At 41.6% G+C, this 281,374-nt stretch overlaps 21 protein-coding genes, 1 long non-coding RNA gene and 1 other non-coding gene across 51 annotated transcripts; 11 read left to right on the top strand and 12 right to left on the bottom strand.

Moving 5' to 3' along the window:
• Positions 1-1,365: 1,365 nt before the first annotated feature.
• Positions 1,366-7,072, top strand: LOC116319621 (Hermansky-Pudlak syndrome 6 protein). Its single transcript, XM_031739004.2, has one exon. The coding sequence runs from the start codon at positions 1,686-1,688 to the stop codon at positions 4,479-4,481; it is 2,796 nt and encodes a 931-aa protein (XP_031594864.2). The 5' UTR covers positions 1,366-1,685; the 3' UTR covers positions 4,482-7,072.
• A 3,911-nt stretch (positions 7,073-10,983) lies between these two features.
• prom2 (prominin 2) lies at positions 10,984-23,071 on the bottom strand. Its single transcript, XM_031738995.2, has 24 exons — positions 22,926-23,071; positions 21,801-22,112; positions 20,718-20,773; positions 20,183-20,388; positions 19,891-20,011; positions 19,391-19,454; positions 19,171-19,260; positions 17,182-17,378; positions 16,661-16,735; positions 16,074-16,137; positions 15,808-15,964; positions 15,569-15,721; positions 15,366-15,489; positions 15,174-15,259; positions 14,432-14,516; positions 14,152-14,295; positions 13,989-14,057; positions 13,810-13,902; positions 13,651-13,704; positions 13,441-13,521; positions 12,393-12,461; positions 12,189-12,278; positions 11,934-12,046; positions 10,984-11,826 (listed from the first exon to the last, which is right to left on the bottom strand). The coding sequence occupies exons 2-24, from the start codon at positions 22,033-22,035 to the stop codon at positions 11,778-11,780; spliced, it is 2,475 nt and encodes an 824-aa protein (XP_031594855.1). The 5' UTR covers positions 22,036-22,112; positions 22,926-23,071; the 3' UTR covers positions 10,984-11,777.
• Positions 23,072-26,208: 3,137 nt separating this feature from the next.
• On the bottom strand, positions 26,209-42,495 carry ldb1a (LIM domain binding 1a). 4 transcript variants are annotated; one of them, XM_031738987.2, is made up of 11 exons: positions 42,468-42,495; positions 33,694-33,796; positions 33,359-33,403; positions 33,077-33,152; positions 32,184-32,286; positions 31,385-31,557; positions 31,176-31,298; positions 30,988-31,065; positions 30,732-30,855; positions 30,409-30,557; positions 26,209-28,462 (listed from the first exon to the last, which is right to left on the bottom strand). In XM_031738987.2, exons 1-11 carry the CDS (start codon positions 42,493-42,495, stop codon positions 28,409-28,411), a joined length of 1,056 nt encoding a protein of 351 aa, XP_031594847.1. In that variant the 3' UTR covers positions 26,209-28,408. The 4 variants fall into 4 exon arrangements, with proteins under 4 accessions (XP_031594847.1, XP_031594848.1, XP_031594850.1 ...); XM_031738988.2 differs by having other exon boundaries at positions 30,415-30,557; XM_031738990.2 differs by lacking the exon at positions 26,209-28,462 and adding an exon at positions 28,472-29,367.
• Positions 42,496-50,248: 7,753 nt separating this feature from the next.
• pprc1 (PPARG related coactivator 1) lies at positions 50,249-59,866 on the top strand. Its single transcript, XM_031739008.2, has 14 exons — positions 50,249-50,395; positions 52,258-52,344; positions 52,477-52,626; positions 52,805-52,879; positions 52,964-55,037; positions 55,970-56,023; positions 56,845-56,905; positions 57,162-57,229; positions 57,420-58,137; positions 58,231-58,419; positions 58,523-58,601; positions 58,680-58,801; positions 59,119-59,270; positions 59,375-59,866. The coding sequence occupies exons 1-14, from the start codon at positions 50,315-50,317 to the stop codon at positions 59,473-59,475; spliced, it is 4,011 nt and encodes a 1,336-aa protein (XP_031594868.1). The 5' UTR covers positions 50,249-50,314; the 3' UTR covers positions 59,476-59,866.
• LOC116319668 lies at positions 58,895-59,034 on the top strand. The gene has a single exon (XR_004199395.1). It is a non-coding gene; the product is annotated as a small nucleolar RNA SNORA50 (small nucleolar RNA).
• Positions 59,867-62,113: 2,247 nt separating the features above from the next.
• Positions 62,114-75,550, top strand: oga (O-GlcNAcase). 5 transcript variants are annotated; one of them, XM_031739020.2, is made up of 19 exons: positions 62,115-62,629; positions 63,068-63,119; positions 63,211-63,308; positions 63,434-63,564; positions 63,662-63,833; positions 63,938-64,036; positions 64,138-64,422; positions 65,222-65,380; positions 65,489-65,679; positions 65,912-66,172; positions 66,279-66,482; positions 66,945-67,119; positions 68,585-68,638; positions 70,018-70,103; positions 71,205-71,309; positions 72,157-72,248; positions 72,332-72,524; positions 72,621-72,780; positions 73,064-75,550. In XM_031739020.2, the coding sequence occupies exons 1-19, from the start codon at positions 62,464-62,466 to the stop codon at positions 73,198-73,200; spliced, it is 2,820 nt and encodes a 939-aa protein (XP_031594880.1). In that variant the 5' UTR covers positions 62,115-62,463; the 3' UTR covers positions 73,201-75,550. The 5 variants fall into 5 exon arrangements, 4 of the variants coding, with proteins under 4 accessions (XP_031594880.1, XP_031594879.1, XP_031594882.1 ...); XM_031739019.2 differs by having other exon boundaries at positions 65,912-66,187; XM_031739022.2 differs by lacking the exon at positions 68,585-68,638.
• Positions 75,551-76,999: 1,449 nt separating this feature from the next.
• On the top strand, positions 77,000-80,456 carry npm3 (nucleophosmin/nucleoplasmin, 3). The gene is made up of 5 exons (XM_031739014.2): positions 77,000-77,177; positions 77,371-77,462; positions 77,545-77,664; positions 77,739-77,832; positions 79,697-80,456. The coding sequence occupies exons 1-5, from the start codon at positions 77,105-77,107 to the stop codon at positions 79,801-79,803; spliced, it is 486 nt and encodes a 161-aa protein (XP_031594874.1). The 5' UTR covers positions 77,000-77,104; the 3' UTR covers positions 79,804-80,456.
• A 7,827-nt stretch (positions 80,457-88,283) lies between these two features.
• Positions 88,284-103,326, bottom strand: trim8a (tripartite motif containing 8a). Its single transcript, XM_031739026.2, has 9 exons — positions 103,021-103,326; positions 101,894-102,482; positions 96,828-96,923; positions 96,256-96,489; positions 95,984-96,015; positions 92,705-92,820; positions 89,683-92,598; positions 89,083-89,160; positions 88,284-88,937 (listed from the first exon to the last, which is right to left on the bottom strand). The coding sequence occupies exons 2-7, from the start codon at positions 102,461-102,463 to the stop codon at positions 91,946-91,948; spliced, it is 1,701 nt and encodes a 566-aa protein (XP_031594886.1). The 5' UTR covers positions 102,464-102,482; positions 103,021-103,326; the 3' UTR covers positions 88,284-88,937; positions 89,083-89,160; positions 89,683-91,945.
• Positions 103,327-104,274: 948 nt separating this feature from the next.
• Positions 104,275-119,538, bottom strand: sufu (suppressor of fused homolog (Drosophila)). 6 transcript variants are annotated; one of them, XM_039621791.1, is made up of 13 exons: positions 119,516-119,538; positions 114,865-115,041; positions 114,383-114,517; positions 113,974-114,110; positions 111,642-111,784; positions 110,646-110,731; positions 110,063-110,135; positions 108,738-108,894; positions 108,529-108,631; positions 107,891-108,025; positions 105,960-106,098; positions 105,808-105,876; positions 104,275-105,710 (listed from the first exon to the last, which is right to left on the bottom strand). In XM_039621791.1, exons 1-13 carry the CDS (start codon positions 119,521-119,523, stop codon positions 105,621-105,623), a joined length of 1,452 nt encoding a protein of 483 aa, XP_039477725.1. In that variant the 5' UTR covers positions 119,524-119,538; the 3' UTR covers positions 104,275-105,620. The 6 variants fall into 6 exon arrangements, 5 of the variants coding, with proteins under 5 accessions (XP_039477725.1, XP_039477726.1, XP_031594823.1 ...); XM_039621792.1 differs by having other exon boundaries at positions 108,738-108,891; XM_031738963.2 differs by lacking the exon at positions 119,516-119,538 and adding an exon at positions 119,333-119,494.
• Positions 119,539-121,174: 1,636 nt separating this feature from the next.
• On the bottom strand, positions 121,175-125,004 carry mettl18 (methyltransferase like 18). Its single transcript, XM_031739025.2, has 2 exons — positions 124,773-125,004; positions 121,175-122,220 (listed from the first exon to the last, which is right to left on the bottom strand). Exons 1-2 carry the CDS (start codon positions 124,875-124,877, stop codon positions 121,252-121,254), a joined length of 1,074 nt encoding a protein of 357 aa, XP_031594885.1. The 5' UTR covers positions 124,878-125,004; the 3' UTR covers positions 121,175-121,251.
• Positions 125,005-125,219: 215 nt separating this feature from the next.
• On the top strand, positions 125,220-130,861 carry zdhhc16a (zinc finger DHHC-type palmitoyltransferase 16a). 4 transcript variants are annotated; one of them, XM_031739073.2, is made up of 11 exons: positions 125,220-125,298; positions 126,331-126,588; positions 127,138-127,332; positions 127,431-127,519; positions 127,872-127,900; positions 128,012-128,145; positions 128,307-128,390; positions 128,490-128,575; positions 129,681-129,804; positions 129,960-130,030; positions 130,163-130,861. In XM_031739073.2, the coding sequence occupies exons 2-11, from the start codon at positions 126,355-126,357 to the stop codon at positions 130,263-130,265; spliced, it is 1,149 nt and encodes a 382-aa protein (XP_031594933.1). In that variant the 5' UTR covers positions 125,220-125,298; positions 126,331-126,354; the 3' UTR covers positions 130,266-130,861. The 4 variants fall into 4 exon arrangements, with proteins under 4 accessions (XP_031594933.1, XP_031594932.1, XP_039477340.1 ...); XM_031739072.2 differs by having other exon boundaries at positions 125,260-125,410; XM_039621405.1 differs by lacking the exon at positions 125,220-125,298 and adding an exon at positions 125,827-125,972.
• Positions 130,862-133,134: 2,273 nt separating this feature from the next.
• Positions 133,135-140,243, top strand: ubtd1a (ubiquitin domain containing 1a). Of its 2 annotated transcripts, XM_031739047.2 has the most exons (5): positions 133,135-133,438; positions 133,786-133,872; positions 138,333-138,560; positions 139,022-139,207; positions 139,344-140,243. In XM_031739047.2, exons 1-5 carry the CDS (start codon positions 133,387-133,389, stop codon positions 139,556-139,558), a joined length of 768 nt encoding a protein of 255 aa, XP_031594907.1. In that variant the 5' UTR covers positions 133,135-133,386; the 3' UTR covers positions 139,559-140,243. The 2 variants fall into 2 exon arrangements, with proteins under 2 accessions (XP_031594907.1, XP_031594908.1); XM_031739048.2 differs by lacking the exon at positions 133,786-133,872 and having other exon boundaries at positions 133,136-133,438.
• Positions 140,244-141,018: 775 nt separating this feature from the next.
• Positions 141,019-151,022, top strand: rrp12 (ribosomal RNA processing 12 homolog). Its single transcript, XM_031738996.2, has 34 exons — positions 141,019-141,276; positions 142,364-142,587; positions 142,706-142,789; positions 142,912-142,988; positions 143,314-143,419; positions 143,505-143,621; positions 143,772-143,910; positions 144,022-144,149; positions 144,243-144,341; positions 144,425-144,516; positions 144,602-144,713; positions 144,808-144,908; positions 145,019-145,133; positions 145,216-145,358; positions 145,441-145,562; positions 145,662-145,726; positions 145,827-145,989; positions 146,570-146,724; positions 147,322-147,389; positions 147,734-147,827; positions 147,932-148,090; positions 148,206-148,286; positions 148,371-148,476; positions 148,585-148,692; positions 148,782-148,939; positions 149,013-149,104; positions 149,209-149,364; positions 149,465-149,637; positions 149,732-149,842; positions 149,921-149,967; positions 150,059-150,137; positions 150,242-150,309; positions 150,400-150,482; positions 150,585-151,022. Exons 1-34 carry the CDS (start codon positions 141,138-141,140, stop codon positions 150,685-150,687), a joined length of 3,867 nt encoding a protein of 1,288 aa, XP_031594856.1. The 5' UTR covers positions 141,019-141,137; the 3' UTR covers positions 150,688-151,022.
• A 1,755-nt stretch (positions 151,023-152,777) lies between these two features.
• antxr1d (ANTXR cell adhesion molecule 1d) lies at positions 152,778-178,404 on the bottom strand. 4 transcript variants are annotated; one of them, XM_039622054.1, is made up of 18 exons: positions 178,280-178,404; positions 169,940-170,011; positions 169,778-169,849; positions 169,356-169,437; positions 168,858-168,888; positions 168,710-168,783; positions 168,150-168,218; positions 167,981-168,061; positions 167,778-167,838; positions 164,211-164,309; positions 163,076-163,145; positions 159,969-160,047; positions 159,594-159,689; positions 159,455-159,493; positions 159,172-159,270; positions 158,928-159,092; positions 158,140-158,220; positions 152,778-153,979 (listed from the first exon to the last, which is right to left on the bottom strand). In XM_039622054.1, the coding sequence occupies exons 3-18, from the start codon at positions 169,843-169,845 to the stop codon at positions 153,668-153,670; spliced, it is 1,506 nt and encodes a 501-aa protein (XP_039477988.1). In that variant the 5' UTR covers positions 169,846-169,849; positions 169,940-170,011; positions 178,280-178,404; the 3' UTR covers positions 152,778-153,667. The 4 variants fall into 4 exon arrangements, with proteins under 4 accessions (XP_039477988.1, XP_039477990.1, XP_039477989.1 ...); XM_039622056.1 differs by having other exon boundaries at positions 169,940-170,069; positions 178,280-178,392; XM_039622055.1 differs by having other exon boundaries at positions 178,271-178,382.
• prdm8 (PR domain containing 8) lies at positions 175,728-179,192 on the top strand. Its single transcript, XM_039622057.1, has 4 exons — positions 175,728-175,840; positions 176,591-176,810; positions 177,184-177,412; positions 177,518-179,192. Exons 1-4 carry the CDS (start codon positions 175,830-175,832, stop codon positions 178,612-178,614), a joined length of 1,557 nt encoding a protein of 518 aa, XP_039477991.1. The 5' UTR covers positions 175,728-175,829; the 3' UTR covers positions 178,615-179,192.
• A 2,643-nt stretch (positions 179,193-181,835) lies between these two features.
• On the bottom strand, positions 181,836-186,249 carry gdf10a (growth differentiation factor 10a). Its single transcript, XM_031739070.2, has 3 exons — positions 185,739-186,249; positions 183,057-184,210; positions 181,836-182,917 (listed from the first exon to the last, which is right to left on the bottom strand). Exons 1-3 carry the CDS (start codon positions 185,980-185,982, stop codon positions 182,726-182,728), a joined length of 1,590 nt encoding a protein of 529 aa, XP_031594930.1. The 5' UTR covers positions 185,983-186,249; the 3' UTR covers positions 181,836-182,725.
• A 34,977-nt stretch (positions 186,250-221,226) lies between these two features.
• LOC116319589 (tyrosine-protein phosphatase non-receptor type 20-like) lies at positions 221,227-240,041 on the bottom strand. Of its 3 annotated transcripts, XM_039621435.1 has the most exons (35): positions 239,936-240,041; positions 239,687-239,839; positions 239,240-239,425; positions 238,970-239,132; positions 238,344-238,611; positions 238,174-238,253; positions 237,660-237,737; positions 237,325-237,432; positions 237,069-237,185; positions 236,729-236,937; positions 236,070-236,171; positions 235,720-235,813; positions 235,062-235,147; positions 234,406-234,577; positions 233,784-233,995; positions 233,172-233,270; positions 232,602-233,083; positions 231,855-232,431; positions 230,689-230,859; positions 230,420-230,594; positions 230,121-230,331; positions 230,004-230,041; positions 229,663-229,749; positions 228,903-228,964; positions 228,446-228,607; positions 228,108-228,357; positions 227,176-227,282; positions 226,076-226,158; positions 225,557-225,666; positions 225,268-225,416; positions 224,969-225,059; positions 223,988-224,322; positions 223,683-223,898; positions 223,306-223,368; positions 221,227-223,219 (listed from the first exon to the last, which is right to left on the bottom strand). In XM_039621435.1, exons 1-35 carry the CDS (start codon positions 239,942-239,944, stop codon positions 223,109-223,111), a joined length of 5,616 nt encoding a protein of 1,871 aa, XP_039477369.1. In that variant the 5' UTR covers positions 239,945-240,041; the 3' UTR covers positions 221,227-223,108. The 3 variants fall into 3 exon arrangements, with proteins under 3 accessions (XP_039477369.1, XP_039477370.1, XP_039477371.1); XM_039621436.1 differs by lacking the exons at positions 229,663-229,749; positions 230,004-230,041; positions 230,121-230,331; ... (18 more) ...; positions 239,687-239,839; positions 239,936-240,041 and adding an exon at positions 229,183-229,280 and having other exon boundaries at positions 225,530-225,666; XM_039621437.1 differs by lacking the exons at positions 226,076-226,158; positions 228,446-228,607; positions 228,903-228,964; ... (21 more) ...; positions 239,687-239,839; positions 239,936-240,041 and having other exon boundaries at positions 225,530-225,666; positions 228,108-228,245.
• Positions 240,042-240,568: 527 nt separating this feature from the next.
• Positions 240,569-241,343, bottom strand: LOC120443233. Its single transcript, XR_005615258.1, has 3 exons — positions 241,230-241,343; positions 240,898-240,969; positions 240,569-240,710 (listed from the first exon to the last, which is right to left on the bottom strand). It is a non-coding gene; the product is annotated as an uncharacterized LOC120443233 (long non-coding RNA).
• Positions 241,344-241,564: 221 nt separating this feature from the next.
• Positions 241,565-246,930, bottom strand: LOC120443426 (FERM and PDZ domain-containing protein 2-like). Its single transcript, XM_039622102.1, has 8 exons — positions 246,781-246,930; positions 244,082-244,229; positions 243,706-243,869; positions 242,901-242,966; positions 242,630-242,809; positions 242,396-242,471; positions 241,919-241,999; positions 241,565-241,695 (listed from the first exon to the last, which is right to left on the bottom strand). The coding sequence occupies exons 1-8, from the start codon at positions 246,928-246,930 to the stop codon at positions 241,565-241,567; spliced, it is 996 nt and encodes a 331-aa protein (XP_039478036.1).
• Positions 246,931-248,284: 1,354 nt separating this feature from the next.
• mapk8a (mitogen-activated protein kinase 8a) lies at positions 248,285-255,889 on the top strand. Of its 5 annotated transcripts, none has more exons than XM_031739029.2 (12): positions 248,285-248,471; positions 250,510-250,676; positions 250,929-251,058; positions 251,210-251,268; positions 251,380-251,518; positions 252,182-252,347; positions 252,980-253,051; positions 253,445-253,627; positions 253,742-253,866; positions 253,998-254,061; positions 254,715-254,792; positions 255,368-255,889. In XM_031739029.2, exons 1-12 carry the CDS (start codon positions 248,463-248,465, stop codon positions 255,544-255,546), a joined length of 1,371 nt encoding a protein of 456 aa, XP_031594889.1. In that variant the 5' UTR covers positions 248,285-248,462; the 3' UTR covers positions 255,547-255,889. The 5 variants fall into 5 exon arrangements, with proteins under 5 accessions (XP_031594889.1, XP_031594890.1, XP_031594891.1 ...); XM_031739030.2 differs by lacking the exon at positions 252,980-253,051 and adding an exon at positions 252,581-252,652; XM_031739031.2 differs by having other exon boundaries at positions 255,363-255,504.
• Positions 255,890-255,923: 34 nt separating this feature from the next.
• Positions 255,924-269,945, bottom strand: arhgap22 (Rho GTPase activating protein 22). 4 transcript variants are annotated; one of them, XM_039622149.1, is made up of 11 exons: positions 269,869-269,945; positions 269,524-269,625; positions 264,196-264,392; positions 263,434-263,521; positions 260,292-260,420; positions 259,942-260,152; positions 259,711-259,843; positions 259,558-259,631; positions 259,097-259,218; positions 257,978-258,965; positions 255,924-257,854 (listed from the first exon to the last, which is right to left on the bottom strand). In XM_039622149.1, the coding sequence occupies exons 2-11, from the start codon at positions 269,621-269,623 to the stop codon at positions 257,635-257,637; spliced, it is 2,262 nt and encodes a 753-aa protein (XP_039478083.1). In that variant the 5' UTR covers positions 269,624-269,625; positions 269,869-269,945; the 3' UTR covers positions 255,924-257,634. The 4 variants fall into 4 exon arrangements, with proteins under 4 accessions (XP_039478083.1, XP_039478081.1, XP_039478082.1 ...); XM_039622147.1 differs by lacking the exon at positions 269,869-269,945 and having other exon boundaries at positions 269,524-269,710; XM_039622148.1 differs by lacking the exon at positions 269,869-269,945 and having other exon boundaries at positions 260,292-260,417; positions 269,524-269,710.
• Positions 269,946-270,369: 424 nt separating this feature from the next.
• si:ch211-223a10.1 (putative ZDHHC-type palmitoyltransferase 6) lies at positions 270,370-278,867 on the bottom strand. Its single transcript, XM_031738960.2, has 11 exons — positions 278,767-278,867; positions 277,955-278,123; positions 277,268-277,403; positions 277,071-277,181; positions 275,912-276,044; positions 275,146-275,324; positions 274,890-274,963; positions 274,551-274,713; positions 274,390-274,472; positions 272,898-273,088; positions 270,370-271,734 (listed from the first exon to the last, which is right to left on the bottom strand). The coding sequence occupies exons 2-11, from the start codon at positions 278,073-278,075 to the stop codon at positions 271,246-271,248; spliced, it is 1,680 nt and encodes a 559-aa protein (XP_031594820.1). The 5' UTR covers positions 278,076-278,123; positions 278,767-278,867; the 3' UTR covers positions 270,370-271,245.
• A 703-nt stretch (positions 278,868-279,570) lies between these two features.
• Positions 279,571-280,802, top strand: LOC120443425. The gene is made up of 2 exons (XM_039622101.1): positions 279,571-279,707; positions 280,062-280,802. The coding sequence occupies exons 1-2, from the start codon at positions 279,669-279,671 to the stop codon at positions 280,800-280,802; spliced, it is 780 nt and encodes a 259-aa protein (XP_039478035.1). The 5' UTR covers positions 279,571-279,668.
• Positions 280,803-281,374: the final 572 nt, after the last annotated feature.

The following is a 281,374-nucleotide window of genomic DNA, read 5'->3' as shown; positions in this document are numbered from 1 at the left end:
CCACTTGACGGCCATCTTGAAATGCCCCCAGGCACATATGTGGATAGTGATTTTGATGCATTGTTTAAATAAACTTCAGCATAAACTGGGGCATAATAATTGCATGTAAACAAGCACCAGTCAAATCTGCAAGAAAAAAAAATGCTTAAAAGGTCTGCACCTTAATTCAAAAATTAAAGTTTTTAAAAACATCAACCACCAAGTTTCTATTTGTGTGTCTCTCATAATGTTTCTTGTGGAAGTACTGATTTCCAAAGGGCCATGTACTTTTGATTTGCTTGACCTTTCAAAGGTAGAGGTTAAAGTCTGCTACCAAGCTGGAACAGAAAGCAATTCAATCTCTTGCTCAAGGTGACACTTCAGGCCAAACTGAACATTGTCTGAATGTTATTCAGACAATATCGAACTGTTATTGAAGCTCCAAAGTTACTCCATTGTTTCTCTGTTGGGGGAAAATGGATGTAGCTGCAAATCATGTATACAAACAACAAAGTAAGCAAATGATTCACTAAGACTAAGACTACAGAATGAACTGAGTGAGTGCAGGGTTTGTACTAGTGCACAAACCCTGCTCAATTTAGTTGCCAGCTATGTTTCCAGTGCTGTAGTTAGTGAGAAAAACGTACTGTCCAATCACTACGACAGACAGACAGACAGACAGACAGATAGATAGATAGATAGATAGATAGATAGATAGATAGATAGATAGATAGATAGATAGATAGATAGATAGATAGATAGATAGATAGATAGATAGATAGATAGATAGATAGATATGGTCCCTTGGGGAAATTAATTGCCCACCCCTGTGTTATAAAAATATTGAAGTAATTAACAATACAATAAATTCAGAGTAAAGTCATATTATAACACTGCACAGCCTACTAGGTGATATCAATATGTATAACATAACGTAACAAAATAAGACGAAACAAGTGCAATAACTAAAGTTACAGTTCTTACAAGTGTTTAAAACTATATGCAGAGCATATTATTATGGAAGCTTCACAGTCCTGGGTAATTGTTTCCATATTTCAACTTAATAACTCGAAATTCGAAGTTACTTTCTCAGAAGTTTGAGTTAGTAACCCGAAATTGTACTTTCCTTTACCATAGACATAAGCAGTACGTATCACAGTTTTTGTGTTTGTGTGTTCCAGCTTTCACATTCAACACATTCTAATAAGTTAAATTAAGTGCTGTCAGTAATATTAAAGAAGAGTTTACAAACGTATGTACCGGATCTCCTCACCATTTCCTGTACTATATGTATCGCTTTTGCTCTGGTGTCGCTCTTCTCCCTGCTCGCTCACGATCTTTGCAGCCGTGGCTCCTCCTCTTATGCAAAACAGCCCGAGTATCCGGAAATTAACAATCCCGTGATGTCAGGGGGAGCGCTAGCATAGCAGTGGAATGAGTAGAGCGCCTTTCTCGATTAAAACTTACTCAGAGGTCAGTTTTAGCGAACTGTTTGCTGTCATTGTCGTCGACAGACATGGTGTTACCGGGGGCGACGGCTGTCGAAGGACGTCTGCTCACGCACGGACCTTGAGGGTGAAGATTAACGGGATGCCATTCAGTTAGCTACTCTGGACCCCGATTATGTGCCACAGAAGCTAGCAGGCTAGTTAATACGCTGTGGCAAAGTATTTACGGGCAGCTGCTCGGTGTGGAAACGGAGGAATATGGCGGGGTTGGTGTTGAAGCAGCTGTCAGATTTCGGGGACTTTTCTCACGGTAAAGAGCTGACAGAGATACTCAGTCTGAATAACAACGAGCAGATAAACAGTGTTCGCATGAGCCCAGATGGACGTCACATCCATGTCGTCCTCCGCAAGCCTAAGGTCAGTCTTGTGACTTTTGACAAGTATGAAAGACCCCAGCTGGCTCCCAACCAGAAGAAACTGGATTTGTGCGTAAACGTGCCCATCGTGGATATTTTCTATCTGGAGCATCACGGCGGCAGCAGCAGCGGTGCAGCAGTTGTGGCAGTGGTTTATGAAAGTGGGAAAGTTGAGTTTTGGAAATTCCAGGAGTGCAAGTCTGGCTGGCATCTCCTGCAGACATCACAGCTGTGCAACAGTCCCCGGGCTAGAGTGGTATCTGTCTGTGCTTGCTCTAATCTTATCATCTGGTGCGAGGAGCGGCCGCCGTCAGAAAGCTCCCCTGTCCCCAGCGCCACAAGGAATAAGTTAAGATACTGTGTTTGCAGACGTGACTTTGAGGTGAAAGAGACGGCTGTCAACTTGGGAGGGGTGAAAATCGCCCTCCACAATAATCCTGACTTTACTGTGGTCAGCTCAGGGGAATATGTGCACCTTCTTCCTGACTTGAAGTCGAAGCCGCTGTTGAACATCTCCAAATTCTTCCTCTCCTGGTCCCCTCGCTATGACTCCTTTACAGTCAGCACCACATGTAAAAACATCCCCCTTAAAAAGCTTTCAGCTAAAGAGTCTGACTTTATGAAGCTGGTAATCGATTGCTTAGGATATTTGTCTCCTCTTGAACCACCTGAGATCTGTAGCTTCTCACCCACAGCCTGTGGAGGCCTCCTGCTGCTGCTCAGCACAGGCTGGCTCTGTCTCCTGCAGAAAGACGGGGTCCTGCGGCAAGTATACAAACTAGAAGACAACTGTTTGGTAAATTACAGCACTCACACTAGCCTTGGTATGTATGAGGACACCCTGGCACTACTTATGGGGCAAAACCTGCATCTGATAGACTTGAACTGTGGCAGAGAGCTGGAAAAGATTGTGCTGATGAGTGAAGCATTATTATATACAGACAGGGCAGATATGTGTACACCTCACCTGCTCTCAGAAACTGGACTTTTTGTAGTGGTGAGCAGGGGGACGGACTCCAGAGACTGCAGCTTCAGAATAAAGTCTCCTGGTTTCAGTACAGTGGAGAGTATTCATCCTGGAGCCCTCCTGGTCGAAGCTGTCTTTGAAGAGGCCTGTAAATACTACCAGCAGAGGAGCCTGAGCAGCACCCCGCTCACAGTGGACTCGCTGAAAAAAGGGGGGAGATTCCAGGCTCCCATCTCTTTAGCCTCCATCCTCTTCAGCTACCTCTGCACAGGCTTCAAGCAAAAGGGAGCACAGCTGTCCCAGAATGGAGGAGGTGGATGTATCGCAGGGCAAGACAAGCTAATGGGTTCTCTTGAGGCCGAGCTCAAGGCTCTGGTTTCGCTGGAGGAAGTGAAGGGGACTTTAGTGAGGGGTAGTGTTAAAGAGGTGGAGGCAGTGTGTGAGAGTCTAGTTGAGAAAGAAGTATTGAGGCTTCTGTCATCTCCTGAGCTGGATAAAGAGGCTCTGTTGTACCTCAACTCCATCTTCAGCATCTTTCCCTCCGAGGGTTGGAAGGCGGCGCACTCTGCTCTGCAGCTACACTACAACGGTGAGGGATTTCTGTCCAGCAGAGCTCCCCCCGATGTGTGGAAAACTGTTCTCAGTGCTGGTCTGTCATCCAGCCCTGTAGCCTCCCTGTCATTAACCAACGGGGGACCAAAACACAATTACAGCCTTAAGGTCGATTACTTTACAAACTGTAAAGCAAAATCTACAAGCTCCACTTCCTCAGCTGCCTTGCCTGTGTTTGAGCTCCTCTGCAGGTCAGTTTTTCATTTCCAGCCCAGCTGGCTGCCCAGATTCCTCGAGCTCGCCCAGAAGGAGCAGGGCTCGACAGGGTTGGGTCTGGGCCTGGCGGCTTCCTCTTGGAGTTTTTCCGGTGGGAGAGGAGGGGACTGCAATGAAAGCAACGTGCCACTATATAAACGAGCACTGTGCCTTCTGTCCAGCTTAAACCCAGACAGAGACCAGCAGCAGGACTTAGAGGTGGAGCTGCTGCTGGTGAGTGGGCGACCCAACGCAATCCTACAGGCTCTGCGGATCCTCATGAGCAAGAAGCAGTGGTATCGGGTCACCCAGGTGGCCCAGAAGTGCTGTAAACAGAGTCCGCTGCTCAACAAGGAGATTTTCACTATTTTGCTGTGTGAGGTGGCCCATCACAGAGACCTGGATCCCTACCTGGACTTGCTGTGGACACTTTGCCCCGAGGATTTCACCGTCACCACCATCCTGAACTTGGTCCTGAAAAACCTCCCCTCTCTCAACACTCCCTCCCACTCCTCTTCTTTCCTGGCGTCCAGTTCAACCTCTTCTACTCCTGCTCCTTTCACAGACCCCCACAGCACTCAGTTGACCATTGGACTATTGAAACCACTGCTGAGAAAAGTGTTACAGAGGGAGACCAAGCCTAGCCAGCGCTACGTGGACATCCTCCAGTCACCGTCATTCCCCCCTCCGGCACTGCCTCGCCAGCCCACTGAGCGGGGCGGCAGTGTCACAGACCCCCGTGCAGACTCTGATCTGTGCAACAACATCACCCCAGCTCTTCTTGCAGAAACCCCTGAACAGCAGACCTGCACACAAACAGCTATTCAAAGGCAGAGGGTGGCTCTACCTGCTAACACAGTTTGAAGAAGAATGAATGAAGAACAAAAACTGTCTTTATACTCCCTTCAACACATAATCTGACCAAAGCGTAAATCAGAGTGTGATGACAATCATATTATAAAACAGAATAATATCAGTATGTTACAGGTACTATCACTGTAATGCAGATAGTATCGTATTTGATTGTATGTTTTGTTTTGTTTTGTTTTTAAACAGTTGAAATGTGACTACTAGAAAATATTAAATGACTACTGAAGATCCTACCAGTGTAATAACTGCAGGTAATTTTAAATGTTTAAATAGGGATGCACAGATCCGATACATCGGACCATTAACTGACACAAAAGGCAGGATCGGGCATCTGCGGCAAAGATTTCAGATCAGTGTATATCTCAGCTTATTTCTGTGTGCATGAACATTTTGCTCTAAGGAACTTATTGCGGTCAATACGGTTAACGTCATCTTCACTTGGCCTGTCTGTTTCCTTCGCCACACAAGAGCAGAGGAGAGAAAATCCAGTGGAGACTTTGATGTGAAGCTGAAATGAAACAGCTGCACATAAATCAGTCATATACAATATTAAAATACTTCTTTTTTTAAGATATTTAAGTTTATTCAGCTTAGTTTCCTAGAAAGAAGGAGTCCCTGTTTTTATGTTTCATTTCAATAACTGAGGTGTGCATTTCCTTCATGTTGCTTTACATATAAGTTAATGAATCCTCTGCGTGACAAGTGCAGCTTAATAATTTATCGTCGATACTCTGTATCTGCAGATATCGCAAAGAAAGAAAAGTCGGATCGGTGCATCCCTACTCTTTCTGTGTATAAACTGTATCTACAGTGTTTTTTATCTTTTCAGCCTTAACTGCACGTCGATGAGAATGTTCTTGCGTTGCGTAACTTTAACCTGTATAAGAATGCTATCAAAAAGTAGCAGTGTTACCACAATATAGTATGTAAGTGCTCAGTGAAACACAGAGCTGGTTATTCCTGAGCCAAAATGGCATCTGCCTCCACTTTATGCTCCACCCCGCTCTCAGATTGGCACTGATTAAGTCCTGAATGCGGATGTTCTTGTATTATATCAGAACAGCAAAAACAAAGCCACTAACTCCTGTTGCTGGGTTTTATACAAAGGTGTGTTCCCTTTTTTAAAAATAGATCTTGGCTAATTATAGCCGAGTATAGCTTCCTTTTACTTGCTCAAGTGCGTTTATGCAGTGAGTAATCTAATAGTCTGAATTCAGACAAGCTGACCTTTGTGGGTTGTTTTAAGCTAGGTATGGTTTGGCAGAGGAGGGAAGAAGGACGGAGATCAGGGCTTCTTTTCTTTGCTTTTGGTTTCACATTTATGCTGATGGCTTCTGTTTGGTTTTAAGTTTCTCAAATAGTGTAATATCTGTAAACCAAAACAATCTACGTGACTTTCCTTTGCTTCCATTTTCCATTCCTGTCATCTTTTTTTGGGTCACTCTAGGCTCCATCTTGTCTCCTCTGCTCCCTCTCAGCCGACTCCTTGGACATACCAAACAGAGTAACCAGTAAAAGCAACTCACAGTTCAACTTTAAATTCAATTTCAGCAGTAATTCTGTTAAAATTCAAGTGCTTGTGGGACAGATTGTGACTCACACAAGCACCCTGCTGCTTGCATAAGGTCATGCATGTCCTCCTTTATGAACCCGGTGAGGGTAATGGTATTAGAGATGATAGCCCCTCGGTCTTATTGCCACTGCTGGTTATGCTCTGTCACCAGCTGCACTTTTATATCACAACAGTCAGTATTGGTTGTGCCTCTGCTTTGGGGGGTTTTCTGATTAAGTGCCATAAACAAGGGTGTATTTGTGTTCCCATTGTGCTTAATGCCTTCTGTTGGAGCAGCCTATTAAGCTTGTTATAGTCAAAGTTAAGTCTCTGTCCATAATATTTCACTCTTCTGCTTATTTATTGTGTACCAATCTTTGGAAGACTACTAAAATGATAAACCAAGGTCCTGTTTGGGTGAGGTTTTGAGAAAGTCAGACATCTCTTAGGTATTCAGTGACAATCAGACTCTAAAATGCTGCAGAAAACCTGCGTGCCTTTTACGGTGCTGCTTCTAATTTACAGGGTAGTGTCATAGCTCAGCTGTCTTTTCAGTCTTAGTCATGTTTTGAAGACATACGCATTTTTAAACTTTGATCAGCTCTTGGTGTGAAAGGGCGACTGCCCCTAACCCCTAACAGCTTCCTGATTTCTTTCTCAAGTCCATTTAATCAAGCGACAGTCATTCCAGGCTCTGCACAGCCAACAGACGTGTTAAAGCGTGCACAGCTCATCTAACAGATATGTTTCGACTCGTCTCAGATTCACTGGGAACTCCCTGACTTCCCCACAGAGGCCACTGAGCCTAATGTCACAACTGTTTCTGATGTTAATATTCACTCGCCTTAACCTTTGCTTCAGGCTGCTGTTGGCAAAGAGAAGCTCCTCCTGCACTTGCCCAACAAAATTTCACATCCACATGACAACTTTGCGTACTTTCGGTGATGCTAATTCTTAGGCAGTATTTGTTGAAGAATGTGTAAGTATTTATGAAAAGATGCTGTATGCTATTAAACTGAAGATGAAACATGAATTTGCCGTCTTGAGTTTTATGTGTAATTTCCTGCTCATTTGCATTTTAATAATACGGTTTCTTTTAACGGCCTCGGGAGACGTGCCGCTTGTAACGTGCAGTGTTGTTGACGTTGGAGTTTTGATTGCACTTTGGTATCTTGTAAAAGTTTTGATTTGTTGTTTTGTTTTAGATTAAGCCATGCTGCTACAGAGCTCCGTGATGAATAGGGAAGTGATAGACAGCAGGCAGTTAACAATTTGTGTATCTGTCAGGTCATTTTAATGCACTTTTCAAAACATGTCATTGGTATCTGCCTGCCAAATCCTCCTTCCCACAGATTAAAGTAGTTCTGGTTTGTCTAGATCTGTCTAGTGCAGAGTTAACTCAACATGCCAGATGGTCTTGTGATCTTGTGAGATGCTGCTTTGCAAGTTAGCTACACAACAGACAATTGAAATGTCAAGACCAGTATGTCCTTACTTGTTTTTGGTTGGGTTTTTTTGTTTTTTTTTTACCTGTATTTACAGTTTAACCCAGCCTGAAAAACAAACGCTGTACACGCAGTTATTTGATCATTCATTTGATCCACTGCCCCATTCCCAAGTTTCACCATATCCCTTTTCTTCCATGGCAAATCCACTTACAGCTGCACTTGTGTGTGTGTGTGTGTGTGTGTGTGACACAGAGGAAGTATTTAGGTGTGTAAATATGCTGAAATATTTCCACATTCAAGGCCTGCATGAGGAATGTTTGTTCCGTTTAAGCATTCTGAATAGAGACAAACCATTTACAGTGCTTGCAAAAAGCAAAGGGAGGACAGGGTGCATGTGTGTCCCTCACAGCAAATAGGTGGTTTCCTCATGAGGATGTGAAGGTTTAAAAAAAAGTGCTAAAGACGCAGAGGGTAATAGGAGTCAAAACAGTGGAGAGGGAGGTGCAGAAGCCTGCATAACATGATACCTACCATCCCTCGGCCACTTATTTCCCTCCTCCTGTCTTTCTCCTTCACTTTATCTCACTTTTTTTCATCTAATTGATTTTTGCTGACTCCACCGTCTCTTATTACAAGGTGCCAGTGCTGTAATGCCATCGATTCACTTGTTCTAATTATAGATGGCATCCTGTAAACTATAATTCATCTAAACAGATGCTGGCAGGCTCTCCCTGCTGTTCTGTCCTTTGCTCGCCTTTGAGCAGCTGACCGCATCCTGCAGAGCAACTAAAGTGAATGCATCAGTAGAGGGATGGCCACATTAGAGCACTTTTTAATCAGAAGTATGCAGGGAGTAAAATGTTTTTGATCATTTTCAAACCTTTTAGCAGGTGATAAAGGTAGCTATCCACTTTGACATGACGCAGAGACCTAGAAACTGGAGTGAGTGTAAATGCTGACCTCTTAGTTTTTAATTATAAGCTGTACACTGACCTCATTATTTGAAACTTTGAGCAGTGAAAAAATGTTTATAATCCTTGTCTCTGAAACACAGTGAGCAAGTCGGGAACCTTAGCATCCATCATTCTGGACAGTGATGCCATAAACCACTTTAGGTCCATTTGTTCAGTTCATTTTTATTTCAAACATATACATTCACCATCATTTCATAAAATCTTTCCATGCAGTTGTTTGAAAAGGAGTAGGCAGAAGTATATACTTATTTAGCCCTACCCCCTCAGGTTTACATCATCATCTAAATTTGAACAACAAAAATGTATACAATGCCTTCAACTTAGAACATAACATCACAAAAAATATTTTCTCCATTCATGTCAAGAAGGTGAAATTATAGCAATGCTCTATTTGCAGGACTCAAATCATCAGTAGGACATCTTCAGCTTATTCAAAATGCAGCAGCCAGAATCCTTACAGGTACATGGAAACCTGACCACATTACCTCAGTACTGAAGGCATTTCATTGGTTCTCAGTGCAATATAGAATCACCTTTAAGACCTCTCGGGTCATCAGGTTCAGATCTTGTAACTGTTCTCACCTCGCATCTCAGTCTGCTGAGCGTGCTTTCAGTTACTGTGGAGCTGTCTGCCTGCTGATCTGAGATCAGTTACATCTGTGCATACGTTCAAAACCAGACTCAAAATCTTTTTGTTCCCACAGGCCTACAGTTAATGGGTGTTGTTTTGTTTTCACTGCCTTTAGGTATTGTAAAACTACAGTTTTTATGTCCTAAGTTTTCATGTAATGAAATGTCTGTGTTAGCCCTTTCAGAGACTGGTCACCTGTTCAGGGCGTGGTAGCTGTAATAGGCTACCAGATCAACTGTGACCATGAATTTGATAAGCAGAAGAGGAAGGATGGTTTTGAGTATAAGGCTTGCAAATTCAAAACCCATCCCTTTACCATTTCAAATTTGGCTTCCGTGTAAGGCCTCAACAGCACCTGCAAGCTAACAAGTTTGCGGATGACACACTGAGTAGAAGGAGACAAAGGTCTGTGTATCTGCCATTAACCAATTCCTGGTTCTCAGAGAACATGATTTGCATCATCATTTTCATATTTGAATTCATGTATACCAGACATAAGGTGCTAAAGACGGGAATGCATCAGAAAATATCTATACTAAAAGAGGTATGCAGCTGCACAAGCATTTGTTTCTTTTAATTCAAGCTTAAAGTTAACAGTGCTGTGAAAAAAGTACTTTCCCTCTTTCTGTTTTTTTTTTTGTTGTTGTTGGGGGGGGGGTGCATAATCGTCAATTTTTAACATTAAACATTTTACATAATTAAGGGAAAAGGTTATCCAAACCTACCTGGCCCTGTGTGAAAAAATTATTGCCCCCTAAACTTGACATCTTGGCACGAATAACTACAATCAAGCATTTGCAGTATCTGCACATGAGTCCTTACTTCTCATGGAACAGAACTGAAGCCGTCCAAAATTCACCTTTTCTCATCAGTCCATGGGATATTTTTTTTACAAAAATCTTGAGGATAATCAGGATGTTCTTCAGCAAATGTGAGATTTACCTTTATGTTGAACTGAGGCCTGCAGTTGTTAAGATGCTGCTCTGAGTTCTTTCTGACTTTCTGGATGAGTTGCTGATAAGCTTTTGAAGTAATTTTGGTAGGCTGGACACTCCTGGCAAGGTTCACCACTATTCCAAGTTTTCTCCATTTGGGGACACACTGTGACTTCCTGGATTCCCAAAGTCTTGGAAACAGGTTTGCAATTCTTTCAAGACCGATACATGTCAATGACTTTGTTTCTCAGCTGTTTTTTTATATCTCAGCATTATGTGTTACATTTTTGTAGATCGTTTAGCCTTTTTACTGTGTGATTATAGCTAGTGACATTGCACTTAGCTTCCAAAAAATGTGGTTAATCACAGTTAATCTGTGATTTCACATGAGAGGCATTTAATTTTTTACATAAGGCCAGGTAGGTTTGAATAGCTTCTTTCCCCTAATGAATGAAATCCTCGTTTAAAACTGCATTTTCTATTTACTCCAGTTATTTTTGGTTAATATTAGATTTTGTTTGATCTGAAACATATAAGTGTGGCAAATATGCAAAAAAAAAGAAAGAAAACAGGAAGGGGCAAATATTCTCATTTTCCACACGGCCTTTAGATGAACTAAGTTTGACACCCATACAGCGTGTGACTGCTTCATTGCAGTCACACTGTTTCACTCCCCTAAACCTCAGTCCAGGTGCCAAAAAAGCTTCCTGTGCTTAAAAAAAGCCTCAATCGAGCCGTTTCTAACATCTTCAAATGAAAGTTAAACCATAGCATTTTAGTTTTCAGCCAATATAAACCAGTTTCACTAATGGTAATCCATCCTGTGTCACACGAGTGAGTAGATGTCTGCTTGAATGGTCACAAGACACACCAACTGTTTGTGAAGAGAGTTAAGAGAGTCAAATAAGTCAGCATAAACATAAAAACCACAAAAAAAAAGAAGAAAAGAAAAGAAAACTTGTTAAACTAGCAGTTTATAGAAATATTACCTATGGTTGCAGCAGAACAGATGATATAAAGTGCTGTGTAGCAAAAGTATTGATTACAAATCCATAAATCTACATCTATCTATAAATCAGCATCAATTCAAAACATCTCTCAAAAATCAGTTTACAGCAACATAATGTTAAAAAAAATGAAGTGGTTCTGTGTAGTTAGCAAAAAAAAAAAAGTGTCGTGGTGACAAAAGTTACTTTTCTTGAGATGCACTTATTTAGTGATTCATGAGAGGGAAATGTGCTTTTAATTTTCAGCATTAGTTCAGTTACACTTAATAACTGAGTTAGAAATGATTAGGCACACCTTAGAGTCACATTCATTGAGCAAACTGCACACCGGCATTCATGCAAATGTATAAAGCAGCTCTGTTCACATATGAAATGCATATGAAACCTGTATAAAAACTTGAAAAACCATAAAAACTCTAATTGTAATACAGGACTTTAAATTTGCTATGGTAAAAACAATCCCTGCAGTTTCCCTTTTGCCCTGTGTACCCCTGAGTTATTTTAAAGATGCCATGTGAAACATTATTGTATATGCAGTGCAGGGCATTTCATAAGTTGCTTTTGAGTTTCCACCTTGTGGTGAAAACTGGATTTTTTTAAAGTATGTAACCTTTTTCAGACTTTTCATCAGAGTGACAATATGCCACATCTGTGCCGGAGTGCACCATGTTTTTAGTTTGTTAAGCAAAGCAACATTTGCGTCTTCAGTCTTTTAAAGCAGCGCTGCGCGAATGCCGTCTTTCTCATTGTTTCATCTGCGCCCGCGGGATGTGGTTCACGGTAACGTGGTTTCTGAAAAGACACATGAAGAGTCAAAGTCAAACGCATACAACCGCCATTAAATTAATCTGTCACGTCATTTTGACCGGTGCATTTTCGTAGCCTTTTTTTTTTCTTACTCAAAGAAATCAGATTCCTTCATTCTCCTGTAGTACTTGGCCAGCTTGATAGAAAAGATGATGCCGGGGATGAAGAACATTATGCACCATCCCAAACTGAACCAGAAGGCATTCTGAAGAGAGAGCAGACAGCTTAAGACCATGCAGGCTTCATACAAATATAAACAAAAACAGAAATTGAAAGTTTAGTCATTTATGTTAAATGTATATTCCTCTCCAGGGTGTATTTTGCTAGGTGGAAGATGTGATCCTCACCAGAGATTCCACCATGTATGTGCAGACGATGACGTCAACAGAGTCTAAAGCTCCTGCCACCGGCCCACAGCGGCCCACCTGCTGCATGATCTGAGAGAAGATTGCATCCAGATTACTAACACTAGAAAAGGTACACTCAGGCACCTGCACAAGCACAGGGCGTTTATTTCAACAAGTACAGGCAAAGATTGAGTTAGACTTTACCATGAGTTTGGCCCAGTCAGTGTAAGCAGTGAAGTAATGCAGCTGACAGTCCAGAAACGTTTTGCTTTCCTAGGTGGGAACAAAAAAATGGGGTAAATTCCTCGTGTTTTCTCCCTTCTTTCCACTGACAGGTCATGAGGAATCAGTGAAATGCCAAAATGCCAAATCATCTTAGCAAATGAACTCCTTTTAAAAGCCTCTGAAGATGACCATATATTACTGAATTAGGATTATGATGACGTATGATGCGTGTAAAGGTGTAAACAGTGCATTTTATTCAATTTAGTCAATTTAATGTGCTTAACATATTACATTAAATAATTAGAGGTTAAGTTTGATGAACGTCCGCTATTTCCTGATACTGTTTTGAAAATAACATGGTATAACACTGATTTACAGTCAGTCCTGCTCCCGTAAATACTTATGAGATCATCAAATATGTATCATACTGTGATGGGAAAATCCCTGAACAGGTTTTTTTTCTTCTGTTTTTGTCCTCAGTGGAGAAGAGCAGACTTTAAACTGACTGCAACAGCCAGTTTAGGAAAGTCAGCTGATATTTACAGATAATAGATGATAATTATAACAGTGTCAGCTCTTATCTCTTACACTGAAGAACACTGTCGATGATTAACGACAAAGAGATATAAGTGGAGGATGATTAAAGTTGATGGATTTAATGCAGAGTGGGTCTGTTTGTTCCACTTTCTTGTGACACTGAGTTAGGAAGCAAATGTGTTTTCTGCAGGTTTAGTTTGGGCTATTTTTTTAAACCTTCTTCTATGAGACAGTGAAAGCAAACGTTTTTGTTTTTAAGGCTCCTAAGACAACTTTCACATGACAAAAGACGGCGCTTAGAAATAATAAGGCAACGAGGTGCTATGTCCACCCTAACCCCTGTGGTTGTGGAACTAGTAAGCACACTGCTTCCACTACAAGCAGCACATCAATACTCACTGCACCTCCCCCCTGTTCCCAGTGGCTAAATAACTGACCGACCACATGGAGCACTTTTCTTCCAGCTCATGTGACTCGTGCCTGTACTCACATTCTTTACAATCTGAGTTGCATTTGTGTTGAGAAAGTCTTGTGCTGCTTGCACATTGCTCAGCACCTCCCCCACCGTTACCTGAAAGAGCCAGAAAGGCAAGCATGAGAAAAAATAAAAACATGAAAGATCAATTTAAAAAAATAAGAAGATGAGAATGAAAAAATAGAGAGAATGAGCTCTGCTTTTGACAGCTCCAGGCATACTCACATTGACTGTGACTGTAGTGTTTTCAAGGCCCTTGAGGCTTGAATTCACATTTGTCTATGGGCAAAAGCAGTCGATTTCTCTTTTTAAATTCCGATAACCAACAAAAGAATAAAACAACTCCCAGAATAAGGAGAGAAAGAAAGGAAGGACAGAACTTACCAGCAGTGGCTTGATGTTTGTGTCTATGTCAGCCTGGATCCTCCTGACAATATTAGCCTCATTTTTGAGTTGTTGTTTAATATCAGAATTAAGCTACAAACAGGCCAGAGGTTGGTTTGGTTAGCACATAAATTAAAGTCACATTAGTTTGTAGTAAAAGTGTAAAAGATTCCACTCACTTGACGATCAGCTAAAGTATCAAGGTCATTTGCTGTTGTATTCAGATTGATGCTGGAAATGGTGTTCATCTGAGGCAGATAAGTAATAAGTGCCGGATTACAATAAATTGTACACATGCAATCATATAATGACAGTTAATGATCCACACATCAAAAGGCCTACCTGCTGCATGATAGCAGTGAAATTAAAATTTTTAGCTTTGGTGGAGATATCTTGCAATTGGTTTTTAATGTCATCGCTCAGAAAAGTGACCGAGGGCAGAGTGATATCTGTGTTCTCAAAGTCCTGTTGGACACTTCCCGTGTACTGCGGGTGACCAGGGAGAGGGAAGACAAAAATGTATTTCATCATTTTGATCCAGTCAGCGTAAGAAAACAATCTGGTATGCTTAAGTCACATAGGGTTGTCTTCATTTGTTTGAAAGGGTGGCAAGGAAGCTCACCTTTGACACATTTAGCAGGTCGCCAAGGTTTATGATTTGGGACAAATTGAGTGCTGTCCACAGAGCCTGGTTTTCCTCACAGTTTCTGGAAAAAAAACCAAATGCAGTAAGTGCAACTTTTTCATACAGTTGCTAATCAGAATGAAAGTTTTAAAGAAGCACATTTGAATTTATTTTCCTAAACAGATTGACATGTTTGGGGGACCAGGCTAAATGTGTAGGACTGCCAAAGACACACTATTTTGACTCTGTACACAACTGCTGTGGATTTTAAATAAAACGGTCAATATGTGATTGAAGCGTCAAAGGGTTTTCAAAACGATTACGCGTTAAGTTTTCATGAATTACGCCCATTTTAACACACAGTCTCACATTTTGAGTCATAGTGCTATTACGACTGAAACAGATTCCTTTCTGATACCTCAGATTTTCTGGAGTAGGAACTGAGTATTTTTAGAACAGCTTCAATAACATTAGTCACTGACTCACTGTCATAAGGCTCTTATGTAGGCTGTGACTTTAAGTGCACAGACTCTCACTCTGGTGTTATGACATTAAAAGGAAATTTACTGTATTTCAAAATTTTGCTTATTGTGCTTTATTCATACATCCCGAAGTTTTTCTCAATACCCACAGTTTGCAGTTTTTACCGACTCCAATCATTTCGTAATTTCTTTTTTTAATTTATTGCTTAAGCATTTTTTAAAAACTACACGGAACATGTATATCTGGCATTACATACCTATAGATATCAGAGATACTGATGTTGATTTTCATTCCTGAAGACGTTATTTGCGGCACTGGAATCAAGCCAGAACTATCTACTAACTGTAAACAGAAGAGGATATATATATTTATATATACATATGTATATATATAGGACCATGTCAGTGTAGATGTATGTGCAGGTACATGTGTGAGTGTATATCACTACCTTTAGGAGCTGTCCATTGGTCCAGGATCGGCAGACCACTATGTAAACATTTCCACCCACCAAGAAAAGTATGAGCACTGCAATCATGAACAGCCAGGAGAAGAGGAAGCTGAAACCTGCACTCCTGCAATTACATCCAGGTCAGAGGTCAAAAAAGAACCAGGCCTCTGAGCATGAAACCAACATTCAAAGCCAGTACTCACATCATGAGGAAGATGCCTCCACAGTCCGCTGTGCAGGAGCGCTTCATAGGGTCTTCTTTTGGTTTCAGACCCAGAGGGCCTAGGACCAAACCCAGGACGTTGCACACCACCACCAGGAGGACCACACAGCATAGGGTCACACACACGCTCCATCTGAAGAAGTATGCACACGTGATGACTGAGTTGTGGGTATTTCTGCCACTGATCACGCGGCAAGTTTGCACTTCAGGGGTTCTTACCTGATAAACTCGATGTTGTTGATTTGTGGCAAGATCTTCTGGATTTCAGTTTGTGTCGTGTTCAGTGTCCCAGACACCTCCGTCAGCGCATTTAAAGGGAAGTCATTTTTAAACTGACTGATTTGTGTTTTTATGCTGTCCAACTGTTTGGTGCTGCCTAATAAAACACACAAGCTCAGTAATGCACACACACACATGCAGTACGCATATTTAAAAAATGGAGTTAGTTCAGAAAGTTTGTTACAAAGGCTGCAGCATTTACTCACTTTGAACTATACTGTTGGTTTCATTGGTCACCGTCTGGGGGATGTTATTGAAATACTCCTCCACCTGAGTTATCATGTAAATAGTTTAAATATATTGTTAATATGCCTCCATTAAAAATAATATGACTATTGAATTTGCCTTTCTTTCAGTGAAAAAGTCTATCCTCAATGCTATATCAGAACAAAATCCTCATACAGTCTTTACATGTGCTTGCATGTGAAGATCTAGTGTCTGTATCACGGCACCCTCTGACTTCTTTTCCTTTTGTGCACAATATATGAAACACTCAGCTGAGCAAATGCCCCAAAATTTGTTTCTATTGGTCACGTAAATGTACATCACAGCACCCCAGCACTGCCCTTTGCTCAATGCAGCAGCAAGCCTTTCATTGCATGGCGCAAACCATAGGAAATAATAGGCATACCAATGTATCTGAAGGTCCCTTTATCCTATTTCACTGTTTCAAGACTCCCTTGTGAGAGCCAGAGCCAGTGTGCTGGGAACACTGACATTTCTCATGAGAAAAAACAGACACCAACAAACAGATGTGTTCTCTGAGGCTGTTCTGTCTGCAGATGTCACTCACCTTGTTGATTTGGGATGTGAGATTAGCTTGGTTGGCTTTATCCACTGCGGACTGAAACTCGCTCAAGCCGCGAGTCTAGAGAGAACAATGAGACACAAACAACAAACCTTTTTTATCAGCAACAACATGTCGGACCTCAAACTAACACAAGGTGGCAGCAAACTGCTGCAAAACCAACATTTGTGTCATGGAGCAGATGGACGGAGGACAGATCAGCTGTTCAGACAAAGTCATAAATGATTATGTGCCACATTGTCTCGGCCGGCATCAAACAGTGTTTGATTGCATAAAATGATTCTTCCTGGTTCTTCATGATAATATATTATAAAACCCACAGACATGCTGATTCTTTGTCTGTAAATCGGTCGAACCTGACTCATGTTTTCCTTGAATGACATTCAGAAGCTGTTTCTTTTTTCTTTTTCTTTTTTTGCCTTTGTCATTCAGAACCAATTCATCCATTCAGAAAGAAACAACAAAACAGGAATGAGTCATCTTGTTAACACAAACTCTGTACTTACATCAATGGTGGTATCCACTGTTAGTGACTTTAGCACCTCGCTTGGTCCGGTACAGTCCTGGCATCTTGAATCGGATAAAGTCTGATTGATGCTGTTTTTCACAGCAGTGATATTGGCCTGGACGCGGTCTGCGCTGGACTGCAGCTGGACCAAAGACGAGTTCAGCGTCTTCAGTTGACGGCTGGTGTTTTGAATCTCTGCTCGTATGAATCAAATACACAAATATTAGTCTCTGTGTCTATTTATAAACTACATAAATATTCATCTAAAGCTGTTTTTATATGGGGGGGGGGGTCCCTGCTACCTTCCTTTGAATTTAAAAGCTATATAAGAAGCTAAAATTAATGGGAAATACTCACAAAAGCCAAGACAATGAACAACAGGAACATTTGTTTAGGGAGCTTTTACCCACCCTCTTTTTACAATCCTGTACTAAGCCTACTCTCTGTTACTTTAAGAGTGGATGTGCTCTGTAAAGAAGTGTGTCAACAAATGATTCAGCTACTTTGCTAAAAAGAAATGCTGGAAATCCCCATAGTGCAAAGGTCAGAGTCAGAGACACTTTATTTATGCCCAAGGGGCAATTAAGATAGATGATAGGATCCTTAAAAGAGATGTGTCTAGACTAATATACTAAAATTAAATAATTATAAATTAATAAACAAACATATCTAGGTTCCTTTTATCCTATTCAGAGCCTCCGTGTCTCTGAGCTGACATCCTGGAAATGTTTTTAATACAAAGAGTCTGATAAAATAAGCCGCTGAGAACCGGAATGTCCACATCTTAGGTTTCAGCTTTATAGGATAAACCTTTACCACTGCTGCTTGTTGAAAGCCACAAGAGATTTTAATGTAGAAATGTAATGTAGTAATGTAGATGCTTTAGATAAACTATAAAGGTTTCTAACAAAGAATAAGCTGACTGAGGAACACTCCAGACACCATTATATACTGTACTGTGTGTACTGTGTACTGTGTATTTACTAGTTTTGATGCTTTTTTAACCCAAACTGTCAGCAGACGCACATCATTAGAGTTCATATGAGGGTTAGAAGGCAGTGTGATTGGGAAATCACAGCTTTTAACCTATAATCTCTAAAAGTCTAAAAAGTGAAGTTAATAAGGAAGTGCCTTGAGCCAGAATTCTAATGGCCAGCGATGTTTCTCGTTTCAAAAACAAGTGAGATTGTGTGAAATCCTATGAGAAAACTTTCCAGTTTTCTGATTCCTAGTAAAAATGTGAGAAGTCTCACACAATATTTGATATTTTTGTGTTCAACCAATTTAGAGTTAATAGGACAGATTTTTTTTTTTAATTGTATGTAGGGTATGCTTTTGGGTGTGGCTCCCTTGTGACTGTCCAAGTTTCAAAATGTCAGCCTGTAAATTAGTACGTGACCAGAATTATTATACTTTTGTGTTTTCTAATTAGTTTTCATTTTGATTTCCTTTTGAATTTTTGTTTTTCACTTTCTTTAGTGTCAGTTAGTTTCATTTTTCTAATTTTTTATTAGTTCCAGTGTTAGCTTTAATCTTTTGAATTATTACTCTATGAGGGGCATGTGTCAGGGATAAGATTCAAGAAAATCAGTACAAGTATTACAATGAAAACCTTTTAAAAGCTAATTTCACTGCTAGTTTTGGTTTTAAGTTTGGTTTTAGTTCACTATAACAACCTTATATGTAACGTAAATCTTTTAGGTAGTCAAAGCATTGCATTTGCACTGTTTTTCGTTACTTCTGTGTTTGTTTTTTCTTAACTTATAAAAAGAAACAAAAAAACACTAAATAAGTAAATAAAACAAATGTAAAGGTTTAGGGGAAAGCTGGATACTACGGATGTCAAGGTGAAAAGTATTTACAGTAAACTGTACACTGTTTTTTTGGGGGGGGGGGCTTTGTTATCGCAAATCTCATGACAGGTATGTACATAAGAACTTTCATTATCACGCTGATGCAGGACTGAGCATGCAGATATGGCTCATACCTTGATCCAGAAGTGTAACGGAGCGCAACGCTCTGTGCAGGGTACCATTGAATTTACTCTGGATCGCTGATCCCAACTGGATTCCGATGTCTGAGACATAGAAAAAAAGTGTTTTGAAATGGTTAAACATGTGACCAGGGTGGGAAATGTATTGCAGCAGTTTGGTTGTACAATCTGCTGCTCTTTCTCTGCTCTTTCATTGTTAGTTCCTTTTTCTTACCTTGCAGGTTTTTTTTAACCTCATCCACAGTTTTGTAGCTCTCTTCCACAACATCGTTAATTTGCTGGAAATGGAGTAAAAAACGAACTATTTCAAACTGTGTACTTAAGATATGGTTCACAACACAACAAACAGAGATGACTGATTACATTGGCTGATCATACATAGCAGCTTTTGCAAGTGACGAACAACAAACAGCCCCATTTTCCATCCAACCTTTTCCCAGTCTCTTGTAACTTCAGATAAGTATATTGACAATGTGGAAAACAGCCGGTATTTAATCAGTGGACTGACTTCAAAATTGAGGTCTGTTTGCATCTCACACAAAAGCTGCAGACTGATTGCAGGAGAGCAGCACTTACTGTGAATAATCCGTAACAGGAACTAACAAAACAGTTTACGGTTAAGAATAAAGTTCAAGAGCAGTTAGTCAGCCGGTACCAATAAATGCTGTCACAGTGCTGTCAGTGTATTTCCACATTTCCGAAATGTTCTCTTGCCTGAGGCACGTTGGTGAGGAAGATGTTGATATTTTCAATAGTGTTTATCAGCTCCACTGGCCCCTTGTCCACGCTCACTTTGAAGGCTTCGTTACTTCTGAACATGCAGACATTCCCAGCTCTGCAAAACACATACAGACACAAACACAATTAAATTCATGTCACCAACGTATTGTTGATCTGAGCGATGCAGTGAGCCGTGTGCATTCAAGCTGTCTTCACTGCTAATTTCAGATAACACATCATCATTACGCTGGTCAAAAACTCCCAAGAGCAGCCTACACACACTCACAAGATAATGATGGTGGTGGCGAATGCACACCAGTAGAGCGTTCTCCTGCGGCAGTGAGTGGAGGATGACTGCTTCTGGTACATCTTCCCACCGCAGTTGCCACAGCAGCGGCAGCAGGCCAGGAAGAATCCAACTATGGGCATGAGGACGATGTACAGGATCCCGATGGCTATACACACCAAGAAACCCACTTCATGCACCAGGATCTGAACACGTAACATGCCCACACACATACAAATGATATGTATTAGCGTTAAGGCATCACAAATATCAGTTTCAAAGCCAAGACGGCAGAACTGCAGCAGTTCTTTGTGACAAGCTGTGACGTCATAACCTGGTGGTGACAGTTCACAATCAAGTGGATCAAAGTGCTTTACTACATTTAATGGCCTTGAACAAAACACAAAGGGATGCTTTGAAACAGTCTCATATTACAGCCGTCAGAGCTCTAATGAGGGTGTGGCCTTTTCTATTATTATTAGCACAAAGTTCCCGTTTACAGTAAAATATGTGGAAATCATGTACAGTGACTTACATCTTTGATGGCTGCTTGATCTGGCAGCCCACCTTTGACTAGCGTGACCACCAAATCTGGAAAGAAATTAAAGAGAAACAATTTTTTTTTAAGTACAGGAGTGGCCGATACAAATCTGCGCTGCTGGTTTCTGTCCTAGTCATCCACATAATTTGTACAAAGGCTAGAAGGACAATATGTCTTTCGCTCTGCACAAGTGTTTATTCTTTCTCATTGTAAAGGTGGAAACCTGACACCTTGCATCTTGCGGTGACCAGGAAACCTGGTCATTTAATATCTGTCAGCAACAACAACAGGCACAGGTGACTGAGAGGACTTGTCGATCAGGTGACCAGATAAATGTAAAATGTCCTTTAGTGTGTTGAAATGAATTTGCATTTTTTTATAAAACATTTGCCCATTGATAACCACTGGCTTAATCATTTTTTCCTAAGTAAGAACCCTGTTGAGCATTTTATCCTTATCATAACATTTTTATTTTTTTTTAAATGAAACGCTGTTTGTTTAAGCCCTGGTGACCTCATGAAGATGGAAAAATCAGAGGACTCTTTATAAATGATTAAAGTGGTCATTGTGCGAAATCTACTCAATAAACCATATCTAATACTAATACTGACGATCGTCGCTTTTAAATTGAGTCTGAACTGGTCAAAGGCAGGCTTTTGTGTAAACGTGCCTTCTTTTTATAAATCAATACTACATAGAACCTATTACACAGGTTTATGGAGCAATTGGAACAGACAACAGATTTGACACACCCCTGAGCCAGGATACGGGACCCTACAAACAACAGAGCGCATAAAGGTTAAATATTCACTCTGCAAAATGCAAGAATGCCCATTAACTTCTTACTGATTAACCAATTCCGTCATGTTTCTGTCTAGTTTCTTCGTAGCACAGAGCAGGAGTGCAGGGTAATAGTGTCTCACCTTTAACCAAACAGGGAAATTTTGCCACATGCAGAACATGAAAGCCAAAAGATTTTATTGTGATTTGAATAGTTTCTGTCTGCTCTGTGCACCTGTAGTTCAGCGTGCTGCTATACATTAGAAGAAGGCCGTAAGGCTCGGTGATGATACTGACCTGTAGGAAAGGCGTTTGGCTGAACTGTGTGGAGAAAGGATTGGACTATGGCTGACATAAAGCCTGTTTTTGAATTATTTTTGGCTGTGTCGTGGTAGTGAGGCTGGGTAAGATTCTGTGAGGCCACATCTGCATTACAGCTAGTCTGAGAAAGGACAGGCTGGGTCAGGCTGACCCCGAGCAGCACCACTCCTACTACTCCGCACAAGTTCCTCATGTTCCCGTATAACCCCATGTTTGCAGGTGAAATCAGTCGGAGAAGGCAGGTCCACAGAGAGCTCAACTCATGGCGCAAGCTCTTCCTTGAAGCATCTGAAAACAGCACAATGAAACTGATAAATCCATGGTACATCCACACAAGGCAGGAAAATTAGAGACTGAAGAAGAGACGCATAAAGCCACAGACTGAGTCACACAGACAAAAAGACAACAGAACAGTTTGTTACAGCCAGGAAACGGGAAAACAAAAAAACACTGCTGGCATTTTGTAAAATGGGAAATTTGAATGCAGCGCATGTAGGTCTCTGATAAGAACAGTGCCCTTTAGGCTTCTGTGTTATACTATACTTATTGAGAGACCCTCAATTGTGACCCAAAGGAGTGACCGTCATAATCACAGGAAGAGTTGGTAAAAATTAGATGAAGCCTGAATACTTTCATGGAATCGGTAACAGCTATGTTTATAGTGTAAACACACAAATAGGTATGTGACTCACATACCTGTATCCTCGCTGTTTATCCCGAAACCATGTTCGTCACTCATAGCACGAGACAGTAAATGCATAGGACTCAGATCCAACGTTTGAATATGACTGTAATGTTTGTGGAGGTGGAGCTCTTTTAAGCAAATTATATTATCATGATAATGCAAAGTTCTATTTTCTCGTTTTGAAATGTGTCACTTTTATCAGTCTGCTGATATTTGCCTTACATACTGACACTTAACTGGGAAGAGTTTGAGCATGTCCTCCACGTCTAAACAGCAGCTGAGGTAAGAATGTGAACAAAGTGCAGTCAGAGTGAAGAGAGTAAAAATCATGAAGTAACAGAAGCGTAAAGAGGAGCAGAATGTGGAAGCAGAAGACAAAGAGAGATCATTTCGATCTTGTCATTTGGAAAACATACCTTTCTTGGCTTGAGCGTTGAAGGACTGTGGAGCTGCTCTAATCTCTGGTGAATCAGGAGGAGACTCTCCAGTCCCGCAAAAGAAATGTGATATGCTCCAGTCTTGTTATCAAGTGGACTGTGTGCTGACTTGCAGAGAACTGGCACTGAGAAGAGAGGGAGGAAAAAAATAGATTGAAGGAGGGATAAAGGGAGGGTCGACGCGTGTTGTGTCAGGGGGAAGGAGGAGTTATAAAAAGGGTAAACAAAAGAGATTTAATGTGTTTCCCGTTTAATTTAGTTTCCTGTATTCTCAAATGCATTTAAGGGTACAAAGCAGGGATGTCAAACTTGTTTGTTTCTGAAATGTTTTCTTACATGTATAGTCGTAGTTAAATTTGTGGCGTGGTTTTATGTCCGAGAGAGGCGAAAAACTAAACAAACCAACAAAACAAAATCATTTTCAAGAAAATGTGTTGAAATTAGGAAATTATTTATCACAGAAAGTCATCTTTGGCCACGCAGTTCCCTCCCAAGTGAATCAGTTCACATCTGCAACATGAACCGCAAGGTGTGGCTTCAACAGAGGCAAGGACACAGCACAAACATGTAGGAGAAGATGGAAAGGACACGCTTGGGAAGAGAAAGAAAAATGACTAAAGCCTGCCAAGAAATTCTCCAAAATATTTCAACATCGAGCATATTATTGGCAGCAGCTGAAAAATTACTTTCACTTTGGTCAAAAGATATACTGTGTCTTCAGTTGGTAACAAGTCAAGACAGGACAATTTTTACACATACAGAACAACAATTGACAACAAACTACTTATAGTTGCACAAGAAGGAAGTCCCACTACGCACCTGCATGGGTAGAATTCCCCGCTGTGATCTTACTGTTAATGTTTTTGCATGGAAAGAATCAACAGTGTTTTCTCAAACTTGTCCACATTTTGCAGGAAAAACATTTCCCTCTCTGTGTAACAAGCATTCACGGAAAGAGGAAAGGATTGTAAAATAGGAATGCATTTAATTTCCCTAATGGAAATGGAATTCAAAGAGTTTCTGTCATTTTGATTTCCTTTTTAGGTAAACCTTAACAATCATTTGCTGATTGTTTATAGGTGTTTTATCACCTATAACCTCAAGTTTTAGGTTTTCTGGTTTATAAGCCTGTCAGGTGGCTTCTATACAAGAAGGCCATCAAGACCTTGCAGTGCTTTGACTTGCTGATTATCCTTAATGATTGTGCGCTCTTGAAATAACATCACAGGTCATGTAATTCTCGGTTAAACAAGAACTGAGGGGGCAGATTAACAATACTTTTCCCATTTTCATCAATAAGGGCAGCATATCGGGGAATTCATTTCCAAGTTCCATTTGCCAGCAAGAAGTCAGTGAATGATAAAATCCTTAAGGCAACACTAGTGACTCATCCTCTTTATTATGTCAATGCTCATGATCCTTCTCCTTTCAGCTTGTGAACATAGGGATGATTCTGTGACTAAAGAAGTTTTTGTTCGTTCAGGATAAATTGCGACAAAACTGAATGTACTTTAAAAAATTAAATATGTAATCAACACTCTCCGTTTTGCCTGTTTTACAGTATCTTAAGTTTATTTTCTGCCAGTTACCAATAAAGACATGCGCCGATCTTTGCTTAATTGGTAACCTATGGGTAACTATGGCTACATATACGTAATAGCCACACAGACTTTCTGCATTCAGACAGCATTCATCGTTTTTGTCTCTTTTTTTTTGCCAAGAAATACTGAAAAAGTTCTTTTAAAATGGAAAAAAAAGAGATGACTCACCTCAGGAAATGCAGCTTGGATAATCTGGCATTTATAAACTCAAAACAAGGGCTGCTGTGTCTTGTTCATATTAGTCTTCACACTGTCTCAGCAAGAAAATTCACAGTTTGTGCACCCATTCTGCTTGCCTGTATGTTGATTTTCTTTCCAGAGGCTAGTGATTTTAAAGAGTATCTATTACCACAGAGAGATTTTACATATCTATAACCTGTGAATAAACAATAGTCGGCCGCACCCACCTGCTTTTCAAATCTTCTGTTTACCAAGGGAGAACAGTCAGGAGAAAGTAGGCGAGACGGTATGTTTGAAGGAAACAAACACATTTTGATTCTTAATTTTTTTTTTTAATTTCAGACAGTGGATTAACTAAAGGGCAGCTGTGTAAGATGAATAAGGTTTATATTGAACTGTACATCATGCAAAGGGACTCTTTCAAAGCACAACAACAAACTGTAAATGAGCAAAATAAATCTGATAAAAAACAAAACAGGAAGCTATGGGAAAAAGTTGCTGAAGGTAAGTTATGAAGACAGGTGATGATCGGTGAGCAGCAATATGGCTTTATGCTGAGAAACAGCACTACAGACGTGATGTTTGCTTAGAAAATTTTTAATGGGGAAGTATAAAGAAATGTCAGAGGGAGTATTAGTGCATTACTGGATGTAGAGAAAACATTTGAAAAGGGTGCCAAGCGAGGAACTGTGGTACTGCATGAGGAAGACAGGAGTGGCAGAGAAGTATGTGGTGCACGACATGAATGAGGGCAGGGAGATAGTGGTGAGGTGTGCGGTAGGAGTGACAGACGGGTTCGACGTAGGGCAAGGATTACATCTGGAACCATCTCTGAGCCCCTTCTTGTTTGTGATGGACAGGCTGACAGATTAGGTCAGGCAGGAGTCTCCAGAGGGTATGTAGTTAGAGTAGGGAGCAGGTGGAAGAGGGGGAGGTATGTTCCTGAGAGAAGAGGAATGACTAAGAAGAAGCAAGATAGAACACATGGGTGTGAATTAGAGGGAGAAAGGTGTAACAATGAAGAAACAAGGAGCACAGGTAGTGAAAGCAGATGAGTCTAAATACCTGGGGTCACCCATCCGTAGCCATGGAAGGTTTGTGTTGATTTGTGAAACGAGGATAGCAACAAAAGTGACACTAACAAGACGGGAGGAGGAGCTGGAGATGGCAAAGTTGAAGAAAGTAAGATCAGGTCAAGTGGTTTGGAGACAAACAGAGAGGCAAGGCTGAGACAGAGGGATGGTGGATACTGGAAAAAAGTATGTTGACACTGGAGTTGCAACTCAGTGGGGGAAAAAAAAAAAAGGGGAAGACCACAGAGAACATTTATGGCGGATATGCAGAGCTAGTGTGACAGAGGGGAGGATGTAAGGGACACGGTGAGATGAGATGGCTGCAGATGATTTGCTGTGGGTGCGGTCACCTATGTGTGACAAAACGCCAAAGAGCTTCCTCTATCGCCAGCAATAAAGACAACCACATTTTTCCGTGAAAATTCATCTTTATTGATACCATACATGAATTATCAATGACAGAAACCTGGCAAAAAAATATAGATATAAAACCACCCCCATGATGAGGTGCTACAGGAGCCAGCTATGGGTGCATTGCCATTTCATCTCTGTCTCATACGCCCTTATATTTCCCAAACAGAAAACACAGGGTGTTAATAAGTTGCTCCTAGATTCAATTCTGTGTCTGCCTGCTGAACTGAAACACCACAAAAGTAGACTAGGGGTGCTGGAGACGATGAATAAGGATTTCAACACAATAGCCTGCAGCCTAGTGTAGATTTACAGATGGCTTTTCAGCCAAAAAAGATGGAGGAATTTCTGACAGGCTGCGCACTCGTGTGCTCTGTGAGACCCCTGCTGGACAGTCTACAAATTACCATACAACAGCTGTTAGCTGGCATCTGGGTGATGTTGTTAGGCAACTTTTTCCCCATTTCTTTGCAAACCCTGACAACACAGCTTTAAGACCGACTTCCCCAAGGGTAAGATCTGATGTCAGTGGTCAACCCTCCTTTTTTGTTAAACTCATCTCTCAGATATTAACATTTATCTGAAAAACAGACATCAAATAGCCTAAAAACAAGACCATAAGTATTATAATTAAAAGGTTTTGGTCAATCCTATTAAATTTCAATAAAGGTCGCACCATTGTGGCACATTTCCAGCATCTAAGGAACTTGAGGCATACAACTGGATGACTTGGAGGTCAACACTTTCTGTCACCGTTGCCATTTACTGGTTTTCAAATACATCTGACGCTTCCACACCCTCGATGGCATTTAAATTCCTCCTCGATAATACTGAGCCAACAGAACGATGTGCAAACTGCATCTCCGTAAGAAACGCAACAGAATGACCTCCGTTGGCATTAACTGACTCAGCAGCCCCACAAATTCCTCCATATATCATCATGAATATTGTACAGGTGGGTTCAACCTAAACAGAACATCAGTACATAGAAAAATAAATACAGTTTCCTAAAATGCGGGCAAAATTCGTTTTTTAAGTCAGTGATTGTACCATTAAAAATCACGTTTTAAAAAAAAAAAAAAAACTTTTAAGAGGCTTTTCATCTCTTTACATTAGATTGAGTATCTCATAGTTCTAGGGAGGAATACATAGAATAACTTTTACAGAAATTACTACCTAAAAATATACAAGCACAGACACAAACATGAGGAGTAAAGCCAACAAATGATTCATTATATAACATAAAACAGCGCCGTTTAAACAGTATAAGAATCTTTACATGTAGCTCCTTGGTCTGCAGCTTTCTTAATTGTACTTAAAAACATTTCTGGGAAGCTTAAGTTAATACAAAAGTCTTATTTCTTATTTTACAACCCCATCAAAACTTGTTTTTAAAATATTTGAGTAGCAAATTTGATTTCTATCATTATATTCTTTGAATAGAGGACCCCCACCCCAATATAGAGATCTGAAGACAAAGCAAACAGTTCTGCGATGATAAGACAACAGATGTGAACCAGGTGCTCGATGGAAATTTACCTGGGGAAACTGGTTTCCAGTGTGCTACTCTGAACTCGCATCAGATAGTTAAGCACTGGCCCTGTTGTCCCCAGCCTGTTTTAGCACTGAAGCCAATGGGCCAGATGACAGCTGGATGTCTGAGACACATGGATGACATATCAAGGATAGACTTACATGAAAGTTATTTACCATCACAATAAGAATGATCTAACAGCAATATTTCTACATTAATATACTGCAGGTTTCAGATGTTTACAGTTCTTACATTAGCAATAATAGAAAAGGAAAAAAAATACACCGTCAATTCATAAGAAAAATAGATTGCCGTTAATAGTGGAAAACAGTGCAAAGAATATTCTGGGGTGTTTTTTGTTGGCTTGCTTGTCTGTTTATTTTTAGAAATTGTTTACAAAAAAAATTGAAAAACAAAACAAAATCAAAACAAGTCTAAAACATAGAAAATAAAAACACACTTCTGTTAGCGCCTGGTGCTCTGGTCCAGACACGCTGCATACCACCTTTCTCCAGTACCTCAATGTTTTATGCTGAAGGTGTAAGGTGACTGTGTTAGTGTGTGCACACTGGTGTGAGTGTGTGCGTGTTTGCATGTTTGTGTGTGTGTATGGGTGTGTGTCTGTCAGTGTTTGTGTGTGTTTAAGATTTAGCGTAGTGGTTCTCAACTCCGGTCCTCAAGCTCCGGCACTGTACAGGTTTTTGTTCCAACCAGGTCCTACAAAAACAAATAATTGAGTTTTTAAAAACCGAACGTTGAATTTTGATACTAAGAGTGCACACAGTTTTCTGCAGCCTGCAAAAACATATGTCAAATAAAAGCTAAGCATTCCTTCCCTGTGACATGAGCACAACAGAAACAGCGAGGTGCGAGGCTGACGGGAACGCACGCCTGAGAGACCCGAGGTTGGAACAAGAACCCGCTGACATGGGCGCCGCTGCGAGCACTCGGACAACCGGACACGCCAACTCTGGCTCAAACATTGTGGTGAGCGATGATTGCGGGACGAGGGAGGTGGGGGGGTAAACACACATGCACGCACACTGCCAGCCCGCCAGACTCACCACACCACTAAGAGGACTGGTTGTAGCCGGGCAGACTACAGCCAAGGCTGAGCACCAATGATCATGTGAGGGAGCTAGAGTGGCTGAACTGGCCTTTGTGTGACGGCAATAAGCTCGATTGGTCCATCTATTTCACCACCCACTCTTCTTTTATCATGAAAGAACACAACAAATAAAAATTAACTCAACATAAGTGCTCGAAGCCGCCCTCCCTGACCCCTCTTGCTAGCATGTTGGCTCAGGTGGATCCCAGTAGGTTTTTTTGGGGGGTGGGGGGAGGAAAAAGAAAAAAAAACAAAAAAAACAAAAAGAGTTAGCTGAGACCCCCTTCGTCTACTGGGACGACTGGGAGTTGTCATTCTTGCTCTCCTGACTGGAGGGTGCCTTGTTGTTCCAGGGCGAGTGTGCCCCCAGTGCAGGTGAGCTGTTGAAACTGTCCTCATCCTCCAGGCCATTCGCCCCATCGTACTGCGTGTTCTCCAGCCGCGTGATCAGACGCTCGTCCTCGTCACCAAACTCCCCTCCCATCAGAGTGGGCTCGCCCACCATCATCACATCCTAAAGGGGACAGCAAGGGCCGGTACAAATTATCCCCATAATACAGGGGGGTGCGCGGAATGACTGCACGCATGGGTCACTAACCCTGAACTCAACTCTGTAGTTGTTCATTTCTTTTTGGTTTTTGCTTTGGGTGCAATCTGACTGGGCTCAATTCCAGCATTACATTTATTTGTTTTATGAAAGTCATTATACTGGAAATCATCTAAACTTTGGGGACCAAGGGAACCCAAGTATTAAAAGCTTTCCATTTTAGTGTCCACTTATTCTGAACCAAATCACAACAGGACAATGTGTGTTCAGGTCATCTACTCAGACATTTAAGTAGTCCATGTGGCCCTGACTCCCTGTTCCGAGAACCAGGGTCGAGAAGCCTTTCCTACTGGCCAGAAGTGGGCATCCCTGATCCTTGAGTGCTGCATCACGGGGGTTTTCATTCCACCTCGGGTCTCGTTCGCTCAGTCAAACAAGCAGTGCTGTGTGAAATCACGTGCTCTGATAGACTCAGTGGTAACTCTAAGACCGGGATAACACAGCAGATTTAGAGTGAAAGCCTAACTATCCCACTGGAAATCAGAGCAAGGTTAACCCTACCCCACAGACCCATAATATATTACGCAGAGACGGAGGTCAGTTGTACCTCCTCTATATGATAAACCGTTTAACCTGTGGCCCTAGAGGACCAGGGACTGCCCATCACTGGATCACATGAGGGGGTCTAAAACCTAAATCTATTCATCCTCTGTAGAATTACAAAAAAACAAAACAAAAAACACACACACAAAAAAAAAAAAACCCAAAAAAACAAACCACCCTAATCCCACCAAACTCCGAGTCCAAATGCCTCCCTGACCTACCTCCACCCAAACCTGGTACTACAACTAAACACGCTAGCAACCCCAGCTCCCACCCAATATACGCATACAAAGAATTTTCTGACCCCTCTGCCCTTCTTTCCAACCCTTCCACCCTTATTTTCCCATGCCTTGCTCAGCTGAAGTTTGGAGGTGCAGACAGAAGTCAAGTAGATGTAATGCTTACAGGTACCTGGCTGGAGAGTGAAAAGCTGTTGGCTGGACTCTTCTTTTTACTGTTGCTGTTGTTATTGCTGCCTCCGCCAGAGCTCACGGTGCTCCCGCCGGACACCTTCCTTTTCCGCCGCTTGTTTGGAGCTTGTCTGGCAGGCTCAGCTACAAGCACAGAAAGACATGTTTCACATAAATCTCTATAAATCGCTAGTTTCTAGGTCATTTACAGATAAGAAACTATCACGCAGCAGCTGCTGGATTTTAGTATGGGTGCTTCAAAGCTTAAATTTAAAAGGCAACTATCATAAATGCCACTGGCTATTTCAAAGGCATTACCTGGAGGCGCTACCATTCTTTGCCACTTTTGGAAGAGGCAGGTCTTCAGGCAGTCTCTGGGGCTCAAACTATAGGTTTTATGCCTAGACATCAATTCTTGCATGGGTTCCAATATCACACATAGCTTAAGGGAAGATGAGAGAGGCCAAAGTTGAATGATGGATGTTAGATTGTTCCAAACACAGATAATTCACCAATATGTTACCAAAAAAAAGAAAAAAACAAAAGAACACGATCAAGAAGGAAATTTGCTTACACGGAGGTAGTTGAGCGTGGAGTTGGACAGCCCACATCTGGTGATATTTTTAGCCAGCTGATCAAGCATCTGGGGATCCTGGAGGATTGGAAAAAAACAAAAAACAAAAAAACACAAGTAATGACTAATTGCACACACTGTATGTGAATTTGAGTATTAAAGAGGGGCTTGTTTACACGGCAACTCACATGCATAGCCAAAATGCTCCTTGGTAGGACCTCTCTGTGTTGTCTGATGCTGAAGTGCCACGTCTTGATCCTCATCATGTCGTCAAACATAAACTCTAGGTACAGGCGGCCCTCAACACAAATCTAAATCAAACAGCAGGGATCATGGGTTACCATCTCAACAAAAGGTTCAGGGACAATTGTGCGTCTATTATCCACACTGGCATTACCTGTGTAAACATAGGTTTGCCGTTCTGGGTCACCATGGTGCACTGGTCACAATCGAGAGACACAAAGTTACTATGGAACGACTCCTTTGGATGCTTCAAAACATAGAAGAGCTCGGTGGCACCCCCCTCAAAGATACTTCTGAAGTACCGAGGAATCAACGTTCTGCCGATGGCTGCAGACAAAATGTGCCAAAGTTAAAAAATTAAAGCACGCAGACAGGACATTAAAAAAAAAAAAAACAAAGCCGTCATCTGATTAAAAAAACCTTATAATACCGTACAACCCCAATAGACCACTCTTCTCTTAGACAGCAGGACATTTAAAAGTACCATGGGAGGCATAGCCTTCAGCTTTCAGGCCCCTCTCCTGTGGAACCAGCTCCCAGTTTGGATTCAGGAGACAGACACCCTCTACTTTTAAGATTAGGCTTAAAACCTTACTTTTTGATAAAGCTTATATTTGGGGCTAGATCAGGTGATCCTCAATCCTATTTAGTTATGCTGCAATAGCTCTAGGCTGCTGGGGCCTTGCCATAATGCAGCAAGTGTTTCTTCTTCACTTACTTCTTTTCACTCTGTGTTTATAAACCACTCTCCATTTAATCATTAGTTATTATTAATCTCTGGTTCTTTTCCACAGTGTGTCTTTTGTCCTGTCTCTCATTCCCACTGTTGCCAAGTGCCTGCTCATAAGCAGGTCATCTGATTGTTGGGGTTTTCTCTTTATTATTGTAGGGTGTTAAAATAAAACATATTCAATCACAAGCAGCTATCATTTCTTTGAAAACATATTTCTTACTGTATCGTTTTGGACCATCTTCCAGACAGAAAGTGATCGTGAGCATAGCATCATCTTCAAAAAACTCTGTGGTAAAGGCATCCCACCAGAGATTATCACAGTCCTAAGAGGAGAAGAAGAAACATTTTTCAGTTTTTGATTCCTCAAAACGTGCAGTGAGTTATGTTAAAATAGGTCATGTTCAAAAGGAAGAACAGATGCCATTTGCAAAAAACAAGAACTGGAAATTCATGTACCCGCACCTCTTCTATGACCTTTCTACTCCTCAGGACAACAGAATGAAATGCACACAACAAGCCCTGTGATTGGTGACCTGTCCATGGTGTACCTGAATCTCACCCTGTGACACCTCAGATGATAGTCATTCAGCAGCTCTAAGCATTTTCTTAGAGATAAATGTTAAAGCGTGTTTTTCTGGATAAGCAACCAAACCCAACAATTCACTTTCCTGAAAGTAAAACTCAATTCCAGTAGTTCTTCCAGCTGTAGATTAGCATGCAAGCATTTCCTGTAGTGTGCAAACAGCCTCACAACGTAATAACACATAATGGCTACTCTCTTGCCCGTTTAGGCATAGAAACAGTTGGCACTCCAATTATGTTTTAGCCAGGTTTATCAGATAATCCTATTAGAGTCTGGATGTAATTCAAGTCTGAGTTCTGACTTCATTTTCTCGCATAATCCCCAACATGGTTACCTACACATAAACAGCTGTTGGGAGGGAAATCTAAAAATAGGGCAACAGTAAGTAGTTTACAGGATCTACAAAATGTAGTTCTACGAGGACTTTATTACATTTCCTGCTTGGAAATAAAAGACAGGCTCTGTGTTTTTGTGAAACAGTTTGGTGTTGGGTTGCTACTCCACTGTGTGAAATACAAAACGATTCTCACCTCTGTCCAGTTCTGTAATCTTTTGTTCAGCTCATATATCCGGTAGTCTGTCTGGTTCCCATACGGTGTGGGTCTCCTGAAACAGAAAATGGGGATATTCAACACCCTGCAGTCGGAGCTGCTTCAGTACACTTACACCTGTAGTGCAAACAAAAGCAATAATCCAAGAGCAGCTTCAAACTAAATGCAGCATAAATGTTTGAACAGTATATGCTATATAAAGGACTTCTGACCTAAAACAGAATTAAATGACGTTAATTATTTAAGCATCAATGTGCTCACCCCATTCCAGGCTCCATGTATGAGGGGGGGTACATGGGTGTAGGCCTAGGACAAAAAAAAAAGATATTGATAATCTCAACCAAGCATGTATGCCTTTAATAACATTCTGCAAACAGATTGCATTTCATAACCTTTCCATATTATTAAAATTAAATAAATAAATCTAAAAACAGACATCTTATATTCTTAAGTAAACATCAAGAAAACTGATTTAATAATAAAAACAAGAAGCCTGCAAGAAGTCAAAAGATAAGACATCAAGAGGGTAACAAATGGCATAATTTACTGGCTGAATGAATTCACAAATTTCCCTTGAGAGCTCAGCTCAGACCTACCCCACATCTCTGTCCAGCATAGCGCCTGGGTGGAAGGGGGGGAAGCTGCCGCCGTTGGGGGGCTCCTTAGGAGAGTACAGCTTGAATGACTTTGACGAACAGCCTGCACACAACCCCGGAGCAGAGTAGGAGAAGAAGGAAGAGGAGGGGGGGGGGGAAGAGCAGAGAATTAAAGGAGATTTAGATTACTTTGGATTTAGCTCATTCAAATCGCAGCACCATCTAAGTAATCTAATGTTGGATGATTTTGCTGAGATTCGTTCAAATAAAAGCCCACTGCCAAAACAATTTCCTGCTGCTCTCATCATCTAATGCACCTTCAATCTGCTAAATGGACAAGAAAACAAATGATTGTTTTGGGGAGGGGGGTATATTTATTAGCCTGTAGACATCTGAAAACACAATCTGCAAAATGAGTGGAGACCAGATCCACTGGCATATTTTTTGTGGCACCTGTACCATTACTGGCGACCCTCCTCTCAACATACGGTCCCATGTGAACCTAAACCATGCCTCTCTACACTGTGTGCTCGTCTCCCCCTCTTGCTGCCTCTTCTATACCCATCCCCCCCATCCCTACACTGGCTGTTGTTAACCCCTGTTTGCCCCGATAACGCAGTCATGCTCAAACAATCTGGCAGTGCTGAGAAAACATCTACTCAAGAAGGTTCCACACAAACAGCTGCTTCAAGTTTTAGGGTCTCAAAAGATATTTTATACCCAGGTTGGAGGAAAACAACCCCTAGAAATCTGAGTCAGACTAGCCAGTCACAACAACCCTCCAGTTCCCCTACCCTTTGAAGCAGACACAGAAGTGGGGCGCCAACGTGAGGAATTTAAAGTATGTTTTGATAGGCAGGTATTAGCAACATTTAAATAACAGCAAAACCCATTTGTATCCAGTTGTTTAACAATGCCTGCACTGCCTGTAAATGTGGTATTCCCAACAGGCACCTGCATAATGTTAATTTGACCTACAATTTATGCACAACGGTTGGTCACTGTCTGCTTGGCATAGGGAAGAGGGGGCTGTACTTAATTAAAACCAGCAGGGGGAGAAACGTCGAGTCCCAGCGCCATGCATGCTAATGCAAACCAAAACCATAGAGAGGTGTAAATGTAAGATTTTTGCCACTTTTTGTGAACTGATCGAGTTATCTACATGTGCACCAATTCTCAAATGGTGATTGTTAGGTTCAAATAGAGAGAGAAAAGCATTGATTGTCCTCCTTCACCACACACTACTACAACTCCTCCTCCATTTACTTTCACCCTTTTCTTCCTTCTTTCTGTATACCCTCAAGAGTCATGGTAGGTCATCTTCTCCTCCCTATTAGTATGAGGCTGATCTTGCTCAAGGCCACCCAACAATGGTTCCCTACACATTACCTCTGACCTATACACCCACCCCCAGCAAGTCTAGCCATTAGTCCCAGACTGCATTCAGGCCCATATGATAAGCCTTTGTTCATTTTGATGCTGATCCCACAGCTTTGCGCAAAACATAATGTCCAGTGTAACAAATCACATCTCTATTGTGAAAAAAATAACCTTTCTCAAACACAACCCTTAATGTGAAAACAGAAGCAGCTACAACAATGGTTTTATCAAATTATGCAAAGATATTTTAAAACAAAGGCCCTGAAAAAAAATGTTGACACATGGAGGATCCTCACCTCTAATATAAATACACACACAAATATGAGGTTCAGTCAGCAGCACTAAACCTATCCTATCTACAAAACCCTACAGATCATTAGATCCTTATGCATGTAAACAACTACTAACACGAAAAGACAGGCTCCGAGGCACCTGAGGTTAAAGGATGTCACATACTGACAAATGACTACAGTCCTTAAGCATCCTTGAACAGAGTAACTTTAACAATGTGAGAGATCACGATGCATATTTAACTTCTAACAAAAGGTTAACTTAACTGGACTTTGATGCAGTTCAGTCCGCCCAAACTGCTTAATGCAAACAATAGAGCTGCATCCAGAGGATGGCCATCAGCCAATAAAACATCCAAAGCTATGTGCAAGACTCCTAACGTATTAGCACAGCTCTCTGGTGTCACCTCTTTGCCCCGTGTATTCACGTGCATGTGCAGTATACCTGTAAAAATGCGCGAGCATCCACTTTAACAGCACGGGCCAGGCGTAAACTGAACCACAGGGCCGCGTTCATTAACATTAACCGTTTGCAGAAAACGGATGCCATTGCTAAGCTATTAACCCACTTGCTAAATATCACCGCCATCCGCTCCCTATCCCCCCGTGTCTGTTTACGATCAATTTCAGCGGATATTGTGAACCTGTGATGCTGCTAACCTGGTATAGCAGTTTGACTGAGTTACCTGCAGAGAAACGTCCACCTAAACGCGGTGCTGCTCAACACCTCGGGTCGGTGTTTCTAGCCAGCTAGCCTTGCTGCTAGCCGGAGCGGCTGGATGGTGAATTCTCCGCCGCTGATAATGTACTCCTGTGGTCCTAAACCAAACAGCAGACGACGGGAACTGAAACACTGCCGCTACTTCCCCGCTTCTGGTGAATTTGCAATTCCTGCTTATATGTTTTAAATGTCATTTGTCTGGAGGACTGTGTTCTACTACTACCGGACCCTTTGTTCCTGCCAGCCGAGACACGAACAAACAAAGGCCCCGCCTTCCTCCAGGCTCCTCCGCCCATCCCTACACACAGACCGGGACAAAAATCTCAGGCCTCCCTCCCTAATAGGGGCCCCCAATTTGTCCTGACTGGGACCCATCAGTAGACCAGTGGCCCCCAGTGTAGTACAAGGTGGGTCCCCATTGCGAGGAACAACCGTCTCACTTAATCTTATTCCACAGTCTGACAGCATTGTGGGCCATGCCGTTTCTGTGCCAGCCCTGCGCTGAAGTATAGTGGGTATGAATAATATTTGGGTCAGCAAAGTTTAGGAGAGTAAGGTAGCTCTTTTTTCTTCTTTCACTGATACAATCAAATATCCATCTGCACTTTGCCTACTGTATTTATTACAAGTCATAAAGTGTCATAGTCTATAATAGCATTGTAATAAGATGCCACACAAGTGAAATACACTGAAACATGTAGCTCACTTGCAAGTCTATCTTTTTGTCCAAGTATTGCATCTCACATATTTAACTATCTTGCACTTCACTTTGTTAAAATTGTGTGTGGACGGGCTAGATAAAGATAATTAAATATCTTAATACTTGACCAAGTAACCACGTGTTATAAAAAGAAAAAAAATGCATCATTATGTCTGCACTTTTTTTTTTACCTCATTCAAGCATTTTTAATCTAAAAAGTTACATAGACTTCATTACTGCTCAGTAAAAGCTGAATCTCAGATTTCATGATTAGATATGGCTGCAATAAAATATGTCTTTTTTCTACTTTAACTGTGGATCAAAGTGACAGGATTATGTCCCGTGAAACTGCAGTGTCTGAGATGATTTCTTCTCAACCACCCACGCAGAGTGTCCGACCATTTATGAAAGCTTTGTGCGAGGGCACTGAAACAGTCAATCAGTCATAATGGTCACTCATGAAGAATGAGTAGTCCTTTTAGAGCATGCTGTAAAAGTAATACTGTGTTAGCAGTGCTGGACACATTTAAACTAGTGGTCATCCAAGTCCTGTACAATCTTAAAATCCCTTAACCTTTTTTCTTTTCATGGAGTGTGATTCAAACATCCTATTTATACCATTAAATCAGTTATGACTAGCTACCGACATAGCACTTTTAATTGTAGCTTTGTAAAGGCCTATTAAAAGTGATTGACTCGGCTGATGACTCAAATCTTTTCGACCACAGCTCTGTGCCCATCATAGCCTCAGTTCGCGTAGGCTAATCTGCAGCCTCACTTTTAATCAATAACCACTCTAATGTTTACAAGCAATATATTTGAGGCCTAGAGAACCATTTGTGGTCTCAAAGTGCATTTTAAGCTCATTTGTTGAGGCTTTCACTTGAGCTGCCAGTCAGTTAGAATTCTACAAGCCGGGAGTGCAGCCTAGGGAAGTGAAGCTATGCTTTTTGAGATGTACAGTAACCACATCTGACCCACACCAGCGTCTCTCAGCGCACAAACCCTATGTTAGATATAGAGCAGAGATATGTAAAACTGTATGCAAAAAAAAAAAAAAAAAAAAAAAAAAAAAAAAAAGCAGGCACTGCTGTACACGGGTTTCAGAGAAGGATGCACCACCTGTGGTCTGATCTGTTAATAATAATACAAGCCCAACTTTAAGATCGCTTGTTGAACAAAACCATAGCTGGCTGGCGTATCAACACCTTGTGCAAGTCAGTTTTGATGGACTTGCACAGAGGTGTGAAGGACAGCATCTCCCTCTGCTGGCAAATGCTGATAAAAGAAAAAAAAATGTATCTCATGCTTCAAAGTAGAATGAATTTACTGTCCTGGAGTTTATAGTAATATTTGATTTTGGCCATAACAACAAATTTGTACATGCTCAGCTGTAGTTGTATATTAAATTCTATTATCAGCAATATACATATGCACAAAATCCATTAGTGTGGATTCCATGGCAATATGCATTACTGCATGCATTACTCTGAACTGAATCCTCTTTAATCTGTATTCGGTAAGAGTCGCATTTAGCACATATAGTCACCTGGCAGGCAGTGATAACATTAAAGGCAACATAGCACAGGAACTAAGTCCTATTTTGGTCTCAGAAAAAGAGGTTTTGAACTGCACAGGTATTCGTGTACAAACACTGATATATCATCTTTTATTTATATATATCCTCTCAAAAACCACAATAAACCACCTAATCTAAGCAAAGTTGGGCCGACTTGCATTCAGACTGCTTTGTCTTGCTCGACTTCTGTGCTTTGTTTCATTGTTGTAAAAAAAAAAAAAAAAAAAAGGTTTTTCCATTTTTATTTATTCATTGGTTATTTAACCTCTGGCTTGCTTAGGCAAATAATATACTAGGAAAAACTGATATTGATAAACAAAGTAGGTCATCACACACTAGCCACATGTAATTATGCCTCGAAAACATTTTCCAGGCTCTTCAAATGCATTAGGACTTTGACCAAGCGTGTGACAAAAGAGCTTTTAGCAGCACTGAGGAAATCTGAAGAAAGCTGGTGAAGAAGAGGATGTTCCAATTCCTGTTGCTGCTTTTTTAGACACCACAGTGGAAGTATAAGCCTGTCAGGGAAACTGTTGTGACACCTGACTGGTAGTGATAGCTACAAGGCAGGAGACTGTCCTAACACAGGCGTCACCCAGAGGATGCTGCTGTGGTTTACCAAGAGGAAGTTAACAGTGTGTGTTCAAGATATGGCAAAGGATAACAGAGCGAAAACCTCATGTGAATGTCTGTGTGAAGGTCGGTGTCGTGAACACTTGCAACAACACAGATCTCGGACCTGCAGCCAGTCTGAATTAACAAATTCCTTGGAAAGAGTTAAAATTTTAGGTTTTAAAATGAATTTTACAGTCTCCCTGAGAATAAAATTCATGGAGGTAGTAAGTTCTCTAGATAAAATTTTAGCTGTTTAAACTTAAGAACTAAGACTGACTGCGATCTTATTTAGAGACTAAGCATGGAAATCCCCAAAAGGGTATAAAGACACAGCATTTAATTGTAATGAAATATGTAAACTTAAAGCAATCCACAACATCACTTACTTTCTTACCCAAAATTAGAAGCAGAAGAAACAAATTACAGCAAAAATCCATTCAATAATGTCAGTGTTTCAATATTAGTCTTGATTTGCATAAAACTGATCAAATATAAGGCTTGCCATTCAGCACTCTAACCCATCTTGACACCAACAGTACTTTGCACAGGTTGAATAATTCATGATACATTTAATAAAAAGGGGGAGAAAAAACAAATCTGGTTGGATTAATAAACCATTACTGGTGTTGAGTCCACATAGGTGGCACAAAGATACAGTTTTCAGCTCTCCTTATACTTTGTTTTTACAGCAGTCTGCTGTCATCTTCACTAGCTTGTACATGTTTTACAATTACAGGTGTGCTTCAATAGAAAAATAATTTCCTCCTCATTTCGATGTCTCCCTATCCTCCCCCTGTTTTCAGCTGGGTGGCACATGCCAGCTTTCTCTTGCCATCCTGTCAGCCTGCAGCAGATGTGACATCACTACTGCTCATCTCCACTCTGCTGCCCCCCCCCCCAAAAAAAAAAAAAACATTTCTCCGACTCCCCCAGCATCTCTGTCTCCCACGCATTCCTTCTTTCTCTCTGCCTCTGCACACACAGCCATTTTGATCTAGCAAACAAGATCTGAGAGCCTCAGTAGAATAGAGAGAGGCGGGGAAAGGAAGAAGCAAAAGAATTGAGGAGAAAAAGAAAGCGAGGCAGGCTTTTCAGTGCAGTGAGATAAAGCTGAAGGAGTCACGTTGTTGTGTAACAGTAATCAAAAAAAAAAAATCCTAGCTGTTTGGCTGCCATCTTGGCTCTGCTTTAAGTCACTTTTCTTCAATCAGGAACCACGTGACTTTCTGCATGAGGTAACGCCACTTTTACTGCAAAAGGCAGTAGGCGAGGGATGAAGGAGTGACTGAAAGGGAGAGGAAGAGAGGGTGAAAGAGGGAAAGGAAGAGGGGCGAGGGAGTGAGATGAGGAAGGCAGAAATGGGAGGGAGGGGTTAGAGTGGGATGGGTGAGAGACTGAGAGTGTGGTGAGCAAAGGGGAGCGCATGCTTGAGTGGGTGCATGCGAGAATGGAGGGGGGGGGGGGTATCTTCAGCTCACAGGCAATCTATTTTTACCATTTAGCCTGAACAAAGGATGTGATTGGCTCCACTGTGTTAGGACGAATCTCCTTCACGCAAGGAACAAAGCCTTAAAAAGGTTAATTCACAGCAAAGTCACAACAACAGCAGGATGTCACAGGGTTGTCACCGAGCTAGACAGCCATGAGAATGCCATTCTTTATTCTGGCTTATAAACAGCAAGTATGCCTAGTGAAAAAACAAAACACATCTGTGCAATTCTGACCAAATAAAAGTGAAAATGATGTTAGAACTATAGACAACTTGTTTTTACAATGTAGATTCACACAAGAATGATGGGGAGGATCTCCCATTCAGGAACATACAAGAATGTAAACAAACCAGCCTTCAAATATAATGATTTACAGCATGCAGACAGGGAGGGAGACAGAGAGAGAGAGAGAAAGAGAAACAGCAAACCAGCTTGGATCAACATGACTCTGGTTATTTGTGAGATCTACCAGCCTAAACTTGTCCTAGCAGGCTCCTCGTGATGGTGCACAAACGAGCGAGTGTACTTGCATCCTGTACTGCAAATTTTTCCCAAGCATGCATGCGTAAGCCTATGTAAGTCTGTGACTGTTTAAGTGGTGGTACACAGCATGCACATGGCAGATCACTCTGGTGGACCGTGTTCTCCGTACATCCTTCAAAAACATGTGGATGTCATTAAAAGTTTCTGCTCCACAGTACGGTCTGTTAACAGGGGGAACGAAGGAGGCAGAGTCACTGAAATGCTACAGGAGGGAGAGAAGAAGCTAGATAGTACAGAAACAAAAACATCTGAGAGAAGGGCATCAAGCAGAGGCCCAATATTACTCCATTTGATAGCTGATTGCCCATGAATCAGAGCAGCCCCATTAAAATGATACTGACACCCTAATTCAATCTGCCCTCTCCGAAATCCCCCGAGCAGATGCTACGATTCAATTTCTATCTGATACTCTTTTCCCATGTGATGCACGGAGCCCGTCCCCTGGCACCGTGAGGCTTTTCACTGTGTGCAAGGCAACCATCTCTGTAGCCTGCCTGCTCTCAGTGGGATACTTTTAAAGAGAAATTGCTCCAAAGTCAAAAAAAGGATCAAACACACCATGAAGAGAACAGATTAGAAGATGTACTTGATAAAAACTGCCAAAACATTTTGCTTGCCAGAGACTGACATGTGCAGACAGACTCAGACTGTACTAGATTCTCTTCCTCTTGCTCTGGTAGAGAAACACAAGAGCCAACTGTAGATCCTGAATATCAGTAACACTCAATTCTGTGGTTATAATCCATACTTTAGGTAACCTTTAAAGCCTAAGAGTGCAAGTCTTATTTTCTGAAAGACATGCAGGAATGCAAAATGCAAAGTCACAATGACAAAGAGCTGTGCAATAGCCCAAATGTAGCTTAACTCTAGGCAAGTTGGTTAAGTCTTAAGTACCCTCATTAATAGTTTAAATCCATCAAGGGAGCTTTAAACCATTTTGCAGCAAGTAAATTAAAGTGCTTTTGCCTCATTCAGTTCTGACCCCCGGGACAAATCTAAAAATGTATGTGACACTAAGCAGTGAGTTCCAACAACTCTTCTAGATGTACAAGAGCCCTAATATCCGTTAAGCAGAACTACAGTGGCCAGATGAAGCTGAGAAAAGGAGTACTTATTGATATCTCAGTGTCTGTATGTGGTAAAACTCAAAGAGCCATTGATCAAACCGCACAGCAGGCTAGTGTGACTGAGAGGCTCTGCTGAACAACTCAATCCTAAAGTGTGGTAGCCTCAGTCTATAACCTTGTTTTAGGACATGTGCTGCGAGTGAAGCATGGATTCACCGCCACACTGCATGCCCACACAAACTCACACTCACATAGCTTGACGTTAGCCCTAGGGGGGTTTGCAGCACTTTTACATAAGTCATCTTTTTGACAGCACCACTGAGCACAGAGACGGAGGAGGAAAGAGGGAGATCAGAGACAGGGAGAGATAAAGAAGAGAGAGTACTCACCGGGACATGCACAACCTCCAACAGACATCTTCTCACATGTTGGGTTCTTCTCTAAACGAAACAGCTGCACTCAGTCCACACGCTGCTCGCATGGGCCAACTCTGAGGAAAACAACACAGACAGAGGGGTGGAGAGATAAGAGGGAGTGGTACAAAGCAGGGCATGTACACCACAACTACACTCCTCTCTCTCTCCGTCAGAGGCAGGAAGTTGGCACTGGTGCTCTAGCTGCATCATTAATAGGCATATTGCAACACAAGTGGGAGGGAAAATAGAGAAAGGAGTGAAATAGGAAGAAAAGAGTGTGTTAGACTGGAGTAAGTAATATGGACTGGAGCGAGGGAGCGTGTGTGAAATGGAGAATGCAGGAGGGAGGCAATTAGAGCAAAGGAGAGGAAAAAGAGAAACTGCACAAGGTGTGTGTGTGTGTGTGTGTGTGTGTGTGTGTGTGTGTGTGTGTGTGTGTGTGTGTGTGTGTGTGTGTGCGCGTGTGTCAGTGATGCATCGTCTATTTTTGCCCGGTGCTGCTGTGGGAGATAAACATACTCAGTAGGAGCCCAGAGGCAGAGGGTCATTACTGCCAAACAAACACGCATGCACAAACACACTCTCACACACACACCATGCCTCATGTATGACAGATTTTCATCTCTCTTTCTGTCTCCCTCTCCTTCCTTTTGTTTTTCTGCTGCAGAGAAAACACGGGTGTTAATCACTACAGACAGTATCGATTAAAAATGCAAAGCCCACCTGGAGCGCAGGGACACCGGAGACCCATGGGAGGCAGGAGGCGCGTGCATGCGCAAATGCGCACAAGCCCACAACCGAGAGCCGAGTGTAAACAGTCTGACTCCATTGCAAACGGCTGTTCAGCAAACCCTACTTCTTTTTTTTTTTGCTTTTTAATCTTACTGAACTGTCAGTTTAATCTCCTCACTCTGTTGATATTACTTTGACCTTTCTGCAGCTTGATGTGATTGTGATTCATTTCCTCTCCCTCCTCCATTTCACTGGTTTCCTTTTCCTTTCATCCCACAACTTCTCTTGGCCCAAGCTTGCCTGCTCTCTGAGCCAATAATCTCATAATCTCACACATCACTACACAAACACACAAGCACATAACCGACTCTCATAATTTAGATGTCTTTGTTGCTCATCTACTTCATCCTGTCAAATGGGTGAAAGTCTATGGGGTGAATTATCACCGAATTATTGAGACTAAATAGGAAACGGTGAATGTAGAAAAGGTTTAAAGATGATAGGAAATGAGCCTGGGTCATAACTGCGTCAGTAAATGTCGGGTGGAATAATTTTTTTTAAACAAAGATGCACGTGTCCCAGAGGCTATTTCTGCATTACCAGTCAGAATTTGGAAAACCATGGAAAAAGTTTGCACTTTTCTTTTTTTTTTTTTTAAGCAGCATAATGAGTTAGGGTGCACACAAAGTAGTGCAGAAGAGTCAAAACATAGATAGCAGTTAGCTCAAAACTGTTTGTTATCAGCTCAAAAGGTTTGTTGATAATGTGGGGTACATAACCACTGGTCTATGATATCTGTGTAGTCCCTGTGTTAACAAAGGACTCCCAAGTGAGTTGAAGCCTCGTTTAACAAACCTCTGTTTTCCATTTTCTGTCACTCACAACCAATATGCCAACACAAGACAAACAACTGTCTCCACAGAAATGAAAGCTGACGGGCACATTCCCAACACAGCAGCTCACTGGCAGAGGCATCACAGTTAAATGTCATACACGGTGTCAGACACTGCTCTTAGGACCAAGACACAATGAACAACCCTGCGGGCGTCCTCGTTTCCCTTTACTTGTCTTCTCCCCTCCTCTTTTCATTTGCCCTTCTCACACACAGACTTTTTTTGGCGTCTTTTGTTTCAACAGTGTTTGTCTTTCGGGGTCTTCTCATCTCAATCTGCCGTTTCGTCACAGTTCAGTGTTTTTGTGCACCTTGATGGTCGCGATCAGTGGGTTTGACATCAAGAGAACATCCTGCTACTTGTGAACTCTGAGCAACACAAGATATGAGAGAACAACAGAGACATCCCCAACAATGCAAGAAAAACAAACAGAAATAAAGAGCGTGAGGGAAGAAAGAGCAGGGAGGGTGTGCGAATGGGATTTTTGGAAATGGCTCCTGTTTCCAGGAGTGATAATGCTTTGAAGCCGAGCGCTTCAGCACTAACTGCACTGTTGTTCATCCTCTTTCTCACTCTCCTCTCTGCCTCTCGCTCTCCCTGCTTGTGGAGATGCAGAGATTCCCGCTCTGTCAACACATTTCACAAAAAAGCTCTCTGAGAATAATGAAGTTCCCCCCTCTGTTCGCCTCCTTCTCTCCACTGTGGGAGCACGCAGCAGCAGCAGTTCCATAACACTATGTGACAGACAGCAAAGTGTCTGCACACAGACATGCTGCCAGGTTGGCTTACTGAGGCATGCGTCTCATCCTAGAGTGTTGTCTTTACACAGTGTAAAAACACTTGTTCACCTCCACTGAGCGCCTTGATTCTTCATAAATATCTATTAAAATGTTTGAAGGGCTCCTGGTGCCACCATCGCCTTCCTCTCACTCTTTTGTCTTCCAGGTGTTCTACCCCCCCCCGCTTTTCTTTTCTCCACTGTCTCTCTCACTCTCTCTCTTACAGCCAAACACTCTTAAATGTCCTCCATATCAGTGCTTACCTTTGTCTTCCTCTTTCTCCTCTTACCACACTCGCGCGAAAAAGTCCGCTCAGGTCAGTCACGCAGAGGAAACCAAGCTGGGCCAGCAGAGAGAGAGAGTGAGGGAGGAAGAATGTGATGAGCAGATGCAGATAGGAGACACAAATGGAGGGGGGGGGGGGGTCTAGTAGTGTGCAAATTGGATGATGAGAAGGAAGGAAGGAAGGAGGGAGGGAGGGAAGGAAGGAAGGAGGCGGGAGGCGGTGGAAGAGGGGAAATGAGAGGAGGGAGGGGGTGATGGTGGTGGTGGTGGGGGGCTCTCAGCTGCACTGGTATGAATATGACGCAGAGGCAGCAGCCAGAGCCACTTCTCTCCTCTCCTTTCCAGCCCCATCCCTCCATACCCACCGAGAGACAGGAGAGAGGGGGAGAGAGAGGGCACTGTATCCATGGCAACGGCAGAGCAGCGGTAGGTAGCAGTTAGGGAGTGTGCTGGGGCACAGTGGTGTTCCTTTCTTTCCCCGTCTCTCCAACACACAGACAAGCTCATAAGTCCTACAGCTCCCACAGATGTACAGTACACAGCCGCTGATACGCTGAAGGAAAACACAGAGGAAACGTGGGCAGCACTGACTCATTTGGACATGACAGATAATGAGAAGCAGACTGTTTGGGTCTGTTGTGTCTCAGCAAACTTGGAAAACTGGGGCCAGAGAAGGTTTATTATACTCTAAATGCAGGGGGGGGAAACAACTGTCAGCATCAAGTAATGAAATTGATATCTTTTGTGTCAAGACATAGATAATATGAAACACTGCAAGTGCAATGAGGCCAGAGCTTTGCAGTGATGCCAACAAGTGACGCTGATGACAATCAGCAAAATAAACAGATTCCCTGGCGTTCAAGTTGAAAGACAAACATGTGGCAAGCAGAGACATTACTGTAGGAACAAATATGCAACCCTTCTTTCCAGACATTGTTTTTTCTGTCTATACCTACATCTATATAGCATATCATTTTATGTAGAAAAAAAAAAGCAGTACTTCGAACTACTACTACAACTGTCAGAGACTGCATACCTTAACCAAGGCTGAAAATTCCCTCCACATCATGCACAAACACTTTTGTTCAGTGTGATTTCCCAGGAACATCAAAACCCAATTTCAAATTGATATCCATGTTTTCCCCCTCAGCTGTAAAAGGCTGATGGAGTATTGTCGTCACCCTGCCGGGCAGGCCAGCAAACAACGCTGACACCCATGTTAGTGGATGCGAAACTCAAAAAAGTAGACGGTGTAGGAGTTTCAAACTGATACCCGATACCTGGTCAGGGTAAGAGGTCAAGTTTTCCGAAAATCTTGTGAATGTAGAATTTTAAATTAATACCACAGGAGCATCTACCTGGAGACAGAGGGGGAGCACTGGCGGTTGTCAGCATTTTTTTGTTTTAGAGGGATCAGTGTTTCATTTGATGGCCATCTTTTGATGCCATGTTAATGAAACACAAATGAAATACAACTTTAGTAATATTTGTCCAATCTTTACACTTGCAGGACATCAGACATACAGGTTTAAGGTTTGACACTCCAGCATCATTCATATATTGAGTTCATTTGCAGCCACTGCCATTACAGAGCAAACAATTAGTTTGGTTAAATTAATTAGGATAATTGGTTTCATTACAATTTAACACACTACAATGTATTCTAACTGATGTGCACATACATTTGATTTATGCTGTTTTATCACTGATTTATAGAAGGTACTTTTTTTTTTTATAACCTGTGTGAGTGTCCAGCCTGCTGCTCCAGTCCCTCCTAGTTTTAGCAGAACAAGACTGAGGGTGGAGCTAGTTGTAATGTAGAGGCAAATCATTATGGACTGAACCATCTGCTGTCACAGTCTGGGGGTGACAGGATTTATTTTAATTAATTTTAGTCATTTGGTCTGTATTTTCCCCCTTTGCATTTAAAATGGTTTAATCTGCTAGTATATAGGTTGAGTTTGTTAGTATGGGTAAAACAATTTTTCTTGTTTTGGATTTTTGATGGTTGTATCTCTGTCTGTATGACCTTTAGCTGAGTGGTCTCTTACAAGGGGAAGAAAAATCATGATTCAGTATATGTGAATTGAAGTTTGGTTTGACACTGAAAAACAGAACCCATGGCATGAAATCAACACGGTAACCTAAATGACTCTCAAACATTTCTAAAAAGAACATTGTTTCCAGTTGAGTTTCCAAGCAAATATAAAAAGATCTGAATACATATGGGGTTTTTTCAAACAGTTCAGTTGGCAGTGGCTAAAATGCAATTTTTTCTTTCCCATCTGGCTCCCACAGTTTGAGCCTATAATTACTTTCAGTGACAGTGGAAACAAGGAAGTAGGGAGAGCTTTCCAGGACTTGAGGGCACTTATGTTGCTCTTTTAAGGTGAACTTTTTTTTTTTTTTACATGGACACAAATATCAGATATGCTAACCACGGACGTGGCAAAAGAACAACAATCTTTCCCTAAATAGACTCACCTACCACTTTGTTAGGTACATCTTGCCAGGTTGGATCGCCTTTACTCATTTTTCACAGCAAAGATTTACAAGGTGCTGCTGATAGCCTCACACAGTTGGATGTTAAAGAAAGTAATTTGAGCTTTGATTTGGCACATTATCCTCCATAAGATAATTGGGTACATATAAAAGGATGAACATGGTCAGCATCAATGCTAAGGTAGTCCGCAGCGTTTTAAGGATTGTCAAGTGGTAGTAAGGTGACCAGGATGGATCCATGCTTTCATGCTGTTGATGCCAAATTCTGACCCTACCATCCAAATGCTGCAGTAGAAACTGAGACTCATCAGACCAGACAACATTTTTCCAGTCTTCTATTGTCCAGCTTTGGTAAGCTCCTGAAAACTCTTGCCTCAGTCTCCTGTTCTTTAAGCAGCACCAGGTGTGCTGCTTAAATCACCTTACTTTCCATTCTGATGCTCGATTTGAACTTCAGCAGGTCATCTTAGTCATGTCTACATGGCTAAATGCATTGCACTGCTGACACATCATTGACTAAATAACCTAATAAAGTGGCAGGTAGTTTACATCTACGTTTTATCGACATAACAGGTAACATATTGGGTCAAGTGATGGGGACAATCACTCAAATCACATAACTGATGAAGATTTTACAGTAAAGTCACGGGCTCTTGTCAGACTATTTTCTGATTTTTAGTTATGGTTTTTGTAACACACTCTTTAGAACAATCCACGTACAGAATCAAGTTTGCACAAAAGATTACCACTACGACAACCTCGCTCAGACTAACCGAACACCACACTGCAGAGACATAGTGCTTCCCCTCAGAGCTTTGGTGAAGTGAGTAAAAGACGATGGTGGAAATCTTTTGTCATGCGAAGTAATAAATGAAAGGCACAAGAAGATAGGCAAAACAGAGGTAGAGATTAAACTGGGTCAAATACAAAAGTGGGGGTGATGTGTTTCTCATTAGGATTCCTATTGCATTGGCAAGGAAAAGCCATAGGCAATTCCCTGTGTCCCAAAGGTAGAAATGGATTAAAGGTGAGCCCAACCACAAGCACACATGCGCACACTCTGTGGTCTTCCATTGTGGTTTGCTACTCTGTTTGTCTGTATTTCAGATGCATTCTCTTCTGTGATAAATAAAACTGCTACATCTTTACACTCTCATTGGTAAAATGTTTAAGTCTTCCTTTTTGAGAGGCGTCCTTATTGTGGCTGACCTGTTCAGTGCGAAACTAATGTGGTTACTTTGAGAGAGCATTCTTACCAACAGCATGCTAAAAGACATCACACAAATAGTTTGGGACACGTGGGGTGAAGGGTGGGGCCTCACTTAATCAAGCTTGTTCTGGCGCATCCCGTTGTTGCTCAGTTGAATCGAGATCTTAGGAATTTGCAGGTTAGGTCAATGCCTCGGGCTCTTTGTCTTCCTCCTCAGGTCATTTCTCAATGAAACCGGGAGGTGTTTCTCATATTTCTAATGCTCCATACTGTGTAAACACGACAGACAAGCAAAGTCAAAACTAGGAATAGTCACAATAAAATAAAATAGAGTATGAAAACATGGTTAATAGCAATGTAAACCATGTTAAAAACCTGATTTAAAAAAACATAGCAAAACAGATAATTAAAAACAGGTAATGAAAGAATAATAAGATATTATTTTAACAAAAGGCCAGGCTGAACTGAAATGTTTTCCACTCAATATGATATTGGGCAGTTATTTTGAAGGATAATGTGTATTAACTTCATTCTGATGGCCATTGGAACATAAATTCTAGTGCACGACTGATATATTGGCCAATAATAGTTTTCTGACAATATACCACCATCTTTGGCCTATAAATCAAAATTTTAAAAGTAGAGACAGGAAAATTGTCCTTCAACCATATTATCAATGTTGTTTCATAGTGTGTCCACCAGAGGGCACAAACAACAACCAGGTCATCCAAAGTAATTCACAAATACATTACCATGATATCTTAGTACAGGCTTGTAAATAACTATACATAACAAATGTTTAGGGAAGTCTGTTTATGTTTCTTCTGTCAGAAAGAAAAAAATATAGGCCAGTATATGATATTTAAATTATACTAGATATTGGCATTGGTATCGGTCTCAAGACTCATATTGTTTAGGCTGTAATTAAAAACTGCACATAGAGAATCAACAGTGCATCAGTAAGTCGGCATTTTAGGTTAGTATCTCAAAATTTCAATTTAATATTTCAAAAAATTTAAAGATACACAGTAAGTAAGCTGAAATTTTGAGATAATAACCTGATATTCTTCACTGGCAAAAACAAGCCCGATTAAAACCTGCCTGAAAAGGTTCCTATCGTCATCTTTGACGCATAAGTACCAAACCTCTCTTGTAGCAAAGAGAGACATTGTAGCACTTTGGACTGTTGCCACTGACTATTGACTATTCATTCATGAGGCTGAAAACGTGGGTAGCGAGCTCATATAATCTAGTTTGGAACTACAGGAACTACAAAGAAACGTGGCCGCCCAACCCCTGACCCCCTCTGCGTCATTTTGCCGGGAATGCTGCACCACGTGTCTCCAGCCGGTCTGCGTGCACCTCTGATTCATTACTTTTCATTCTGAAACGAGTCTGGGCAGGGAGTAGACCTCCAAGATGGCGGCGCGGTGGGGAACAGGCGAGGAGACTTTAACAGCGTGCAATATGGATTTTTTCCCTTTGGATACACTAGACGAGGTAAAGAAAATGTTTTATTCTTCATTTCCTAGCATCTGGGTCCACTGTTAGCAGTGTTTGGGTGACTTTTGGGGGGCAGAGTGCTCATCTGTACGGGATGTACTGCGCACGAGAAAGTGACACGTGGATGCAACTGTAGTATAACAACTATAACTCACTGAAAAGGCGCATCTTATTTAGTGATTATTGCAGCTTTATGACTCCGTGGTCTCATGTTTTGATAAATAATGCTCGTTGGTTAAATTTGCTTGCATTCATGGACGTTTGGTAATGCTAGCTGGTGAGTCAGTGTAGCTTGGCTGGCTAAGTGAATGAGGCAGGTTTTCTTTGACATAAAGCCAACAAGCGGTTAAATATCATCGTGACAGTTGTGCAGTGTTATCAGTAGTTGGCCTTATATTGCCTCCAGTTGTGTAGATGATATCCGTATTACGCTTTTAATCTCATTTGCTGCACTTTTTACCCGATAGTCTTGCTCTTCATCCACAGATACACACGTGGCAATAAAAATCGCATTAACGCTGACCGATTAGTTTACAGTCCTTCAACTTAATACATTATAGTATATATAATAACCACTGAAATAAGTGTTTTGTAAACAGGGTTATTTGCTCGACACTTGATCTGATGCTTTATTAATTTAGCTGTGCAGTTTACATGCTTTGCGCTAACATAGTGCAGTAAAGTGTCAACAGCTCAGGGATGATGATGATGGTGATGCTGTTTTATATTTAATATTCTACGTACTCTCACTCACACTGGCACTGCTGTTATATGCAAGTTTTCATTCAAACTTAACTCTGTGTACACATGTGGTTTAGTGGGAGATCACATGTTGGATTCCTTCACACATGCGCACGAGAGACAGTCAAATTAAAGCTCACACGCCGTTCCCTCGGAGTCCGCGAACTGTGGTTTTGTTAACACGTTGACGTGTTAATTTGTGCATTAAAGTGAAGAGTTTTGCTTTTTAGCCGCAGGAATTTAAGCCAGCAGCAAGAAAAGAGCTGAAGGCCCTGCTTCTGGTTTGTTGTAGTGCAACACGTGGGTTTGGGTGGCCTCTGTCGTTGGACGGGGTGAGGCGAGGATCAAACATGTCTGCACGCTGTGTGCATGTGTAGATGGAAACACGTGGGGCTCTGTTAGACCACTGCATGGCGACATTAGGTTAATTTTGTCGGTTATGTTTCCAGTGACAGGAGGGCCCGTTTATAGAAGTTATTGCCATGTTTATGGTTCTGGAAGATTACTCGAAGATTAGTTTTACGCCAAGTCAGCCAACATCACATCAAAGCATGCACATGCTAATACATTTTACACTCAAACTTGTCTTTGTATTCACAGAACATGCTACTAGTATGTGCATAATTTAAGTAATGATTTAGGGTTGTGTTGTTTTTTTGTTTTGTTTTTTAATTCATACATTTATATTAATTGTAAAGCAGATCCAGTTGTGCTTATGTACAGAATAGCCTCTGCTATTTTGTTTTTCCTCCTACTTCAAGATGGAATTAAAAACATGTGCCCTCCTTTGCCCACTGGGGTTTCCTTTTCAGGCTCTTGTTTATAAATGCCTCACTTGAGCCACAGCCATGAAAATGAATGAGATTTGTTGACCTGTTTCTCTGTTTACCCTCTGTGCACACTGTTCTTTATGTGGTTTTTTGAAATGACACAAGTTCACTTGTGATGGTGAGGCAGCCCAGTGGTCCATTAGTGACACTGCAATGGTGCCTTGCCTTGAAAGGTTTGGAGGAATGTGGAAGTTGTTTTTTTCACTTGTGCATATATGGGTTTGTTTGTTTCTTTTCAAAGCAACAGTTGGTTATTGATTTGACATTTGTTTGCTCTCCCCTGTTTAGACTGATGAGCTGAGCTCCAGAGAAACTCTGGAGGCCCTTCAAAGCTGCTTAGATCTGTCCTTCTTTGAGGACACACCGACAATAGAGGCAAGACTAACTTCACATTGTGTAGCATTGTGTTTTCAACTCCAAGGAGTTATACAATATTGTAAGCTCTGTATATTACACTACCTAATGTCCCAGACTCTGACCTAATTGTTTGTTTTGATCCTTACATAGTCTAAAGTCCCAGATCATGACAATGACGCCACGCTGCTAGCAGCCTTGACGGAGATTCTTGACAATGTAGAAGATGAGAACCTGTCTCCGTTTGACATACTGCCTGACTCAGACCTGCTGTCAGGTCAAAAGGGCAGGGAACAGTCTCCGGTTAGTGCCCAGCAGTTGTACATGTGTCTTAAGTTATCTCTGCTCTCAACATTCCCCAATATGATCTTTGAGCACAGGACAGAGAGTGAACCTCTGCTAACCTCTGTTATTCTGAACATACCTCTTTGCTAGTTTGTTAATGTTAACGTCAGTATTTTTTTTCTTGTTCACTCTCTAGCTCAGGAAATTACTGGGTTTATCACATTCCCCTACAGAGAAAGACGCACCATCTAGGCCTTTATCAACTGGAAAGGTAGCGTCTTCCTATTTTATAGTAATATAAATAAGCTTGTACTGTAGGCAGATTTTAACCAGCTATGTTCCCATTTATACTCAGAGCCTCCCTAGGATACAGACAAACTCTCTGCAGAGGAGTGATGGGGAGGAAGAGGAAGACGGCTCCCTCACGCTGAGCCCAGTTGGGCCTGACTCATGTCCTGACGCTGACCTGCTAGACTTGGAGGGTCTGTCCCTCCTACATCCTCTTACCTTGGAGCAGACAAATGAAGATTGTGTCTCAATTAGCCTGGGTGACCTGGTCAGGCATATGCAACCCTACTGCTTGCCGGTATGTGTGGAGAATGAGGCAGGGGAACAGATTATGCCCGAAGGAGGCATAGTGCTTGAGGTTGTGGACCAGGGGGAAAATGGAGAACCCATACTGGCCATCCCAGACATAAATCTTCCAGTTTCTCTAAAAGTTAAAGAGCAGCTTTCAGAAAAAGAGCAGAAAGTTTCAGATGAAGCAGAAGACAGTTCGGAGCATATAGTTGTTGATGACGAAGACGATGTAACGGTCAATGAAGCACCCGTGAAAATCACATCTCCAGAGACAACAGGAGTGTGTTTAGATGTAAAAGATGAGAAGACCGTTAAGAGCCAAATGGAAGAAATTAAAGAGAAAAGTCCATCCAGGAGGAAAAAGAAATGCAAGCAACAGTCCCATCCTTATCCTGTGGAAGGAAGAGTCCTTCGGAGTAGCACCGCAAGAAATGCAGCACAGGAACTGCCCAAAGAGCCCAAAAGAAAATCTGTCAAAGAAGAAAAGAAACAAAAACTCCCAAAAGTTCCTCCTGCCTCAACCCAAGCTCCATCGCTGGTAAAACCTAAAGAAAAAGAGCTATGCCAAACTGAAACTCAACCTCAGACCTCCACTACAGCAGTAATCAGTGAAGTGAATGTGCAACAAACTAAAGTTAAATCTCTGTCCTCTAGACAGGACACAGTACCGTTAAGTGCTAAACCTGGGAAGAGTAAAGACAGCTATTCACCCACAACAATGAGTTCTCAGGATTCCAGTGAAGCTTCACAACAGCCAGTCCAAGCCCCCACTGAGCTCGGGAATGTATCAGCAGCTCCCCCTGTTTCCCTCTCTCCGGTGTCTTCAGAGATCCCAACAGCTGCTCCTTGCTCTGTGACTCCCGAGGTGATGCCGAGTGCTAGTGAGGCTGTGCCTCCAGCAGTCCCAGAGCCCAAACCCAAAGCACTTAGTTTAGAGGAGTATAGACGGCTTAGACAACAGAAAAGGCCTGCTCCAGTGGAAAAGCAAGGCAACAATAGCACCAAGTGGCCTAGCCTCCCAGAGCTTCCCAAAGAGCTTCCCCCTATTCCCTGCCTGCCTCACCCAAGCCCCAAGGATCCTCGACGTCCCATCACCCAGCCGCCGAAAAAGGAGGTGGAGGAGGTCAAACCTGCGTGGCAACCAAGAGGACCATGTGCACCACCCACCCCTGAGGCACTGCTGGTTCCACCTGCCTACATGGTTGCCCCTTCCAGCAAGGTTTCAGCTGCTACTTCAGTTCCTAAACCCCAACAAACACCCGAACCGCCCAGTCTGCCACAGAAAAATCCTATTCTGGTCCCTAATGTAGTTAAAGATTCAGCCATGCCCCAAAGCGTCACTACTCAGCCTGCAGCACCTAATGTGCCTAAAAACTTTGGGGCTCCTAACACTCAGCTCGCATCTTCAGTACATGGGAAATGTTCTCCTGCTCTTACAGGAGGGATGGATGGAGTAGATGGAGTCCCCATCTCTAAGCCTGTATCTCCTAAGTGTGAAGAGCACACCAAGACCACTCTTAAAACCACTACAGATGAAATAAAACCCACTGCTGCTACTGGATCTCTTCCCAGTGTCCCCCAGAAGACCACTGTGGTTTCCCAGAAAGTGCCTGAGGTCACTGCTCTTACTTCCTTAAATAACATCATTGCATCTGATAGCAAGTCCTCCAAATCCACAGCTGATGTTACCCAGCTGTGTTCCACTCCAGCTGCTAGTCTCTCGGACTCCCAGAGTCTAAAAACAAAACCAGTTGTTGCTGAAACTAAAGAAACACCCACAACACCAGTGGAAGCCCAAAGAGCAAAGAGCCCCACACAGGAGCTGATTGAAGCATTCACAAGTGAAATAGGTGAGCTTAAAGTTAAATTTGTGTTTTAAAAGCTTTAGTTTGTTTTTAGGAATAGAAACATTCTCATACCACCTCTTCTTTCTTTTTTTGTTTTTAAGTATTATCTTTTTTTGACAAGAGTAATTCACTGATATGCTATAAACTGTTGTCAGTGCCACAGCTTTGCTGACTTGAACTCACTGTGCTTAATCTGCTCCAGATCCAATATTAGAAATTGTCTATTGTTAGAAAGCAGGAAAATGAACATTGTCACTTTAGAAATCGAACCATCTGTGCTCTTCAGGACTGTTACGTACAATAATCTGTTTCCTGGCTGTCACCTTTTCAGCAGAGCCTTTGTCCTCTATGTCCAGTCTATTCTCTGTACCTCTGTAGTTATGCTCAGTTTGAGTGTTACTGTGAAAAGAGCTTTTGTGTACTGCATTATAGTACATGTAATAGTTTAGGGGGGCTTTTTTTGCCCATTTAAAGTGCCATGTTTTGAGCCTCTGCTGAACTACAGTTCTAAATAATACTTACTTAACTTAAAGTAAGCTTCAGTTCAATCTTTCACACTTTGTTTTTTAAAACGAGCAGTTTTAACTCCTGAATCGTCAAGGTCACTCTCCCGTTTAGCCAGCTTTCTTCTGATTGGCTGCTTCTTGTAAACAACAGCTTTGAACAGCAGGTGGGTGGAGCTTCTGTGCTCACACCCCAGGTGGAGCCATATTAATGATGTCCACTATCAGTGAATTCATTCAGAGCCACGAGTAGAACAAAGTGTCTGAAGCAGTCTGAAGCCTGATCATTTGGGTTTACTTACACATGCTGACGTTATTAAACTTTGGCCATGTTTGAGCATCCACTATTGCTGGCAGTATATCTATGAGAGAAAATAAAGAAAAGCTCAGCAGTTTGCCTTTCAATAATCACGTAATGACCTTTATTTACAGGTATTGAAGCTGCTGATCTGACCAGTTTACTGGAGCAGTTTGAGGAAACCCAAGGTAATTAATAATGCTTCAGTTTTCTCTGTATCCACTCCATCTCAGAGGTTTCGTTTGAACGTTTTGCACACTCAGTTTTATTTTACTTGCTTGAACTATAATTAGATGGGTGTTTAGGCCAGTAGCTCAGTGTGTCACATAGTGAAGTACCAAGCTAAATGTGGTCAGGGGATCAGTTTTCCTGGTTTCGTAATGGTGCAATGTAGTATGCAAGCTTGCAGCCCATCTTTGGTTAGCAGTAGTGAAGTAGTGGGTAGGAATGGTGATTGACTTTGGGAGATGTTGAAAGTCTGCCGACTTTCAACATCTTCCGAAGCTGTGTGCTTAACAGGGGTTCATGCATGAATTTTCTTTTTGTTTGCAAATCACATACAAGAACCATCTTGTAGTTGGTCTTTTACTATGGTAAATGGATGAATTCCAAGCTTGTGTGTTTCTACTCAAGACGTTTGTTTAAATTCAAAGATAGTGGGGCATCTCTGTTTTTATCTGTAACATTCCCCTTTAAGAGAGATGGATGCTGCAGGGTCCAGAGAAGCTGCTCTGTGCACTTGTCTGCTCAGCTACTGGAATTCTGCCCTGTCTGCAAATCCGTTTAACTCGCGCCCTTCTGTCTTTGTTTGGGCGGATGTACAAGGCCTGACTTATGTCAAGTGTTTGGGGGGGGTTATGTGCTTTATGTAGCTGCTGACTATTTCCAGTCCTATGGAAAATAAACCCTGTACTAAAAACATTTCCACTGAGAGTTTTTAACCTCACTGCCATCTCTCCTGTTGACCCCTGCACTGATGCACTAACTTTTCTATTCCTTCCTCCTTCAGCCAAAGAGGAGCAATGTGTGTCGGAGGTCTCTGGTAGAGCAGCAGCTGTAGGAAACTCGAGGTGAGTTACCCTACAGCCCTCACGCTGCTCTGTGTGAGTGAGTAACTGTCTGTGAGAGTGAAAAGCGTTTGATGTGTGTGACAGATTGTGTATGTGAGGAGGTGGTCCAAGTCCACCTCATGCCAAGACCTACCGCAAATCCTGCCAGTGCCTGGCAACACTAAGGGCCATCTCGGGCTGGGCTGAAGACCAGCCGAGGTTTGACCTACGCTGTTTACCGCTGATATACTAACATACGCCTGTGCTTGCTCGGCAGTGTCGAACTGGTTCCAGAGAAGTCTGTTGTGAAACGTGTAAAAGCTAGTGACATCTCAAGTACTGCAGGTAAATGAGTGTTTTTGACTCGAACTAAAAAATGAGTTCATGAAGTTGCATAATTAATACAATAAAGAAAAGTGACTGATGTTTTCCTCTTCAAAAGTTTAATTTGGAGATGTTTTGTCTCCTCAAATGCTTCATTTATGTCAGTGTACACAGAAGTCTGAAGTACTCATGTTATTTTCCTCTGCTTCAGCTCTGACACCTCCAGCCACTCCTCCTCATCAAATGTGGAAACCCCTGGCAGCTGTGGCCCTGCTTGGGAAGAGCAAAGCCTCTGAAGCCTCCAAGTCGAGCCCCTCCAAAGTTATCCAGATAGAAGCTCAGCCTCTGCCCTCAGTCAGGCCACGTAGCAAACCCACGCTCGCTGCTGCCACTGTAGCCCCCGATTTGGCGTGTTTGGATCATGACTATTGCCTTCCCAACAAAGGCACTCCCACTGCAGAGCCAGGCAAGCGTTGGAATATTAAACAGCAGTCTTTTATCACTATTAAACCCATCAGGCAACATACTCCAACCACTACACAGACAACCCCAGGTGCCCTGGCATCATCTCTCCAATCTACCATAAATCAGGTAGTTTTAACCAAAACACAAGTTTGTCCAATGAAGCCCCTGGAGCCCAAGGCAAATAGGTTGGACGAAAGCTCTGTTATGGAGACTCCAGATGCTTCTCCTACTCGGCTGGAGACTGAATTGAAAGAAAGGAGCCCGAGGAGAGGTCCGTTGGGAAGGTCGTACCGTCGCCATGCTGCTTCTCGCACACCCAGCCCCGGATGTAGTCCTGAAGAGAGGACCAGAGGCCGGTCAAGAAAAAGATCGCATCATTCTCCCAGTCCAATGTCCAGCTGTTCAGAGTCAGACTCCGATTCTTCTAGATCTCGGTCTAGATCACACTCTCCAACAAAGAAAAGGTTTGTCCCTTTGCAAAACGTGTTTGATTCAGATGCACTAAACCTCTTCACTGATGGGTAATGATTTCCCTTTTGCTTCTTTTTGATTTTTAGGTATCGTCACCAGAGCAGTTCCAGCTCCTCATCCCGTTCCTCCTATCGGCATTCTGTGTCCCGCTCTCCTCCCAGAAGGAGAAGGTATTCCTATTCTTCTTCTCGTTCTGGCTCTTGGAGTCGCTCCAGATCACGATCTCTGTCCCCTCAAAGACGGGATCAGTGGAGTAAAGGCAGACGATTGTACAGGTACAGTACTGTGACTTATCTAGGTAGCTGTTTCATTTGTGCCCTACATGTACTTTGATAAACCTTGAAATGACGAGTAAAGGCTTCATCTTTTCTTCTTCAGTCCCTCATATCGGCCCAGCTATGGTCATGCTCCAAAGCCAAATGCGGAGGAGGTGAAGCGACGCAAGGAGAAAGCCATTGTAAGTTAATTATTCCAGGTATAATTAAGTGAAGTGATTCCAGTAGTTATGATGTAAAGCTGATGGACTCTCTTCCAGGAGGAGCGCCGCATTGTTTACGTTGGTAAAATCCGGGGAACGATGACCCAAAAAGAACTAAAAGAGCGCTTTTCCTATTTTGGCGAGATTGAAGAATGTACCCTGCACTTTAGAGACCATGGGTAAGTAAGCTCCTCTTATTACACATGCAAACATCTTACTTCACCATTTTTTCTTAGTATAGAGCTTTTGGGAAGGTTTTGTAAATGAGAAACTTGCACTGTCTTTGAACCTTCTTGGTCTTGTCTATGACCTCTTAGGCCAAGCTACAGTGCTAAAGCAAATTCAGGCTTGTTCATAACTGGAGCTTCCTGGCATCACCACCAGGTGGCTCTTTTAAAAGCAAGTTACATGTCAAACCTATGTGCAAGTCCTGTTGCTGCCCTCTCTGCTCAAACTAAAAATGAGGAGAAGTTAAACTTTTGGTCATCTGCCACAGGGACAACTACGGCTTTGTGACTTATTACAACACCAAGGATGCTTTCACAGCAATTGAGAATGGAAGTAAACTGCGCAAGCCTGACGAGTTGCCGTTTGATCTCTGTTTCGGTGGGAGGAGACAGTTCTGCCAGAGCAACTATGCTGACTTAGGTATGCTTTTAAATTTCCAGATGCAAAAAAAGTTTCTGCATAACTCATTTTGGTTTTTTCCTCTTCTTATTTTTAATGCAATTCCGTCTCTATAATCATTTCAGATTCGAGTAGAGAGTACGAGCCAACGCCCGCAAAAGGCAAGTATCATGCACTAGACTTCGACACTTTACTGAGGCAGGCCCAGCAGAATCTGAAGAGGTAACAGGAGGCCTGCAGCAGGACGCAGCAGATATTTACCTCAGAGCTGACGATGGCTCCTCACCTGCAACACTGTTTACAGTTTAGTAGTTGCATTAGGGATTTGTTTTTATGTAATGTTGTTTCTGCAAGCTTACACCTTCTATTGAAGTGAAGATTTATAATGAAAAAAGGAAAAGGAGGCAAAAAAATTGAATAAATGGAATAAATACAATTTTTTTTTTTTAAAGTTTATTTAAATGTACAATTGAACTTGAATTGTATGGAGAGAGAATTGTTTTTAAAAGGGTGGAATAAGTAGAATGGTGCTCCCTAATTATTGGGAGGAGGATGTATTGCATTGTAATGTATTACAGACCTCAATAAAAAAAAAAAAAAAAAAAAAAAAAAAAAAACAGTTTTCTTTTTTTGTTTCACTGTTTTTAGTTTAATTTTAATTTATAATTTGTCTGTGAGGTAATTGTTAATTTCATGGAATATATGATTGTTCAGACTCGGTGCTTTGGTTTCAGGGTCCGAGTGAATTCATCACTTCAAGTTTTGTAATTCTGAAGAAGAAAAGAGTTGAGTACAATAGCAGTGGCTCATTTCTGCTAAGTGTCCCAGTGGGCTGGTATACTAAATGAAAGAACCCTAGAACTGTTCAGCTAAATGTGCTTATTAATGTCACTGGTTAAACTTGAGATTTAACCGGTATTTCCTGCTGTGGTAATCATTGTGCTTTGTAAAATGGTGAAATTCTCCCCCTGTCATAGCTTTCTGCAATACCCCAATGAAAAAGAGCCATGTTTAATATTAGGTGTCACACTGCCACAAGCCTGTCACATGGATTTTGTCATATTTTTAATGTGTGTGTTGCAAAGTTTTCCATTCAGTTACATTTTTAGGTCACTTTATACTATAAGTTAAAGATCTCACTGCATTGGGGAGAGAACCCAAACAATTTAATGAGTCTGCTATGACTAAGTGCGGTGACAGCGCATCACAGCAAGGGCTACAGCATACCTAGCCTATGGCACCCTAACCTGATCCAGCCCAAACTATAAGCTTTATCAAAAACAAAGGTTTTAAGCCACATTTTAAGAGTACAGAGGGTGTCTGCCTCCTAAATCTGAACTGGGAGCTGATTCCACTGGAGAGGGGCCTTATAGCTAAATATGAAAGCTTGTTTCCACCACTGAAACAAAACGTAATACTTCGAACCCCATCCATAATTCCACATTTCAACCAACTTACTCCAAATATCAAGTTATTTTCTCAGAGAACGGAGTAAGTCAAACTATTGCGATAACCTGAAACTACGGATGGAAATTTTTCTTCAGTGGTGGAAATGAGCTTCCATAGCTGAAAGCTCTGCCTCCTGTTCTACTTTTAGAAACTCCAGGAACCACATGTAGGCCTACAGCCTGAGAGCAAAGTGCTTTATTAGGATAATATGGCACTAAGGTCTTCAAGATATGCATTTAACTACTGCAGAGACTCCACCCATCCTCCATCCACCTGTTTGACCACTGCCCTCAGGGAGATGCTCCAGCCAAACCAGGACTAACACACTCAGGAACAGTTTTTTCCACAAGCCATCGCTGTACTGAACACACACATCAGCACCTCTCACAGGCATGCAACACACTCTCACACACAAACGCCACCACCACACAAGACAAGTGCAATACCTCAAAGCAACCTTGCACATCTGTATAAAGCTTTAATATGTGTATAGTTGGCATTTTTAGATTTGTTTATTGTTAGCTATTTATTTGTTATTTATTATAAATGCTGATAGGAGAGTGTTGCTTCTAATTTGACATAGGGATCTTGATTTAACAGCTACCCACTATTTTAATCATTTGTTATATTCCTTTTGATACTTTTTCTACTCTTTATCCAATTCTTTCATAAACTTTTCTTGGCTAGCATCAATGACTGTGTAAAAACCTGTACAATCTGTTTTCTGTAGTCACTGGCTCAAATCAATTCAGGGCCACTGAATTTGTTTGTCCTGACTAGTTGACCTAATCTTTCCACTCACCCCCTGGATATTGTAAAAACTCGCAACCCTGTTTTGTAGTCATTGTAGTAAAGCACACTGCGTACTGTGCAAAAGTATAACTGGATTATCTTGACAATTTGGAACAAAGCATGCGCATTTTGCTGACACAGATCATAAACAGATGAGCAGCACCTCCCCTCTGTTTGAAAGTGGTGTTGGAGCTTAGCTGCATTCCTAATATGGGTTGGAATTTCAAGATATTACACAGCCGGCGAGATGTACAACGCAGTCGACCAACAGAGCGAATAATTACCACCCTCTTGTGTATTTGATAAATACGTGTACACTTTGTATCCCCGATTGATAAATGAGAGAGACTGATGATGTGGGTAATCACACATAAATCAATCTGTTATTTACCATCATTATTGCTACATATCTGACTACTATTAAGTGTACTGCGTAAAAAAGCGGATGTCGTTATCATTTTGATGTACATTTTGCCCACTGGTTACAAAGGAGGCTAATTCTATCGTGCCGTGAGCTGAGGTGTAGGTAGGCTATCTCTCTAACTGTGTAAAATCTTTGCGGTGTTTTGTCACGTACATCTAGTTCTGACTGGTTTGAACTGGTCTCGTGAGCATGCGCACTTGGTGTAAACAGGAAGAAACGACGTAAAGTAGGTTAAATCCACCCATAAAGAAGAGAAAATGCACGGACAGCCACGAACGAGTGTTTGGTTTTTGTTTACATATTAGCCAAACTAAATGATGATTTGTATCACCTGATAGTAATTTCTATCACAGCTTGTAAAAAACGGTCGGGGTTTTTGTTTCGAAAAACTTGATAGATTTCTTGCGTTAGCTAACATTACGCTCAGAGTGACGCGGTTTATTTCCACCAGGTTTGCCTGGCAGCCTTCGTCTGCTGACCTACATTTGAAAATATTCCCTGGGTTCTTCACAAATTTCGTGACTTTTGTATCGAGCGAAACCTCGAAAAATGGTTCAAAAAGAAAATACGTTGGAGACTCCTCAAGTGGATGGTGAGCCGAGCCCCAGCCCAGTCTCCGGAGAGCCTTGTGCAGAGGCCCCTGGCCCGGTGGAAGAGACTGTGATCGGAGTCGAAACGACGGGCCTCAGGAAATTTGTAAGCGGAGTCGTGGAAGGTAATGTTGGAGAAAGATTATGTATGTAGTTTGGTGTCGTCAGATATATATATAAATAAATGATACATTTGTATATTAAAATGCAAATATGCGGATTAATAAAAAAAATTTATGACGCTTTTAAAATTTCATAGGCTTACGTGTATCTAAAACACGATCTAGTTAATCGCATACAATCAGAAGCTAGGCGTCGAAATACTGCAGTAATTCCGCTGTCTGTAGATAATGAACACAGTGCTCCACTTCATGATTTTAAAATGGACGTCTTTATTTGGGCACATTCCTGAGTAATACAGAAGATCAGTATTAAGCAGATTCAAGCATGTCTGCACCAGGGGGCAAATTGTCGAAGCGGCTAAGCAGCTCGCTGTGGATGCAGGAAACGCACATCAGGACTGCAGGGTGCATGGAAACTGAATGTCGTGTTTTCTAACGCAGGCTTTTATGGGCGGCCATGGACAATGGAACAGAGGAAAGAGCTGTTCAGGAGGTACTGTGAATCATTTAAGATTGCACGTTGACAGCATTATAGCAGGATAACTCGGAATGTCTTAATGAGTCTGAAAAAATGATTTTCACAGGCAGCAGAAATGGGGACTGAATACATACCTTTACGCACCCAAAGATGACTGCAAACACAGAATGTTCTGGAGGGAGCTGTATTCGGTGGAGGAAGCAGGTGATTACCAAGAATGTCTTTGGGGAGAAGGGGGAATGATTGTATGATACTTTTAAAGTGAGCCAATTGCATATTAATTATAAATGCACAATGATTTACACTTTTGTTTTTCTCCTCTCTCCTAGAGCAACTCATGACTTTAATTGGTGCTGCTAATGAGCATGGGATAGAGTTCATCTATGCCATTTCCCCTGGATTAGATATTACCTTCTCCAACCAGAAAGAGGTTTCTGCACTCAAGAGGAAACTTGATCAGGTATTGCAGCATTTTTATGAAGAACACATTAAAATCCTTCTTGATGGATATCTACAACAGTTTTCTGTATTTTACTATGTCATTTCTTCCCTTTCAGGTTTCACACTTTGGCTGCAAGTCCTTTGCCTTACTTTTTGATGATATTGACCACAACATGTGCCCTGCTGATAAAGAAGTGTTCAGTTCTTTTGCACATGCTCAGGTTTCTATCACCAATGAAATTTTCCAATATCTTGGAGAGCCTGAAACCTTCCTCTTCTGTCCCACAGGTAACTTGTTTTCCTTGTTTTGTTTTTTGTACCTGCCTTATTTGCTCATTTTGTGTGTGTGTTTGCTCTACTTGCTCACTTATTTTTCTCACTGTCAAATTCAGAGTACTGTGGAACATTTTGCTACCCAAATGTCTCTCAGTCCCCCTACCTCCACACAGTAGGAGAGAAGCTCCTGCCTGGCATTGATGTGCTATGGACAGGCAAGTCTAACCGCTTCCCTTGAAATTGCAAACCTATTCATACATGTCTATGTTGAAGACTTAAAAAGAATAATTATTTGGATATGTTGACTTTTCTGTAGGCCCCAAAGTGGTTTCCAAAGACATCACAGTGGAGTCTATTGAAGAGGTGTCAAAAATCCTGAGAAGAGCCCCAGTAATCTGGGACAATATTCATGCCAATGATTATGACCAGAAGAGACTTTTCTTGGGTCCCTACAAGGGCCGCTCCACAGAGCTCATCCCCAGACTGAAGGGAGTCCTCACCAATCCAAACTGCGAGTTTGAATCCAACTTTGTAGCAATCCACACTTTGGCCACCTGGTACAAGTCTAATATGAACGGTGTGCGCAAGGATGTGGTCATGAGTAAGCAACAGAGACTTCTTTCTTTTTGTTTGTTTGTTTATTTATTCTGCAAATTTCAAAGCATACCACACACAGAAAAGATCCAGATTGAAATGAGTGGGTAAAACGCCTAATAGCACAAGACTCACCTTAGATGTGCTAGAGGGAATAAAATGTACTTCATTAAGCAATAAGGAAGGAGAGTGTCAAATAATAAGGAGATCGGTGTCAAATAATTTTATCAAAACCCTTTATGCCTTTGAGGCAAAGAAATAGTGGTTCCAAAATATATCACTTTATAGAGACTCCTTGATTTATTTTTTACATGTGGATAAAATGTGTGTATGTAACAATGTTTTAACCAACAAACTGGGGCAGTTGTTCTTTTCCATTGTTTAAATATATGGTGTTTAGCCATGAGGGCAGAAAACAAGCCTAATATTTTGTAAACATGCCTTTAAAAGAGTACACAAAGTTAATTAAATGGCACAGGGTTTAGAAAATTTGGGTGGGGGTGTACTTATAGTTAGGAAATAAAACGCCTGATATAAGGCTTATCGAAACTAGGAAAAAATTTCTGCAGTCTGGTCTTAATATACTGTACATCAATTTAAGCTAAGTAATGCTTATACAAGCGCACATGGAGTGAAATGAATCCTGAGCATTGGATTTCTTAAACACCTTTAATTAAGTTTAAGCTTATTTTATGTTGATGCAGTATAATCTCTCAGTATGAAGTTACTGTTATCTTGCACTGAAATCCAGATTATTAATGGATGTACTTCTCTGCTTTTTTCTCCCCACTTTGCCCCTTTACCAGCTGATGGTGAGGACAGCACCATTTCTATCCAGATTAAGTTAGAGAATGAAGGCAGTGATGAAGAACTTGAGACAGACATGCTCTATAGCCCACAACTTGCTCTAAAATTGGCTCTCACAGAATGGCTTGGGGAGTTTGGTGTGCCTCACCAATACAATAGTAAGTTTAATCTCCATAATGTAATTTTTTTTGTTAATAGAGTTTTTAGCAGCATCACCTGAAATGCCTAAGAACCATACCGTATGCACTGACACTCTGTTCTCACAGGCCGGCAGGTGCCTCAGAGTGGTGCCAAAGGCACGGGCATAGATGTGTCATCCATGACTGCTCCCTCTCTTTGCTCCTCAACAACGGTCACAACTGTGTTCCAGCAGCCCATCATGTCTCCAGCAATGCCTCCTCTGTGCCTGGATCCAATCTCACTTCCTTTGGCAAAAAGACCTCAGGAGGAAGAGGAGGTGGAGTTTGCATTATGACACAGTTGTAGCACTTGTGTGACCTTAACAAGTACTTTTAGCAATCAAGTTTTCTGTTCATGCAGCTCATCACCCAATAAAAGAACCATTGGGTCATTGATTAAACGGCTAATAATTAAAGTATTTGTCCTCTCTTTATAGTCTGGTGCAATCCAGAGAGAGGAGCATCTGAATGTTTCTACAGGTGCTTTAACTTTTTACTGGGCATGTGCAGGTGGAGGTGGAAAAGAAGGATTCAGATGAGGAGCCTATGGAGATGGTGGTTGAGAAGCAGGATGAGGCAGAGCCAGAAGCCGAAGTCGACCCAGAAGAGAAGCATGTAGGTCCTATTTTAGCTGACAAGATGGCTGAGGACCTCAAACCTATGGATACAGACAAAGAGAGTCTGGCAGAGTCCAAATCCCCTGAGGAGTCAATTCAGGAGGATTCTGGTAGTGATATCGCACCTATGCAGACAGATGATCAGCTCAAACAGGTGCTGCAAACATTAGTGAGTCATTTCTCCTTTATATCTGCATTTGAAGGCAAAAACCAAATTAAAATGCCTGCAAAGTCTCATCATTGCTGATTTGGGTCCACAGGAAGTGTTTGTACCAGGGCCCAACGAAAAGGCGCTGTTCACAGCAGAGCCTCTTACCCTGGAGGACCTGTGCTTGCTGGCAGAGCTCTTTTATCTGCCTTACGAACACGGACCCAAGGCCATGCAAATGTTAAAGGAGTTCAACTGGCTAAGAGCCAACAGCAGCGTCGTTAGTGTCAACTGCAAGAGGAGAGAATCTGAAAAGGTGGGTGAATTTACTGAAATGCGCACATGGAGTGTGTTCAGAGGAGGAGGTCCATTAGATGGCTAGTCTGTTATCAACTAACCACGCTGTTCATGGTGCAGAAAACAAAATGGTGGCTGTGTAGTACCCATACTGCCCATTGGGTGGTGTGGTTATGACAGCAAATGGTGTGCTTGCACTAGAGTTTAGTGCTGTGCTTTTTATGTAAACTATAGCTTCCCTTTCTATGCAGCTTGTTTTGCTTTTAGTTACATATTCACACGTCACAGTGGGGAAAAGTACAGTTGTAAATAATTTCAACACTTTCATGGCCTATTGAGATATGTCATAAGTGACATGAGTGCCTTTTTTTTTTTTTTTTTTTTTTTTTTGTTCCTCCTCTGAAAGAAAGAACTCTGAAATGGTTTAATGCTTGCCTTTTCCACCAGTATTTATCTTTTTCAAACACTGTGTTGAACACAGGTGACCGAATGGCAGTCACGGGCAGAAAAGTTTGAGGAGATGTGCTGCTCAGTCATCCAGATGTTCACACGGCTATCTAATACAGCTAACCGCACCATCCTGTATGACCTCTACCCTTACCTCTGGGACATCAAGAGCATCATTTCTATGGTCAAGTCTTTTGTCCAGTGGCTCGGTATGTGTAAGGGGAACCACGGGGTCCTTATTCTTAGAGAGCAGTAGTTTAGCATAGAGTCCATTCAAGTGTTGTAATCCTTTACCATTCTCAGAAACACAGTTGCATACAAATTACTAAAGCACATCATTAAAAAAAAAAACGAAAGAACAAACAGTGTAATGATGGATCATTTAGCTGCATGGTTTCCATTCTAGAGCTGGACTGTTATTGTAAGAATGATATGAGACAATCTGAATAACAGTAATATTTCTAATCTTCTGCATCAGTTAATGTAGGGTTAGTTTTTGGCAAATATCCCCAGCTGAAATTGGTAGCAGGTTATTAGATTAGTTTAGAAGTGGGTTATGTCAAATGCATCACATTTAAATGGATATAAATCTATTAATTGCTCTTTAATTTGTTCATTTTTTTTTTCCTTCTTTTTTCTAATCTGACTGAATGCTGCTTGCACTGCTGCTGTGCTCCCTTTTTATTCCACAACAATTTGCTCCATGTTAGTCTAAACTGAGTATCTGTGGAGAAAATGTCCCAGCAGGGTTATTGCTGCTTGCTGTGTATCCAGTAACATCACTGCTGCGTTCCCACACAGACACTTGCTTCCATTTCTCCGTCTGTGGGGATGGGCACAGGGGGAAATCCCAACCCCCTCCCTTCCTCCATGCCCTAGCGCGCACGCGAGCTTGGAGAGCAAGTTGACTGACTCACTGTGGAAGGCCATTCTGGTGCATAAACAAGGAATCAGAAATATCTAAATTGTCTTTAATATGAATCACATGCATATATTACAAGAAGTCTTACACTGTTGCCTCACTGAGTAATCTCTACCATGAGGTTGTTGGATTTTTAAGCTACTGAATCATGTGCTCACTCTGTATCAGAGTAGAATGCATCACACTGTTAAAGAAGATATTCTTTCTTTCCCTCCCACTTTCATCTCTCTCTATCTTAAATTACTCTTTCAGGTGATGTCCTGTGATACAGCATGAGTGACATGGAGTCGTCTCATAACATCTCCATCTTTTTATGGAGTGTTTGTTTGTTAGTCTGAAGCACCAGCATGGCCTGTAGGTTACTCCCTGTAACCCAGTTTCATTCACAGGTTTCTGTCCTGTCCGGCTATATGGTAAAGCTGAGGTCTCTGGCCCACAGTACACAGCAGGCAGCATACCCACACTGGCAAATCCACATTAAAAGTCCACACTGTCGGCTTGACGCTTCAGTAAATGGTCTTAAACCCTCAAGCCTCACCAAAGAAGTTAAAGCCCCATAAATATAGTTACCTGCATGAAGTTCCCAAATATTGACTTCTGCTTTTGCTATTAGTATTCATTTCATCAGTCCCCATATTTTCCCCCTAGTGGAAGCTGTGCAGCCAGCACTTAGTCACAACCTCCCTGGTTATTGTACTGAGAACACTTACTAATAACTATTTTCTACTGTTTTCTCCCTTCACTATGTACAGATGGAAGAATCCACAGTACAAGTTTCTACTGCTATTGGATCGACAGTGGCCGATGTATGCACATGCAGGCGTTGTCTCTTTCTTATGTTCATGTATCAAATTGATCTTTGTAGTTTTATTTTAAAGCTAAAAATTTAAATGTAACGGAATGATTTGGAGGAAAGGAAGCTGCCCTCTGGATGAAGTCACATTTTGCGCAGCGATTTTAAAGTCTGAATACTAAGTGTTAACTCTCAAATTTCTCTTTGGCAGCATCTCTCTAACTTGTTTTTTTTGTTTCTGTCAGTAGGCCTGTAGAATTGGCTCAGACCAGCCAGATGCACTCACTCAAGGGACCTTACACTTGGTTTTATTTATATTTAATATGTAATATTTCTGAGTGGACTCACCCTTAAAAAAAGGGCGGCGGGGGGGGCAGAAAGACAAAAGAACAAATGTTCCATGTTATTCTGCATAAATGTCACAGTGCTGGATCGGTGCAGTTGCACTACATAATCGGCTAGTCTTTTGTACCCTTTGTGGTTTTTAATCTGGATATCCAGGTTCCCAGTTCCTTCCTGTGGGTGCATCTGTATGCTGTGGTGTCAGTTCATCAAAGGAAATGTTTTAGGTATCAGGGAGAGAGTCACATGTAAAGCACTGTTAGGTGTCCTGCACGCGCGCTGCATTTGTCTGGTCACATGACAGGGCTTCTTGTCAACCAGGGTTGTTTTTTTTATTAGCGACTTGAATCAGAAGCTTGCTCATTTGTCTTTATATTGATTGGGTTTTAATAATAAGCTGAGAGGTCCTTTAAGTCTGGAAATGCTGGTCATGCTGCCTCTCGTCTTCCTGGTTTTTAATGACTTGTGCTACCCCGTCATGTGACAAGGCAGATAAAATAAGAATGTGACTTCACACGAGGTGCTAATATCAGTGGGGTGACAGCAGCTAAAGCTTACTTTGGTAGCCCATAGACAGTTTTTATTTATTTTTTACCCCCCTCTCTCTGTATTGGTCATGAAGTCTGTCAGCTTCTCAAATGAGAATTACCCTCCTGAAACGCTGAAAATGAAAGACCTGCATCAAATAACTTGCCACGTGGACACCATGTCACATGAAGCTTTTGGGTAACATTTTGCATTGGCACAGCGCATTTACAAAGGTGCAGAGCAGTTTTTTGTAAAAGTAATGTGCATCTTGCACCAGATTCCTTCTAGCATATATAAGCTTTAGATGCTTGAGCCCCATTTGATTGTAAAATATATTATCTACATATAATTTATCTTTTCCAAATTGGGTCCTTTTTTATGTTTTAATGATTTAAAAAAATCATCAATATTTTGCTATTAGATACATATGACCCCCTTCATTCTCATCTCCCCACTCCCTTCATCTGTATCAGAGAGCCCCATCCTGTGGTAACAATGTCCGCTTGGCTCTGCTCCTAACAGGGTGTCGTAGTCAGTCCTCAGCACAGTTCCTTAGAGGAGACCAAGAGCCATGGGCCTTTAGGGGAGGTCTAGCAGGAGAGTTCCAGGTATCTAATGCACCGAATTTACAGCAATCAAATGGAAAAAAGAAAAAAAAAAAAAAAAAGAGTGCTGTGAGCAAAGACGACGATGGTATTATGTGCGTAGGTATGAAGGGGTTTGGTCTGTCAAAGGTGAGCTGATTGCAGTGAGTTATGCTCACGACATCCAGGCTCCATCCCCTCCACTTGATCTCCAAATATGTTTGTGCCCTGACATTACTTTGGGACATTGGCAGTATGTGTGAGGGGAGTGGGTGACCTGAATTCCATCCTGGGAGGGGGAAAAAACAAACTTAAAGCCAGTGTCTGGCGTGGCATCTTCTGATTGCGTTGCTGCTTCTGATCGATTTTGGTTTCTTTCAGCAACTGCCCAAGGAGATGCTGCTTTTCCCTGGCGCATGCAGCGCAAGCGAGTATGGTTAGGTTTTATTTTCATGACATATCATTTCTTTGCAGGAAAGCACAGCGCTCAAAGCCAGCCCTTTGCGAGCGCACGCGCAAGCATCGCAGCGCTAGCGAGAACGCAAGCGTGTACGCGATGAGAGAACTCCATGATTAAACACATCAGACCAGTCTAAAATGGTGTTTCCAGCCCAGACTCCCAATGGCAACCAAAATGCTGTTGAGTGACTCAGTTGGCAATCATTTAATTCCCCGTTTTGGGTTTTTGTTGCTTGGAGTTCTCTCGGTCTTTCTGCGCTAGCATCATTATTTTTCTCAACAGGAGGGTCCTGCGCAGCGAAGTATTGCGATGCCTTACAAAAGGGAAAGGAGCATCTCCTTCAGCCAGTAAAACCTTAGTCAGACCAAAACACGAGCCTTTTTTTTTTCTTTTTGTTATGTTTGCAAATGTCTGTAGTTGGTGCTGTGTTTCTTTAGCGAAAATGAGAAAGATGTGAGGTTTGCTCTTGTTGTCCACTGTCAGGTCAACAAGGAACAACACTTTATATACTTAAGTTGTCTTCAGACTCCAAAGCACTTTTCTGTCTTTAGTTCCTTTTGGGTTGATAGTGGTTCAACTTGGCAAACACACAGTGAGGCAATCAGCCAGACTAGCACGACACCTTTTCCCTGTGAAACTGACCCTCCTTATTTTGATATCCACAGCGATTGTTGCCAATAGATGGGGCAAACGATCTTTTCTACCAACCTCCACCTTCATTGCCAACTTCAAAAATCTATACCATAAGGCCGTACTTTCCCAAAGATGAGGTGAGATACGTGTGTGTGTGTGTGTGTGTGTGTGTGTGGTTTTTTTATTTTAATTTTTTTTAGTTAAGCCACACTCCTGTAGTCCTTTTTATAACAGTTGTCAAGCAAGGCAAAACTGTCTTAGTATTACCATAAAAAGCTGGAATGTCTTGAGGGAATTTCTTTAAGTTTGGCAGATGTTTACTTGTAAATTGTGTGTTGTAAATGTCACAAAACAGTTTGTCACCAGACCTCAGATATTCGTATAAGTATCCTGTCTTCTTCCCCTCATTTCTCATAAGTATGTGACAAAATAATGAAGTTGCAACATGTCCGTGTCTTAGACTTGGACATCCAAATGTTTTGTATGAAATTGATTTACTTCTGGAAAATCCCTTCTAACTAATATGTGACCATATTTTGTATTTAGTCACTTATTTAGTTCCTCTGAGTCTTTATTACATTATCTAGCAAAAAACCCACCCTATAAGCAGTTTTTGCCAGGCCTTCAGCACTTTTTCAAATTTTGATGACCATGAAGTTAGTTGCGTATGGACGACATGCGTTGAACACATTAAAACAAATGAAACAAAAAATGAGACGGTAACATCGCATTCACAGGGTATGATTAAAAAAATAATAATTTTTTTTAAATATGTGGGATTTATAAATATTGGAATTTTTGTCTTTATATTAATTGTAGTGAAAAGCTACACAAGTCTGGACCAACATTAATGTAAACTGCAAGCTGAGTAATTCGCAGAATCCATATAACTTATGAGCCACTTATTCAAGTAGAGTTAAAGTTGCTAAACTTGGTGTCAACGCAACTGTTTCATTAACAGCTGTTATCGGTCTCATTATGCAGACTGCAGTCTATAAAATATGTAAAGAGATGTACTGTGAAGGCATGGAGGATGTACCATTCTCTGATGACGATCCTGACCTCATAGGAGACAGGTAAGAAAAGGGACGTGCATTTGTTTACAGTCAACACATTTCCCCATTCAGTGACTTATTAAGGCTTTAATCTGTGCTCACAGGTTAGTAGGCGGTCTCCTGACACTAAGTTCAGACTATGGGTTTGTGTTGGAGGATGATGAAGGGATCTGTGGTTATGCTCTCGGCACCGTAGATGTTAAACCCTTTATCAAGAAATGCAAGTTGAGCTGGATTCCCTTCATGCAAGAGAAATACCACAAACCTGACTGTGATAAGGACCTCACAGAGGCTGAAGTATGCTTATAATCCATTTCTTTCTATCATAATATTGAGCGTCATGATTGTGCGTCCTTTTGTTAAGATTACTAAAGCACTCTTTCATTATTGTAGAAGATGATACTGAGTTTCCATGAAGAGGAGGAGGGTCTGCCGGACTCTTTCCTCTCCAACTTTCCCTCTCTCATCAAGGTTGACATTCACGCCAAAGTCACTGACCCCAGTGTGGCCAAAAGCATGATGGGCTGTCTGTTATCTTCTCTTAAGGCCAACGGTAGGTAGCAGCCAACCGTGTCTTTAGCCTCCTGCCTCATAACCACGCCGTAGAAGTATTGATTCATTAAGTTTATTTTTCAAGTTTTAGTAAAGTGGAAAACAAAGGTTCACTTATCTAGATGTAATGTGTGCATGAAGCCAAAGTCCAAAAACGACAAGATTAGAAGCCTACATGACTTTCCATTTTTATCATAAAGGCTTCCTTACCCCTTTTAGATTTAATGTAAACAAACCAAGGGTAGTGAAGTTTGGTTCTCTTACCTGTCTCCTTTCTCTCTCAGGATCCCGCGGCGCGTTCTGTAAGGTTCGACAGACTGATAAGCGAATGTTGGACTTCTATAGTAAGCTGGGATGCTTTGAAGTGGCCAAAATGGAGGGCTTTCCTAAAGACATCATCATTATGGGCCGTAGCCTTTGAAGAAACATCCTGCGACAATAACGGACAAAGAGCGAGTTGACATAGTTTAAATGTGTTTGCTACCTTCATGAGAAAAACACTTTCATGGTGATTTTTATACCACGTTACCAATCTGGGCTCTTTTTAGGATTTGTGTGAAAGCACAGCGGATGCCTGTGCCCCCCTTAGATGTTTTGGCTCTACTGGATTCAGCACGTCAAAGGCCAAGGAGTGATCTGTAATCTCTTTCAGTCAGTAACACACAAGTGGGACCCCTTCTCTGATCCCACTATTCCTTCCTAGGAGGAAGGAAGGAAAGAGGAAGGAAGAGATGACTCCTTGAGCCCTTCTTAACCCACCCACCTTCTTTTTTTCTTTTCTTTTTTTTTCTTTTCTTTTTTTTTTTTTTTTTTTAAATCCAGTGGCCATTACATGAATTTTACCCGCATGCCTGAAATCAGCGTCTGTATCTGAAGTGAAGGCTGAGCTGTGAAATGAGGGTAGCCCGCATCTAATGTCGTAACTACCGCCACATCCTGCTTTCCCAGATGTGACATGGAGAAATGGTATAGTCGTTGGCTTAGGTGGAACATCTTTATGCAGGATGTGAAGTGCTGTTTGAGTTTGCCTTTCGTTTGCACATCATGGTATTTTCGGTCGCTCCAAATACTTGGAGATGGCTGCCTTTTAGGTAGTGTGTTTCTGACAAAATTGATGTGAAGCACTGTGTGTGTACACAAAGGGTGAACAGTTGTAGCTTTTTAAGGTTTTGCCAAGCCCTGAATTAAATGTTGCCACAGGCCAACAAAGAAAACGTCAAAGAGGAGGTCCTTTTGAATTACCGTTCTAGTAGTAGACATTTGGAAAGCAATTAAAGCTTTCATGTGTTCATTAACATGTTTTTCAGCCATTGCCTTTTTGTTCCTTGCCTTATTATTTTAGCTTTATAATTTCACACACGGCTAGAGATGGCACGTTGGCCTCGTTGTTTTTCAAATTCCAGAGATGTAGCCTCACACTCACAGTAACGCGTCTTGGTTTTTGCTCTACCAGATCCATAACGCAAGCACAAAAACCCTTCAGTAAACCTAAGCTGACTAAAAAGCCGATATTGTACCATTTTTAGTTGTTAAATTCTACATTTATCTAATATTGTTGAAATGTTTGTCTTTCCTAACTTTGCGTAGTTAAAATGTCAAGTTTACCACAGTTTGTTTCGTTCCTGTTTGAAAGCACGAATGTTTAAATCAACACTTCCTGAGAGTAGTACACCACGGGACCAAAATGTGTTAGGCTTTTTGTGTTGCTTTGTGTTTTTGTTTTTTTTTTGGGGGGGGGGGGTGGTTGTTGTTGTTGTTGTTGTTGTTTTTTTCTTTTGGTTGAAACGATGAAGAATCCGAAATCTTCTTTTCTTCCACTGATATGAAACTGTTCATTTCACCAGACCTGACTGGCAAATTCACTCGTGTCATCCCTTAATGCTTTGTTTCAGCGTTGCATAGCAGTAAATGTATTCTCAGCTGCGCTTCAGCGAGGCGCTCTTGGGATCACTGAGGTTGTTGAATGTTTTCACCAAATGTGAAAATGGCAATGGTTTCCACACTGTTTAGTTCAGTTGACGGGGTTTGGAGCAGAAATTTATCCCCCCCCCCCCCCTCCTCCTCACAAGCTCTTCATTGAATGTGTTTTTAAGTCAAAGCTATAATTTGCATTTATGAATTTTTTTTTGTTTGTTTTTCTTTTAAAAAAGCACTTTCACTTATAGGAGTGTTTAACCAGTTAACTGAGGATCTGTGGTTGTTACTCAGTAGCTGCCTGCCAATGTGATGTTTTGAAACTGTGCATTCATAATGTGCATGAGTTGTAATGGATTTCTTGTGGCAGATGCTAGGAAAAAAGTAACCTCATCTGATGCTACATAGAGGAAGAAGCATGCCACTCAGCCCTATGAGTATAATACTGTTGTTCTCGGACAGTCTGTAAACTCTGTCGATCATAAAGTGTTATTTTGTTTTCTTTATTGAAACTGCTGCCAGCAAACTAACGCTGGTTTAGTTAATCCCTCGTCCTGTACAGCCGTCTTACCTGTCAGCCAGGTGTGAAACTCACCCACAGGATCTGCTCTGTCTGCTGAAACAGCGGTATAATTTTCACACTTGTCTTAAATGGTTCATTTTGCAGTTTGCTGATGCTTGAGCTTTCTCCTCTGCCAACTAGGTTTGATTAATATTTGGCTGTGAAAGAGAGAGGGCTCCAGTTGTAGATTTTCAGTTAAGGGGTGGGGGGGTCATTAAAGTGACAGTTTTCCATTGTAAAGTTTGTATGTAAAATATATAAAATGGAAAAACTAATAAACGATAAGTGACTGTTGCTTTGTGTCCTGTGTGCCACTATTTATTTAGATATTTTTTTTTAATACCTGTCTGTAGTGAAAGATTTCATGTAAGGTTTTTAGAAGTAAAGGAAAAGTAATATGTTTACAATAAAGGAATACTGACCTGTTCAGATGGGTCAGAAGTGACCTTTGGTTTAATATCCTTGTTAAAAGAATCTTTACTGCAAACAATTATGTAATAATCAGCAGCCAGTGGTTAGGTACACCTGTTCAACTAGTCATTAAGGCAAATATCTACTTTCATGCTACCTACTGAAGATCAAACCAAGCATCAGAATGGAGCTAAAAGATGATTTTAACTGACTTTAAATGTGGAATCTGTGATGCCATACAGGCTGAGTATTCAGAAGCTGGTGATCTACTGGGATTTTTCCTGCAGTAATTTCAAGGATTTATAGAAAGTGTTTTTTGTTTTGTTTTTTAAATCAGTGAGTAGCCGTTTTTTTTTTTTTGTTTTTTTTTGTTTTTTTTTTAGGTAGAAATGATTTGAGGTCAGAGGAAAATGGCCAGACTGCTTTTGAACTGATATGAAAATGACCATAACCACTGATTTACAACCAATGTGTGCACAAGAGCATCTCTGAACACTGAAGCAGATGGCTTACAGCAGCAGAAGACCATGCTGGGGTGCCACTCATGTCAAGTAAGGACAGGAACCCAAGGCTGCAAGTCACATGGGATTGCCAAAACTGGAAAAAACTTTCTGGATTTTTGCTGCAACATTTGTAATGGTATGATCAGAATTTGGCATTAACAAGCTGAAAGCACGAGCTCATTCCTGCCTTGTATCAAATACTCAGGCTCCTGGTGGTGTAATGGTGTGAGGGGGTTTTCTCTGCGTACTTTGGGCCCCTTAGTACCAACTGAGCATCATTTAAACACCACAGTCTGAGTATTGTTGCTGACCATGTCCATCCTTTAAGACCACAGTGTCCATTTTTGATGTCTGTTTCCAACAGGATAACACTCACAAAGCTCAAATCATCTCAAACTGGTATCTTGAACATGACACTGAGTTCACTGCACTCAAATGGCCTCCACAGTCACCAGATTTCAACAACAGAGCACCTCTGGGATGTGATGGAACATGAGATTCCCATCACGGATGTGCAGCAACTGTGTGGTGCTTTTCATGTCAATATGGACCAAAATCTCTGAGGAAGGTTTCCCCCTGGTTGAATCTATGTCACGAAAACAGCTCTAAGGGACTAAGTTTAAGCAGATATTATTAGCATTAGCAGATGGTATTGTTTACCTTATTATAATATTCTATATTTCACTTTATTTTACATTAAGTTCAATAGTTTTTAAGTTTATTAGGTAAATTTATTAGGTAAATGAGAAGTTCATCACGTCTTTTACCCAGTCAGCGCCTGATTTCTGTGAAAGGAGGGAATTGCCGAGCCACGGGCGCGCACTGATGACGTATCAGGTACGCGTGTAGGCTGCGACGTGCTTGTTATTTATCGTGGAGAGCTCATTAGAGAGGAAAGCGCCAGCAGAATACTTAACTTTTACCGTTTCTGCAAAATGTCTTTCCAAGACGATGAATCCTCGGACGCCGGACTGAGCGGTCAATCCAGGCTGGAGAGCTTCCTGTTCAGTAAGGGCCTGTTAAACAGTCTGTCAGAGATGCTCTGTAGGCGCACACGTGGGTTTCTGCTGTGATGTTCCTACAGAAATTTCTCACTCCCTTTCTTTTTTTACTGGGGGTTTGATTTTGGATTGTTTTGTTTTGGGGTTTTTTGTTAATAAAAACCGCTGTCATTTAATTGCTGGTCTTACTGTTATTCCAGGTTGCGAGCTGTCCTCCAAAGTACCTTTCTACACTTTCCAAGGAGATGAGGAGGAGGAGGAGGACCTGGAGCACTTCCTTGAACTCAGAACAGTATGCACAGTTTTGTTACCATCATTGGGATTTATCAGCGGCACGAACACACCAGACAGATGTTGTGTTGTGATTGCTGCAGGTTTGCTTAGGTAACGGTGCCAAGGAGGAGAGCAATGTGGTGGAGGTGACAGCCATGAACCACCAAGGAAAGACGATCTCGGTGCCCATTGCCAACCTTCACATCAAGTGTCTCCCCATGGTGTGTAAACTGAGGCTTATGTGCTACACAGCTGAAGTTTGATCTGTCTTAACTTTGATGCTTTGTGTCCTCAGGTGAGTCTGGGAGAGTTTGAGCTGAAAGCCCCAGTCACCATCCGACTCAAGGCCGGCACAGGGCCAGTTTCTGTCAGTGGGCTACACCTTATTGGTAATACTCTACTTTCTTTGTGCTTTAACACTTTAACACTGCCAGTACTGATATTCTAAGAAGCTCACTGACAATATCTCATCAGTTTTCAGCCCCTTCATTGTATTTATATCAAAATGATAGTAATCAGTGAATAATAGGAACTGATCCAATTTCTGAAATGTTAATGTAGGTACTCTTTTCAAACTGAGTTGGCTGACCCAAATAAACATGCAGCTGGAATTTTGTATTTTTATTTGTAGCTGATTATAAAAAATTGAATTCCTCTGCTTGACATTTAAGGAAGTTAATTAGAGTAATGCTTGGCTGCAGTTGAGTGTTTGACCTATTGGTCTATATTAGGGATGGGCAACAGTTTTTCGCAGTGTGACGTGGATAAAATAAAACAAAGAGCCAGACATTCAAACGTTCCAATATGTCGCCCCTAACCCTGAATTATTCTAAACTACATGAATTTTGGTAGGCATAATATGTAAGAATAAGGTCCTTTCTACTAGAAAGTTTGGATAAAATAGTCTGCTTAAATGCTGTATCAGCTTTTAATTTTCTATATTTTTTTAAGTGTTTAAGTGAAGGCGTTGTAATTAATAACAGGGGAAAAATGATTTGCACACAAGTGAAAGCAGTGCCGAACAACATCCGTAAATATGGGTTCTCATTTTTATTTCTTTTATTTATTTGGTGGGAGGCAGGGCTTGTTGAGTTTGCCTTAAACTCTTTCCCCCATGAAGATGACGTTTAACCAACTCCTCCGTAACTTTAACAAAGAGTTTTGACCTCTCAGTATGTATCGCTATCGTCATTTGAGGACTGTAACAGTAGTTTCCGGGTTTTTCCAAGTGTAGCTGCATAATCAGAGACGACCCTCACTAACTTCTGATGCAAACCCGTTCACTTTGTTTTATAAGCAGGCATGATAGATAACAGATTCAGGGGTTACTCCTAGTAGGCTTTCAAGGGGTAAAACGTTAAGGTCTGAGATGGACTGTAGGCCATATTTTGCCCTCATCAGGTGTGCCAGCTTTCATTCCCCTGAAATTCCTGTTTGGTCAGACAGTCACCACTATCACCTTTATAAGAACATCAGCAGCCTTTCAGGATGGTTTTTTATTTTGGGGAATTTCTGCCAAAACAAACAACCTAATGAAGATCTTTAGCTCCAGCTTATTCATCGTACTTTTAAAAGAACGTTTACTCAAATTAAGTCCCCCTACCCCCGAGACGTTTCCTCTCTCATACAAGAGCCTTCTTCAGTTCTACAAGCTGATTGGGAATCCCAGGTATTTAACCTCCACTGGGGTTATCACCTTGGAGGCGGTCCTGACAATTTTACGTGAACCTGAAAATCAAGCTCAGTTGCCTTCGGCTTAATTGCTTAACACATATACTATTTTGAAAAAGATCTTTTGTACCTCACAGCTTTTGAATAACTACAGTCTAAAGCGGCGGCATCAGGATCCAAACTCATTTAATCCTCAATACAGGTGAATGTCATGAATGTCCTCTGTAGTGAAACACCTGGAGTAACCTTGGTGCTCCCTCACCCTGGTAGACAAAAGGTTAAATATATCTCTGGGCAATAAAACTTAGTAACAGAAATGTGCCACTTACATCTTACAACTTTATTCCTTCTGCTGGTTCGAGTTAGTGTGTGCGTGAGGGTCAACCGTGAGGGCGCATTCAATAAAACGACCTTTCTGGCCCTTAAAAAGATAGAAAATGGTGAATCCTTTATCTTTTGTTCTTTCAATATGAAACAAAATAACAGAACATTAAAGGGCTGAGTGTCACGCTCGCAGTCTAGATGGTGATACCGGGATTCGGTGTAACACGGTGAGCTGACATTTTCTCCTGATCTTCTCAGTCTCACAGGTCGAAAACTCCGATGTGTCTGAGGATGAAGATGAGGAGGAGGAAGAAGAGGAAGAGCTGCCTGCTATCAAACCAGCAAAGAAGAAGCAGAAGCAGTAGGCGGCGAGTTCACTGATGGATTTTTTTTTTCTTATTCTTTTTTTTCTGAAATGGCTCACTCTCTGATGCATTTTAAGAAATAACACTTTTTTTGTACCAGACGGACACATTTTGCAAAGTTCCCACTTCTTCCACACCGGCCGCATGAACGCTGTGTGTGGTGGCAGCTAATGGTGCAGTCGGAGGAATCACGACGGGCTCTGATGTTCTCGCCTCTCCTCGGTTTCTCACTGCGAGCGTTGCAGCAGTGTAACTCACTTGTAGAAGAACTGTTTTTTTGCTACCCACAGTTTTATACTGTATATAATTCAGTCGCCACTGAAGGTGGTGGAAGAGGTGTCTTTTTACCACCAGCGGATCCCGGTATTGTTTAAAAAGGCCGATCTGGTAAAAAATAAATAAAAACATTGTCGTGCACTTGTCAGACGGGAAAGAAAATGCGTCAAACCGAGTGGTGCAGACGGATGATGACGTGCGTACGTCTTGATTCGTAGGAGTGTCACCCGATTCCTGCCAGTTGTGATATCAGAATACTGTTTTTCTACGTGATGTTTCAATCCTAAATGTGAAGATTTGTACTTACAGTTAGAACAAGAAAGCAATTTTGTCCAAATAAATGAGAAATTCAGGCACAATAAATAAAATTCACAGTTTGTCTGTTTGTGGTTTGCTTTCTGTTAGCTCAAAAACTTTGTACAATTTAGGCCAGCGCTTCGTTTTTTTTGGTTGTTCTCCAAAAGTTGATTCTGTTCATCTGGACGTAGCATTTTCAGTGGGAGAAACGTTGCAGGTTTCAGGTTTCTCATGACCATTTGCGTAATTATGATGAAGGAACTGACCTCACAGCCCATGTACTGTTTATAAGACTGGGGAAACCTGCAGTCAGCTGAGACTGAAGAAGTCACTTGGATGAGTGACGAAACGTTTCTCCCACTGAAAACGCTACGTCCAGATGAACAGAATCAACTTTTGGAGATTTACTTACCTGGATGATTGAGCATGCATCAAGATGTTTTTTTGTTGTTGTTTTTTCTCAAATGTCTTTGTTAAAGCTCCTGAAACTACAGCCATCTGCAATATTCTTATTCAGCTCAGAGCTGAACCTCTGCTTAAAGTCTTGTCTAGCACATCCTAAAGATTCTCAGTGTGGTTAGCATCTGTGGTCCAGTCCATGTGTGAAAATCGTGTCTCATGCTTACTGATCCTACTATTACTACTGCCCGTCGCCCCTCCCAGGGTATGGGCTGCCAAAGGTAGGTCTCCAGAGATTTCTGTCCCGGGCCATTCTTTCTAGATGGGTCCAGCCGTAGCCCATCTTTCCTGTTTCTGCCTCGAGGTCTTGTCACCAGGTGTTTCTTGGGCGGCTTCTCTTGCTTGCCTTGGGGGTTCCACCTGAGAGCCTGCTTGGTGATGTTGGTTGACGGTTTGCGTAAAGCAGGGGTGTTGAACTCCAGGCCTCGAGGGCCGGTGTCCTGCAGGTTTTAGATATCACCCTGTTTCAATACACCTGAATCAAATGATTAGTTCATTAGCAGGCTTCTGGAGAACTTCAAGACATGTTGAGGAGGTAATTTAGCCATTTAAATCAGCTGTGTTGGATCAAGGACACATCTAAAACCTGAAGGAAACCGGCCCTCGAGGCCTGGAGTTCGACACCTGTGGTGTAAAGCATACCCTACCCAGCACCATCTTCCCTTCCTGATTTCTTCCTCTTCTGGGAGTTGACAGGTTCCTTTCCATAGTGTGATGTTACTGATTGTGTCTGGCCAGCGTATGTTGAGAAACCTGAGACAGCTGTTGAGGAATGTCTGGATTTTTCTTTTTGAGGTTTTATTTGTCTTCCAGGTTTCAGCCCCGTAGAGCAGTACTGACTTCACATTGGAGTTGAACAGTTGGATCTTGGTAGTCAGGCTCACCTCAAAAAGTAATCAATCCCAAATATTCAGGCAGCTGAAGCTAGACCTCTAGTCTAATGGAGGCTCTTATCTACACTCTCCAGTAAAAAGAAAGGTGGTGGCATTTATTTTGCCAGACAGTGCATATTCAGTTCCAAAGTATATCTCTGTAACTGTAATAAAATGTTTTCAAAATGATCATATCCAAAACTCAATTTGGCAGAAAGGAAGTAAAAGAAACTAACAAGCAACAGAGAAATACAAAAGAGAACCACAAACAAAAGGACGGGTCCATAAAAATTCATCCAACTGCAGTTAACTCTAGCCTGCGCAACAATACTCTCCAGGTTGTTCATAAACCACCAACAATAGAGAGATTGGGGTGTTTGAAGGGTAAGAATGAAAACAGTGAGGACAGTAAAAGTTTTATGAAGGCAGATACAGTCAGGTTACATCCTGAATTAGCTTCATATTATCTGCAAGCGTACTTTTGTGTAATGGCACGATCTTTGCAGGGTAGCTGGAGCCAACTGTTGAACCTGCAGGTCAGAGCCACCCCACTCAATCTCACTGATGCCCCTTGTGCTTAGAATATATCTGAATATACAGCCTTTGAGAGCTTCCTCATCACACATAATGCACTTTTGAAGGTGTTTCTTAAAATGCTTCACTGTATAAGAGTTTATCTGAATGATAACGGTCGTTTGCCAGTAAACCATTCAAAGTCCATTCAAAAGTTGTCAGTCAGCGAGCATAAAGATAAGACAAGAGGAAAAGGACATCATTGGTGAACCTGACTCAACTGTCAGCTGGACGTGCTTTGCTCACTTTATCAAGCCGAGCAGCACCTCTGAGGATGAAATGTGAGGGCAATGTGAAAGTGCAAAAACCTGCAGTCCCTAAATTGGTCACTTGTATGTCTGTTGTTTTTTCTTTAATGTATTCAATACTCACAGACTTACTGGTTAAAATATCAAAATGAAACCATTTACAGCCCGGTATTTGCCACTGGATGTTTCTTCGTTCCTTTGATTTGTAATACCATGTGACACATCATCACTACACCCATCTACTTAGAAAAACATCCATTCATGTGTTCTTAAGAGCTTTAAACAGAAAAGGTACCTGGACTTCTGTAAGTATGTGAAGACATTTCACTTCTCATAAAAGAGGCGTCTTCAGATCTAAAAACAAAAGGTGGAGAGTCCCAGGTAGCAGGTTTGCCAGAGAATGACCCACCAGTGCCCTTCAAATCCAGCCATATCTTTAGAAAAAAAACTACATCCCGAGAAAAAAAACTCCCAAACACAAGATAAATAAGACAGTGTATGCTGTGCAGTGCAGTGAGGAGTGCTTGGATTGCTACACAGGAGAGACCAGACAGCCACTCCACAAACACATGGCTCAACATAGAAGAGCCGCCTCAGCTGTACACCTGCACTTAAAGTATAAAGGTCATCTATGTCCTCCTTTACTGTGAACGACCATCATTGAACAGAGGTGGTGTTTCAAGACACCAACTGTCAGCCGCCTACAATGCAGTCTTTGAGAACCCTTCCTACGCACTTCAAACCCGAGTCAGACTTAGCCTCAGGTGACCTCAAAGGTCACATTATATAGTAGGGCAAGGTTCAGAGTGGTTTCACGCTTAACCCCCAGTGATGGTAATCACCAACGCCTTTTTCCACACCTTGGTTCATGTGATGACACACATGATCAACAGCAGGTCAACAACCACCTCCAAAGGGGACAACCCCCACTAAGGGTTAAATACCTGAGACTCTCCACCTTTTGTTTTTAGAATTGAAGAAGCCTCTTGGATGAGAGGTGAAATGTCTTCACACGCTTAAAGAAGTCCATTTGCCTTCTTTTTTCAAGCCTTTAAGACTACCATGAACTGGAGAACCTACACAGCCATGCATACCGAGTGGTTACTTGCAAAATACATAAACTGCTGTCCAAAGTTTTGCCAACTTATTTTTTTATAGTGAGTTGGAAATTGTAAAATCCTTTTAAACACAGACATCTATACTGATCATCTCTGCACAGTGATGGGCAGCAGTCCCACAGAAGAAAAGCTGAGGGAGTGATTGCTTACAAGCAGCACTGCCAGATGTCCGAAAGAGGCTAACGCCACCACAAGCTATGCTGCCACTACGGTGACTTGAGAAATGGGCACCTGTGCAGCTCCCTTGATGGCAGCTTTCTGCTACTTGCAGACCAGTAAAGCCATCTTTTTCTCTAGTCTGTGAGGGGAAAAAACAACACATGTACTAACCCCACATGACGTTACATTACCTGCTCTGGATTTTGGATGAGTGTATGTGTCACACCTTTTGGGAAGATTCACCAGATTCCACACCACTACAGTTTAAAAACCTCGGTGATGCGTCACACAGCAAATCAGCGTGTAACAGTCTTCCAACTAGTTAATGTCACCTTCACTCGGAGCAGGTGGTGCTGCTTCTTATTTTCTGACTCATAAACCACATCCAACTGGTCGGTGCTGAGTGGGAGTTTTGTGAACCTTTGCAGCACTTTTATTGCTTATCAGGGTTTTATGGTCCAGCATCTGCGTGGTGCATTAAACGCTCACTTTCAAGTAGAGGTTACAGCTGTGTCCAGAGCAGCGCTTGGGTCTGTAGCAATATACTGACTAACTCAGGGAGGCCAAATCTACTAACCCTCCTTACCTCACAGACATTTGAGGGACAGTGGAAGTATATCATCATTTTTTTTCACTGAAACTATTTTTCGCGTACATTTAATATACTTGCATCCTATTTCACAAGGGATCACCACACCTGTGTTGCCACACCAAGTAGATCTGCATGTTTGACAGATTTCTTTTTTAGGCCAGATGCCCTTCCTGATGTAAATCCAGTGGAATTTCTGTCTCCTCCCAGGTAAATGTGTAAGCCACATGGCTGATTTGTGATTTTATTCATTGTTAGTCACCAGTGAGTGGAAAGTACCATGAAGTACAATGGAGAAAGCATCCAGCTTGATCTTTGCCAAAGCTTAGCTCACCATAGAAATGGCTGATGCTGAGTCACTAATTTCTTTCATTAGCTCATTGAAAGCTAATGAAACAGAAAACTGCTGGTGGATGATGCTGGGCCTCACGGGTGGGGAAAAGAGGCACTGATACGTGTTGGGACTGAGCAGGTTAGATATGTAATTTGACTGAGTTTAATGAACATGATTTTTATAGGGCAATTTTAAAAAAAGAAAAAAAGTCATTGTGATGACATTTACTTCACTAAAATTTTACTTTGATTCATTTGGCATTATGAGTTTTTTTCTGCTTATGAAGCAGGGCATTCAAAAGGCATCTGAGAACCACTGGCATATGAAGAGATCACACAACATAGCATCAGTCTTCACTGCCAGAACAGGACTCTTTAAAATATGACGATATCCCGCAAACGTGCAGTTTGGATCGTAGCTCTAGACCCTGCTGAACTTGGAGGTCCTGGACAAACCATGTCTGACATGCATTGACCGGAGAGGTCATAGTTCAGCTGTGCTGGTAATGACGGAAGCGTCATTTGTCAGCCCACAGCTGTTCACCATTTCTCTGACCCGATCCTGCATGAACTGGACGATTATTAACCCTACGAAGGCTCATTCATCTATGACGATAACCCAGGCCTAATCTGAACCATATGCTATCAGAAAATGTTAATTATTTATTTTGGTTGTTCTGCAAAGTGTTGTCAATCAGGACACAAAGCGACAGGCCTCCGAGGGCTAAACAGTTTAGCTTGTTTTTTCAAAACCACCGTATGAGAACTATGTAAAAACAGCATTAATGGCTAACATCTGTAGCCTATTCCTATCTAAAATATATTGTACTGTAAAACAATTACTAATAATGAAAAAAAAAATTAAATTAACATTGTAGCAAATTCATTGTATTTATGACTTTTTTCCAGTTTTTATGTAATATATATTAATATATTTATCATATAATATATATATGCATATCTAAAGTATATTTGGCTGTCAAACATGGATATACAGTAAAATAAATTAGCCCTTTATTGTCATTGCACATAAATATCTGTTTACAAATACTGAAGAGACACAACAGAAATAAGAAGGGAAGATGTTTGAAAACAAAAATGATAAGAAAAATCCAATTTAATACATCGCTTACTTGTAAAATAAAATATGTGTTCTGTTCATTTAGCTAATTAATTAAAAGTGCATGAATCTTTCCTCTTCACATTTTTGTAACAACGAACACAAAACATTTTGAATGTGCTGGTGAAATGGAAGGAAAAAACATCACATTGACCAGAAGTAAGTTATCGTTTTCCAAAGCTAAAATTAGGAATACCTGCTCACAGGTATTAACACAAATGCCTATACCTATACTCAGGCTGTTCTAAGTATTTCTGGTCTTATCTACTGGGATTTTCCCACACAACCATCTCCAGAGTTTACAGAGAATGGCCTGAAAATGAGAAAACATCCAGTGAGCGGCTGTTCTCTGGGCGAAAATATCTTGTTGATGTCAGAGGTCAGAGGAGAATGGCCAGACTGGTTCGAGTTGATAGGAAGGCAACTGTAACTCAAATAACCACTTGTTACAATCACGCTGTGCAGATGAGCATTAGTGAACGCACAATGTCTTGAAGCAAATGGGCTAAAGCAGCAGAAGACCACACCGGGTGCTACTTCTGTTAGTCAGGATTTCAGCTGCAATATTCACACGATAGGTTCAGAATCTGGTATAAACAACATGAAAGCACGGATCCATCCTGTGTCCTATCAGTGGTTAAGATTCATGTTGTAATGGTGGGATGGATGTTTTCTTTGAGCTTAATTTAAACACCACAGCCTATCTGACTGTTACTGCTGCCAGTGCATCCACCCTTTTATGAGCACACTGTATCGATCTTTTGATGGCTGCTTCCAGTTAGGTAATACACCATGTCACACAGCTTAAATCATCTCAAGTGGCTTCTTGAACATGACAGTGAGTTCACTGTTCTAAAATTGCCTCCACTGTAACCAGATCTCCATCCTATAAGCACCTTTCGTATGTGTTGTCTATTAAAAGGGAAGCAAAACGTCACTAGCGAGGTGTAGCTAACGAAGTAGTAGGTAACTGCATGTCTTCCTGAGAAACCAGCATGTACGGTAAAGTGAAACTGATGCTTGTTTGGTAAATACTTGGCTGAAACTCAAATTGAAAGTGAAATCCACAAAGCTCACATTTAATGCCGCCATTTGCAACAATGATGTTCAAGTTTTCTATCAGTAAAATTTCAGTACACTACTTATTTTGATCATTTCCAATCCAACCTTTAAAAACCCCCACAATGGTTCACTCCAAGAGTATACGAGTAAAGAAACTTTAATAGTTTCCACCTCTGACACTTGAGTGTGTCACCAGTGTAGCACAAAGTTCCTATGGCAACGACTGACATCACTTTGTACTGTCTCTAATTAATCCAGCTTGTCTCCGTGAAAGATCTCTGACATGTTCAAAAGCACTGATCTAACACGTCTTCATATATACATAGCCAAAAACAAATATACACACATATATGCACATCCACTGATTCTGCTTACCTGCATTTATACATCCTCCTTTGCTTATTTTTGCTATATTTTCCCTGTTTCACTCTAACATGCATTGTATGAATGTTGCCTGTTCCCCTTCAGCTCAAATTTGACAGAGGGCTGGTTTATGTTAGAATGATTTCCCCGAGCAAAAATAGACCTGCAGATCAATAAACATTGGCTACAGATTTTTGTCTTTGATGTTCGTGCACTTGTGTGTGTGTGTGTGTGTGTGTGTGTCTATGCACTGCTATCCTGGATTAGAGTTTTGGCACAGATTTCAAAGGTCTTATCAGATGAAGGTTAGAATTCTGCTTGGTTGATGAATTGCTGCTCTGTGTGCATTAAACTGGGCATATTCATATTCCTGTCAGTGTTAATGGAAGGACTGTTAAAGCTTTGTGTGACAAATGCATTTCTGCCGTACTGTAAGTTAGTACATAATGCATCCATGTCAGCCACCTCTAATATCCACCGCTGAACTGGAACAGGCAGGGCGGTTACACAAGCTGGAAGCTGTGCAAATGCATTTCTGACTATGTCAATAATACTAATCAAAGGTCTGAGTAACAGAGGAAGTCAAACCGTACCCAGCTGAAAAATTTCACTAGATCTGTTCAGCTGTCGCACACTCCATTGTGTTCACTGTGAACATAAAGTAAAATCATTTTAGAACATTTTCTCCTTTACGAACGTCATTGCACCCTTTGTGTGGGAATCCAAATTGTGGTCAGGTGCATCCTGTTTACTTTATCTGTCCTTGAGCTCTGCTGGAGTCCACCTGCGGCAAACTGGCAAACTGATTAGCCATAGCTTAGAAAGGCACACACCTGTGTATATAAACCTTCCACATTTCACACTGCACAGCAAGACAATAGCAGCCATTATGACTGGAAACTGCATTGAGGCGCTGGTTCTAAATCCATTTATAAAGGTTTGAGAGGTTATTAGGAGAAACACCCAAGTAATGGGACGACCAGGGCTCTTCTTAGAGTCAGCCAGACTAAGTAGGATGTCTGAGTAAATATTTAATTGGTCTGGTATGTGACCAAGAATTCAGCACTTATTGCAAGAAGACTTCAGATGTTTTCTGTAGAGATCGGAGAACCTGCAGGAAGTTTGACCGCCACCAGACGCGAGCAGTTCTGAGTAAAAGACACATAACAGTCTGCTTCATGTGTCAAATCACATGTGAAGGATGTCTGAAAATAAAAACTCAGCAAATATGTCGAATCATGTTTGTGGGACACAGGCACTGCTGTTGGATGGTCTTCTTTGCAGCTGTGGTCATAAAGCCTGAAAGGAAGGATGAGGAAAAGGATTCTGGCTAAATGCATGGAGGTCTTGCAAGATACCATCGCCAGAGTGCATCGACTTTGGGAGAGTGGGAGTCGCCTTTCATGACAACAGTCACCCAGTGTTCAAAAGGTCATCCATCCCCCCATCTTTTCTCTGTATTGCAACCAATCGATGATGAGGAATAGCCCAAAACATATAATAAAATGCTGGGAATACAAGGAAGTCTTAAGCCAGGGGGAGGAAGGTCAGCCATTCTGGGGATGACTGAACTGCTGTGTTATTTCCTTTTCTGGGACGGTTATACTGGTGTTTCTGGATTACAGTGGGAGTATCTGTGAAGCTCAGCAAAGACTCTCTCTGGTCCTGGATGGGTCAGAAACCACACACACACACAAACACTAAGTTATGTATGCGCATTCATGGAAGAGTACCTCCTAATAAATGAATAATCAACAGATATATGTTTACTGACATGGATTTATTGTCATCACAATCCTCTTGCTCTTACCAGACAAACTGTGGAGGTTGTAGATTTCTTTGACTCGTCATCACAGAGGTCACTTCGGCATCCCTTAAGCTGACGTCTCTATTATACCCAAAAGATAAGTGGTTTCAAAACAAGTCTCAGACTGTAACTAGTGGAGCACAATTAAACCGTTTAAAACATCTTTGGCAAGACCTGAACTTGTCAGTTTGTACACGTTTGTTATCCACTTTGACAGAGCTGTCACAGAGAATAAAATAAACCATCCTAAGCCAGGTGTGCAAAGATTGTAGCCTAGAAGCTCCAGTTACTGCCAAAGGACAAGTAAAAAGTACAAAGAACTGAACACTACTTATATGAATGATTTTTAGTCAGTAATACATTCACTACCCACTCTGAAACGTGTGGTTTAGTGTGGCTTGACACAGAAAAGGGTGCCTGAATACTTTCCAAATCACTGTCTCACTTTCAGCCCGGGCTGTGATGCAAATATTGCAGTTATTACTGGCATTAGAGGTTGCAAACATTTGTCAGAGTATCAAGATCATATCATACGTAAACAGACCCTGAGGATCAGAATTAGTAATAAATGTTTGGGGAGAAAAGGAGGGAAACAGTTCCTACCTTGACTCTAATATCTCTAGTCACTGGCAAAAGCATACAAACAACAGCTGCACAGTTTCCTGCACACTGAGCACACGTACTGCAGGCTCATGTCCTACTGCAGGCAGGGGCGTGTTGTTCTCATGCATATACAGCCCCGACACACCTGCCACAACAGAGCACAGCTGTCAGCGCATCAGCCTTTACCCTATACGTGACCTCGCGGAGCTCACACACAAGCCTAATTATGCACATATACGATGCAACGCACTAACCGCCTGATTGTGTGGCGACACCTGAGCACACATTCACTTATAAAACAGGATTCAACTCGTCTGCACAGAGCCCGCACACAAGGCAGCGCAAACGAAGAACAAGCATACCATAGACGCTTTTCGTCCAGCCCCGTGCTTGCGCCTGTAGTTAGGACAGGGCAACACAATGCACGAGAGAACAATTCAATAAAATTTCCAATTCTTTTATGAGAACTAACAAAAAAAGAAAAACAGCACATGCAAACCCCGCTCTATAGAATGGATCATTGATTTAAATAGGGCTCTATAAATAAAAATGATCATATGGATAAAATGCTCCTTTGGAACATCTGCTGTATGTTTTATTAATAACACACACACAGAGCGAGAAGGGACAGTGAACAAGGGGAATGCTAATTGGCTTACACACAAACACACACACACGCACATTGTCAGATTGCCACACTGTAACTAAACCTCAGCTCCTCTCACTCCTCTCCCTCGTGCATTTGCTGCTAAAGGGAGGCCGAGTTATCATGGAAGTGAAAGAGATTTCAAAGAAGACAAAAAAACAACAACTAAAAAAACTAAAAGCAGACTGGACTATATAGGAGGGAGCAAGGTTTTATAACCTATAAATAAGTGATGTGCCTTACCATTCCTACCCCCCTCGACCCTGACTTTGCTGCCCCCACCACCCCAAGCTCGCTCCTGCTATCTCACTAAATGGGGGAGGGGAAAAATGAAAGGAGTATGAGTGACAGATAAGTAGATCCTCATTAAAACTCTGCGCTTATATCATCCTCCGCCCTAACGCTCCTCTCCTCCTCCTCTGCATCGAGCTCTGGAAAATGATAGAGGAAGGGAGAGAGGAGAGGGGAGGTGCTGCTCATTGGTTATTCCTGTTCTCTGACCTAACTTGACAACCAGCTCCAATAACAAGACAAAGAGGGATGACACAGAGATTTTTGCCAGAGACCAGGATGCTGACAAGGAAGTGAACTGTCCTAAATTGGCAGATAATGGGCCTGCTGTGGGCCGCTCTGTAACCTCCTCCGCTGTGCTCTGCTCTGAATACAGTAGATCTCAAACATACGGCCTTTCAGTGTCTTTTTTTTCCTCTCTCTGTTTTACAAGCTTTGCTGGTCAGCAGCAGGCTCGGATGTACCACTGTAACAGCTTCTCTTTATTTTTTGTTTTCATGTGTAACTCAGTGAGTCACCCTGGAAAAGCTCTTTACCCAAACAAATCGCACAATTTGCTTCTTAGGACAAATAGACCTCAAACTATAATCAGACACGATGTTTAAAATAACCAGCGCGTCACCTGGTTTAAAGTACACACCAGCAAACCCAGCGAATTACTTTTGAAAACCAGTGCTCAAAATACAATGAAAGGTCATGTAATACGCTTTTTTATTTATTCAAAAGATTTTGGTTTATTCATAATCTTCTATAAAAAAAAACTAATGAAAAACCTGAATCTGGAAAAAAACAAAACATTTGCAGTCCAGTGTTTTTTTTTTTTTTCTAAAGCCACGTGGACTTTGGAGTGCATGGAGAGGCTCCCTGCATGCTTTCAGCTGCAAACAGGAAATAATCAAGAGTTAGGAAATTGCAAGTACAATACAAGTGTGTTAACAGTCTCTTTAGGCACTGGAGTCTCTGGAGTCCCATGCCAGGACCCCCGAAGGATATGTCATTTCTTAAGTTTGAATGGATTTAAGACTACATTATTCACATTAGCACTTCCAGTCGAACTGAAACAGACAATAAATAATGCTTTCAAATTAGATCATTAGTACTGTCACTGTGATTCGGGGAGTAAACAGAGCTACACAAGTTAACAGGGCACGTTCTCCCCAAATGGTTTCATATAGATGTCAAGAGTGATTGTCATGAAGGTGTGTTGGAGATATAATCTGGGGTCGCATTTCTGAATCAAAATGGAAAGGAGCAAAAAAACAAACATGGAACTTCTTGATGCCAAACGTGATCTAATAAAACAGAACGGATGCTGATTCGGGTTTATTATTTGGTCCCGTAATGCTTGGTTGAAGACTGGCCATACAGCCCATAGAATTCGGCATGTCTGGCTGACTGCGATGTTTCCATCAGTCCCCTCATGGGAAAATGCTGCAGTGGCTGACTTGCAGGTAGAGAGGCATGTGGGGCAAACTCCTGAGAGGTCACAGAGGGGAAGGAGTCCGACGCTGGGTACGGAGGTCGGGCGCAAGCAGCAGGGGCCCTGGAGCAGCAGCAATTATTCAAAGTACACATCAGTACTTTCCTCCCTTCGTACACGGCTTGTTGTGAGGCACCACCACTTGAGAAGTGGGAGGATGGGAATATGGTTCCTGAGTGGTGGCTAGAGCTGGACCCTAGACCCACCATGTGATGGGCTGAAGTGTCTAGGAGCCGACTATGACCAGGGCCAGTGTGAGGATTCTGCGAGAGGACTTCAGAGGCATATACAGATGAAGCCCGGTGACCTTGGTCGGGCAGGAAGGGTTTTTTGCTGCTGTAGAGCAAAGGTGGAGGATTCTGGGAGTTTTCTGGGTTAGCCTCCAGGAACGCCATGCTGTATTTCCTCTTCTGTATTCCTGAACTAGTCCCCAACTGGGAGCTAGCAGAGCTGCTGTGAGACTGCACAATCTCCAGAAGAGGCGACTCAATGAATGGTTCTGAGAATGACAAGTAGAGGTGGGACAGAGAGATGAGTGCTAATTCTAATGATAATACGTCTCTGAAAAACTCATCTATAGTTATTTTTCTGTAATTTAATCCTACCCTCCAGCATTTTTCGCAAGTTCTTCTCTCTTGTTGACAGGTCGGACAGCAAATGATGAGAGTTGAGCTGGCCCACTCTGACTGGAGGGATAATGCTATTCAGATGTGAGTTTGACCTGTAAAAAGAAACACGACAGTAAAATCATTAGTATCAAATTGTTAGAGACACTCTGCACCTTGAGATTTAAAAGATATAAAAGGGGGAAAAAAAAAAAATCTTTTTTCTTTTTTAAAGTTGGCTGTGATTAAATTTGGACAAGATGATAATGCTGCGAAGTTATCAACACTACCTTAGCTAGCTTGCTTATTTCCATTGGTAGCTCACTGCATAATTAAATAGGATGCAAAGTTTGACTGTAATCATTGCACCAGTTTAATCATTATTAAAACTGATACAGCTGCAAAATTGGCTAAACAGACAAACCTGTTTTTACAACAGACTGTAAAAGTTCTGGTGCCAAAGGTTGGGCATTTTAAAACCCAGTTTGAAGTGGCCATTGTAAGAGCTTTTTGGAAATATCCCCTTGTTAAGTCTAAAAAACCAGTGACTTTCAAGTCTAAATGCACCATCAGTTCCCAAAAGCAAACAAGCACTGACTCACCCCTAACGATAACATGTTGAAATTCTTAAGTTAAAAATAGTCCAAATTCTTTCAACAATAAAATGACTAGTGTGACTTTTCTCCCAGTAATAAGGTCTAGCGGAGTTAGAAGCTAATCTGCCTCAACACAAGATTTGCGAATCGACGTGTTGAGCACAGACCTTAGAAAGTTCGGCAACTTCAACTGACTAAGCACTGGTGATGTGAAGTGAAGATAAAACAATTTTCTACTTTGAGGCGAGGTACTGAAGTCACTACCAATTACTGCACAGAATGGTGGTTATTGACATGTGAGAGGTCAGTAAATACATTGGCCGGTTAGCTATGCAACCGGAACCTAGCATGTCTGCTAGCAATCAACCATCAGCTTTAAGTGCTAATCACTTCCTGTGTAGATGCAGCTTTAGATGTGAACTGTCTGACACCTACCAGGGTTCGTACGCTTTTTTCAGGGTCAAATTCAAGCACTTTTTAAGCACTTTCAAGGTCCCTTTTTAAGCTTTTCCAGCGCACAGTTGCAGCAACTGTGACGTTCACTAGTACAACTGACACACAAAACAAAACGACTACACTACACACTAACTACACAAGAAAACACACTAACTTGAGACTCCAAACATGATAAACATCACAAATCTCTCGCGTATCAAAACTCTCTCTCTCTTTTTCGCTCACTCGCTCTCTCTCTCTTCCCAACAACCAAATACCACATGTTGCCGTATCATTTTTTGATTGGTCGACATGGTACATTTTTCCACCAATAGGAAGGAGTGTTTTTCTTTTTCACTCACAAGCAAAGCGTGTTTGCTAGCGCTCTCCATAAAAACGCCGTTTTACCGTTTCTTCCCGGAGTAAACGCCACTGTTTTATTCAGAACCCCCCCAAAAAACATCGGTTTTACGTGACCTATCAACACAATTTAAAACTGGTATATAGCTTGAAGTCCGCACGTTCGACCCAAGTTGAAATGGACACTCTGGGTCCGTCGACCCCAGAGAGTTAATCAGAAAGCCTTAAGTTAGCTAGTTATGTATCGGGCTAATGTTTAAAGCTTTCACTTGAGTAAATTAACTCATATTACTGCTAAGTAATGTTAGCTAAGTTCACAGCATATTCCGTAATAGCGCTGCCATACTGCATCACACTCGGTGCATTTCAATCATTTCTCCAGCGAGTTTGATAGCTAGCAAAATAATAACCATAATTTTAAAAAAATAGCATGTGTAACTTACGCGTACTGGAAAATTATTTACTAGGACTCACCTATCATGCGACTGGAGAACGCAAACTCCGCCATTGTTGTTTTCCATCAAACACTCATTAAAACAGCAACCTACAGGTATGTTAGCGCACTCATCCCCGACTGTCCGAGGGAGGGCGGGTCACATATTGAAACAGACGCAAGGCAGCCCAGGCGGGAAATTTTGCTTTTATGCGTCTCATTTTATTTCTCTATCTGATAAGAAAACAATTCAATCAGATAGCTATTTATTGTGAATGAAATACAGTTACATTTTCAAGCACTTTTAAGCACCACATCTGAAATTCAAGCACTTTTCAAACCTTGAAAAGATGACATTAGAATTCAAGCATTTTCAAGGATTTCAAGCACCCGTACGAACCCTGACCTACAAATGAGATAACATGTTTTTACTGAAGTACGAAAAAAAAGTACAGCCATGCTATACCTCTTGACATAATACAAACCGCAAACTTAATAACAGGGATGTTGAATGTTTAGTCGTAACCACTTGTAGCAGATGGCTGCCCCTCCCTTAGCCTGGTTCTGCCTAAAGTTTCTTCCTGTTAAAAGGAAGTTTTTCCTTCTTACTGTTGCAAAGTGCTTGCTAATAGGGGGTTCCTTCATTGTTGAATACTTTCTTGAGACAACTGTTGTTGTGATTTACATAAAAAAACCTATATATGAATAAACCATCTATTGACCTGCTACCTGTAGCTAGTCATGAGGTAGCTAGCTACAGCGCTATGGTTAGGCTAATATTAGCATATTAGGAAGATGTAAGATGAGGCCTAAATTGTTGTGAATAAGAGTATATGCTGAAAGTCCCCAAAAGCCAAAGATAAATGTCAACATATGGCAGAACGAAGGCTGTATTGGGAAAAACGTTGCAGCCAAGTGAACGTCTGAGATGAACCCATCCACCTCAGACTGAACGTCCACACCAAAATCATGCTGTCCAGGAGACTGTAGATCCATTGGCTGTAGTGTGCAAGGTCAAACTTGCTAAAAACACTATGCATAGTGCTAAAAAGAAGTTGTTGCAAATAACATGTGGCAAGGAGACAAGCCCTTCTGCTTGTGATCAGGTTTTTGAATTAATTCATCACAGAGTATTTTCCATTTATACATCATAGGGGAAACACATGGGTTTATCTGTTCTACTGCTGTTTTCTCTGACCTTTGCTTATATTTGGTTTGCTTGACCTCTGTTGGAGTTTTTTTTGCCTGCTTTTATTACCAGTACACCCGCTAAAGCTACATTTAGCTAATTCCACTGAAAACAACGCAACAGTTGAATGTTGTACAAGGACATATTTGATAGTTTGGCTGCTTTTCTCACCATGAATAAAGATGACGATCAGTGCACTAAAAAGCTTGCATGAAAACATCACTGGGTTAGTCCAAAGAAATGAATATCTTAGAATAACTTCTTACCTGTCCATGAGCAGCTGATAAGGTTTTGTATTCTGAAATGAAAAAAAAAGTTCCACGGGTCATTCCCACACACCATCTGACTTCAAATGTCTCACTAACAGTTATTATAAGATGCATCAGTGTTTACTGCGCATGCTTTCATATCACAACGTCATTTTATGTCCCTCAAAAGTATCATTGCCTCATGCAGATGCAAGAACTGTGAAAAGGGGTCATAGAGATAAAGGTTCATGTTCGATAAATAGAAAAAACAATTTGCAGATTTGTTGTACCTTCATGAAATTCAAACTGCCTGCTTTTCGGAAGAATGTGTGCACTGAGCTCAGGAGTTTTTCTGCTTCGTGGCGCCTCTCGTTGAGCTGCAGCACCTGCTGGGAGTTCTTCCTCACGTACGAGTTGTAGGTGCTCTCCAGCATCTGCATGGTGTCAGCCTGGTTTGCTTCTAGCAGCGCATGCATCCGCTGATACTGGGCTCTTGCACGCTCCTTCAGTTCAGACACTGCATCCTGTGGTCACACGATACACAAGTATGCACGTTTACACGCAGAAATGCACTTTTTAAATGACTAAAAGTACTGATGTTAACAAACAGATACTACAATTTTTATTAACAAACACACAATTTTATGGAATTTGTGATTTTCTTGTTCAATATGAAAGTGGGAAAGTCATTTGTTAAATCCATTTTCACTTTGCTGCACCTGCCAGTCATAGTTAAAGTTACATTTACCTTTGATTTCCCAAGAGTGAAAAACGGTAGAGTAATTTCATTACAGCAGACAAAATTATAGCACAAACCCCCATGCTGATAACATTCACATGACATTCGGAATTGAAAATGCACCTTCATCAGTGTCTTGTCTGACTCCAGCTTGTTGAGGTGCTCATCGATGTTCTGAACACGACCTTCCAGTCTGTCTTGCTGCCTCATTAGCATGGCCTGTGGAGAAATGACAGATAGGATAGATTAGATAGGCGAACCACAACAAGATGCCCTGAAAATTAAAAACAAAAAATACCCACACATTCAGAAACTCTGAAAAACTTGGGCCTCTGCTGTGACCTCAGCATACCTAGCTGCTTTTCACGAGGCATCGAGACAACTTTCTCCACAGTCAGCTGCCAGCGACATGAACATGCATTTACGCATTCGGAGAGCAGCAGCAAAGGCAAACACGGCTACACAAATCATTCTCTGACTGCTCCAAAGTTTGACGCTGACCCTGCTGTGTCAAATGAGCTCCATTGTTGGGACAAGCTTACTTCCTCTGCGGGTACACAAGAGCCAAGAGCCAGTTAAAAAAAAACCCACTGAACATAATCCTTCCCTATTTACTGCAGAGGCTGGGAATCAATCTGCTGTCACAGACTGACAACTAACTAGAAACAGGGGAGGGCAGGTAGACTTTTTAATGAACTGTTTCTGCATTGGAAAGGCAGCAAGCCCAAATAAGAGAAAACCTGCTGTCATGGCAACAAAGTCTTGTGTATGTACTCATATGTGAAATCTCATGTGTATGTAGGGAGCGGGGGTGCCTCACTACCCCCCCTGCACTTTCTCATTTTGCCACATGCATTGCTCCCATTGTTTGCATTGGCCTGTGTGTCAGTGACAGATTGTCATGTCTGTGTGCACAGCGCCGAGGTCTCCTCCCTCCCTCCCTCCCTCCCTCCCAATGAGCATGCACCCGAGAAAGGGAACGAGAGGAAAGGCGATGCTTGCACATGCCAAGAACGGATAGAAAGAGAGTGAGAAAGACATACAAAAAGAGAGCGAAACCAAAAGAAAGAGGAGAAAAAAAAAGTTTCACCCAAAAGAGAGAGAGATAGGGAGAATGAGGACATTCCTGTGGTCTCGAGTGAGTGAGTCTCAGGGTAGTCACATTGTGGTATCACAGCAACAGGCCTCTTCAGCTGCTTGCAACACTCACGTTGTGCTGTCTAATGGACATCCACAGGTTGGCCACTATAGTTTACCACAGTGAACACTTTCAACAGTGCATATAGCTTCAACAAAATAACCCAGAAAGACTGTAAATGGCATAAAATAGTAGCCAAATGTACCATAATAACTCACTTATGCTTGTTATCAGAACAGTTCTTTTGAGTGAAGAAGACTACTGATTTGTCCACCTAGGAAACAGCAGGAAGATGTTTATCTCCCCTAACTCTCAAAGGAAGCAGAGTGGATTATATGACATGTATTTTGGGCAGCTGACAGTAAATGCACTGACATGGGAAAGACCCAAAAGTGGTATTTCTACTGCTTCAGCATATTTTAAGGCTGGCCACAAAAACTGACAAAATTTCTATCCAGGCACTCATTTTGGGACAGCGTAGTAGTCCAGTGGTTAGCACTACTGCCTCAAACCAAGAGGGTCCTGGATTTGAACATGGGGCAGGGCCCTTGTGTGTGGAGTTTACATGCTCTTCTTGCGCTTGTGCAGCTTTTCTCTGGGCACTTTTGCTCTGCACCCTAAGTTAATGCTGCCTATACTGGCCCAGGACACTCTTCCAAAACATGCTAGCTCTCGAGACTTCATTCTTGGTTAAATAAAGGTTTAAAAATATTACTAGCCACCAATTTTGCTCTGTTTTTAGTGTACTCCAACCCCTATTTGTCTGCTAACTGCTCTTTACTGTTAGCTAGTGTCTACATTTGTAAACTTTAATATGACTGAGATACTCTGCTATTTGATGCAGCAGGCAGTGGACAGCTGGTTTCTCAAAGTTGTCTACAGCTGTCTCCTACAGCTGGAAAAGTCGTGGATGGGAGTGACACAAATAAGTAAAACCGCATCAATTAACTGAAAGATGCTCAAAAGCTCAGCTGAACTGAAGGAAGTGCCACAGACACTTGAGCTTCTGAGTAATTTCTATCAGCGACATCTCTAACATTACACAGTTTCTGATCCACGGTAGCTATAAAACTATCGATGAGGGAAGCTTTAAGTGCTGAGAAGGAAAAACACTGCATTTCGTTCGTGAATTAACTGCTGCATCACCCTGCAGTGCTGACTATGTTTTTAAAAAATTGGTCCCACAAGTGAAATCAAGAATACATCTTTATGAGTACAGCTTAATGGGCTGTTATACTGACACCTATAGAGTGTGTATGTATGTGTATGTGGGGGAAAAAAAAGTGAACTGTTGAAGTAAGCCCTATATCATACAGCCATGCGGGTGAATGCAATTAACAGCTGCACTTACAGAGGTTTTTATATCATTCATGGAAAGAACAACAATAAGCTCAGCAAGGGCTGCAGCAAGCCCAGTACCACACACCTCGAAGACTATTCTTCTTAATTCTCCCAATTAATGTTGACGCACATTTTTATTAAGGACTTTACAGTTTAAGCATTATTAATGCCTTGTGTTGGTTCATGTTCCAAATGACTTGTCAAAGTCCTTATCTAAAGCTTTTGGTGGTTTCACCATAACATATCAAGTTCTGCTTTGTGCACCAACAATGAGATCACATATAGAAACCACCAGCACACTGTGAGGTGTTCAGTTGGTGGATTTCACATGTTCACTAATGAAATGTTGTTTTGAGAGTTTTTCTAAGATGCAGCTAGCACTGAGCGCTAACACTTTTCGTGTAATTGTCCTGTTCTCGTCACCCGAGAGTGGCAGCGCTTTACTTTGAAAATCAGCAGCGTAGTCTTTAATCCTGTTTCGCACAGTTGTAACACATCCTACACCTGTACTCCATCTCAACACCACATCTTGCTTACACAAGAGGCAGTTTAGCTAAACACTCCTCTTCAAACAACCTGATAGTAACCGTAACAGCTGACACTACCCTGCAAACTGGTGGACTTGTGTCAGTTGGCTGCCTGTGTTTCTTCTTTCCTTCACTTTTTCATGTCCTGCCTCCTCAGTGCCTTTGAACTTCAGACGGTGCACTGGTATTATTCATCACTTTGGTAACACGGCGCACACGAGCTCGGTGTGAATGCTGCATTGACAAAACAGGAAAGAGCACTTTGTTGGGTTATTAGTATCGTAAATGGTGCGTGAGCTGCTTTATGTGAGTTGGCTTCACATTATGGCAGCAGCTTTTCTGTGTCTTGATGCTTCTGCTCAACAACTGTGTCTTCCTCTTTTTGTCGTGTTTCCTCCAATTCCTTTTTTTGTCTTGTGTGTTTGAAATAGCACAGAGGGGCTGGGGCAGCGTAGCAGCATGAAAGCCTACCTTTATCAAGTTTAAGCCCGCCAATGATCACTTTCCCCACTGTCCTATTTAGGCATCCAGACACCCACAGGTTGCCAGGAAGCTCATGTTTAAATGAGGAGCCTCAGGCTCAATGAACAGAGAGCCTCTTTCACAATCAACTGACAACTATTCCCTACTTCTGATGTCAGTGGCCTGCCCTCAGCATTCTGGGTATCTGACTCACTCCAGCCCAGATACACGAAGCTTCAAACAGCAGAGCTTCCATGAGCGACGGTTTCCTGCTGAGGTGCCTGAGAAAGCCAAGGTGAGGTTGTGTGGGAGGGCTCCTCCTCCGCTTGTCCCAGGGAGAACATTACTATTATATTACGCTTCTTTTCTCATCTCGAAATTACCAGCATGTCTGCAAAAGGTTAATGTAAAAGTCTCCTTTGAGAGCCAAAGATAACTAAAAGATACGAACATTGCTACGTCGGTTTTGCGTCTTTGTTTATCCCAAAAGCAACAAGAGTGCTGCCCGGGGAATTTAAGACCAAAATAGACGACAGCTCTGCGAAGGAGAACGACCTCTCAGTAAATAATGACGAGAAGACACTGTGGTCTCGTATTACTTTACTTTAACAAATGACCCAGCACACAAGGAGCCCAACATTTTTTGCTATTAACACTTTTTTTTTTTCAATAAATCACTGTGTATTATGTGCCTAAAGGTCCAGGGATGGACAGTGTGACTCCACGGTGCAATTTGCCCTGTGAAAATACAGTTGTGAAAGAACAGAAAGATGGCTGGGTGTGTGCATATGAGTGTGTAGAGAGAGCAGCTGTGGAAAGGGCTGAACAGACATCTTTTGTCCCAATAATAGCTCTGAACCAGGGTCAACTGATTTAGAACTTACCCTGGAAAGAAATATGTGTAACTTTCCCCAAGTGGAATAATGCCTTCACTAAAAAGTATCAAAAAGACGACGAGAGGGCAAACTGTAAAACAAATCTGCTTCTCATTGCCTCCATAGATAGGGAGGAGAAGGGAAGGAATGTGTATAAGGTGTGGGTGGCTGTTTTTACACCTTGCTACTTGCGTTAGACTTGAGAAAAGCAAAGAAACAGAAATAAAGTGAGGAAAAACACACAAGCGGTAGCAGCCATGGCATGCTGGCCCTCGTTTCTTTACGCATCCTGAGGCCAAGGCTGCCAAGACACGCTCATTATTTAATTGTTGCCAATTGGTAGCCAGATTAGGATCTATTTTGCTCTTACTCTCAATTCATTTCCACCTCTTCCTCCCTGCTAAATGTCCCTAAAATAGCCTTCAAACCCTGGAATCCTGAAACTGATCAGCTAACATAAACAAACTACACGCGTTTCCGCCCCTCACCGCACATAGGTCATCGTTTCCGGTGGATGCAGATTGCATCACAGCACTTATCCGAAGGGCACAGCGCTGCTAATGGGAAGGCGTGGCGGTATGGAGTGGGTGGTATGATCAAGGTTAAAAGCAGCGTGTGTGTGTGTGTGAAGTATGCCTATATATGTGTGTTTGTGTGCTATCCATGTACCCAGAGGGGTGGCTTTCACCTGTCCAGTCCTTTTACATCAGATTAAAGAGGAGGGAAAGAGAGAAAGCCTTTATAGAGTAGCGAACTGAAAGAATTACTCATGGATTGTGTGCACCAAATGAAATCTTTTCATTGCCCTGTAGGAGAGTGTGTATGTGTGTGCGTGCACATTTGTACCTGCATTTGTATGCGTTGCGTATCAACATCGCAGACTGTGTGTCTTTGGTTAGTGCAGTGAGAGATGCAGCAGAACGGACACAGAGCCACCTGCTCTTCCTCACAGTGGAGCAGCCTGTACTCCTCGTGACTGGGACAGGTCCAAGCGCTCAGCTCCTCAGCATCGACTAACAGGTGTCCCGGCGCCGCACACGGCTGCTGTAGGTGCGTCTGGATATGAGTTTGGCAGCAGGGCTCCTTACAGCGCAGACAGACTTTCCGCACGGGCAGCGGGGGGCCTCGTCTGCAGAGGACACAGTGCAGCACAGGGGGGGCTTTCTCAGTGTTCAAAGCATTGAAGCGCTTCACTATGTTGGCGAGCTTGAAGTTCTTCTCCAGTGTGGGCTTCTGGTCGTAGTCATGGTTGCACTCTGGACAGCGGACCGCGGCGGTGTCTTTGGCCCAAGCCTCGGAGATGCAACCCTTGCAGAAGTTGTGCTTGCATGGCAGCTGGATGGGTTCGTCGAAAACATTCAGGCAAATGGGACACAGAAGCTCCTCTTCGAAGCAGTTTTTCCAGCTTGCATCCATGACCTCGGCTGAATCCGAACTGATGAAAAAAACAAAACAAAGGAAAGGATTAAGAACCGGTTTAAATTAACCACTGCTTTTAAAAAATGAGCCTATTACAGTTTAATTTTTACTGCACTTATATTCAACTAAAATGGCACGGATTGGAAACGAGCCAAACCAAAACACAGGGCACTGAGTTACAGGCTTATTAGGAGTGCATTACAGTGGCACAGCAATTAACAAATGAAGCTTAAAGTACGTAGTAACAACCTGCTCTTCAGAGCAAAAGAGTGCCATTACACTGAAACCCAACACCAAACTATGGTTACATATATATTTTTAAATTACATTTCTTCATATTTCAGTGTAATGTTTGGCTTCGCTGGGGAACAGGACGACACAAGCTGTGGCGTTTTGAGAGCGAGTGGGAACTTGACACTGAACAACAAATGTGACTCTTGTCAAATAAAATGTTACACTGACATTTTATTACGCGAAGGCACTCCTCGGCTTTTCTTACAGCAACCCACAGAAACATAACAGATGTATTCTTAAAAGAAAAAGCGTAACGTTACCAACTATTTCTCTTCCATGTCGTCGGCAGACTCCGGTGCACCTATAATACCGTGGAGCTTGTCATCCAGTCCGCGGTGAGATCCTCGCTCCTCTTGCTTCAGATTACAGCCTTCTGTCGGTCGCAGCGCTCAAAGCCGGGATTTTATAAGAGTCCCCTGCTGGTTTTCTAGTCTGGTTTCGCTTTCCCGTCAACTCTTCTGAGTAATATTTTATGGTAAGTACAGGCAGGATAGTGACTCGTCGGAAGAGAGCGCAGTGCTTCCACACCGACCGACTGCCGACCTCCAATAACGTGACCCGTCACGGAGTTGATACACAGGCGGGGAGGAGCCGGTAGGAGGAAGGCGAATGAACGGCCACAGCAAACTCTACCGGACAGACTGTAAAAGACCAGGAGGCGTTTGTGTGGCTCTTCATGCTTTGAAGCAGAAGAAGAGTCCCTGGCTGGGACAAAGCAGAGCCCGACACCCCCACCCCCAGGGGCCCGTGACAGGGTTGGTGCATGTGGGGAGGAAAAGAGTGGAAAATATGGGAAGGTAATATGGGGTAGATTTCAAATTAGTCACTCTTTTTAGGCTAAAAAAATCCATTTTAGTATTTTTTTTTCTTACATAGTGTTATGAAATGCGCAGTGATGAGTGTTAAAACTATGCAGTGACGCAGACATCCTGTAAAAGTGTAATATGAAGTGAGCGTGGGGGCCAGTGGCAGCACTAGGTTGACTAATAAGATTAGACTTCTTAAGATGAGTTTGCACAAATATTAACAATCTATTTAAAAGTATATTTTAATAGCACCAGACTGTAAAGCTTATTTGGAAGTAAGAATCCCAGCACTACTACTTGTGATATAATCAGCTGAGCTCCTGGGCCTCATGTTTCCTAATGAGAAAAAACAAGATTTTATATTTTATAAGCATTAAGATTTTAATACTTTCTATGCAGTTTAATGCACTTCCAAATTGGGAAAATTTTAATGACAAAGTGAAGATATTAATTTCAAACCCACCTAACTGGACAGATTCTGGCCCACAATCCACATTTGACACCCCTGAACTAGACCACCAGAGCTTTTTACTCTTCTGGGAGTCTGAAAGTTTGAAAATGGAAACCTCGACATAGCCATAAATAATTAATTTACGTACTACCTATAAACCTTTCAGAAAAAGTGTAATACTATTGTTTTGCACGTTACAGGAAATCACAATAAAATAGAAAAAAAATAAATAAAAATTAGAAAATAATGCCTCACAGTACTTCTGAATTAGTGTTCCAGCTTTATTTGTGTAAATACATACATACACACTTTAATGCACTTGGGATTACAATCAGCCAGTTCAGTCAAAAAGATAGTGCTTAAAAAAATTCAGTACAAAAAATCTAAACTTTATTTGTCATTCTGAATAAAAAAAGAAAAGGAAAACGGTAACATCACGTTTTATGGAGTACATTTCTGTAGGAAAACGCTGTAGTAAAAGTAGTCGTCTTTTTTTGGCATAAATATGGAGTGAAATAACAGTATCAGAAAAAGAGAGTGAATGCAGCAGGCTCGATTTGAAATGATGTGTCCAAACAATCCAGGAGCTTCAGGCTGCGTTGACAATCAACGGAGAATATGTTGGGATTTTTCCCCCCTCCAGCTAGAGGGAAAGGCACTGTGGAGGTTTACTCATTTTTAAACAGGTCCACTGATCCAAATCATATGTTACATATATGTAGGCACTGGACACTGCATTTGAGGAGGCCATGATCACAGATTACAGTCTATTAACATCTACAACAGTGACACTACACATGGGTGTTGTGTGAGAAAACGGGGGGGGGTGCACATTCAACAAACCTAACTCATTACTAGAGTTATAATCTTGGCACAGAAGAGTGATCGAGGTGGTTATACCTGTAGCATTTGCCAGGTACTTAAAAGTGACAGTTAATAACAGGCTATGAGATAATGATTAACCGTCAGACTAGTGTTACCGAAACATGAAACATTTGAGACAGAAATGGTTAAAACTTTGGCGTGACCACAAACATATCAGAGAAAAATGTCCAGCATTTGTAAATACTATACACATCAGCTCGGTTTAAAAACAACACTGATAAAAAATGTTTAAACTGGTTATTCTTCTTCCCTTTCGAAGGCCACTGGAATAAATAGAAGTGTTTTTGAGAACTGCTGCTCAGTTATTGCTTTAGACAGCATGTCAGGAGATCACAGGATGTATGCTCAACTACATTAGTGATGTATATTTTGGACTACCTGGAGGACTGACAGCATCCAGTTTGCCCGACAGGATTGTTCTAACAGGTCAACCATCTGGACTGGCTGGTTTGATAGTCTCAAAAGCCTCATACAGATATTGTAAACAATGGTGCTATAGTCTGAGAATGCGGTAACAGTCAGAAATGTTTAGTTCATCCCTCAGATCATCTTTTGGAGTGAAACAGTTGAGGCCAGCCACAGTGGGAACAACGTATCTATAAGCTCTGACAGCCTCTGAGAGTCCAGGGAGGTCTGCTGTTTCTGATGGTCCACTCTGGAAGTGTTTACACGTCTTTTTCTTGGCATTTTCAAAAGAGCAAGCATCTCTGTGTCAGTCTCACTGGAGTGGATTATCAAACACGGAGTCTGGTAGAACAGAGATTTTCAGCTTCTTTTCTGGCCAGCTGTACTCCTTTGGCAACTTTGTCTGCAGAAAGAGAAAACACATGCAAGGTATACCAGGCGTGTAGTCACAGTGCCTAAAACTGAAAGTAAAAAGTAACCTGCAAGGGGTTTTTGCTTGCCTCATCACGAGTGTTGAGTTCCTGTAAATCCCCGAGCATCTGCTCCACAAACTCTTCAGTCAACAAAATCTATGAAAGGAGAACAGAATTTAGAAAATAAACTCATTAAACAGGAAAGCACCAGCCAGAGGTCAGAGTTTCCATGTGGGTACCTGAAGCCAGGGGCCATGAGCTGCATAGGGATGCTCTTCAGTAGCAAAAGCACCTTCAACTCCTGTAGACACAAATGTGATGGCAGTGTCTCCGTTGATACTTTTATATGTGAAGTGTCTCCCATGGAGCAACCGCCCCCTGTAAAAGATCAAACACAATCCAGTATGAACTAACCACATGATTACACTCATAAGTTGTGTTTGTTTTCATTTATGTTTGCCATAAAACAAGATTTCTTATGTCATAAAGAAAGTGCCAGTAAGCTTTTAAAATTTATAAGCTTTAACCTTTTATCTTCTGAACATTTTTTTTGTGATGACTGAGGATAGGCAGTTTGCCATTTTGCATCAGAGGAAGCCTTAAAGAACTGACCTGTTGAAGATAATAAATCAAGGTCAAAATGCTTGAAATAACCACGAGAATTAAACTAAATCCTTTTCTAATTCAGGGAAATAATCGTAAACATTTAAAGTCACTTAATTATTTAAATGAATTTAAATTGAGAGAAACACTATGTGTATTCAGCAGTTTTCAATGGGAGGAATAGAAAAAAGAACCTATCACAACCAAAAGATTTGTTTCATTAATATCAGAGAGGACAGTTTGTAGGAAATATGACATAATCGCCCTTCATGGCGGTATCACATAACTGGGACATAACACTGTGTTCTCAACACATTTCTCCTCCTTTTACACAGAGCTCTCTCTGTACAGTAACTCTAAGCTTGTTCTCTCCTAAAAATGAGTTTAAAAATAAAGCAGGTTGAAACTGCTGGGAAAGAGACTTCCTATTGGATAGTCCGCTCAGTTGGCATTTTGTTTGGTTACACACATTCCTATAAATGTCACCTGTGCCCCCCCCCCAAAAAAGTAAACCAAATCCAGATATTACTGGATTGTAAATTCCACAAGTCAGAGTATATCAGAGATCTTATTGTTTCCTATTGCAAGTTTGCCATTTGTCACTTCAGCATTAGAGGGAACCGGTACGAAGGAGACTTAAATGGCATTTTCTTTGGTTATACACATTCCTATAAATGTCACCTATACCCCCAGTAAAAAGTAAACCAAATCCAGATATTACTGGACTGTGAACTCCAAAACTCACGTTAGAGGCAATAGCTGCATTCTTTTTGTCAATAACGGACTGCTTTCACCAAGTGCAGTCTCTCTTCCCTTTCTCATTTTAAGATTAACATTTTTTTTTCTCTTCAATGTAAGCTGGCTGAAATTTTAAGGATTTATAGACCATGTGACTGTCATGAACATATGGAGGTAACTTTAACATAGAATTTATATCTGCCAATCCGTATTAATGTACTATCTTTGTCCTAAATTCTCTTCCTGCTGTTTGATACACTTCTCGCTGTGTAGGCGAGCAGGAAGGAGAGCCAGACATTCTCCACATGCTGTGTTGACAGCACTGATTCAGTTGCTCTGTCAATGTACACTAATAACCTCGGTTGACTTCTCTGTTTAAGAAAAGCCAGGAAATAGATGTAAAAACACCAAAACATGTTAGACAAATACAGAGGATCAGAGTCTACGTCCAACAGTCCACTGTTAACAAATACTAAATTCCTGAATGTCAGTTCTCTGATGTTACAGGTAACATTAATATCGACTTTAAGCCGTTTCATATTCTGCTCACTTATGATAACACTACGCCCACTAAAAAGCAGCTAACTTGTTATTTTCTTCAGACTTTGAAGTGATATCAAAGTACATATGGGAGGAAGTTCAACTGATATTTGAGGGTGCCTTTCAGAAAGCCTCCTCATTCACCCCTGAGGAACTAGTGGTCCTACATGCCATTATACTCGGCCACACCCGTTCAAAATAAATATCTGGGGTATCCTTTCGGTCTCACATACATTCGGAAAGGGTTAATTTGCCCAGCGGCTGTAGGAGAGGAAGAATGGTGCTTTACCGCAAGCAGAGGGGCAACAGTGTGCCTGACTCTTGGTTGAATTTCAAATGGACACTCTCCAACTGCCGTGTTCGGACCAACTCATGAGGAACAATAGCTGCTGAGCTCTCACTCTCCAAACTGTCCTTTCGACTCCTGACAAACACAGAAAGAAGAAGAAAATAATCTTAGTGAGGAAGTAGAAAATGGTATGTTCATTGATGAGACTGTTAGAACACAACTAAGAAGGAAAAGGCAGCTTTTTGGCTCACGCACACACACAAGTGCACACATACACACACACACACACACACACACACACACACACACACACACACACACACACACACACACACACACACACACACACACACACACACACACACACACACACACACACACACAGATTTCGCAACTCTTTTCATGAAGCAGTTACCTGATACAGCAGAAGACCCAAAATTCCACAGAAAAACAGCAACAGAATAGCAACACACCAACATAATATGCTGGTAGCTAAGAAAGAACGGTGATGATAGTTCAGATGTCACTGGGGATTTGAGTCACAGCACAAGAGGGAGGGAGTTATCCTGGCGCAACCCTTGTGCTGAGCTGAACCCATGTTAAGATTGTGAGTGCTGGAGTGTAGGAGGAACACTCACTGCGGTCTCTCATGGCTCTGTTTCTGGCTGTTGATAGGTGGTAGGGCTGCTTTGCTGTTAAACTCCAGTCCTTTTCTCAGAGTCTCCCTGATCTGCTCTGTGTCTGTCAGCCCACAAACAAAGACAGAAACAAGTATTATTTCATTAGGTTAGGCATTTCTGCTCAGCTTGAGTATCTATCGTATGCGCTTCTTTGGAAGTTGGCATACCTTTGTCTGAGAGCCTGCGTGGCTGTGATCCAATGCAGATTGATCGACTGTCTTCCTCATCCTCTGGCGGCCGACTCAGATCGTCCCACACACACTTGGCGCTGACCCCACTCAGGTTCGAGCCTTCTGTCTCAATACCCTGGTCCACTCTCTCCTGCTTAGATAGGCAAGGAATATACACAAATCGTCAACACAAGCTCACATAAAACACAACGTCAACTTCTTCAGAAATGAAAATGATGCATAAATATCTACAGGCAAAAAAGAGGTGATAAAACTTGCAACAGCAAAACAAACCAAAAACAACAACAACATAAGGAAAGAAAAGGTTCCCTTTAAAGTGCTTTGTACAAGATTTTGCTTCCAATATCAACAAATCATTGACCAGTACCAATTAGCTCTTCAAATGGTTTCTTTTCAACCACTACTACTTCTTTTGGCTGCTCCCTTTAGGGGCCGCCCCAGCAGACCATCTACCAACATCTCACCCTATCACAAGCATCTTCCTTTGTCACACCAACCCTCTGCATGTCCTCCTTCACTACATCCATTAACCTTCTCTGTGGTCTTCCCATTTTCCTTCTGCCTGCCAGCTCTATATCCTAGATTAAAATGCTTTGTCCAATACATCCACTATCCCTCCTCTGCACATGTCCAAACCATCTCAGCCTTGCCTCATTAACTTTGTCTTGAAACTGCTCTGACATGCTCATTTCTAATCCTATCCATTCTGGTCACTCTCAAAGAAAATCTTAGCATCTTCAGCTCTCCTACCTCCAGCTCAGCCTCTTGTCTTTTTGTTAGTGCCACTCCCTCTCCACCAACAGAGTGGGTCTCTTGAACCCATCTATCACTCCATCTAGCACACCTCACCCCTGTCTCATTGTCTTCATAAATGTCCTGCACTACCTTCAAATACTTCTTCTCCTCTGCTGACGACCTGACACAGTACCACAGTTTCCCTGCTCACACCCTATTGTATGCTTTTTGTAGATAAGGCGTGTCAAACATAAGGCCTGGGGGGCCAGAGTCTACCTGACAGTGAGTTTGACATCCCTGCTCTAGAGCCACAGGACGCAAGACAGTGCTACTTGTTCTGATCTTCTATATAGTGGCAACAGGTTTCGTTTGAGTCACACTAAGCTTAACTCTTTACAGAAAAATTAAAAATATATAAAATAGTAGATTTTGATCATGCTTACGTTTCCATGACAAACATTTCCAAAAACAGAACACAAAATAAATAAATAATTAAAGACCATAAAAATGCCTCTTTATGTCATACTGTATAAAAGCAACATGGTGCAGAATTGAGTAAAGCTTACTTGTAGCTGTGGATCAATTTCAAAAATGGTCTCTCCTCTCCTCATGTCAGTGATTAGCCAGGGGCCACCGGCTCTGTGCACAGGAAAAGCATCACCATTAGTTCAGGTCAGCATTAACTCCAAGTTAAACACACCAAGTTAATACATTAACAAGTAACTATGCTCTTCACTTGCTGCTCACAATGTACTCAAACTGAACAGCACACAATCTACAACAAAGTGGCATTCACATAATGGTGTTTCTATTCAACTCAGTTCCTACAAGTTCAATGATTGACCATTTACAGGCAACTGTAAAAAAAGAAAGAAAGAAAAACAAGAGAAAAATACTGTGTCTGAGCAGGTAAATCATTTAGATTTTCTCTGCCGGATATGGAGTGCACTAAAAAGGGAAAAAATATGTGTGTAATGCTAAAGTCAAGTTATACTTTCCACTTCAAATGATGACTTTCATGAGAGTTCTACAGAAAAATCACACGTAGGGTTTGACTAATCAACACCTACGTGTAAATCCAAGCTAAGCAACAGAATAAAAATGTAAAACTAGCTTTGACCAGATCACCTGCTACACAGTTCTACTCACACTCTGACTCCACGCATCAGCTCCAGGATACCCTGTCCATTCCACTGTTGGGCCGCCTGCAGCTCCTCTGTACATACTCCCACAATCTACGAGAGACAAATTTTATGGTTTTTACACCAACTGTTGTAAAACACCCCATACCTATTTTATTAATATTGGGTAACATTACATAATATTGAATAACTGCCAAAAAAATCTGACAATTCAAGATGGATTTTTGATACTGCGTTCCTCTTCTCATTTGCCTACAGTCAACTGTTGCAGCCGTTTACCGTCACAAGGGGGCGGTGTCACAAACAACAGGTCTGCAAGCTACTCTTCGTTGTTGGTCCTTCAGCCATAGAAAAACGCAGTAATATCAGCTAAAAAAACAAAAGAATAAAAAGCATCCATTGTAGCCACCTGTCTGTGGCTTTTTTTAAATCTTTGATTTCTAAGCGTCTCCTGTTCACACTGAACTCTGCTGCCACTTTTAAGCCAACAACTATGTGAGCCATGAACAGCATCATCGACATTAAGCTATGTAAAATGTAAATGGACTGGTTCTTATATAGCCCATTTCTACTCTGCCTGAGCACTCAAAGCCCTTTATACAACTTGCCTCATTCACCCATTCACACAAGCACACGGAAGTGCTTTCTAGCTAACATTCACAGACATTCATTTTCCATCCGATGCATCTGAGAGCAACTTGAGGTTAGTATCTTGCCCAAGGATATTTGGCATGCAGACTGGAACAGCCAGTCGAACCACCAACCTTCCGATTAGTAAATGACCTGCTCTACCTTCTGAGCTACAGCCACCGCTATCCTCTGCTGTTGGACTTTTGAAGGACTTCACAACAATGTTTACATAGGTTGCATAACCCAGCAAAAACCTACTCAAAGAGACACAAACGCAATACCGCAAATCTTACATTAAATAGCTCGACACAGAATCGTTTGGAGCCTACTGTCAAGTGGATTACACTAGTGACAAGTGACATTAAAAACTCACCTGGAGAAAACTCACTGTGCCAAATGGCGTCTGAATTGGTTGCATCTGTGGGTCTTCTGTAAGCAACATATGCTGGATACGAGATTCACTGTTGTCTAGTGGACTGTGCCACGATACATGGTCACCACTACAAAATGTGTTTTCTGCATAAGTGAAGAGAAAAAAAAAGACATTATTTTTTAAATAATAACAAATCATTGGATTATAATTTGTCTAGCAGACGCCCTGTCATGGCTGCTCATACAATCTTACTTTCCTACATTTCATCATCTGACTGTACATAAACGTTGACGGAAAGGTCCAGCAACATGAGAAGAGGGGAGGCAGATCAGAAAAAGAGGTAGCGGGAGTAAGAGGAAAAACAGTCAAAATGAGACCCAAATATGGAAAGAAAACCATAAAAACTACATTTCCGTCGAAGCTAATCTGACTGTTTGGGAGGTAACATGCGCCCACGCCAGACTTGCTTCAGGAGAAACGAGAGGGGGGTAGATGGCCAGGAATCAGCATTCATTTAGCTTAGGGGCCTAGCCCACCCACACACAAATTGACCCCAGCTGGAAAGCAGAGAAGGACTGAGTAGAGGTGAGTCTGGAGTAAAAACTTTCTGCATGCTCCCTTCTTGTCTATCAAATTACATTATTTACACAAATGTTGGATTCAAAGGAACTTAGCAACAGTGTATACACCCATGCAGAGTACATATATTCACACTACCGCAACTGTTTTGTTTGTAACTTGTGAAAACAATCCTACTAAAAACAGCAAAAGATAACAAAAGGGAAATTAGATGTCCTTTGAATACCCAGAGCTACAACACACATAAATGATGCCCAGAGCAGACTCCTCTAGTTAAGCTTGTTTACATGCATCACTGGGATTTCAAGCTACCTTTACAAAGAACACATTCTTTGGCACACCACAATGTTTTTGCTTGGCCAATAGAGAGTTATCACATTAAAACTTTGCAGATCAATCATTTGCTAGACTGCAAACAAACTGTGACAAATAAGTACACTGTGTTACAATTTGTTAAGTGAATGACCAAGAATTTACAGATGGTTGCAAAATGGAAAAAAACTAAACAAAAACAAAACAAAACAGCAAAGTGTCTTGGTCAGATTTTGGGCCACCATGTGCCACCAACCAGTATCAGTGCACCATTACGTAGATTCTTCAAATCTCTGGAGCACTGCCAGAGCCATGATATGCATTTCTTTTAACAAGCTATCCCCTCTTTCGGGAATAACTTTACCTTTCTGTTTCAGTGGCTGTCTTGATACTGTTTATTCAGATCAGTAATAAGAGAACCATGATATCAGCCCCACAGTGCAGTGGCAAGTGAAAGGTTGGTGGTTCAGTTCCAGCCATCTTTGCTTTTTGTCCACTGTAAAAGGCTACAGCAGCTATTTCAAACTCTTGCACACTGATCTGATCAGAGATGTATCCTATAGATAGGATGTAGCAAAAATGCAACAAAGATTAATGTTTTGATCTTTGCTGAAAGTTCTAAAAGGTATTAACTGCAGCAACATGCACACTCATAACATTGTGTGTGTTAATGCAACTCACAATTTAGACTGTGTCATGTTTACAATATATAAACTTAACTAGGTCTGATTGCAGTAAGTCTGCAGTTTCAATCTTCATGGCGAACTGACCAGGGTGCACATTCAAATATGAACCCAACATGACACTATCAGATTAATGGAAGGGTAAGCATGTCCGAAAGAGGCGAAACACGTCAGTCTAAAAATCTCCCACAGACGCTACACTTGTTTGAGATATGGTAATAGTGAAAGGAATAGTATAACAGTCACGTTATTTCCATTCTCTTTGAGTGACACCTGGTGCTCTATGAATGGAAAAGACATCCCAAAAGACAGCACTCACGTCAAGATATAAATATGACATCATAGTACAACGATCTATTTATTTTTTTAACCACTTAACCAGTCTTTTGCTGATTATTCAGTTATTTTCTATACAATGTTTAAATCAACAAAAATAAAACAAAATTTATTTATGAAAATACATTTCTTTTTTAATCTGAAAGGCATTCAATTTGATGAATTATCACAACTTAATATAGTTTGTTTCTGTTGTTTAAGATGGCAGCATGGTGGTGCCCTAAGCATGAATGTTAGTATGAAATGAATGGTTGTCTCTTGTATCAGCCCTGTACTACTTCACTACTACAAATATTTTTGCTGCAAAACTACCCACAATAAAGTTTTTGACCTCTTCCAATTCTTTTGTTTGATTGTCTTTTAATATGACCTTTATCCATGCAAACATTTTTTTAAATTGCAAAACTGCTTTGTGCCCTTACCTGACTGGAAGACATAGCGAGCCAAACCTTGCATGAGCTCAGCTGGCCATGTTGGAGGTGCGGTCTCCCCCACCTCTCTTTTGAGTCTAAAAGTGAGCTCAAAGCCAAACCCACTTGGTCCATCTGGCCCTGTAAATCTGACAAACAAACTTTATGAGAACATGGACTGACAAAATGTCAGCACTTATACTTTTGTGTTATTCTTATGTGCATGAGGGGTGTGAAAAGCCAAATACTTATTGAGATGAACGAACTATTCAGAGTTCACAGTTGGTCAGGAGGGGACATTTAGTAAAGGGCTGATAACTAAAATATTGTATGGGTCAAAATGACTTCCCACATTCAATAAACGGTCACACAGAGGGGCGTTTAAAAACCAAGATTTGTGTTACTGACACACAGTACTTACTCATGAACACGGTTATCCCCATACAGGTCACTGAGTCCAAAGCTCACATAGTGCCAATGCTCCTGGACGTCCTGAGCTGGACAACCTACATTTCTATACATACTGATGTAGTCTAACGGATCTGGTCCACCAAGCCTATGAGAAGCAAAAAATGAGAAGCATGTACAGTTTTGTTATTGTTGTCAGTGGACACCCCAATGTAAAGACATCTGGGTTACAATGGAAGTCATTTATACGTATAAACGTAGTGAGACACATTTCAAAAGCTGGATTTAAGCCAGTATGGCTTAGAAGAGAAATTCTCAAACTTTCCGAATAACAGTAACTACAGTATGGCTTCTGGATGTTGGGTTAGCTACAATGTTAGCTTGGAAGCTAAGCTAGTTCTAGGCTAATATTTAGCCATTATTAGATTAAATGTATTGTACAAATTTAATGCCCGCACGCATGTCAGACGACAAACAGCAATATGGGTTACTTACCAATATTTTACAATAGCTGTTACTTGAAGCGGGTTTGCCTGCTCGGGATAAAGTCGCCGACATTCCCCATAGATAGCCTGCAGCCCAGGAGGAAACAGCGGCACCAGCCCGTGGGCTTGTGCACCACTGGTAGGCCGTACCTCATCCATGCCACGACCTCGAATAAACCGGGTTACTCTATAGAAACAACGTATATACAGTTACCGTTGGCAACTACCTCTTGTTCAAAATTAGGCTAAACTAAACCATAAACGCTTCAGACAAGTACTGCTGTGTAATAACAAAAGATAAACTCTTTTCTGTTGCCCCACTCGGTAGTCGCCTGTTGCTCATCCTTTACAAAGAAACTACCTTACCATTGGTTGGAGAAAGGCCATTGCGTCAGTGACTGGCAGCATATTGTAGCCAATGAAAATAAAGATAACGGTTGTGTGAATTTGTGGATAAATGTAATTGGCTGAAATGATGCTTATCAAACAGTTAAGGGGACATGCACTTTCAGGGTTGGGGTATTAACGTTTTTAAGTAGGCAAATTACGGCTAGGTAGTTAAAAAGACAAAAAAACAAAAAACAGCCAACAAAAAAGTAGAAACTCATTCAAATACTTTGCTGAGAAAAAAATCCTTTAACTCCCATGTGACGTGTATGTACAGAATATAACCAGCAAAAAACCTTTCAAATAAAGTATGTACTGTCTGTTACTTGTTAAATTATTTCCTTGTAAAAAGTCTTGCATTAAATTTTAGGATTTTTTTTCAGTTGCAGTTAAATGTGTTAAATGGAAATAATTCAAACGTTTTGGGTTGGGTTTTTTTTTTTTTACTGTTTAATCTGTATGTCCTGTAAAATGATAGTCTCCAAAAGTAATTAGCTTTGTGTGAACTAAGGTAAGGTAAAACATATCATATAACAGGAATACTGACGTGCCTTTAAAATCAACTTACGTGTTTAAAGTAGTTACTTGCTTTACTCCCATGCAATAACCATCCACCCACTGTTTAGACACTTTTTCTGTTCTGATAAAGTGTTTACTTTATCAGTTAGAGTCAGAGATTTCAATCAAAATCAGCCTGAAAAACGTAATTACTTTGAAGAGGCCAACAAGTCAAGATGTGACCATGACTGAGCAGTCACTAAGACACTACACTGTGTGTTCCATGTTTTGAATAAAAATGCAAACATATCAAGGGCTATAACACAGCATAATCTGGACTATCTGTTATGAAAGTGCACATCTCCAGTGAATAGTAATTAAAGATTATTCAAGATTTTTCTCATTTCAGAAGCTTTCCTGGATTCTAAATGAATGATAACAAGAAGGGAGGGAAGTATTATTTCTTTTAGAAAAAAGTATGAATCCAAAGAGCTATTACATTTCTAAAGAAACACCAAGTTCATTACATAAGCATTTCTTTCAATAGAGTGAATGCATTAATGACAAAACACAGTGTTATAGCATAGTAATGCTGTATATAATAGTGATAAATAAATGTAAATACATTATCTAAAGATTCCTCATCACTAAGAGGTGGCAACCTTTTTTGCACATATGTTCTTTGTGCCTTATCACATGCAGTGTCACACTAGTAACTACTGCTACATATTATATAACAACCTAAAGAACTGTATCCTGTGATGCTGTTTAATCCAAGTGAAGTTTGGTTCAAATCTAGTATAGTATGTTCTCCGTGATTTCAGTCCCATTCTAACCACTGTGGCACAAGTCCCAGAAACGAGTATAGCCTGAAGGACTCACCCCCCACCCACCCCCTACACACACCAAAATGGGAGATTTCTTCGGTGAGGTTGGAAATGATGTATTGTCCTGTCATGACGCTTCCAGACATTATCAAAAGACTTTGTGTAGAGTGTATGGCTTTTTCCAGACTGACTTTCAGAGACACATCTGGGAGCTGTTTTGAGAGAACGCCTCCATTGCAAATGGCACAAATTAAAACTAAAAAGGACGGTGCATTAACAAAAGGGGGCATGGTTTATGTGGGGCGTAGATAAGAAGAGGAAAAGATAGCTAATACACTTTCGTTTTGAATGTAGCTTAGATGTAATGATGTGGCAGCCCTGTGAGCACTATGATTCACTTGATATTTACTGTTTCAGTGCTGGTTACAAAGACCCACATCATAATGTCATTTAGTGATAATAGTATTATAGAAATTGCGCACTTCTTTCATTCCCACCAAGTGTAACACTACACTGCTTAATTTAACTTGAGTTGCCAACGCTGATACCAGAAATGAGTTGCTTTAAACCTGTTCTGGTGTGTCATAACTACAATATATGTAGGTGAGTATTCCCGTCCTGAACGACTACACAAAAACGTGGTGTTTTGTAAGTTATACTTCAGATTTTTGCACCAAAGGCAAAACTTACGTTACCGATTAATTAAGTCAAAAAGAAAGCACATATTTAATACTGACATACTTTTACCAGCTCTCGCAGCATTTTGGCATTATTAAGCTATAGCCATGTTGGAGTTAAAACATACATTTTTTTAAGAGAGGCAACATATGCACACACACAGATATACATATATATATGTATATATATATATATATATATATATATATATATATATATATATATGTGTGTGTGTGTGTGTGTGTGTGTGTGTGTGTTTTGTTTAACATTTTTAACTTTAACATGGCTGTAGCTTAATAATGCCGAAATGCTGCGAGAGCTGGTAAAATTATGTTAGCATTAAATACGTAGCAGAGCAGCTCTTGAACTTCCTGACGTACTTTTTACCTTAATTTTTCCTTTTAAAAAATTGCTATTAATTAATAAAATCCCCACAAATATGGTTGACTTTTGATTGGGTTTATTAACAATACATAATGACACTTTATAATAATACTGAGAAACACATTAGTCATTTCAAAAAGTATGCTTTATTCACAGCAATAATATGTGCAATTAAAAAGTAACTCATCATTCACAGGAATCTCCATACAAACGTAACACCAAGCATTATTTTATTGATTTCACACGGCGGTAACTTCGGCAGTCTGGTGCTGTGCTGTACGGCTGACAAACTAGTACCATGCCAGAAGAACTGAGCCCATAGATGACACCTGAAGATGTCACCATCTATGGAATTCAGTTCTCATAGTAGAGCACACATTAAAATCTGTTCCTCGGGCACTTCTGGATCCTTGAATGGCTTTATTGATTTACACAGCTCATACTTCAACACTAACTCTTTTCACATCTCATTAAATCTCCCATTAAATAATGAAAAAACAAAAAACAAAAAAAAAGCCAACTATAAGAATAATAAAATTAGTTAACTCTAAAAACTTCACAATAAATGTGGGCTGCAGTTAAGTGACACATGTTGAGAAGCACATTGGGGTTAGGTTACCGATCCCAATTTCTGAAGAAAGGCTGGGTAATGATGAAATGATAACGTCAGCTGTACTTCTTCCAGCGTAAGATTGAGCAAGAGGTCATTACTGTGGTAACTGAAGGGATTAGTCACATTTAACATTTGCTTAACAAAGTGGCGTATGAAGAAAAAAAAATGGCTGTTAATGTGCAGTGGTTAAGAGGTGTTTTTATATAAGTTGAAAATGAAAGTAAAGTGGGAAACAAGTTCCAAAAGAATAGAAACGATTCTGTGGTTAGAGAACATATGGAGAGTTTCAGGATCATTTGAGCAATCCAGCTGGTTTTTATTTTTTTCATCTGTGTTCCTGGAAATGCTTCAAAACTACTGAAATGCAAGTCTGTCCACTGGAAGCACTGAATCAGATCGTGGTGATAGTGCTCTGGTCAAGGCATGAAATGACTCATCAGTTACAGCAGTACACTCCCAGTAAAAGCGCTTTAGGACCGTGTGATTAGTGACATACAGTTAGTCGACGTATCTTTGAACCCTGCAAAGTAAGTTTGATATTAACTGACCTGCACTGTAATAGATTCTCCTCTTTTATTTAACAAGAGAAAAAGAAAGAAACCCCCCACCACCACCACCCAAGGCCTGGAGTCAATATTGACAGTGAAGATACAGTGAAGATAATTTGTCTGTGTTATCTCAATCACTGCAGTTTATCCATTATGATGGTGCATTCTTTTAAGGTACAGTACAGCACGATGAACTTTCGAAGGAAGGCCACACCTGAGTATGTTCAGGAAACTCATATCTTTCCGGCAGTTGGACTGGGAAACAACCGGTTCTACGGCCTATCACTAGACAAGGCCAATCCCCTATGAGATCATTAACTGTTTCTTAAAAGTCTACATCAAAAAATTTTCACAGTGTGGCAGGTTTAAAAGCCTTCATTTGCTTTTTGCTCAAAGAATGAAGAAGTTAGCATTTCTTTGACCTATTTAAAAATGTTCAACACCCCCCACACACACCCAAAAAAACATGTCATTTTCTATAAGCTTTTTGAAAACCACACACTCAATTTGACCATACTGAGAGTTTTCTTTTAATATACTTACCTTGGTTTCATTGATTTCCTTTCCTGATCCTGGTTATGTCATAAACAAACCTCCTCATAAAGGCCTCCCAGGATTATTTCATAGTCAAGCTTTAAAAAAACACACTTTCGCAGTCCCATCTCACCAGAAAGAAAGCAGCAGGCTTCTTCAAACTCGGCAAATATACATTCCTCCTCAAATCACCTGCACATTCTGCTCGCTCCCCAATGTCCTCCAGGTCCCAAGGATGGATGCAGCATACTGTCTGACATTCAGAGAAAGAAGCACTTAAATATCTTGCCACCTTTCACATCACCCATCATCCTCCCTCCTCTCTGTTTTTCATACACTCCCTCTGTACGGTAAGCCTGACAGTCACTTCCCAGTAAGAAGGAAGCAGTGGGAGTGTAAAACACGCCCCCTCACAGTGAATCAACACATAATAGTTTCTGAGGAAAACCATCTGACTTGCCCTGCCCCCTTGTTCCCATAAAGTAAGCAGGGGAAAGGCTGTGTCTACTGGAGGGGCCAGGAATTCCCCCACAGGCCCTGAACAGCTGTCGAGATGAGAGACGATGACGAAGCGGACACAGTGGAAGTTTGCCGGCCAGGCGTATGCAAACAGAAACCATGTTTGGTGTATTTTATGTTTCTCTGAGTGAAATAGCATTTAACACTACAGTATATTTACATAATAAGCCGCTGGAAATTCTGTCCACACACTGTGGGTGTTGAAATGCACAGTCATGTTAGAGCTGGTGACATTATGTTTCCTAGAAGTTTTTCTTTTTTCTTAATCTTTGCTAAATATTATTTTATCAGCGGGTCTCTCTACAGTGCTGACGTCACGGGTATGTTTAGGATGAGATTGATTCTTGAGAATGTTTGTGTAGCTGGAGTCATTTATTCAGGTGGGTCTGATAGGGCTGTATTATAAAAGAACCTTTGTTTGCTTTCCGATCACAGTCAAACACGACACACGTACAGGTTCTATTTAGTCACACGGATGAGACCGGGGCGGCAGGCTAAAATGACAATTTCAGAACAACACATCAGGCAGTGTTATTCAGTTTCATTGTCGAGTGACCCTGTGAAAACCCTCTGACTTCCTCATCCTCTTATGTAGTCACCTCAAATGCGAGAAACTGGTCTGGACTTGAGGCATACTTCCCCAGAAAAAAAGCCCTTTTCGAAAAAAAGTAGACGGATTTCCTTGAGCTGGACAAAAAGGGGATTCCACACGGAGATGGAAAAATTACAGCAAAATTCCCTTTCTTGATTTTGGATGGATATTTGCCCATACTTCCTGCATAGGCATATGTCTAGACATTTTCAAAAATGTTTTTTTTAAATTTTGCACTGTTGCCAGATTATGTAGTGAACTTCACTGAAAGGAAACCAGTAGAATAAGAGCTACAGAGACCCCATAGAGTCCCACCATTGATGTTCAGTGACTCCAGAATCCACTTTCAAACTACATCCTTGGGCTGGTGGGATAAGTTGCAATTGACATTTTGTGCTGGACTTCAGAAACAAGCCTGGCTTTCATGCTGGTGTTTGAACACTGGGGAAATCACTCGCAAAGGTCACTGAGCCCATTTCCTTTCTTTCCTCTCCATGCATCTAAAGACCTGTAACAGCCCCTTTCAACTGCACTTCAGTTACTGGCAGACATATTCAAATTCCGATATAGGAAGTGAAAGAAGGTGTAGGTAACAAAAGAGCAAATATGAGCCAAGACTGTGTTTTTATTGCAGTTTTTCCTTGTTTAACCACGGCAGTTTTGACGTACCAAAATAAAGACAGGAGTCATAACGACACAGCTGGCTGATTCAGGACTGCACACAATAATCAAGCAATAGCCTTGCTCTAATTTTTATTTTCATTCAGTTTTTCATCAATAAATCAGATAAAACCGATGAGCTCCTGACATTCCTTACTCAAGCGTCCTTTGACTTTTTAAAACGCAGTACTACCACATGTCTCTGAAGTCCTTCTTCTCCATCCCACAGACGATCCACAGAGAAAACACCCCTCTGCTCCACAAATGTTTCAAAGAGATGTAGTCCACCACCTACACCAAAGTAGTGGGATTTGGTGGCGAGGTAGACCAGACCATCTGGTGCCAGCAGTTTGTGCAGGGTCTCGTGTAGAGCAGGGTAGTACACAGTGTTGTAGATAGTCTCTGATGTGAATATAAGATCATATTTGGGTGGTGGATCTGTCTTTAGAACCAAAGTGAGAAATGTGCTCCAGTCACCAGAGTAAAAATGACACCTGGTTAGTAATGGGTGCTGGGCTAAGTCTATGGCTTGCTTCTTAGGAGGTGGGCTGTTTTCTGTAATATCCTTCTGCCCTTTTGCCTTCTTTTTAGAACCATCTTCCTCCTTCATTTTTTCCTTACCACTCCCTTCTTTGTCATCTTCACTGTCTACTTCATCATCCTCTTGGCAGTTTAGCATTACATTTGGCACTGTGAGCTGTTCAATGACTGTACTGTTATAATCTTGGAAGTGGACCTGACCGGCTCCCCTCTTCAGAGCCAGTATTCCCAGCAGCCCTGCGCCACAGCCCAAATCCAAAACCGCCTTCCCCCCAAAGGTCTCTCCATCTTTCTCAATCAACTCCAGAAGGTCATACGTGCACTCCCACACCTTCAGCCCTCCCTCGTACACACCAGAGATGAGGTCAGACTTCTGCTCTGCTGTGCGTGAAAGAATTTTTTCGCTGTCCTCTCTCTCTGAGGCAGTCTTCTCAAAAACGGTCTCATTGAGGAAGTGCAGAGGAGGAAGAGTTCCAACTGTAACCGTTTCAAAGACGGCATCCATAAGGAGGAACTGTGGATCGGATGGCGGAAAGTGCTCGCTGGCCTCTTTTACTGGTTGTGCTAGTTTGGCGCCGTCCTCTACCTGCAAACAGAAAGCAGTATGCACAGTTGATAATAAAACCACTCCCTCAGCAATGTATGTGGGTGATGGTCACAAGTTGTTACATGAATAGACAATAAAGGAACCTCAAAGACAACATGTGTTTCATGTTAATAATATCAGTGCTTCAAGTATAATTAACATACGCAATAAAATGTGCCACTTGAGGCAACAACTTTTAGCACTGTCAGATTTAAATGACCACAACGCCTTTGGACCTTTAGGTTTACGAGATTCATTAAATCTGTCACTTGTGACTTGTTGATTATCTAACTAGTAATTACCAAATTAAGGGGGAAAATAGTGTTAACATAAACTAAATTAATATTATTTATGAAAAGAACATAAGCAAGAGTTTTCCGTTATCCTTTCACAAAAACACAGCTTTATTTATTAAAGTTAGTGTTAATGAGTAACAAATATTTTGGTAAGTAGTGTTCTAACGTTTTTTGTTTTCTGAAGTGGAGCACAGGCGGCACAGCAGCGTGGTGGTTAACTGTCTTCCTGTTGTCTCACAGGAAGAAAGTCCTGGTTTTGAAACTCCACACACATGGCTTTGCGTGGAGTTTTATGTTAGGTTAATTGGCGATTATAAATTTTGCTGTAGGTGTAAAAACAAGCACGCGTGGTTATTTTTCTTTCTATGTTAGCCCTGTAAGAGAATGGTAGCCTCTCCACAACGCACCCTTCCTCCTGCCCTCTGAAAGTTGGGATAGGCACCAGCTGTTCCACAACCTTGCTTCAAGCAAAATATGGATGGATGAAGTGGGGCATGCAGAAAAAAAGATGGAAATATGTCATAACTAGTGGTGATGTTAAAACCGCTTTGACAATTACACTGAAAATGGGGGATGGCTTGATGTTACTGTAAAAATGGCTAAGATCTGCACATAAATGTTGCGAAATCTTCTTTGGGACCTATAAAATGCAACAATGTCAGTTATTAAAACATAAAAGTCTGTTCTTTGGTTTAAAGTTAATTAGTCTATTAAAATGTAACAAAGATTTACTCAATTCTGTGTGTGTACCAGGTGTAGTACACTTTTACCACTGTGATTTGTTTTCTTGTAATAATGATGTAAAGGTCAGTTGACTGATAAATCACTCAAACACGAGAATGTTATGCATCAGCCATGTGAGTCACCGTGACTGAAATGACGTTTGCTTCTCTGGACTGGTAGGTGTAAATGCTCATGTAGTAACCCAGTGGAGCTGAACAGTTTAGATTAAAAATGCCAGTAAAGTCTGTTGCATACCTCAGAAGTTTGGTGTCAGACATAACAATAACAAACCACACAGTACTTCAAGAGTTTGGATTGTTTCCGCTTTAACATGCCTTATCCTGTAATGTTAACAAGTGGATTAACAGCCCACGCTCTCTAGTGGTTGCACACAAAATTGAAAAGTTTTATTGCTTTTTTAAAAAGCTGTTAGAAATGCTGTTAGAATTTACAGCATCATTTAATTGAACACCGTGTGTTTTAGTGAGGATGGATTTTTACCTTTATCACCTTTAACATAGGACAGGTTTATCTTTACAAATTAAAGCTAACTTTGGCTACTCCCTCGTCACAAGGGGTCGCCGCAGAGTTTAGGGCTGCATGTTTGATTTGGCTTCTTTTTCTGTGGGATGTTTTAACTGGTAACCCCAAAGAGGATTTGTGCATTTCGCTGGAATCAAACCACCAACCTTTGGTTTGTTAAGGGAATGTGCTAACCATTACACTGAAGCCCCTCTATAGGTTTATCTTCACAAATTAATAATGTATTTTTTTTTAACTATTCTACACTTTGATTTAATGTTAAGTCTTATCTAAATATAACGTTGACAGAGCTGCCATGCAGATGAAAAATATCCTTCTATTTGCTTGTCTTTAAAACCCCCCAACTAAGTTACTTAGTCTACATTACAACTGGTAAATGTTACACAAAACTCTTCTGTGCCTCATTTTTCTACTTAAAGACTAGGAATTATTTATCCTTTTTAACAGTAAACTCGATGTAGTTTTAATCAATATTTTTTCATATCAACTTTAGAATATGTATTCACGTGTTTAGATTCAATCCATTCTAATGCACAGATCACAGAATATAGTTAAATGTAAGCAAACCTAGGCAGATTTTCTGTCTGCTGTACTTGTAGTCGATTGCTTTATTACAGATGCATTTCCACAGTCAAAAAATAAACTATAATGTCTAAGAACTTTATTGTTTTGCTCTCTTTCGAAGTTGCCCCGGAATTATTTGTGATCCTTTGATCTTTTTCACTAATAGGAAAGCAGTGCTGTTGTTACTACTTACATAAAGTAATTTATGACAGACAGTTAGATGCATTGCTTTGGCTCTGTAAGTTTTCTGCCTGCAGCCATAAATGTTATTCCCACACTCTCGCAGAGGGTCCAAGTCTAAACTTGCTTTACAGCACCGCAACTGCTAGCTTGAACGTGACTTCTGCTTCTAGTTACGCTGCAGTACTCTGAGTACTCTGAGTAACTTAAGCTATGGCACATCATAGGTAAGCTAATGTTACTCACAGATGCGGCAGCATGGTCTTTATTTCCGCGCTGCAATTCATTTCCATCCACATCTTCGGGGTCTGTTGCTTGTGCTGGAAGGTCAAAGTTAAAACAAAACGACATGCTTACTGACACCACCGTTCACTAAGTTTGAGGACAGAAGATTTGTAACACAGTTTCACACAGGTTCTACCAAAGGCTGGCTCAACATGGCATGCGTAGCTAGCAAGGCTGCTATGGATAACCCCCCCCCCCCCCCAAAAAACTACAGGTCCCACAATTCTGAGAACCCAACCCCCCCCGTCCCCGTCCCACCAGGGCAACCCCCTGGTTTTATAGTTCAGTTATGCATGTAGCCGAATCGTTATACGTATGTGTACGTGTTATAACATAAAACACAGAAACTTCAGACACATAAATGTCAAGTTCTGAAGAAAAATAACTGTTGAAATCACTTCCTGACTCAGACTACCACGATGCCGTTCGGTGGTGTTCCAGCGCATGCGCATTAATTGGAGGAGGATTCGGCTCTTAACTGTCACAGGTCCGTGATCCTACTCCTCGCTAATATGTGGCTATAATCCCGTTTTTTGTCTTCCTTTTGAAAATGTCGACGGGAGGGGTGGTCTCGGTGGGGGTCTCGTCTTCATAAAACAGTGAGTAAATAAGAAATGTTGTAAAATATCAGTAAAATATGATGCACGGCGCGAGACGAATATTTGAAAAGGACAGCAGTATGTGACATCCAAAAATAAGGGATTTGGGAGCGCTATGACTCACGGAGAGTATTCACAACAACATGTCTTATGGACACATTGAGTGTTACTTTATTCAGGGAGGTGACAGCTATGGCTGATCGCCATGCAGTGGTTTTTGGCTTGCTTGTCATTGCCTGCGGGTGACCCAAGCCAACTCCACAACAAAAATCATTGTCCCCCTCACCTTATCTAGCTGCCAAAAGCCTCCACCCAGACTCCACCCTGTCTGGAATGCAGCACAGCAAGACTGGTACATGTTGGAAACAGATGTTCTTCTGGTTTACCTGTGCATTTCTGTCGTATGTACCTGCAAATGCTCTGGCTCTTTCACTCACGCCTTTAGTTGTACCCAATGAAGTAGTTTAGGTGTCAGCTCTCTCAAACTGATATGACTAGCGGTCAAAACAAATTCACTGGGAAAAAGAAATCCAAGTTGACTAGCTCTGAAATTCACCTTTTGGTAAGTTTGACGTTGCTCAACCGAGCTGGTTAGGGCAGACGTGTTCTCTCTTTTTCAGCTGCTGTTTTCTATGTATTTATTTTTCTTATAGGTAAGAGTTAATGGAGTATCCTTGGGGCCTGGGTTGTTTGTTATCAACAAACTTATTATTTTCCTTTTGTGTTGCCAAATTCAGTTGAATTCCTTTTTTTATTATTCCTGTTGTACATATGAAATTTGTGTTAGACATAGCAGCATACACATTCCACACATTTTTTAAGTCTTGCACATATCAGGTTGGCAGAGGTGTGGAAGTGAGAGTTTACGATTGACTTTCATGAGCTCGTCATTAATCGTAATGTTTTCTTTCTTCTTGCAGGTGCTTGCATTTTACAAATGCAGAATGCGGTGGTGTTCGAGCTCTGCGTTCCACCTGCTGCGCTGTGTGCGGCTGCGGTTGTGTAGCAGGCGGGGACGGAACAGGCTTCCTTTGTGGATTAGGGAAATATGGGCTTATATGAGACTGCTGGCAAAATCACTCTACGTTAACTCGCTCACAGACTCAGATGTGGTTTTTGACTCAGTCTTTGAACCAGTTTTCCTGACTGTGGATTACATCACCCGGTGGTTTGGTCTGGTGAGTGTGCTTTTAAATGGTTACGAGAAAGTTGTTGTTGTTGTTTGTTTGTTTTTTCTGGAGACCACTGCAGTGATGGAAAATAAAGACATTAACCTTTTCGGAATTGGTAAAAAATATGATCTTCCATACACAGGTCACAGTTGTTGATTGTGGGATAATAACAAGCAAACAATGACATTTTTTTTGTGAATGTCTGATTTTGTTAACTACCGAAGCTCCTATGATCACGGTCCCCCTAACTTCAGATAATCATTAATGGTAGTGTCATATCAAATCTGCACAACAAACATTTCGCGGGGGCAATTCTTTCTTATTGGATGGCAACAGATCGTCATTCATTAAAAATTTTCAGATCCGGGGTATAGACACTCCTGACCTAAATACAAGAGGGGGTAGGCACACATAATCTCTTTGATAGTAGCCTGCACCAAGGGTTTTGACAGTAATGGAAAAAAATGTGTGTTCTTGGATGTAGCTTTAAATGTAGATCTAATATGATTTCCTGCAAAACTGCTCACATTGTCTGATCATTCTTTTTTCTTTAAGGTGTTTGTTTGCCTGGTGGTGATACTGACCAGCTCCATCGTGGTGATAGCCTATGTGGTCTTGCTGCCTCTGATCCTCAACACTTACTCTCCTCCGTGGATCGCTTGGCATGTTTGTTATGGACATTGGAACCTCATCATGATTGCTTTCCATTACTACAAAGCCGCCAACACCTCTCCTGGGTATCCCCCTACAGTAAGATATCAGCTACAGTTTTTTTTTTTTTACTTTGAACTGGAAATTTTGTATTTTAAAAAACAAAAAAAAACAAAAAAACTTTGATTTTGTCATAGGAAAAACATGACGGTCCAGTTGTATCAGTCTGCAAAAAGTGCATTATTCCTAAACCAGCAAGAACACACCACTGTGGGATCTGTAACAGGTGAGTCAGTGCATGTTTTTATCTGTTTTATTATATGTTTATAAGTATCAGGTGTTTGAATGTCAAAGCTACGGTATGTTGGTGGATACAAGGCCTTTAATGTGGCTACATCAAATCGCAACATTCAAAACTCTGCTTGTAATAAGATGTTTTCATTGACAGTTAACTTCTTGTATCTCTAGGTTAGTTTGTCTAGCATTGCTATCTTCATTCCATAAAATCTTATCATGCTTTAAGTCTTCCCAGAATATTATTTTGCAGTTTGAGATATGATTAGAATACATTCCCCTTAAAAAAATCACACAACTAAAATACCAATTATCAAACTAATGTTTTTCTCTTGCTTTTGCAGATGCATTTTGAAAATGGACCATCATTGTCGTATCCTTTGTGCTGAATTTATTCCAGCTGATTATTTCAGAAGTCACGTCAGAAAATGTATATGTTTATAGAGAGAGATGGACATAATTTTCCTTAATGTCAGCACCTCAGCCTGGTTGAATAACTGTGTGGGCCATTTTAATCACCGTTACTTCTTCTCCTTCTGTCTCTTCATGACCTTGGGCTGTGTCTACTGTAGCATCAGTGGAAGAAACCTCTTCCTAGATGCATACAATGCACTCGAGGTGAGATAGTTGGGCTGTTGCTGCCTGTAGGTCTGCTGTTGTAGTTAGATTTGTTTTAAAGTCTCCATGTCTGGTATCTTTCTCTTTGGGGGCTTCGCATTTCTTTATTGACTCTGCTTTTTTCTGTCTTTAATGCTTGGGTTTGTGGGCTGTTCCATTAGCACTTTAAACATTTGGAATTGGAAAAGCCCGGAATACCGGTAACAGGGATGGGACTGCTTATAGGGCTTCTTCCTTCTGGCCAGGTAGCGCTTCAAAAGCAAACACACAGCATTATTAAGTTTATTTTTTGTTTTGTTTTTTGTCAGTTACTTATCTTTTTTTTTGTTTTTTGTTTTGGAAAGACCCACTATCAAACCCCTGCTCCTCCATACACATTTAAGGATAAGATGATCCATAAGAGCATCATCTACATGTGGGTCCTCACCAGGTAAAATGCGCATTTTATGTTGCTTTTCACACATACATGCAAGAAAATCTTCAATAACTGACTTACAAGGATTTCTGATTAAATGTAGTCATGTCATGTTGTTCACAGTCAGGATTGGAACTTTCTAGTTCATTAGAAGTAAAATTCTACTCTTCGAGTAGAAAATAAATCTAAATACTTGGGTATTCATCCACAATAAGAAAGTGTGTACAAATAAATGGTAACAGCCAATCACCTGCAAAATTCGCTAAATTGCAATGCACTTGGATGTTCTACAACATGTCTAAGACACTGATCTGCATTTTATGGGTAGAAAAAAAAGCACCAAGCATGGTGGAGTTAGCATCATGATTTGGAGCTGCTTTGTTAGGACCCAGACTGAGAATCCAAAACTGTGGCAAGAAAGCTTTTCTGGAGAATGTCAGGACAGAAGCCTGGCGCTTAGGAGAGGTTGGATAGTGACAACAAAGCAAGTACACATGTAAAAAAAAAAACAACAAAAAAACAACAACAACAAAACAGTTGAGAAAAAAAACCCTGAGTGCCAGTTAAAGACCTTAACCAGTTGGGATGGTGGCCTGGCTGTCCAGTTAAAACATGCAGAAATATTGACTGGTCCAAAATTGTTGTCAGTTTTTGCTAAAGCCTGATTGAAGATGAAGGAGCTGCTAACTTAAAAGGGGTTTTCAGCCTGGACTATGGCTTCTTCCTCAACAAAGGCATTAAAATGAGAGTTTTTCAGTCAAGTAATAGATTATATTTGTAATTGTGACTTATTTGAATACATAATTTTAATAAGCCATTCAAGAATCCTGGTAATTTCAAGGGGCTCACAAACTCTTCATTTTGAGCATTGAGCTAATGGATATTATTTAAAGATGAATACAAAGAAATATAAAAAAAAATCTAACAATTGCTTTAGGAAGATAGCAGAAGAAAAAAAGTGTTATCGGTAGAAGGAATCTGGGTATGTAATCTCACACTCGTTTTACTTCTTACTTCTTGTTCAAAGCAGTAGGGTATAAAGGTAGAGTTGAATCAGAACAGGACTGTTGTCTTTGTCATCCATGCAGAGGATAAAGTGAATTGTGCTTTGTTGTAACAGCACAGTGGGAGTGGCACTGGGAGCTTTGACCATCTGGCATGCAGTTCTCATCTCCAGAGGAGAGACGAGTATTGAAAGACATATCAACAGCAAAGAAACAAAGCGGATGGCCAAATGGGGAAAGGTAGCCATGAACCTATAAAAATATAAATAAAGTGTGAAGGTTATGTTGTGATAAGACATGGGAGACTTCAAATCCTCAAAATATATATTCTTTTATTTGGTTAAAGTGACTTTGGTCATTTGTAACATGTTCCTGTTCTTTTGTTTTTCTGTCAGGTTTACAGAAACCCCTTTAACTACGGCAGGTTGAATAACTGGAAAATCTTCTTAGGTGTGGAGAAGAGAAGGTTTGTCTCTCTCCCTCTCAGATTTCTGTTTTCTAAGAAACAGAAATAAGTTTTGTTTTCTGCACCTTATGTGACTAATGTTACCTTGTGCTTCTTGTAATTTGTGCTTTTGTTTTTGTCTTTTGGTTTTAGTCACTGGGTGACGCGTGTTCTCCTTCCCTCTGCTCACCCCCCACATGGTGATGGCTTGACGTGGGCCGTCTTCCCAGTTAAAAAGGATTTGATACCTGTATGACAGACTCTGCTAAGGCATACCTGCTTGTCTAATTTACCAGTCTTTTCTCTGTCAACCTACTTGATCGGGTTTACTTAAAGGATTCCTGCTTGGTGGCTCCACCTAAGTGAAAGGACTTGCGTCAATCTCCAATACCTCAAAAAAACTTGTTGTTGCATTGCTCTTGCTTCTGCAGTCTATATTGTTCAGCAAGGCAATGTGTCACAGTTTGTTCTGTACTGAGTTTTACTTAGTCTTACGAACTGGTTTTACTTGACTCTGAGCATGAGTTTGATAGTTTTATAAGCCAAATATACTGACTGAACTATCTGTTAAATAATTTTTTTTAAGCAAACCATCTCAGCTTTGACCTGAGCTGTTTTTTATTTAAAGAAAAAAAAAGAAGTAGCAGAAGAAAAACACTAAGGTCATGTACACATCGGGTTTATCTCGGCACCTCCGCCTGTCTTGTTTGCACACCCTAGTCCGATATTATCATTTGATTTGAACACTCACGGGGAACTCCAGTACCATTATGATGTTATTTATCTGAATTTTGTACGTATTAAGTTAATCTTTACAACTTCCTTCATTAAATAAATTCTACATTGTTAATATTGTGTTTTTAAGGGGTGCAGTCACTGTTTTAAAACACTGTACAGTAAATACTTAGCTGTGGATATATATATATCAACATACATGTCAGCAATATATTCAGAGGTTTTTTTTGTGGGGTTTTTTTGCCTTTTGTATATTTTGCTTTAGGGTCACTTCCTAACTGCAGCTCTGGGGTTATGTCACAGTGTTACGCAGAGGGATGCAGCATGAAGGGGTGGATTATTTGGAAATGCTGGCCAGATTTGAGCTGCAGATTCATATGAAACCTATTACATCACAAATAAGCACACACTGCATTTAAGATCCGTCAAGATTTGAGCAAATCTAAAGGTCTAAATAAACAAGATAGTGATAAACAGTCTGTTTATGGAAAACATTATAGTTAGGAATAAGTAAATATTAAACATTTTGTGATTCATGCATTTGCTTGGTAAAATGAAAACAGTGCTGGTGTCGTCAGTTATGGGGCGGGGGGTGTAAAATAAAGGCTGGCAGATAAAGAGAGCAGAGATTAAGGCAGATTTCGTCCTTATTGTAACCCTCGTTCACCCTGCTACTGCAAATCACACCCGCCCACCCACTGAAACACACACACACACCTGTCAGTACACAGTCTCCCAGCAGATGTCAGCGTTTAACACGTGAAATATGGTCTGACTCTTCATCGTTTAAAAGATCAGAATAATTGATAGTAAAGAGAAAAAAAAATCAGTTTTTTAAATTATTAATTTTTTTTTTTTTATTTCTGTAACAAGTGATAATGTGAATTGCTGAGAAAAATTACTGAGCTAGATTTATGATGGCTGTGTGCCGAGCTTAGCATTGCATGTATGGTACAAATTAGTTGTGGGCAGTTTTGACAGCTGTATATGTGACCAAATGTGTTATCGTGAAGGTCAAAACAAGGTGAGGGAGATCATGAGATGAGTGACTTACATAATCTTTTAGCCCTCAGAGAACTGGATGCTCAGTTCTAGGTACTCAGTATTCAGGAATTATATGTCATGCCACTGTGGGAGACTGAACCTTGTCCAAAACAAAACCCTGATGCATCTCACCTCATCAGACACGTCAGGTTATTTATATTAGGTGTTTCTTTTTTTACTCTTTCTTGTGTACACTCTAAATGAGCTAACGGATAAGCTGTGCTTTTTGTGCCAGGACTAAACTTGGCATGGATTACCATGTGCCTAGACAAAGATACAGCATAATCAGGACCTTTTTCGCACACTGCTCACCATGAAATAAACCACTGATATAGACAGGAGACTACAAACTGTAGGAAACTCTGGAGCAGGCTGACATTTTTAAAGCTTTTGTGACCCCCGTGATTCACTTGGGCGCACTGCTAAGAAAAACTGGTTGGGGATGTTCTCTGCAAATGTTAGCTCACAACACAATATCTTGTAACAGAGATGCCTTTATATTTGTGCAGGTGTGTCCTACAGGTGTGGGTTGATGGGAGTCAGTTGGTTTTAGAATGATGTTCACGCCCTGAAACTGTCACTGATGTCCTTGTATAGCAAATTTAGATATTTCAATGTGGACAGTCTGTGTGCTGTCACCTAAATCGAGGCAAAAAAATTAATATGCTTGCGAGAGGTCTACACCCAACTGTCTGTGAGTGGTTAATTTTAAAATTCAATTCAATTTTATTTACAGAGCGCCAAATCACAACAACAATCCCCGATTGTAAAAGTTAGAAAACGTAAGAATGTTACACAAATTTATACATTTTATGCATTCATCCATAGTTATTCATAACTACTAATTACTCACAACACAAATACAGGATTAGTCAGGACTTAACATATTCACATACCATATTTGTAGGTGACAGATTGTGCACGTTTATGTAGCTGAAACTGTAGATAAGTGAGTAACAGCTGTGCAGTGTTTTTACCAGTGGTGTTTTTCTTAAATTGACTAAAACTGCAGTTGTTTGTAATATAAATCTCACATTTTACGGAGACCACAGTATAGCATCAATTTAACCTAAGAATCATAAATAAAACTTCCGCCATTCATTTCAGAATAAAACTCCAGTTGAAAAATGCAACAATATATTGTGCAATATCCCAATAAATTCATTTTAAAGGTTTTGCCTTTGACAGGACTTATTTTAGAGACATTTTCCTGTTGTTTCAAACTCTAAATGGTGGTTAAAAGACGGCTAAATTACGTTTTAGCCACCCTATTATCTCGAAGGAGCGGTTTAGCAGTTTCCTGTCTCGTTCTGACGCGACCGCTCTAAGTTACGCATGCGTACAGACTGCAAAGCTTTAATTCTGGATCAGTGTGGACGGATTGTGTTGGTAGGCTGTGTACATTATGATTTGGAGGAAATGTGGATACTGATCGCATATTTTTGGAGAAGCGGCTGAGATTTACTGAAGGCTCTGCAGAGGCCCCCTGGACACATCGCCTCTGCACAGACACACTGGGTCTGTGCCTGTCATCCTACTCGGCTGATCACCTCTTCTGCTGATCGTCGCGTGAGGCTCTAACTTCACCTGAAGTTCGGATGTGGCAGGCAAACTGCAGACGAATGCATAATCTAGCAGACTGGATTTCCGGTAGGTAAAATAAATATATGCATTGATTTGGATTCATTAAAAAAAATGTAACGGTGCAAAAACACAACTCTGGACGCGTGCGTGGGAAATAATCAGCTGGCATTAGCTTCAGGCGCGTGTCCCAGTCAGCTGGCGGTACACGTGACGTAAACACATCAGCTCGTCTGACCTCATAAGAACAAGGAGTGCTGAGCTGTCATTCCCTGATGGTGCTTTTCATATAAGGCACTTAATTTCACATCATTACCAACAGTTTATTTATGTGACATTATTGCACGTTCATTTCAAAGCGTTTATATTCGAAAATATGTAAAATATGACAGATTTCTCCTTGATCTGAAATGTAGGGACAGTGATGGGAGGCTGTGTGGGGAGGAGTAGGATGGATGGACAAGGGAGTGCCCGAAGCTCGACAAGGAGCAAAAAACGCGGAGGTAAGAAGCTGGACATTGGCTTCGCAGATGTTGAAATAAGTGCAGCTTCATACTTAGGACATCATGTCCGCAAAGCACAAACCAACAATGGCTTTCTCTACATCTTTGCTGACTTGCAGTTTGTGGTGATGTAACTCTTGAGCTTGAGAGACCCTTCTAATATTCCTCCTTGACCAGCACTTTTGTATTAAATTATTATTTTTCAATATTACCATCGCGGTAGGGAGATTACTGTGCAGTGATGCATTTAAGCACATCAGTTAAAGACTGTATAATAATGGGACTTACTGTCATTGAATTCAACCAATACAACGAGACACTTAATGCATTTTTATTTACACTTACATATACATTTATGTAGCTACTGCCAGATGGGTAGTAAGATAAAGGGTTAGGTGTTGCATCCTAGCTACGCCTTTTGTTAGTCTGAATACTTATAGTTTCAGGTGTTAAATGTGTCGTGGCTTAGTCATGTGTCTAATCTGGGTTTAAGGACCTGGCCTGATAGGACAGATTATATAAACACTGTTCAATCCATTCACAGAGCCTGTGTCCTGTGTGCTGTGTGCTGCGCTAGACTGCCATTCATTATGCATTGAGCAGCAGCAGGAGCCTCCACAGAGAGTTTTTCAATCAGAGATTGACCTACTTGGTACATGATGTGCTTTATGTGCAAAACACATTCATATGCAGAAGGAAATGCCTGTAACATCAACAACTGCAAGACAGGCATGACCTCTTAGACATTTAGATCACCATCATAAGCTCAGTTTGGTGAAATTCAATGAACTGCCTCATTGTCGGTTGTGAGAAAGTAGCATCGTATTTCTATAATTATCACAGCCTTAGTAGAGAAAAAGAATCGCCTGTTCGGGACATTTCCTCGAAGTAGACATTGGCTTCCCTTTGAAACAGACTGTAATTGTCTGACAACGGTTTATTGTGTGCTAATAGGTTTAGCACTTTGCCTCGGAGTATTTTTATCCCATCTCTAAATAGAGCTGATAGGATTAGGGCTCTTGTGTAAAGACGCCACCTTCTGCCAAGGACACTCAACTTGCTCTCCTCCTATATTCTACCTGTTTCCATGAATTGATTCAAAGTTATTTTGGAGTTGTGGTGTGTTTGTTAGTAGAAGGGGATAAAAGTGGTGGGGGAGCAGTCATTTTTAAGCAACTGGGGAAATGTAACAATGATTAGCAGAGCTGTGAATGTTGGTGTGCAGAGCTTGGTGAACTAGATCAGGTGTTTGTTTCTTCAAGCTGGTCCGACTGAGCGGAGACTGTCCTCTTCCTCGGGATTGTTCACTGTAGCTCATCGTTAAGGACTTTTGATGTACAGCAGTTTGGCGCATATCAAACCTCAGAGACAGAAGAGCAATGGGAGTACCAAACTCAAGGGAATACAATTACTATCAGGTTCCAAATTCCCCTTTGAAGATTTTGCTTAAAAGTAAGTATAGATTTTTGTCAGGGGTGGAAAAAGTGCTTTCATGTTTTCTGCTTTGATGCTTGTGCAACTTACTCTGGGTGCAATAAAATGTCCCAGAGGGGTATGTGTTATAGTCTTTACTAATGTTTTTGCTGTTATAATGCCATTATGTAGTGGTAATTGGTGAATTAGCATTTGAAGCGCAGCTGAAAAACTGATTTACAATAACAAATGAAAATCAAATTGTGTCTTCAGTGCTGACTTTGACTTTAATATTTCATGATGATCCATTAAAGCCTGCTTTAATGGATCATCATTTTATTAGTTAAAACATTTAAGGTGTAAAAGCTGCAAAGCTTTTTGCACCTTAAGTGTATCTTAAATGTATGAAGACTTTGTTGATCATTTTTTTTACTTGTGCAGATGTTGACATATCTGACTTTGTGTATTTTTCTATTATCTGTTAAACAGTTATTATGAACTTACTATTACATGCACATTTTACAGTAGGTAAATACAACACTGCTCACAGATCCTGCTTGTAGTATTTGTTTAAAATGGTACATAAAATCATACTGAATAAGCAGCAGGTCTACATTAGACCTTTTAATCTCGTTCCTGTTATTGCAGAGATTTACTTGTTACTTTTTTTTTTACTTCCACCTGCACATTTTTAGCTCAGGAAAGTCAAACTTGCTCACTCGCTTCAGTTTAAAGTGCTAATCTTTCCAGGGAGCTAGTCTTACAGCTAAAGGACATGCTGTCAAATCTGATCTCCCTCTATGCAAACACTAACACTGACAAACTGAGTACAGCAGCGAGGTGGATGAAACATTTTTATCTTCTGTAGGTCGTCATCACTAAGCACTGATTGCATCTGCTTCAATCTAGTAAAACAACCAAAGCAAAAATGCTTGTACATACTGTTATGTAACAAAATGTGAAACCAGGAAATAAAATCTGGCATGTTTTGTTCTGCACTTTCATTCTGAAAGTCTTAGACTTGCACAGTCCCCAAACTGTCACCGTGTACTTTCCCATGTCTGCTGGCAGGGTCACTTGTTAGGATTCCAGACAAACAATCTAATTTGCATTTGTTTGGCTGGCATGTTAATTCAGTTTTGCATGTGTGCCTGGCTGCATAATCGACATTACACGGACTAAAAATAAATGTTTTTGTAAGAGAAGTAAAAGCAAAGAATACTTATTATTATAATAAAGCTGCAAACACTGGAACAGGGTGGCATAATTTTGTATAGCAGTCTCTAGATTTTAGGGGCGTTCTGCTCATGGGTTTAGAAGTGTGGGACTGTTCCAGTTTGCACATATTTACTAATGCATAAAGTGTACATTATAAATAATATAAATGTCATACTTCTGCGTGAAAGCTCAGCCTGAAAGTTTGATATAAATGAACTTGCTAAGCTTTAACATTCAGCTGATGTGCTCAGGTTGGACATGTCTGTTTAATTCAATCCAAAGTGTAATGTGTAAGGAATATAAATCACATGAGACAGAACAAAGTAAATAACTTAAATGTAAACAATTTCTTTAATGAGTAAAAACGGTAATAAATGGCAGAATAACTTAATTAGCAGTTAAAAAGAATATATTTAATATAACTATATGTGCTCATTTTGTTATCTGTCTTTAGGATTAAGGTATCCATGTAGAAATTTAATCCAACCAGACAAATTTTGGGGGAATTCACCAACTGAAATTAGAAAATTTGTCATATAACTCAAAAGCGTAATTTTACATTGGAATTTAGTAACAATATTTTGAGGCCTTTTGTACTGTGTTATAATATTTCAGCTGGTTTCTAGTTCAGTCCCACAGAAGATGTCTTTAAAATCTATGTCTATTGGGATGTGTTACATTGCTGAATGTTATTCAAGATTTTCTAAAGGCTTCCTTTGATCATGTTGGAAAATCAGATTTGAAAGGGACATAACCACGCTTTGCAGCAGTTTGTAAACACTCCGTAATTCGATAAAGTGACAATGTAATTGAGTTGTAGTAGCTTTGTGTTTGTATTTATGCGTCCGTGCAGTGACAGATCTGTGTCTGTTCGCTGCCTTTCATTGGCTAAAGGGTTGTTATCTTTCTATCCAATGCCTTAAGGGATAGGCACAAATAAATCCTGTTATGTGGGACCTGCTTACTGCCTATAATCCACTGGTGTTTGCTTGTGAGTGAGTGCCTGTCCGTGCGCATGTATGTATTACTGGCCACTGCAGTAATCCACAGCACTATAAATAATCACTTTGATTTTCCTCTCTCTGTGAAGCAAATTGACTTTTTGGTACACCAGTACAGCAGCTATACCCCAATAGCTAGCAAAGAAATACCTGCAGTAGGTTACGAAATACCGCTGCTGGAGCTCTGATATAAAGAAAAACAAAAGAAAAAGACAAAAAAAGTGCATTTTGGTTAGTGGCTATAGTCAGCATATGGAAAAACTGCTAAATATCACAGATAGAGTGTGTGTGTGTGTGTGTGTGTGTGTGTGTGTGTGTGTGTGTGTGTGTGTGTGTGTGTGTGTGTGTGTGTGTGTGGGCGGGCGCGCACAAGGTATTAAGATGAGCTTTTGTCCCTTTTTGTGTTTACATGACTCAAACCAAGAACATCTAATGCATTCAGTGCATTTATACCTAAAGTCTTTTAAGGACACATCAGAGTGAAACAAAAATATTTCCTGACCTTGGCTGCCTGACGTAATAGTACAGAGCTCAGGCGTTTTTGGAGCAGTGATGACCTTATCCACTTTAGTAGACATCTACGTAATAAGTAGTTTACTACCAGATACCTGGATTCGCACCATGTAATCTCTTTATTATGTAATTAGAATAAATTGGCAACAAAGTTTATAGTTTTGTTTTTTTTACTTTTTATAAACTAGAAGTTGTTTTCAAAAGCGTAGTCCGGATTATTTCTGGGTCACAGTCTCTTGGTCATTTCCTAGAGCAGTCTGTAAAATTAGATTAAACACCTTTCTTTTTTTTACCCCTCCCTCTCTTTTTGTTAAGGACGCAATGAGCCTCTAAAGAAAGAGCGTCCAAAATGGAAGAGTGAGTACCCGATGACTGAGGGCCAGCTCAGGAGCAAGAGGGATGAATTTTGGGATACAGCTCCGGCCTTTGATGGACGCAAGGAAATCTGGGACGCACTCAGAGCAGCAGCCCTGGCTGCAGAGTGCAATGACCTGGAGCTAGCGCAGGCTATCGTGGATGGTGCCTGCATTACATTACCACATGGTATGCAAACACACATACACAAAATCCCCTTTGAGATATGAAAGCATAATTTGGCTATAAATTATACGCTGTAAGTAGACTGGACCTCCCAGTGCAAATGCAGAACTCACTGTAATCATTTTTAAAAGTCAAAGTCAAAGAACAGTTTGCTGAATCCCATCCATCAACTGTGCAGAGATTACTGTTGTAGTAGTTACATAATAGTCGCAGTACTGCGTGACCGCTGTGAGTGGTCTGATGCACTGAAAGCCCTGATGGCGTTAGCTGGGAAAAAAAAAAGCAGTCTTCACATAGTCTTCTCACATGAAGGACTCTGCTTTTAACTGCTACTATTGGAAGAAAACTGATGCTCAGACAGGATTTCTTAACAGTGGAAATGAGCGGACATGTGTAGCTCAGGGATAAGGTTTTTTTTTTTTTTTTTTAACTGGTTGTTTATCTGGGTTATTTCTCTTCTGCAGGCTCTCTCACAGAGTGTTACGATGAGCTGGGCAACCGCTATCAGCTCCCAGCGTACACTTTAGCCCCGCCTGTCAACCTCATCACTGAAACATCCAGCGACAGCAAAGTTTCCGAATCGACGCAAAAACAATCTCAGCCCTCTCCGAGCAGGGAAGAGTTCCAGCTGCGGGTGCGATTATCAACAGGTAAGACTTGGAATTATACATCTGTATATCTCTAAAAATCACGTTATGCATCGATTGTTGGAAATGAGATTTTTAATCTCAATGAGATTTTTTTACCTGGATAAAAAGATCTGTGTCAACTCTACTTCTCCCTTAGGAAAGGATGTGCGTCTCACAGCCAGCATGGCAGACACCATCGCTGAGCTAAAGAAGTTACTAGAAGAACAGGAAGAAATTGATATTTGCCGCCAGAGGTGGTTCTTTTCCGGGAAGCTTCTGACCGACAAGACTCGCCTGCAAGATACTAAAATCCAAAAGGACTTTGTCGTCCAAGTGATTGTCAATATAAATCCCTCTGTCATAACTAACTGAGGCAAAGGAAGCAAGGTGAAGAAAAGATCATAAATGTGCCAGAGGTGGGCTGCTGGAACAGGAGTTGGTGACATTGCTGTCCAGTTGATTCTGCGGTGGAATTTTGTGTACATTTTTATATAAAAATATATTGCTTTTTGTATTGCTCCTTTTTCTATTTTTCCTTTTTCCAAATGGGGAAAAAAAAGCACTGAAACACTTTAGGTGAAAAGTAGAGCCCTAAGATGCACATCCCAGTGTCCGTCTATTTGTGAAGCCATGAACTCACAGCTTTGTTGTTTACATGGGTTTCCCTTCTTGTCATGTCTGTTTGTTCTGGTGCTTATGAATAAATTAAATATGGTTCACCTCAAAATCTAGACAGAAATCTTTCTTTCTTTCTTTCTTTCTTTCTTTCTTTCTTTCTTTCTTTCTTTCTTTCTTTCTAACTATCTTTTACTATCATGTGTTTAGGTAGTAGAAAAGTTCACTGTTTGTTGTTTGCTCATGTGCACACTGTTTTCATTTCACTACTGTATATTCATGGTAAAGACAGGGAATGTAATGAAGGCACCTTTTTTAAAGGGAATAAGAGATGACCAGACTTGCTTTTTTATTTTATCACTATGAACAAGATGGTGTAGTTTGATGTACAAATATGATGCTCACTGTACTTGAATAACTTAATAAATATTATAAATTTAAAGTTGTTCTTTTCATTTATTTATTTATTGGCAACAAGATCTACAATTGGAACTGGATGTTCCCAATAAGGGTTGGACCTCCTTTTGCCTTCAGAACAGCTTTAATTCTTCATGGCATAGATTCAACAAGGTACTGAAAACATTCCTCAGGGATTTTGGTCCATGTTGACATGATCACACAGTGGCTGCAGATTTTGCAGCTGCGCATGATGAAAATCTCTCAGTTAACTCACTGTCACTGTGGTCATAATATGGTTAACAACAATACTGAGGTAGGCGCTGACATTTAAATGATACTCGGTTGGTACTAAGGGGCCCAACGTGTGCCAAGAAAATATCCCCCACATCACACGACCAGCAGCAGCCTGAATCATTGATACAAGGCAGGATGGATCCATGCTTTTGTGTTGTTTACGACTTAAATCTCCTTTCATCCCCTTTCTGATGCTAGGTTTAAACTTCAGCAGGTCATCATGACCATGTCTACATGCCTAAATACACTGAGTTGCTTCCATGTGATTGGCTGATAAGATGTTTGTGTTAAAGCAGTTGAAAATGTGCACCTAAAATGGCAGATGGGTGTAATGACTGGCTGTATTTTTGTATCATCGTTCTTTTTATATGGTTTTATATGCCACACCTGACAAAGCTATACTTAAAGGAAACCCGTGACCTTAATTTATCTGCAGAAGAGGTCATATCTCTCTTTAGACGATGGCAGTCACGGTAGTTGCAGTCATGGACCGTATGCGCATGTTATTCACGCTGTCTGTGGTGGACAGCGCCATCTTCAGGAAACATAACTTGTGACACGTGAGCAACACTGTGACGTAGTTTGCTAGGCGACAGAATCGGGCACAGTTGGTGGTGTAACGTGAGTATTTTCAGTCCCGAAAATGGTGAAATCGGGGAAACTTCGCTCTGGGACGGCGTCGAAGCTCAAACGGTGGAAAAAGGGACACAGCAGCGACTCTAACCCGCAGACGAGTCGCTTTCGTCAGGCTGCTAAAAGCCGCTTCTTCAGCCGACCCACTGGTAAGCGTTCCCTCTACACGTGGGTCTCCGGCTAGCGTTAGCCATTTAATCTTTCTAAGTTTTGACACAATCAGCAGCCACATTCAAGCTGCTGGCAGAAAATTTAACGTAATATCGCCACATCTATGTCTTTTTGTCAGGTTAAATAACTTGTATGTCAGTTTAGTTTTAGAGCAACAGCTACTGTGTGTTTGGAGCTCAAAGTCCAAGCTATCATCTTTAGTTGTGTAAAAGTACCTGCCTTGCAACTATTAAGCCTGGAAAAGATGTGCTTTACAATAAATGTGCAAAGTTTGTCAGTTATTAGACGCAAAGGTGGTTGTTTTGGCTCTGTAGCCAGCTGACTGTATGAGCAACAGCATGTTTAGGTTTGAACATCTAGCTGTGATTTGAGGGTATTTACATCAGCACACTGGGTGAAGCGTGCACAAGTTACTTCCCTTTACTTATCTGGTCTGCTTGATTGTGAGAGTCCAAAGTAACTAAAGAATAGTGTAGCAAAAGTTAGGATGGCTATTGGTAAGATATTGTTGTCATCAGTGGTAATCTGCTAAACTCAGACTGTCAATTCACTTTATTGATTCCTGATCAATTTTTTTCCTAAGACCAAAAGGTTGGCCTGTACATATTTTCAGCATCAGCTGTTTTATTATTGAATCTGAACATATTGTAGAAACAAAATAGGAAAACTGGTTGCATCGGACTGAGGTGTGCAAAGGCTCTAATGCTTTGGGAGTCTCTTTACTGTTTTGAAAATGTCTGAAAAAGCATGCATGCATGGAAAATTAGATGATAGATTTGGTGGCATGCAACTATGATTGACTGGACGATTTGGTAGTGGTTCACAGTTAGCATGCCTAAATAAAAAGCAGCTTGGTCTCCTCCTTTTTTGCAAAGGTTAATAGATTTTTTTCATTTTCAAGTCAACCACATGCTTGTGCAGATGAGGTTAGGTAGTTAGTCATTCAAAGGGAAAAACTAAAGGTCGCGCTTTCTTGCACATCTGTCTCCTTGTCTAATTTGGGGTCAGAATTTGGTGTAATAAGGTTTTAGAATTCAGTTTTGTTTTGTTTTTTAAACCCCACAGGAAAGAGTGATCTCACAGTCGATGCTCTCAAGCTTCACAATGAGCTGCAGGCCGGTCCGCTGGAGATCGGCACTCGTAAAGATGCCGCCATGGAAGAAGAGCCAGAAGAGGCTGTATCACAAAGAAGTTCGGGTACCTTCCTCAGTGGCCTGTCAGACTGCTCCAACCTTACCTTTAGAAAGGTGCAGCGCTTCTGGGAGTCTAATTCAGCTGCACACAAAGAGGTGGGCATCACTTTTATGATGGACCATTTATTGACAACATTTTAGTTTGTGTGCTGTTTGTATTGTGAGCAAAGCTGGACAGTGAGCTTCCCTGCAGCTCTAACTTTGTCTTCCACAGATCTGTGCAGTGTTGGCAGCAGTTACTGAAGTGATCCGCAGTCAAGGTGGGAAGGAGACTGAAACAGAGTACTTTGCTGCTTTGGTGAGTGCTTTTTTTTTTTTTTTTTAAATATTCTTTTAGATTTTATGGTGTGGTTTGATCAAAAGGCAACGTAAATCTAGGTGTTGTTTCTCAACATCCACTACATCTTATTTTCCTCTAAGATGACCACCCTGGAGGTTGTGGATACAGCAGAATCCCAGGCTGCAGTGGCATACCTCCTCAACCTTGTCATGAAACGGTAGGACCTAAATACTCAAATATTACTCCACTAAGTAGCACTGTTGTCTCACAATAAGAAATTTCCTGGTTTGAACCCTGGCTTGGGACTTTTTTTTTCCTCTCTCTGAGTTTGCACAGTCTCTCAACCGTGGGTTTACTTAGGCTTCTTCCCGCAGTCCAGAGACGTGTGTTAGGTTAACTGATGATATTCTCCACTCAACATCGATAAAAAGTAGAAAAAGTCCTTAAAGTGTTCAGATAAATAAGCGTGGCTTATAATGTCCACAATAAATTCCACTGGTGTGTTGCATTTTTCCATCTGCTTGACGTGTTGCATTCCTTAGGGTTCCTGCTCCGGTCCTCAAGTCAAAGTTTTCCGACACCACCAAGGCTCTGATGGATGTCATGTCCAAACAGGCCACATCTGACACTACCTCGGCACTCAGATGGGTAAGTGGGCTTGTTTCTGTGTCTGTTTGGCTCTTCTTTTGACAACTGCAGCAATACTTAGCTTTGTTATTTTTCTCCTCTGCAGATACTGTCATGTCTGGCCACTCTGTTGAGGAAGCAGGACGCATCTGTGTGGACTTACCCATCTACTCTCCAGGCTTACCATGGCCTTCTCAGCTTCACAGTGCACAACAAGCCTAAGGCGAGTCCCACCAGCCTGCTCGTATCTGATCAGCCACACTAAACAGATGCTTTCAGTCTGTCTTGGATTTACTGCTCATCAGCTGTATTAAACATTCAGTGAAATACTAAAAGTGAGGACATTTGTGCCATTGAATTTTTTTCCTTTCAGGTCCGTAAAGCAGCACAGCAAGGTGTTTGCTCCATTCTTAGAGGCAGTGACTTCCTGTTTACAGAAAATGCTCCAGCCCATCATCCTGCTGCAGTTACCACAGCCAAATTCTGCATAAAAGAAATGGAGCAAGCAGGAGGTGAGACAACAGGTTTATTAGGACCACGGGTTGTTCTCTATATGGTGAAGGTTTGTGCGACTCTGTGGCTGTCCAGCAGGTTGTGGGTAATGTCTGTGTTTTTCCCCATAGGCAGTAAAGAGGACACAACCACACTCCATGTGCTTGGCCTTTTGAAGGAGCTGATGGGGACGTTTCCTCTGGGAGCTGTCAAGTCCTGTTGTGAGACTCTGCTGCGAGTGATGACACTCAGTCATGTGGTGAGAACACAAAAATATTCATAGGTGCTGCCAGATCCCCCTTTTTCATCATCATGGATACTCAAATATAGTTTTCGATGTCTCTGACTGTAGTTGGTGACCGCTAGTGCCATGCAGGCCTTTCATCAGCTGTTCAGTGGGAAGCCCAATGCTTCGACGCTCTCACCAGAACTCAACGCACAGATCATCACTGTGAGTGAACATAAACCAAACAAGATTTTTAGTTATAAAGCAAAGCTTGGTGTGAAAACTCAATTGTCATCTCTAATCTCCAGGCTCTGTACGATTACCTGCCCAGTGAGAATGATTTACAGCCTCTGCTCGCTTGGCTTGCTGTCATGGAGAAAGCGCACATTCACCTGGCGAGGTAATAAATTAAAACAGTACAACAGATTACCATAACTGTGCATTTTCCAGTCAGACTGTTGGTCCACAACCTCCTTGTTGTCTAGTTTGCAGAGTTCTCTGAGTTTGGGTCACCTCCCTCGCCTCTTTTCTGCTGCGATGTCCTGCCTGTTGTCACCTCACACTCAGGTGGTTTCTGCAGCCACCAACACATTAAAGGTAAGGGACAATGAAGATGGGTATCTTAAGCTGATGATGATGTAAATGCTTGTGTGCACGCAGATGAAGATTTATTCCTGGTTATCTCTTCCAGACGTTGTTGACTGAATGTGTTGCCCCTCATATGGAGGAAATGGGCACCGTCACTGGCACAGCATCTTCAGGAAACCCCTCCTATGTCTGCAAAATGTTTCGGTATGTTTCCTAAGTGTTAAGCTTGCTAGTCTGTCTTTTTTTCCTTTTTGTTCTTAGGAACTACGTATAAATGTTCATCATTATGATTGTGGCTGTGCATTGTGTTTCAGTATTGTAGAAGAAGGATTGTCCTATCGCTTCCACGCCTCCTGGCCGTTTGTGCTGCAGATTCTGGGTTGCTTCTATCGAGCTGCAGGGAAACAAGCTCATTCCATCATGACTAAGGTATTGCCACAAAATTTTGCTGATCACTAGGCTATCAAAGTAAGATAAGTTTGCTTAACTCCATGTTTTGTGTCCTGGACAGTCTCTGCAATCTCTGGCAGACCTGCGCTCCACTCCTCACTTTGCCTTCAGTGGAGAGTTGGACCTGGCTGTAGGAGGAGCTGTGGAGAGCATGGGGCCCGAAGTGGTGCTCGGTGCCGTGCCTCTCAACATCACTGGCTATGAGTAAGGATACAAACACTGTGGCTTATTATGCTTGATGTTTTTATTGCTTAACACATTAACAAACTTTTTTCTTTGTCTTCAGCGATGACTTGGAGTTCCCACGCAGCTGGCTGGTCCCAGTCATAAGAGATCATGTGAAGAACACTCATCTTGGTTTCTTCACTTCTTATTTCTTCCCTCTGGCCTCTACACTTAAACAAAGAGGTAAACAAAGAGTGGGATGCTCCTTTGGAGGGTTAGGTAAAACAAAGGTGCGTTTCTGGCTTGTGTGTACTGATAGATCGCTCTGTGATTGTGTTGTAGCTGTAGAGTTGGAGCAAGCGGGGCAAAAACTGGAGGCCAAAGTCTATGACACCTTACAGCTTCAGGTACTTTTACAAACTCCATGTAAATAAGTAAACAGAACCACTTAATGAATTATTAAGATTTTTTTTAGCGTGTGTTGTTTTCTTCTTTTTCTTTCTTTAGATTTGGACTATGCTTCCTGGCTTCTGTACGTGCCCCGTGGACGTGCTGACAGCTTTTAAAGGCATTGCCCGCACGCTTGGTATGGCTATTAATGAACGGCCAGACCTGAGGCTCACAGTATGTCAGGCCCTACGCACCATTATCAACAAGAGCTGCTCAACAGGTAGGAAAACGCATGATCTCACACAGTAAGAGAACAATATAGTCCTATCTCTACTCAATTATGGAAACATTCATAATCCTGAGTATTTTGGTCAATATTAACATCGTGTTTATCCAACATGATTATTCATTAACTTTAGAAACAACATCCACTTATTGAACTTAAACTTAAATGTCTCAACAGTGGATCACCTTAAACTTTGAATATAATTCAATTAATAAACAAAACAACAAAAATGAAATTGAAGTGAGATGCAGAGTCATAGAGGTAAGATTCAGAAAAAGATCATGAAGCCTGTCACAGAGCTAGCACCTTTGGAGGCCAGTGCCACAGCGCTGGTGGCCAGAGCTTTCAAAATGGGAGGCCTGGAGGTTCACATGAAAAGACAAGACAGCGGGCGATTTGTATAATTCGAAGAGAAACAGTTCCTTAATACAAGAGCATCAATTCTTTATGCCCTTTATCTTGTTTTAATAATTGAAAGATAAAAAGGTATCTGGGGGTTAAATCAAGTCACCCAGCACTTGAATCTTCTAAATTTGTTCATTTACAGTGTTTTGTGTTTGCTTTTTCACTGCAGAAGAAGAAAAGGCCGAAGTGGGCCGCTTCTCTAAGAATTTCTTGCCCATCCTTTTCAATGTGTACAGCCAGCAGCCTGCTAATGGAGAGTCTGGAACCTACAGGATGGCTGTGCTGGACACCATCAAAGTGTATTTGGGTATCACTGAAATGCAGGTTAGTACTGTTTATTTTTCTTGCATTCTTTCGCACTAAATTGCATGCAGTTACTGCCATATTGAACACTTTGAAGTGCTCCAGCCACTGAGAGCTGATCATGCACTATATGGTTAGGAGTACTGGGTCACCTACACTTTACACCATGCCAGGAAGCGCCTGGCAAACAGTTCTTGTGTTGATGTTAATTCCAGAGGTGTTTTGGACTCTTTTACAGACTATGAGCCTCAGCACTCAGTGTGTCTGCTCTGTAACCTAAATGTTTCCATTTCCAACAATGCCACTTACAGCTGATTGTGGAGAAAAGACATGTAATAACCTGACTTGTTGCAATGACGCCTTGCTCGATTTCATCGAGCTCTTTAATATAACAATTTTTTTTCACAAACTATGCTCGTGTGCCAATGGGAATGAAAACCCCTCAATTAAAAGATTAAGATGTGTGGCCCAGTACTTTTCATACAACATATTTCAGCGTATCTAATCTGGATTTGTACAGAAATTAATATATTTATAGGCAATCAAGGCCATCATAGGCCATATTTCTTATGCTGCTTTATCACTAATGATAATAATAAAAAAAATATCAACCCTCAGATGATCTGCACATTCCTGCAAAAAGCCACAGAGAGGTTGACCAGCGCGGAGTCAAATGAGTTCATACGGTAGGTCATAAATGAGAATCTCTTGCTATAACCTTTTCTCCTTCTGAATCAGTGATTTATATACACTGAGCTACATGAGCCAGAGCATTAAGAAGTGAGTGCCATTGGTCATCTTGTTAAAATGCAATAGTCTGCTTGGGGAACCTTGGGTCTTGCCATTCATTTGGATATTATGCAATATCCACTTAGGTATGGGTGGAAAAGTGCACCTCTGATTTCACTCTCTGATGCCAGCAGTCTCCTTCACCAGAAAATTACACAAAAACCGATCAGGAACAGCTTGAGGAATGAAGCCTCTAAACGTCTAATTGATTCTTTTTGTTTTGGCTTTATTTGCATTTTAGGCTGTCAGTGATGGATCTTGTCGTTGCTATGGCTCCCTGTGTCGATGAAGTCACCATGACTAAAACCTTTGAGCTGATAAGGCCATATTTGGAGGTAAGAGCACTTGTAGTTTCTAATTTAAACCCATCAAACTCGAGTAGTATTGTTGTTAACTGTGTCTCTGTTGGTGCATTTTTATTCATTTATTTATTTTTCAGACAAAAGAGCCAAGCATGCAGAAGAAGGCGTACCGTGTGCTAGAGGAGATGTGTGGAGGAGAGAGAGATGCTTGTAGATCGTTTGTCATGTCCAATCTGGAAACACTCAAAGTCGTGCTGCTTGAGACTCTGAAAAACGCCTCTTCACCTGCAAAAAGGGTGAGTGTGCTGTTTTAAAGAGAAGTAAAATAAACGAGACACCCAAAGGGACTGTATATCTTGGTTTATACTGCTGTCTGGTTTTTATCTTCCTGTTTGTATTGCTTTTCCACAGCCGAGACTTAAGTGTCTGAGCCACATCGTAAGAAGGTTAAATGAAGATCACAAAGACTTTATCACCACGCTGCTGCCAGAGGTATTGTCACAAATAAGTGCTGGCAAACACAGAGAGATGGAGTATTGGTTTTTATCAGTTTTTATAGGATGATGTGTCTTTCAGGTGATCATATGTACGAAGGAGGTGTCTGTTGGCGCTCGTAAGAGTGCCTATAATCTGCTGGTGGAAATAGGAAATGCTTTTGTCCGCTTCTGTGGAAATACTAAAGGTAACATACATACATATTGTTTCTGTTAAATTTGCATGGACCCAAATTTATCCACAAAAACTTGATTGTAAAGGTTTGTAATTAGTTGCGCTTCCATCTCTGATCCAGATGCCATGGAGCAGTATTTAGTGATGGTGTATGCAGGACTCACGGGCTCCATCACCATGATCACTTGCACAGTGTTGGCTCTCACACGCCTCGTGTTTGAGTACAAAGGTACGCCTGCCGACTTTCAGCAATTCAGTGGTGTTGATTTCAGGGTTTAGTCTCGGACTGGATTCAGTGTGCTTCCTTTTCTTTCCCAGACTCTATAGAGCTGACCACCATGGAGCAGCTGCTGCAAAACATTTGTCTGCTGCTGTCGTCTCATACCAGAGAGGTAGTGAAGGCTGCCTTAGGGTTCATCAAGGTCATCCTCTTCATCATGGACCCCAAGACACTGGCCTCGCATGTCACTGTCATGGTATGTACTGTACATTGTAGTTAATGGAGTTGCATTATTTTATTTTATTGAATATTTTGTTGTTTTCGTTCAGATGGAAGGCATTGGAAACATTAGGGATGACATGAGAAGGCACTTCAGAACAAAGCTGAAGAACATCTTCACTAAATTCATCAGAAAATTTGGGTAAATGCACCACATTCTTATAGATGCCATCAGGGCTCTGTCAGCTAGCTCGAGGCTCTAATTGTGTGTTTTGTTTTTGTGTTTTTTCCTTGCTGTGTGCTCAGTTTTGAGCTGGTGAAGAGTATGCTCCCTGCAGAGCACCACAAGGTGCTGGCAAACATCCGCAAGGCTGAGGTTCGGAACAAGAGGCGGAAACAGGCCACAGAGGAGCAGGACGACTCTGAAAGTGAGCAGGAAGCACCTAAAGCAAAGGGTGAAAGGTAGGCCGCTGTTCCCAACATAAAACCCTGCCTTTCATCATGCATTTGCCCATCTCCTTCCTTTAAAAAACAAAAAACCTTCTGCCCTTTGTTTTTTAAGTATCGAGGAGATTCTCGCTGAGTCGGACAGCGATTTGTCAGAGGATGAAGGAAAACCTCGCGGTGCTCAGAAGAAAGCAGGCAAACAGCAGAAAGGACGGGCTTGGCTCAAAGAGGGAGAGGAAGATGACCCACTTAACTTCCTTGATCCTAAGGTTTCGCAGAGAGTGTTAGGTAAGACCATCTATGTTTTGTTTTTAATGGGTGCTTTTTGCCTGCAGTTTAATTTCTGAACAAAAGTATACTCAGTGTTGTTGCTGTTTCATAGCCACAAACCCAGAGCTGAAGAAGAGTGCCAAGGCTGACCACGGCTTTAAAGTGACCTCAGACGGACGGTTGATCATTAAAGAAGATGAAGATGAGGATGTGAAGGACAAAGGTAAGTGGGATCTAGTGCTGATCTGTACATTGCTTAATGTGTGATCAGACAGTGATAGTAATTATACATGCCTCACAGATGGAGGCGAGATGGAGGACATCCTGGAAGAGGCTGGAGTCAAAAGTGTGAGTATTTGACCTTTAACCTACAGAGTTTGTCTTCTTTGGGACATTTCAGCACAATTTTATTTACTCTGTCCTTTCAAAACACCCTCAGAAAAAGTCACAGAAGAGGAAGTTTGATGATGACAACTTTGATGATGACATGGACATTGAACCCCAGTTGAAATATAAAGGTAACTTAAATTGAATTAACTTTTTTAGCAACTTAAACAAGTTGCTAAAAAAAGTTTAAGCAATTTAAAACACATACTGATTATACGTCTTCTTTTTTATGCAGCTGGAGGTTCAGGTATCCACAGACCCCTGGGATATGGCCAGGAGTTTGGAGCTGATTACAAATCAAAGGTGAGTCTGAGAGCAGTAACTGGACTGTGATGTGATCCTAGTTGTGAACTGTAGTTCTGAGTGGTTATTCTTTGGTCTTGCATTCCTCAGAAAGGAAAAGGAGATGTAAAGAAAAAAGGGAAGCTTGATCCCTACGCTTACATCCCTCTGAAGAAGGCCCAGCTCAATCGCAGGTATGAGCAGCTGCTGTTACTGTGTAGATCTGTAAAACTCTGAAAGCTCTGATGGAGTTTAAAAATTTGGTTGGTAACATATTTTTATTTATTCTCTCAAAGGAAACGTGCCAAACTGCAGGGCCAGTTCAAGGGCATGGTGAGAGGAGCCCAGAAGGGGGCGCTGTCTGGAAAGAAAATGCAGAAGAAAAAGAGGAAAGCCTGAAAACAAACAGAGCATTTTCCTCACTGGACTCTAAATGCACTGTGTGCAATGGCATGTTCATGTATATGCCAAAAGTTTGACTTACATCTTGGATGTGTGTGTGTGTCTGTGTGTGTGTTTTTGATGAGTGTCTACAAAGGTGAAAGCAGTGTGTTATTAGACTTTGACATCTTTAAATGGTCCCAGACGGCTTTCACAGCAGCAGATATGTTACAGGCTCCCCCTGCCTTAATGGTTTTTGTTATCCTTTGGCTGTGCATCAGAGAAATGTTTCTGCTGTGATGAACATGAGTATATTTATGTGCTGAAATATACAAACAATATTGGAAGGGTGACGCGTGTCCTGTTATGTGTTCTTTGGTCCCTTGAGGGTGCTGTAGGCTTCTAAGTAGTTGAAAAGCTGCATTCATGGAGCTTTTACAGCTTAATCTAAATGCACCATTAAGGTTGTTGCACTGAAACAAATAATGCATCCAGCCTGCAGTAGGAATATTTGAACCTGTTAGTGTTACTTGAGACAGTGAAGACATTGACTCAAACAATGTAGGTTGCTTGTGCTATGGGGATTAACATAAATTACCATCATGTGATTCATTTTCCTTGGGTTGCTGTGAAATAAGTCTTGTCTCAGCTACTCTAAGAAATTTATGCCAATAATTTGTATTTTAACTTTTTCTTTTACAATAACCCCTAATTCCCAGTGAAGTATGGTTTTAGATGTTTTCTAGCAGCATTTATGTGTAAATATGACAAATGTATCACCTATTTTCAGAAATGTGAATTTGAATAGCACCTAAAGCAGTTAAAAATGTCAGAATTTAGGAGTTATTTTGCAGGTAGGTACACCCGTTCAAATATGCCAATTGCATGGCAGTAAATCAGTACACTTAGTTATGTAGACTTAGTCAAGATGACCTGCTGAAGTTCAAACCAAACATCAGGATGAGGAAGAAAGGGGTTTTAAGTGACTCGGACCGTGTTGTGGTTGTTGGTGCCAGATGGACTGGTCTGAGTATTTCAGAAACTGCTGATCAGCTGGGATTTTCCAGCACAACCTTCTGTAAGTGAAAATACTTTGGTTTCAGAGCTGTTATCTGCTTCAAGCTCATAGGTAGGGAACAGTAACTCAAATAGCCACTTGTTACAGCCGAAGTTGCATCATGTTGCCTTGAAGCAGAAGGGTTATAACAGCAGAAGATCAAAACAGGTGCCACTTATTTCAGCTAAGAATACAATTTGCACAGGCACACCAAAATTGGAAAATGATGAGTTTAGCTTTCTGCTGCAATATTTGGACGGTAGGGTGAGAATATGGTGAAACCACCATGAAAGCATGGATCCCATTCTGCCTCTGTCACATTCAGGCTGGTGGTGCAAAGGTGCTAGGATTTTTTCTTTTTTTTTGGCACACTTTGGGCCCATTAGTACCAACAGAGCATGGTTTGATGTCACAGTTTATCCGAGTATTGTTGCTAACCATGTCCATTGCTTTGACCACACTGCTTTCAGTAGCATAAACAATTATGTCACAAAGCTCAAATGATCTCAAACTGGTTTATTAAGCATGACAGTGAGTTCACTGTACCCGAATGGCCTCCACAGTCACCAGATCTAAATCTAATTGATCACCTTTGGGATGTGGTGGGTGAGGTGTGCAGCTGACAAATCAAATCTGCAGCTTCTGTGTGATGCTATCATGTCAATATGTGTCAAAATCTCAGGATTGTTTCCAGCACCTTGTTAAATATATGCCGAGAAGAATTAAGGCAGTTCTGAAGGCAAAAGGGGATCCAACTCAGTACTAGTAAAGCATATCTAAAAATGGGCAGTGGGTGTATGTCACAGACAGCTTATTAATGTCTGGAGAGCAGCACAAGTGCAATTAGTTTAAGAGCTGCTTAAAGAGAAATGCATTACATCACCAAATGTTGCACCGGGCAATAGCCAATTAACTAATAACTGTGTCATAAGGTCCGTGTTGCACTGATCCCAGCGAGGCTGGAAGCTGATTTACAATACGAGTGCAGAAACATTCTTCAAATATACCATACTTTTAATTACTATGAAAGAATTTGCTGGCAGGAAGGAGATTTAAAAAAAGCAAAAACATTTTTATTAAAGACAGACATTCAAGTTGTTAATAATGAAATAATGCAAATGATCATTTCAGTCCATAAATGCAGTATACAAGAGAACCCTGAAGATACAAATGTTCAGTGGTGTTGATAAGAAGACAAATACATCAGATGCCATGCCACAGTACTTCCTAAAAGCCACCCAGATGCCCCTTGCCCTTTAAAGAAAAACCCATGAAAGTATCTGATACTAAAGAGAGAGCATATGCAGACAGGGCCTGTATTCTAATAAATAAAATGTGGTGTAACTGCCCTGCAGTTTCAATAAGATCACTGAACTTTAAACTTTAAGAAAGAGCTTCTTTGTTTGAAAAGTTCAATGATGAATCGGGGTGATTTTTGTAGACACCCAGAAAATAAAAAATAAAAAATGCTAAATTTCAGACCACTTCCTCGCTCAGCATTCTTTCCCTTTGTATTTACCAGCACAAACTGTCATGAGCTAACTTTCAGCCAAACACAAGAAACCCCTTTTTTATTGGATTGCACTTACTCTAAACCATTTAGTTCAACATTGCATCTAACACTGGACATACAGACTTAATCTTTAACTACATGCTTGTTTAGTGTTTTGTTTTTTTTCTAAAATGTTTACGCCCTTTTTTTGTATAAAAAAAGAAACTTGAAAGTCAGTAGCTGATTTTAAAATCAGATAAATACATTTTGCTGTCCAGCAACAAAGCACAGAGCTTCAAGTTTGAGCTCCTGGCTTGTAAGATTTGAAGCCTTTCTGCTGCCTATGAGTCATCAGGGTGAAGAGAGGACATGTTTTTTAATTTTTTTTTTCTTTTTTTAATGGAATCGGCCGACCTATCAGCTTTTTATCGTGGGCTCTCTAATTATCATTAGAGCCTGGGTGGGGGTCGAGAAGGCGGGGGTCCTGGTGGACCCGGGGGTGTGCGAGTTGGGGGTGGACACGGAGGTGGTCGTACCATGGATGGGGGTGCCCTTGCAGGTGGTGTGGTGCTCGAGGGTGGTGTGGTACGGGGCCCTCTCGACGGGGGCTTCGTGCGGGGAACGGAGTAGGAAACCAGAGGTTGCTGTTCAAAAAGCGGAGGAGCGGGCGGAGCCGAGGGAGAGCAATGTGCACGAGGAGGGGCCTGGTTTTTTGGGGTGGACTCTCCATCTTTGATGCGCTGAAAGCGAATACAGCGGCCCTGCATGACAAACGGAGAGAGATGGTGGTTTAAAAAAAAAACAACAACTGCTACACATTATCATTTAAAAGCAGAACGCAGATTAAAATACAGTGCATCTCTGTGCACTGGCACTAAGCTTTTAAGAGCCACCAGCCAAGATGGGTTGCGTGAGACTTCTCCCAGCTTTACTAACACAAGGATGTGTGTTTTAGGGCCTGGAGGGCACACAGAGCTGCTTGTGTCTGCTGTCCACACCTGCACTACAATAGCTGTGATTTTAGCAAAGACGCTGCGTTATCACACAGGCAAGTACACACACACAAACAAACACACACACACACACACACACACACACACACACACACACACACACACACACACACACACACACACACACACACACACACACACACACACACACACACACACACACACACACACACACACACACAGGACAGCTTTTTCTGTTTCCCCTCCTCTTCTCTTGCAACTCGGCAGTGACTAGTCCTTTCTTGGCGTAGAACAGAAAGTGGTTTATGTCTCTTATGTGCTTGACTTAAAGGAATGTAAAGGAGGGATTTCAATATCACCACAATAGTTAACAGAAGCCATTTAGCATTTTAACATAATTTACAAGTCAGGGAGAATGGAACGCTTCTCTTATTGTCCTCTCTGTTCCCCTGCATAGCATCCCTCTGCAGACACACACATGCATGCTCACTTGTCCTGCTCAGTCAGTGTGTGAAGGATGGAGAGTAGGTCTCTGTGTCACAGACCCTTGGTGGTCTGATTATAACACCTTATTAAACAGAGAGGCCCTAAAGTCACACAGGGGCCATTAAGAGGGCCTCAGCAGCAGTAGCTTTGTAACTGCGGGGTCATTGTGTTGTATGTGTGTGTATGAAGGGTGTGTAATTGATTGGGGGCAGGCCGGGCGGGAGGGGGTGCTGACTGCTTTGGTGTTGTTGCCGGGCCGCTGTGAAAAGGCCAGTTTGTGAGCAGCAGAGCAGCAGCACAACACCAGAGAGAGCATATGGACACAATGAGAGCACAAGCTCATGAATATGAGTATGTTTATGTGTGTGTCTGTGTGCGAGAGAGAGAGACTGTAAACATGCATCCAGCAACATATGGCCTCGAATGGAGCCTCTGAATCTCATGAATAACAGAAAGAGAGGTGGAGAAACCTTCATTAAGGTGATATGGACATATAAGAGCTATGTGAGAGGTCAACAATGAGTCACTTGTGATGGTCACTCTCCCTGTTTGCCCCTGTGACTGTGTAATATCTGTCCCTACTTTATCACCCCTCTTGGCATTTGTTTACTTCTGAGCCTCAACTCCTTTTCAGGAGAAAAACAAAGCCCTGAAACACCTCCAGCATCCCTGCTTGCACCACTCTTCTGACAGACACACACACATAAAGCAGATTGTTTTGTACGCTCAAGGGGAACTCTCTCTCTCTCTCATGCATGCGCACACACACACACACACACACACACACACACACACACACACACACACACACACACACACACACACACACACACGCACGCACGCACGCCACCATTATAGTAAAGAAAACAGGAAAAAGAAGAGCGGAGACACATCTGACCTGACAGCTCTGCCTGTCACCTCGCATGACATTACAGCAATTCACTCACATAAGGAAAATGCTCCGTGCGAACTCACGAGAGTTAACGCACTTCATTGGGAGTTTAGGGTCGATACAACACAGCTCTGTAATGTCACATTTGAGACCCCCACATAAATGATTTTAAAAGGGCGATACTCAGTGCATTTAAATGATACCTACCAAACATTTTTGGTTACTGTGGATCAGTGTTTCCCAACAGCCCTATCATTTTATCTTAACTACCCTTCCCAGAAACAACTTACATTGGCACTAAGAAGTAGTTCCCATGAAAACAGCTGACAACCTTTTCTGTTGATTATTCATAATACCACTGAAACAGATGCTGCTGATTAAACTATTTATTTACATTTCAACTTCCAGTGTGCAAAATGAACTCTGTGATACTGAAACACTGTGTTTTCTGTTGTGGTGGAAGAAACTTAAGACATACACAGATGTGTGAGAAATTATTGAAGAACTTCAAACCCTAGAATTTACACTGAGGAGTTCGAGTGGCCCTATTATGCTTTGGGAGGGTATCTGTGCACTTTCCCTTTAGAGGAAAGAGTGACTGTAAAGTGTATCCTGAGTGGGAGTGTCCTACTGGATTGTTTGATTTGGATGAAAATGGTGTGACCCATGAATGAGCCTAGTAGAATGCCTGTGGGAGATTTGCTGTGATGTGAAGAGACTTTATATTTATTTTTCATGTAACATTTTTAAATTTGTGTAAACTAATACTTCCAATAAAGTGGTGGGAAGAAAAAGAGAAAGGGGAGGGGGTTAGAAGAGGAAGTGCTCATTTGTGCAGTCTGTTCATGAGAACAGAGAATTGGTGACCGCCCTCTGGTCTGGCCTGTACTGTGTGACAAGAGCCAACAGCGCCATCAGCTCCGGGGACAAAAGAAGGGAATCTCGTCTGTCACAATATGGCTCGTGGCCTTTCAACTCCCCATCTGTTTGCGTGATGCTTGCTTAGGAGAAGTGACATGCACGTTACAGTAGCGCGCGCACACACAAATACACGGAAATGCACGCACACATGGCAGAAAAAGAGATAAAATGCAAACTTGGAGCGTGGCAGAAACTGGCAGGCCGCTGATGGCTGTTTGCAGAGGCAGTGAAGTAGGAGTAATGCGGGGAGAAAGCAGGACAAGCACCTCTTGAGCTGCTGGTTAACAAGCTGGACTGGGAGGTGTGATAGTTAATGCTCTCTACTGCTGTACTTTTTGCCACCACGCTGGGGCTTCTTAATAACCAGCTGTGCTGAGGTTTCTGGGTTTTTAAGAGCTGTTTGTTGTTTTTACTGTGTGGAAGATCCAAGCCTGGGTTTATCAGCGATGAGCAATCACTGTCATCTTTCATGTCTGATATGGCTATCAGCACCCGTTCTAAACATTCTCTCTTCCTCTGTAGCAAAAGTGAATCTCCCCCCCCCCCTTTTTTTCCATGTGAGAAGTAGCGTTTTTGATTTTTCTCAGTTAATGGCGCGTGAAAGGAGCTGGGTGGGGGTCATTGTTGAGTGTCTGTGAACCGCAACCCCACAGAAAGTGTCTGACAAAGACTTCTGCCATGACAGAGATGAACTGTTCTGCGCAGTGAAAAAAGAAAAGATGTGTAGGATGGAAAGACAAGATAAAACCAGCGGTGGCGACCACTTTTACAGACTTCAGACGCGAGCAGACACACACTCACACTGTTGCACAGTAAAGATGAATCATGTCATTGAAGAGCACAAATCGATAAATTTTACAGCGATGAGACCACAGCTATGAGAAGCGACAATGACACCATTTACAACGGAACAGATGTTTCACCATGACAACCAGTGTGATGATGAAAACATGTCTTTGGGGGTTACGAGATGCCAGACGCGGGGGTCAAGGTTAGATAAGAGGGACCGCTCTGCTCTCCGTCTCGTTCTGTCACACTCAGTTGCAGGAAACGTAGTGATGTCATGATTCAGGACTTTTCAGCAGTGGCAGTAATGTCCAGTAATAGCACATTCAATAGTTTCTTTTTTTTCTCTAAAACATAGCACTTAAAACAAAGTATGACACAATTTGTATATATTTGTTTACTATAATCATTACTTAACAGTAAACAGTGATGGTGAAACATGCTATTTGAAACCTCAACAGAAACCATGTCATTTTCTGTGAGTCAGAGGGAAAAGTACATAACAGCACAGTACGCCTTGTGTGTGAACAATTGCAGCTTTGACAAAGAGAGTCCGGTCTGTACCTCACTATTTCCCCTGTGAATGTTTTTCCACATGTGTGTGTGTGCGTGTTGAGAACTGGGGTGCTGTGTTAAAGATTTTCCTATGTCTTGATGGTGTCGTTATGCAGCGTGGCAGACAAAAGAAGGATGCAGATGCTCTACGGAAAGACAGAAAACCTGCTATTTAAAAGGCAAGCCCCCTAAATTACTCGTAATTAGCAAATTATAGCTTTGTGTCAGCCGTTGTGCATCTTTGTGGTTTCTTAAATTGCAGAAACGGATGAAAATGTAACTTGACTGTAGGAAGAAGCAGGCTCACCTCGTCTCCAGGCTGCGGTCTCATCAGAGATACCTGGTCATAGCCTCTCCTGAACAGAGCCCAGATAGCGTCTAGTTTCCCCTGGAGAGTCAGGAAAGTGAATTAAAAATGGAGGATTTATAATGAAACAAATATGATATATAAATGAGAATGATTTAAAACAAAAAAGTTAATCTAAATGAATTATTTTTAGTGTGGTCTGCCAAGGTCCACAGACAGAGAATGAGACTAATTATAATGTCAAATAATGTATGAGTTTTTGAAAAGGACCTTAATACCTTAATGTCTAGTGTGTCATATTTAATACGTGAGTTTTTGAGAGTTTTTGAGAACATCATCAGTGTGATTTTTTTCCTCCTGAAAACTTACATAAGTTGCAATAAATTGCAAAAGAAATGGATAATGTAGCAAATGTGATAAAGAAATTAAAACTACAAATTAATATTTAATTAAGCTTTAAAATGTGTCAGATGGTTCAATAAATACTCTATTTAAAAAAAACTATTTTAATTTTCTGGCAATTATTTGCTTGTCCAGCTCTTAAAAGGGTTAATGTACCTGTTTATCTGTATATCATTTTTTTTTACTAGATCCTGAAATATACGATCAATTATCCATATGTTTTGATTTTTGTTTGTCATAAGATTTTTATTTAGGTTAGGTGCTGTATATTTTGTAGCTTTATATAAAGATAATTAGAGATGACTTCCTCTCCTGCATTGAGGTTGAATAAAGTAAGCTACAAACATAAACGGAACATTTAAAGAGTGTTCCTATGGTAAACTTACCTGAATGGGGGTGTACCACCTCCTCTGTTGTGGGGGTCGACGGGGGGGCTTTCGAGGCTTGGGCTCATAGGGTTCAAATTCCTGCTCTGGCATCTTCACAACAGCATTCTTAGGTTTGTCCAGCTTCGCACCTTCCTCTGTGGATCCTTTCTCCCCCCATCGCACCTTAAGTAGGTAAAAAATATAATATTTTTTTTCCGTTTGCCTTTTGCAAATTCTGGAAGTTGAGAGTGAGTGAGCGTACCTCCATCCGCTTGATGCCACCTACTCCTCTTCCTCCATAATATGAAGCATCCACTGTGGGCCACTTTTTCTTGGGCAAACCATCATCGTCATCTGACTCCTGTTAGCGAGGCCTCAATGAGGATACGGCTCATATGCTTAAACACTCTGTTATTACTATTACTTTACTATATTAACTGCAAAAATAAGAAACATTGCAATAGTCCTGAATTCTTATGCAAATCTCTGAATAGATTGAAAGAAAGGGAAAAAATTGCGACAGGTTCATGTGACAGGTGACTTACAGGCTCTGGAGGAGGAGGTGGTGGAGGTTCTTTGATCACCTGAAGAAGAGAAAAATAAATTAATAATATAGTGTAAACAAAAAAACTTCAGTGTAGTTGCTTTCCTGAAAAAAGAGGTCATTTGGTCTGTCAAACTTACCACAGTGCAGCAGAGAGGCCAGAACCACCACATCAGCAGCAGAGCCAACAGCAGGAACACCACGAGCAAGGATATCAACACGATGGTGCCGTCAAACTGCGCAAATGCAGATAGATGGTTAAATGGGAATAAAACACAAGTGACATGAAAACAAAGGGAAAGTGAAAAGCAAAAGTACTCACAGCCTCCTCTGATGACAGACACAACAGAGGAGAATTCAGAGGGAAAGGAGAGATGAAGATAAAAGAGCCAGAAGAGAAATAAGACAGCTGAAAGAATGTTTTTTTCAAAAGAAAAAAAAGGCAGCATGCCAGAGAGAAATATTACCATCTAATGTTGTGAAGCTGTAGTGTAAGCTATACTGGATCTACTTACACATTCAGTAGTAGTGATGTGAACAGAGCTGGTGATATAGGAGAGGCCTTCATTCATGCTCACCTGCAGGTAGATCACCCTAAAGAAATACAAAAAACAACACAAGCCGGCTGCTGACAGAAGTGCTGACATATCACATCTGCTTGTATGAACACATTCACGGTGTAGCTTCAAGCTACTGTAAAAGTTTAACCAGGTGCCAAATACTTTCTTGCTTTGTCCATACTTGCTCCATTATAAGCAAAAACACAGAGCTAAAAGCATTCAGAGGTCAGCAAGGTCTCCACCCACGGGAGGAATCTCTTCTACGTGGACTGGACGCAGACCTCTGATGGGGAAACCACAGACAGCTAAAATGACTTCTAATTGTACAGCATTCAGCACTGATATGTGTAGCTGTTACTACTCAAGTACAGGAAGGGCGGACACAAGGGTGGGAAAAAGCAAATCATTTTAGATGGGAAGATGATAGGATAGAAATGTTGATGGAAATAAAACTGTAAATAAAATAAAACAAAGGCCAAGACATTTGAGCCACATACGCTGGCAGGGGGTTAAAGAGCAGGCTGCTGGAGTGTAGAAGAAGAATGGAGAAAGACTTCTTGTGCTTGTTCTAATGGTTTAGGGCGACAGAGACAAGGGGGGTATTGAGCTTTGGGTTAAGTTTGAGGAGGGGGCGGGAAGGCGGAGGTCATTGCAGGGTGGTGGGATGGCTGGGAAGACGAAACAGAGGCGGGGGATGGGAGAAGGAAAGCCTTTCCTCATCCACATCCCCTCAGCGCTCCACGCCACTGTAGCTCGTCTCATAACTCATGCTGACACTGACTTGGGAATAGGAAATTGGCGGTGCAGGTGCCACTAATCTTTTCTTCTGCGTCTTCCCTCCTTTTTCTGTCTCTCCTTCCCCATCCTGTGGTCAGCCCTCCTTTCAGGCAGGGGACAGGGGGCTATCAGCTCCACGCTGACAGAGAGATCTCAGCCCCTATCAATCATCAATCTGCCCACTATATATGTCTTTGCCCCACATATGTGTGTGTCTTTGTGTGTGCGCTCAGGAGGGGGAGCTGCATCCGGAAGGTTCCCAGTCAACACAGATTTGTGTGACAGGACCACCAGTGCCTTCATTCTAACCGACAGTGCGACTTGGGTGAGACAGGAGGAGAGTGAGGGTCTTTGGGTGAAGGGGTGATGCTGGAAGCCGGAGTCCCTAAGATCTCATGTAAAGCTGAAGACCTAAGAATTCCTCAACAGGAAGCTGTTCACATATCTAAAGTGTAATAACTTTAGATATGTGAACAAATAATTAATTTCATCACTGGTTTATAAAATTGCATAAAATGGTCTTTATAGTTTTAGTATAATCCATTAACATGAAAAAGTGTGCAGCAATTAAGCTTTTTTTTTAAGCTTGTTGCATGTTATTATTTTATAATAACATGCTTATAACATAATAATCACATATCTACTGATGTTTAAGAAGCTGAATTTATTTTCCTTAATAAGTGATTTAAAAGAAATCCATCTATTCCCTTCCATTTATCTTGATCAGGGTTGTGGGGGGGCTGGGGTAGCCTGGCTGGTAGACTATCCCAGCTACCATAGGTCAAGAGGCAGGGTACACCCCGGACAGGTTGCCAGTCTGACACAGGGCAAACACAGAGAGACAGACAGCCAGTCACACTCATTCACACCTATGGGCCATTTAGAATCACCCATTAACCTAACGTAACCTTTGGATGGTGGGAGGAAGCTGGAGTACCCGGAGAGAACACGGGGAGAACATGCAAACTCCTCACAGAAAGGCCTCGGCCAGGACTCAGCTCAGGACCTTCTTGCTGAGGCAACAGTGCTAACAGTGCATCACCATGCTGCCCGATTTCAGTTCAGTGTTTTTTTTTCCCCTTTTATTTTTTTAAAATGAAATGTTTGAAAAAATGTTCTGTGAAACTGAAAACTGAAAGCCTCACTCTACATTTCCACTTCTGTTGCACTGAACTCATCAGCCAGCTGTTGGCCTTCTCTCTGGACCCTTCAGCCACCCGCAGCTGACTTGCTCTTTAGTAGCACTCAGGGTTTTAGGCAGTATCGACTCGGCTCTAATGGGCCTCCGTTACATGGAAGGACGCCTCCTTCAGGCATCACTGCAGAGTGTAATGATGCTGCCTGTTTTGCTCTGCTCTCAGGAGGAGCAGCTCCACCTGCTACAACAGCACACCAGCAACAAAGAACAGACAATAAAGCAGAGACACGTACAGGGTATTTGCTGGACTTTACAGTTTGCTCCATATGTCTTTTACATTCTGTCACTATGTCAAACCCTAAACAGTTATATGCCAGTAATGCACTACTTTTGTTGTTCGGTGTAAAATATTGTTTGTTGTGTCAGTTTCTTGAGTTCTTTGGAGAAAAAATATTTCCTCCTTATCTCTGAGCAATGGTTCCCCATCAAAGCAGTACTTTTCACTGGCGGATAAGAAAAGCTCAAATCATGCTAAAAAATCTGAGTGACAGAAACAAGACAGATGATGACTGGGAGGTGTCTGAGGCCACAGGCCTGAGTGTATAATTATGCACAAGACTGCAGGCAGAGGGGATGGAAGGGCTGCTGGGCCTTTATCCTCTCCAAACTCAACCCACAGCATCTCTCTGTCTGCCCCGCAAGGAAATTCTGCTCTGAATTACCAAGGGCAAAGCTGGAATCCCTCAGAGGAAACTTTACACTGCCCCGCTGACTCCACTCACACTTTCTCTCTGCCAAAGTGCCAGACAGAGATTAGGAGCATCACACACAAACACGCAGGAGTTGTGAGGTCCTCTCGAGCAGGCTCTCATTAAGTCATGTTCCTGGGCTCTACTCCTGTTGTCCCCTTGTGATTGGTGTCTGGCTTCGTTAGCTGTGACAAACATTGATTGATCACAGACACACAATGACTTTGGCCCTAATTTGTTCAAGGACGGCAGTCTTCTGTGTCCACACCAAACTTGAGAGCAGCTGGCAAATGTCCGCATTACAGCTGTACGGGGATAGTTCAGAGACTGTTGCCACAGCTGAGAAACAATCTGAAGTAAATAAGGGTGGAAAACAAGATGTGAGATGTGCTACTTACTTCCCCACTTCCTTTACCACAGGAGCAGGGCACAGCAGAAAGGTGTCCTCTATTCCAGCTGGTCTCTCATCTACATGGGGAAAAGCAAAAATCACACTTCGTAAAGAACTTTTTTTTTTTTTTTTTTGCTTCTGATACTTATAAGTTTTTCTTTCAATCATGCCAAAATCATGCCCAACATACAATATTTGGCATTTAAGCATTTTTTGCCCCATCCTTAAAATAGAACCACAAGAATGTTATAAAATGGCAATTCCACAGCTCATTGGATGGATTACAGCTGAAACTATTAGGGTGGAAAATTAGTTCTCAGTAGAACTTGATTTTTATCTTAGAAAGTGAAAAGCTTCTGGCAACAATCCTCAGAGAGGATTCTGGGTGGAACCATTATATCATGGATGGGTTCATCCGACTGCAGGGGTTCATGCCCTTTGTGTTTGGTTTGAGATAAAGTCCACTTAAAGGGTTTCTGGTTATCAGATAATTATCTGTAAAAATCTAAATAAATAAGTAAATAAATCACACCATATTTACCAGAAATTGCTACCTTTAGTTCTGACTGCTCGCTTTCACCATGGACCTTAACCTTACAGCCACCAAACCTCCATTTCTCTGTCAAACTGACCCAACTACCTTTGTGGTAATGACTGTTGACTGTTAACCCCACAGAGTCCAACTTTCTGTTAAAATGTCCTGAGAACTCTAAGGGAGGACGTTCAGTGGAAACAAACTTGACCTGCCATTGTGTGGCAGTGTGTGACAAACTGAAAATGCAGGAATTTTTTTTTGAGAAGTGCAATCTTGAAATGCAAAATACCTACCCTTCTTTCCAGATATGTCTTCTTGTGACTTTTCCCCAGAAATAAAATTATGAAGAAATAACCATTGTGCAAGCATCGCCAGTGCACAAGTCCAAGCGGTGGAAATAGGGCTTTTTAGTGATTAAAAAATAGCAACAGCACTGGGAGCAGCTCAGAGTGATCCAAGAAGGAAGACAGAAGATGGGAGATCTGCCATATCTGAACTATTCTAATATAAGATTCAATCTGGGAACAGGGTCCTGCTTAATGGCAAGCAGGAGAAAACGATGCATACTATTTATTATAGTGTTCTTGTGTACATCTGCAGAACTTACCCACAGTATGTGTATCATTTAATTTGAAGCTGCAGAGGACCTGGTTGATGTTTCTTGCATGGAGAAAGCCATTACCCCTCACAACCACCTGGAAACTCTCTGAGAAAAAAAATGGGTCCAGACATCAGGAACGATTAGTTATACAACCACTTATGAGAAACAATGGTAATGCATATATTTTTTAGCTGCACAAGAGTCATGAAAGATCAAATTATTGTTGATGGACTGCAGAAGAAGTATGCAGTCATTGTGGGCCAGACAGCCAGTCCCTTGCTCTGCTGGGCTCAACTTGAGCAGTGAGAACTTGTGCATGCCTCATTACTGCTTGTTTATATCTGTGTGCTTGTGCGTGTATGTGTGGAAAGGCCATAATATGCTCCAGTGGTGCTAATGCTAAAAGTGTTGCTATTCAGAAATATCTCAGACTGTGCAATAGCCAGGAGGTGTGTGCGTATGTGTGTGTGTGTGTCTTTTGACCTTTAATTTCCCCTAGGCACTGTTAAAGTGCACTGACAGAGGCTTGCCAGCATATGCTGGAGTGTCTATGTGGCTGCTTCCCAGCATATGTTAAAGAGCGGGAAAAAAAACACTTGCTTAAAAACATGCCTGCTGGGCTGACAACAGCACAGTAGTGTCAAAGTAGGTCTGACCTTACCTATGGCACTACCACACGGCGTTAGCTCTTGTGTGTGCCTGTGTGCAGATGTGTGTGTGCGCTGTAATTCTGCTTCTCCATGGAATGTGCAGGCATTTGCATGTGTTCAGTGTATGCATGAATGAAAGTGTGCACACATGTGAACTGAGGTTTCCTCTAGCATTATCCTGGCTAATCGAAGGGAACATTTGCCAGCAACATCTTTAACATTTAAAGCTCCAGCGTGAAGATCACTGGATAAAAACATCACAGGTTGCAGGGTGTATATGTGACAGTATTTCTTTAAAGGTCAGACAAGCTGCCATGAAAGCCATGAATACAGATACAAAGACAGAGAAAGAGCTGAGAAGACAATTGAAAAGCAAAGAAACACCAGTTTAGACAGATGTTTATGTGTTTACAGATGCTGCAAAAATGCTGAGTGCAGAATGAAGTCTGCAGACAATCCACGATTTACATCAGCAATGGAAATTAGAATTATACTCGCAAAATCATATTATAATGCCATGATTTAAAAACACTACAAAAACTGCACCAAACTCCTTACTGTTCATTTTCATTCAGATAAAACTTTCAATGAATTTGATTTCTGCCAGTTTTACAAACAGCTGACCTCATATAGCTGTGTCTGTGCTTATTGACAGATTCAGTTTATCTTCATTTCGGTTTTATTTAAGAAACTTTATACAGTAAATCAAAGACCCTGCGACATTACAGTAGGCAAAACCCAGTTCACTGACCAAAACCTGACCCAATCATATATAGGAAAGTAGTGGTGACAGTGGTGACATGATATAATATAATATAATATAATATAATATAATATAATATAATATAATATAATATAATATAATATAATATAATATAATATAATATAATATAATATAATATAAGTTGTGGTCTATGTGGTTTGCAGTCACAGCAAGCAAGCTACACCATGGCATAGCTCACACAACCCCCCCAAAACAACATAGGAACAAATCAGGACCTCATTTATCCAAAAAGTAAATATGAGAAGTCTATAATATTTCCTAACCTTATTTAAAAACAGATATTTTCAAATGTCTGACTGATTGAAAACAGCAGTGTTTTCTCAACTAGAATTGTCTCAGTCACACAATCTATTATACACACACACCAGGCTTGATGTGTTAAAAGGTCACTCCTGTCAGACACATGGTGGATGAGGACTGGTGGTGCCCCACCATCACGTCCGACACATATGCTGCTGCCCTCTCCTGTCTGCTCTCTGCCTTTCCTGCATGGCAACGTGTCCATTTACATCCACACCTGAATGGCTGACAGGGATTTCGTTTTGTACGAATATGTGATTATACATACGAACACGCGTGAGCACTGTGCGTGTGGAGAAAAGGGGGTACAGCTTGTCCCAACAGTGGCTCTTCAATCACGTTAGTGCAAAAGGACAGTGAAGGACAGGGAGGGGCAAAAGAGGAAGGGACGGCGGGGAGAAAAGGGTCAGACGTTAATGAAAGCAGCAATCTCTCCTGTCATGTTAGATCTAAGGCCGTACTCTCACTGTCCGCAACGTGTGCTTGTGTGTGCGCGCTGGGAATCAGTGCTGTCATGTCTTATAGTGTGGCCCAACGTTCACTGTCCGGTCTGATGGCCTGTTTGCAGGCAGCTCGATCTGGTCACTTCACATCAATGTGAGGGACGTGTCTACACGCATGCCAGGAGATGCGTGTGCGCTAGCAGACTAAAGACCATTTAAATGTGTGTGTTGGGGTAAAGCGTGTACGATATGCTATGTGACTACACGCGGCCCAAGAAAAATAACAATGAAAGAGACTGTCACAATATAAATGCGGGGTGTCAGTATGTATTCACGCTTCAATGCATGGCCTTGCTGTTCAAATTAAATTACATAGCTAAATGATAAAAACTGCTTTACTTTATAAGCTTTGAGTTTGGGGCAGGAGGGCTGGTGATTTCTCCACAATCTAAAGCCTTTTCTGGCATAATGTGAAAGCACTGGATGTCTGATTTCCATTGTATATGTGCACAAATCACAACAAAGGCAGACAAAGTGCACTATAAGCATGTGAGCATATTACAACTTAATTAATTAGGCCAGAGTAAGGCTTTGGTTAAAGCGGGTCCCTGCTTTCTTAGTTCACTGACCATTAGGCTGCTCATCAATCGAATAATAAATGAGGCTGCTGAAGGATATTTGGGCACACGTCGAGTGACACAAAGTCTCTTGCGCACTAACAGAAACTGTAATTATCATGTGAGAACAGCTTCTCCTTTTGTCCTTTTACGGCAACATTATGAATCTTCTCTCATCTCCTCTCTCCACATCCTCTCCCGTCCTTCATATCTCATAATGGATGTTAATCTCCATCGGCTGTCCTGGTAGCAGGGCTGCAAATGCACTCCCTTAAGTGAGTCCTAATAAGGTCATGTCAAAGCTCATCCATCCTGCTGGCTACCCATAAAGGCTCTCTCTTAATGCCTCATGTCTTGCCTCCTACTTCCTTAAACTGCTGTCTAGGAGCAGAAGTGCTGGGCAGAGGAAGTGAGGGAGAGGACACGGTTTAAACCAACCCAAATGGCTATTTAGCATATACGATGTGGCAAACTAGGCCAGAGATGCAGCCATGCTTGAAGATTCACGGCTAATTCCTCTGACCAACACCCGCAGACCCCTCCTGCTCTTTTTTTTTTTTTTTGCACACATGCTGTGCTGAAGCGGCCATGCTAATTTCCCCCGGCCGTGAATGACAATACGCTCTCTGTCACTCTGCGGTCATAAGCATCCATGCGATTACTCAACCTCATGTTTCATTCCAGAGGCTTTGGATGACTGTCATCTGAAACAATCGCACACCGTGACTGCCCACTCTGTGAACTAGAAAGGGAAAACCCTGGCTCCTCACACCGCTTACCTCCTGCACACACGCTGGACGGCTCTGCTGCCAGAATCTCAATGCAGGACTTCTTAATTATCTGAGAGAGAGGGAATGGAAACAAAAAAAAATAGTTACGTGATAACTCAGTAATTTAATATGATGTAATATGATTTTTATGGCTCTCTTTTGTATGTGTGTGACTGTTTATATGGTATACATGTGGTATGTGTGTGCCATACTGAGTCAATGATTCCCCTGAGGGCTTGGAAGCCTCCCCATACAGGAAACACATGTTCCACTGTGTCTGCAATAGTTGCAAGCTAGAAAAACATCCAGACATCCAGACAAAATAAGATATTTGCATTTTTATGTATTTGGAATATTTCTGATATCTGTCAGTGATCCTACCTGGGTCTGGTTGAATTCTTTGACTCCTACACAATATACAATGGCTCCCATAGATCTGGCCCTCTGTGCCTGCAAATAAAAGAAAGAACAATTGCAAAGAGATTCTTGTGGTCTCGTGGAGCCACTAAAATCTCCCCAAAACCACTTTCTCAGATTTTCTCAGTTCACACAGCAAAGATTTAAAAACTGGTGTTGCACAACATGATGCATTCTCCAAAAAAAGGGCATTAACTTTTACACATCCTGATTATTAATCATTTCTAAATAACTTTAGTGGTATTTATCATCTGTATTTGGGATAAATGTAACAATGACCATGGAGCACCCAAGAGAGCAGGTCTTTTGCATCCAAATGGCAGATGCACCAATCAAAGCTGGCGAAATATTAAAGTGGTTTAAAATATGAAAACCATAATAAGGGCCACCAAAGAAGAACAGCACTAATAACATAAAGTTAACAAACAGCTAACAGGCACGCAGCCTACAGTAACAGTCCTCAGCCCTGCCGCAATATTTTCTCGACTTCCTCCAAAACGATTCTACTTTACAGCACATCTCACCTCTCTCTGTGCTGTGTCAAACTGCCACTCATTCAGCTCTCCGTCAGTTAAGGCGATGATGACGCTAGCAGTCCCTGCAGAACGCACAACTTTCACATTCTCTGAAACTTTGCACTGCAATGTATGAAGCTTTCGGGTTGAAGCTTACCTTGTTTCTCTTTATAGATCTGTGCATTAGCCTACATTTAAAAAGAAAGGAATTCAACAGTAAGTTCAACAACAACCGAAACTCTCAGTTACAGATCATAGAAGACTTACAGCAGGTGATCATACAGTCTAACACCTTGATACTGAGGTAGGGTCAAGCCACAGATCTCACTTTGCACACTGTGGTCTGGCAAAGATGGGTGAATGTCTTTAAATGTTTTGCTTAAAAAACACATTCCTGTTTTCATAAAAGCAAAAAAAAAAAATTAATAAAAGAGTAATTTCTTTTAGAATGCCTCTCTTAAATACTTAGCTCGGCACTTTCAGGAAGGAGCAAGTAATTCATGGTTTGAGACACACCTCATACTTATCTAATTGCTCTTGGTTCCAGCTGCCAGACACAATTAATGCTCAGTGGGTATTTTCTGGAAGGTTTATGAAGACTCAGATAATTTAGACTGACTTCACCAGCGTACTGTGCTCTTAAACCCAGCCTTACCATCTCCAGGCCTAAGTTCATATACGTGTCTCCACCAGGGATAACCTTCCTCAGAGCCATTAAGCCTCCAGTGATGTCCTCCCTGAAGAATAAACAAACAGCCTTATAAAACATCCTGAAAGGAAGTCGCTTTTAAGAAAAGACATGGAGTAAACGGAATAGCAAAGATTCAACTGAGTTGGAAAGTAACGTTTTGGCTCAAGTTTTACCCAAAGATAGTCCCACTTTTTGTATTCGTAAGGTTGCATGAAGCTGCATAAAATCTGTTAGCAATTATGCAATATCTTTTCTGATGATCTTGAAGGGTTACAAAACCAGTTTAACAGACAAAGATGAGTAAAGACAGCATTTGCGTACAGTACTTGTACGCAGATACAGACATAACATAAGGGATTAGTCAGTTACTGATGTGTAGAGTTTACCTGTTCTCGGTCAGTTTCATGATGATTTTTCCTTGTGTTGAGAAGACAATGAAGGACATTCTCAACATAGGGCTGGGAACACAAAGTGCTTTTGCGTTAATATGGACGAAAGGAGAAAACAAAATACTAAAAAACACATCAGTGACTAAATCCTGCTGGTACCTAATAAACTTTTCTGCCAGCTGCTCCACAAAGGAGTAGATCTCTATCCAATGATGCTTCACGCTCCCAGACCTGGAAAATACCACAAACACAGACTTGTGTGATGTGATGCTGTAGCAGATTATTCCACCTAGATAGAAAAAAATGAAAAGAGAAAAGCTAAATTTGAGGTTAATAAACTGAGATTTATTTTCATGCAGTGATTTAGAGGTAGTGTGCATACGATTACTAAGGGTTTAATGATTTTTTTAAAGAACAGCAGTTTATCTCTTACACAGAGAAGACCTTCCTCTGGTCACTTAATCACATTCCCTTGCTTTGGACTGTAACCTGTCGGCTGTGTGCTGCTGATTAGCCTGCTACATGCTGCTGCATACATGACAGTGTCCTTAATGAAATCGAGTCCCATGGGGCTGCTAATGGAGGCTAATTGCTGCTGGGCCAGAGGGTTGAGGTTAGACAGGGACAGATGTAGCAGTCTGCCTCTAGCAGGGACCACGAAGCAGGCAGCTGGCCTGTGTGTGTGTATAGTGGACATGCATGTGTATGTGGAAGAGTGCAAGTGTGGGTGTTTGACTGTGAGGGGGAACAGATGGTTCCACTGAGTGCAGCCAGCCCAACAACAGGTTGGGGATGCATGGAGTAAAAAGGCTGCGACATGAACAACAGAGGGACCCAGAAGTGACACTCAGCAGGGGGTAAAAGTGTGAGTGTGTGTGTGAAGGATGCAACATCAAACAGCTTGTAAACCAAAACTCTGCAAAGGTCAGGCCTCCGTGTGTACACACAACAGGGTCATGAGCAAAGTGAAAGTCTGAGCTGGTCAAATTTACGACAGCTCTTTTGAATCTTTTATTTTACCCAGAACTGCCTCCTCCACTTTTCCCTTTCCCAAGAAGTGAAGGCATAAAAAAGTCCCTGATACAAAAGTTTACTAGTAAAAAAACCCCCATCTTAATCTTTTCTTAGCACAGAGCTCCTATTTGGGAGCTATCTGGGTTTACTTGACCTTACCTGATTAAGTATAAAACCTAAACTTAATCTTTGAATAGGAAGTCATTATTTCATTATATTAAGAAAAAGTGTGTCCTCACATGGTACCAGTGGGTTTATTTTACAGGCTAAAGATATGAAGATATGCTTCACGAGGAAGCAGGGTGCTCTTTGTTACGAATACACAAAAGAGGTTTTAGTCCAGTGTGCAGAACAGGAGGTTATGTAACACACTGCCAAAAGTAAAAACTGTGTTTCATGTGTACTACTCATTAAACTGAGACTAAATCAAAGGCTTCTCTTGTTAGTTAACATTAACATTGCAAACTACAACCAATGAGAGGATGATTGGGCCTCATTTTTGTTACCAGTCCTTTTCCATATACAGAACTTCTGGTTTGTCAGTTGTCATTTTTTCTTTGTCATAATGAAAATATCTGCCAGGTCTCCCCAAATCCTTTTAGACCATTTAAATATAGTAGATTTTTAAAAAAGCAGTTTCTGACATTTTATTTGAAAACATATTGTTGATCCAACAATGTGCTTTTAAACTCCACAATTCCTCATCCACAGAAAAAGCACAACACATTCAAAGTCGTCTCCTGTGCTGAAAATTAAAGCAATCTTTCTACAATTTTAGCAATTACCCTTGAGTCTTCTACCTGCATTCCTAAGCCGTGAGATGCACAGTCTCCTTTTCCAAAACCAATCCAAAGCACTCGGATCGGTCAGCACAAAACTCTGTTCAGAGCCCAGCCATAAAACACAACACCTATTATTCCATTTGTGGGCAACCAGATAGTCAGAAAAAAATGCAGCCTGGTATTCGGTGCGGCTCAGACACGGAGTGCAGGAATGTAGGAAGCTGATGGTCGTTTTTCTAATGTTTATTTTGTGTATACTGAGATGCTACAGTGGAGCGTGCACACAGTCTCCCCTCAGCATGTCTCATAACCTACTGGAGAGTGTAGCAAAAGCAAAACATGCAAACGTGATGAGCATTGATAAGTTGAAGTCCAGTTTAGAGATGATTTTGCCCTATTCTTTCTTAAATATTAGTCACTGTGTCGCATTTGATATCAGCCAAGAAATCAGTGCTATCTCAGGAGAAAGATCAACAGCTTCCTGAAGGCCTGCTGGAGCTTGCTAGACAGTCAAAAAAAGAAAAGGGGCGTATCAGAGGTTTGGCCATGCGTGACATGCCGTGCTCCCCAGGCTGCTCCTAAACTTTTTGAAGCAAAGGGTAAAGAGAGAAGAGAGGGGCTGACAGATGTTGCCGTGAACATTAAAAAGATCATCAAAAGTGTCGAGACCAAAGTAAAATGTCACTCAGCTCGTCCACCTCGCAGCTCATAGGTGGCGGTGGTGCACACGGGTCAGCCGAGGACATGCAGATTTTTTTTTTTTAACCATTACCTCAGCATATTTTCAAATGTTATATACCACATTGTTTAGCTGCTTCACCACAAAATCACATCACTCCGTCTGTCGAGAACATAATTATTCCACTGAAATTATAACCTGCTAGTCTTTTACACAGCGAGGTCACAAATCCAACCATACCTTATGGCTTTGTTGTCATTCTCTCTCCTTACATCTGTCTACGTTGCATGTTTAGACTTGCTTACGGATCTGTGACCATGTGCATAAATCTCACCTTGCCGCTCACGCCAAAATAACAGAAACATGCCAATTACAATGTCTGAAATGACATGAGCTGGAGCGCAGGGTAAAATCATCAGGCCAGAACAGTGGCAGAAGCATCCACAGTGACCATGTGGCCTGAAAAAATGCTTTGAGTCACTAAGAGTCTGTAGAATTTCAGAAGATAAAGATATTTAAAGAGCGCCCTGATGTTATTCTAACAGATAGTACTGATGTCAGTAATAGGGTAATGGATTAAATTCAGACTGGGGACCTTTGTTTGACATTCCCACTGTCTCAAACTTCATTTCCTGTCCACCCACCAGACAACTATGAGTTGAAAAAAAAAAGGAGGAAATACTTGGAAAGAGAAACAGGGACATTTTAGGATTTCTCTAAGACCTCTCTAAAGATGCAGGAGTACCACTTTACTTTAAACAGCAAAGTTTTTGCAGCAAACTTTCAAAGTGGAATTCTAACAAAACAGAGAAAAAAATGACTGAATTATCATCCTGGTGGATGATAAGAGCCAGGTAATGACAAAGAAGTTCAGCTGGAGGATGCGCCTTATGCAAGGTGTTTCATAACTTACACCAAAGCTGTGCATTTAACTAAAATGCATTAAGAAATCGTTTATCAAGCAGTAATATAACGATCAGCTGAGCCAACATCCAGTGTAAAAGGTGTATTAGAAACAATGTTTTTGTTGCGTTTGTTTTCAGTGCAAAACCCCACTCTTAGTCGTGACAGAAAGCCATTAGTTGATGCTTCTTCTCTTTATTGTGATGGAGCCAATGCTTAAAGTGATAACCGGCCCATATAGCACCGCTATGGGACAGCTGCAGCAGCTGTGTCCGCAGGCGTCATCAGCCTGAAACTCTATCCATCCTGCTCGCCCTGCCCACATCCCCTCGGTAAAGCTTGGTCTTTTTGTCTCACCACTTTAAACCGAACTAAAAAGAAAAAGCATGCCCCGATGTCAAGAATATACTTCCAACTTAAATTTCAATCTGATTACTTGTATGTCCCGAAGAGACAAAACAGCGAGTTAAAATGATTTTAGGTATGTCTCTTTAAGTGAAGACATTGCGTTGCACAGATTTAAGATTCAATCTTGTGATTTGGTGCAAAAGCCAGTTTGATTAAAATGAAGACTCTAGGTATTTTTTCGACTTTACACGCTCACTCGCTTTTCTCAGACTCCGTTACATCAGGACGTCCGACTGATGCGCTCCGCGTTTCCAAACAACTACACGGTTGCATGGCAATGCGCAGCGACCAGAAACTAACAAAGCAATAAATAATATCCGAGACTCACTTGTCCAGAACAAAATAGAGGTCGAAGGCGCCCTGGCAGGACCTCTCCTCCTCCTCCTGTTGCTCTCCCTGCAGCTCTCCTCTGACCGAGACATCGAGACAGAAAATTCCAACTACAGCCAAGACGAGGAACATGCGAGCCCGTGTCCTCGCCATCTTTCCCGGTTACTGTTGACTACTCCGGCACTACAACAACTAAAGAGCTTCACATCTCCCTATCATCCGTTTCCAGATGGACTCTGTGCACACACAGCCCCGTTTCCTGGTTACGTTTTCTTTCACGTTATTTTGAGTGCATTCAGTCTGGAAGAATCTTGTTAAGACCGAGCCGGCCTCTCCAAGTCTTCTCCTTCGATTGAGAGAGGAAGGGGGAAAAAAAGAGAAGCACAAAAGCTGGGCAGGATGAAGGAGAGGAGCGACACCCGAGGAGACACACAAAACTCCACTTTATTTTCCTCAAAAACTGTTACGGGGGCAGAGTGACCGTGTACATCCTCGTTTTTGGGATATTCTCTTTGGCTTTATCAGTTTGTCAAAAATAAAGTTTCTGAGGAGGGGAAAAAGTGTCATGTCCTACTAGTGTGGTTTGTTTTTTTGCGTTTCATAGTTGGAAACATCAGACGACCACAAATCAGATGTATTACACATAAATAATTAAATTTGTGTCCATGTCTTTTCTAACCAAAGGCCTAAAATCGAATATGGAGTCCTAGTTTATCAACACAGTCAGTGAATTGTATGGTGTTAATCAAAGAGTTCATAGCTTGTTTTAATTTGTGCCTTAAAGAAAATGAATCCAAAGAGCTGCTCAATACCGTCATATCCACAGGACATGGTGCTGCTGAAAGGATGTCCAAGTGTTCCTGTGATTGTGATACTTTGCCACAAACGGAAGAAATTGGAATTCTAATCCAAAGTAAAACACTATTTTTAGTCTATAGTGTAAAAGTACTTTAACCAGACAGTTGGAGCGCGACCAAAGAGTCCCCCCTTCGAGGCTTCTGCGTCCCCACTTTCTCGTTACACAAAGTTGGCTCAGGAACTACCAGGACATTTACTCAAAAACCAAAGCTTTGATGCAGAATAATCATTAAATGCTCATTAGACAGAAACATTTAGTTTATGAATAATGCATTTGCCTGGTGGCAAACCCAGACCACCCTGCATCATGTCATGTAACAGCGGCCAATTTTACAATTTCCCACTGCCCACATTAGACAGTTTCCACCCATTTCTCGTAGCTAGACACAATGTCTCCAGAAACGTGACCAAGACCTCTCTGCTCAATCCCACATAGCGTGCATGTGCTGAAGTGCAGTCTCGAAGTATTACTCGCGTCTTTCGTTTAAAACCATGACATGACAGATTACCACAATGCACACATTATGATTTATATATGATTAATTGCATGCTGGCAAAAGAGCGGTCTGTCCCAGCGTGCTGCTTCCCCAGTTTGTGGTTTTAGTAACACTATCAAATTAACAAATAATCTGTAGAGACTTGATATGAAACATAAGAAAATTTGACTTTTGTCCATCAGCGGTGTATAGTGTTCACGTCAGCTGTACAAGAGGGCATAAATGTGCGTTATTAATCAGCAATCACTGGTCTGTCCAAACAAACACCCACGTCTCCCCTTTCCCACTGAAGGGAACTGTAAACCAGACAAAGGAAAATTTACTAATAAAAGACTAATTTGAAGGCGCGTGTGAGTGAGCGTGTGCACGAGCGCGCACGCGTTTGCATCAATGCGCCACGCTTCAGTGCGCTCTCTGAAGGGGATAAGTGGGAATGAGAGAGGGGAGAGACGACAGTGCGGAGGAAGATTCAGCCGGATAAGTAACTCGTCAGCAAGAAACGGGAAGGCTTCGTCACCGAGGTCCGCTGCACCTGCTGCAACTTCCTTGGCTCCCAAACGGCTTAAACATCCTCTTTCATGTCCGGCGGGTGAGTTCGCATGCCAACACAGGCATGTGCGTTTTTACTCTTAAATGTCAACATTAAAGAAAAAACCAAAAACCAAAAACTAAATCCGGGATTTTTAGATCGGTACCACATTCTGTCATGATGCTGCGCGGTTCAGCTGTCAACATTTTAAACCATAAAACCTAAAAGATCGCATACTTTTAATTGCTCGGAGAGAGGGACAACAATAGTCACGCAATCTAAGAGCGTTTATGGTGTTTATAGGCTACATTATGGAAAACATACTGAACTTATCCTGCGCGTTGAGAAGGCAGCTGGACTCCACGGCAGATGTGGAGACAAAAGGAGTAACCGAGTGAAAAACTGAGACAAAGGACGTTGGAAATCATTTTGCCTCGACACCGGCTGCTCTTGCTACGCAGTGTTACCCTCGGTTTTACTAGCAAATAAAAAATAAAATACACTTGGGCTAATTTTTTTATTATTATTTTTTCATTACGATTTTGGAATTCTGTGTGGGCTTGGACCAGATCCAAACCGTCTAACTGCACATCGCACAAATCCAACCTTTTTTGTGCTTTATATAAAACACTTGCACTTTTTTGAGAAAAGATATAAATTATAATTACTATTTTAGGCCGATTTTAACAGGAAATATAATGAGATTGCTCTACTCCCCAGGTTATCTTGCCATTCTGTTAAACAACATGAATTTTTAACTATTTAGTAGTAATTTTTTCACCTTTACTAACAATAACTATTCCATTACAGTTTAACGATGGATCATACTTTCCTGCCTCGGTCCATCTGGACCGGCGACAGTAAATTCCTCCAGCATTCTTCGGATCTCTACACCAGCGTGGTCGTTACGCGCAGCATCCCTGCAGGCACGTGCTTCGGTCCGTGCGTGCTCCAGAACACTTTCTACGACTCTATCGCCTTCATAGCGCAGAAATCCTGTGACAAGGGAGCGAAATCCTGTGTATTCAGGGTGCGTATGACAAATTTGTGATAAACGGTCTTGCACCTATACTTTGTAGCATCTTTACTGAGTTACTATATAACTCAACGGTGACATGATTCCAAAAGTAAAGGGTTTTTCAGATGTATATAGTTTTAAATGTTATACTTTACATCCAAGTTTTTGTGTTATTATTGGATTGTTTTTGACCAGCTGTATTTTGAGTGTTATTGTACTGACCAGTAAAAGAAAAGAAATGTGTATAAAATCCCCTCAGCATTAAAAGATGCAATCTGCCACCAATTAACTATTTAAATAAATTACAAGAAGGCTCTTAGAAAGACAGAATAAAAATCCTCTAAATCGGGAGACTGAGTAAAACATCAGGGGTTGCTATCAACAGGTCGATCCAGAGGCCATGCGTAATTCTGCCCTGGTGCTGTCTTGGTTGCGGCTCGTGCAAGCTGCGCGCAACGGCGAGGAGCAGAACACAGAGGCCTTTTTGAAAGGGGGTCAGCTGTACGTGCGGACTACCCGGGACATCCGGCAGGAAGAAGAGCTGCTGATCTGGTACGACCACGAGCTGTCTCATCTGCTGGGCTTCAGTGACATAGCAAAAGGGTCAAAAGAAGGTGAGACGGATGCCTGTGCACGATTAAATCAAATTTTATGTCACTCCAAAATTATTGAAATGATTAAAAACAGTCACATCATATTGTCTTTCGTTTCTCTTTCAGAATTAAAATGTGGGCGATGTAACCAGGTCTTCAAAAACGAGTATCCCTTCCTGGCTCACTGCCGATTCTTGTGTGCTCACGTAAAGACTGACACCTGGAGCCGCGAGCTTTATGAGCACAAGCACGTGGACATTAAGAGGCAACGCCGAGTGACAGATTTCCACAACATTGCCAGAGATTTGGAACACAAAAGAACTGGAAACAACGACGACGCGGAGACTTCCCCGAAGAAGAGAAAGTATGAGGAAACTCTTTATCCAAAATGGAGAAAAACGGTTCTGTTAGAGAAGACTAATATTTCAAATGATGATAATATTACACCACCGACTAAGAGTTACGACCAGCCAGCAGGAGACAGCCCTTCAGCTGAGGGGAAACTGAAAGCTGACACCTTTAAACTGGATCTTTTGGAACGTAAAAGTGAGGAGCTTGTTCAAGGTGATGAATCCAAGGGGACTTTTACGCACGACAGAGAGCTGGACGCGCGGATGGAGACAGGAGGGGAGGGCTCTAGCATGCATTTAAGCAGCAACAGTGCGTTTTCTCTGGTGATATCGAACAGCCAGGGCGAACAGAAAAGCGCATTTTGTAAACCGAGTAAAAGAAGTTCTCCTGTTGACCCCCAGGCTCACCCCAGCAGAGGTTCAACAGCCCCCTCTAGCCGCCTGGAGGAGATGACGAACACATTTACCTCTAGGACGTCTGTGGGATACAATAATCTGATGCCATCCAACATCCTGAGGAGTGACTTACAGACTGTACCTTCTCCGGTAGCATTAAACACTGCTTTCCATTACGCGCCGGAGCACTGGTCTAGAAACATAGGCGCTCAGCTGCAAACCACATCTTCCCTCACGATCCTTCCTCCGACTTTTACCACATTCGGCGTGTCGGTGCAGAACTGGTGCGCCAAATGCAACCTGTCCTTCCGCATGACCTCTGACCTCGTTTTTCACATGCGCTCTCACCACAAAAAGGAGTTCGCCGCAGAGTCTCAGGTGAGGAGAAGAAGGGAGGAGAAACTTACCTGTCCAATCTGCCACGAATACTTCCGAGAGCGGCACCACCTGTCAAGACACATGACATCCCATAACTGAGACAAGAGAAGGGAAAGAAACTCTTTATTTATTACCTAAATGCTTCTCATATTTAACAAGCTTAGACTCCAACCCAAGGCAAGACTTTAGTGTATATCTTTGAATGTAGGTAGCTGTATAATAACAAAACCGATACACATGCCCATCACAGCTTGTCCACTAGATGACGATAGAGGTGCGTGTAAACTGATCTCAGTGCAGTTTGTCCACTAGTTCAGTATGTTAAGTTATTTTGTGCCTTATGGAACTCAGGAGGGACAGAGAGGTTTCAAGGACAGCTCATGATTGTCACAAATATCTCAAAGCAATCCTCTTATTTAGGCCATTTGCTTTTTCCTCGATCTAAATTGTACAGGAGGTATGGGTTGAGTGTGTATGCACATTCGTTTTAAAATCTAAAATTATATAAAGTGGAAATAAAAGTGTGTGGTGTATTTTGTTCCATCATCATATTGGTTAAAATCAGAGTGTCAGTTTTTTCAGTTCCAACAGGAGGCGACTGAGACCACCATTTGCCCCGTATTGATCATTCAGTGTGTTTAAATATATATTAGACACGTTTGTTGTTTAATGTATGCACCCGTATAACATTCCTGTGGCATTTGAGATCTGTATCCAGCATTTTAGTGTGCTATTTGAACAAATGAGCTGAAAAATGCCATACTAAGCAGCTCATTTAAACAGGATGCCCGCTCAAAAAAAAGAAAAAAAAAATCAATTATTAGTTTTATAAACTTCTGAGTTATCATTCATCTACAGACTTGGATGTAATCCAGGTAGACTGCACCACTTTGAACTTGTGATTTTATGTTTATCCACCAATCCTGTGCCGCTTACTTTCCACTAGGGACAGGCTGTGGACAGATGGACATAAATAGTTCTCTGTTGCAGGTAAATGAGGCGAGAAGAAGGCATGAAGTTCATGGAAAAGTCAAGTGTAGACCTTGTCCTGTCAGTCTATAACAAAAGCAGGGATGTAGTTCCACATGCATTGTTTTCTACCTTATTTGATTAAGTCACTTTAACTCCCCAGGAAAAAGATTTCCTTCTTTTTTTTTTTTACAGTCAGTGGAAGAACATCGTCCACCTTTTATAACAGGGACTTAAACCTGTAGATGACAAAAAATTGCTCAATATCCTCTGACAATTTTATTTCTTTGAATATGTATTGAGTTTTAAACCAGCACTTACATTTAAGTAGCCCAAATACTTGTTTCCCTACTAAAATAATGGTTGATAAAAGGTCCCAAAACTTATTTCAATCTGGTAAAAAATGGAGGTTTTAGAGTTTCTAAAGGAAAATAAGATTTCACAATAAAAAGAAACCTAGTCTATATGATTAAATAGGCAATTAAGAGACACAGTATCACTCTATTAAAGCCATGTTCTAATAAACAGCACTATTGCTTCTCTGAACTCAGTAACCATGTGAGGAAAGAGCTATTTCAGCCCAGACACAGAAAATCCTCTGTTGTCTAATAATGGCCGTATTGGTCTCCTTTAATTGAACAGTCATCATATGGAAAAACAAATATTGTTCTTGGTCCCCTGCTTTCCTCGTTTCATTTAGGCTTTTAGGAATTTTGCGCTCTGAACGTGAGCCTAGACTACTGTGGTTTTCTTGGTTGGAATTGACCATTGTAAGTACTCTCCTGTGACCATGATTGCGGTTGACATGGGGTTCACTTTCTAATAGCAGACTGTAGGTCCAGACCGTAAATGGGATCAGTTAAGAAATTTGGTGGGGAGGAACAAAAAAAAAAAAAAAGATTTGAATTTGTTCATTACATTTAAGCCAGCCTACATTAAAGCTACAACTTCTATTAATGTAAACATGATTTATATAAGCCCTAATTACAGTCATCATCCTAATTTAAAAGGAGGTTAGGCGCTGTAAATCGTAACATGGTTTTGCAGTTACTGAACATTTCCACTTGTGTGGAATGGAGAAAACTGAATCACGCTTTTGTACGTCAGGCATCTCTCCCTCCCCTCCTGTGTCACACGCCGCCATCTTCAAACATGGATTTAAAGATCTCCTCTTTTCAAATTTCAGTAAAACAGAGCTACACTTTGTATTTTCAAGTTTCATTGTACCACTGACCTCCACCTTTTTTATTGGCTAAAAGGAAATGTTCAGCTGCTTCTACAGGGTGCTCTAAAAAGAGCAGACACAAACATAAAATGCATGTGAGTAAAAATATTCACAATCTTTTATAAAAGACGCATCACTGTCTAGAGTATCTGTTGGTACAGATTTTAATAAGTCTGTCATATTTGGGAATATCTGGTTTTACTTTAACATTAAAGGATCTTCTCCTGCTGATCAGTGTAAAAGCCACATGAACTTGTTCTGATTCATTGCTTTAAGACAATAAAACCTTCCCAAAATGGGTGAATACTCTTGGATGGAAAAGGGAAAAGCTTACAATGGAAAAAGCCATGCTGGAAGGAGCAGTGGCACACTTATTATAGCTCCACTTACATGCAGCACAAGGGTTCGGACTCGCGTCCCCTTTCCCCAAAATTTCTCTGCCTCTGAGACAAAATTGCTGTCCAGTTGCAGAAAACTTCAAAGCCGCTTGTGGTTGCGAGCAGATGTGGAAGCTGCCAACTTTTGAGACTCAAGGCAATGTAGCCTAACGAGTTAATAATTAAATGGTTCCCTCTGTCATTTCAGTGTCAGTTTGACACACTGTTTTGGCACCACATGGGTCAGCTTCCTCCTCCGGCGAATAAAAGCGACAAGCAATTTAACTGAAGTGGTTGAGATCGTCTATCTGTGACCATCTGTTTAAAAAGAACAAAAATAAAGCTGCAGAAAAGAAAACCATTTACTTGGAAACATTCTGCTTCTGAACATGGATAGAAGAGAGGAAGTGCATCGGGTTTTGAATTTCAAGTGTCTGACGTCCTAATATGCGCTCGCCTGCTTCCTCCATCAACCATTAACCCGCGGCGGCCGCATCAGTCACATTATTTGAAGAACAACAGACGTATGAGCCTTTGGTGAGGTGTAATAATGGGTTCAAGGAGGCTCTCGGGGAATGCTGGCTATCTTTGAGTGGAACCTTCCTGCTTTTGTGCTCGGCTATTTTGAAACAGCGGTGCCCTTTTAGGATTGTTTTGACAGAAAAGTTCACCCTGACGAATCAAGCATTACGCACGGTAATGTCCAAGAATAACAAACTGTGTGAAACAATAATGTTCCAGCAAGAGCATTTGGATTAAATTATGTCTTTATTCTAACTTATAGAATGCTACCTTTTCATAATTTAAACAATACACATGTACAAAACACAGTCTCATCTAATCATACATATAATCTAACCATGACAAATTATCTTTTTTTTAAACCAAGTTTCACATTTAAAATAGAAAAATATTTCTGGTTTCATTATAACATTCTTGAAGTGTTATGAGGGGGCGGGTGGGTGTAAATGAATTCCAGATGCTCTCCACAGTTCATTGGATACTTCCTTTTTAAGATATAAAGAGCAATAAAGTACAATATCTTGCAATGTCGCATGTATGTACAATGTGGCGTGTGATTAGTTTAAAAGTAGGAACAGCTATACAGAGTATGTAAAAATGCATACATTTTTCATCATCTCTACTGTTTGTATGTTTTCGCATAAGCTGCCTGATGACACAGTAACAGTCTCTTACTTAAAGTCTTTGCATCCAAAGAAAACGTGAACACAAACTCACTGTGAGCTGTTTGAAAAATAAGTACATTCTGCCATTAAAAACAACAACAAAAAATCCCTTAAATAGTTCTGTCCGTGAAACATCAATATTATTTCAAACAGAATGAAAACTACTGGGCTTTTCATGTATTTCTTTTCTGTTACACATGTGGAGCATCGACTTTACATGTGTGACTCTGTTCCTCTTGCTAGCGCAGATGCCAGACAATGTGTCTCTTTAACTCTGCTGCCCCGGGACAGAAGAGATGGAAGTAATTTCACTATAGCCTATGTTCCTCGAGGAATAACGACAGCCAAAGTGACTCTGTTTTTCAATATCAGGAAACCGCTTAACAGAGGTATGGTTGTGTCCATATTAGTCCAGTTTTTCTGTTTCTCTTCAGTCTGTTTCCAGCTCTTTTCTATCTGCAGGAGCAGGACTGGACAGTCATGTTAGGATAAACCTTGAGCACTGGGTTCCTGGATTCATCCTGGTAGAGCACAGCCAGGGGACTCATATTTTCTGGTACGCAGCAGGGCTCAGGAATCCCAGGGATAATTCCAACAGCCCGGACTATGCTCTGAATGGTGGCGTGGTTAGTTGGCCTCACCACCTGGAAAAGTTTGAGTGAAGGGAAAACATGCAAATGAGAAAATAAATATGAGATTAGAAAGTGCACATTAAGGTTATCAGTGTAGCTCACGTGAACCAAAAGAACCTGCATAACACAGCTTGGATGATTGTGCTCCTACCTTGGGCATGGGAAAGCCACATGTGCCAGCACAATAGTAAGCATCAAAGGCTTTGGGTGCTATGACCCACTCATTCCAGCCAATATCTGCGAAATCCACTCTGAGGTTCCTCCTCGAACAGCCTTTGTGCTGGGTGTTACTCCACTGCCGCCTCCTGGCTTTGCGCATTGTTTGTTCATCAAATCTCAGAACAGGTGACTGTGTATTTGTGCTTCCCTTGTGCTTCTTTCCGTCCTTTCCCTCATTTCTTCTCTCATGCATTTGCCCATCACTGACAGTCAGTTTGTGGCTATCTTTGAGATTTTCCACAGTTGAATCATTGGTTTTGATGCCCTGTGATGTTCTTTCTCCATCTTTCAAAACCTGAGATTCATGCGCTTTTCTAACTTGCTCCACATCTTTTTCCTCCTGGCTCTTCCTCTTCTTTTCCTTCCTTCCTGGTTTAGTCTTGTGTTTGAGTGTCAGGTACCATGTGCTCTTCCAAAGGTCATCTTTCCTGTATGAATCAGGTCTGTAGTCAACCTCGGGCAGCTCATTGTTCTGGATGGGGTCAGAGAGCAGATTTGCTTCCCTTCTCACGCGTCCTTTCACCTCTGGTGAGGAGTTAGGTCTGTGCAGGAGCTGAGAGGAATATGAGGGCTCTCCTCCCTCGTTAAACGGGTCATATCTCTGTAGGCTTGCAGCCACGCTATTGGGCTCGTCTAAGGCTTGGTCATTTGCATACAGTAACAGGTAAGGCATACTGCCAGCAGAGAGGATCTCCTCTGGTTTCGTCCTGTACTGTTGCCTTAACTCCAGTTCAATTGACACCAACAGATGACCCCTGTCCCGCGCCTCCTTAATGACCTGGGTCACATCTTTCATCTGCCACACCCCTCTCCTGTGGGGGTGGAAGGTCACATTGCCTAGAAATGACCCCATTGACCCAGATCTGACCTCTGACCCAGAGGAGAAGGAATAAAGGAGCAAGCTGATAGACAGAGAAGGGTGCACGGCTGAGGAGCGGCAGGTTGGGCTCTTGAAGCGTTTACAGAACCAGGGTTTTTGATGCGAGTGTCTGTTCAGCAGGAAGTGGAATGTGGCAGAGAGGATGACCTCTGAGTCCTGGAGGGTTGTAAGGTTTAGTCGGTACATCATCCTGCGGTCAGCAGAACCTGCAAAAATAATCAATCAGCCAGTCAGTGTGAGGCAGGCAGGTGAACAGCACCCTGCAAACTTTTGTTTTATTCCATTTCACTGTCTTAAAATCCAGAAATGCTTTTTGCAGATTTACTCAGAAACAGTTTTGCAGTTTTATTTTTTTAATCACTCTTCTGCTTTTGTGTGCTGTTTTTTGGAGTGGATAATTTAGCCTAAATTAGTCTGACTTTCTGGATGTTTGACTTTTGGGACAATACATATACTGTGATTAGAAAATAGAAACATCTGCCAGCGCAGGCAATGGCAACAGGAACTGAACCTTATTTGAACTCAGGCATTTGAGCTTTCAGTGATAATCTAGATAAAGTTTGATTGACTCAGATGGAAACGAACATTAATGAATTCCCACATGAAAAGGAAAGGCATTTGGAAAATGGTTAACATATTACAGCAAAAGCACGTATCTGTGGTAAAATCTAAAAGAAACGTGGGACAATTAAACACCTCTCTTTAAACTGTTGTGTTACATGACTGAGCTCAGTGTCTGGTGCACAACTTCATTGCTTGGTAGGATTTCATAAGGTGCCCTTAAGAGGAACCAGACTCCGCGGATCTGGCTGGCAGAGGTGGAGGGGTGGAGGGGGCGGCGGCGAACAGAGAGCTACATATTCATGATGAACATTTACTTCAACAGCAGAGTTATTGTTCATTGTGTAAGAGTTCAGCGGAAGTATAGACTGACTGAAAAGATATACATTACCCTGGAATCGCCTGCATATGGAAATGCTTACCTCAGTTTCTCTTAAAGCTTCCCCTTAAGCTTAATACAGCCTGCAGTGTCTACCCAGACACCAAGACATAATCAGCTGTTTTAACAGATATTACATTGTTGCAAAAAATCAAATAAAAAAAAAATCTCCTACATCTCTGCTTGGGTTACACCAAGCCTTTGCAGTAAAAATACATTAGTGTTATGATATGTTATCTGAGAACTATGTAGGATATACGTGCCTGTGAATTGTGTTTATAAAAACAGCAGACAGAGAGGGACGACTGTGCTTTAATCCTCTTGACTCCAGGACGTCACTCTTGTCCTGTATTAACCGCAGAGGCCGACTGTCCCTTAGGTTTCACTGTGATATGTTTTACCGGACACTCACAGGGAATCACGTGCATTCTTGCGCGTCTGTCTGGGGTAATTGATCAGACTGTGCGCACAAGGGGCACAGCTGCTACCACAAACACAGCTTGCCCGCAGTGTCCCAAAATCATTTAAATGCATTCTCAGACTGTTCCAAAACAATCGCACCTATTTAAAGCATCTGGACGAGACACGCAACCCCAGAGTGTTTGCATTTCTAATGGTGAGGATCAGACACTTCTCCCAACACATTTATATGTTTGTGTTGGATTACAGTTCCAAGAATAACCCACACCTTTATTTTATTTTTTAAATTTTTGATTCCGTTATGAAATATAAATTAAAGCTTTTGGAGCTCTTCTGATTAAGGCTATAGATTGAACGCTGTTATTTTCACACACCTTGGCTAGCTCTGAAACTCCTAACGGTGTTTCCCTCTTTCAGGCGGTTTTCCTTGTTGTATTTCTCGTACAACCTGTACATGTGCTGAGAGACCACTTCCTCCCCCAGGTCATCCGAGAACTGATTCGACGAGGGCTGGAGGAAATTGCCATCTTCGGTTTCTGTCCTAAACGATGCTGCGCCCAGGAAACAGTTAAACATCACCAGGAACAGGTGCGAGGAACTCATGCCGAGAGCTGCCATTTCAGTGTTGAAATGAAGACAAAATTTAAAAAAAAAAAAAAAGTCCAAGAGGCAAACTGCGCAGTCCAAAACTATCCAAAGTCGCGCCAAAGCAATCCAGACTAGAAAAGCAGTGCGCAAATGCTGCACCTCTCCTCTCACTTTCACCAGCGCGTCTCTCTCTTCTCTGTCAGCTGTGCAGGACCTGGATGCTGAATGTTTTAGTCCGTGGCAACAGTTAGAGCTGCTACTTTTACACTTGAGTCTGTGTGAGCGCCAGAGGCTTGAGGGGGTTATACCGGAGCGGTGAGAGGCGCTGACGTATACTCATGTCAGCCAACGAGTACTCGGCAGAGCGCGGAGCCAGAAGTGGAGGTCATGATGTTCACCCCCCCACACACCCACGCGCACACACGCACTCTCTCAGAGGCTGATGGTGTTGTTGTTGATGATGTCTTCCTTATGCTCTTTTGCATTAGTGGAACACAAACACAGATCAAGTTTCAGGAGAAAACTTGAACTCAGTTGTTTAGCAAACTCAACAAACTGTGCTTTTTCTATTTGTGGGCGAAGTAATTCCACCTCACAATTTCCAGCTCACCACATTATTTCCAGTAACTGCTTTTGACACGCTCTCAGTCACACATAATTAGCATAGAAATACCTACAATAATAGTCTGACCAACCACCCAAGGGCTATTGTTAGGACAGGGATCCACATTTTATGCTGTGTGCTGTTTTTCTCCGTGCGAGAGAGAGAGAGTTGGTAGTGAAAGGCTGTGAGATGAGACTCTTTTGAAGGACTTACTGTGATTTTATTCATGGCAAACAGAACATGGCCTCTGCTGGGGTTGGTGGATCTAAACTCAGCAAAGTCCTCTCTCTGCTGTGTATGTATTTTTTTATTTTGTGTGTGTGTGCATGTGTGCATACAAGCTATTTCCAGTGTGTGTCTCCGCTGTCTGGAGTTCTGTACCAACAATGCTTGTTTTGTGGAAATGGTGGTCTCCAGCAGAGAGGCTGTAACTAGCTGGGCCTCTCGGGTTATTCTCCACACACACAAAAACACACACAAACACACACATGCACACACATGCACACAAGCGTGCACGATAACACGTAGAGAGAGCTACTTAGTACCTTTCTGGCCCCCAAGGGCCCCACAGGATACTCTTTTTCAATATGTTACACAGGAGCAATAAGTCCTAAAGTTGGACCCTTCTCATGATTTTCTTAAAGTGTGTGTGTGTGCGTTCATACATATTAGTGTGATAGCAGAGGAGCATTCTATTGGATGTGGCATGCTTTAGACTTTTGTCATAGCACACAGATACATGAATGCTTTGCCTCTCTTCATACCATGTTGAGTTAAAAAACAAAACATGATAAATGGCTGTGGTCATTTATCTGATTGCATGCAATCCCATTTAAAAGTGTCATCTTTAAAAAAAAGAACTGTGAGAAATCCAGTGAGGATTTAAAAGAGACGTTTTATGAATGACCACTCTATAAATCAAAACTCATGGCTACGCAAACAAAGTGAACAATATGCTTTTGCTTCTTTGGAAGTTATATCGTTAAAAAAAGTTGCCTAACTGCAAACTGTCTTTCCCTGTTATTAACAAGCCATTAAACACTTCTTTCATTATGACAAAATGGGAGTGTCTTGTTGCTATAATTTAAACCACCACATGGTTATAAACAAAGAGATCTTTTGCATTTAAGACAAAATGAGTGGCTTGAGACAAAATACAGTTATTCCTACTGAAACACCTTAACATCTTGAAAATAACACAGAGAGAGACGGAAAGTGATATGTGCAAAAAGGGCATTAGGTTCAAAATAAATGATCCTGTGGAGAAAAAAAAACAGCCCAATCCAAGTTTAAGCGTGAGGAAGACAACATGAAATGGCTGTGAACTCTAACGCTGAATATGTAGGGCAGTGTGAGATTAATGTTGGGCATTACATTAATGCTGCTCTCTCCATCATGACTATGAGGACAACAGCCTCGCTATGTGAGAAAAACCCCACAGAGAAACCCCCATAATGTAAAACTATAGTTACACATAATTTCCATATAACTTTAGTGTTTGAAGCACATCTGTGTAAAGTAATAGGTTATAAATCTTGCTTATGATACTGTTCAAAGCCACATACGCGAGTAGTCAGACTCACACCGAGATCAGAATTCACACATTCACACATTTTGATTTTAATCAATATAACCAACTTACATGCATAACAGCCTTTATCAGGATAAATGTGCTGCAGTGATATGCAGTGAAGTGACCTTAAAACCAGAAGTAGCGTTAAAAACACAAGTAAAACTGCAGAAACCATAACACACAGCATGCATCACTGCACTGTCATGGCAGAGTGAAGACATCCCTGGATCTCCTATTATTGATCATTTCATTGTATTTTATCAGAGGGATTCCAAACTCCAAAATATGCAAACATTATTAGAAATTGCCAAATACTTTATGTATAACCTGGATTTTTGTAAAAACTTAATTTGTAGATGCAGTGATTCAAAGCTACTAGACTAGACTAGTTTTATAACCCAGGTCTGGAGAGAAAGTTGTTACTGTCTACTGATCTCTGCAGCAGCACTGAACTGTGAAGCCCCGCTCAGGCTGTGTTACAGGGCCACGGTGTGTTATAGTTTGTTCAACATGGAGGTCCACTCGTAGGGCCGTCCAAACCAAACAGAACTTGTGCTCTACTCTCAGTGGGGGTATGGAAGAGTGTGAGGAATTAACATGCCTGTGTGTGTCTGAGTCTGTGTGTGGTGCAAGGACTGATGGTGTATCTGGAAGTGCTCCTAGTTTAGCACCTTTGCATGTTGGGTGAGAGTTTCTGGTTCCAGAGAATAGCACTGGGGGTCTAATGGATGTTTGTGCATCAGCATGGGGAATTTGTTAGGGATCAACTATATGCTAGTCATCCTCTAGTACTGATGTTATGGTTTCTCAAAAAAACCCACAAAGTGATGTTTATATATTTTCGATGGGCGGGTTAAATGTCATGTCTTCCACTAAAATTAATAAAGAATGGTTAGTTTATGGCTAATATTTCTGTGTTGCATGTTTTTAGGCTTGACATGGTATTGATATCCCCCATCCGAATGCTTTAAAGAAAATATTTCAGAAAAATATTCAACAATTTTGTTTAAATCCTTCAGTATCTATCCATATAAGTAGCTTTTTTTTCTTTTAAATTTCGTGCCAGTGTTATTATATTTTTAGGTTGTATGTTAGTCCATATCTCCTATTCTAATGAACACAATATCCCATGAACCTCTGGTGAATTTCTTCACACTTGGACCAAATGTTCTCTTTGACTTGAGGATGAACTGATCATAATTCATTCTTTTGTCATATCTTGACATTAATTCATTAATGATTCAGTCTAAAGGGATTAAATGACAAGTTACTACAGCCACAAACTTCAATAAAGGAAACAAACTAGTCTTATTTTTTTTTTCTTTAATTCAATCTGTTTTGACATATTAGTGTATGTCCTTCACTGACATTCTCAGTCACCTGAGGAGTTGCTCTGTTGTTGTGCCTTATACATTGCACTAATACAGAAGCCACTGACATCAAATCATCAAATGTGAAATGTCCACCATGCTAACCTTGTTATTCATCCGTCCATCTGTGACCAAAAAAGACCCATTGGAGCACAAAGTGACCACAACAAGTGTGGCTAAACACAACTCACTGCCGTGGCCTGCCATCAAACAAACTAAAGTGCAACAAATAACAGCAAAGCAAAATAACAAAGTGCTTCGATGGAAGGGCAGCACAACAACCCAGCTAAAACGCACTAAAGAGAATTTGCTCAGTCACGGTGAATACTTTAACAAAAAAACAAAAGAAGAAAAACCAAAAACGAACCAAACCAAAAAAAATCCTCTGATGTTTAGGCTTGACAAAAGAGTCCAAAATATCCCGGACAAGCCCCCATTTATGTTTCGGCCAGCTCAAAAGCCACAATGTAAAGTGGAGACAAACACCAGACTTTCTAAAAACATTGGTTCTATTTTAAATTACTTAATGATCTCATCTAAAAGTGACAGCCAAGAGAGCGTGGCAAGATCTGGTGAGAAGAGGCGCCTCCCCTCCAAGCTGATCTTTGGCCTTTATCCACCTCTCATCAGGTGTAGACAATCAGCAATTAAGCCCAGGCAAAACCCCAAACTCTTAAACTGCCCCTGCAAGGAAAGCAAGGGTTGTAATGGGGCATATAACTATATTTAACATCTAGTTGTGTACTGAATTTAGACTAATCAGTGCCTACTTTTATACATTTGTAATTGCATAGCTTTTCTGTGCTACTGGAATGAATATATTTATGAATTTCAGTATCAGCTTTATTGGCCAGCCATATATCTGCATTAATACATACAGAAACATTTACAGATTATCCAGGGTGATCATTTCTGGAAATATACTGTATTGTGGTCACTTTAAACAAAACCTTCTTCCAATGATGTGAACGAAAGGCGAGTAATGTCATCTACTTTGCTTAGTACATGTAAATGAGAGTGAGAGTCAGCATGAGTGTGTAATGTATGTGTGTGACTATGGAGACTGTAGTTATGCTACAGGGTGTACCTCTGTGACCCATTCACATGGTTAATAAAACATTCATAGAAGCAGAGGAATGTTATGGTTTGTGCATGTGTGTCTGTGTGTGTCTGTGTGCATGTATGTGTAGGCAATCGTTTGTATGTCCTTGTGTCTGTGATGTTGGGCCTCCTGCAGTGACCCCACGGAGTGCACCATTCTGTCTACAAACAAAGAGCCGGCTGTTTCCCCCCGACTTCAACTGCGGACTGCCCCAGCACTGCTGACCGTTTACCGCCGAGCTAACCAAATATTTCCCTTTCTGCTCTGAATTTGTCTCAATAAATAGATTTGCGCTTTGGGGTTTTCTTTCTCCTCTGGCTCTTTGCTTTTGAGACAAGACTCTTGAACTCACAGGTGGCCACATACATACAGAGACCAAAGTGGGACATCTTGTTTTACCCGAGGATAAAAACTGGAGGACAGGACTTCACTTCTCATAATTTCACCTCTTTTGAGATATTGACAGTGTGTGGGGAAAATGAACCTAGAGTACACCAGACCTCTGTGGGAATATTGATTCATGTTTAATTGACATGTTTCAGATTCACTTTGGTTCACTTCTGTCTTCACAGCCTGTGGCTTAGAAAGACGTATTGTGCTTAAGATCGCACTGACTGACTATTTTCTCAGAACCTGACTCTGACCACTTGACAGGAGGGCTGATCGGTGATTAAGGAAAATAAATGGAAATGTGTGTGGTGCGTTTTAAACACTTGCAGGATTAATGTTCTTTCCCAGGTCTGACATGCAGCCGTTGTTCTGTCTTTTTCCACCTCTGAATGGCCACATTATTCACTGTTAGAAAGATCTATGCCTACAGTGTATCTCAACTAATATCTAATAGCTTAGATATAATAATGATAATAATGTTGTTAGTGTGTGTTTGTATGCAAATATCAATTACCCAGTCACCAGTAATTGCCTCCATTCTTTTTTTTCCCCCTGAGGCTGTCATTGTGTATTCACACAGTCTAAACTCCAGTTATTTTCCACATAGTGCAAAGCAAACAGTTCTGCATTCAGACACCAAAAGTGCAAAATATTCTAGAAAGAGTGTGATTTAAGCTGCGACTGGTGGTGTTGTGTTTACTCTGACGCCCATGATATTCATTACAGGCTGCGCTGTGTGCTGCTACTTCCTGAACACGTCCCATAGGTCCATGACCTTGACCTATACAGGCTGCCTTGAAACCCCATTGGGCTGTAGCCAGGATGGAGGAAATTGCACTGTGAGATTGATTAGCTAAATCCTTTAACTATTCGGATTTCACAATGGGGCCCGAGTGACTGCACCTTTGGTAGGTGACTGCATCAAACAAAGAAGGGAATGTCCGGCACCCACTGTGTTTTTGTTGCTTTATTCCAAAGTTCAAGTGATATTTAGGGTTTAATTCGATGTGTGTGAGTTGTAGCATACTTCTTAATGTTACAGCGATCTTAAACTTATGTGTAAAGCAAATCAAAAAGCACTTAGTTTTTTATGTAGTTCTTGGATTGCATTTTAAGTTTGTTCAGTCATGATCTATAAGTGCAAAAAAGAAAAGGTTAAGTACCTGCGGTTTATCCTGATTTTGTATCAAGATAAAAAAGGACCTTCCATCATAAAGACTGTTCAAATGTTTAGTGTTTCAAATGTAACAGAAATGGGATCTGCACTTAGATCTAATTGATCTGAATCCAATGAAAGTCAGTAGAAGCAAGACAGAACACATCTGTGTAAAGGACAAGGAGGCAGGTGGTGATGAAGGTGAAGGTGCAAGGAGTAGGTGTAGTGGAGGTGGATAAGTTTAAATATCTGGGGTCAACAGGGTAGAGGGTGGGCAGCAGCAAGAAGGTTTACAAGAGAAAACTGAGACCTGCTATTATGTATGATTTGGAGACGGTGGCACTAACAAAAAGACAGGCGGCCAAGCTGGAGGTGGAAGCTCATGGGAGTGACCTGGTAGGACAGGGATAGAAATGAGCTTATCTAAATTGCCCCTTGGGGATAAATAAAGTTTTTTTTTTACTTTGACTTTGACTTTGATCAGAGGGACACCTCAGGGTGAGATGGTTTGGACATATAGAGCAGAGAGATAATGGACACGGGATGCTGAAGCTGCCAGGCAGGGAGAAAAGAGGAAGACCACTGAGTATTATGGAGGTAGTGAAGGAGGACATGCAGAGGGTTGGTGTGACAGAAGAGGATGCGAGAGACAGGATGACATGGAGGCACCATTGTGGTGAGCCCTATTGTAAGGAACCTGTGGCTCTTTCATCCTTTGATGGTCTCCAACTGAACAGTTATGAGAAGGTTTGGATCATTTCCATCAAAACAGTAAATGAAGGAATATCTCTCGGAAGAATCTTCCATCTCCCCATAGACTTGAACAATTAATCTCAAGTTGCATGGATGCTATTCTGGTAGCATATAGTGGTCAAAAACCCTACTAAGACACTTTCTGTTGGAAAGTACATTTAATTTTTCTCCAGTATACAATGCTTTCCTTTACTTCTGCAACAAGAAGAATGTATTTCTTCAGAACGATGAGATGGAGCTGTACACGGAATGTGATATTTCTTGTAAATCTAAGTAGGACGTTATAATGAATGCATGCTCTTGGGATGCCTTCTGCACGGAGTTCCTAAAAAAGCATGTTTTCCTAAAGCTCCGTCCCACTAAAGGAAGCAGATACATAATACATGCTGGAAATACGATGGCAGGGCCTTTCTGTGGCTTGATGGATCTGTCAGATTGATCCATGCTCTAATTTGCTTCTGTCTCCATCATTTAGCAAGACGACGTGTGACACGTCCCAATAAAATTCTTGTAGAGCAATTACTGCAGTATCTATTTTCCATTAGCGAGGTTTAGGCCTCCTGTTGTGCTTCAGGCTCTTACTGCACATGACCGTTGCTCTGGTGATGTCAGGTCGGTGGGTTTAAAAAGTGAAAAAGCTCCTAGTGGCAAGTGACTGACTGGAGAAAGCGAATAGAGTTGAGATTTTAAAGAAATATGTTTTTCTATTTCTAAGTCATGTTGTATCAGTTTGAGATTTCATGATTCTGGCGTTCGCTGACATGAGACCAAACATTTCATCCACTGGGATCTTTTGTCTCCAGTGGTGCTACAGGTAGGGAGGCCAACAGACTAAACATACGCTGTGAGAAAGCAAGTCTCATGCACACTGACACTCTCTGAAAGCCCGCTGTAAAGTCAAGGCCAGAGCAGTGGTGGCCAGTCTCAAAGAAGAGAGAAGGCCTTTTGTTGTACTTTGAGATTTTAAACAACCTTCAAGTTTCACCACATTATTGCTTACATTCAGGCATCAGATTACGGGGAAACATTTTAATTGAAACGTATAACTACCAGCACAGTGTGTAAGATGTTTTAGGAAGAGTGCTGCACAGATGCTGTTAAATAAACCGAACATCCCTTTTGCAATGCGTTGTGTGACATGACACTTTTACTGTCCTGTTTAAAGCCTAAAAGTCACTTTCCTGATTCTTTTCTTCAGAATATTATTATTGTGAAATCCTTTGTAGTTGTACTGAGTTATTCAAACATCATATCATAAAATCATCCAAAGGAAACAGGATATCTATGTATTATTCAGCTATGAGCAAATTATTAATAATACTTCCCCTTCACTTCTTTTCCTTCCATACTCTCTGTATATTTTTATTTTATTTTATTTTTTGCTCCAATTTTCTGTGTTTTTCTCTGTTTATACACAGTTTTTTAAAGAAAAAAAATATTACATCCCACTTAGAAAAACGAATCCCACAGTAATTGCCCCCATTTTGACTTTACTATGTGCCTCTGTGTGAGTTTTGTTTGGATGTGTGTGTGTGTTCATATACAACATAAATCTTAGTGATAGATTGTTTCTGGATGAAGCTCAAATGTGGCTTCTGAACAGGAAATGCTAAAATGGTGGTGGTAACTGATATGTCTGCTAGTTATGTGATTGCATCTGAGTGGTAGAGAGCCAAAAGATGAAATGCTTCACGTTGTTTTGGATGAAACACTGTCAGCTTCAGTTCCAGATGTTTAAAAACTGCATGCTTAAAATTTTACATTTCATGTCACCTTACGTTTATGGTTTGGTGCAGCCTACATCTCTTCATGATTAATGGTACACATCCATCTTATCTTAGACTTAAATATTATTATATAAATATTACTTATGAATGGTTTCGGATGTGGTGGACATAAGCCGTTAACAGCGAGTCTGCCTGTAAACTGAAACCTCAGTCTTGGTTCAGTCTTTCTGATTCACACGGCATTTTTCTGAAATGAATAGACTTCCCCTACTGACACGGTGGGAGCAGCAGGGTAGCGGTGTCAGATGTTACACTGCATGTGTGTATTCTGATTGTGTGCATGTACTCATGTGAGTGTGTGTGTGTGTTTATGTGTATTTATATTGCACTCGTTACTGCTTTCAATCCCTTGGCATTAGACCATGAGGTCTTCACATTATGTCTCTTGTTTAACCTCTCATATCATCACAGACTGGCTCCACAACCCTGCCATTCAGACTGAAAGCATCCAAACCATGGGATTTTAAAGGAAAAGCTCCTATCAGGCCTCATGAGCCTCAGAAAAATAAAGATTTCACAGGACTCTCTGAAGTCATGGGGAAAAAAACTAAGTGCACCCTTCCTGCTTCCATAGGAATAAGGAGGGTAGGTAGCATCCAGGTGCTGATAATAATATGAATTTGATTAATAGATCATTAGTAGAAAGCAGACGTTTTGTCAGTTTGCTGATCTGAGGCATTCAGGTGTGTGTTAACACAATGTCAAGGTAGACAGACACCAGCAAAGATCTCACAGAAGCAGTTGTTGCTGCCCACCAGTCTCAGAATGATTATAAGGTCATTTCCAAACAATATGATATCAATCCAGCATTTCACACTGAGAAAGATTATTCACAAGCAGAAAACATTCACAGCAGTTGTCACTGTGTCCTGGAAAATTCACCCCAAGACCATCAGACTGTGCAATGCTCAGAGAAACTGCAGAAAACGAGGAGCTACATGGTATGTTAAATATTAATATTCATGACAGCACAATTAGGAAAGCCTGAATAGGTGTGGCTTATTTGGAAGGGTTGCTAGGTGGATGCTTCTTCTCTATAAAAAAAAAAAGGATACATTTGCAAAATTGCACCTGAAAAAAAACGACAAGACTTCTGGAACAATGTCGTTTGAAGACAACATGTCTGGCCATAAGGGGTGCAGCAGTGATGGGCTTGTTTTGCAGCCACAGGACCATTAATTTGACCATAAACTCCTCGGTATGTCAAAGCATTCTAGATTTAATTGTGAGGAAATTTGTCCCACAGCTAAAGCTCGCTCTAAACTAGGTTATGCAACAGGACAATGATCTCAAGCACAGCAGCAAATCTGCAACAGAATGACTAAAAAGAGTAAAGTTTGTTGCAATGCCCCAATCAAAGCACAGACCTTAATCTGATTGAAATGCTGGGGTGGGCTCTTAAGAGAACTGTGCATAAACAAATGCACTGCAATGAACTGAAGCGCTGTTGTAAAGAAAAGTGGGCCAAAATTGCTTTAGAATGATGTGAGAGTCAGATAAAGTTATGCAGGAATTAATTACTTCAAGTTATTACTGCTGAAGACGGTTCTACAAGCTACTGCGTCATAGGATGCACTTAATTTACATAGTGTTGCATAGAGCTTTCCTTTTTTAACACGACTGTAAATGCCCACTCCTCCTCCTGTACTCTCCTCTACCTCTTGTACCTCAGACATGAAGCAAAGACAGATGAGAGATTTGAACAGGAGATGTCTGATGTCATGGTTGGCAGCAAATAAACTTCGAGCAGGAACAACATTCTGTCAGTACAGTGATCCTAATGGAATGGGAAATAAGCTAATTTTTCTGGAAGTGGAAACACTGTGGATCTGTATGTTTTACCTTCTGGATGCATTGCGTATAAATGCATGGCCTCACTATTCGCAAGAGTTTTGTCCTGGAAAACTCATAAAATATCAATTAAATCATAGTTAAGTGGCCATGTGTAAGTGTCAGCAGTAGCTATGATCTCACCAGCACATCCATTTTACAAGCATAATAGAGGTGTGGGGCCAGATTTGGGAGATAAAGCTGTAAGGAGAGTGCAGATTGGTTCATGACAGTGTCAGTGGTGAGACATGTGGCACGCACCAGAGTACGTCTCCTAACACCCAGACGTCTGCTGTACCACATAGAGCCGATTGTTCTGCAGCCATGGGCTCTTCCATTCAGCGCTTCTCCAGTCCGTCCCAGGCCCAGAGAGGACTCCCCTATCCAGGGGTGACTAATGCTGAATGACAGGCAGACAGTGATCAAAGCTGCTCCTGGAAGCCCTCCTGTCACAGTTCAGAGGGGGCAGAGAGGAGACGATAAGTGAAGAGACAGGAGCAGTATGCCCGATCTGGAGCTGGGCCAAGAATCAAGGATCAGACAGCATGGTTGGACTTTATTAGCTTCATCAGAGACAATACACTCTCCACAGTGGACCTCCACCATGGCCAGATTATCTCATCTCTTTTTATAGCTCAGTGGCTCGGAGCCACACCACATTGGAGTCCTGTAGCCATGAGGTGAAGAGATGCCTGGTTAATAGATGTAGAGTCTGGTCTTTGCACTTTTGTCTGCTATCATCTTCTTACACTGTTAGTAATACAGAAAGTCACACCAGGGGTAGAGTCAAAATAAGATTTCAGTTTAATTCATTGTTCTATATACATTGTAAAGTGTATAAAACAACAAGGTCTTCAGGGGAGAAGCAAATAACTATGTTCTCCTACATTTGTGTCAATATATGTCTATGCACTGCAGTCCCCAAAACACCCCCCCTGCATGTATTTTAATGTTAAAACTAACCACTGAGCAATGGATGAAGTAGATTCTGTCTTCCATCTCCCTTAAAAATGTTTATATTTTTATTATAAAGTACATGTCATGGTATATCTTGGGTCCTTTCATCCATGGTACCCGTTCTGACTGGAGCCAACAAAAACACTTTGCTTGGCTCTGACCTGCTCTTTACTGTTTCCCTGTTAGTACACTTGGTGAAAAGCTGGGGTATAAAGTCTTGTTTTCCAGACAGGAAGCACAATGCCAGCCTTTCGTTAATCTGTTTTGCAAAATGTTTGCTCAAAAACCTTTGTGTGTCTGCTTAAAAGAATAAAAACAGGATTTGTCACAAACCCAGAACATTGTTTTTGGGTGAACTTCTTCCCACCTCTGCTGACGACACTAGAAATTCTCTGTTGTATGAAGGAAATTAAAGCTATTGTGCAATCATGGCCTGAACGATATATTCCATCAGGAGAAAACTGCTCAAGGAGTTTCTCAAGTTTCATATTGCTTTGACACCACCTGATGGCTGTTGTTTCCACTACAAGGGTATGGTTAAGATTTAGGAAGTGCTTCGTGACCTCTATGGTCTGTGCCTCAAGGCAGCTTTTACAATGAGCAGCACCCAGTGCTATAGCTCAGTGGCATTAATTGCTTGTAGGAGCTCTGCGTTCAGAAAGCCCTTGATGTGATGGATGAATGAAGGGAGCAGAGAAGCACTCTGGGGCCGATTGTGTTTCTCTTCAGTCACCACATTGCCAATACAAACCTGGACAAGCAAAGACAAACAGGAGAAAAGCCAATAACACTCTCCAACTGTCAAAAGAAGTAACTGTCGGTACTAGAAATTGCATGTAGCTTGTTAGACCATGGAGGGAGACAAATTACATTCAATAAACTACTAATAAAATTATTTAAAGTTGTCACTGGCAAAGCAGATCCACTTGGCACACCCTTTGTGTGCATGTGTGAAGTTGTGATTGACCTTCTTGCTTGCCGCTTTGTGCGCCGAAGGTAAAAGAATATCATTCTGCTTTGCGTCTCTCATCATATCTCAGTATGTCATTAGGATTGTTTATGTTTATGTAATTATTTCCTTTTTGTGGAGCCAGAGGGATAGTTCAGTGTTTTAATATTGCATTTGATCTGGGGATCTTCAAACATGTTCCCATAAATCCTGAAATGCAAATCATAGACCCGGAGGATTGCTGTGGTGCCTTGAGGTCTGAGTGCAGTTTTGATGGGGTGAAATTCAAAAGAATAATCATGGTTTTGGGGAATGAAAACTGAAACTGTAGCCAAGCAGGATCCTCTCTGAAGTGCTTCCGTATGCCTCCTGAGTCAAAAGGCCTATTTCATTGTTGAGCCACTCGGGTTCTGAGTTCATATCATTCCTATTATTATCCGTCCAAATCCACCTCATTAACTCACCCTCTCCTTGTTTCGCTGAAATTGTTTCAGTGAAGCTCAAAAGTGGCTTGTTTAATTTAAAGCTCCATCCACAACAATAAAACACTGTTGCTGTGGCCTCCAGGGCTGCTTCTAAAATAGTACTCTAAGTGTCTGCTTTAATAGCAGAGATCAGCGGAAGAGTCTTTGAAAATAGATCTAGCTCTGCTGTTTGGCCGACCACAACAACCAGCTTGAACAGAATGTGGTGGCTGATCCAACTGGAACCAAAATGTGTTTTAGAACATTTACCCTGCTGATGTCTGGTTATGATGTACAAAGATAGGGGACATTTTCTCTGTTTTTGCTCATTTTCTTCCAATTTTAGACAGTTTGGCCACCTAAATCACAATACAGAAAAAAACCATCAGAACAACAAGGTTCCACTTAATCTATTTGTAATCTAGGTGCACTAATAGTTTGCCCATTTTTAAAAAAAGATCTATTCTTTGAATTGTCCGGAGTAAGGAACTGGCTCTGGCGGATTTTGTACCCTTAAATCTAATTTCTTTATTGCCTTGTGCACTGCAAAACAGCTTAAATTTACCTCCAACATACTGGTTATGAAAGTGGCCACAAACTACAGACTATGCAAACCCCAAAATATCTGTTTGGAAAATGTGGTTAGACTCTTTATTAGTCAAAACAATGAAAAAGCAATATTATCCTCACCCAAGAATGGTGATGATATAGTTCTGTGGCTCTTACTTCCCAGAATGAAAAAAGAAAAAAGAAAAAATCATTTAAACTCACCCAATGTCACCCTTGAGGTCACCTTTCTGTGCCCCTCTGAGCATTGATATTTCTACAGTGTCTACTTTATCCCAGGATCCAAAACTCATGGGAAGAGAATTCAGCACCTTCTGTGGTTCACTTTCTTGCTGATGAGTCTCTCACTACTACCTAAAGACCAAAACGGCCATTTTTCAGTGGAATATCCCAAAGTGTCCAAGCCTGAAGGCAATAAAGCTCATGAGGAGCATGACCAGGAGCCATATCCAAATCTGAAGGAAAACATTTTGCCAGCGCATAGTGCATATAAAGTAGAGCAGTGAGTCTGTGGTCACACCAATACAATTTTAGCTTATCACTTGGCTTTCTTATCAGATATGGCTCTGTGTGACTCCACCAAACCTCTTGTTGAAGGGTGGCTGTTTTGACACAGTGGCTCCAGTCCAGTACAAATGGTCAAAAGTGGACTTTCAGGAAACATCTAAAAATGACAGCTGGAAGCAAAGACAGGAAAACAGCTTTAAATGGTAGTTATGCCCCATTTAACTCGTATATTGTGTAATCAGTGGCATCTGGGTGGTTTTCTGACTCCACACAGATTATCAGAGGAGTTATAAAGGTGTGTGGTGAGATGCCAGTTTTGTCATGCAGGACGTTTGCAGCTTGGTTAAGGAATATTGGTCCTAAAGCACAACACACAAGTCTAGAATAAATAAAAGACCAGACACTTGGCATACACAATCTTAAATTAGTTGTAAAATTGTTTCATGGGATTTCTGAAATCTGTGGATGACACCATCGTAGCTATGTCCATTTTTATACCGTCTGTTGTCATTGTTTGGTCAGCTTTTACCTTTGTGTGTAAGCAAGCAAAGACATAGAAATGAACGAAAACAGCTTTTTATATTTTAGACTTTTAAAAATAAAAAGCATTTAAATTCTTCTGAGAGACTGCAAAAGCTGTAGTTTAGTAGTGCTGGTCAGTAGTGTGTGCGATCATTATGGTTAATGCAATATGTGGAGAAGCAGGAATAACATGTGTAACATGTGTACCTTATATACTGTAGGGTTTGATTGCTGGATGGCCATTGGGTATGCATGTAGATTTCAGTTCAGGAGACAACTGGAAGGCCAAGGCCATACTTGCAATAAACACAAGGAACAAAGGACCTTGCTATAACAGAGTGGTGTACCAAATGGCACTATAGGATCAAAGTTAAGTAGCAATACTCTTATCTAACTAGCAACACGGTATAACGCTAGTTTCAGGGTGTTATTTGTGCAAACTTGATAAAAAACAAAATAAATATTTGACAGAAAGCAAAGTATTTAGACACCAGGCAGCTATCAGTGTAGGCTGTTTAGCAGCAGAGTTGGTGAAAGGTCAGAGGAGTTTATTAACTCATATGGCACATGACCAGTGGTTTTTGACAGCTGTGACAAGAGTCAGTTGATCGTTTTTTGGACACTGTCGCTCCAAAATATTTGTCTCTTGCTGTCACTCTGGCCAAAGCCACATCTCAAGCAGCTCTCAGCAGCATTGCAGTACTATTATAAATAATCAGAGGGGTGTATGATGAGCACCAAAATGTCTTTCTTCTAAAACCTGGCTGCTGCACGATGCCCGGGAGGAAGGAAGTAGATTTTAAGGGAGATGACAGCTGACAGATGCATCGCTCTTGGTGGCCACTAGTGCTTTTTGGGGACTTGGATTGGATCAGTGGTTGATACTGAGCAACCACTTGTCAATGTCTCCTTCACGAAATACAGCTGAACAAGGTCCAGAGGGTGTGTAGTGCCCAGCCATGTGGCCTGAAGAAGACGAGAAACTTTGTCCTTCGTTTTCAAACTCCCACGTCCTTTATCTTAATTCTGCTCTTCTGCTTGAGAACTTGCAACTTTCTGTAAAGGCTTTCATGGTGGGTGGGTCATCGGGACCATATGCGTTCCCATGAGAATGGCTGATCGGCCCATTGCTCCAGAAAGGTGATGTAGTTCAGCCGTTTTGTTTTCTTGCTTTACTGCAGCAAGCCTCTCACATGACATGACCCACAGTTAATTTGGATTCCTGAAACCCCAAAGCCAGCACTTTATTCTTTCTTTGTGTTTTATGTCCTTTTTTTTCTTCTGTGAAGCTGCTTCGGATTGGAGGAGCTTTATCAGCCTTACTTGCCTGCTGGGATGATAAAACCCCGTGGTGCCGAGTCTAATGAGTCCAGCTTGTTGATTTATTCCTGCATTTAGACCTGCATGTCTCTCTCCAAATCAGTGTTTTCATTCTTTTCCTCTTTGGTTAGGTCAGCGACACTGGGAGGAGTGGATAAAGTTGTTTTTCTTTTACAGACATTCTGTGTTTCACTCAAAACACTCATACAACCTTAGTTTGCCCACTCTCACCAGCTGGCAGCCTCAGACTGTGGAAGAAGAGGGCTTTGTGATTGAGGGCGGCCTGCTGAGCATGCTCTAAACACACCCACGGTGCTTCAGGGGAGAGGAGCTGGGAAAGGAGAGGCCTAAGAGAACACAGAGGCCTCAAAGCAGCAACTAGTGACCCGGCCTGCTGCTAACACTTTACATTAGTGGCCCAAAACCATTACAACAGACTTGTAGAAACTACTGTAAAAAAAAAAAAAGTTATAAGTACTAAAGTACGTGGTGAACTGGCTGCCTCCAAGTCAGCTGAAGAAGCAGAGACAGAAAGAAAGCAGAAGGTTGAGGCTCAGCAGACTTCTATAATGTGCAGGGCACCTCTGCGTTTAAAAGCATAGCCAAATAAACTGAGTGCCAGAGCCAAACGTATAACTGGACCTCAAAAAGTCTGCATGCATAATTCAAAGATAAAAGCGCACCAAACATGTGAGAGGAGAAAGAATAATAAACTCCTGGCAGGAGGAGGCCCGAGCTGAGCTGAGAAAGGCCTGTCAATCGCTTTGTGTATGTGTTGGTGTGCGTATTTGTTCAGAGACAGAATAAGATTGATGAGGCTGTCGTCTTTGGTGGTATCATGGCATCATGGTAGCATGGTAACAGTGTAATAGCGTAATGGGGTGGAGATTTGAACTGGGGCGTAATGGCTCTCAGATGCGTGTGTGTGTGTGGCAGCACTCAACAGGTGTGCCCTGGCTTGTCATCACATCATAGTCTTTCTTTTCACATTCATTAGTGCTCTATTTAAAACTATTAGAAACCATATTGACCATGTAATGTGGGAACTGAGAAATTGATTCTGATTTGAAACCCAGAATTCTGTCTGCGAGTGAACATTATTAGATTTCTGTGAAACGTTGATGTGCAGCTGCCTCGGATGAAGTCAGTTCAAACACATCTCATCAGCTGTACTCATCAGTTGACAGGGAGCAGGGGTTTCATGTTTCATGGCCAGGCAATATAGTGAGATTTTCATACACAGAAAACATCTGCCATTTACAGCTGGAATCGAGTTTAATGACAGCAGTGAAAGTGAGCAAAAACAATGAAGAAACAATGAGAAAGAAAGATGCAAAAATATAAAACTGAAGGGAGTTCCATTTGAGTTTGGTGGTGGCCTCGTTCTAAAAGTCATCCAATACAAAGGTGATAAAAATCTTGCCTTTTAACCATGACATCAGCTGCCAAATGATCCGTGATATTCCATGACACAGTTCATTCTGCCAGTCTGCATCAGCCAGTCTGCTTTCTGCATGTGTGACAGTATGGAAAGAATTAGTGTTGAGATGTTCGGCTTCAGCTTTAATATATTCCAGTCCAAAACTTTGTCCTTCATGAGCAGCTAGTGCCATTTTTTGTTTATCTAAAACCGAATGCTAGGAGTCACCAAATCAATGAAAATGTCATCCTTTTTCATTTGTCACCCTCCCACAACTTCACCAGTGCTAATGTATCTATTAGTTTCCATGCACTTTTTAAAGCTGTATTTCTGCCTTGATATGCATTCACACTGAAATGGTCCCTCTTCCCCACTTCTCTTGTTAAACGTTATGTTTCCAGCCTGTGTTCTCTCCTCAGGCTTTACCTGGTAAACAGCAGAAACACCTAAAATCATTGGAAAATGTGCGTCATGGAGTTGGGGAGCACCCCTTCCCTTTGCCCAGCCATTCTGCTAAACACTACAGCCAGATGGAAACCATAAACCAAATAAAACAATTCAAATAAAGTCAAATAAAGTAAAATATGGATCTAATGAGAAGCAAGAAGGAATATTAATAGTACGAACTTTTCATCACACCCTGGGCTGTCAACATAGGTCTAAAAACTGTAGGAGGTTCTCAAATACACTTCTGGGATTGTATGTGTCTGTTTTTGTTTATTGTAAATTATTGTATTTTGAAATTTAATGAATAAATTCAAAGGTAAGGAGGATTTACTTTTCTTGCTTCCACCCGGACATATCTGGCCAATAAGTGGACTGAGCATTGTCATGTGGTTTGTAGTGACCAGTTGTGGTCCAATGAGAGTTTTCTCTGTGCAAATTAAAATCAAACCACAGGAAAAAGCTACAAATTTATAAACTCATCACCTGATTCAGACCAGAGTAAAGAAACTATGGGTGTGAAACAGCCCCTGAGCTCTTTGAGTGGTCGGGAAAACGAGCACTTGACTTAGAGACTTGAGAGGGTTCAAAAGTATTATGGAGTTTATATTATTTCTACTGTAATCAGTAAGTTACTAATTCTGTGTACTTACAAGCCCAATACAAAATACTCATTAAAGTGATACTCATAAATGAGGTATATTCATAGATGGTACTATAGGCCACCCCCTGTGTTATTTTAGCCTCAGTTTAATATGCAAATAAGGACCCGGATTTATGAGTATTTAACATGCTTGCAATGCACTCTGAAAAGCTGTAGGTGTCTGGTGCTGCAGTCACTTGACGTTCTCAGACAGTAAAGAAAAATGAATTAGAGTTGCATTGAAGTTCAGTGCTGCTGCACTTCTATGCTCCAGCTATTTGATGTCTTAATAGCATCAGTGAATGCAAACAACCTGCCGACTTCCTGCACGGTTTTATCTTTGTCCAAGAGAAGCAGAAATTAGCATAACTCACTCTCTCTGCATGTATGCATGTCACTGTCTATTAGTGCGTATGAGTGTTGGTGACTGCACGGGTGGAGGAAAAAGCTGTCGGGGAAAGCCCTGGTGAGGTGTCCCCCTCTAACTGTGGCAAGCTAGTTAGAATTTCCAGGCACTTATAAGAAACACTGTTATTTTAACACGCACATGCACACACGCACACACACGTGACCTTTTTTGTTGAAAACAAGGCATCAATGTTCTCAATTTTGTCTTGGCCTGTCATAGGTCTGTGACTCAATATAGATCACAAGACTGTCTACGTAGACGAGAGGGTTGAATAGTTTTTTTTCTCTAAAGGAGTGCGATAGGTGATTCCCGAGAAACTGAAAGAAGTGAATAAAAGCCTCTTTATGTGTTTTACAGCCCCTGTTATAAGGTCACAGGCTCAGAGTAGTCACAGCTCAGTAACAGTTAGACACGGTTGATTTCAGGGGTCTGATTGATGCTCTGCAGTAATGATCCCCATATCCCACACTGTGAGGTGCGAGCTTCACTAATTATTAAACAGAATGAAATATGGGTTTGTACCTGGGCCCACATGTTTGTTGTTTTATTAAATTTTCTGCTTTTGCAGAGGCTCTGCCTCATTGCATAAAGGTGTAAAAATTGGATTTTTATTGGTGTTACTCCCTTCTCACATAATAATGTATTTCACAAATATAGGAAGCATTTTTATTAGGGGATGCTCCCCTTACTTACTCGTCAGCAAACATAATGCTTTGCCTTAACTGGGTGTAGAAGAAATTTGATTGATCGTGTGTGTGGGTGGAAAGAGGAAGATAATGAATTCATCAAAGCATTTTTGGCTGTCAGCTCCGAGCTTTCTTGACATCTGTGAGAAAATGTCATGAAGTCTGGGTAAGGTCACGCACATGCTCACTCACACACAGAACACACGAATAAAATAACATAAAATACACACTTTTGTATAAAAGTTTTTTACTTAAGCTACATGATTGATGACCGTTCATGCATTGTTTTCTTAATTGTGACAAATGCTTCTTTAAATGGGAATTAATGAGCTCCACCTTTCTTGCATACATGAACCTAAATGGCAATTTGCACCCATAATGCCTTGTTTGAAAATGAAGATATTTAATGGCAGCTGTCAAAAAATCCCAGAAGAAGCATGTGTCTGCCCTTGCTTGTGGTTTCCCTTTGCAGCATTAGAAATAAACAGTAAAATGCAATGTTTTTATCATTCTATGAATTAGCAGCACTGTTCCATTTTCACTGTTCATTTACATTTACTCAAAAGAAAATATTAGATGCGAAGAAAGTCCAAATGAAACACACCCAGCAGATACAGATATACACATCTCTATCTTCTCCTGTCTCTGGCATGGTCGTGCTGCCTTTGCTTTGTGCTCTAAACATCTTCCCATCCTCAAAGAAAGCCTCTGATGGGCCTCTTTGACATGCATTGTTTGTCCAAGAAAATTTAGACCCCTAGCTCCTGGCCTTGGCCCTCATCTGCGATCCAGTCATAGGCGGGGCCGCCACTGTGACTAATGCCTAATAGATCAGCCTCTTTGAGTGTGTGCGTGCATACATGTTCGTGTGTGTGCCAGAGAAAGAGAAAAAGTGTGACTAATGTCTACAGAATGGTATTTATACATTAGGGGGCCATTAGTGGCTTAGACTCCTGGGTGGAACAGCAAGGGGTGAGACAGGCATTGTCGTGGCCCCCGTCACCCCTATCACACCCACTGCTATCCTTGCAGCACACACAGCCATTTTTAGGATGTTGGAGAAACAAACAACAGCTGCCTAAGCACTGGCACATACTAAATGAACATCCAGATAAGCACTTAGATGTTTAATCCGATTTTAGGTCAGAGTCTTCAACTGAAGACTCTTTTACATGGATTACATGTTCCAATACTACGCTTACGTCACACTTTTATTCATGTCAAGCCCTTTTTTTTCTCAGAAACATCCATAGAAGATGAAAACTTCATTCATTCATTGCAAAGAGTCTTCTTTCCCTTCAATTCTGGGGGAAAATAACACTATCAAAAAGACCAAAATAGAAATATTACTAAAACAAATAACACAAGTTAAACAAACATTTTAAATCATATCAAGCGAGCAACATAACATTTCAAATGTGAGCAACCAAACCTGTGTTTTCAGGTCTTTTTGAGGCTACAAAACCAACCCCATGATATAGCGCGAGTAACACCACAGAAAGTAAAGTAGCTAAAGTTAGCTAGATAGCTAGGGCTAGCAAGCTGACCCTGTAGGTGCTGCTGTAAAAATAACATGCAGAGACGAGAAGATTACTTTGTGCACTTAAATAACTTTTTTCTATGACTAAAGTAAACACCTGTCTGAGTTTTATGATGTTGATTTTATAAAGTATAGTCCCCATTAAGCCCAAAAAGGAGGACAATGCAGGGTATGCTTTATAGTTAGCCAACCCTAGCTTGTGGCAGCTAATTCGAAAATGTCAAGATGGCAAAAGGGACGATGCTCACCTTGATGCTTCAAGGTTCTGCAGCAGGCACACAGCATGCTGCCTTAGTTTTTTATGTTTATTTTGTGCCTTCATTTAATGCTTTTGGTCACAATTACAGATAGAAAGAGTAAGAAAGAGGTCACCGGACTGGGTAGCTCTGCATGTTTTTGATTTGACAGTTTTACACTGGATGTCCTTCCTGACACAAACCTAATGGGGATTTGTGTCTCCAGCTAGAATCAAACCAGCAAACTTTTCCTTGCAAAGCAAATGTCTTACACAAATTCACGCAATTGGAAACATGTTACAAAACTATTTTTTTTAACTTCCTGTAAAAGAGAGTAAATTGCAATAACTAAGACTGTCTACTTTTCAGTAACACACAAAGCTGCATGCTAATATAAGAGTGCTTCAAGTTACACGTCTTTACAAGTCCTCTATATAGCATTCATGCATTAAAAAGATCTTAGTTTCTTACTGTATGGTAAATGGCCTGTATTTATATAGCGCTTTTCTGGTCCCTAAGGACCCCAAAGCGCTTTACATATCCAGTCATTCACTCATTCACACACACATTCACACACTGGTGATGGCAAGCTACGTTGTAGCCACAGCCACCCTGGGGCGCACTGACAGAGGCGAGGCTGCCGGACACTGGCGCCACCGGGCCCTCTGACCACCACCAGTAGGCAACGGGTGAAGTGTCTTGCCCAAGGACACAACGATTACAAGGCGAACTCCCAACTCTTGAGCCACGATACAATATTGATTGTAAATAAGGTTAGCACGTTGTTAAAGCAGGCCATAGAAAAGGCATCATACGTTTTGACCTGAGAAGAAAAAGTTTTATGTATTGTTGTCTCTTTTCATGGTGTTTTTGCAGTCCATACTAGATGTCACAAAAAAATATTATCATTCAGAGGAAGGAAAGGCCAGCAGTTCAAAATACTCTTCCAATGGGTGCATCCAGATAAGGAGTCAGTAATTCCCCAGTGGAGCTTGGTTATGGTGGTGAAAAGCTGTGTACACTGATAACAGAAAAGAACACATAAATGTTGAATAACAGTATGTCACGTCCGATGTGGCAGACGTGTGGAGTGTAGATAAGGACCCAAGATGCAGACTGCTTAAGTGGTGAGCGAGCTTTAATAACCAAAGGGTGACACAAACGGAGAAGAGGTGGGCGAAAACCCAAAACCTAAGAATGAACTAAACTGGGAAAAGCTAAGCAAAAACAAACCTGAAACCTTGAAACATGAAACGGAGATGCAGGGAGAATAATGCGGCCAGAATACGCAGGAAAATGGAGGGGAATAACACAGACGAAACAGCAACGCGGACAAGCTAACCCACACTATAAATACACACGCCAGGAATCAGGGGAAGGGAAACAGGAGGGAACACACCTGGAAGACATCACAACTGACGAGGCAGGGAAAACGTAAACAGAACACACTGACATCAGACACAGACCTTCACAATAAAACAGGAACTACACAAGCAAGGACACAGACTAAGAAACGCGGACTAAACACAGGAACACTTGGGCAGAACTGAATAAACACTAAACAGAGGAAGAACAGAACCAAAATCACAATAGAAAAACACAAAACGCTGGGTCAAAAGGACCCAGGATCATGACAGTACCCCCTCGAAGGCTGGCCCCAGACAGCCCAACAAGAAAAAACAAAACCGCCAGAAAACAGAAAAACCCGACCAGGGCGGGCGGCGGGGTCCAGGACGGAGGGCTCGGAGCAAAACAAAACAGGTGCACTAGACAGCAAAAACAAAACACGAGTCCCAAAACCAAAAGAAAAGAAACACACCAGAGCTCAAGAAAACAGTCCAAATCAGAACACCTCAGGGGCCGGCCGTGAGGGCGGCAACGTGGACACAGTTCAGGGGACGGCCAGGGGCCGACAGCACCGGAGCCCAGACAGTTCAGGGGCGGCCGTGCGGACGGCAGCGGCGCTGACGTGGGCACAGTTCAGGGGTCGGCCGTGAGGGCGGCAGCGGCGGCGACGTGGGCACCGTTCAGGGGGTCGGCCGTGAGGGCGGCAGCGGCGGCGACGTGGGCACCGTTCAGGGGTCGGCCGTGAGGGCGGCAGCGGCGGCGGCGTGGGCACCGTTCAGGGGCGGCCCGGGGCCGACAACACAGGAGCCCGGACAGTTCAGGGGCCGGCCGTGAGGACGGCAACGGTGGGGACAGGCGAAGGGGAGTCTGGGGCCGCCCACGGCGGTGATGGCGCCTGGCCAGCGGCCTGGAAAGTGGCCGGTTAGCTGGAGGCGAAGACACGGAGGCTGGACCAGACGGGGCTGAAGACACGGAGGCTGGACCAGACGGGGCTGAAGACACGGAGGCTGGACCAGACGGGGCTGAAGACACGGAGGCTGGACCAGACGGGGCTGAAGACACGGAGGCTGGACCAGACGGGGCTGAAGACACGGAGGCTGGACCAGGCAGGGGCTGAAGACACGGAGGCTGGACCAGACGGGGCTGAAGACTCGGAGGCTGGACCAGACGGGCTGAAGACTCGGAGGCTGGACCAGACGGGCTGAAGACTCGGAGGCTGGACCAGACGGGCTGAAGACTCGGAGGCTGGACCAGACGGGCTGAAGACTCGGAGGCTGGACCAGACGGGCGGCAGCAGGCGACGCTGAAGACTCGGAGGCTGGACCAGACGGGCGGCAGCAGGCGACGCTGAAGACTCGGAGACTGCAGCTGGCGTGGCGGATGAGGCTGCAGGCGGCGGCGTGTGACGCCGGAGACGAAGGCACTGCAGGCGGCGGCGTGGGCGCCGGAGACGAAGGCACTGCAGGCGGCGGCGTGGAGACGGAGGCGCTGCAGGCGGCGGCGTAAGAGACGGAGGCGCTGCAGGCAGCGGCGTAGATGGTGAGGCTGCCGCTGGCGAGGATGGTGAGGCTGCAGCTGGCGGCGGCGTGGAAGCCGGAGACGGAGCGCTGCAGCTGGCGTGAATGAAGAGGCGGCAGCTGACGTGGAAGCCGGAGACGGGCGCTGCAGCTGGCGTGAATGAAGAGGCGGCAGCTGGCGTGGAAGCCGGAGGCGGTGGCGCTGCAGCTGGCGTGAATGAAGAGGCTGTAGCTGGCGTGGAAGCCGGAGACGGAAGCGCTGCAGCTGTCGGCGGCGTGGAAGCGGAGACGGAGGCGCTGCAGCTGGCGGCGGCGTGGAAGCCGGAGACGGAGGCGCTGCAGCTGGCGGCGGCGTGGAAGCCGGAGACGGAGGCGCTGCAGCTGGCGGCGGCGTGGAAGCCGGAGGCGCTGCAGCTGGCGGCGTGGAAGCCGGGCGCGCTGCAGGCTGGACGGGTCCTCGGATCCTCCAGCGAAGACTGATGACAAAGGCCGGAGCGGTCCTCGGACCCTCCAGCGGAGAGACTCCCTCGGACCCTCAGCGGAGACCAGAGACGGCGGGCGGTCCTCGACCCTCCAGCGGAGACCAGAGGCGAAGGCCGGAGCGGTCCCTCGGACCCTCCAGCGGAGACTAGAGACGAAGGCGAGCGGTCCCTCGGACCTCCAGCGGAGACTAGAGACGAAGGCCGGAGCGGTCCCTCGGACCCTCCAGCGGAGACACGAGACGAGGCGGAGCGGTCCCTCGGACCCTCCAGCAGAAGCCATCACTAAGCCAGCAGCCATGGAGGCCACTAGCACACATGAAAGCAACTGGCACTGCCCAGAGCACTGGCCCTGCCCAGGCAACGCTGACATGAGGTGGTACTCAGGGGCTGCTTAAACTGCAGGGGTCCAGAATTAGCTGGGGCCTGACACCTAGCCTCTGGGGAGCCCTGGGTGGCAAACTGTACCAACGGCTAACCCCTGAAAAGTACACTGAGAAGACGTAAGACTTCCTCCCTGCGTGGAGTGAACGGGTGAACCAGGTGGCCCTGGGGCCTGAACTACAAGTAACGACACTGACACTGGAGGCACTGGGGCCTGGACTACAGGCGGCACTGGGGCCTGGCCTACAGGCGGCACTGGGGCCTGGCCTACAGGCGGCACTGGGGGCCTGGGGCCTGGGGCCTACAGGCGGCACTGGAGGCACTGGGGACTGAACTACAGGCGGCACTGGGGCACTGGGGACTGAACTGACAGGGCGGCACTGGAGGCACTGGGGACTGACTGAACTACAGGCGGCACTGGAGGCACTGGAGACTGAACTACAGGCGACACTGGAGGCACTGGAGACTGAACTACAGGCGACACTGGAGGCACTGGAGACTGAACTACAGGCGACACTGGAGGCACTGGAGACTGAACTACAGGCGACACTGGAGGCACTGGAGACTGAACTACAGGCGACACTGGAGGCACTGGAGACTGAACTACAGGAGGCACTGGAGACTGAACTGAACACTGGCGACACTGGAGGCACTGGAGACTGAACTACAGGTGACACTGGAGGCACTGGAGACTGAACTACAGGTGACACTGGAGACTGAATTACAGGTGACACTGGAGGCACTGGAGACTGAACTACAGGTGACACTGGAGGCACTGGAGACTGAACTACAGGTGACACTGGGGGGGACTGAGCCGAAAGGGGCACTGGAGACTGAACTACAGGTGACACTGGGGGGGACTGAGCCGAAAGGGGCACTGGAGACTGCACTGAGGGTGAAGCTGGGAGCACTGGAAACTGCACTGAGGGTGAAGCTGGGAGCTCTGGAGACTGCACTGAGGGTGAAGCTGGGAGCTCTGGAGACTGCACTGAGGGTGAAGCTGGGAGCTCTGGAGACTGCACTGAGGGTGAAGCTGGGAGCTCTGGAGACTGCACTGAGGGTGAAGCTGGGAGCTCTGGAGACTGCACTGAGGGTGAAGCTGGGAGCTCTGGAGACTGCACTGAGGGTGAAGCTGGGAGCTCTGGAGACTGCACTGAGGGTGAAGCTGGGAGCACTGGAGACTGAGCAGAGGGTGGCACCGGAGACTGAGCAGAGCACGGAGACTGAGCAGAGTGTGGCACCGGAGACTGAGCAGAGTGTGGCACCGGAGACTGAGCAGAGTGTGGCACCGGAGACTGAGCAGAGTGTGGCACCGGAGACTGAGCAGAGTGTGGCACCGGAGACTGAGCAGAGTGTGGCACCGGAGACTGAGTAGACGGTGAGTGAGCGACTGACACTGGAGACTGAGTGGAGAGCGGCTGCGTAGCAGCTAACTGAGCTGAGAGTGGCAGCTGGGCAGCTAACTGAGCTAAGAATGGCTGAGCAGGCGATAAGCTGTTTACATTGCTATCTGCAGCACAAAACACTGCCCCAGAACAAACAGTTCCACAATCCATAACGGAAAAAGAGTCCTCACCCACCACAGCCGACGATGTAGAAGTCCGAATGTCCGGCTGTGGGGTGGCGCGCCGGCGGCGCGATCGACGTTTCTTCCCCGCAGCCGGCACCGACAGGCCGGGTAAACTCGCATCCGGCAGGTGAGGCTGACGCGGCTGCTCCGGGGTGGCTGTTGGCTGTTGCTGCTGGACGCCCGATATTTCCCAAGCTCGCGCCGCCTCCCGGGCTTCATACAAGTTGGCCAATAAGTCCGAACATCCTCTGACCTGGCGGAGATAGGGATTTCCTTTGAGGATCTCCTCAATGCCATTTATCCCCACGATCCTAGCTCTCATATTCGAGGTGTGGGTTATCCACTCGACCAGGCGTTGGACTCGCATCAGATCGCTCTCCCCGGGTAAGTCTGCTGGATCCATGTGTTGGCTGTTTCGTGCTGTCACGTCCGATGTGGCAGACGTGTGGAGTGTAGATAAGGACCCAAGATGCAGACTGCTTAAGTGGTGAGCGAGCTTTAATAACCAAAGGGTGACACAAACGGAGAAGAGGTGGGCGAAAACCCAAAACCTAAGAATGAACTAAACTGGGAAAAGCTAAGCAAAAACAAACCTGAAACCTTGAAACATGAAACGGAGATGCAGGGAGAATAATGCGGCCAGAATACGCAGGAAAATGGAGGGGAATAACACAGACGAAACAGCAACGCGGACAAGCTAACCCACACTATAAATACACACGCCAGGAATCAGGGGAAGGGAAACAGGAGGGGAACACACCTGGAAGACATCACAACTGACGAGGCAGGGGAAAACGTAAACAGAACACACTGACATCAGACACAGACCTTCACAATAAAACAGGAACTACACAAGCAAGGACACAGACTAAGAAACGCGGACTAAACACAGGAACACTTGGGCAGAACTGAATAAACACTAAACAGAGGAAGAACAGAACCAAAATCACAATAGAAAAACACAAAACGCTGGGTCAAAAGGACCCAGGATCATGACACAGTATGAATGAAAAAACACAAGGAGGCAAAGAAACACAATATAAAAAAAATTAATTTGTGCATAAAATGAACATAGTTTCTTGTTTTAATTCTAAAATAAATAAGCTAATAGTTGCTGGCCTGACTCACAATAGACATCAGTTTGATCAGTTAACAGAACTCAGCACATCTGTGTTATTTCTCAAATCTCAGTATTATATTTGATTGTTTGCTGCCATAGACTGGCTGCTGGACTGGTAATGGATCATGAGGTTGTTGCTCAAAAAAGTAATGTATTACAGATTACATGGTATTTTTTTCAAACTTTAAAAGCCGCTAAAAGACACCTCAAAGTGATTCTATTGTAGAAATATATATAGGTATAAATGGAGGCTACACGCTAGTTACAACCATGAATGCTCAAAACTGCCTTTGTTACCTGCTGACAATCCGACGGTTGCTGCTTGGAGCCAGCATATACTCACTCTGACTTTTTCACTAGCTTTGTGGCAGTATCTTGGAAACATTTGCACAGACAGCATGATGTGTTGATGTTGTGCTAACATGATAAAGCAGTTGCTTCTGCTCTGAATGTTAGTAAATTTCATATCTCTGGTCCTCTGAAGTTATAAACCCTCCACCATGTTCCTTCCCCCTGCATACAAACTGAAATCAGCTGATTGTTGTCCAAGTGTACGAAAAGAAAAATCAGTTTGATGTTTTTTTTTTCTTTCTATCTACTCATCATGCAACTTATTGAAGAACTTTTGTAGCTCAAATAAATACATATATAACTTTAACATTATTGCTTTACCGAGTCATGTGATTACTATGAGTCACTCTGTAGCATTATGCCTGGTAATAATGGTGAAATGTGGTCTTTTTTATGGTGCCTTTCATCCAAGGGAGGGTCTGGACTGAATTGAGTGAGTGTGGCTTGTCCTTATCCTATCAGGATTAATGGCAGAGTTTACACATATATACTGGATGAGTTGAATTTAAAGTTGACCATCCAAATGTAGTGTAGACTCATAAGATTTCTAAATTAGGACTTTTGTTTACCTTAAAAAGCTCGTTGTGGTGCTGGACCCTGTCACTGGTCTTTATGTTTGATTGCAAAGACATGTGAGGATGTCTTAGAGTAGTATTATGCATTATGCACAGTGAGTTGAACTGGGTGGGCAGTGTTGGAAAACCCAAGTGTGTGTGTAAGAGTGAGGCAGTAATGAAAGGTGTAAAAATACCATGCCACTCCAAGATAAACCCTCTCTCCCACGGTTTGACATTTACAGAGCTCTGGATGGAGCGTGGGAGTACGTGAGGGGTTTGCCCTATGAGGGTGTGCCTGTGCTTGCTGTGCGTATATGTGTGTGTATGAGGTTTCCCTCCATCAGAGAGAAAAGGACCATTGATGCTGCTGATCCTGTGTCAAGTGCAGCCCAAGGTCAGATGGAAACTCTGGAATTTTCCACCGGCATATAGCTGTTTGTGTTTGCGTGTTTTCAGTGTTTGCATAGAAATGTATGACGTTTTAGAGTGTGTTTCATTCATAACTGAGAAGGGAAATCTGTTTTCATACTGCAGAGTTTTAGAAGAGGGGATGACGCTGCCTGTTAGAGGAATGTGTCACAGCGATGCATACATAGTGAGATGTACTGTATAACCCCTCTTACACAGATCTTAATGAATTTTCGAAAAATGCATTGCAGCTTCTCACTGGTGTTTTAAAGAAACCTCCAGCAGTGTCTTTCTTAGGGAGTCAGAAAATGGGGTTTTCTAATGACAGGAATTCCTGTGTAAAGACAGGAAAGTTGCAGCCAGCTGTTTAAGTAAACAGTGAAATGTGGACTTTGATTGTAATCACCTTCACATCTGCTCATGTGATAAAAGTGTCTATAACAAGTAAATATGCATATGTGTACATATTATATATTTGAATTGCTTCTTGGAAGTCTCTTTCCAGCCACTTGCACTTGACCACTATGGACCTCGAAATTCTGTAAGTACCAAGAATCACTAAATGAGTTAAATGGACCCAACCTTCATGTAGTGGTTCATTTAGGGCCCCCTGTTACATCCCAGAGACCAAACAGCAGTCCACAATTTCAGAGCTAATGACAGAACATCAGCTGTTTGCTAAGCATGCCTGTCCATTTTTTTTTTAATTCCCTGGGATTTTGTACTGTGAATTCATCCCAAATTTTTATTGCAATTTGGGGAAACAACCCTAGCTGTGGATGTGCCACTGCCCACAGCAAATTGAAAAGGCTGGAATTTTCCCTCTTGCACTGTTGTCTCCCGCCTAAAGTGAAATTCAAGTTAAAGGGCTGCCTTTTCTACAAAGTGTCAGGAATCCAGTGCACATCGTGTATGCTAAAGTGCAAGTAGTCAGTGCAAAAATAGCAGTGATCCCAACGGGGATCACTAAAATATTAAAATATTGCAGTGATCCCAACGGGGATCACTAAAATATTAAAATATTAAAAATAATAGCTCATATATGTTCAGTAGTTCACCTTATAATGATTGTCAACAAAAAATACCTCTGGCCCCATGTCAGATTTTTTTTTCTTTGAAATGCATTCATTTTTAGGAAACACTCTAATGTAATGTCTTGTTGGTTTCCTTCTCTCAAATGGCCATGTTTGACATTTTCATGTCAAGCACAAACAGCCTTTAACCATCAACCTTTACTCCAACACTGCAACCCACACAGAAGACCCACAAACGCAAACTCACCAGAGACCTGTCAGGTCACTAAAATATGACCTTTGGCATGATACATCTGATAAAGTTCCCTACTTTACATGCTGACAGCCTTTGCTGAAGTAATTTACCGGGCTTCAATAAAGGAGCACTCAGCTCTTTTGCCTCCTCTGGCTCAGTGGTTTGTGACAGGCGGGCAAGTGGAGGAGCAGCCCATTCAGTGACCCGCCATGGTTGATGTTCATCACAGTGACACTGACCTACTTAACTGCCATCTCCTCTTGAATGTCAAAGAAATCACTGCTTGACATTTGGAGGAAAGCTTGGTCAGTATTAGCCAGGAAGGACAAATAATAACCTGCGCACCCTCTGATAACGACTACTGGCAGAAAGGAGAAAAGAATGACTTTTTAGTGGGTAGCTGCATTGTCTGTGCGTGATTGGTGTTATATTTCAGAAGCTAGGTTAATTTGCCTGGAAAGTGCGCTCAGAGCATAAACACAGGCTTAGGCAGAGGCCATCACCGCTAACGTCTCAACTCGAATCAGACACAGATTGATGGTGGTGAGGCAAAAAAGGCTCCTCTGCTGCGTATTTAGCAAGCGGCGAATGTGGGAAGCAGTGACCCGAAGCAGAGGTCTCATCAGTGCCTGTCCCTGTCTGAGCCCCCTCTGCCTGTCAAAGTCACATTTTAATCGCAAACATAATTTGAATTTACACTAATGAATACAAATGACTCCCAGGACTCCACAAGCTGAAAGTAATAAATTATTATCGATGCTAACAATCGCATTTCTGAAGCCCTTTTTCAATTAGCCGCCCCTGTGGAGACGATCGTGGAGGGCCCACTCAAATGAAGATAAACGATGCCCCTCGAATCGCCGTGCGCCTGCTCCCCTGATTTAATAGCTTTCTAATTCAGTAACATCTTCGACGTGACGAGGCATGAGGCTCTTTTCCCAACCAAAGCTTGATGAGAAAGTCACTTAATTGAAAGCAGGTGTTAATCAACCTTGCTCTGATGTGGCGTGTGATTTAGGAGGGAGTTTGACAAAGAGAACATCGTCCTTGCCACTCAGTGACACAGACCATCCAGTTCACAAAGGGCCCTTTTTGCTAGACTTAACAGCTTTTGGAGTATATCCTGCACTATTTAACCAAATATCCCATTATCACTGACTAAGACGTTTAAATGTGACCATTCAAATATTTGCAAACTTTATTTAGTAGATTATAAATTCATTTATTTTTGGCTACACAAGTAGCCCCCTAAAATTGCACTAAATTGTAATGTAATTTTAATTTCTTGTGGCACATATGTACCGTTGTTCCTTCTGGTAAAGCTCATCAACAAAACCAAAGTTTATGTCCACTGACAGGTGCTCGTTTACTCTGGCTGCTTGGAGAGGGCGCATGATAATTACGGCAAATTATGGTTGTGGAAAAAGGTCTTTGCCGAGCTCTGTTGATGGACTCGGGACTTGCTGCTCCAGAGCATACAAACCAACATCAAGAATGCAAAATTATTCACCTCCTTTAGCCTATAAGGACTGCTATGGCTATGTTGTGGTTTGCTTCTCATGTAGCTGTGTGGCTAAAAAAAAGACACTGGCAGGCGTTCATGCTTTATTTTAGACAAAATACTCCACAATGCTCTTTGCCCATTTCCTAAAATTCACATCACCTGGACCTTATTCCAGAATTATCCAGCAATTTTACATATGAATCAGTGGCCCTTGTGATATTGGAGACTAACTTTCCTTTCTTCACTACATAAAAGAACTGTACATTGTACAATAAGTCTTATAACAGCATCTTACAACTTCAGGCCTTTTATAACTACGCTTTTGTGTTGTCTTCTTGACTAGATGTGTCATTTTTCTCAAAAGAAATACATTCTGTAAAGCTGTTAGGACATTCCCTGCTCATTTTATTAGCTGGGCACATGAACCACAAGAAACGGAGACCAAGCTGTATTTGTACTTAGTTTGTCTTTTGTTGTATGTTTGTTGTTTTCACATTTAACAGGCACAATAGAACGGAGCAGGAAATGAAACAAATTTACTGGATTCCTCAGTGAATTAGATCATTTGCACAAAACACCATAGGGTGTAATTATAGACCCCACTTGCAAGTCAAAACAGAAAACCTAATGGCGAGCCCAGCTTACCCATTACCTAACCAACTTAAAAGGGGTCCCTTAATCATAATCATCTTCCTTTGACAAGTCTGTGGTTTTTGAAAATCTTGAAAGCCACAAAAGTGACAATCTGCTCCGAGAGCGGATGAATGGCTCTCTGTGTCTCTGTCACTGGGCCGTCATCACAGTGGAGCCTACGGGCTCGACTCGCAGAGGGCACGGTCAACAACAAATCAGAAAATCACATTCGTGCTCATTTATTTAGCCTGAAAATCAATTAAATGCCAGGTTTTGAAATCCAGAAAGACTCAGATTTCTTCTGTGATTGTAGCGTATGACAACTGATATCTGTTATGTGGGAAAGCACATTAGGTTGTTTCACTGCATTGATGACAATGCATCTGCTGTAGCACACACATGGATAAACATGAGTTTTCTTTTCAATGCTCTCACTCAGCATGTGGCTATTCAACAGAAACAAGTAAAAGTGACAGTCAGAGAGGAAGTGTCAGGGATGGCCGCAGATGTAACCTGAATTTTTTATATCATTATAGTAACGACTGCCCGGTCCTTTATGCTCCGCAACTCTTTTTGGCATCTTTTTGATGACAAGTGCCGGTGTTAGGTCACTTATCACTTGCATAGCATTCTTCTCGGGTACAAAGGGCAGCTGTTTTCAACCAGTTAGATTCAGTATGCTTTCATTATTCAGCGCAGAGGCAGTACAATGAAATTTGCTGCATCAATCAGGGCAGCACAGCACAACAACTAGCATTCAGAAGACAGAAGGCTAACTACACTACAGTACAATACCATACAACATGAACAGTTTAAAGATAATGTGTCAAATAAGTTTATTATTCGTCTGTTATCATCATTGATAAATTGGTGGTGCATGTCAGTCATCATGTTACTCCATAACATCAAAGAGAATACAATATTTTTTTCCTCTCATTTTCGCTCAGTGCTTGTTGTTTATCAGTGCAGTTATTCTTCCTTCCAGCATACACAAGGATGTCATTAAGTCTTCCAGAACCACATTCAACCGTTGCGTCTTGACTATAGCTACTCGGGAAAAGAGATAAGGTGAATATGCAAAACCATGCCAAATATTTTTTTTCCATATCTTGCAAAAATATCCATCCAGTGTTCTTGAATTTCAGGACAGGACACGGTGAGTGTTATTCCTGTTTTAGGCACAGGGTGAAAGCTGAAACTTTCATATCATTTGTTCTGGTCTAGCAGTCAGGCATAGTTACACTCTGATGATTTTCTTCTGCGATACTGTAACACACCTCATTTCTTTCTCATTGGTGTTTACAACAAGTTCCCTGATTTGCAGCTGCTCAGGTGGTGGAGTGGGCAGAGGGTCAGTGGACTGATCCCCTGGCTCCTTCCATCCTTGTGTCAAAGTATCCCTGGTCAAGATAAGAACCCCAGTTATTTCCCTGACACAGCTATCAGAGTGTGATAAATTAGGAAAATGCACGTGGGCAGAGATAAAAGCACTGTAGGAATGACACCTGCATGAGAGGTGCTTTGAGTGTTCAACTTGAGTCGGAAGGTGCTGTATAAGTAATACTGCATTTTCCAAGTAAGATTTTTTGTTTTTGTAAAAATGCATTAATTCTTTCAAGGGACCACATGTGGTGTATTTAAATGCTTCTGTGCAAAACAGTTTGAATTCTTTGTGAGCTGAGCTCTGAATCTAAACGCTTAAAATATCCAGTGGATATCCTACATTATTTACAGTAAAAGTTATGACTTTACACTTCTACTTAATCTATGTTTGTGTGTAAAATGTTTACTAGATTTTAAAAAATCGTATTACTTAATGTGATGCATCACCCATTAAATGCCTTGATTTAAAGTTTTCACCCCATGTAATGTGTGAAGAGATACACAGAGGTGAAATATGAGGGGACAGCAAAGCTTTAAAGGAGGATGGGACTAACATGCCATGGTTAAGTGTGTCTGTGTGTGTATGTGCTGCAGTACATAACTTAAGTCCATTTTTTTTAAAATCGCTACACAGATGGAAAGTGAACCGGCTTGTGTCCGTGTTACACTGTGAGAACACAAGATTTACTCATTTCTTCACATTTTTTATGACTTTCAAACACATTTTCTGACTCATTGCCTCTGTTAAGAATTTACTATCATTTTTGTTCCCAGTTTGAAATGTCTGTATTGTCAAACTCTTAAGAAGTGTTCCATAAAAGATATTCCACTTTGATCCTTGGCCCTTTTTCTTGCACTCATCTGTTTTCAGAATGACAATAGGACCCAGCAGCTTTATTTTAATGGCAGTGTTGAGTCCTTGAGCCTGTCAGTAATTCCTGCCTTGTGTTGTGGTTTGAATTTGAAACGCTGACTATTTAATAAAATGACATACACTGAATTGAGTTGCTGGTGGTTTTGCTATAACTCATAGCAATAAGGTCTGAGCTGGGGAGTGAAAAGAAATAGGAGGAATGGGGGTGGGTAACTGGGGGATTGTATGTGTGTGTGAGTGGATCTGGTATAGATATAGTACACAAGAGCAGTGGCTGAGAAAGTGGAGAGAGGGCGAGCGAGTAAATCTGCTCTGTGGCTTCCCCAGCATCAGGTTTAAATGTGCGCAGAGTGTGCAACGTTTTCCGAGGGATTTCCATGCTGTCACAAAAGACCCCTGTGAGACCAGCTTATTTACCCTGCAGTAAAACCCGAGAGGGAGTAAACCGTGCAGTAAAAGTAGAAAAAGGGGCACAGTGGAATTAGATTTAGGGTCGCCTCCGGCTCTCTGTTCTGTGTGTGCCATCAGGGAAAACCCAATCTGCTGCTCTCGTTCCGTTATTCGAGTTGAATTATGTTGTGTTCGGAGTCAAGGGGTAAAATGTGTTGTATAACACACAAACAAGTTTCAGAATAGCTTTTAATTAAAGAGAGAGGTATTACATTGTTCTCAGTTATTGGTTACATAGTGGCTGGTACAGTGACAAGATATTAATTCGGCATAAATAAGCAGTTGTGCAATTAGAGGTTATTATATTTCATAATGCTACGCATAAGCACTTGCTTGACTGTACAAGATGCATTTTCACAGATGAATGCAAAATGTGCTTTTCTTTTGTTCTTTGAAGAATAACCGTTTTCAAACATATCAGAGTTTCAAGTAGAACACGAACTTGCACATAACAGAGGGTTAGCTATCGTTGGAAACCAACCAACCAATCAACTAACCAACCAACCAACCAACCAGCGCGGAGTGAAAAGATGTTTCATACACAGTACAGAGGCTGATGGCTCTGCATGGCCATCCACATGGCAAAAGTACAGTACTGCATATGTCTAACCAACATGCTCCAAACAGTTTGGAAAATTGGGTAAGAGATTCAGACATTCAGTTTCCCTCCTCCTCAGGAGTATTGCTTTGTTACATTCAACATTTTGATCATGTTCAAGTCATTTTGTCAAACTCCAGGCTGTACTGTAAGAGTCTGCATGCAATAAGAGAGCTGGTGTGTGTTTGTTAGCAGCTACAGGAACAAAGCTCACAAGCAGTGACATCCAAAGGTTGAGGTTCAAACCAGCAGCTAGAAATCATTTTAGATTTGACTTTGACCGTTGCTTTGTACAATATCTAAAGTGGCAAAATGGAAAGTTTGTAAACCTCTGAATATTTTTTGCATTTTTGGCTGAGTTTGTATTAAAATAGCTACAGAATACAGAGAAAGGATGCTATCACGTAACAAATTACATGTAATAGCCCAGCAACTAATAATTTAAATTACATCTAAATCATTTTTGTACATTTTACAAAAAAAAGGGAATATTTAGTGTCCAAATTTTAGCAAAATAGTGAATTGAAAATTTATGAATTTTCAAAAATTTGTTATATGGGGTCATTCTTTATCTGTATTTGGGATCACCAAGTTGTGATAATGTTTAATAAAATGTTGTCTTTGTGATAGATATTGTATAAAATGAGCACACAAATTAAAAAAAAAAAAAGATTGGAAGGCAGTGTGTGAACACCACACTGTTTCAGAAGTACAACTTAACGAAAAGGTGAGATGTGATGTTCCTCTGGTTTGAATTAACCAAAGTCCACCTTACAAACAGACCAAAAGCTGCTCGTTCATTCCAAACACTATCAGGTGCTCTCAAATCTGTTTCTTGTCCTCCGTCCCTAACCGCTTCAGACAAGTGGGCTGGGGTCAGTATGGAGCAAGTGATGTGTATCTTTCCAAGGCACTTGATGCTTTTCATTCCCTTAGATGATTAATTAAAGAAAATCAACATTGTTCTTTTACTAATACCCTTTTTTGCAGGGTACAAATGCACTTAAATGAAATCATAACACAATCTTGAATCAAATGCTACTCATCGAGGTTTGAAACAGACATTAACTTTGGTATGATGATCTTACACTTGTGCACTTTGATGACATTACTGCCAAGATGTAAATATTACCAGATTTAAAATAACATGCAACGTAAAAATGTAAAGAACATGGAGAAAAATATTATATTAAAAAAAACCCACAATGTTTGAGACAGAAGGCAAATCACTAAACCTGAAAAGGCAAAACAACCTCAGTGATCTAAAATAACGTGAGATAATCACAGCACCAAGAACACATACACAGACAAAGTCAGTTGAAATCATTGTAGCAAAGCTGAGAAGTACAGATTGCATATTATAGCCGGCTAAACTAAAGGAAGCCAAAGTAAAACTGTATCATCAACCTATCGCTCTGCTGGGCGCGACTGCACGTGGTCGAACATTCACAGCTTGTTTCTTACAGGTACGGTGGAAACATTCTCAAACTACTTTGTGGTCTCTTGGGTCTTCTGGTTGCCACTGGCTGCTGTGAAGCTCTAAAATCCCCTGTAAAACCTCCAACCAGACTTTGTAGCAGAAGAGGTACTGCTCCTGAAATGAGGGGGACAAAGGACACGTCTAATTTTGGTTACCATCTATTCCAACGCTTGAATTTTAACCCTTCTGCTGGCACTGACCTTGGTTTGAATCATCCCGTGCCGCTGAAGTCTCATCTCTTTCACAATGTTGCTTACGTTAATCTAAAGGTAAAAAAAGAAAGCTGTTAAGCACAGATGAAAATTCATGCATGTTTTATTTCAAATAACAGTGATTAATGAAGTGGCTGTAACCATGTTAGAGCTACTGGGTCGCACTTTGGCACAGCGGTGGTTTAAGAATAGCCAGTGATAATAGGATCTGCCCCTGCTGACCTATGTGAAAAAATTTCACATCTGATAATTGTTTTTTATTTTTCCGGAATGTGATAGATAAGTGCCATCTTTAGAACTGTGCCAGTCGCATTACTAAAACCACTAAATGCCAATGAAAACCCATCAAAGTGGATTCCACTCACAGGCAAATCATTCTCGATGAGGCTAAGGATGATGTCAGTACAAATAAGAACTCCTGTGCGTCCGATGCCAGCGCTGCAGTGCACAGTGACGGGCCCTTTATGGTGCACCGCCCTTAGGTAGCGGATGAAGCGAACCAGCTGCTCGGAGGAGTGCGGCACACCATGGTCAGGCCAGTGTGTGAACTTCAGGTGTCGAACAAAATGTGTTTCGCCAGTCTGGAATGGCAATTCATCAAATTTTTGCACAAAACTTGTATTTATTCATTTTTTTCAGTAAGTCAGAAAAGAAAGTGCCTATCTCTCACCTCACTCTCCACCATACGGATGATCTTGATGTGGAAGTATTCCAGGTACTGTTGGTTCTCGAGGTGAAGCTGGTACCTGCCTACATCCAAAGGCACACCCAGCTTCTCTGGCCAGTATTTGTGACATTTAATCCTTCCCCGCTCTACTTCCTGGGTCATCATGGAAACGACGTCAGATCTATTTTCCCAGATCATCTGCCAGAAGGTTTGCACAGTGGAAGGTAAAGGGCCCTGACAGGAGATGTAGAAGAACTCTTCATCACCAACTTGCATGCGGATGTAGCTGGCATTGATATAGTCCTGGTTCTCTCCAACCACAACACGAGTTTTGTCATCTAAAGGAAGAAAGAGCAAAAACAACACAAAAAAATAGTCTCTGTGTGTTTTTGAGTTTGAGCCACAGACTTTACATGTCACTCAGTGGTTAATGAAGCCTTGACTTGAGCATTTTTATCACCAGCATCTCGATGTTTTGAAACCAGACGTGATGAGCGAGCGGTGCATCTGACTAAGAAGTCAAGGACGCTGCGAGTTTATGAGGTAGTGATTAATTCTATTGTTTATTTAACCACAAATCAGACAGCAAACCTCTGGAATTCGTGGTGATAACACAGCTTGTAATATTATTTGTTCCTGATGCTCCTTCATTTATTAAAAATATAAATCCTAGATAATTACAACATCACATACTTGGCAGACTCAGAGAAAATTATAAGTGTGGTACCAGTGAGTTATTGAGAAATAATTTGTTCTGTGTAAATTAAATTGCTTAATTGCTGTAAACAAACATCTTCACCCCCTTCTTTCTTAGAGTCAGCTTAAAGTGAGGCAATGAAACAATGAAATGCCAAGTCCCTGAGTATTCGTTTTTACGAGCTTTAAACCACCAATGAGAAAGACGGAACCCCCAAAAACGGGAACATAAAATGAATTGCAAGGTTTGAATAAATAAAAAAAATTAAACGTTTACACTCGACTTACAGGGCAGGATGTCTCTGTAGCGGTTCTTGTCTCTGTTCTCAGGAGCTTTTCCCACTAGACAGTTGTCAGAAGGCTTCAGATGCTCCAGAGCCTTTAGTATAAACATGGACATAATAACCATAATAACTTAAGATAATGGACCATTTTAATAAATGCTGATTTTCTACAGCATGGATGTTTGTCTGCAGCTCCACAGTGGAACCCATATTGTAGTAAGTTACATAATAACTTCCTTTTTATAAATCCAGTGTCAGTGTGGAAGACGTAATTGGCACATTTTACAAGTAGTGCATACAAACCATGAACTCTTTGACCAGTTCATACTGGTCCAGTTGATGCTGGAGAATCTGGATGAGAGCTTTGACTCTGGAGCCTGAGTACTGGCTAGCCTTTGCAGGGGTAATAAGAGCTAGACTGGCCAGTTCCTCCTCTGATACTATGGGTGGGCCTGAGAAAAATATAGATTGAAAGAAGTGGAGACAAGGGTCACTTTAACCCTTTAATGCAAACTTTTATGTATTTTAACTCAGATTGTCATTACAGTACTAGAGAAACAAGCACCTGTTTGGGATGAGGCCATTTCCTGACCTTTGGTGCTGAATACATCGTCATCATCATCTTCACTGCTCCAGCCGTCTGACTGGGGTTTCCGGATGTCTTTGCAGGAGTGGTCCAAAAGTTTGCTCATAATTTGTTTCCTGGGGGAGTCAGGGGGCAGGGCAGGGGTGAGACCAGACCATTTTTAGTCTTCGGTAGGAAGGGATGAAATCATGCAAGGCTGAGCTTCCTTTCCCTGCGACTTTTCCACCTAAAATACAGTATAAACAAAAGGCTAAAATATATTTTTACTACTGCTGTACCTTTCTTTTTTTAAGCCTGCATGGAATAGTACTATACACTTCCTAACTGTTACACTAACTGACATTTTCTTCTAATGGGGATCACAGTTCACAAGCATCAACGTTTATCCCACAGTCATCTTTTATTTATTGCTCTTTGCTGCCTCCTTATGGATAATGCTGGTACTCCAGCATACAAAGATGCAGGAGGAGGGGGGTTGAAGAAGAGGACACGAAATATGTAGACAATACAAGAGAGTAGTACTACCTGTCAGAAGCTCCATGCAACATGTCAGTGACATTGAGAGATGGGCAGCAAGCTTGATGAGAAGGGGTGCTGTTACAGCTCTCCTGTTCCACAGACAAAAAGCCAGAGGAGGCAACAGAGGGGAGGAGCAAGATGTTAGCAGCAGATGTTAGTAAAGATGTAAAGAAGGGTACGATTTAATTTTAACAGTTAATAATGTTGCAGTTAGTTTATATACAGTACTGTACAAAAGTCTTGGGCTGTCTTTTCTTTTTATTTTACTAGGAAAATGAGAAATAGGTGCAGTCAGGTATTGAAACATGAGCAACCACACATGGAAAATGCTGCATACAAGACAAAAACAGAGTTTGTACAATTGTAATGAGCTTGAAAGTCAATCTTTGGTATCACCACTTTTATTCTTTAACACAGCCTGAACTCTCTTATGCCAGCTTTCTTGTTTGTTTGTTTTTTTAAAGTAATCTTTGGGAATAGTTCTCCAGGCTTCTTGAAGGACATTCAATGCTTTTCTTTGGATGTTGGCTGCTTTTGTTCTGTTCCCTACACTGCTTCAATACTGTCTGGGCTCATCTGGGCCAATCTGACTGACAGTGTTTGAATGTATGTTTTTTCTATCCAGGTATGCTTTTACTGCACTGCCAGTGTGTTTAGGACAATGGTCGTGCTGAAAAAGAAAGCCTTTCCCAATCAGATGCTTTCCAGGTAGTATTAAATGGTAATGAATTGTACTTTTCTGCAATTATAAGTTCATCAATTTTGATGAACAAAGCTGAAATGCAGCCACAATTACAGGACCTTTACCATGTTTTACAGTTGGCTGTAAACCTCTGTTGTGCTTCTTTCCTGAGCTCCTTTGTACACACATGCAAAAAACATCCCACTGAACATGATCAGGTACAGGGACTGGAGCAAAAATGAGTAAAAAAGCAGCCAATGTCCAAAGAAATCTCTGATAGACCTTCAGAAAGCTGGAGAACGATTGCTCAAGACCACTTTAAAAATTACAAGAAAATCTGGCTACTCTGAAGCAAAGTTTAAAGAAACGAGAAGTTGCTCAAGACTTTTGCACACTTCTGTATGCTTGTTAGTGTCCACATTACCTGTTTACCTGTAGTCTCATCTGTTACAACTGTCAGTAGGTGAGGTGAGGGAGGGGGCGATGTTAGAACAACATCTGCTTCATTAACCACAGGGTCTGACGTTGCCTCTAAAACAGCAAATGTAGACAAAATGTCAACAAATAACAAGATTAAAATAATCACGTTTTTTTGTTAATGAAATATTACAAATCTCTCTGAGTCTACAGCTTGTTTTAAACATCTGCTTTCTACAAATCCTAATAATAAGAAGGGGCCACACTTTATTTTAGAGTACCCTAATAAGACATAAGAAGCTGTATTTGGATCAAATTACACAGAGCTAGAAATAATGTTTTTATTAGGCAAATTTTACAAGCCATACCTTCATTAGGCATTATTCAAGACTTTGCATGAGCTTATTTGACACTACAGTTGTGCTGTAATGTGTTGCAAATTACCCTCTAAGAAAGTGTGAGCCTCTAATAATAGGAGATAAAGAGGGATTTGACTTTATGTCTCAATATAGAGTTGTAATGACAGTAAATAAAGAGCCTAGTAGCTATCATAGCCTGGTATTAGGGGTTTGGAAAGTGAAATAATATTTTTTAAAACGTGTGAGAGTAGACTGTCAACAAAGTACCACCTACACGTTGTAAAAGTCTGGACACCATCAAGATTTTAAGGCATGATTGAACATGTGATCCACTATGCTTTAGATTTCTTCTAATGACCAACAAATGATCCAGTAGTAAGGTGAAAGTCAGAGACAATTTGTAAGTATATCTTACGGCACTAAATCTGGTTTTCAAAGCGATCTTAACTTATGTGTAAGGCACTATAAACATACTATTTCTAATTGTAGTTATGCCTAATTAGACACAAAATATGGATTTTTACATCTTTTACCATAAAATTTAGCGCAGCTTAGGAAATGTATTTGTCAGAGAGCATACCAGGGGGGCGGTCCACTGGCCTGTTCAGCATGAGGTCAGGTGAAGAGCAATTATCAGGGTTGGACACAAGAGCAGGCTGCTCAGCTAAAATAGCTTCAGTTTGAGCTGACATGTTGGGCGGTGTAGGTGACTCGGAGTAGGTCAGGGGCAGGACGTCTCTGCAGATGGTGAGCTGCACAGTCCCTTCAGCTTTGCGTAGGATTTCCACCACCTTACTGTGGCTCAGTCCAGACACAATCACACCATTCACCTAGCATGGGCACAAAGAAAATCAAAGCCTCCCCCCCGACTATGGCGGTAAAAAAAAATTAATTCCATTACATACGTTGTGTTGTTACCTCTAACAGAATATCTCCCACTCTCAGTCGACCGTCCTGCTCAGCTACTCCACCTGAGCAAATTTCTCTCACCCTGAGCATGCTGCCATTTGTTCCCCCAACCAATGCAAAGCCGAGACCTCCTCCTTCTGGTTTAGTGAACTCCACTTGCATGATGCAATTCTAAGAAGACAAGAATTGAGAAATAAGGAAACAGATTCTCTTATCAGTTTTATAGCTGTGTATTTACAAGGCCAGACTGTATTCTACATAAAAAATTACCACTGTGTCGTGTACATAAATGAAGAGTAAAGAATGCTTGTCAAACACACAGATAGTGAATACATTAGCAGATTGACACTAAGCAGACTCATGTTACAGTGTCCCCTTAGACGGACACTTGTTTAAGCAAAGCAGAAGGTGTACAGGAGAAAAGACTAGGCTATTGGACAGAACATACATTTGTTAATAAACTTACATCCTGTTCTTGGCCGAGAGAGAGACATCTGAATTGTCCAGCAGTCTGATACACAGCTTCAGCTGAAAAAAAGCCCATTCAGACAAAAAAAAGTGTTAACACGTACATTATTATGCTTTTAGAAAACATCAAGCAAGTTTAACAAGGGGAACTTCTGGAGTTTGGCTCTAAACCAGCAGTGGAACTTTCCTTCTCTACCGATTTGCATCCATGCGACCTTCTGCATCAAAATAAATTTCAAAACCAAACACATGGAGAAAAAACAGCAACACACACCAACCTCCCACCTCTTCGGACATTTTGAAAGAGAAGTGTTGAGCGGTGTATTTCTTCTATGACAGCAAAACAAAGCTGATCTTTTCAGACTGACCCTCTCCGCTTCATACACCGTCACCAGGCAACTGAGATACCTGTCCTATAGACCACTGGCTGTATGGTTCTGACTCTGTGTACGTGTGTGTGTGTGTGCAACGCCTTTGGCCTTGCAGTCCAATACACCAGTGGAGGGCCAGAGGCTCGCTAATTATTAATCCTGCTGTGAGAGCCCAGGATCTGTCTGTCAGCATTCAGATCACACACATGTAAACGCACACACTCAGCTGCAAAGAGAGCTATCTGTCAGCACCAAGCTCATGCTTCACCCTGACAATGGGACAACCATCAAAGAGATGAATGGTAACTAGTTACTGTGCTGATGATGAAAAGAATTTGGAGGAAGCAAAAAGAGAAATAAATGAATGCGAGAAAGAAAAAACCTCACCATCTTCAGTAGGAGAGTCTTTCTCTGGGGAGACTGGCTCTTCAAAACGAGCAAAGGACTTCCTGTCCTTTTTCCAGTCAAACAGACCTGTCGAAGAGAACAAAGAGATCAAGCATTAAAAAATACCTTTGCATTACACGCAAGTAATTGTTTTGCTTCCCAGAATTTTAAGGTTTTCTGGTAATGATTGAACCTAAATTATCATTGTTGAGCACAAACATATTTGGTTTCTAAGCAATGCATCATTGCATATACTGCATAGAAACCAAACTATCCTGTTTAGCTGTCCTTGGAGTCCCGATCAAGTGAAGCCATGCCATAAATTCTTTGGAAGCACTTACCGTTCCACTTACCCCTGGGGGTCACTGGCTGCTCTTCTCTGTAACAGACACAAGAACAGACTCATTCAAAGAAAGAAAGGCAAACACTAAAAACATTATCTCTCTAACCATTAATACCTGATGACTTTTAGTTTCACTTTACGTGGAGCGATCTCACAAGCTTTGACTGCATCCTCTAGTGTCATTCCCAGCGTGCACCTTCCACAGATGTACAGGATCTTGTCATTGGGTTGGACACTACCCTCCTCGCTGGCGGGGGAACCTGGCACCACCTCCAGACAGTAGATGCCCTGCCATTTACTACCAATGCCACCTGTCAGCTTTATTCCTGGAAAGGGCACGCACACAGATTAATTCAAATAATATATGATTGATGTGCTTCTATGCAGTAAGTCAAAGTTTATATAAAGTCCCACCCAGCTGTCCTGAAGGTGTCTTGTGTAGAACAATATCAGGCAGGCTGTCACAAGGGGGTGGAGCCACCAGGTTGCTCACTGCTCTTCCTATTGTCATACTCAGTCTCCTTGGAGATGACCTGAGAATAGTCATGGCAACGTCATCTGCCACACTGGTAACATCGTGGCCATTTACCTGGTAAAAGATGACAGACAATGAACAGTTGTCATATCAACAGGACACGCTTAATGATTACTTTAAATGTGCAGGCACAAGTTTTGGTGCATACTGTGACGAGCCTGTCTCCTGCCCTGAGTCGTCCATCTGCCTTGGCTGGATTGTCCAATATTTCCTGTATGTAGTAGCAGTTGTCTAGTTTGCTTCGAGTGATGGTGAACCCAAAGCTTCCACTTCTGGACTTAGTCAGAACCACTGACAGCTCAAATTCTTTAACCAATCCCTGTGAGAATAGAAATTAGAAGGTCATGATTTTAAGAAAAAAACAAGAAAACTTTAATTTTGAAAGTTGGTGTGGGGGATATAAAAAGCTTCAAAAGTCAGTTGTCCTAAAAAGAAACACCTGGATGAACATTTGACACTAATTAGGTTCATTAGCACCAGGTCAGTAACATGACTAAGTTAATAAAGATCATCTTAGAGATGCAGAGGTTCAGAGAATCTGTGGCGACGCCTTTTATATTTTCATGTTTTTTGGAGATTTTTATCACCATTTCTTCCGATAATGAGTAGGTGGCACTCACAGGGATCTTTTTCTTTGGAAGAAGAATCATATGATCCATGAAACATGCCTTTTAGGTTGGTCAGATGCTGCCAACACCACCCCTTTGATTTTAACATAGAGGGGAAACCCTGGGTTAAGTTAGCCAGTTGATAAACAGCGTGATATAACTGCTTATCCTGATTGCCAATGTTAGTGAATCCAGAATGGAAAGATACCCAGGGTATATCAAACTGTCTTCATAGTATAGGGCAGAGTAGCACTGCATTAAAAACAGGGCTGACTGTCATTCCTGTTTTTAATGCAGCCTGCTCCATGGGCTCAGGAATGCTTCCAGATATCATCCTCTGTGAATCCAGACTGAGTTCAAAAGCCTGCATCTCTGTTGGTTTGGGGTTACATTAGTGCCTATGGAACTGGCACCTTGCATATCTGGAAAGGCACCATCAATGCTGAAAGGTATATACAGATTTTAGAGCAACATATGAACCCATCCAGAACACCTCTTTATTAGGGAAGACCCTGCATATTTCAGCAAGACAATGCTAAACACCATAAGCTACTATAACAGTGGAAGAATTGAGGTGTTGAACCAGCCTGACCTTTCACCAGTTGAAAAAATTAACACATCATGAAATGAAAAATACAACATAATAGCAGGCAAACTAAAATTGTTGAAAACACAGCAAAATAAAACTAGAACGTCATCGACTTGCCTTTCTTCGACTCTCTTCCTCTTCCTCATCATATTCGTCATCATCGTAATCTTTGTATTCCTTTTCTTTCTTTTCTGGTTCTTCTCTAAATTGGATCGGAGCAGCCAGGGGCAGCAGTGTGGGGGGCAGCACTGGGGCAGGTGGACTAGGACAGGGAGCCACAGAGATAATCTGAGCTGTGATAGGGGTCAGTGGTGGAGGTTGAGGTGGGGGCACCAGGGGGCGGCTGATCTTGGACATGGCTTTGTAGTGACTTGGAAGAAGTCCCTGCTGGATCGGGTGGTGCTTGGTTTTTGGAGGCTGTGTTGTGAGTGGCTGGGATGGGTGTACCAGGGAACAAGTGGTGGGGGTGTCAGATAAGAGGTTGAGGGCCAAGGTGGTGGGGTTGGGGTGTGGATACTGCAAGCTACTTGAGGTTTGAGAGCTAAAGTTGGCTGTTTGAGTGCTAGCGGTGGGAAGCATGTGAGGAGGCTCCAGTGTGGAGCTGATGGTCAGGTACTCTTCATCTGCCATGATAGTGAGTCCATTTCCCATGAGGCAATAGGTGACACTTCCATCTGCCTCCTCTCTGACTCCACTGCCGATTAAAAAAAAAATCTTATTTTGTGGTCTGCTTAAAATTAAGCCAAATGTTCATGTTCATCCTAACAATAAAACTCTGTCCCGATAAAAGACATCTGCACGAGTTTTAAAAATAACCACACAACATGCACATCAACACATGACAGCTGGCATCTGAAACATTACCTGGTATACACAGAGTTGGAGCCAGTCTTAGGACAGACATCAATAAGCATCACAGTAGAGCTTGATGTTGTTGCATCCTCCTCCTCCACATCTTTGCTCTTCTTTTCTGCTTCTGCTTCCTTTTGTTGCTCGAGCTTCCCAGCAGCTAGTTGTGCCTCTGTTGGGGCAGGTGGAGACCCAGAGCCAGGCGAGGTAGGTGAGGCAGGTGATGCTGGCGAGACTGGTGAAGGAGGAGATGTAGGTGATGTTGGTGAAGGAGGTGAGCGAGGGGGAGATGGTGGAGTCTGTTGTGTCTGCACTTCTGCCTTGAGATCCTCCTGGCTCTCTGGGAGTTGTGGAGCTGCAGGAAGTTCTGAGTTTTTCTCTGTTTTTCTGGTCGGCTCCTCCTCCTGGTTGGAGGGCTTTTTGAGGAGCTCGCTGTAGTCCTCCCCCAACCTGATGTCCAGAGACCGGGATCGAGCATCACGGAGGGGTGTAAGACGCTACAGTCAGACAGAAAGTACAATAGTTTGTCTAATAATATCTACCTTGGGACTGAATTTACAGGGATTCATGAGTATATTAGCTCACCAGCGAGTTATTATCTCCATCATTCAGTGCTCCTGGTCCAGGTCGGCAGATCAGCAGATGAACCTCAGATGGAGCTCCACGTAGCAGAAGCAAAACCCTCTGAGACAAACAGAAAAGGCTGATGGGCTAAGAAACTTTGAATTGGTTAAAACATGAGACAGACTTAAAATGTGCACAGCTATCTGACCAACATATGTTTAAAAGCAACCCTGCTATTACCATTGTAACTTCTTGGCAGTACAGAGAAGATTAAATGACACAAGCACAATGACACAAAGTGTTTTCTATTTCAAGTGGTACAAGATTAAAGGATTAGTGAAACAATGAAGTGAATGAGACTTGAGAGAGAACAAGGTCACTTGTGTTACTTATACACTCGGCAGTCCATTCATGATTATCCATTGTGCTTCCACAGGTTTACACAGTTTTAAGGCTACATTGGCTATCTTGCAAACAGGTTTATTTTGCTTTTTAGCTTCTTATGGTCCAATTGTGCACCCACATTCTTGTCCTCTTATAAATATAAGAAATTTAAAAAAAAAACTAAACAAAAATTACAGCTCTTTATATATATAATAAATACACTATCTGATATAAACATGTAAATTCTACCTGATAAGGAAGATTCTTGAGAGGCTCTTTGTTGACCGTCAGAATGATGTCTCCTTCCCGCAGCAGGCCACTTTCCTGCGCTGGCTGACCTGGGAACAGACGTTTGATGCGGACCACGCTGCCGCGGTCTGGTCCTGAGTGCAGCTGGGAGATATAAAAGCTGAAGCCGAGGCCAGACAAGCTCTTCCTCAGCACCACCTCATGTGTGTTTTCTAGGAAAGAGATGAAAGGAAATACTTGAGCATTAACATGTGAATTGTGATCTTTAGCAATGTGCTAAGAACATTTTTTAATTCAGTGTCACAAATGCATGTATATTTCTTTTCCGTTATTATTATTTGGTAATGCATTTTTCCCCTTTTATTTTACTTTTTTCCCTACTATTACCAGTAAAGAAGGGAAGGCTATGTGCCAGTGAACAGGAAGCTTTAAGGTTTCAGTGGATGCAATCCCAAGGGACTGAGGCGGCATCAGCCCAAGATGACTCTGACAGCAACCACAATGTAGCTGTCAGATGACTCACAGTCACCTCTGGGCCATGTGTGCACGAGTGTGTGTCCCTGACACTGTCTATCTTTTCTTTTTATTACGAGGGTAAATGCCCCTTCGTCTCCCCTCTCACCATTGGTTACAAAGCTGTAGTCCTTGGCTCGACCACTCAAGGTCGTTTCCATGGAGACTTCAGTCCTGAGGGGCTGTGTGTGTGATGCACTGTGGACCAAGGCAGGGCAGGGCGAGTCAGGTCTAGGCTCCAGAATTACTGTGGGCTCCCTCTCGAGCAGCAGGCTCACCACCTATAGGGAGCAGATGACGCACATACTCCCCCTTAATATGTTTGATAAATTTAATGGAACAAATAGCGTCACAGCGGGCACAGAGAATGTGTAGCAACACTGGTTCCTGTCATTTTTTCACTGCATGTATATTGTCAACCGTGAATAACGCTTCCTTAAAAAAAGTTAAGGTGGAAAGGTCTAAAGGGTCAGGACAAGTCCTTGTAATTGTAAATTCAAGAGTTTGGACTTTAGTGCTTTTGTCATTATGTTAAGTTTTATGCTTTTATAGTTAAGCTAATTTAACTAATGCAGACTCATTAGGGAAGGATTATCATCATGGATCACGAAAAGATGGATTTAAAGAGATGAAGAAAAACGTAACCTCTGTGGAAGACAGTCACTTAGTACTGATATTAATGTAATCATATCAGCAAACGAGAACATTTGTGTGTGTGATTGTGTTTCATTGCATGAGCAAGTGTTCATGCCTGTGTATGTATACCTCCCCAGTCCTCTTCAGGAACTCGACAGCTTGATGGTGAGTCACGCCCCTCAGGTTGGACCCGTCAACCTCCAGCAGTCTGTCACCTGTCATACGCACAAGCACAAACCTCATCATCATTAGCAGCATCAGAACCTAAACTGTTTGTGATGTGTGTGTGTGTGTGTGTGTGTGTGTGTGTGTATGTGTGCGGTTGATGACATGTCAACAAACTTCAAGGTCTCTCCTGCTCACTGAGGCACAAAACACGACACAGCACAGAGGTTTACAACATTCAAATAACAGCAACAGCAAATGTTTTATAATATAATTTCTCAAATACATTTTTATGCTCTTTGGGGTTGAGACATTTTTTATCTTACTGTTCAATACACGATCACTTATGTAATATGCTGCATATGGAAGCTTAGGAACTTTTGTGTCAGAGTCATACTTTACAATGCTGTGATGATGATGATGTTAGGGCGACTGTTATTAAGGATATACTTACAATGTAACAACAACTGATAAACTGGAAATAGTCATTGATAACTGTGCGAATTTATCCAGGTTTAGAAGTTTAATACGGATCCTGCACATTTTCACTATTTATTTTTTTATAACCCTTTACCTTTTTCGACACCTGATCATATCTTCTAGTGCCAAATAAAACGATTACCAATTTGAATGCGACCATCCTGCTCAGCAGCACCACCAGGCACCAGACTCTTGATGTAAATGCCTCCATCATGCACATTAGTGTTAATTCCTCCCTTTGGCAAGACAGAAAAAAAAAGGAAATTCATTTGGCTGACAGTAAAGCAGTGATCTTATAAAGTTTTTATTTGATTTAAATCAATTCAAATTAAATTAGTCAAGATAAAGTATTTGGCATTACATAAAGAACATGCTGTATTTTTACAGCTTCCCTATCCAAAATGATTTAGTAAAGAAACCAAAGTCTACTTTCTTTTACAACTAGAGAACAGGAGGAAAACACTCTTCATTAAAAGGGAACATTTCACTCACAGCAACACTGATGCCAAGGCTTCCACTGCTTTTCCTCAGCTCCACTACAAACCGCTCGCCTGTTTTAAGGCTCAAGATAGAGGGCGACCGAGAGCAAATGTCCTGAAAAAGACGCAGAACGGAGGATTGATGTTCGATTACAAGAAATGATTTCATGAAAAATTACATACAGTAGCATGAAAATGTATTGTAATGTTTAGAGGTTTTTTCTGCAAGTAAAACGTGAAATTTAAAAATTCTTTGATTTAGAGTGTTTGTACTTGTTACTTGATAGTTTTGCAAAATGTGGCAGTTATTCAAAACAATTCTGTAAATGTATGCAAGTTTTAAAATAAGTGTCTGTAGCCCTTAATATTATAGGTAACAGTGTAAATGTTGCAGATATAATGACTTTCAAATAATTTAACATCTGTACTGAACTGAAAATAAATAGATAGTTAAAGTATTCCTAAAAAAGAAAGGAATGAATGAGTGCATCTCCTTGGGACACTTCTGAATCCTGTGAATGACGACATCTTAGTTTTATCCAATTATTGTGAGCACTTAATCTGTTTATCGGTTACCATTGGACTCTTTTATCAGCTTTGACAGCACTGCTTCTTTTAAAAACAGTAAAGTCAATCATCTCTAACCGCTGTCTTCTGAGCACTGGTTCTAACCTGGGCATCGTGTATTCGCACCACAGGAATGTGAAGCTTCCTGTTGTGTTTTGGAGTTGCCATGCTGGACAATGTGATGACCTCCTCGAGTTCCTCCACTCCAGGACGGTACTCTGTGCCACTCAGGGTAGTCTGTGACCCGAAGTTCCTCTCCAACGCTAATCCAAGAGTACTCTGACTCAAAGAACTTTGTCTGTCCTTCAGCGACTCTGAGAGGAAAACAACCAGGTGGCATTAAAGACCTAAAACCATAAAATAACTACTACTCTGCACAGTATGATCTGATAATAATTTATCAATATTTGAAGGATGGACGGAGAAAGCAGTGGGCTGATCTTACGCTTAGGCTGGGACACAATGAGCTCCACCTCATCGGGGCTGCTCTGTAAGATGGCAGCAGCATCACTGAATGTCACTCCTTCCAAACTAGTCTTATTTAGTGAGATGAGACGTCCACCTGGAAAAATCAGCAAATCACCTTCAAGTCCTTCTGACACATCATGTCCAGTCTAATTGTGTATCTTTCTCTAGAGATTTTATGATACATTTTCATCCCATATCTATATTTTTTAATCTGCATCGTTTGAGCTTCGCACCTGGTTTGATTCGTCCATCTTTCTCTGCAGGGCCATCAGGCACAATGGAAGCAATGAAGATCCCAAGGTCAAGTTTGCCTGTATTGTCCTCTCCCACTATCACAAAGCCTGAAACAGGAGCAGAGAATATGAAGACTTTTACTAAAGAATCACTTGGCATTAATGTTATGCCAGGAATTTTATCTCTTTGTTTCTTTGTTTCTCAAGTGTTGCTGGAGTTCCTGCTTTTTTAATTCTTTCATCTTCTCCATGCACCTTGGAAGCAGGTGAAGTTGTGCCAGGATTTTTTCCAGGAATTTTATCTCTCTCAGCTAAATCTGCGGTAATAAACTCACCAAAGCCCAGTTTGGGATCTTTCTTCAGGGTCACGCAGACTATCTCTCTCTCTGGTGGGGTCCGGGTTGGTGTATCAACTGCAAAACACATGTTTTTTAATATGACAAATGGGCAGCAGTAAACTATTTATGTTTGCCTCGTTATTGTGCACTGGGTCACAGGGGCAGGTCAAATGTATGGTGTGGGTTTAGGTCATATAAACAGACCAAAACATTAAGACTTGTACGCACTTTAGAAATGTTCAAATCAACAAATCTGGAATTAGATCTAAACACATGAAGAAAACATGTGGACTCCACATAGAAGAGCCCCTACTGAAAAGAAGAATAACTATTGTTGTGAGGGGACAGTGTCAGCCAGACAACCAGACTGTCACTCTAATTCAACTCTGTGACCATCAAGTTTTAAAACCTAATATGACTTAGAGGCTACCAAACAGGTGTCAGGTGCTCCATGCTGATTTAGTGTGTTACTCAAAGACTTGTTGCATTTCTATGTTATTTGTCAGCTCACCTCGAATAGAGGATGAGGCATCAGAGTCCTGCTTCTGTAGTGACATACTGGACATCATCCTGGGAAGAAGCTCTGGCGTACTACAACATATGTTCACGGTAACATTTAGCTAAATCCACCTATATTGTTGTGATAATAACATGAAACTTGTAATCATTATTAAGGGCTACCTCCAACACTGTCGCTCTTTTACATCCCTGAGGTCTCCCGTTTCGGGCAGATCCTTGTTCAGCTCTCTACTCATCTCTCTCCTCATCTCTCTCTGTTGGCGGAGCCGAGCCTCCAATTTGGCAGTCAAGTCGTCACAGGACTTGGAGAGGGAGTCTGGTTGACCGGGCGCCAATCCTACATGGTTCAACATGCCCTCTGAGCAGGATATCCGCCTTAAGTTCAGGTTACGACCCCTGTAGGCGGATATGTACTTTTCCATGTTTTCATCTGGAGAAACAAAGTAGAATCAGGTGCTGTTTACTCTTTGTTGTGCTTGGTTAAAACCTTCTTTTAATATTAGCACTGCTAAACCCTGAAACAATATTTTTTGCTCACAGTACTCATTTCTTTTTCCATTTACGAATAAATATGATCAGTTTTTCCTACCAATCCCATCTCCAGGAGAAATGAGAAAAAAATAATAAATCAATCTAAGACATTTTATCCTATCCAGTGAGAGAAGAAAAAAATGTTGTTTTTCTTCTTCTCTCACTTAATTGGGATCAGGCTGGACAAAGAAGAGCTCTTATTCTGATTTCTCTTTTATTTGTGCAGTTTAATCTTTAAGCAGTCAAAATATTCCCACCTGGGATTAAGGTGTGGTTTAGCTGTCGTGACGTCATCTCGCTGTGAAACTTGTGCTGTGCTGAGCAGAGGTTTAGGAGGTATTGTGCTATTTTTGAGCTTTCCGTTACAAAACCATGCTTTTTCCCACTGGGGCCACCACACTCTATAATCAGTTTACGTCGCTGAAAGACATAAATCATTATTTAGTTCCTTTGAGCTTCATAGCAATACTACAAGTAATGTCTTACACAGCTTAGAAAAGTCTGACTGAAAGGCCATATGTTTTTACCCCAGTGGATATGGAGTCAGTTTCCCTCCAGAGGAAGCGTCTGGTGACAGTCCGGACGTGATTCTTCATCTCGTACACGATGATTCCTTTGGCACAGACTCCCAAGACCAACTCTCCAACCACCGGCCTTTTCTCTCGCCCCACACGGTGGAACATAACTCCATACTCTGGTAGCTGTTGTGCAATCTGATGTGCACATGGTTTTCAGATTTTGTGGGACTCAAAATCTGGGAGTTTAGCTGTTGATCCAACTCTCATATATACATGTATTTATAAACTAAGCAGAACAGTAAAACTGTCAAATTAAAAAAAATAGTAGTTGTAATAAAAAAGTTCACCCAGACTTATGACTATAGCATACATGCAGTAACTAAAGGACAATATAAGCTACTTTTTAAACGAGTCTGTGTACTTGTGTGGGAATAAATGCATTATTAGTGTGGTTACCTTTAGGTACTCCATTTCTGCCTCTTCTGGCAGCATCTGTGCATGACTTGCATGTAGTCTTGGCAACTCTTCCTTGACGCTGGGCAGGGCAAGCTTCTCAAGCATCCTCTTGGACACATAGTGCTCTGGTTGGTAATAGTTCTTGCCATATAACTGAAAAAGAGACACAAAAAGGATAAGGATACACACTGACAGATAATGCTACTACTTAAAGACATGCTGCAAACATGATTGTTATGTCCTCTGTACCTCTGACATGTAATCACCAAACTCAGCCTGCAGCGCAAGAGCAGCCAAGAATAAGCCTGTCTCCTCATTACAGTAAAGCCTGTCCTCCAAGATATCCTTACGCAGCTGTAAGTAGTACTGGTGACGAGTCAGTTTGTGCCTAGGAAGGAGGAACAAAAAAAAGAAGAAAAAAGCAACAGTGGGTTTAACTAAATACATTTCTGAAAATGAGCTTCCTGCATATGAGTTAATCGTGAGACCGCTGCAGCACTTACAGAATGAAGGAGATATCATCAACAAAAAATTTGACTCGAAGAAACACCAAAAAGGATGATATCTGCCCTTTTTTCCAACTGTCAGGGGCAACTTTGGAGATTTTTGTTTCATGATCCAAAAAGAAATATTCATCATCTGCAGAATGCCAAAGAAAAGCTTCTTTAGCCACATTTGTCTGAAGTGACTAAAACATCCAATCGTGGAAAGACAGATTCAAAGTCATTTCAGTTTTTCTCTGGAAAGGTATTCAGATAAATTACATATTCAATTTTTTTTTACTGTCAATCCTTTCTCACAACCAGTGCACTCAAGATAGATCAGGTCCCATTTATTATGTGCTCTTACCATCTAGGAAGGCAAGACCAAAGTAAAAGTGTTCCACCAAGTTTGCGTGCGCGACCACCATGTCAAACACATCTCTTGCTCTGGACTTAATGTCACAGCGAACCACCACGTACTGTCCATTAGGCATCACAACAGTCACTTCTCTCTGAGACGAACATGAACGGCCCTTTCTGGACTGTGGCGTATACACACAAACACACAGACACACACGTACATGTACATACATATACAAATACTATACATGCAATTATGCAAATAGACACAGTTCAGCATGCGAGAAAGGACAAGCTAAAACAACATGAGCAAACAGAAATGTAAACCGAAATTGCTTAAGGGCAAGTGAGCCGAGATTATTCATTTACCACAATAGATCCTGGAAGCTCAAGAACAATTTGTTGCTCATCTGGCATTCTGACGAACTCGGGACCCAATGCCTGGAAAATAAAATTAATTAAACAAATATATATATATATATAATCAGCAGAAACACATCTGACAGGTTGTCATTCCTCACTAAATGATCAACTGTCTACAGAGATTTTAGTTCACCTGCACTGACTACTCTACAGTTCACTGTCATTCTAATACAGCTACATGCACACAGATCCACAGCATGCACTTTTACTTCGTGCCCTGCAAAAACATTTCACTTGACTTATGTCACTGATACATACCAGTTAGTTTCTGAGCTTACCTTAGATTTTCTCTGGCTCAGGCTGAGCGAGGAGTCGCTGAATGTGATGGAAGGACTGTGAGATCTGCCTGATGTCTTCGGAGAGATGTCGTGATGGGGACTCCTACCGAGCCAACTGCAGTTGCTGTCCCTGTGACGAACCCCACGAGGGATTCTGAGGGGAGAGAGGTGGGTGGGGAAGGACAGATTGTGTAATAGCTGTGCAGGCGAGTTGGAAAAGTCGAACAATGAGAAAATGTCAGGTCCCCTCAAAGTCAGTACAGACAATAAGGACGGGGGAAATGAGGAGCGGAAAGATTTATCTGTGCTGACATGAATGCACAGATAGCATCCTTCTACACTCTTGGTGATTTAGTGATGGTGTGCATGTATGCATGCATATATACATGCCTTTCTAAAGAAGATTGGTACAACGATGTGGGAGAGCTTCTCGGTCTTTGTCTCCATGGTCTTTGAGGTAAACTCCCTATAAAACATATTAAAAATGTTTTTTTTTTAAATAGCACATATATATAAGTTCTGACTGTAAAACGCATTAAACAAAAATACATACAAAACATAAAAGCATGCATAATTCAGGGATTACATCCAGACACTAAAGTGATGCATTTTGACATGAAACAAACTTCTTTGAAAGACATCCTGTGACTTCTGTTCAGGATTTGGTTTCAGCCAAACGAAACGCATACCTGACTTTGAGTCAGAGTCCGTTGAGTATCTTCTACCTTCAGCACTTCCTTCGCTGAAGTCTGAAAATGGCCCTCTCTTTCCTGTCATCCAGGTAAGAAATGAAAGATGGCAGCAATGTTTAATCTGTTTTTTCCTCTCTGCTGCCCTGAGACACTAAGATGTTTGAACAGACCTGCAGGAGGTTTTAGCTTGGAGCATCTCGCTCAGTATCTGATTACTGGCTCTCGCAGGATCCTAATCCTGGGCTTGCTTTAGGTTAAGATTTTAATCCTGTTGTCCGGTGTACAGTCTTGAGTCAAACCAACAGTGACTGCAGCTACTTCCAGGAAATATGTAGATGACACCTCTTAAAGGTCAAATTTATGTAGGATGCATTAGGATTATTTAGAAATTAAATGAAATGACTCAGCTTTTTATGTGTGTGTTGTATGGACCTAGTTTAAATCAAACATTTATCTCAACTGTATCATGCTCACCATGAAGTCTTTCTCTGATCATCAGACTTCTGCCGCTCAGAGGGACATTGCTGTCTGGCAGAGACGTCTGGTCCATCTGGAGGAAAAAGAACCCCTGCTATTCACAGACACTTTCATTTTTTTTTCATTAGTGCGCAGTATGGCATTCATTTCACACACAGAATAGGCTGATGAGGACATAAAATACCATCAGACATGACCTTAGTGTAGAAAGTCTTTTTTTCCCTGACTCACTGATTCATGAAAAACCTCCTCCACCAGCTGCCTGATGACTTTGGCGGGGGGCAGCAGGATGGAGGCTTTGAGCTGGGATTCGCAGGCTTCCAGGATGGAGTTGAGGTTTACCCGGCGGTGAGACAGGTCCTCACACATGCTGAGGAGGAGGCTGTTTAGATGGTCACTCAACTGAACCGGCTGAAAGTGAGAATTTAAATAATAATTACAACAGCTGAGTTGTGATGGTTAATGAGAAAATAACTGATGATTTTATATAAGGGGCTATTACCTGATTTTGAGGTAGGTGAAAATCAACTGACCAGTAGAGAGTCATACCCAGTGAATACACCAGCATCTACGCAACAGACAAAACCAGGTTTACTTTTGCATTCCTTCATAATGTGTTATAATAGTGACAATAATTATATATGAATGAGAGTGAAGTTTTTCCAGTAAGAAGCAAGTAAGAGTAAGAACAAGATAGATACAGTAGATCGAAGTGAGCTGGTTTGCACAGAGAATCTTTAAAACAATAAAAAGAAATATATTTCAAGTATGATTGATTAAATCGGGGGTATGCCATATATTGGATGAATAAAATAGAAATGCATATTAATGAAGCAAAAGGCAGCAGAGGTTTTGAATTGTGCATTGTGCTTTCTTTTTTGTAGTTTTAAGGCATATTTCTTGAACATGAATTCTATTTAGTGGTTTTCCAAATACGAAATATTGTTATATAAATGTATGATCATTTTCACATTATAATTTGTTTTTAATAGTTACTTTTTTGGACAATGTTAGTACACACGTAGGGCTCTCAAGTGCAGATTTCAGGCCATGATTTTCTTTCTTCAGCCACTAGATGGCGCACTTACACCTTATTCGACCTTCAGCTCCAGACATCCTGAGATTTTCCACTCAATGGAAGATACACATCAGTTTATGACTGGATTGATTTTTAACGTCGCGAAGTCACTGCAGAGTTTAAAGTCGCTAATAAGCTGTAAAACTACAGGCTCGAGTACTCTGCACTGTTTGAGAAATCTGCCTTCCACTTTCACGTGATATACGAGTACGAAAACACGCGCACTGACCCTCTCTGTGGCAGGTTTGGTTGAGCTGGCACGGCCCTGCAGCATCTCTGGAGCGGCGAATGTGGAAACCTCATCTGATAGGCCACAGTTCTTAAATGCTAAGGTACCAGTGGCTGACAGCAGCAAGGAGGTGGGGCTTATGATACTGCACATATTGTTGTGACCTGAAAAAAAGAAAACATTTATGTACTATCGGCTTTACTGTAGTTTTACACTAAAGTCCCACTGAGGGAAGCAAGAATGCACGATATGTTTAAATGGTTTCATAGATTTTCCACTGGCGCAACATGATAGTATGGTCATGGCGTTATAAGGCATGATGTATGTGAGGCTAAAATAACAGGGAGTGAGGTGGGGAGGGTCCTAAATGCTTTACCCTTATAAGAGACATCCACTAAAGACTCTGCAGTGCCCAGCAGCAAGGACCAGACCTCCTCCTCCAGCAGAGGTCCCCCTCGTGCCTCCAGTACTTCAGCTAATGTTACAAACGTGCTGCTCATTCTGCACACACTCCACGTATGCACCTGAGTGGGAATGCACATGGAGAACATATGGATAATACACACCGTTACATATGCAAATTGCGACTCATTAGAGGCATTTTTGATAGTAATATTCTAAAGAGAGGGTTCATTTCCCTTGCTTTACATGCAAATCAGGTATGTACAAGAGGGTGTATGTAAAGTAAAAAATGCACACATGATACTTAGTTATTATTCTTTATGCCAAACTTGTTATATATTACCCTCAATATTTTTGGCTTTAGAGAGAGAGCTGTAAGAAATTCTGGGACATTTCATAAACACAAAAATCCTTTTCACTGGATTCAGATTACTTTAGTGCTTTGGTCTTACTGCCTCTCACTTTCTTTGCCACTCCCATCTTCTAATTGGCTTTTCTCTGACCTGGGGGCAGTCCTGAGGAAGCTTTCATTCTTGCACCAAAACAAGTGTGTCATTATCCCAAGTTAGTTTGTTACATACTATGCAGTTACCACATCTACATACAGCACTTTGAGTGCTGCATACAGATGTATTTTTCTTACTTTGAGCATTATGGTGGTTGCTGAGCAGTTCACTATTTTATATAGATGAACATCCAGTTGGACTGGACCTAAAAATGCCATTGTTTGGGACGATTATGGTAAAAACAAGCAATGACGCTTATGGGTGGTCTCAAATGAATAAACAGTCTTACACGCTTTCTATGAAAACATGAGGAATAACACTGTGAGTAAAACAGGCATGTTGATTTCCCCAAAGCTAAAGGTTAAACTGAGTTTTCTCAGTGGCCAATGACAGAATCTGGTTGTTATTGGTGAATAATTAAGTCCAGTATAACCTGATCACCCTGCCTCTTATTCTATCAGATCGATTGGTTTTATTGTGACTCTAAGTTAGTCTAAATCTTTCAAAGCAGTAATATAATAGGCTTGTTTCTACAGATACAAACCAACCTAATTACTTTAGACCTGATTAAATCTCCCTCTTAAACTGAACTTATCCTTGGCTTACAAGATTAAATGCGTAGCAAAAAAACAAATACGCTAATCAAATTGTAAGGCTATGAGGTTTAAAATCTAAGAAGATACAACTGTAAAATTATATTGACAAGAAAATCATAAAATCATCCTCCCATAGACTACATAATGATGCTTTGAATGAAGCTAAAAAGTATGAAATTTGTCTGTTCCCCCACCGATCTAGTCTTCAGTAAAAGTTCAGCAACTGTGCTTCTGTAGAGCTACTGGAGTAACTTTGTAAAGAGGCACACTGCTACTGGAGCCAGAAGAAAAACCTGGTTATTGGATGGTAGTTATAGCAACAATAGTTTTATGTGTTACTAAATTTGTGAGGAAACTGTAAAGGAATCATGCTGTACATACAACAACATGGATCTGCTGATGGTCTAGGTCAAGTATGTTAACTCACCATCAACATCAAACTTTCAGTTTCTATTAGAAGATCTATATTCCCATGCAGACAATGATAATTACATTATAATTGGAGAACATATAGACATTCATTTAAATTCATTATAATTGCAGCGTGCAAACACAGTGTTTTCTCCTTCATACATTATGTTTGGACTAAGATACGGAACATACTGTGATTTAATGAACCACTAGATGACTAGCCTTCCTACACTGTTAGTAAAACCTTCTTACTTAATCATGAAGCAGACAGACACTTGATATAGATTCACATCCAGATGCTGTGATATATTCTGGGGAATTTAGGACATCACGCTTCTTCAAGGATCTAGGTCTCATGCAACCTTCTTTCTGGCTACAAGGTGAGAATAAACCCTACCTTCCAGTACTGTGAATTGAAAGTATGATACAGTGGGCATAAAGCTATCATAGTGAGTGTTTATATTGTTTGTTGTGATTACAGCATAAGCAGTCTATAACATACAACCATTTTCACCCAGACCATTTTTGTCCTTACAGGCCTCAACATCACAGCTACACATTTTATAGTTCGTTCTCTTTACAGTCTTGTGGCTGGATCTCTGGGGTTTGTGCCTAAAGCAGATTAGTTATCTTCTCAAATCTGCAATCAATAAAATGTAATTAAAATATGAAGACACCAGTATCACACATATGACAAACAGTAGTGTAAAATGAAGGTGATAAAGAGTGTTACCTGGTACCATATGTAGCCTGTGTCAGCGGTCTGATCCTTAGTATTATCTTCAGTACTCCCAGGGATCCAAAGTAATCCTCGTGATCATCGCATTGCTGTTTTGATGTCCTCGCTTTGAAGGCTGCTCGGTTCTGGCAGGCAATTCATCAATGACATTAACTATACATGGTGCCCCATTCAATTGCACTATTACCACACTCACCACGCTGAAGATCTGAAACTTTTTACTGTAATTGGCGCTATTCTTGGCGTCTCGTCTTTAAACACTTGATTGGATTAGCCCCGCGGTTTGACAACGACGGGTCAGAGCCACCAATAGCCGGTGGGGTGAGATCAGCTACACCGATTTAACTAATCCGTCTGACGCCCAAAGGTGCGGTGGATCCCCGGGGTTGGTGCGCTACAGAGAAGCCCGGGTAGAACGGACGATCTCGGCCACGCCAGTGGGCAGGAGCTTGCTGCTGTGGGGCTGCTCCTCAACAATGATCATAACACTGCGGGCTCTCTTCGAACAGGGGGTAAGAAACCGTAGTAGCCTCGTCTTGCTGCGGGAGTCTGTACTGGGACGTTTATCCATCGCTGTCCAGGTCTTTTTTTTGCGCGCAGCTTGTCTCTGCAGGGCCTGTACCTACGCAGGGACAAAGATGAATAACGACCGTCCAGGGTTGTGAGGTGGGTGCTGGGAGAATTTAAACTACTCAGCGCTAAGTTAACATAATTTTATCTCATGCCCTTACTCAGTCACATGCCTTCGCAGGCTCCGTGCAGCGTACGCTGGTGTAGTGTACGCCGGTCTGGGTGAAGGAACTGATGGATGGACTGTAGATGGTACCCTTTTTCATAATATGCTGTGGATTTCTGCAGAGCCTTCATCCTCTACAAATTACCCAACAGCTTACAGGGGATAATAAATATTACCTTCAATTCAATATTATTTTTTCTGTTCCGCTACATCAGTGACTATTCCAGGAAAAGACGTGTCCAACTTTGAAATAATTTTATTGAAACCACTGTAATATAGCTTATATATGAGAAATACTGACAGTTTAACTAAGGTAAAATAGAAATTTAAACTAGCATCATTGATGTGAGAAACCCAATATTTACTACGTTGAAAAATGACAGATAGATAGATAGATAGATAGATAGATAGATAGATAGATAGATAGATAGATAGATAGATAGATAGATAGATAGATAGATAGATAGATAGATAGATAGATAGATAAAATTAAAGGAAATATCTTCAGTTCTAGACTATTCAAAATATCCTAATAACCTAACAGATTTGACAAAGGAGGGAAAAACAGTATAAAAAACTCTATGAATTCCCTTTGCTTGGAGCTGTTCCAGAGCTTCACTTCATACCTTCACGTCATACCCCTGTGAAGGATTTTGCAACAAGGTCAGTCTTAGGAAGAGGTTGGGATCGGTTTCCAAAGTGTTTTGTTTTACTTACAGGAAAACAAAAAACGTGGACACTATTCTGTCTGACCTGTGTGCTTTATGAGCCACACAGCCTGGAACTTCCACTGTCTTTATGGCTGTGTGGGTAAATTGTATGACATTCACTTTGATTATTCATTTTTCATTACAAACTGAAAGATAGAAATCACATTTCTGCATTGCTGAGCTTTGTTGACTAGAAGTATGATCATTATTTATACGAGGGCGCTGATTAATTTCCCTTAACAATAGAATATTTATCCATTTTCGGAACTGCCAGCCCTCTACAACAAGTTTACTGTGGGCATAACGAGTATAAAGTATGCAGAATAAATATATTTTTCAAACGGAAGTTGGCCAAAACTGTTTTTAAATAGCTGGATACATAAGCGGAAGCAAGGATGGATGGAGGAGGAGGTGGGTGTGTCTCTGTGCACGAGTGACGTCGTGTTGGTGGGACGCATGCCCCGTGCGCACTGCGCGTCCCGGCCTGTCAGTGGCAGTCAGATGGAAACGTAGGCAATAAATTTGGTGAGGTCATGTATTTTTAAGCCGCGCAGCCGAATAAATGATCATTCAGCGGCGGCATAAACAAATAGCCCGCAGCCCCGGAACGTTTCACCGCTGAACGAGCAGCCGGGGGATCGATAGTTTGATGATTTGATGACAGAGGTAAGAGGAGGATTCGCACCTCCGCTCCTCAGACGTGCTTATTGTTTGGTCGTGGGGGAGGGTCATAAGTGGCTACGTTCACGCCGCTTCACCGAGCGGCTGTTGTGTTACATTGTAGCCTCACTGATTAACAGAATCCCTCTTGTTTGTTTTAAATGTCGTCAAAGTCTAATAGTCCGTGTACGGTTCGCTCACGGATTCAGGGAGAAGCCGGCCGGTGTCATCACCGACTGTGTCAAAATCAGGGCCTGACTGTCATATCGTCAGTTAATATGTTATTATCACTGCCAGCTATCTCTGCCATCGACAGGACAAGACGAGGGGTCGTGTGTCCAAGGTTAACAGTCTGACATGGGTTGAAGATGAATAATAGCGGTCCTTCACTCGGTCTCTGTTATTAATGTGTACCGCTGAGGCTCAGCGTTTTCTTGTTGTAGTCTTTTTCCGTACATTCTCTGCGCGTGTGCGCTGGAAAGCAGGTTGTCTAAACTTTTGATTGAGCATATTTTAAGGTTGCTATATGACAGAAAGTATCCACGAGGCAAACTCTAATAAACATGTACATGGCTGACACATCCCTTGTGTCTGTTGATGAGTGATGCATGTAAGCTGGGACAGTGGGAGATTGTATCCTGCTGTGGTAAATTGCAAATGCTGGTTTTCCTGTGTTAATGTTTATATGTATCGCTAGGAGCTGACTGAATGAAGCATAGACTTTGGAAGCTATTTGTTAAATCAATAGAGTGAAGCAACTTTTTCTATTTATAGAAAATAAATGGTGAATCATTAGAAGGCAGTGAACTCTGTGAATGACCCTGCTGTATTTGTGCTTTTGCAGAAAGCCTGGAGCTGCTCGATGATTCGCAGCACTCTGCATGCCTTTAAATCCATCCAAACTCCCAGCCTCTTGAGTGCTGCATGAGACTACTAATGTGGCTGCTGCAATCCTTGTAAATACTGCAGCTGACACATAACTGCAATCTAGCAGTAAGGCAATTGATTTTAGAGGAATTTGCTGCTGCCACGTGCAGTTCTAGGCATCAATACCGGTTGTTTCACATTAGGGACATTGATATTAACACAGTGTGTGACCAAGTATGAATATAGGGCACAAGAAGATATCAAGTGCAATTTCCTCACTGTAATCATCTGGCCCGAATTATCATCACAGATAGCCATTACTGCAAAAAATAATGGCTTAGATCATCCGTCATATGAGCAGCTAATAACTATTCATATCACGGCCATCGCTACATACCAATAGCGGTGCCGTTTAAGCCGTCATAACTTGGATGAGCACAATTGTCTTCCGGTCTGGAATATAAAAAGAAGCAGCATGTCTATTTTCATGTTGTGAGGGAGGTGGATGTTATGGACGTCTTTGTGACGTTGGAGGAACAGAAGGAGAGCTGACTCACTTCATTCTGGCAATTATATCCCTCATATGGACTGTGTGTGTCGGAAGAGTGGAAGAATGAGAATGGGGAGGGTGATTATGTCGCTTATGTAAGAACTGAAGAAAGTGAAAGGAAGCTGCTTAGTTTTTCTCCTTTTTTAGGTTTTAGGCGTTTCAGTTTGATGAACATCGTGCGCACCAGTCGGCGTCCGTGTGTTGTGTATTATCTGGGCTCGCAGTCTCATGGTGGAACCTGACCCAGTTAACATGTGCCCGTGGAGGACCTGCTTGTAGAACTGAGCTGGATTCCTGGGCTGGGGTCCAAACTCAGCGGAATTATCACCGGGCTTGATTTTCCATGTGATGGAGTCACTCTGCGAGTTGTGTTTCATATGATGAAGTAGACCTCCCCGGGGCCTGCTGTTCTGCCACCACGGCTGACGATATCAAATCTGCCATCTTGGTGCGTTTCGAAGTTTGCTGAGATGAGGAATTGCAGCGCATGCTCTTAGTGTGAAATTCAGCGCTCTCTTTTCTCCTTTACTCCTAATCTGCTTTCTCTGGAGCAGGGAAGGGCAAGTGTGATATCTATTGTTTAGTTCTGGCTCTGCAAAATATTTAAACACATCTCCGTCTCCACAGAGGACATTTTTGGATGCACAGAAGGCAGTAATCAAAGATTTCACCATGAATAAAAACAAGAGAGAAAAGGAGTTCTACAGCGTCGATGTGGGGGACTCAACATTCACCGTGCTGAAGCGATACCAGAATTTAAGACCCATTGGATCAGGAGCACAGGGTATCGTCTGGTGAGTGGTTCAGCCTCATTCGTATTCAGTCAACAGCTGCTTGGAGAAATAGCGGTCACTCTTTCCATTAGTCCACGACAATCTAATTTAATGACACCTTCTGTTACTGATGAAACTAAAATTCAATCCCACATCAGCTGTAAATTGTGCCGCTTTATGTTACAAGCTCAGACATCGAAGGTGTTGAACTTGAGTATCGTTATTTTTTTATCATGTCTTACACCCATTTATGCTGATTTATGTGCTCTTCAGCTCTGCTTATGACCAAATCCTTGAAAGAAATGTTGCCATCAAGAAGCTGAGCCGGCCGTTTCAAAATCAGACCCATGCCAAGAGGGCGTACAGAGAGCTAGTCCTAATGAAATGTGTCAATCACAAAAATGTAAGTGTGCAAAGTACTCAGATACTTTTCGCCAGTAGGAGACATTGTAATGGTTTCAGTGTGTTTGAGTGTGCATGCGACCCAAGTTGTATTTTATTTTGAAATGCCACAAAAATATGATTTTGATTGTAATGCAACTTTATGCCCGCAGATCATTGGTCTGTTAAATGTATTTACACCACAAAAATCATTAGAAGAATTCCAAGATGTGTAAGTATCAAGTTATACAGGCAGTATGCAATCTAAATATAATGAATCTTGTCATGTGTTTGCTTGAAATGCCTCTTTAGCTTAAACTGTAAACGGTTTCCGCTCCGTCAGATACTTGGTGATGGAGCTGATGGATGCCAACCTGTGCCAGGTCATACAGATGGAGCTAGACCACGAGAGGCTCTCCTATCTGCTCTATCAGATGTTGTGCGGTATAAAACACCTCCATGCTGCGGGCATCATTCACAGGGTAAGCATCAGCTGGCCATGAATACACACACTAATGCCAGGGAGTGTTCTGACCTGTTAAACCTGCTGTGATACTTGACGCTGAGGTGTTAGGGCAAACGGTCATCCGGCACACCTTTAGGTGGTGAATGCAGTCTTTCAATACAGTTTTAATGACTAAACCCCAACAGAAATCTGATTACTTTATAAATATATTGTTATTATAGAGCATATGTTGTTATAGCTACTAAACGACAGAACAAACATTCCTAATAAAACATCTTTGAACAAAATCCTGATTTTCTGTCAGCTCGTGTGAGCTGATACAGACTTCTCACCTCCTCTGACGATGGAAGGTGAATCATTTTCCCATATGGATCAGTGAGAAGCAGGTGTGAAATGAATGGATGCACTGTGATTTACAAGAGCATCAGTATTGCAAGAAACATGCAGCCAAGTGTGTTTGAAATTGTGGCACCGATACCAGATAATTGCCGCTTACTGAAACGAGTATTGATCAAACATTGTTCAAGAAAGAAGCATTATTTTCTCCTTAGCATGAAACATCAGCCTGTTGCCATTAGATTTATATGAAAGTGAGGAAAACATCTCAGTAAACACATCTTCCTTTCGTTGAAACGGAGAAGGAGGTTCTAAGCCATTTTGCTTGTTTGCTCCTCTGTAGGACCTCAAGCCCAGTAATATTGTCGTCAAGTCAGATTGCACACTAAAGATTTTAGACTTCGGCTTGGCTCGGACAGCTGCGACGGGCCTCCTGATGACACCATATGTAGTTACACGGTACTACAGAGCACCAGAGGTTATCCTGGGCATGGGCTACCAAGCCAATGGTGGGTGATTTCCTTTGTGCTGTATCTTATTAGTCTACACCGTGTGCTATTTTAGATTTTCAGTGTAAAAAAATGAACTTCCGTTGCACCATAGTATGAGGCTTTAATTGATATTCAGAGATAAATCTTGCTTGCTTTAAGCTGCATGAAGGGAAATTGCTTGCTAACTCACCTCTTATATATAACTAACCTGTTGCTGTGCATTCTCCTTACCTCTTATTGGCTTTGTTCAGTGGACATATGGTCTGTGGGCTGCATACTAGCGGAAATGGTTCGGCATAAAATCCTTTTCCCAGGAAGGGACTGTATCCTTGTGTCTTTTAAATTCTTCCTCACCGTTATTTTTAACAGTCTTTTATAAAGTTTCTGTCAGATTTTTCTCCGGTCAATTTTCCTATCCGTTTCATCATCACGTCATTAACTGTCTGTTCAACAATGCTTTCTCCCACTCGAGCACACCCACATCCGGCTGTCGCGGCTTCACTTCTGTTCTAATCGTCGCACCTCTTCTGTTCCGTTTTACATTCTTCTCACTTTGTTTTATTTTTGTTCATTTGTGTCCTTTTTTTCCCTTCTCTTCACCGTTTTTGTTTGCATGTCCACCTCCCTGCCATCTAAATGTCCACCTCCAGTGGATGTATGGTCAGTGGGATGCATTGTGGCTGAGATGATCAGGGGAAGTGTGTTGTTCCCTGGCACTGATCGTATCCTTCCCCATCATTGATTTATCACTGTGTCATCACTTCATCTAGTGTGAAGAGATCCACCATCATCCCGAGAGTTTTTCACTCCGCCATTCCACCAACATTACCTTTGTCATTCCTTTGCTGCTTCCACATATCGAGATAAAATGCAGGCAAATCTAGATAATAAATGGTGGTAGCCGCCGAGAGAGTACATACTATAGTTATGTATTGGCTGAATAGGAAAAGAGTGAATAGCCATGTCACCATAGATCAAGTAGTCTAGAGTTGGTGTGCAGATATGTGAGTAGAGCTGTTAGTGTGTGCACCTCAAAGAAAGCTAAATGTCATGTTGCCCTTATGGTCTTTTGGAGCGTATGTATGTGGCCTTTTCCCTTAACATTTACACTTCAGACATCGACCAGTGGAACAAGGTAATTGAGCAGCTAGGCACGCCATCTCAGGACTTTCTAATGAAGCTGAACCACTCAGTAAGAACGTACGTAGAAAACAGGCCCCGCTATGCTGGATACAGCTTTGAGAAACTCTTCCCAGATGTTCTCTTCCCTGCCGACTCTGATCACAACAAACTGAAAGGTGGTGTTTCTTGTCATGACTTAAACAACCAATAAATGATTCATCAAATGACATCCTTGTGATCAATAGCATGGGATCTTAATTGCTATCATTTTTTTTGTTAATCCCCCACAGCAAGCCAAGCTAGAGATCTCTTATCCAAGATGTTAGTAATCGACGCCTCCAAGCGTATTTCGGTAGACGAGGCCCTGCAGCACCCCTATATTAACGTTTGGTATGATCCAGCTGAAGTGGAAGCGGTAAGTGGATCGCTGATACTGCGTGATTCTCGAATGTGTTACATGAGATTTTAATCACTTCACTTTCAGTGGAAACTTGGCATCACTCTTGTTCCACCAACGTGCCGTTTAAACCATTTTCTCTTTCTCAGCCCCCACCAAAAATCCCAGACAAACAGCTGGATGAAAGGGAGCACACCGTGGAAGAGTGGAAAGGTTAGACAGCCTCCTGTCACTGTAAATGTTTGACTCTTAGTTTATTATTTACCTGCCACACAGACGCCACACAGAAATGAACCAGAAAGCTGTGATGATTGAAAGTGATACTTAGTATGATGACGCTGTGGCAAATTACCAGGTGGTCAGAGTTTGTGATAAGGATGTTATGAATGGTGATGAAGCGACCTAATCAATTTCTATTAAAATAAAGCACAAAAAAACATGTCCAAAGAGATCCAATAGAGCAGGATTGACTGTATAAATGCAAAGAAACATCAGATGAAGCTCTGCATCTTTGCCATGGCTGCCAGATGGTGTATGGAGTGACTTTAGACACCTTTTTAAAGCCTCTCAGTTAGTGTTTTCCACTGTGGGGAACCTGACTCTATTGGGCATGAGAGGACTTAAGATTGTGAGTAAATATCACTTTCAGTTATGCAGCAGGATGAGCTCATCCTTATCCCTGCCAGGTGATAATGACCCCTCAATCATTTTTAGAAGGGTCACACCAGCACAGCCAGTCCAAATTAGTAACATGTTGCTATTTGGACCGTACAGTATGCAGTACACTCCAGCTATACGGGAAAGCATATGATGATTCCTCTCTCCCTCCCACCAGCTTGAATGAAAAAATTTTCCTTTTTTTGCAGAGCTGATTTATAAGGAAGTGAGTGAATGGGAAGAATGGACAAGGAACGGAGTAATAAGAGGCCAGCCGTCTCCTTTAGGTGAGTGATCTTGAGAACTTAGGGAGATAAGAAGGTGGAAAGGATTCATCTGCAATATTTTTTTTCTCATAATGTTTGTTTATCAGATAACAAGACAAGTTGTAGTTTCATAAGATTCAGACACCCACTCTCTGAGCATGACTGAGTAATGCACAAATGGTTTATTAGTAAAGCAAGGGAGACATCAAGATGGACTGCACTGATATATCTGGGCTTTCTAGTCTTACTGACCTCTCAGAGGGCTATACAGTACGAGATGAAGAGAGTGGGATGGAGTGGGATGACCCACTTAATCTCCCAAGCCAAAGTAAATGATGCACATCCTGCTTGCCCAGTCCCATCATAATATAAATCATTTGTGGCAGAAAGTAGCTTATTTTCTTGTAATTACATTGCTCGATTCTATAAGAACATATTTTTCTTGTATGTAAGTATCGAGACTTTGCACAAGTACGTTGTTTAGCTGTGTCTAAAATACCCTATTGACACATGAATTCTGAAAAGACCAGAAAATGTCACTAACCTGTGTATTTTTGACGAAACCTAGGCGTTGATGTGTGTTTTTCGCAGCACAGGTGCAGCAGTGATCGACAGCCCTCCTCAGCCCACATCTTCCTCTTCCTCTTCGGCCAATGACGTCTCGTCCATGTCCACAGAGCCCACTGACCCAAGCAGTGACCCCACCATGACCTCGGAAACAGACAGCAGCTTAGACGGTCACACCTCTTTGGGTGCGCTGGCCTGCTGCAGATAACGTTACACACGCAGTGCACATACACGCGAACAACGCGAAAATGTCCTTTCTCATCAGCGTGTGTGATGGGAGAGGGTTTCATGTTAGTTTGTAGAGCCGTGCTTTTTAATGTACAGATTGTCTCTCCCCCCCCCAGTATAAAGCTGTAAATGACTGTGGTTTGCAATTGTATCATTATTACTGTATTTTTGCTGCAGAGAGTTTTGATGTGAAACTGTGATGTATGTTATGAAAGAGACGGATCTGATTTTTTTTCTTTTTTTAGCTAGTACTACAAATTCAGATGCCATACCGTTAGCACTACAATTATGTTGAGTATATTTTTGTATAGTTTTTTGTTTTTGGGTGGGGGTGGGTTGGGAGGGGAATTTGAATGAACACTAATTCTGTCTAACAGTAAACTATAGCACACTTCATCTTGGATCTTAATGCAAACCGATGATTTTATTTTGATATTGTTCCTCATCTTGTAGAAAGGGCCCCTTGGTGCATCAAAGTTAGCATATTTATAGCAAACAGTCTAACGGTCAATGCCCTGACACTGTTTAATTTTTTTTTTGTTACTATAACGTACTGTAAACTGATTGTATTCTGACTAGTTCTTTTACTTAGATGTAATTTGTAGTTGACGGTCTGTTGGATGAGCAAGAGCTGGATGAAAAGAGAGCGAGTAGAAATGTAGAATGAGTCGATGATTACTGTGAGCGCTGTAACAACCCTACTGGCTAGAATGAGTGCTGTTTTGGGGACATCACCAGACACCAAGTCTAAATTAGTCACTTTATCCTACTGTCTGATATTATCTACAGCTCTCTGATATTTAAGATATTTAATTTAAGTGCCCTTACTCAATCCCATGATTTTTAGTTCTCTTCCATCGCAGATGCTCCTCTCTTCTGTGGTGCATCTTTCTGAGTTCTACCTCACACATGCACTCATTCAAACATGTTTGTGAAGAAACAGTATCTTGGCACACATCATTTTGAAAGAAATGCAAAAAAATATATATTTTTTTCTGTATTGTTTTCTGTATTTATTTATTTATTTGTTTATTTCAAGCTAGGATGCATTGTATGTAATGTACATTTAATCCAGAAGCACTATTTATATGCATTTTGTTTTCTGTGCAGTATAGTTCATGGATTAGTAAAGTTAGTGACAGATCTGTACATTTTACTGTAGATTGCACTGTATTTATGCTTTCAGAGAGTCGGGAAACAGACATTTGCTTTTGCCAGGATAACTTTTTGTGAGGCTCAAATTCCCAAAATGTCCTTTTTTTGCCTTTTTTTTTCATGGTAGGGCACTCCAGGCAGTAACCTCTAGCATCAGCTCCCAAAATGCACTTTGGGGAATGTGACGCTGTCCTGACCCTTTCTTGGCCACAATTCAATTTTTTTATTTTTTTATTTTTTTTTTTTGCTCCTCCTTCATTGTCCTTACAAATAAAACCAATAGAAGAGACTAAGCAGGATTTTGCCTCTGAGTAAATCTGATATTAGTGCAGGTACATGTGGGGAAAAAAGAGCCATTCAGCACCACTGGTACGACGCATTCTTCTGATTGGCCAAACACTGTCAGCAACGAGTTAACCTTTCATGGTGTCTTTTGGGAAGGTCACTTGCCTCACTAACAGACCAAATATATACATCAGAAAATGGAAAGTGTCAACCTTCAACTCCTGCAAATAAAAGAGTTGAATTTTAACGTCTCACATTATTCTTTCTTTTACTGAAAGCTTACATTTCTTTCTAGAATATCAGCATCAACAATAACGTATCTATGTAAGCACTACCTCATAATTTTTAGTAAGGCCTTTTCTGGTTTCTTACAAGGAAATTTCAATTGCTAATTAAATGACCTATGGTGTATAACAGCAAGGAATGACAAATAAGAGGTGCTTGGTCCAGAGGAGTTCTTGTTTGGCACCGGCACTGGTCAGTGTAGGCACAAGAGAGCTGTACTAAAAGATGGCAATTAGTACTGCGCTAGAGGTATTTGGTCTTCAAAGCTTTGGGGCTGGTTGGGCGTCCCAGTAACTGAGCTCCTCCTCCACTGATGGACCAGATGAAGGCAGGCTGGTCTGGTCTATTTGGTCCGTGTTGCTCCTGTAGTCAGATCTCCGAGGGTTTTGAAGAATTCCTCCATCTCTTGCTGAAGGAGAATGTTGCGATTTTCTGCATCTTGATGTGCCCGCTCTGAGTTCCTGAGTCGGATCTCCAGCATGTGAAACTTCTTCTTCTCCTGGTCTAGCTCCTCCTCGAGGCGGTTTATCTGGGACTGGTAGTTGGAACAGGACTCCTCCAACCTCAAATGAAATAAATATAATTAATAATAACTTTTACATGTATTAATAATAATGAATAAATAAATAATACATTTTGATTTTGAATGGCTATTCTAAACAGAATGACAAATGACTAATTCTTACTTGCGGATATGGGCTTCATAGCTCGTCCTCTGTTTCTTCAGTTCCTGCTTGAGCTGGGCCACCTTGCTTGTGGCATCTTCATTTGTTTCTGCAAGATCATCATCTTCATTGCAGCTTGGACTGTGATCCAAAGTATTTGCACAGTCCTTCAACTGTGTGGGCCTCTCTTGACTCGGTTCTAATTTTGTTGCTTTATCGCTCCCTTCTGGTTCAGACAATGAAATTTCGTAAGACGTCCAGATGGATGAAGTGTCAGCAGGTAGACTTAGACTGGAGGGGGCCACGTTGTCATAAGCAGACAGTCTGTGGGATTGGTGGAGAGCTCTGTGAGACAAGGATGTTCGAGAAGAGTCTTCATCAGAGTCTCTGTGAGAGTCTTTAAGAGTAGTTTCTTTAAGGGAGAGGGTTGAATCCTTTAGCGATAGAGTTGAGTCTTTTAGTCTCTCCCCAGATGAGGTGGTACGTCTGTGGGCTCGGAGGGATGACAGGCCATTCATTAACCAGTTGCTCCCCCCGGCAGCTGACACGTCCCCTGCAGATCCCCCTATTTTCCCTCTTGGCCCACCTGAGGTTGCACTGCCCTTGAAGGTGGACCTCCAGGAAGGCAAGGCTTTAGCCTGTTTGCTAGGGCTAACAGCTGCCTCGCTTCCAACTTTTCCTTCAGTCTTGATGTCTTCCTCTGTCTTGCTTTTGCTCTTCCCTTCAGTCTGACCTTCCTCACCCTTGTCCAGTGTAACAGGGCTCACTGCTGTTAGCTTAATGTCTGTAGAAGAAGTGGAAGATTGGGCTTTTTCGTTAGGCGTTTTGGAGCTTGTCCCTGAGGGATGTGGGTGGTCAGGGTCTTCTTGTGAAAGCCATTCCACCTTGCACCTTTGGCTCTCCTGGCGCTGTATGGGAACCTTAATCTCTGTTTCTGGCTCCTCATGTTGGTAAAGTCGGGAGTGTTCACTAATCAGCACAGTCATTAGGTGCTGCACCTGCGTACTTCCTGTTTAGAATGCCAAACAAAAATACAACAAATTTCTCAAGTTATCTTGAAACTTTGTACACACCGATTGAAAGGCAAGCTTTTGTTCACAAGTTTGCATTAAATTAGCAAAGATCGATATGCTCTCTAACCCTCCATCATGGTGACTGGATCCTCCACTCTGGGCCGAAGGATATTAGGTCCAAACACAGTGGCCAGGTTCTGAACACTCATCTTATTCTCATTGGAGTGAGACTGCACCTCATCCAGAAACCTGAACAGACACAACCAAAAGCAAAACTTATTTTCATATAATCATCAGTGCTAAGCTTTGCTAAAGCTGGTTTTAAAAAATAATCAGGTCAGATGATTGAGAGGTCTCATTGTGACTGGTGCGTGGGATTTTTTCCCATAATGTAAGGAGTTAGAGAAGATATGCAATTATGCACAGTGATGTCACTTCCCCTGATGAAGACAATGTGGGTGTAATGAATGTCTCTGGTTTGATAGGCTGACAAATCATCAGTTGTGAAGCCGTGAAGACAGAATAATAAGTCCCATCACAATGACATCAGCACTGATATATATAGGTGACAAGATACAGTTTACGTACTTGCAGATGTACTCAAGGAGGTTGTAGTTGACCTGAGGAAGTGATTTCACCTGTTTGCCGAGCTCTGTAATACCCTTGGAAAAAAGTAGATGTTCATTGCCAAGAACAGATTTTGAAATGTACCAGTAAAGTCTTAAGTAGACAATTCAATACCATTTCTTTATCCTTGGTAAGAAGCTGAGCACAAGAGAGAAACTGTGTGTATTTGGAGAATGGGATTATAGGCTCTGGCAGCTCTCGTATGTACAGCTTTAACAGTGATGCCACTGTGTGGACGTCTGTGGAACTGAAAGAGAAAAGGAATGCACAATATAGAGTACTATTCCATACAGATAATGGCTTAGCATACTGTTGTGGATAAAATTCCCCGTCCCACTGCCTCACCTGTCAAACACTGGCTTCTCACCGCGGTCAAAGGCATCCTGCAGTTCTCTAACATGATTGGTCTGTCCGGGGGCCCTGAAAAGGCCCTCCTCCTTGAGTCCATTTTCACGGATGAAGCATACACACTGCTCAACCAGCACAGGGACTAGTCTCTGAGGGCCACATTGGGATTCATACAACATTGTCTCCTCTAGGTGCTGCCCAAAGACACCTTCAGTCACAAAATCAAGAAATTCATGTGACTAATAGCTCAAAATATTTCTTATACAAACCCCGTATCCATTTTTTAAGGCATGCAGACCCTTCTGTGTTCATGTGTGTCTATACAAGGACATTTTAAAGAGTCAAACCTCCACCAAGTGGAGCCCATATAGCTCTACGTATGGCTCTGACCCATTCTTCCATGTCGCTCTGGGAGCTGGCCATCAGCAGGAATGATTCATGGCTTATACCAGTTCGATCCTTTTCTCCAGCCCCTGCTGAAAAGAAAGCCATGCTTCAATTTTGTCTTGGTCACTATGGAATAATGACAAGCACATTTCAAACCCACTATTAAACATATGGAATCAAACACAAGTGACTTTGCAGAATTACTTTGTTTACAGATCTCATTTGCAAACAATCTCCACCAACTGCTAATATCAATATCAGTATTCTCAATAACCTCATTAGCTCAAGCGCCCCTGTAAAGTACAAAGACACAATCATGCAGCTCTGCTTTTCTTCCTCTGGGTGAACACAGCTTGATGCCACCCGGGATGACATTTCAGTTTGACATTTAGTTCATTTCAGCACAGCTTTGATTACCCTATGTGGAATTCTCTCCCTTTGCCTTTGAAGAGGTGGAAATACTCAGCAGAGATAAAAGCATAAAACTTAACTCACATGTTTTAGAAAAAGCAATACAAAACACAGGATTGGAAAAGTGGATTTAGCAAGGATTGCACATGGCTCATTGGGCAGAATACATATCAGTACCTGCATTCATTGCTAAGTCCTGCACTGTGCTGCATAGTGTGCTGTGTGTGCGAGACAAACAACCCAGAAAGAGAAGGCTTCCCATGGGACACCAGCAACTGCACCATGCTTTTCACTCTTTTCTCTCTCTGTCCTGGACCTTTCCTCACGTGTGTTTTCACGCTGTTTTTTCAACAAGACAGTCTTTGTCTACAAGGTCACATGAGACTGAGGGCAGTGTATTTGCACATAATAAACCATTTATTACAAACTCTACATATTTATTGCCAGCCGTTTTCCTAAAACAAATGTATTTTATATATTTCTGGAACCGCTTCCTAAATTTAATGTATGAGGAAAAAAAATCCACTTATATTGCAATGACAATTTGATATTCATGCTTCTGTAAAAAAAACTGAAACAACTGATTTTATGTAAGGTGGTAAATAAATAAAAGTACAGTACTGTCTAAAAAAATTAAAGGAATTTTGGATATTAATATTCAAATCCATCGAACAGCAGGAAAGTGGTCATGGTAAAAAGAAACAGCACTCCCTTTTAAATTGAGATTTTATGTACCCACATATGATAAAAATAATCTGCAGGTCTTAAAATTATGTAAATACAACCTCAGATGAACTACAAAACTGTGTTGTTATTTATTTAACACATGCTAAGCCATAATGCAGAAGCAGTGTGTCAAAAGCTAAGTGCACCCTTACTACTTTGATAGGAATTAAGGAGGTAAGTAAGAGCCAGGTCCTGCTGGTCAAATGTATTTCATTTACTGATCACCAGACAGTGATCATCTAGAAAGTAGATGTTTGGCAGTTTGCTTCTCTGGAGGATTCAGATATTAACCAACACAATGCCTAGGAGGAAATATGTCACTAATGATCTTGGAGATGCAATTTTTGCTGTCTATCAATGTGGGAAATTGATTTCCAAACAATTTGAAATCTATCATTTTACTGTGAGAAAGGTCATTCCAAAGGGGAAAACGTTTAAGACCTTTGCCAGCCTTCCCCAGAAGTCGAAGTCCCAGTAAATTCACCCAATGGTCGGACCATGAAATACTCAGAGAAACTGAAAACAAACAAACAAAAAACTTAAGAGATAAGACTCTACAGGCCTCAGTTAGCATGTTAAAAGTTAAAGTTCATGACAGTAGAATAATCTGTCTGAAACAGTTGCCAATAGAAAGCGTCTTAATTCCAAAAAGAACATTGCAGCTTGGCTTAGGAGGGTTAAAAACCTTCTTTGGACAGACAAAATCAAACATAGCATTTTAGCACAAACTGTCAAGCCCAGTGGTGGATTGTGATTTGGGCTTGTTTTGCAGCCAAAGGACCTGAGGTCGAATGTGAGGTCATCAGTCTGAAAGATAAAGGTAAGCTGAAACTGGGCAATTCAAGTGGGCAACGATCAAAACCACGCCAGCAAATCTACAACAAAATGGTTGAAAATGAAAAGAATCAAGGTGTGAAATGTCCCAGTCAAGGTCGAGACCTCAACCATGAAATACTGTGGAGGGATCTTAAGCATGCTGTGGATAAATGAATGCCCACAAACCTCCATGAACATGAAGTTGTAAAGAAGAGTGGGACACAATTCCTCGACAATAATCTGAGACACTGATAAAATCATACAAGAAATAATAACGTGAAGTTATCATCGCTAAAAGTGGTTTTACAAGACCATTTGAATGTGAATCACATAGTTTTTTATACACTGCTTTTGCATTTTGGATTAATTTTTGTTAAATAAAAATTTGTGTAATATGTAAGTATTGTTGTTGTTCATTTCAGGTTGTATTTAAATAATTTTAGACCTTGTTAAGGATCAAATGATTTTTTTTTTAATCACATCCTGATATATGAAGCCTTAGAATTGTCAAAGTAAAAACTGTAATATCTACACAGAGTACAGTGGCTCAAACATACACCTAGTGAATGCATTTAGCAATATATCACTATCAGTATCAAAAGTAAAAGTGCTCACTGTGTATGAAAATGGCCCCAGTCTGGGCTACATTATATTCTAATTACATTAATTATTAAGCATGCATTACTGGAGGATTTTCCTTTTACGTTTAGTTGCAGTGGGGCACATTTATTTACAGCTGAGTACTTTTATCTGTTAGAATTCATTGCACTTTAAGCTCACTGTAAGCATGATTTATGTATATCTATATATAGTGACATTTTGAACAATGACATCAGGGAGGCATCTTAATATCCTAAAATCGTTCTTCACTGTGACCATCTAAAACTACCAGATGGTACAAGAGAGACCAGCACAGGTTAAACAGAGGATATGCTTTGCTGCATGTATAGTCTGATCACAATTTTAAGCAACCCAGAGAAAAGTACTGCTAGGTAAAACATAAAGTTTGACCTAAAAATCTAAAGGGAGCCAAGTGCATGGTTTTCTATTTGGCACTCAGTGCTAAACGGATTGTTCAGCATCTCTTGAACAAGGCTTATTTACTTACTTGTTTCCTTATATAACAGAACTGTCACTGTGCCAACTCACCTGGAACAATTTCAAAAAGGTGGCGACCAGGCTCGTCCTGATTGGCAGGCACCTCATTGACCTGACTACCCTGAAGAGGAATACAACCCTGCCGGAGAAAGGCGAGGAAGGTGTGAGATATCAGAGGTTCTGGACAAGGGCATGTAGTGAATGTTAAATATTATGGAGCGATGAGTACACGGGACTCTGGGCAATTGTCCAACAGAGGGAGGCAATGATGATGGAGGGAGGAATGACTCAGGGAAACATCTCTTCATCTACTTATCCTACTGGTGCTTCCTGATGTACTAGCATTTTTGATCCTTTCAGCACAGATAGGTTCAAAGGTCAAGAACTAAGTGCTTCAGACACAACCACAGGGTAGGTAGTTACCACATAATCAGTGTATGTGTCAGGGCAGTAACAACACACTATGGCTTTAATGGAGACTGTGGGGAGGTCTTAATGGAGTTGATTTTCTGTGTGAAAGATAATGATATTTACCCAGCCATAGCTCGACACCAAGTATTTCATTTAGCAAGCAGTTAAAAAAAAACATGGTCACTTTTATTTCACTTGGCTATTTAAGAGAATGGAAAACACATCTGGTTTTATTTTAGTTGAAAAACACAGTTGAGTGATCAGCTTTGGGTTCTAAATACTAATCGGATCAGTTCAAGAAGTTGGCTCAGACGTTTCAGGGGGAATACGATGGAATATAACAGAGCAGCCTTGCAACAGGTGACATGATGTCAATGCCTCGTATGTGCTATTTTGCAATACCTGTGCTTTGCTTTCATCCTGATCCTTGTAGAAATACAGAGCTTCACTCCTCAGGACAAACCAGCGCAGCTGCCAGTTTTTCATGATACTCCGCTGTCTCTTGAGCCAGCCCGCCTTCAGCGCTTTCTCATGATCCAGAGGAGAACAGGGCCTGGAAACCCTCGTCAACTCTCCGAGAACCATGCTTTTGGACCGCGCTGCATGGGTACACACATTGAGATCAGAAAAAGAGTGACAGAGACAATATTCCATGAAGACACAGGATAAGTAATTTTCTAAATCTTTCTTTGTAGTCTCCCTCGGGTACCGCTAAGCCCACAGCATGGGCCATGCATCAAGATTTCATCTGAATTCAGCCTACAAAGGGAATGCCTCCATTTCACTGCAAAGCCATCTTGTTTTCAGAAACCTATCTATTTCTGTACATTGTTTTATTTGTTTCAGATATTAACAAGGGCATTCATTATTTCCAGTCTCATTGCTATACATAGACGGGTTTTGCTTTGGATCAGACTGTGCTTTGACTGACTTAAAATATGGATTATATATTAGCATCTGTATGCCAAAGGAATGGAGCAAAAACTGTGACAGTGGAGCGATCCCTGGGGAGTCAACCAGCAAGAGAAAAGAGAGAGATAAACACAAGGCACAGGCAGAGGGGAGAAGAGAGAAATCAATGGCATCTTTTTTCCTTGTTAATTGCATTTTGCTTTCTGCTGAGGACAGCAGGGAAGGTATCTTTAAGGGCCTGGACAGAGATCTCTCTTTCCTTTCCCTCTCCTGTTTCTTCTCTTCATCTCTCTCTTCCTCTCCCTCCCTCTCTCTTTCTCTCTCTCTCTGTTATCAGCTCTCTGTCTGGACTCCTCATTTCTATTTCTCCCCTTGCTGGACATCCTTCCTTTGCAGAGTCATGATTGCTGAGAAGGAAGAAGAATAACTGCGTGAAGCAGTCATTTCCAAAACGACAGCTGAAGCAGGCTGATCAAGGTTTATAAATACAGCAGATATAATGTCTCATACTTCTATATAAAAGCAAAACAAAACATCAAGAAGGAACTGATTTTTATTATTCTGTCAACTATTAGTTAACAAGGATCATATTGGTTACTTCTCACCTAACCTTTAACATTATCACTAATGAGCTATTTTTATAAGCTCAGTGGTAATAACCAGTGATGGAAGAAGTTTTCAGGTCTGTTAGTTAACATAGCAACACCTGAATATTTTGAGATTAATGATTAACACAGTAAAAGTAGAAAGTAAAGCTAAAAAAATTGTAATACTGAAGTAAAATACAGCGTCTTACCCAACTCAGTATTTGAGTGAATGTAAGCCTTGAACAGAACTATAGTCATACGCTCTGCTGCAAACATGTCAGCTACATCCGCCCACTGTAGTATCAAAAGTAAAAGGGCTCATGCTGGTTAAGATTATTAATGATGCATTACTGTAGCGTTTTGCTGTTTGGTTTCATGTTTGGTTGCAGTGAAGCTGATTTAAACTATTTTATTCACTGCTGAGTAGTTTACAATTTAAGCCGATTGTAAGTGTTGTAAATGTATATATAAAGAGTTTAATCTAAAATAATAAGGACTCACTGTGGTGGTAGAAACCGTAGTAGTATTTGAATATATGTTATGAGGTTTCACCTTGTGGATAGCTGCTCCAACTTTTAAATGATTGAAATGTAAATTATTTATTTATTATTGAAATAATTCAGTTATTAGTATAAAATGTATTATATGTCATTACCATTTGAATGAGATAAGGGTGCAATAATACATTTATTAGTGATTATGATAAACACAGCTCAGTTCAGAATGGTCTTCCTCATAATTTTGAATCTATGGTCTCTCAAAAGATACCATAGATTCAAAAGATTTACTAAAGCCCTTGTGTTATCCACTCAAATGTTTCGGTAATTATCCAACTATACCGATAATAGAGGAGCTTCATCCACATCATTCACAGTTTTGTAAATGTCTTCCAGCATAACAGAGTAGGATCCAGACCCAGCTCTGTGATGCTGTTTGAATTTGCCCTAAAAGATGCTGCATAAAAGGGTCAGTGGAGAGCAGAGCTGGGAATCTAATCAAAGGAGGATACCATTACAGCAAATGAGAGATGGCAAGCGCACAAGACATGGCAAGCAACTACTGCACTCCCTGACTGTATTCGTGAAGGAGAAAGAGGAGGCACTTCTCCACCCCATCATCTTTTATGATCCGATTTTTACGGCTGGTCTAGAACAAGTGATCAGCTGCCAGGGGAGAAACGAAGGAACATCTTCGCCTAAAGCCACAGAAATATGAGGCTTCACGAAGAAGATGTATCAGAACACCAATTACAATAATAATCATTTTTTCCTCAAATTAGGCTGGCAGCTGTCACAACTGCCCATGGCACCTGCAACAGTGTGCCAAACTGTGTGTTATCTAGCAACCACTTGCTATGAAGAGCACAGGAAGTATATGATAATCTCGGTGGCAGGAGCTGTTCCTCTGATTTACAGCTTCCATATTAATCTTCACAATATCATGTGAGAGGCACATATATTTGGTGTCCCAACTTCTGTAGTCACAAATGGATTTTACCCAGCATTAGAGGAACTATGTTTGAGAGTCAGCTGTTGTGTTTTACAGGGGCAGAGAGTCACGCATTCCTCCCAATTGGATCTCTGTCACCTGCCAAAAACCGACAGCCAAATAGCTGGGGAAACCTTGAACAGAGATACAGTCATGCGTTCAGGTGCACACGTCAGAATACAGGTGATTTTGAGACGGATAATTATCTTCCCACCACTGCTGCTTACCACAACGTGCCTCATCTCTATCAGAATTAAATTTTCTAGGAATAAAGGTAGTGTAATCACCTGAGGAAGACATGTCGGATTACATCACCCTATAGTAGAGCCTGTTAACGCTCAGTGAGCTCTCGACAGAACAGCTGAAGCCACTACACTCAGGATCATGCAAGAAAATGAATCAAATAGCTAGTAAAAATGTTCACTAGGATGCAAGGACACACTGCTCTGCACGTCATTATCAGTGAAAGCACTAACAATATTGTTGATACACAATGAAAAAGACAGCAGACTAAGCTCTGCAGCAGCAGCAAGTTAAATAAAAAAAGGAAAAGAAAAAAGAAGCAGAAAGCAGCAAGAAAGGAAGGCAAGACAGAAAAATGAAGCCTGGATGAAGGATGGAGGAAAGGGAGGAGGGACTGTGCTTACCCCGGCGTGCCTGTTTTATCTTGGGGCTCAGCATGGTTACCGTTGCTATACTGCTCCTTCTCACAGAGACATGACCGCATCCCTCTGTTCACACACTATTCCTCACATACACGCTCTACCGGCTCCTCTCGCTGTTGCCTCGCCCTGTTACTCCTCATCCTCTTCGAGCATCTCTCTCCCTGGCTCACAGTCTTGCACTCTGTCTGATTTTACACTCACACACACATACACACACACACACACTTAACCTCACACTCTCCTCTGGCTCCCCTCTTCCCTTTACGTCTGACTCCCCCTCTCTGTCCCACTGGCCCAGTACGCTGTTGTTCTCACATACCTAGAGCCCTGCCTACTCTCTCCCTCTCTTTCTCTTTATCAGTCACTCTGCCTTCTGCTGCACACTCTCAGTATCAATTTCTCACCATCTATAAATACGTCTGGCTTGGTGTCCTCTGTCTTGTCATCCTTTTCTGTGTTTTTAGCTTTTCTATTGCTCCACAGTCTTCACAATCCCCACAGCTGGTTGTGGAGATTTGATTATGGGCTCATGTGAACCCTGATGTACAACCTCAGATCAATATATTTGATTCCACTGACATCAGTCTCACCACTAAGTGTTATGATGCAGTGAAAGTAGATGTGACACTGCGATGTCGACGTATAGCTGTAAATCTCGGAAATTTTGCTGATTTCTTTACGTGGAATTAAATAAATTCAACCCCTGTGACAAGCAGGCATTTAGAAATATAACATTTCTTTAGCTGTTTTATGACTTTAGAATAGACATAAAAAAACAGCAATGTATGTGCAAATGTCTTGATATCCTTCTAGTTATAAATTCATCAACATCAACTTTTTTTCCTAAGGACATCTTCAGAACTTCACGATTTTTCTATTTCTTCAGACCTGAAGTAGCACCTAGCGCCGACTCCCCTGAGATCCTGAGTCAGCTGAGCACCTGGTGAGGATCTAAAAATGAAGCTTATTGATGCACGACAATCAGAGACAAGTTATAAAAAGGTTTCAATTTCCTCTGTCTGAAAATGTCATTAAAAATGTCACTTAGAGGAAGTCAAGACAAGAACTAGAAATCCATTAATAACCTTTAGATAAAACTGTCTGCTTGAGAGAGGAGATGGTGCATCATTCACAGCCACAAGTCAGTGCATGAAGTTTGCAAGGCAACATCTTGATCTGACAGCTATTAACAGATAAAGTAAAATTAAGTCACAATCACTCAGACTTTGGAGAAAAGTCCATTAGACTTTTCTAAAGCATTAGAGCAGTAGATCCACATAAAGCGGAAAACACTGAAATCCACTTAGAAAGCTTTTCCCCTGTCAGGAGATTAAACTGAGGCCAATCTTGCTGGGAGGCAACATCCCTAACCACTGGACCGCCCTAACATTAACATTTTAAAAGAATGTCTTTTTAAATCTCTGTGTTTTTTTTTTGTGTGTGTGTGTGTGTGTTTTTTTTTAAGTATGTAAGCTTTGGCCGTATAATCCATCGCAGACATTTGGCAGAACAGATTTTGGGTGGACATATGTTCAAATCAAACAAAACTGCATTGTAAACACTCATGTTAAGCATCCTGTCTCCCTCAGGGTGAGATTTACAGTCGGACAGAAAATGCCAAACTACCTCAATCACTCAGTAATTTGTGTGGTAAAAACCAAACGTCTCGAGGGTGTGATGTTCTTGTTCCTGTTCAGCTTGTTCTAAGGTTGTAGTCTGTTAAAAAGCATCCAAATCACGAAATCAAGAGATCAATATGGAGTACAGAGACACTGTAAGAAGAAAGAGCTGACTGAGATTTCTGTAACAGTCTGTTATTTAGAAATGACACTAAACATTAAGACTTTATGAAGGAGAAGCATTTGCAATAACATAACTTTGGCTATAGAAAAAGCTTATACTCGCACAGACAGTACAAGGATCACACAGATGGATACAGAAACACTGATGAAAAAGACAAAACAAAATTACTGCTTAACTTCATTTGAGAGCTCAGATGAAGTTAAGCTTAAAATAAATAATCAGCTTGTAGTATATAATGACATTCAACACAAAACAAGTTAAAAACTAAGATTTACCTGCTAGTTCCTTTGCTTTGTCACTGATGTGTGGAGTCCTGTTAGGATTCATGGCACTGAACTTGTGTGCACCGCAGGTATCCTTCTCCACCGGGGCCATCTCTAGAGCCATAACACAAGCAAGCAAGCGCATTCAGGCTCTAAACAATGACCATACTGAAATCTCAGTCCTCTGCTTAATAGCCAATCTCCAAGAAACAAATCAAATGACATTCACATGCTCACAGAAAAGGGACCACTATAGTTGCTATCAGTAACACCTCTGACTTGTCTCTCAGGAATGCTGATGTGAACAGACGGTGATAGAGGGAAGGAAATAGAGACTGTCATGCGAGCATTACTTGCCATGTCGTCTTGGATGGATAGATCGGACGACTCTCTCTCTCTGGAGCCAGACTGTCCGTGCAGCAAAAAAAAAAAGATACGAGTCACACTGTCTGAGGCATCTGCAGTGGTAGGTACTGCTTTATAGGGAAATAACACACAGCTGTGGGGTTCTCCCACTGTCCTTGTCCTCATTTTTAGTCTGTCTCTCTCTCAGGAAGTGAGCTGGCCCGATGAAGAAGTGAAAACTGCTGACTTGTGTACAAAAATAATATTAGTTTCTCCTTTAAATGGCATCACTGTACTGCTCATATCACTTACAACAGAGCAAAATAAAGTGCTTTAAATGCTTTTCCAATATGTAAATCAAGGGGGTGATGTCAGGTCAGAAAATTATCTGAAACATATTTTCTTACAGCATAAAAACATCACATAGCAAAATAACTATGTCAGTATAAATAAAATAAATCGGGATATCAAGTGGCAACCGGCTGGAGATGAAATCAAGACAGGAGAAATACAGAAGTTTAAAAAGCCTTTATGTGATCAACTTGATCACTCCATATGTACAAGCAGCAGTATAGCAGACACTGAATTATGTCACACGACATGGCCACTCACACAGACCAGACACACCAGCCTCTGGGGTGTGTGGAATATCATCTATAATCTAGAAATACAGTCCTGAGGGACACATAGGAAATGAGTGTGTCTAATTGAAGGCATGAAAAAAGCATATCCCATTAATGAGAGCAGAGGAAGTGTCATGGCACAAATGACTCGGAGCAGGTTAGAGAGGTAACGACATTAGGTTGGGAACAAAGTCTTTTGGGTCGTCTGTTGTTAACCATTATCTCCAGCTAATCACTGGACTTGCTAATTTTATGAAAACACAGTAAACTTTGATCAGTTGTATGTTTTACAGTACACCGTAACAAACGTTTATTTAGAGCAACAATAAAGAATGACTTTTAAAAATGATTACTGGGATACAAAAACAAGTATAAACACAGATGCTCGCTGCTAAAACACAGTATTAGAAATAATGAGTACTTTACACAAACGATACAAAACAACGAGAAAATAAAAACACTGTTTCTTAAAGTATGAGTGCTCAGTGAGGTCTCTAAAAACTAGGCGAATGTCTACATTTGTGGTAGATACCCTGCAAGTCACTTTGTGAACTATTGTCCTGGCAAATCTACTCAATAGCCTATTTAATATCAAAATATATTAGATATACTAAAATCAAGTAGAAGATATGGCATTAAAGTTACTGAATCTAAAAAGGACATTATCACAAACAACCTTACACAGAGGAACTAAGAGTGAGTATTTGTACTTGAGCAATACTGGAAATGTTTTCAAATAAGCTGCACAAAGGTCAGAGTGACAGTTTTAAATGTCTATGGCAGTTTTGTCCTCTCTGGCTTGTCTGCTGCCCACCCGTCTCCGACCCTCCATCAGAAATGACAGCACTATCACCCAGCGCTGTGCTAGTGACCGCTGTCGTGCGGCGCTTTCGCATTGTTTAAAGTAGGTGGTCGTTCCAGTGGCGACAGCATCAAACTGCTCAGTCAGAAGCCACACCTCCCAGAGGAGTGTCAGTCCATTCATGATCATCATGACAACAACCCAGAAATCCTCTCCTAACAATGTGAGCCACAATGAGAAGCTGTGGCTGCCTCCAGGCATCTTGCTGTACAGGTAACTTATTCCTGTGGCAACAAAAAGAAGGTGGGCAGCCACCATGGAGAGGATGAAGACCAGGAACAGGCGGTGGTTACCTCGGCCAATGCACCGGTTGAGGAAAAGGCAGTGATGGTCGTAGTCTTTGATGCACACTTCGCACAGCTTGCAGTGTTTAGTGTAGTCAGGCTGAAAGAGCTGTGATGAAGACAGGAGAAGGTCATCAAAATATTAGAAAGAAGTAATGCAACTTTATGTATAGACTTTACCAAAAAAAGTTGTCAGGGCTTTAAACCTGTATTCTTTCTAATGACCCACATAAGGCCACTCAAAAATAATTGTCTGCTAGGTAATGTTCAACTAATTTACATTTTTCATATGTGTGACACAAGCTGTACGGAAGAAGGATGAGAAAGAAGACGACAGATTAATTTCCAAGTAAGAACTTTGATTCAGTGAGTTAAATTTTATAATCTGGAAATTTAAATCATGCATATAAAGTCTTATTTCATTTTACAGTTTTTAATCAGATATTGGCTCTATACGTGATGTGTTACTGAGTGGCTCAATAGAGCTGCGGTTACAGATTTGCCTAAGAAGCAAAACATCAGCGGCTTGATCCCGGGAGGAGACACAAAGCCATTTTTGATTCCATCAGGAAGAGCATCTGGCATAGAAATCAAACATGTGGAGCTACCTGCTGTGGTGATATTTGTTGTAAGGGAGCAGACGAAAACAGGCAACAAAACTGACGTATACTAATACGACTCCTAGTCAGTTTAGTCTTTCTAAACTAGATAGCTTCAGTACTGTGGTGAAGTTTACATCAATTTATGGTGTTGTAAGGAGACATCCAGAGCAGATGGTGATGAAGCTTGATTAGATTCGCTTACTGAATTCTACCTTTTATACTAGCTTTAGGCTGTCTGAATCTGGAATCTATGTGCTAATATATCTTGTTCAATTTTTTCTTTTTGCTAAATCCACAGGAAACAGTGAATACTCGAGTATCAGTACATGTCACAGCCTGTAGACAAAGAAAAATGTGTCAGATCTCACAAATCAAGTCATTATGTGACTTATTACCAAGTGATTCTTTTCCTCTCACCTCACTGCAACACCAGATCTTAGGGTTCCCCCACCTACCAAATCCCTCTTTAATCCCTGCATATATTACCTGGCAGTTCTGATATCTGTGGTCTTAACACACGTGTGTGAAGACCTTTTTGTAATGTGAGGGGAGTTACAATTAGCAGAAAGGCTATGTATAAATTTCTAGATCTAAACAGAAAGAGTGATAATTAGAAAAATAACTACATACAATATTAGGTGTTACCAACATGCCCATACGAATGTCTCACCTCACAGTATGGACAGAACCTTTGTGGGCTCTGGTTCTTCTCAACCAGATCAGCGATACAAGAGAACCGAGGATCTGATTCTGTTCTGTCTAGTGTCCCAGGGTCTTGAGTCAGAACCTTACAGAATAACCCAAGGAGTATGGAAAAGTGGACCATCGACACCTGGGTTAAAGTACTGGTTGGCCACACACATTCACAACATTAAGGATAAACATTTTAATAGCACATTTTACATACATTTAAACAGACTCGGTAGAATACCAAATAAACTAGTTGCAGTTTACATCAATATTTGCTGGATTTCATATAAAATTGTAAAATGTATATATATGAAAATGTGAAAAATGTAACAGTCAGTAACCAAAGATTAGTGTAACCAATTCAAAATGGTAAATATGGTTAAATTCTCATCTTTTCCCTTTATATATGTAATGTTGCAGTGAAGTTGAGTTTTGACTTCTTCTTCGCCACACCTGCCTCCATCTCACCATATCCCTATCCTCTTTTCCTTCAACCCTCTGCATGTCCTTCTTCATTACATCTGTGAATCTCTCCCATGGTCTTCCTCGCTGCCCATATTTAGCATCCTTCACCCAGTGTATCCACTATCCCTCCATCTCAGCCTTGTATCTCTAACTTTGTCTCCAAACTGCTCATACTCATTTCTAATCCTGTCCCTCCTGATCACTTCCACCAAACTCTTAGCATCTTCATCTCCCCCACTTGTATTTTTGTCAGCGCCACCATCCACAGATAATACATCACAGCAGGTCTCACTACCATCTTGTAAAGCTTCCTTATGACTCCATCTGTCACAAATAACCCTGTTCACTTTGATTACACCCAACGCTTTGGATGGTTGACCCCCAGGTATTTAAACTTTCACTACCTCTACTCCTCGCAGTTTCACTGTTACACCTGCCTCCCTCTCATTCACACATGTATTCTAGTCTTGCTTCTAATGACTTCCATTCCTCTTCTCTCCAGAGCACATCCACAGCTCTTCAAACTCCAGACTCACAATCACAATATCGTCTGCAAACATCATCGTCCACGGAGACCGCTGCCTGACCTTATCTGTCAACCTGTTCATCACCAGTGCAAAGGAGAAGGGGCTCAAAGCTGATCCCTGATGTAATCCCACCCCCATCTTCAACCCATCTGTCACTCCTACCACACACCTCAACAATGCCTTGCTTACTCTTGTCCTCACTCTCTCCAAGATTAGGTTAAACAAAGGTCCCCTCTATCCTACACATCTCCATATGTGACTATTTGAATATAAAATGTAGTCACTTCATCATACAGCGGCATTCTGTTTTGTCATAAATAGTGTATGATTCCGATGTGTTAATCTATGCATCCAGTTGAACAATTGTGCTGAACTCCTCCAAGACTCACATCTCAGCTAACGTAGGTGTGTGAAAAGCTGAATTATCAAGAATATGTATGAGCAAAAGACCTAATATATGCTAGCTTTTTTAAAGGATATTAGGCATCATTTTTCCATAGAAGCAGAGCAGAGAATGGATCAAACCAGCAATGAGGGTTCCCAAGTAGATCGGGTTAGGTAACCTAGAAAGAAGACATATGCTATGTGATATAATAGCAGTAAAGGATGATTATTTACATGCACTACAATTTTTGCCAAACCTTTGGTATGTGGTCATGCGGTGGTACTGCGTGAAAATGCTTCTGGCAAGCCATGGGAAGAGCAAACCACAGATTAAACCCCCGTAGCCTCCCAACATGGCTGCAATCAGCAGGATGGCAGCTCCACTCAGCGATGGAAAAAACAGTGTCCAGTAGTATAAAACTGTTAAGAAAGAAAAACACAAAACACCCTTTTACCTGTTTATATGATCACATTCAGCATAAAACATCTAAAAAAGCCCCATTTCAGAGCTGTAACATGAACTGGTTTGCAATTATTATCTTTGTGTTTTTATTGTAAAATGAATGAATAGAGTTCATATACAGAGCCATATGTACCATGAGACTCTCTGGGCCTGTGGTGTATTGGCTCATTAATGTACCGACTCAGTAGTTTGGTGAGTTGCTGATGTCTAGAGAAAAAATACAGCAGAGTAATAATCAGCATCATAATCCCAAGAGAAAGATTGAATCAGGAAAAGCAAACATACTGGATATTTCATAGGTACCAAAGGATGCTAGAATCAAATGCAGCGTCCTTCTAGTTTTATGGGGGGGCGGGGGTGTCACATATTTCTGGAAGCAGCAGATTCACCTAAATGTTTTGCCCTGTTTGCTGAGATCCAGTGGTGTGAGGCCGCTATGATTCTTCTGATGGAGCATCCCGCACCCTGTTCTCTGCAGCAGTATCCAGCACACTTCCACTCCACCCCTCTCTGCTGCGACGTGAAGCGCTGTCGCACCCTGCTGGTCAACTGCATCCACAGCACACCTCTGAAACATATTTGCAAATCCCAGAAAATTGACATAATTTTAAACAGTTTAAAAGTGGATAAGTAAAAAACAACAACAACAACAACAACAAAAAATATTTGCAAAAAAAGTGAAAAAGATAAAAACATCATCAGAATGCCTATTATTTTCAGATGCATTAAAACAGGTACAGGCATTGGTGGAAATCACTGCTCAGGCTCAGGAAAACAGTCAGTGACTAAACTTCAATGCTCCATCCCCAAAATGCAAGTTGAAACCATGCATTCACCATGCAAATATATACTCTGTGTGTTACATGCAACACACAGAGTGAGAGACAACCAGTCATATTTACACTATGAATAATCCATACTCTAAATGTTTGGGTTAAAGTAGCACAAAGATCAAAAGGTGACTAAAGCGTAAAGTCACAGTACATTTTTGTATCATAGTTTTCATCATCCCGGCAGCTTTTAAATAATATATATTTGACTCAACATTTTTATTAAAACTTTTAGATTGGGCATTATCTTGTGTATTACTGTGTAATAATACCGTTGCGCAACTAAAGAGGGTGAAAGAGGCAGACAGTGAAAACTGTATCATACCTGGTCCTTGAGCAAATACCGAATAACTTCTGTGTTTCCTGTGGATGCAGCCAGGTGAAGGGGAGTCACCTGGTACATGTCTGTGTCTGTGAACCTAAACATTCCTGTCTCCCACAAATAGTGCACTGCAATGCTGGGAAAAACAACTAACAGTTAGTGCATGCATAATACAGTACTTTGCAAAAGTCACCCCACATTTCTTTATACTTTCCTTCCAAGAAGCCAGACTTTATCATTTTTATAAATGTCTTGAGCAATAGTTCTCCAGGCTTTCTGGAGGTTTTTTGTAGTTTTCATTGAATTTTGGCTGCTTTTTTACTCATTTTCTGTCCAGGACATACAGGAATGTTCTGTCTGTTAACCCCCTTAATGCTGACCTGGACTAAAAATCAGTCCAACAGGTTTTTTTTTGGAGTGATCAATGCAAATTTGGAAATTTGGGTTCTATCTATTTATGTTTAAATCAGTATACATACAGTGAGTGTCTATTCATGGTTTGGGGCTGCATTTCAGCCAGTGGTGCTGGGAATCTTGTAAAAAACATGAATGCAGATAGGTATGGTAGGATTTTGATCCACCATGCAATACCATCTGGACAGTAACTGACTGTCAACAGCTTCTTTTTTCATTATGACAATGATCCCAAACACACTGCCAGTGTATTAAAAGCATACCTGGATAGAAACACATATAGTAAAAGACTATCAGTGGATTGGGTTCACCAAAGCCCGGACCTTCTTATTAAAGCGGTGTGGAATTATTTTGACAGAAAATAGGAGTAAAGGCAGACAAGATCTAAGGAAGAGCTTTGAATGTCCTTCAAGAAGCCTGAAGAACAATTCCTAAAGGCTTCTTAAAGAAATCACAAGAAAGCTTGTCTAAGAGAGTTCAGGCTGTGTTGAAGAATAAAGGAGATCTTACTGACTTTGAAACTTTTTAGAACTGTGCATCCTCTATGTCAAGCTTATATACTGTATTGCTATTTCTATTTGTGTTTATACACGTTTCAATAGATCACTGCACCTATTTCCCATTCTTATAGCAAAATATAAAGAAATGAGGGGTGGTTCAGGGCTTTTGCACAGCACTGTATATATAACTGCGTAGTAGCACATGGCAAAAACGACTAAGTTTGTGGTACGATGTTTCATCCACTTACATGCTCCCCCCAGTGACCGCATGGTGCAGTGATGTTTTTCCCTGTAGGTCTATGAGACGTAAATCGGCCCCGTACTGCATCATTTGATGTATGATGTAGATGTTCCCTTGCCTGATAGTTGTACAAAGTGCACAAGCTCAAATCACGCTCTCACCTTGAAAATCCAGGCTTTAACTAAATATGCAGCTGCTGCTCACCTGCAGGCAAAATGAAAAGCTGTCTGTCCTGCATCACATGTCAGGTTAGGATCAGCTCCTGCACTAAGGAAAAGGTCGACCAAGGCTCGGTTACCATGCAGAGCAGCACAGTGGAGTGGGGTAAAGCCACCCCAACCTGAATGATGACAAACACAGTTAAGCTTGATGACACTGACCTTCAACCCTGACTCTTTGACTAACAATATGAGACTGGCACAGATGCATGGACTGTCAGCCTGTTGACGCTGAAAGCCCTCTCAAGTTTGGGGATTGGAGTCCCTCAGCACAATGTGACTTTGTGCTGTGTTGTCACAGGATCTGTCCATCTCTCCATCACAGGATCTGTGCCAGACCATCTCACAGAGGAGCTGCAGCAGAGTTAGGTTTCTTTTTGGCATTGTGGCAAAATCAAACCAAGAGAGACCAGAGAATGATCAAATATACAATAACATCCGGTAAAACTATAGTTAGTTCCCGGTGGCACATTTGCACATTATTCCAAAGTTCTAAAGCCAGGGATGACAAACAGTATAAAGTGGGTATAAGCGTTCTCTTTCTAAACAATGTTTTCAGCAGTTTTCTCGCAATAAAATGAGGAAATCAAGAAATCCCGTCGCGATAAGGTTGAATAATGACCTTTACAAAAAGCCAGATCTTAAGTTTGCACTGTATTGCTTCCTAGCTTACCTTTTTGCTTGAGTATGGATCGGTTACTCTGAACGAAGTGTATACACTCTTCAATATTTCCTCTCTGTATACAATCAAATATGTCTCCACCGCTGACGGAAGACACGGGCATCGGATGCATTATGATGGGTACACGGAGGCCACCTTCTACTGTTACCACCGACAGAAACTGCAAAGGAAGCAAAATCAACTCCTGGGAAGCGGCGCTACAACATCATAAGGTAAAGTGAGAAGGGATCTCATGTATCGCTACAAAGCAACCGAGATCTTACATTGTGTCAAATTGATTGAGGCAATCCACGCCCTGGACACCGCATTGGTTGCAAGGTGTCACGTGGACGCGCTTTGCCCAAAGCACGTGGTCGCTATAAATACCGTAACGCCTCCAAAGTAAGCAGTAGTGCTGCTGTGCTGCGATACCAAGTAAATAGAGGGCTAGTATTACTGATACCAGTACCAATACTTTAAAACCATAATGACAGCTTATGTGGGGGAAAGCAGAATGTCGTGATTTTGAAAATAAATCACCAGATTTCCTATTTCACGATTAAGTAGCCATTCATTTTTCCTGACTCTTTTAATACGTCCCTTCCTAATTATCTCCCTTCACCTATTTTCTTGTGTTAATTTAGTCTTCCTCCATCTCTTCCTCACTTCTCCACAGATGGTGCATCAGAATCAGCCTCCTGTGACTGTGAGGCCTGGTTCTTGCTGGTACTACTGTTCATGGTGCAGCAGCCCTGATAGTTAACATGTTGGTTAATACGACACATTGTGCTGCATTTCTTTTTCTTTTCATTGTTTTATCTCACCTTTCCAGCTCCACCTTTTACCCACTTCTTCCACACTGAACCTTTTCTACAAGCTGCATGAGTGCGCAGCAAAGGTAGAGGAGGGAATGGACTCCTGTAAGTGCTTGTATCCACTGCACGGTGGCCCTTCAGGCCGGCCAATCGGCCCAAAAGTGCAGCGGCCTATTGGGAAAATGCCCTGTATGCCAGATTACCTGACTTAGAGGATAGAAACAACATATTGATCCAATGCCAGTATTGGTATCGATATTATCCTTATTTGGATGGCCCCGCCCACTTCTAGTAAACTGAAAGTGGCTCGGGGAACTTAACAGAATAGTGTAAAAGAAACACCACATTTAATGGAAGTGTAAGGCATATATGCATATACTGAAGGAAAAGAGAGCATGCCTTTTTTATTATTTGCCCTTTGCATTTAGTCGTGTAAGACTATGTAAGAATAGCATGGTTTACCCTGCTATAGAGATTGACAGACCACGTGACTTTCGCGCATTGCATGCCGGGAGGTGAAGGCAGGACATTTAAATTACCGCATCAAATGCAAGCATTTGCAGCACCGCAAAACGTTTTTTCTCACGTTCCAATACCGTCTTGCTTTTTCTTTTCTCACCAAAAATAATGTACAAAACGAAGGAGAACAATGCCGGTCCGTACAAAGACAGACTCGAGGAAAAGGCAAAGAAAAGGTACTTGGAAAAAATCAAAGGAGTGAAAGGGTTAGACCCTTACGAGCACACAGACTGGACAAAAGACATCAGCGTGCTGCCCAACTTTAACCACGCTCAGATTTATAATTACATGGTTCTTGGAGTGAGTGCATACACTCATGAAGTTTTAGTAACTTCAGGTCACTGCAACAGGCCCAGGTGCAGTTCACGGACGGATGGGTACAGGACCTGGAAATGCACCGTGTTGAGCACAAGACCATCGTACGCACAACGGTAAGTTTACCTGTCTCACAAATCGTCTTCATAAATACACATTCGTGAACCGTTTATAAATAGGACCTTTTAGCTCACGGTAATTAATTAGTAGTGCAAAGAATATATGGTATGCATTACAGAAATGTAGCAGTGATAATAATATTGTATGCTGTAATCGTACTGGGCAATCACTGAGACAAAAAATCTGTCATATATCCTGTGAATAAAAGTATATGTTGTTGTCTATGTACCATGGTAATAACAGAAGCGATACGCAATATTCTGCCAGGACAATTTACCATTTATGCAAAGCTACACATTTACTGTACATTCTGTCCTCACAAACATGTTTTTCTGCATTGACTGTTTCAGGTAAATCACTCCATGCGCCTCAGCCAAAAGCCTCTTCAGCCCTGGGTTATTCTGCAATCTAATGGGGACGTTGAAAGTGCACATTGCACATGCATGGCTGGTGTGGCAGAGAAGTGTGTGCATGTAGCGGCTCTCCTTTACAAAGTTGACACTACTGTGCGTCTACGAGGTAATATCACGCCGACAGATGTCAAAGCTTACTGGATTATGCCCTCCAACATCAAGAGAGTGCAAGGAGTACCAGGCCACACAATTGACTACACCACCAGTGCAGCAAGAAAAAGGGCACTCGACCAATCATGTAGTGCTGGACAAAGTGACTGTTCTCCTAAACCCAAAATCCGGACTCGCACTGGTGGCAGCTCACTACAAGTGCGCACACTGGCCGATTTAAAGTCTCTCACAGATCTCATGCATGAAAACCGGTCAGGCCTATGCGCTGTTATGGAGGACTTCTGCCACCTATATGCTGACCCTGTCCAGCCTCGTGTCCTCCCCAAATCACTGCTACGCATCTTTGACCCACAGTTGAAGGGCTGTCAGCTATCTGTCCTTCTGCAGCACTGTGAACGTCTGAAGCACTGTGTCGTTGTCTCAAAGGCTGAGGCAGAGGCACTGGAGGAGAAAACCAGGAGCAGCACAAATGTGACCTTTGGCACACAGCACGAGCAGGAAGAATCACTTCAAACATACATGCGGTTGTGTCCACCTCCACTGCCAGTCCTGCGTTGTCAACTGTAAAGAAAGTGTGCTACCCACAAAAACTGTCACATCAGCTCTCCAACCAAGAACCGCAACAATTCAAGTGGGAAGAGACAATGAAAACACAGCACGCGAGTGGTACACCTCACAGGAAAGGTGCAGCATAGAGAACTTAAGTTGATAAGTGTGGTTTCATAATCAACCCCGCATTCCCAGAATTAGGTGCCACCCCTGATGCGCTGTAAAATGTGAATGTTGTGGTGAAGGATGTGTGAAATTAAGTGCCCATATAAACACCGCAACAACAACCTCCTGCAGGCCTGTGAAGATGACAGGTTTTGTTTGGGGTTAAAAGATGGAAGGGTTGAGTTGAAAAAGACACACATTTACTACAAGCAGGTACAAACACAGATCTATGTTACAAAGTCACACTTTTGTGACATTGTTGTGTGGACAACAAAAGCTTGTGTTGTTACACGTGTGATGCCAGATATAGACTTGTGGACTAAAATGTTGCCTGTCGCTCAGGATTTTTTCTACAAAGTTGTGATGCCTGAGCTCTTGGCCAATCACTACAGTGATCCAGAAACCAGTGTTTCACAAGGGCCACA

The sequence above is a fragment of the Oreochromis aureus genome, linkage group 13, assembly GCF_013358895.1.
Source record: "Oreochromis aureus strain Israel breed Guangdong linkage group 13, ZZ_aureus, whole genome shotgun sequence".
Taxonomy (NCBI): domain Eukaryota; kingdom Metazoa; phylum Chordata; class Actinopteri; order Cichliformes; family Cichlidae; genus Oreochromis; species Oreochromis aureus.
The sequence above is the reverse complement of the archived record's forward strand: the minus strand, read 5'-3'. Positions and strand labels throughout refer to the sequence as shown.

Bases quoted from the DNA above. Each gene is read 5' to 3' on its own strand.
- LOC120443425 (XM_039622101.1), top strand. From the start codon at position 279,669: ATGCACCGTGTTGAGCACAAGACCATCGTACGCACAACG. The intron at 279,708-280,061 runs GTAAGTTTACCT...TGACTGTTTCAG, and splicing joins AGACCATCGTACGCACAACG to GTAAATCACTCCATGCGCCT.
- pprc1 (XM_031739008.2), top strand. From the start codon at position 50,315: ATGGCGGCGCGGTGGGGAACAGGCGAGGAGACTTTAACAGCGTGCAAT. The intron at 58,420-58,522 runs GTACAGTACTGT...TTTCTTCTTCAG, and splicing joins AAAGGCAGACGATTGTACAG to TCCCTCATATCGGCCCAGCT. The intron at 58,602-58,679 runs GTAAGTTAATTA...ACTCTCTTCCAG, and splicing joins GACGCAAGGAGAAAGCCATT to GAGGAGCGCCGCATTGTTTA.
- antxr1d (XM_031739066.2), bottom strand. From the start codon at position 174,049: ATGGCGAGGACACGGGCTCGCATGTTCCTCGTCTTGGCTGTAGTTGGA. The intron at 168,062-168,149 runs GTAGGATCACTG...ATGTTTTTCTAG, and splicing joins AAGAATTCAACCAGACCCAG to CTTGCAACTATTGCAGACAC. The intron at 167,839-167,980 runs GTATGGCACACA...CCTCTCTCTCAG, and splicing joins TCAGGGGAATCATTGACTCA to ATAATTAAGAAGTCCTGCAT.
- mettl18 (XM_031739025.2), bottom strand. From the start codon at position 124,877: ATGTCGTTTTGTTTTAACTTTGACCTTCCAGCACAAGCAACAGACCCC. The intron at 122,221-124,772 runs GTGAGTAACATT...TTCTGTTTGCAG, and splicing joins AAGACCATGCTGCCGCATCT to GTAGAGGACGGCGCCAAACT.
- arhgap22 (XM_039622147.1), bottom strand. From the start codon at position 269,656: ATGCGCTTGCTTGCTTGTGTTATGGCTCTAGAGATGGCCCCGGTGGAG. The intron at 259,844-259,941 runs GTGAGGCAGTGG...TTTCTCTTTCAG, and splicing joins GAGAAGCCAGTGTTTGACAG to TTCCACAGACGTCCACACAG. The intron at 259,219-259,557 runs GTACGTAAACTG...GTGTCTGTTCAG, and splicing joins CTCCTTGAGTACATCTGCAA to GTTTCTGGATGAGGTGCAGT.
- zdhhc16a (XM_039621405.1), top strand. From the start codon at position 125,901: ATGACTAGCGGTCAAAACAAATTCACTGGGAAAAAGAAATCCAAGTTG. The intron at 126,589-127,137 runs GTGAGTGTGCTT...TTTTTCTTTAAG, and splicing joins TCACCCGGTGGTTTGGTCTG to GTGTTTGTTTGCCTGGTGGT. The intron at 128,391-128,489 runs GTAGCGCTTCAA...TGTTTTGGAAAG, and splicing joins GGCTTCTTCCTTCTGGCCAG to ACCCACTATCAAACCCCTGC.
- prom2 (XM_031738995.2), bottom strand. From the start codon at position 22,035: ATGGGGTTATACGGGAACATGAGGAACTTGTGCGGAGTAGTAGGAGTG. The intron at 20,012-20,182 runs GTGAGTGTGTGT...TGTGTTTTGCAG, and splicing joins GCCACCACCATCATTATCTT to AGCTGGGAATGTCTGCATGT. The intron at 19,261-19,390 runs GTAAGAAAAAGG...TCTATGTCTCAG, and splicing joins GGTTAAAAAAAACCTGCAAG to ACATCGGAATCCAGTTGGGA.
- ldb1a (XM_031738990.2), bottom strand. From the start codon at position 42,495: ATGTCTGTTGGAGGTTGTGCATGTCCCG. The intron at 33,797-42,467 runs GTGAGTACTCTC...GGTTGTGTGCAG, and splicing joins TGGAGGTTGTGCATGTCCCG to GCTGTTCGTCAAAGTCATTC. The intron at 30,558-30,731 runs GTAATGCCTTTG...CTGTGCTTGTAG, and splicing joins AAGAATGGTAGCGCCTCCAG to CTGAGCCTGCCAGACAAGCT.
- LOC116319621 (XM_031739004.2), top strand. From the start codon at position 1,686: ATGGCGGGGTTGGTGTTGAAGCAGCTGTCAGATTTCGGGGACTTTTCT.
- ubtd1a (XM_031739047.2), top strand. From the start codon at position 133,387: ATGTGGCAGGCAAACTGCAGACGAATGCATAATCTAGCAGACTGGATT. The intron at 133,439-133,785 runs GTAGGTAAAATA...TCTGAAATGTAG, and splicing joins TCTAGCAGACTGGATTTCCG to GGACAGTGATGGGAGGCTGT. The intron at 139,208-139,343 runs GTAAGACTTGGA...CTTCTCCCTTAG, and splicing joins GCGGGTGCGATTATCAACAG to GAAAGGATGTGCGTCTCACA.
- sufu (XM_031738963.2), bottom strand. The intron at 108,026-108,528 runs GTGAGTGTTCCT...TGTGTTTGTCAG, and splicing joins CAGAGCCATGAGAGACCGCA to GAGTCGAAAGGACAGTTTGG. The intron at 105,711-105,807 runs GCAAGCAAAAAC...CTCTTTCTGCAG, and splicing joins AACTCAACACTCGTGATGAG to ACAAAGTTGCCAAAGGAGTA.
- rrp12 (XM_031738996.2), top strand. From the start codon at position 141,138: ATGGTGAAATCGGGGAAACTTCGCTCTGGGACGGCGTCGAAGCTCAAA. The intron at 145,727-145,826 runs GTACTTTTACAA...TTCTTTCTTTAG, and splicing joins ATGACACCTTACAGCTTCAG to ATTTGGACTATGCTTCCTGG. The intron at 150,138-150,241 runs GTAACTTAAATT...TTTTTTATGCAG, and splicing joins ACCCCAGTTGAAATATAAAG to CTGGAGGTTCAGGTATCCAC.
- oga (XM_031739019.2), top strand. From the start codon at position 62,464: ATGGTTCAAAAAGAAAATACGTTGGAGACTCCTCAAGTGGATGGTGAG. The intron at 64,423-65,221 runs GTAAGCAACAGA...CCCCTTTACCAG, and splicing joins GCGCAAGGATGTGGTCATGA to CTGATGGTGAGGACAGCACC. The intron at 72,525-72,620 runs GTATGCTTATAA...TCATTATTGTAG, and splicing joins AGGACCTCACAGAGGCTGAA to AAGATGATACTGAGTTTCCA.
- LOC120443426 (XM_039622102.1), bottom strand. From the start codon at position 246,930: ATGGATAAACGTCCCAGTACAGACTCCCGCAGCAAGACGAGGCTACTA. The intron at 242,967-243,705 runs GTCAGTGCGCGT...TCTGTTGCGTAG, and splicing joins CCAAACCTGCCACAGAGAGG to ATGCTGGTGTATTCACTGGG. The intron at 242,000-242,395 runs GTGAGCATGATA...CCTGGATGACAG, and splicing joins GATCAGAGAAAGACTTCATG to GAAAGAGAGGGCCATTTTCA.
- prdm8 (XM_039622057.1), top strand. The intron at 176,811-177,183 runs GTGCGTATGACA...TGCTATCAACAG, and splicing joins CGAAATCCTGTGTATTCAGG to GTCGATCCAGAGGCCATGCG. The intron at 177,413-177,517 runs GTGAGACGGATG...TTTCTCTTTCAG, and splicing joins AGCAAAAGGGTCAAAAGAAG to AATTAAAATGTGGGCGATGT.
- mapk8a (XM_031739029.2), top strand. The intron at 251,519-252,181 runs GTAAGCATCAGC...GCTCCTCTGTAG, and splicing joins CTGCGGGCATCATTCACAGG to GACCTCAAGCCCAGTAATAT. The intron at 252,348-252,979 runs GTGGGTGATTTC...GTCCACCTCCAG, and splicing joins CATGGGCTACCAAGCCAATG to TGGATGTATGGTCAGTGGGA.
- npm3 (XM_031739014.2), top strand. From the start codon at position 77,105: ATGTCTTTCCAAGACGATGAATCCTCGGACGCCGGACTGAGCGGTCAA. The intron at 77,178-77,370 runs GTAAGGGCCTGT...CTGTTATTCCAG, and splicing joins GCTGGAGAGCTTCCTGTTCA to GTTGCGAGCTGTCCTCCAAA. The intron at 77,665-77,738 runs GTGTGTAAACTG...TTGTGTCCTCAG, and splicing joins ACATCAAGTGTCTCCCCATG to GTGAGTCTGGGAGAGTTTGA.
- LOC116319589 (XM_039621435.1), bottom strand. The intron at 225,667-226,075 runs GTAGTACTACTC...TGACTCCCCCAG, and splicing joins TTGCATGGAGCTTCTGACAG to GAAACAAATTATGAGCAAAC. The intron at 223,220-223,305 runs GTCAGTGCCAGC...CCCTCATTTCAG, and splicing joins ACGGGATGATTCAAACCAAG to GAGCAGTACCTCTTCTGCTA.
- si:ch211-223a10.1 (XM_031738960.2), bottom strand. From the start codon at position 278,075: ATGCATCCGATGCCCGTGTCTTCCGTCAGCGGTGGAGACATATTTGAT. The intron at 276,045-277,070 runs GTAAGTGGATGA...TGTTTTTCCCAG, and splicing joins GCGGTCACTGGGGGGAGCAT to CATTGCAGTGCACTATTTGT. The intron at 273,089-274,389 runs ATATCCTTTAAA...AATGTTGTGAAT, and splicing joins CTATGGAAAAATGATGCCTA to GTGTGTGGCCAACCAGTACT.
- trim8a (XM_031739026.2), bottom strand. From the start codon at position 102,463: ATGGATGCAAGCTGGAAAAACTGCTTCGAAGAGGAGCTTCTGTGTCCC. The intron at 92,821-95,983 runs GTAAGAAGTTAT...TTCTTTTTACAG, and splicing joins TATCAGCTGCTCATGGACAG to GTCAAACTCACATCTGAATA. The intron at 92,599-92,704 runs GTAGGATTAAAT...TGTCATTCTCAG, and splicing joins CTTGCGAAAAATGCTGGAGG to AACCATTCATTGAGTCGCCT.
- gdf10a (XM_031739070.2), bottom strand. From the start codon at position 185,982: ATGGCAGCTCTCGGCATGAGTTCCTCGCACCTGTTCCTGGTGATGTTT. The intron at 184,211-185,738 runs GTGTGTGAAAAT...TTATTTTTGCAG, and splicing joins GAGTTTCAGAGCTAGCCAAG to GTTCTGCTGACCGCAGGATG. The intron at 182,918-183,056 runs GTAGGAGCACAA...AAACTTTTCCAG, and splicing joins GTGGCTTTCCCATGCCCAAG to GTGGTGAGGCCAACTAACCA.